This window comes from Myotis myotis, unplaced genomic scaffold (genome assembly GCF_014108235.1).
Source record: "Myotis myotis isolate mMyoMyo1 unplaced genomic scaffold, mMyoMyo1.p scaffold_m19_p_2, whole genome shotgun sequence".
In the NCBI taxonomy this organism is placed as follows: domain Eukaryota; kingdom Metazoa; phylum Chordata; class Mammalia; order Chiroptera; family Vespertilionidae; genus Myotis; species Myotis myotis.
In genome coordinates this window covers 106,575,369-106,863,726 of record NW_023416324.1, presented here as the reverse complement: position 1 = coordinate 106,863,726, position 288,358 = coordinate 106,575,369, and the positions used below count along the sequence as shown (strand labels likewise).

Below are 288,358 nucleotides of genomic sequence, written 5' to 3'. Positions count from 1 at the left end.
ATTAGACAATATGGCAGATGAATAGTATCAATTAGGGCCACAAGTTCCATTGGGGGGAAAAAAAAGAAAAAGTTGGGAAGAACTTGTTTGATAAATGGGAACACTGAAAAGGCAACAACTTTTTATAGAGGAGTGTAAGAGCAATACACAGGGACCAGGTTACATTTCAAATATTAATTTGGCAATGTGGGACACTGTAGAATCTTCTCATGTTGGAAGGCTTGGGAATGAGGCCATGGACAGGGCAGGTGAGTATGTTGATTAATACTTTTAAAAAGCAGTTTGTGTTTATATTGCAATATTGCATAAGCCTTCACCTTCATCCCTAATCGATGCATAACAAAAGACCAACCAGCCAGCCAAAAACTAAAAAAACAAAACAAAACAAAAAACATGTTTTGTGTGTACAAAACAACAACAAAACATTCAGGGGGAGGGTATCTAATAGACAGAAAAATGAGAATTTTGGTCACTTGAATCTTGTGAATAGATCACTGATTCTGCATATATAAAATTTAGAAATAGAGACATTTGTATTAGTATTTAGAAACATTGTAGAACTAATGTTATATTTTGTGTTAAAGCATAAAATTTTATCTTTTCCATTCCACTTCCTCCAACAAAGTCAAAATTTAATTACATTAATTCAACTAATTAGGTGCTTTTAATGTTCTATTCTTTTGTAGACTCCATATGCTCTTGGAAGAAGTAAGAAGGCCATCACAGAGGTGAGTAGAAATACCTTAAATTGAAGCTCTCGCCCTTTCTTCCCTCACCTTCATTTTCCCAGCATGTCTCTCAGTTTCCCTTCCTTTGATTGCTGGAGCAGTCATTTTCCCCATTCTGTGTTCTTTTGGGTATGAAAACATAAATGCTGAATTATGCCAACTTAGGTAACCCTGAGGATAATTTTTTAAGCAGCAGGAAACAGGGCTATCTGGCTGCGCAGATAATGATATCAGCTGCTTTCTTCTAAAACAACAGGTGCTTTGGCATAAAAATGTACATCATCATACTGAGATGGTGACATCAGTTCATACTTCAGCTTAATTATAAACTACCTTCATTAATCCTCAAATAATTAAACATTTTTAGTGTGTCTCAAGGTGAAATGTAAAGTTAAAGGTGCCTGCTATTTATAATAGGGGTTTGAAAATGTATTTTCTCCACAGTGCCTGTCTTTGCATACCAACAGAATAAAATTTAAAGGATATTTCAAAAATCATATTTTGCTTCTATCAGAGAAACATAAAGGTTAAGATAAACAATAAACTATAATATGTTATCTGCTTTTTATTTTATTATTTTTTTAGAGAGGGAGGGAAAGAGAGAGAGAGAGAGAGAGAGAGAGAGAGAGAGAGAGAGAGAGAGAGAGAGAGACATTGATGTGACACAGAAACGTGGATCGGCCACCTCCTGCACATGCCCCTACTGGGATTGCACTTGCAACCTGAGTATGTGTCCTGGCTGGGAATCAAACCTGCCACCTTTTGGTGCACAGGATGACACTCCAACCAATGGAGCCACACTAGCCAAGACTTACCTGTTTTTATAAGCTTAAACCACCACAAGAAATGTTAATAGCTATGTAGATTATATATATGATTAAGAATTAACAGCAACATAATTTTATTTTTAAACAGCAACATAATTTTAATTAAAAATTAAAAATATTAAATATTTGAAGCCCTCTCATTAATATTTATTTTTTATTTTCAATAATAAATCCTTGCATTAATATTTCATTAAAAACAAATATTCAACCTACTAGACTGTGATGTGTATTTTAACACTTAGGTTTATCAATGTTTTGGGTAAAAATAAAACATTTTGTTATGAAGGATATTTGATTTACTGTCTATATTTTCAATATTTAGACTTTTCAGTGAAAGGTTTTAGTCATATTATTTATATCATCAAACCCAAATAAGAATTACAAAATTTATTGCCTTTCTTAATTCAATACAGAAATATAACAAGATTACTGTACCCTTCCTTTAACTTTAAAATAGAGCTGACTTCTTTAAAACAGTTGTTACTTTCATGAGACAGATGCGTTTCTAACCAAATTACTTAGATAAAATATATCCAAGGGCATAGCCATTTAAGACTCAATAAATTATGTATTTGCCATTTGCTATTGGACAAGACTTAAGCTTACATCTTTGACATGCATACAAGTGTCCTGACACTTAGAATTACATTAGCAATTTAGCAGAGGTGATTGGTGCAATGAGAGAACAGTGATTTATAAAATTGTTATTATCATACAAGTCGATAGTCACACAGATTTTAATTATTCATTATACCTCCATTAAAAGTCCACTATTCCTAGGTTGCATTACAATTGATATAAAAATTATTGGAGATCTCAGGAGTGCACCATTATTTGTTTATCACGAAGATTTACAAAATTGTCCTTTGTGGATTATTTTTTTCCATTTAAAAAATAATAGCCAGTTAACAAGATTCATTCTATTGATAGGCACATAATGATAAATTCATATAAGAAGTATGAATTATTCTTTACAAGTACAATTATTCAGTGGCTTTGCTGGAACATTTGGGTGACCATATGGAGCTCTCTGTGGCACCACAGGACCATGCAGCAATGGAATCTGATCACTGTCTCCCCAGTGACAGCTGGGCCTTTACACCATCAGAAAATTTTTAGACTTCTAATTTGTCATAACTACCTCCTGTGGAAAGAAAATATGTTATGCAGCCAAATACAAAAATTCTTAGTACTCAGAACTATAAACTGTTAATTTCTTAACTTCATTTTGTGATTCACTGATGCAACTCCTACATCAAAAACATATGGAGTCTTGTTTAGTTAGAATCAGCCAATTGCTCCACCCATTCAAAAAGCCATTTTCAGGAAACTGTATCCAGAGAAAGATTCTGTCATGGAGCTTAGCATTTTAAATACATTTTACTTCTAGTTGCTTAAAAAGTCAGTGATGCCGCTGAGAGGTTTCATCTGAGTTCTATTGGCCCTTTTTGGTCTACTTAAGTCAAATGATTCTTCATTTGAATACTTGAATATTATGCTATGGTTCCAAGTCCCTGTTTCTTTCTACATAGTGAGTCTGAAACTGTTTTCCTGATATGATTGTTTTATCCATCAACAGCTCTTATGCTTATTAAATAACTCTCCAGCCACCCAAAGATATAGAACTGTTTTGCTACTCTCCCTTTCTGATTACTTACTTGGACTTTCTGCTTGGGAATCCCTTCATAACCATTCCCATCATAGAGAGAGCCTTAAGGATGTTAATTTGTATTTTTCCTGAACCCAATTGTCATTGAAGATGCAACTTTAAGAAGTGACTTCAACTTTCATGACTACTGGTTAAATCTTTCTGTTTGGTAGCTTTTGAATCCCATTATTCATTTAAAAAATTACTTGCCCAAGCCAGTTTGGCTCAGTGGAGAGAGCGTCGGCCTGTGGACCAAAGGGTCCCAGGTTTGATTCTGGTCAAGGTCACATATCTCAGTTGCAGGCTCCTCCCTGGCCCAGGCCCTAGTCAGGGCTTGTGCAGGAGGCAACCAAACGATATGTTTCTCTCACATTGCTATTTCTCTCTGTCTTTTCCTCTCTTCCACTGTCCATAAAAATCAATGGGAAAATATCCTCAAGTGAGGATTAATAATAAATAAATAAATAAATAAATAAATAAATAAATAATTACTTGCTATATTTGATTTTCTAAATTGATTCCCTAACACAATATTTAATTTAATGTAATGAGGAAAGACTTTGTGGTGGTTTTCATTCATCCTCCTGTTTACCCATCTTCACATTAACTATACAGTAATTATGATTGTACTTTAAATTCATCACCAGGTGTTCTATATCCTTTGTAACCCAAAAGTACAAAATTGATTCAGGATAATTTCATAGTACAATTTATACAATAATAATAGCTAACAACTACTCAGCACTTAACAATGTGTCTGACATCAGTCTAAAAATTAGATCCAGAGACATAGAATCATTGAACACACTGTCAAACCTCAGAGGGAAGGCATGGGAGGGTGGGTTGTGGGGTAGGAGATCAACCAAAGAACTCATATGCATACTAGAGACCCGGTGCACAAAATTTGTGCATGGGAGGAGGGGTCCCTCAGCCTGGCCTGCACCCTCTCCAATCTGGGACTACTCATACATGCCTCTAACAATCCGGGACTGCTGACTCCTAACAGCTTGTCTGCCTGACTGCCTGATCGCCCCTAACCACCTCTGCTTGCCTGCCTGATTGCCCCTAACTGCTCCCCTGATGCCTGATTGCCCCTAACCATCTCTGCCTAGGTCCTGCACCCGGGACCCAGAATTCCCTCCTCTGGCCGGCTGCAGGCACCTGAAACATGAGCTGGCTTAGTCTTGGCCAGCCGCAGCTGCAGGGAACCATGGGCAGGCAGCTTCTCCCTCTCCCAAGCCACAGGCGCAGGCACAGGTGATGGCACCTGGGACCAGAGGGTGGGGTGGGTGGCTTTTCTCCCTCTCCCAGGCCGCAGCCACTGCAGGCATTGGCACCTGGGACCATGGGTAGGCAGCTTCACCCAGGCCTGGCTTTGTCAGGATGGACATCTGGAAGGTCGTCCGGAAGACGTCCACTCTAATTAGTATATTACCCTTTTATTAGTATAGATAAATATAACCAATGGTCACAGACAATGGTGGGGGGGCAGTGAAGGCTGGGGCTGTGGGACTGGGGCAGGCTGGGAGAGGACAATGGGGAGAAAAGGGAATATATGTAATACTTTCAACAACAAAGAATTTATAAAAAATAAACATTTTAAATGAGTGAACTCATTTATACTCTACAACATTCCTCTGACATTGACACAATTTTTATTCTTATTTTAGAGATGAGGAAGCCAAGGTACTATTTTACTAAGGTCATACAACTTACAAGTATTAGATTCAGGATTTGAATCCAGGTTGTCTGGTCTTAGAACCAATGCTATTAACCACTACACCATTCTCCCTCTCAAACTAGGAATGTGGAGAATTAGCTTGGTACAGAAATGAACAGTAAACACAAAAACTTTACTTTGAATTCTATTAGTTCTGCCACCTTGAACTAGCTCTGTGACACTGACAATTACATCTGCTTGGGCCTCTCTTCCCTCCTTTTTAAGGTAATAATTGCAGCAATAAAATGCTAAGGTACAGGTTCTTTATGAATGATGATGATTCACAGCTATTCATGTAGGTATTGGCTATTTTATAAACACTATCATAATATATTTTTTTAATTTTCACATTGTTGATACTACTGTTTATACACAGCCTTTTTAATACATCCAGCACAGTACTTTCTATTACTTATTCTTCAGTACTCTTTTTTCATCTTCTACATCAAAATCAATGCCAAGAAAAATATTTCTTTTAATTTCATGCATCTAATATTCTCACATCCCAAACCAATCCTTCTAATTTTTTCATGTCAATCTTGTTTCTCTGATCTTATCCAATTTTTTCTTCATGCCAATCATTACAACCTATAGCATACATTAGCCATTCTCTACTTCCCTTCCTCCAATGAACATTACATTCTATCCATGGAGTAAATCAGGGTTGAATGAGGCATCTCCTCTCAACTCCCAGCATTGCTTTTAAATTGTACTCTAGACATCCCATGCAATTTTTCCATTTACAAAAAATGCCCAGCTTTGCTCCTTTACTTAATTATTCCAGAATGTCCACTTTCAACTGATTATGGGGTTTAAGCATATCTACAAAAAGCCTACACCTTAATAGCTAGGCTAGTATTTGACTAAATAACTAGTTGGGACTATAGGTTAAACATGTAGACACGTGAAAAAGGCCATCACAGTTCATCCTTTGCTAACCTCAATACATGTGTTTCCTTGAAACAGATCTCGTTAAGTCTTAGTTAATATCCAAATAAAGACAAAACAAAGTTATATTTATGCTGGACATGATGTAATTATCTTGAGTACATCCAAAAATAAACTAACCCTTTCATTAGACGGGAATGAAAAGTTTTAGGGTGATGTCCACTTTCTTCATTTGATATCCTGCAACTTAAATACTGTGAGATAAATTGAACTTTTGCTAATGCATTCTACATCCTATCTAATAATAGACAAAGATGGTAATTGACCATAACTTTGCTACGCCTCCCATTGGCTAAGCAGTGCAATATGCAAATTAACCCAACCAAGATGGCTGCAGGCAGCCACGCAGCTGAAGTGAGCAGGAGGCTTGCTTGCTCCAGTGATGGAGGAAGCCAAGGTTCCCCGCCTGCCACGGCCTGGCTCTAAGCTCCGAAAGCAAAACAGTTTCAATTATAGAAGCTAAACAAACCCCAGATACCTGTTTTCAGCAGGCCGTGACCACAGAGCGAGCAGGAGCCTCTTGGCTCTCAGCTCCAGTGACGGCAACAAAGTTTCAATTATAGAAGGTAAATAAATCCCAGAATAAAAGAAAAAAGAGAAAAAGAAGAGGCTGGGAACTTCAATTGCCGGCCAGCCTGAAAATGGCCCTCAGCCCCTCACCCAGACTGGCCAGGCACCCCAGTGGGGACCCCCACCCTAAAGGGGGTGTGGCCAGCCTGAAAACAGCCATCAGCCCCTCACCCAGGCTGGCCAGGCACCCAAGCGGGACTCCGACCCTGATCCGGGACACCCTTCAGGGCAAACCAGCCAGCCCCCACTTGTGCACCAGGCCTCTATCCTATATAGTAAAAGGGTAATATGCAAACTGACCCTAACAGCAAAAAGTCTGAGAATGACTGGTCACTATGACACACACTGACCACCAGGGGGCAGATGCTCAATGCAGGAGCTGCCCTCTGGTGGTCAGTGTGCTCTCACATGGGGGAGCTCCACTCAGCCACAAGCCAGGATGATGGCTGCCAGTACAGCAATGGTGGTGGGAGCCTCTCCTGTCTCCTCAGCAGCACTAAGGATGTCTGACTGCAGCTTAGGTCTGCTCCCTGCTGGCAAGTGGACATCCCCCGAGGGCTCCTGGGCTGCCAGAGGGATGTCTGATTTCCAGCTTAGGCCCAATCCCCCCGGGGAGCAGGCCTAAGCCAGTAGGTGGTCATCCCCCAAGGGGTCCCAGACTGTGAGAGGATACAGGCTGGACTGAGGGGAACCCCCCCGCCCCCACGAATGCACAAATTTTTGTGCACTGGGCCTCTAGTTAGATTATAAAGAGATAATAGAGGGAATAAAACAAAAATGTTTGGTTGATATACAGGGAGGGTCAAAAGTAAGTTTATAGTTGTATGGAAAATCTACACTAATAAAAGACAAAGATGCTAATTGACCGTACCTTCACTATGCCCTATGCCATGCCCACCAGCCAATCAGAGCGACTATATTCAAAGTAAACCAACCAAGATGGCGGCCGGCAGCCACTGAGCTGGAGCAAGCAGGAGGCTTGGTTGCCCGGCCAATGGAGGAAACCAAGCTTCCCACCAGCCCTGAGCCAGCTGTGGCCTCTGCTAAAGGCAACAATATCTCAATTATAGAAGCTAAACAAATCCCAGATACCTGCTTCCAGCCAGCCTCCACTGGGAGCTTGGGTGGCTGGGGGTTGCGGCCAGCCGCATACAGCCCTCAGCCCCTCACCCAGGCTGGCTACACCCTCATGGAGTGAGGGTCCCTGCTGGGGAGCTTAGCCAGCCTGAAAACAGCCCTCAGCCCCTCACCCAGACTGGCCAGGCACCCCAGCAGGACCCACCACCCTGAAGAGGCAGTGGCCAATCTGAAAACGGTCCTCACCCCCTCACCCAGGTTGGCCAGGCACCCCAGGGGGGACCCCCACCCTGAAGGGGCTGTGGCCAGCCTGCAAACAGCCATCAGCCCCTAACCCAGGCCATCCAGGCACTCCTATATAATAAAAGGGTAATATGAAAATTGACCCTAACAGCAGAACAACTGGGAATGACTGGTCACTATGACACACACTGACCATCAGGAGGCAGATGCTTAATGCAGGAGCTTCCCCCTAGTGGTCAGTGCACTCCCACAGGGGGAGCTCTGCTCAGCCACAAGCCTGCCTGATGGTTTCCAGTACAGTGGTGGTGGTGGGAGCCTCTCTGGCCTTCTCAGCAGTGCTAAGGTTGTCTGACTGTAGCTTAGGTCTGCTCCCCGCTTTCAAGTGGACATCCCCCGAGGGCTCCTGGGCTGCCAGAGGGATGTCTGACTGCCAGCTTAGGCCTGATCCCCCAGTGAGTGGGCCTAAGCCAGCAGGTGGTCATCCCCCAAGGGATCCCAGACTGTGAGAGGGTACAGGCTGGGCTGAGGGAGCCCCCCAAGTGCACAAATTTTTGTGCACTGGGCCTCTTGTAATATAATAAATAATAAATAGTAATAACAAGAATAAATTCTGTTTTGTATACACACAACTGTAAGCCTATATATACAACCCAGTACATTTAAGCATTCATGACAAAATAAGAAAGAAATGTTTATAATGATTATAATCTTTGTTTCTACAGTGGTCACGTGACCACAACTAGTATTTGTAATTGCCTTCTGCCACTAGTCCTTCCATATTTCCTTTGCCCTTAGCTGGTAATCATTTTTCATTTGGTGGCTTGATTCAAAACTTTCTGAAGGATTTTCACCATTAGCAGTCCTACTTGAATTGGGTTGTTATAGTTTTTAATTGACTCTAATCACAGGATTTGGTAGTACAAAGAGATGCCTTAAGGGATCTCCTGAATTCTAAACATATTCTTCCTTAATGCCATTGTGTAGTAGCAAACCAAGTTACCCTGCACCCTAGCCAACACAGTAACCCAATTCTTTGCCTGTTGATTCATAGACATGAGGAACCCAAAGTGGTCCTCTCACAGTCTCAATTTTCAATTCAATGGGATCATTGTTATGCCTAATGGTAGAAGCAGTTTTCATTTTAAAACCAAGACCTCTAGATCATCAGAGTATAAGATTGTTAAGAAAAGAAACAAACATTTTACACATGTGTCATTATAGCCAGTAGTAAGTGATGCCACTACAATTCTCACCCTTTGATCTTGCTCCTCTATATCCTGACTATGGGAGAAAAAGTATTATACATTGAATGCTACTTAAGAGTATATATAGCATCCTGGAGCTTGTCCAAGTCTGCAAGATATTGCCACCTATCTGGCACTGTAATTGAGTCTTCAAAAAGCTATTCCACTACTCTGGATAGCCAGCTGTTTCATGATAATAGGGAACATGGTAAGTCTAGAGAACTCCATGAACATGGGCATATTACTGTATTACTTAATTTTCTGTGAAGAAAGTTTCATAATCAGAAGCAAAGATATGATGATAATGGATAAGGCATTCTGTAAGTCCATGGGTAGTGTTTTTGACAGAAGACGTATGCTCTTATAAGGAAAATGAATATTAAGGGTAATTGTGTATTTGAGTAAGAACAAAGTGCTACCTCTTCCATGATCGGTGTGGTGTTATGTAATCAACTTATCATTAGGTAGCTGACTAATCTCTCCAGGGAATGATGTCATATCAGGGACTCAGTGTTGGTCTCTGATGCTGGCTGAGTGAGCATGCAACAGTGGGCATATCCAGGTCATCTTTGGTGAGTGGAAATTTATATTGCTGAGACTATGCATAATCTCCATCTCTGCAACCATGGCCATTTTTTTTCATGAGCCCATTGGGCAATTAGAAGAGAAGCTGTGGAAAGAGACATTGATATTCACAGAGCATGTCATTTTATACAATTGATTATTATAATCCACTTCTGCTATCACCCTTTGTTAAGCATTCACATGGGATGCAAATATCTTCATTCTTTGTCCATTTCAAGAGATCTGTTGACATATCTCTCTCCCAAATCTTCTTGCCACCAAATTTCAAATTGTGTTCCTTCTCAAGTCCCTTATTATTCAGTCAAAATATTGGCTAAATACCATAAATAAGTATTGACTCTTACCACACTTAAACAACAAAACTTTATTATCTTACAGTTCTGTAGGTCAAAAGTCTAACACTGTTTCAATGAGCTAAATTAAAGATTTTAAATCAGGATTGTAATCTTTTGGTAGGATATGCTTCCTTGCCTTTTCCTAGTTCTGGAGGTTTACCATACTCTGTAACTTGTAGATCCCTTCTTCTATCTTCAAAACTAACAAAGGTGAATTGAATACTTCTCACATACCTCACATGGCATCATTCTGTTAATCAAATCTCCATCTATCACTCTTCTATTTCTCTTTCTTTATTTTAAGGACCCTTTTGATTATATTGGGTTCTTCCAGACAATTCAAGATAATCTCTTCATCTCTAAGTTCTTGCTGTAATCACATTTGCGAAGTCCCCTTTGCTATGTAAGGTATCATATTCACAGCTTGCAGAGATTATGATGTGAACATCTTTGGATAACTATTATTTTGATTATCATAGCTAATATTTGACTATCACAGAATTTTTGTACTACAAAGATCCAAATCCATCCTGTGTACAAAATATATTCACCCTATTCAGAGGTCCACAATATCTGAACCCATTATAACATCCACTCAAAGTTCAAACTATCATCTAACTGTCATCAGCATAAAATCTCCAAAACTAATCTTCATTGAAATAATCTAAATTAGGTAAAAAGTACAATGAATGCATCCTGGTGCTAAATTCCTCTCTATTTGTGGACCTGTGGGACTAGAAAATAAGTCATCTCTCCCTAATACAATAGCAAGAGTGGCATAAGAGCCATTCTTTCTTCAAAAATGGACAAAATAAACAAAAAAATGAATCACTAGCCCCAAACAATTTCAAGATTCAACCAGGCAGACACTGATAAGTTTTAAGGTCTGGGAATATCAGTTCCAGCTTCTGGACTCTTGACTGTGTAGTCTGAGATCCACCTTGTGAGTCAATTTTTAAAAATAAATGGTAGCATATGTTTGCTACTGAGTAGTTTTACCAGCCTATTTTCCTTATTGAAGAATTTGGAGGATCAGAAAGCCTTCTTTTATTGTGTTATCCCTTTGTTTCTTTCAGTCCAAGTTGGCAGTGTTTCTTTTGCATAACATTCTCAAAGATCTTGTGGCTTTCTTATGTATGTCATGGAATTTCACTCCAGTAGAAAATAGTCTCCTTCTCAGATCTTTCCTAGATAATCCAATCTCTATTTTTTCTTCTCCTTAGTTGGCTTGGGGGAGCTATGAGTCACAGAATAAACATTAGTTACTGAATACCTTGACATATTTAACTTCCTGAGGTATTAGCTAAAAGTTGTATAGCCACACCCCTCACTTTTATCTCTAGAATCTACTTTTCTGATGGGGAATCTATTAATGTTAGGTTCTTTGTCAATTTGAATAGGCTGAGAATTTCCAAAGCCATCAGGTCCTGGTTCCTATGTGTTTAACCATTCTTTTCTCAATTTATCTCTGTGCATTTCACTATAAGCAACATGACAAAATAATGCCTCAAATTCACCGATTTGTTTGAAAATATCATTAGTTAAACATCAAATTTCATTACTTCCATATTCTTCTTTCCACAAGACTTTAGGTCATAATTCTGTCACTATGTAGCAAAAATCTCCTTTTGTTAAGTTTCTAATATGGTTCTCATTTCTTTCTGATTCCTCATCAATAGTACATTTAACATTCATATATCTACTAAGAGTGTGTGCATCACAGTTTGGGTATTTGTTTGCTAAAGTGATTTAAGTTTTCTCTTTTATGGTCATAATTTTCTTCCAAGTCCTTGTTAGTAGTATCAAAAACCATATTTCTACTACTAGATGTTCAAGGTAATCTGTGTTTGTATTTGTAGGTTTAAAAAACAATTATGTTCCTCAAAATTCTTCCAGCCCCTTCTCATTACCATTTTCAAAGACACTTTAATATTTTTAGGTATCTGTTAGAGCAGTACTGTACTTCCAGGTACAAGAAACTGCCAATCAGGATTAAACCAGAGAATTAGAACCTGTTGGAGATACATATTAAGAAATTTATTACAAGGAATTGGCTTATGACTCTTGGGCATGTGCTGAAGTTCCCTACATGTTAAATTTCTTCTTCAGAGAAGCCTTAGCTCTGAGTTTAAGACCTTTAAATGAACTGAATAAAACTTACCTATATTACCAAATATAATCTTAAAGTTAACTCTCTATAGCCTTTAATCACATTTACAAAATACCTTCACAGCAATACATAGATTAATGTTTTATTGAATAACTATGAACTATAGTTTTGCCACATGGACACATTGAAAACACCACTACAGTATGTTAAGTGTTAATGTGACATTCCTAGTTTTAATCCTTGCTCATGCACTTCTAACTAAGCCACCAAGTAACTTAAAAAATCTTGCAACAGTTTTCACACCTTTAAAAAGGAATAGTAACATGTATTTGATATAATATAGGAATTAATACTATAAATTTTTGACTATAGTACCAGGTATATAGTAGATGTTTAATAAATATTATGCTTTTAAATCAGGTTTTTGCATCTCAAAAGTGGAAAATAAGGAAATAAGGTCTGTGAAACTTTCTGTTTATAACTCCCAGAAAAATAAAAAATTATAGATATTTAATTAGGATCTATAATATCATGTTGTGATTAGTTTACTTCTCTTTCTCTCCCTCATCAGTGTGCAAAGTGTGCAGTTCCAAAGCCATTTCCCATCTTTGTCCCTCCAATTTCTAGTCTACATTTAGTAAATGTTCACACTAATTAGGAACTATGTCTCTTATTTTCTTTGAAGTTTTTCTAGTAAGGCATCATTTTCATAGTAATAATAGCACAGTATTTTTCATGATAACTGTGTTGATGATTTGTTATAGGTTGACAAGTATGGTTGAGCACACCATATCTGCCAGACACTCTGGATACAAATAAATGGAAAATGACCACAAATAGATCATAGTCTAAGGGTGAGACAAATATTAACAAATTAACTAATATGTAATTAGTTAAAAGAGTAGCAAAAGCTAACAGCTCTTGAGTATGTATTATGTTCCAGCACAATTTCACATACTTTATAAAGTTTATTTATTTTGAAGATCTATTTTTATTTTTTGTGCCCTTGACCACAATCTACCCTGGGACCCTACGATTCACAGGCCGACGCTCTATCCACTGAGCCAAACAAGTGAGGAAATGAGCCTCGGTACTGAGGATAAAAATCAAGAGAACAAATAATCTGCATTTAAAAAACAAAAAAAAAGTGTGCATCATAAAGTAAACTGAAATCTCACTATAAAAAGCTTTTATTTTATCTGGCCAGTAGAGGGCCAGTGCAAAAAAAATTGTGCACTCGAGGGGGGGAGGGGAGTGGGTCCCTCAGCCCGGCCTGTGCCCTCTCAAAGTCTGGGACCACTCTGGGGATGTCCACCTGCTGGCTTAGGCCCACTCCCTGGGGAAGCGAGCCTAAGCTGGCAGTCAGACATCCCTCTGGCAGCCCGGGAGCCCTCTTGGGATGTCCACTTACCAGCAGGGAGCAGGCCTAAGCTGCAGTCAGACATCCTTAGTGCTGCTGAGGAGGCAGGAGAGGCTTCCGCCACCACTGCTGTGCTGGCAGCTAGCAGCCTGGCTTTGGCTGAGCAGAGTTCCCCCTCTGGGAGCACACTGACTACCAGGGGAGAGCTCCTGCATTGAGCGTCTTCCTCCTGGTGGTCAGTGTGTGTCATAGTGACCAGTCATTCCCAATCGTTCTGCTGTTAGGGTCAATTTGCATATTACCCTTTTATTAAGTAGGATAGAAGCCTGGTGCACAAGTGGGAGCCAGTTGGTTTGCCCTGAAGGGTGTCCCGGATCAGGGTGGGGGTTCCTCTGGGGTGTCTGGACAGCCTGGGTGAGGGGCTGATGGCTGTTTTCAGGCTGTTCACACCCCCTTCAGGGTGGGGGGAGGTCCCACTGGAGTGCCTGACCAGCCTGGGTGAGGGGCTGATGGCCATTCTCAGGCTGACCACACCCCCCAGTGACCCAAGCTCCCAGCCTCTTCTTTTTTCTTTTTTTTTTCAGTGCCTCCTTGGGCGGAGGCCATGGCCACCTGGAAACAGGTATCTGGTATTTATTTATCTTCTATAATTGAAACTTTGTAGCCTTGAGCAGAGCTGAGGGCCAGCCAGGTCAGGTGGGAAGCCTGGCTTCCTCCATTGCCAGGGGCAACCCAAGCCTCTTTCTGACTCTAGCTCAGTGGCCGCCGCCATCTTAGTTGGGTTAATTTGCATACTCGCTCCTGATTGGCTGGCGGGCGTGGCTTGTGGGTGTAGCTGAATGGTGGAGTGATGGTTAATTTGCATGTTTCTCTTTTATTAGTGTAGATTGTTTTTTATTACACACTTTTTATGTACACTTTTTTACATACGTAAATTCTAACTAAATTGTGAAAATATTTAGGTATAGGAAGACATGAGAATTTGAAATTTTTTTATTTGAAGGGGGAAATTACAACAAAAGAGATTTTGAAAATTAGTGAGCATCTTTCAAATCCATGTTAGATATACTAGGCACTCAGTAGATTTTTTGTCACATCAAAGCTATATTATCAGTGATGGATATCTAACTAGTATCTCTGTAAAGGAACAGAGTTGGGACTTGTTTCTAGCACAATGTAGTATGCTTTTTGAGAGATAGGGGTCCCCCAAAATCTCATTTGTATGAGTTTTCCCCATCTCTAATTTTTATTTTAAAATTCTGTTAAAGCTGAAACAGTTGTAGTGTTCTGCTAGTATAGTTTCTAAAAATTAAAGTTTAACCTACTCACTCAACCTTATTACTGAACCCTGTGAAATCAACAAAAATGACAGAGAAAAATAAATTAAAGAAGAAAAAAATACTTATAGAGAAATGTATATTGGCAATGTAACCAAAGTACAATATTCTTAGCAATTTTACTGAGCATGACAACTCAGTGCAATCTTGCTGACATGTTGGAGTTTGGTATAATATGGGATAAATCAAGCAAACCCTATGTGCAGTGATTAAAATGAGATCCATTTACTGTTATGTGTTTCCTGGCTTCTGTAACTGCCAGGGTAATTGCCACTGCCAAGGCTTTATGTTCAAGGAACTCAATCAGCTAGTCCAAAAAGTCATGTGTTGATGCTGCCTGGCGCCAAGCAGAGGGGAGAGTTGTTAGGGAGCTTGGGATGGGGGAAAGCTTATACAAATGCGCCTTTTGGCAAAATATAATTCCCTGTGGAAGGACCCCTACCTTTCAAAGAGCAAACTGCATTTTGCTAGAAACAAGTCCCAACTGTGTTCCTTTACGGAGATCCCAGTTAGGTTTACCATCATTGATAATATAGTTGTGATGGTGGCAAAAAATCCACTTAGTTCTTATTATCTCTAACATGAATTTCAAGATGATCACTTTTTTTCAAAATATTTTTTGTTGTAATTTCTCTCTCAAATAAAAATGTTTGAAATCCTCATGTCTTGCTGTACCTAAATATTCCCATAATTTTTCTTTCACTTCAAAGTTAGAATATATAAGACTGTAAAAAACAAGTACGTAAAATGTGTGTAATACAAAACAATGGACAGATAAAATAAAGGATTTTTGTCGTGGTATTTCAGTTTATTTTAAGATGTACATTTTTTGTGTCTTTTAAATGCAGATTATTTGTGTGTGTTTTTTATTTCAATCCAAGGTATCCAGCGGCATTTTATTTACCTTGTACCTTTCTATCAAACTGAACACAAGAGTCTCCTATCTTCTTAGTTCAGTTTTCCCAGACTAGATTTTATTTGTTACACCAAGTTTTCATTACTTTATTACTCTGGCATGTTATGTATTGAGGATGGTTGCTATAGACAGTGCTAACTAAGTCTTTCATTTTTTCAGCTGGTAGAAGATAGAGAGTAAGAGTTGAGATTTAGCAAAGTAGACTTTGTAATAACAAAACTGCTTATAGTTTACTAGAGGCCCAGTCCACAAAATTTGTACACTGTTGGGGGGAGTCCCTCAGCCCGGCCTGCGCCCTCTCACAGTCCAGGGTTCTCGTAGTCCTGGACCACTTGCTCCTTACCATATGCCTGCAGTAGAGGCGGGAGAGGCTCCAGTCATCTGCACTGCTCTCACAAGCCGTGAGGGTACTCCCCCTATGGGAGCTCAGTGACCACCAGGGGACAGCTCCTGTGTTGAATGTCTGCCCCCTGGTGGTCAGTGCTCATCATAGTGACTGGTTGTTCCTCCAGTTGATCAACTGTCTGGTCAATTTGCATATTAGGGCTTTATTATATAGGACTAGAGGCCCGGTACACAAAAATTTGTTCACTGAGGGGGTCCCACAGCCCAGCCTGTGCCCTCTTGCAGTCTGGAACCCCCCGGGGGATGTCCACCGGGGGAGAAAGCCTAAGCTGGCAGTAAGACATCCATATGGCAGCCCAGGAGCCCTCGGGGGATGTCCACTTGCCAGTGGGGAGCAGGCCTAAGCTGCAGTCGGACATCCTTAGTGCTGCTGAGGAGGTAGGAAAGACCCTCGCTACCACCGCTGTGCTGGCAGCTGTCAGGCTGGCTTATAGATGAGCAGAGCTCCCCTGTGGGAATGCACTGACCACCAGGGGGGAGCTCCTGCATTAAGCATCTGCCTCCTGGTGGTCAGTGTGTGTCATAGTGACCAGTCATTCCCAGTCATTCTGCTGTTAGGGTAAATTTGCATATTACCCTTTTATTAAATAGGAGAGAGGCCTGGTGCATGGGTGGAGGCCAGTTGGTTTGCCCTGAAGGGTGGACCGGATCAGGGTGGGGGGCCCACTGGGGTGCCGGGCCAGCCTGGGTGAGGGGCTGATGGCTGTTTGCAGGTTGGTCAAGCCCCCCACTTGGGACCCTCACCCCATGGGGGTGTGGCCAGCCTGGGTGAGGGGCTGAGGGCTGTTTTCAGGCTGGCTACACCCCCTTCAGGGTGGTGATCCCCGCTGGGGTGCCTGGCCAGCCTGGGTGAGGGGCTGAGGGCCATTTTCAGGCTAACCATGCCCCCCGGTGACCCAAGCTTCCAGACTCTCCTTTTTTTCTTTCTTTTTTTTCCCAGCATATATCTGGGATTTATTTATCTTCTATAATTGAAACTTTATAGCCTTGAGCGGAGCCTAGGTAGGCCAGGGCAGGCAGGTAGCTTGGCTTCCTCCATCACCAGGGGCAATCCAAGCCTCTTTCTCACTCCAGCTCATGGCCACAACAATATTTGTGACAGACTGATGGAGTGATAGTTAATTTGCATACTACTCTTTTATTAGATAGGATTCTTGGAATATACTGAGGCTTCAACCTTTGTATGATTTTTATAAATATTTGTATTTCAATTTAATTTTCTTGCTAAAATGCTTTTCTTAAAATTATTAATAAGAATAGGAATGTCAAATATTCAAAAAAATTACCTCCAAAATTGTAATTTTTAGATTTTATCACTCAAGAAACTGGTGTTATAATTTTAAGCTCATATAAATATAACTTAAAAGCTGTGTAATGTCTCTTTCTAGACTCAGGAATAGAAAGGAAGCCTAGAATTGGTGTGTGTGTGTGTGTGTGTGTGTGTGTGTGTGTGTGTGTGTGTTGTGTATGTGTTGCTAATTTCCTTTTTATATTGTTTATTGTTTTTGTTTGGAGAGATTGTGTTTAAACAAGTAAAAATAAGACAAAATCTGTAGATACTATGATTTGTTTGTGTAAAAATCCATCTCTAATAAAACTAACAATCCTTAACATTTCACACTTGTGTAAGGAAAACTAATACAAATTTACAAACCACTTAATTAATATATCATTTCCTAAGGAAAAAAAAAGGTAGCTCTTTTTTACTTTCTTATTTTTTGTACCCTTCACTCTTATCTTTTTTACTACCATCATCTCATTCAAGACTTGACCAATAAAAAGGCAAGGCTTTCTGGAATCTATAAAATTTTTTTTTTTTTTTGGAATCTATAAAATTTTAATGAAAATGTCTCTGAACTAATAAGTGTTTGCAGTTTTTAAAGTCAAAGAAAAGTGGTTCAACCTAGTAAAAGATTTAGTAATTTTATTGTACCATTAATAAAGAAGACCAAAGTGATATTCACACCAGTTTTTAAAACAATTTCCTCCTTTAATTCTAGAGTCAAGAAACTATTGAATCTATAAAGGAGATTTTCTTTCCCTGATTTTCTCTCTTCTCCACCCCTCCCACAGTGGTCTATGCCCACCCCACATTGAAATTGCTAATCTCTTCCCCCCACTTTTATGTAAACCATTATTTAATAGGTCTTGAAATAATTATGAATTATGAAAAAATATATTTTTTTCAGTTAGTTTGTTTATTTTAGATTGTTGAAATTCTTGGATCATTCTCTCTATTATTTTTAGGGTTAGCCATTGCCATTAACCTTTGTATTGTTTTTATTGATTATTTCTTGAGATTGGTTTGAATATATGTGCTTATTAGGAACAAATAATCCTGCTATTTTTAAATTTTATTACTTTATATCTTGAAATTTAAAGATTTTTCTTCCCTTCACTTATATAGACTTTTCTCTGTTTTAACTAACCAAATTATCTTGTCTTCCATAAGGTGATGTACAGCTGCTGAAACAATTTTTAACCATAACTTGTCAAGACTTTCATGTAATTAGAATGCTCATGATTTCCCTTAGTTTTATTCCTTGAAAACATAAAATTATAACCTTTATTACCATTTGCCTGGAATTAGGTAGAGAAATACAAAGAGTATGTATATAATTGCTCTTCTTAAAGGAAGTTATTACACAAGGATCTCTGAAGTCTTGAGGCATGTCAGCTCCTACAACTAATTGGGCAACAAGTCTTATTAGCTCTCCCTCTAGGATGCACCTCTTCCATTTCTTTTACTGTCCTCAATATAAACCTCTATTATTGGTCACCTGGCCTCCAAATTACCCTCACCTTCTATGCTTTACTTCCTTTATAATAAATACATTCTGCACATGTAGATAGAGAGACAAGTTACATCATGTCACATCTGAGCACAGAATCCATCAGTAGCTTTATCAAATTTTGAATTTCAAACCTAAAATATTTTTGTAATGTGCCCTTCCAGCTACTTTGACTTAATTTCATACCAAGATCTCCTGGGCTCTCTGCACTCACTGGACACCTGCTTATCCCCAGGACACACTAAACATGGAGTTGTCCCAGGATGTTTTCATGATCATTCCTTTGCTTGACCCTGACTTAGCCAGATCAGTCTATGACTTCCTTCTCCTCTTCAACTAGAAATTACCTCATTTCTGCATCCCAGAGTGGTATTTCAAATGATCCAATCTAAAGTGGTACTCCTCCCCTCTAATCTAATCACTCTTTAGGCTGAGCAACATTACCCACTTTTGTGGCCATCATATCTCATATCACCAGACCTTTCTTTATACATTCATTTATTTGCATGTGCCCTCCTCTGGAATATAAGTTCCATGAGAGCAAAGAGTACATTTTCATTGCTCTGTCCCCACTTCAAGCACACAGTAGGTGCATCTATAATAATACTATATAATAAAAACCTAACATGCTAAGTGTTTGGTTGTCTGGTCATCCGTTCAACCAATCAAAGCATAATATGCTAATGATATGTTACGGCCGCTCAACTGCTTGCTATAACAGGCACTGACCACCAGGGGGCAGATAGTCGACTAGTCAACCAGTCACTATGATGTGCTCTGACCACTGGGGGCAGATGCTCTGACCAGTAAGTTAGATTGCTACTAGGGTCCGGCCAATCAGGACTGGACAAGATGGGGCCAGTCACACCCTGTAGCCCTGCCATGGTCCCTCCCTAGCCACTGGCCCTGATCAATTTTGATTGGGACTGGACAAGATGGCCCAGATCGGCCCTGATCGCCAGTCAGGTGAGGGACCCCACCATGCACAAATTCATGCACTGGGCCTCTAGTAAAAGCATAATATGCTAATTAGACAGACATTCTTCCGGACAAAGCCAGGGCTGCAAGGGAAGCCCGGGTCCTGGGTGCCTGCTGGCGGCCAGAGGGAAGCCCAGGTCCCAGGTGCTGGAGGGAAACAGGTGCCAGAAGCCAGGGGAAGGAAGGCCTACTCTTGCACAAATTTTGTGCATTGGGCCTCTAGTAATCTAGTAATAAATAAAATCTGAGGTTAGTATGAAGCCAAGATATTAGGTGAGAGAAATTACAGTACAAAGCTATATTTTATGATTAGGATTCTTATTCTAAGGCAGCACTAATAAATTCAGTTTGTAATTAACATTTTTAAAATCCACAATATATAATGTTTAAAATTGTGTATATATGTGATAAAATTATTTAAGGAGACCTAGAAATCCGGGATAGCTAATAAATGACTATATCTTATAATGCCCCTTTTTTAGTCCCCTTAGACTTGATGGAGCCCACTGGAGGGGATAGATAGAGGGCAAGTGAGGGTCCTGCTGAGTGTAAAGCTGGATAAAAGTTTGTCTTATGCATGGGACAGAGTGAGAAAAAGCCTTCCCTTAAAAGTTGCTCACTGCCTGGAGATTAGTTTGCCTTATGCACATTCATCTAGGGTGTGACAACTAATTCCTTTTTTAAAAAAAAGAAATTACAAACCTGGTACAGGTTTAATGTTTTGCTCTTAAATCTTAAATCTTCCATTTTCAGTCTTGTTGAATGTTGGTTTTTCAATCCACTCAGAAAACATATGCTACCTTAAAAACTTTATTTTCTAAGATGCATTTTAGGACATATAATTCTATCCAGTCCTCTGGCTCATTTTCCCAAGATTTGGGTAGGGAACTATGGTAATATTGTATTAGATAACAGAAGCATCTTTTCTTCATGGAATTCCGGAGAGTGGTAGTTTAGTGATTCTCTTCCAATAGGCGACTAAATAGGAGTTCATGGTAGACTTTCCATTTGTGGTAGGTTGCTATAAGCATCCTTCAGTGAGATTCAGATCATTAAATGCATCTTGCAAAATCTGTTACCAGCAGGAGAGCTGGGGAATGTGGTTCACTTGAAATTCACATAAAGTCTCAATAAAAAACATTGTGGTCGTATATATAATAAGCCAGATTAATTTATACTTGAATCTGAAAGAATGGCCCCAAATCTGTATATTACACTATGGTATTTATGGATGAGAGTTATCCTATATGATAAAAGCCTAATATGCAAATCAACTGAAAAGCGGAACTATTAGTGGAATGATCAGTCACTATGATGCACACTGACCACCAGGGGGCAGATGCTCAATGCAGGAGCTGCCCCCAGACCACAGGCCCCAGGCCAGCCAAGGCAGGTGCCAGTGGAGACCCCCAATCACCCTGCCAGTTGCCCCACAGATTGGCCCTGATCGCTGGCCAGGTCTACGGATGCTACCCATGCACAAGTTTTGTGCACCAGGTCTCTAGTAGAACATATTTGTTTTCATGTTTAGTTAACATCTACCACATCTTCAGACTGTGTAAGCTTTGTCCCAAATCCTTCTTTTACATTTCATTAATACCATAAAAAGTATCATCTCCAGTGCCAGCTGAGGGTACATTAAATGTGAAGAATACACAGTTACACCTAGAGAATTAGGGCTAGTTCTGAAGCAAGCTTGTTATGATGAACATTATTCAAAGTACAAGTCATTTTGCATAAAAAGGCTTTTATGATTTGTTCTTTATTGTTGCATATGTCCCATTTTTGTGACCTAGATGATGAAACAGGTGTGCAAAGCCTTCCAAGTAAACCTAGAAAAGATAAGCCTTCCAAACACTCACTATGATTGGAGACCCTTAATTCTCAAAGCCCCTGGCTTGTGAAGAGCAAAGCTCCCATCCAAGGCTCATTAATTTTCATTCTTCAAGATGTTTCTGAGAGTTAAGTTCTGACACATTTGAATAATTGATTCATTGGTCAAGATAGTTAGATGTCATTTAATTTTGCATAGCCATGGCTTTTATATAATAAACTAGAGGCTCGGTGCATGAATTTTGTGCACAGGTAGGGTCCCTAGGCCTGGATGGCGATCAGGGCTGATAGGAGCCTTCCAGCTTCTGGCTGAAGCCTTTCTTCATTCTTTACCGCCCTTTGGTGGTCAGCACACATCATAGTAAGTGAGCAAACTCCCAGTCTCCCAGTCAAACTCCCAAGGGGACACTTTGCATAGTAGCCATATTCATTTTAAACATTAATTTTAATCAGTTTAACAATGAAGATGTTATCCTCTTATATTTGCTTCAGTGTTTGGAATATCTGAAATTAATTTACAATAAAAATCACCCTTAATAAAAACATTTTCCTACTTAAGCATCTAAAAGGTGGAAAATCACTGCCTAAAATCATGTCATCTAACTCCTTAACCAGTTAAAAAAAAAAAAAAAAAAAGGCCCCTCAATAAGGCTGAATGTATTTGAAATGTTTGTATTTTCTGGGTCATTGATATGTTTTCTTATTCCTTTCACACTCAATCTCTTACCTCTCCCCCGCTTTCTGTGAGTGTGTGTGTTTATTTGTGTGAGAAGTGTCCAATAATTTTACAGCTTTTAAAAGAGAAAGAGAAAATACTCTTCTTCATGTATCCACTATTGTAACAGCTAAAAAATATATATGTAAAAGCAGGGCAAATAAAGGGAAATATAATGTCCTTCAGTTTCCAGGGCCTTTTCTGTCTCTCCTTGTTTTGCTTTTGTTTTCTTTCTTAATGAACAAATGCAGCATTTACCTCTTAGTTTCATATAATTCTGGTAAATTTATGGGATTACCAGATTGTTCTATCATCGGATTGATCATTAAAATATGATTTTCCAAACGAACAAAATTTTGGAGATACTGACATAAAACTTATTCTCAATTAACATTGATGTTTCCTGAAAAAACAAAGCTCCCCACTCTTCTCCAGCTACAAATACTTCCCATTACTTATGCCTTTTCTTGTTTCATGGTTGTGATTATTTCTTAAATTGTAAATGGTTGGTTGGTTTATTAATAAAGTTATTTTTCAAGCTGGCATAATTTTACTAAAAAATTGAGTGGTTTCAAAATCATTATTGCTAAACAATGATTCATTTAGTAATTACCTTTAAATCCTACAGTATATTGGTCACCTACTCTGAAAATTCTCAGGCCTCTCCACCCTTGTATACATATGTACAGCTGACTACTTTCTCTCTCGTGCTTAATAAAGACACCTATTGTAGCAATCATTATACTAAATATAATGGTTCATTTTCATGCTTGTGTTCCCCATAAATCTGAGTTCTGAATAATGGGGATCTTGCTTTTTAATATATGTAGCTATCTGAGCAATGCCTACCATATGCTACGCAATAAGTAAATATTGACTAAAATAAGTATTTTAATTTACTTAATTCTACATTTTCTGATTATAAAATAATAAAACTTATTGTAGAATATTTGATGCATACATAAAATACAGGAAACAATTATTACTTTTTGACTCTATCACCTTGAAATAAACACTGCTAGTATTCATTTCTTAATTAATATTTCTTTTTTAAAAAAATTTATTTTATTGCTTAAAGTATTACAAGGAGTAGTACATATGTTTCCTTTTTTTCCCCATTGACCTTCCCCCAGTCTCCCCTACCCCCCAGTATCTTGAGTCCATTGGTTATGCTTATATGCATGCATATTGCCCTTCGGTTGATCTCTTACCTCACCCCCAACCCTCTCCAGTCATCCCGCTGTAGCATGACAGTCTGTCTGATGCTGCTCTGCCTCTGTATCTATTTTTTGTTCATCAGTTTATAATGTTCTTATTTATCCATAAATGAGTGAGATCATGTGATATTTCTCTTTCTCCAACTGCCTTATTTTGCTTAGCGTAATGCTCTCAAGTTCCATCCATGCTGTTGCAAATGGTAAGAATTCCTTCTTTTTTACAGCAGTGTAGTATTCCATTGTGTAGATGCACCACAGTTTTCTAATCCATTCATTTGGTGATGGGCATTTAGACTGTTTCCAAATCTTAGTTATGGTAAATTGTGCTGCTATGAACATAGGGGTGCATATATCCTTTCTGACTGGTTTCTGGTTTCTTGTAATATAGTCCTAGAAATGGGATTACTGGGTCAAATGGCAGTTCCATTTTTAACTTTTTGAGGAAACTCCATACTGTCTTCCACAGTGGCTATACCAGTCTGCATTCCCACCAGCAGTGCACGAGGGTTCCTTTTTTCTCTTCATCCTCACCAGCACTTGTCATTTGTTGATTTGTTGATGATAGCCATTCTGACAGGTGTAAGATGATACCTCATTGTCATTTTGATTTGCATCTCTGAGATGATTAGTGAATTTGAGCATGTTCTCATATGTCTCTTGGCTTTCTGAATGTCCTCTTTTGAAAAGTGTCCATTTAGGTCCTTTGCCCATTTTTTTGATTGGATTGTTTATCTTCCTTTTGTTAAGTTGTATGAGTTCCCCGTAAATATTGGAGATTAAACCCTTATCGGAGATAACATTGGCAAATATATTCTCCCATGCAATGGGCTTTCCTGTTGTTTTGCTGATGGTTTCTTTTGCTGTGCAGAAGCTTTTTATTTTGATGTAGTCCCATTTGTTTATTTTCTCTTTAGTTTCCAAGCCCTAGAAGCTGTATCAGTAAAGATATTGCTGTGAAAAATATCTGCTATTTTGCTGCCTATGGATTCTTCTAAGATTTTTATGGTTTCCCATCTTACATTTAAGTCCTTTATCCATTTTGAGTTTATTTTTATGTACGGTGTAAGTTGGTGGTCAAGTTTTCTTTTTTTTGCAAGTATCTGTCCAGTTTTCCCAACATCCTTTATTAAAGAGACTGTCTTGACTCCATTGTATGTTCTTGCCTCCTTTGTCAAATATTAATTGAACATACTTGCTTGTGTCAATTTTGGGGTTCTCTGTTTCGTTCCACTGGTCTATATGTCTGTTCTGATGCCAGTACCAGGCCGTTTTGAGAACAATGGCTTTGTAGTATAGCATGATATCTGGTATTGTGATCCCTCCTATATTGTTCTTTCTTAAGATTACTGCAGCTATTTTAGCTGCAGCAATCCTGAAAAAGACCAAAGTAGGTGGGATCTCAATACCAGATATCAAGATGTATTACAAAGCCACTGTTCTCAAAACTGCCTGGTACTGGCACAAGAATAGGCATATAGATCAATGGAATAGAATAGAGAGCCCAGAAATCGGCCCGAACCAATATGCTCAATTAATATTTGACAAAGGAGGCAAGAACATACAATGGAGCCAAGATAGTCTCTTCAATAAATGGTGCTGGGAAAATTGGACAGATATATGCAAGAAAATGAAACTAGACCACCAACTTACACCATACACAAAAATAAACTCAAAATGGATAAAGGACTTAAATGTACGACAGGAAACTATAAAAATTCTAGAAGAATCCAAAGGCAACAAAATCTCAGACATATGCCGAAGCAATTTCTTCACTGATACAGCTCCTAGGGCACTTGAAACTAAAGAGAAAATGAACAAATGGGACTACATCAAAATAAAAAGCTTCTGCACAGCAAAAGAAACCATCAACAAAACAACGAGAAAACCCACTGTGTGGGAAAACATATTTGCCAATGTCATATCCGATAAGGGCCTAATCTCCAAAATTTATAGGGAACTCATACAACTTAACAAAAGGAAGATAAACAATCCAATCAAAAAATGGGCAAAGGACCTAAATAGACACCTTTCAAAAGAGGACATTCAGAAAGCCAAGAGACATATGAAAACATGCTCAAAGTCACTAATCATCCGAGAGATGCAAATCAAAACAACAATGAGGTACCATCTCACACCTGTCAGACTGGCTATCATCAACAAATCAACAAACGACAAGTGCTGGAGAGGATGTGGAGAAAAAGGAACACTTGTGCACTGCTGGTGGGAATGCAGACTGGTGCAGCCACTATGGAAGACAGTATGGAGTTTCCTTAAAAAACTGAAAATGGAACTCCCATTTGACCCTGTGATCCCACTTCTAGGAATATATCCCAAGAAACCAGAAACACCAATCAGAAAGGATATATGCACCCCTATGTTCATAGCAGCACAATTCACCATAGCTAAGATCTGGAAACAGCCTAAGTGCCCATCAGTAGATGAATGGATTAGAAAACTGTGGTACATCTACACGATGGAATACTATGCTGCTCTAAAAAGGAGGGAACTCTTACCATTTGCAACGTCATGGATGGAACTGGAGAGCATTATGCTAAGTGAAATAAGCCAGTCAATGAAGGAAAAATACCACATGATCTCACTCATTCATGGATAATAGAGACCATTATAAACTTTTGAACAATAATAGATACAGAGGCAGAGCTACCTCAAACAGATTGTCAAACTGCAGCAGGAAGGCCGGGGAGGGTTGCGGGGCAGGAGGTAGGGGGGTAAGAGATCAACTAAAGGACTTGTATGCATGCATAGAAGCATAACCAGTGGACATAAGACATTGGGGGATAGGGGAGGCTAGGGGACTGTCTAGAGCGGGGGGATAAAATGGACACATATGTAATACCCTTTGTAATACTTTAAGCAATAAAAAAAAACAAAAAAAAAAACATAAAAAAAAAAAAAAAAAAAAGATTACTGCAGCTATTTGGCATCTTTTTTAATTCCACATGAATTTTTGGAGTATGCCATTGGTATTTTAATGGAGATTGTGTTTAATATATAGATTGTTTTGGGTAGTATGAACATTTTAATGATGTTGATTCTACCAATCCATGAACATGGTATATTCTTCCATTTGTTCAAGTCTTCCTCTGTCTCCTTGTTCAATGTCCTGTAGTTTTCCGGGTACAGGTCTTTTATGTCCTTAGTTAAGTTTATTCCTAGGTATCTTAATTTTTTTTGGTGCAATGGTAAATGGGATTGTTTTGTGTTTTGTTTTTGTTTTTTGCTTCTCTTTGTGTGAGTTCATTGTCTAATCTAATAATAGAAGAATATGCAAATTTGTCCATTACAGCTTCATGTAACAACTGGATCAGCAGGCTGCATCCCCGCCCTCTGCTCAGGCAGATGCAAGGCCCAGGGTAGGAAAGGATATGATAGGAGGGGGTAAGAAAGGAGAGGGAGAGGAAGGCAGGCCTGCATGCAGACAGGCCAAGAGGAGAAACAGAAATACAGAAAGGGAACAAGAAAAAGACACAGGAATGGAAAAGGGAAGGAAACTGCACAGGGAATGGGGTGGCGACCATGGGGGTTGGGGGGATGGAGCAGGTGCACCAGCAAGGGGCAGGGTGCAGGTGGTGTGAAGCAGGGAACCCCGCCCAGTCACGGGAGGAGGGCAGTGGAAGCCATTGGCCAGGTCCGGGACCAAGTGGAGGATGGGCCAAGGCCTTCTGGGCAGAGGCACTGTTGTGGCCACCCAGGCTATGTGGGCCTGGGCCACCCTCACTGGCCCAGGTGTCCAGGGCAGGGAATGGTAGCAGAACAGGGGCAGGGAGGCCGGGGAAGGGAGGGCAGCGATCACCTTGCCAGGGCTGTGCCCTGGGCTGGGGGTTAATGCCCTTTCAACGGAAGCTTTAAGAAGGGATGGAGGGAGGGAAGAACTTTATAAAGGAGACAGTAGAGAGCACAGTTAAAGAAGAAAAGAGGATGTGTGAGTGAACTGTAGGAGCTATAATGGAAATCAAGTATAGTTGTGTAATGGGGACAGTTTTAAAAGTAGGAGTCAGAAAAGAAAAAAAAGATAAATGATAATGAATGATTAGGCAAGTACATAGATATTAAAACAGTGTAAGGAAGTAAAGAAAAATGTGGGTGAGAGAGAAAGAAAGAGGGAAGAAAAGTTTTAAAGGGAAGCTTGTAGAGCTTAAAAGGAGAATGGGAAGGAAGAAATGGCGGAGGGAGCAAAGCAGGTCTGAGGGAGGAAGTGAAGAAAAAAATTAAGGTGGTAAGGAAGGAAAAGGGGAGGGAGGGTAGGGATAAAGATAAAGGAAAGAAGGAATGTGGGGAGGGAGGGAGGAAGGGTAGGAGAAAGATGGGAAGAAGGATGATGGAACAGAAGTAGGAAATAAGGAGGAAAGAAAAGTTTATAAATGGTGAGTCAGTAAGAAAAAGTGTTACATAAATGAGAGAGAAAAATTGTGTGATAGGGAGAAGCCAAAAAGGAAGTCAAATACAGTTATGTGTGAAGGGGATAAGATTAAAAAAAAAAAATGTTAGTAGGGGTGACCAGGCCGGCAGGGGAGGGCAGTTAGGGGGATCAGGCTGGCAGAGAAGGGAAGTTAGGGGGATCAGGCCAGCAGGGGAGGGCATTTAAGGCAGGCAGGCAGGTGAGCAGTTAGAAGCCAGAGGTCCCGGATTGCGAGAGGGATGTCCAAGACATCCCCCTAGGGCTCCCAGCTTGGAGAGGGTGCAGGTCGGGGTGAGGGACCCTGCCCCCCTCTCCATGCACGAAGTTTGTGTACCAGGTCTCTAGTTAGTGTATAAAAAGGCCATAGATTTCTGGGTGTTAATTTTGTCTCCTGATACTTTGCCAAATTCACTTATTAAGTCCATTAGTTTTTTGATAGAGTCTTTGGGATTTTCTATGAATAGTATCATGTCATCTGGGAATAAGGGCAGTTTTACTTCTTTTCTAATTTGGATGCCTTTTACTTCTTCTTTTAGTCTGATCGCTATGCTAGCACTTCTAGTACTATATCAAACAGGAGTGATAAAAGTGCGCATCCCTGTCTTGTTCCAGTTCTAAGGGGAAATGAATTTAGTTTTTTGAATTGAGTACGATGTTGGCTGTAGGTTTGTCATATAAGGCTTTTATTATGTTGAGGGATTATCCCTCTATTCCACTTTGCTGAGAGTTTTTATCAAGAAAGGGTGTTGGATTTTGTCAAATGCTTTTTCTGCATTGATTATATGATTATGTGATTTTTGTCTCTCCATTTGTTTATGTGATGTATCACATTCATTGATTTGTGAATATTGTACCATCCTTGCATCCCCAGAATAAATCCCACTTGGTCATGGTGTATGATATTTGTAATGTAATGCTGAATTCGATTTGCTAGAATTTTGTTAAGGATTTTAGCATCTTTGTTCATCAAGGATATTTGCCTGTAGTTCTCTTTTTTTGTGGTGTCTTTATCTGGTTTGGGGATTATGGTAATGCTGGCTTCATAGAAAAAGCTTGGAAGTTTGTCTTCCTCTTCAATTTTTTAAGATAGTCTGAGGAGAATAGGTTTTAGTTCTTCTTTGAATGCTTGGTAGAACTCCCCTGTAAAGCCGTCTGGACCAGGGCTTTGTTTGCTGGGAGTTTTTTGATGCTGCTTCAATTTCTTTGGTAGTTATTGGCCTATTCAGGTTTCTTGATTCTTCTTGATTGAGATTTGGAAGTTTGTATTTTTCTATGAATATGTGCATTTCCTCTAGGACTATGTTCTCCATTTTGTTGGAATAGAGTTGTTCATAATATTTTTTTATAATCATTTGTATTTCTGTGGGATCTGTTGTTACTTTGCCTCTTTCATTTCTGTTTTTGATTATTTGGGACCTCTCTCTTTGCTTCTTGGTGAGCCTGGCTAGAGGTTCATCAATCTTGTTCACCATTTCAAGGAACCAGCTCTTGGTTTTGTTGATCTTTTGTATTGTTTTTTTGGTCTCTATGTCATTTATCTCCACTCTGATATTTATTATTTCCTTCCTTCTGCTTATGGTGGGCTTTTCTTGTTGATCTCTTTCTAACTCTTTGAATTGTAGGGTTAGATAATTTATTGCCATCTTTTCTTGTTTTTGAGGTAGGCCTGTAGAGCTAAGAATTTCCCTCTCAAGACTGCTTTCTCCATGTTGCATAGATTTTGGATTGTTGAATTTTTATTGTAATTTGTTGCCAAAATGCTTTTTATTTCCTCTTTGATCTCTTTGGTAACCCAATCACTGTTTAAAAGCATGCTATTTAGCCTCCAAGTGTTTGATTTTTTTATTGATTTTATTGTAGTTGATTTCTAGTTTTATGTCATTGTGATCAGAGAAGATGCTTGATATGATTTCTATGTTCTTGAATTTAAAGAGGTTTTGCCTGTGTCTCAATATGTGGTCTATCTTTGAAAATGACCCATGTGCACTTGAGAAGAATGTATTCTGTGGCTTTGGGGTAGAATGTTATGAAGATGTCAATTAATTCCATCTGATCTAGTGAGTCATTTAGGATAGCTGTTTCTTTGCTGAATTTTTGTTTAGAGGATTTGTCCAGTGGTGTTAATGGGGTATTAAAGTCCCTTACTATGACTGTGTTCCTGTCAATCTCTCTCTTGATATCTTCCAGAAGTTTTTTTTTTTTTTATGTATTCAGGTGCTCCTGTATTGGGTGCATATATGTTTACCAGGGTTATATCTTCTTGTTGAATTACTCCCTTTAATATTATGAAGTGGCCTTCCTTATCTCTTGTTATGGCCTTCATTTTGAGGTCTATCTTGTTGGATATAAGTATTGCTACCCCATCTTTTTTTTCATTTCCATTTGCCTGAAAAACCTTTTTCCATCCCTTCACCATCAGTCTGTGTGAATCCTTTGTTCTACGGTGGGTTACTTATCCACTCAGCTACCCTATGTTTTTTGTTTTTTTTTTAAATATATTTTATTGATTTTTTTACAGAGAGGAAAGGAGAGCGATAGAGGGTTAGAAACATTGTTGAGAGAGAAACATTGATCAGCTGCCTCCTGCACAACCCCCACTGGGGATGTACCCACAACCAAGGTACATGCCCTTGACTGGAATCGAACCTGGGACCTTTCAATCCACAGGCCGATGTTCTATCCACTGATCCAAACCAGTCAGGGCATCAACTTTTCTAATTCACTGATTTGATTCTCAGCTTCCCCTAATCTGCTGTGGTGCTGGGGTCCAACCCCAGCAGGCCCAGGGATTCCCCATAGGTGTAGATGGAGTCGGCGAAGAAGGAATGACATGGAGAAAGTGTTCAGTTGATCAGCAGCCTTGCCAGGATCTCTAGCCACAATCTCCAGCCAAGTTCTGTGTAGGTTCCCCAGCCAGGTTCTGTGTCCATGTTCTCTTGCTAGGTTCTCCAGCCAGGTTCAGTCACCAGGTTCTAGTCAGTTTCTGTTGCCATGTTCTATCCAGGTTCTGTAGCCAGGTTCTGTCTCTAGGTTCTTCAGCCAGGTTCTCTCGCTAGGTTCTGTCTCTAGGTTCTGTTGCCAGTTTCTGTCCAGGATCTTTTGCTATGTTCTGTCTCTAGGTTTTGTCTCTAGGTTCTGTGTGTTATTGTCTTGTTACATGTGTATTTATACCAGTTGATTCCAATCCTATCAATCTCTATTCCAAAGGTTAGGGCATTTCTTATCTCCATTCCAGGGAGTAAAGATTATGTAGCTTAAGCATGATTATTCGTAGTTAAAGTGATTAACTACCCGCCTGGCACTTAGTTAAGAGGTTTTATTCCCTCCCTAACTTCAGGGAAAAATTCCTACCTGGGGAAACAACCTTTCTCAGAGAGGTGACCTTGGTTAAAACACATAGCACCAAGAAGGTGAGCAAACACTAAGAACAGTATGTCATATAGGCCAGGTCCCTTGAAACATATGCTGTGCAGATGTTTCTTCCCTGCAATGACTGTGTCAAGCAGCAAGGATGGAACAGCTCCCGGCAAATTCCCCCTTTTTTATTTTTTAAATGATAGTGCATGTAAATCAATAGCCACCTCTCAGATTGGGTTGTTTAAGACTCGGAAGAAGACTGACAAGCAATGATAGCGAGCATAGCTATAAACATAGTGGATGGAGTGCACAAGGAGCCTTGTTCCTGTAGAAGGTTGCTGGCCTCTTCAGTCAAGGGATTTCAGCTGTCCTCAAGTCAGGGGTTTGGTTGTCCTTGTTGATCTGGTTATGGGCGGCATCATTGGTGATGGGCTTCCCGAAGCATCAACGAGTTGAAGGGCTGCATCAAAGGGTCCATCAGGGCTGTGCTTGATGGTAGTGTCGGTGTCTGGGGAGGAGTTAGCTGTGCCTTCTGCATCGGCTGATATGGAGCCTGCATCCTGTGGAAATATACAAGCATATCCTCTCCCCTAGGTTAAAAGTACATCAGGTACCTTCCAGGCTCCTGTAAGTAAGTCTTTCCATTTGACGAAATAAGTGAGTTTCTGCTAAGTGAAAGTTTATTTTGCTGATTTATTCAGAGTCCTTGGACTTGGCTGAGAGAGTAGCTTCCACTTCTTGCTTTTCTACCATCTGTTGGGCCTCAGTTGTTAACTTCTTCAGCTGACCCCATGTTGGCACCTCAGTCCCTTGCATAGCCTTTCTCTTCTTCTTTTTTCCACTTTTCTGTCATTGGGGCAACTCTAAGTCTTTGGAATGATGGGACAAGGAGCTTCTCTGGGTCCATTGTGGTGACGCACGTAATGTATTCACTCAATCCAAAGCAGGCATTAAAAAGAAAAACGCCAAATGCTCTCTTATATCCATTTTAAGAGTAGGATTGGAACTTTCCGCTATTACCTGAGTCCTGATCTATCACCCCAGGGAGAGCTTGCCAATCCTGCATTTTCCCGGGGTGAAAAGGCTGCAGTGGGGTTAAGGAAAGGCTCCTTGGACCTACCTTCTCCCATGCCTTTGCATTTACCTTTCCTTCCTCAGAACAGCATCGACATACTTCTTGTATAAAACGTTCCATCTGGCTGGGAGTAAACTTACCTCCTCTGCTAGCAAGCATATGTGTTAAAAGATCAATACGGAGTCTTTCTTTAGACTCAGTATGGCACATCTTCTCAATCTAAGTTCTGTACTATCCACCTTCTTACCCTATTTATCCTCTATAGGGGGGTCTGAAGTACCCTGATGGAGTCCTAGCCGTCCCGAATGTGGGGGTTCTCAATGGGGGGGGGGGCTTACCTAGGGGAATCCTGTTCCAGGGGTTCCCAAAGGTGTGGACGGAGTCGGTGAAGAAGGAATGACACAGAGACAGTGTTCAGTTGATCAGCAGCCTAGCCAGGATCTCCAGCCAAATTCTGGTTAGGATCTCCATCCAAGTTCTGGTTCGGTTCTCTCACTAGGTTCTCCAGCCAGGTTCAGTCGCCAGGTTCTGTAGCCAGGTTCTTCAGCCAGGTTCTGTCTAGGTTCTCTAGCCAAGTTCTGTAGCCAGGTTCTGTAGCCAGGATCTTTTGCCATGTTCTCTTGCTAGGTTCTCCAGCCAGGTTCTGTCCAGGTTCTCCAGCCAGGTTCAGTCACCAGGTTCTAGTCAGGTTCTGTTGCCATGTTCTATCCAGGTTCTGTAGCCAGGTTCTGTCTCTAGGTTCTTCAGCCAGGTTCTCTCGCTAGGTTCTGTCTCTAGGTTCTGTTGCCAGTTTCTGTCCAGGATCTTTTGCCATGTTCTGTCTCTAGGTTCTGTCTCTAGGTTCTTACCCTATGTCTTTTGATTGGAGTATTTAATCCACTTAAATTTAAAGTTATTATTGATAGGTACGTGTTTGTCACCATTTTTATTCTTTGTGCCTGTGTTCCTTCTTCCCTTCCTATTTCTTATTTTTACAGCAAACCCTTTAGCATTTCTTGCATTGCTGGTTTGGTGGTAATAAACTCCTTTAGTTCTTTTGTCTGTGAAGTTCCTGATTTCACCCTCAATTTTTATTGATAGCCTTGCTGGGTACAGTATTCTTGGATTCAGACACTTGCTTTGCATGACTTTGTATATTTCATTCCATTCCCCTCTGGCCTGATGTGTTTCTGTTGAGAAATCAATTGATAGACTGATGGGAGATCCTTTGTAGGTAACTTTCTGTCTCTCTCTGGTAGTCTTTAAGATTCTTATTTTGTCTTTGGTATTTGCCAATATAATTATAATGTGTCTTGGTGTTGGTCTTTTAGGGTTCTTCTTGTTTAGGACTCTGTGAGCTTCTTGGACTTGTGTGAGTTTTATCTTCCTGATATCAGGGAAGTTTTCTGTCATTATTTCTTCAAACAGGTTTTCTAGTCCTTGCTCAGTTTCCTCTCCTTCTGGCATCCCTATTATGGGGATGTGGTTTCGTTTTGTGTTGTCCCAAAGTTCCCTTAGGCTATCCTCCCATTTTTTGAGTTTTTTTATTTTATTTTGTTGTTGTTTTTTTCCCAAATGCTGCTCTGCTTGGGTATTTTTTCCTACCTTGTCTTCTAGCTCACTGATGTGGTCCTCTGCTTCTTCTAGTCTACTGTTTATGCTTTCTATTGAGTTCTTTATAGCAGTGATGTCATTTTTCATTTCTTCTTGGTTCTTCTTCATTTCCTCTTGGTTCTTACACGTATTGTTGAATTTGTCTTCCATCCTTTTCAGCGACCTTGTAACCATTGCTCTGAATTCTTTCTGTGTCATATTGCTTCCCTTCATTTCATTTACTTCCTTTTCTGTTGATGCTTCCTTTTCTTTCGTATGTGGGCTGTTTCTTTGTCTCCCCACGATTACCCCTCTCAATGGGTTTCTGGTTATGTAGCTCTCTCTCTCCTGCATTTATTTAAAGGCACAAATACAACACAACAAGACACAATGCACAGGACACCAAACACAAATATATTCTCAATACTAATACCTCTAAATAAAGGTGATGACCAGAGAAAAGAAAATTAGGAAATAAAGAAGAGTGTAAAACTGATATTGAGAAAAATAAAAAATGTAAGAGAGAAAAGAGAGAGAAGAAAAAAAGAAGGGGAAAAATATGCATATGGGGAGAAAACTCCAATAAAACAACTAATCCAAAAAATGCAAACAACAAACACTCAGAGATGAATGCAAACTACAAAGAACATCTAATCCAAAAAATGCAAACTGCAAACCTCTAAACAACAAAGACCCAGATGAAGCTGAAGAGGCAGAGCTTATTTCCAGGAGGTATGGTCAAGGAATTGAATGATTAGGGAAATAGCCACTATTCAGTATAGAGAAATTAGAAAGAGAATTGGTGTATATGAAGAAACAAAAAACTAAATACAAAAAAGGAAAATATATATATTGAAATATATATATATATATATATATATGTATATATATATATAATTTTTTCCTCCTTCTTTAATCTATCTACCTATGTAATTTTTTATTATTGGAAAAGGAAGATAAAGAGTGGATTGGGCTGAGTTGTTGATTTGAATTAGTTAAGCTATTAGAAGAAGAGAACAAGTGAAGAGAGGAAAAACAGAAGCAAAACAACAACAAACACAAACCAACAAAATAAAACTAATCAATAATCAAACAAATAACAACAAGACAGAAAGAAAGAAAGAAAGAAAGAAAGAAAGAAAGAAAGAAAGAAAGAAAGAAAGAAAAAGGCAAAAAAAGAAAAAGAATTTGGATAGTGAAGAAAGCAAAGAGAGAAGTGTGTATGAGTTTGGAGCAGGGGAAAGGAAATTAGATGTATGAGTAAAATCAATTTTTAACTGGGAGTAAAAAGAAAGGGTAGAGAAAAACGAAAGCAGGAACAGGGTAAGAGAAACAGGACAGAAAAGGGGACAAGTGATGAAGAGCGTGTTGGCATAAAGGAAAAATTGAGATAGAGTAAAATAATGCCAAAGGGAAAATCAAAGTAGAATGTATAACACTAATCCCAAAATAAAATAAAATAAAGAAAAAATATCATAAAATAAAACTTTTTCAAAAAGGGTAAAATAATAGTATTTATACTAATATTTGAAAATAAAAATATAATAAAAAATAAGGTAAAATCAAGTGAGAGGAAAACAATTAGTTTCTTAAGTAAAAGATAAAGAATAAAAATGTGAAATAGTGAAGGTCATTCACTTCCTCCACTGTTCTGCTTGGCACGTCTTTTTCCTGGTAGCACAATATTCAGGTTCCCTGGTGTTGTAAGCCGCAACCGTATTTTCAAGCAGGCAGGAATCGTTCTGCTCCCTTTGGTTCTCAGTCTGTTTTTAGTTGTATTTACACAGGAGTCAACTTCTGCTACAGCCCCTGGGTGGCAGTGTTTCTGTCTTGATATCCTGGGCTAAAAGGCCTCTCTTCTCTGGCTCTGTGCACAATTCTGTGCGTGACTCTGTGGGCGACTCTGCACAGCCGGTACAGTACTTCAGGCTGCCTTTCTGGGTCCAGTCCAGCTGTGGATTAATATCTAGAATCCCCTTCTGCCAGCAGCCCTGTGGATCCCCTTCCACATTCAGGGCTACACTGATCCCAACAGCGGCCAATTTTGTGGGGGGCAGTCTTTCTCTGAGGCTCTAGTTTCCACTGCACGCGTTTCTCCCTCTAGCCTGGATCCCAAATCTCACCTTTCTTTAGGCAATGCCAGCTGTGTTTAATTCTCCAGTTCCGGATGGGTGCTCTTTGATTTGGCTGTTCCTTCTGCTCTGTGAGAAGGCGCAGGGCCTGTCTGCGAATTCCAGCGTTTGTCTCCCCTTGAGCAGACCTCCCAGGCGCCTGTGGTCCGGGAGGTTGGAGTTCCAGTATTCATGGATTTGCAGCTGAGTTAACTGGCCCCTGGGCATTGTGGTTGTAAGGTCCTAGGAGGCATCTGAGAGCTCCCTGGTTGAAGGTAAGGCTGGGGTTCCAATCACAGTCTCTCTGATCACATCCATCTCCCCTTCAAGATGGCACAGCCTCTGTGGCAGAGCTGGCTGCTCCAGGAGAGATTTCAGCTGCGTTAGAGGCTACCCAGTCATGGGGGAAAGTGTGGGGGGGGTGCCATCTGCCAGTCCCCAACAGTTCCTTGGAGTATAGCTGTCCCTCACTCACAAATACTGACACTCCCGCACGTCCAAGCATTCTCTTTTTGTTTTCTCACTCTCACACTACCTAGCAGCCTACAGTCCCGTCGGCAGCCATCTTGGATCTCTGACCTTAATTAATAATTCTTAATTGAATTTGATTTGTGGTTTGTGATGAAAATAACAATGGTTCCCCAAACTTAAAAAAAAAGACAACATTTCCTACCCTTGACTGTGTATTTTACATCTCACTTAATAAAATTATAATTTTGTTAAAGTTTCTCTTATCTGCTGATTCTTGCAGTTACTTAAGGTCAATTTTGTCTTCCTTTATGCAGGTATGTGTTTATTTTTATGCAATAAATATTTATTGACCTCTTGCTATGTTTCAAGTACTATACTGGCTCTGGAAAAATAATATTAAGCAAACAGACATATCTCTATTTTTATGGAATTTATAATCAGGATAACATATGGTGACAGATAATTTACAAAAGGGAAGACTGAGATTTCAATTTTGAAAGTGTGAGTCCTTTTCTAAGTTAGTGAAGAAAAGGGAAACATGGATAATCTGCAATATTCCTAGACGTTCAAGAAATTCTGTGTTTGAATGCCTGCCACTGTGTGTGTGCATGTCTATTAGCATACTTCTCTTATTCTGATTATGCAATGAAAGTACTTGCAATTTTCTATACTGAAACCTTTTATCTATAAATTTAGGCACTCATCCTCAAGTATTAGACAATTATTTGATTTTGTTCCTGGTTTATTATTAATTTAATAAATAAGTTGCAGGTTTAATCTAACTACAAAACACCTTCTTTTGGAGCAAATCAAGGATTTTCAAGGGTTTAGAACACTGAATATTCTCTCTTAAATTTCAACATTTTACATAGAAATTTCATTATTATGTAGAAATCACATTAGGAGCACACCTATGTTTAAAAAAAGAAAACAAACCAAAATCAACTCAATTCAGAAAATCAGATATACATTTGCAACTAAGATTTACTTTTCTAATGTAAAAATTTCTTTATAATAAAATAAACATTTATTTTTGGGTTCTCAATTATATTCTATTGGTCTTATCTGCCAATGTCACACTGTATTGATTATAGTAGCTTTGTAATATAATTTAGTCAGTGTGAGACCTCTGGCTTTGTTCTTTTTTCTTAAGATTATTTTGCTTATTTGAGGTCTTTTGTGATTCCATATAAATTTGAGGATATTTTTTTTCTAATTCTTTGAAAATGTCACTGGGATTTTTAGTGGGATTACTTTAAATCTATATATTGCTTTGGGTAATTAGCCATTTTAACTGTTTCTTTAAATACATAATCATGGAATATTTTCCATTTCTTTGTGTCTACTTCAATTTCTTTTAACAATTATGTAAATTATGGCATACCTTATAGTTTTCAATGTATATGTCCTTCACTTCCTTTGTTAAGTTTACTCTTAGTTATCTTATTATTTTTGTTGTAATTGCAAATTGAAGTTTTTCTTTATTTCTTTTTCTGTTATTTTATTTTTAGTATATACAGGGTGTCTCCCCCAAAATGTATACATACTTTAACAGCTGAGAGCTCATTTTGAAAATGAAATGTCTTTTAATAAACACTGACTTTGTAATTATTCAACATGTGTATACATTTTTGGGGGACACCCTTTAGAATTGTAATGGACTTTGCACATTAATTTAGTATCTGCTACTTATTCTGTATTTGTTTATGGTTTCTAATAGTCTTTTGGTCAAGTCTTTAGGATTTTCCACACATTGAATCAAGTCATCTGAAAAAAGTGACAATTTTACTTCATTCCCAATTTGGATGGCTTTTATTTTTTTTCTCTTACTTGATTGCACTGGTTAAGAACTATGCTGAAGAAAAGTGAGGGAAATGCAAATCAAAACCATGGTGAACTATCACATCTCTCCTGTTCGAATGACTATTATCAATAAAACAAGTAATCAAACAAATGTTGGAGAAGTTGTGGAGAAAAAGGAACCCTCATTCACTACTGATGAAAATGTAAACTGGCACAGCATTATGAAAAACAATATGGGTTTCCTCAAAAAATTAAGAATAGAGCTACCATAAGACCCATCTATCCCTCTGGGTCAAAAAAATTAAAAACATTTATTTGTAAAGATATATGTACCCCTATGTTTATTGCAGCTTTAGTCACAGTAGCCAAGACATGAAAATAACCTCAGTGTCCTTAAGAAGATGTAACACATATTTACAATTGAATACTACTCAGCTATAAGAAAGGATGAAATACTACCATTTGAGACAACATAGATGGATCTTGAGAGTATCAAGGTAAGCAAAATAAGTCAGATGTGATAGGACAAAAACCATATTATTTCACTCATATATGAGATGTAAAATTGAAAGCAAGAAACAAACAGACAAAACAAATGAACTTATAGATACAAACAAATTCGTAGACACTGACAATAGTATAGTTGTTACTAGATGGGGTGGGGATGGGTGGAGAATGAAGAGGGTAAATATATGATGAGGTGAAATATATGATGATGATAAAAGACTTGACTTGGGATGGTGAACACACAATGCAATATACAGATGATGTATTGCAGAGTTGTACACTTGAAATTTATACAATGTTATTTGCTGGGGGTCAGATGTAAGCTGGCAAGGTCCTTGCACATGAAGGGGCTAGCAAGGCTGGGACCCTTACCCACACAGTTTTCCCAGACTTGTTTGGATGGCGATTATCAGTAGAATGAGAGCAACATTTGTAGAATGAGAACAGCCTTTCATGGCTTACCAAGAGGTCTGTAACTATTTACTGAGATATGCTGTACTGAGAACTTGTCCTTCTGCTATGTCTCTCCCTTAGAGATTAAGAGGAACAAAGAATACATTCCTCTTGACAGACCTCCTATTCAGTGTATTGTGTATAAATAAGAGTGTGTGGCTAATAAACTCGCTTCAGTTCATTGAGAGAACTGGAGTCCTCCCGATGCCGCTTTCCTGTCTTTCTTTCTTTTCTCAATTCCCACCTCCCTGCCTCAGCCCGGCTCAACCTTGTCAGGCTGGCCCTGACAGTTATTAACCAATGTCATTCCAATAAGTTTAATAAAAAAACATTTATCATTTTATTTTCTTATTTCCAAAAAGTGGTTCCTACTTTTTTATGCTATGTTTTAAGGGAAATTTTTTCAATAATATTTAAAAAACTGAATGATAAAGAGGAAAGAGAAGTGGCAGCAAAAGGGCTTACATTTACAACATTTATTACTAATGTTTGAAATTATCATCATTCATTATAGGTATACCATAATTTACATAAATAAGTAATTCTAAGTAGCCTTTCAAATTCATATGCCATAATGCAAACTAGAAATGCAGGTGCATTTGATTATAGCTTCTGCTCACCTAGTCAAGATGAAGAGTAAAAGTGGGAAATTAGTATTCATAAAGTTAAGGTTTCTGTGAATTAATTCTGAGAAAGAAAAATGTCTAAGTAATTAAATTTTCTAAATGACGTAACAGAGAAGCAAATATCAAAAAAACAAGTTAAAAACAACATGCTTTTATTATTGTGCTCTATAAGTTTTTTATTACACAAATGTAATGTTAGAGGGTGATTTTTTTTATATTGTTTAGCAAATAGAAAACCTCAAAGGAGGTAAGAACATACAGTGGAATCAAGGTAGCCACTTCAATAAATGGTGTTGGCAAAATTGGACAGATACATGCAAAAAAAAAAAAATGAAACTACACCACCAACTTACACCATACACAAAAATAAACTCAAAATAGATAAAGGACTTAAATGTAAGACAGGAAAACATAAAAATCTTGTAGGAATTCATAGGCAGCAAAATCTCAGACATATGCTGAAGCAATATCTTCACTGATACAGCTCTTAGGGCAATAAAAACTAAAGAGAAAATAAACAATTGGGACTACATCAAAATAAAAAGCTTTTGTACAGCAAAATAAATCATTAACAAAACAACAAAAAAGCCCACTGCCTGGAAGAACATATTTGCCAATGTTATCATCAATAAGGGTTTAATCTCCAACATTTGCAGGGTATTCATACAACTTAACAAAAGGAAAATAAACAACCCAATCAGAAAATGGACAATGGACATAAATAGATACTTTTTGAAAGAGGGCATACAGAAGGCCAAGAGACATATGAAAACATGCTCAAAGTCACTAACAATCCGAGAGATGCAAATCAAAACAACAATGCAGTACCATATCACACCTCAGAATGTCAGAATGGCTATCATCAACAAACCAACAAATCAACAATGACAAGTGCTGGCCAGGATGCAGAGAAAAAGGAACCCTCTTGCACTGATGGTGGGAATGCAGACTGGTGCAGCCGCAGTGGATAACAGTATGGAGTTTCCTCAAAAAACAAAATGGAAATCCCATTTGACCCAGTGGTCCCAATTCTAGGAATATATCCCAAGAAACCAGAAACACTAATCAGAAAGGATATATGCACCCCTATGTTCATAGCAGCACAATTTACAATAGCTAAGATTTGGAAACAGCCTAAGTGCCCATCAGCAGATGAGTGGATTAAAAATCTGTGATACATCTACACAATGGAATACTACACTGTGTAAAAAAGAAGGAATTCTTACCATTTGCAACATCATGGATGGAACTGGAGAGCATTATGCTAAGTGAAATAAGCCAGTCAGAGAAAGATAAATATCACATGATCTCACTAATTTGTGGAATATAATGAACAACATAAACTGCTGAACAAAAACAGATTCAGAGACAGAGAAACATTGATCAGACCTCAGAGGGAAGGGAGGGGAGAATGGTGGTAAGGGGAGAGATCAACAAAGGACTTGTATGCATGCATATAAGCATAACCAATGGACACAGACACCAGGGGTAAGGGCATGAGAAGGGGGGTGGGAGAGCAATGGGGGGATAAGGACAAATATGTAACACCTTAATCAATAAAGAAAAAATAATAATAAAGAAGTGAAAAAGAAAACATCAATAATTATGTGTGAGCAAAAAGTAGCATGTATATATTTGCTTGCATAGAAGTAATCAGGATAATGTGTGTATTTTCATTTTTAGAACTTGCACTTTAACTATACTATATTATTTTTTCATTTTTTGTTTTGTTAATCTTCACATGAGGATAATTTTCTATTGATTTTTAGAAAGAGTGGAAGGAAGGGATGGGGAGGGGTGGAGAGAGACAGCAACATCGATTTAAAAGAGAGAGGGACATATAAATTGCTTGCCTCCCACATGTGCCCCCAGGTTGGGGAACCTGCAAAACCAAGATATGGGCCCTTGACAAATCCACAACCATTTGTTCTGAGATCTGGTGGTCTAACCATTGAGAAAAACTGGCCAGAGCTAAAATATACTGTATTTTTTTTCTAAAATTTCTTTATTGATTAAGTTATTACATACTAGAGGCCCAGTGCACAAAAATTTGTGCACTCAGGGGGTTACCTCAGCCCGGCCTGTGCCCTCTCGCAATCTGGGACCCTTTGGGGGATGACCACCTGCTAGCTTAGGCCTGCTCCCCGGGGGATTGGGCCTAAGCTGGCAGTCAGACATCCCTCTGGCAGCCCAGGAGCCCTTTTGGGATGTCCACTTGCCAGCAGGGAGCAGGCCTAAGCTGCAGTTGGACATCCTTAGTGCTGCTGAGGAGGCGAGAGAGGCTTCCACCACCACTGCTATACTGGCAGCCATCAGCCTTGCTTGTGGCTGAGCAGAGCTCCCTCTGTGGGAGCGCACTGACCACCAGGGGGAAGCTCCTGCATTGAGCGTCTGCCCCCTGGTGGTCAGTGTGTGTCATAGTGACCAATCATTCCCAGTCATTCTTCTGTTAAGGTCAATTTGCATATTGCCCTTTTACTATATAGTATAGAGGCCTGGTGCATGGGTGGGGGCTGGCTGGTTTGCCCTGAAATGTGTCCCAGATCAGGGTGGGGGTCCCGCTGGGGTGCCTAGCCAGCCTGGGTGAGGGGCTGAGGGCCGTTTTTGGACTGGTGACACCCCCTTCCGAGTGGGGCTCCCTACTGGAGTGCCTGGCCAGCCTGGGTGAGGGGCTGAGGGCCTTTTTCAGGCTGATCACACCCCCAAAAGTGGTAACACTCACCCCATGAGGGTGTGGCCAGCCTGGCTGAGGGGCTGATGGCTGTTTGCAGCTGGCCAGAGTCCCCAGCCACCCAAGCTCCCAGTGGATCCTGGCTGGAAGCAGGTATCTGGGATTTATTTGGCTTCTATAATTGAAACTTTGTTGTCTTGAGCAGAGGCAACAGCCAGCCAGGGCAGGCAGGAAGCTTGGCTTCCTCCATCGCCAGGGCAACCAAGCCTCCTACTGACTCCAGCTCCATGGCTGCTGGCCGCCATCTTGGTTGGGTTAATTTGCATAAAGTTGCTCTGATTGGCTGATGGGTGTGGATGGTGGGCGTGGCTTGTGAGTGTAGTGGAGTTATGGTCAATTTGCATGTTTCTCTGTTATTAGATAAGATGTGTCCTTATCCACACATTACCACCCCATACGCCCTACTCAATACCTCACACCCCTGTTGTCTGTGTCCATTAGTTAGGGCTATATGCTTGCATATATGTCCTTTGGTTGATCTCTCCCTCTTACCCCCACCCTCCCCTACCTTCCCTCTGAGGTTTGATGGTCTGATCGATGCTTCTCTGTCTCTGGATCTGTTTTTATTCATCAGTTTATGTTGTTCATTATATTCCATAAATGAGTGAGATCATGTGATATTTATCTTTCTCTGACTGGCTTATTTTGCTTAGCATAATGCTCTGCAGTTCCATCCATGCTGCTGCAAATGGTAAGAACTTCTTCTTTTTCACTGCAGCATAGTATTCCATTGTGTAGATATACCACAGTTTTTAATCCACTCATCTACTGATTGGCACTTAGGCTGTTTCCAAATCTTAGCTATGGTGAATTGTGCTGCTATGAACATAGGTGTGCATATATCCTTTCTGATTGGTGTTTCTAGTTTCTCAGGATATATTTCTAAAAGTGGGATCACTTGGTCTTAAGGCCAGAAAAGAATGGAAGGAAACTTACAAAATGATGCAAAGCAAGGGACTGAATCTAGGAATATTCTATTCAGCAAAGCTACCATTCAAAATTGAAGGGGAAATAAGAAGCTTCACAGACAAAAAAAAGACTAAGGGAGTTTATCACCACCAAGCCAGCAATGCAAGAAATGCTAAAGGGACTGGTGTAAAAAGAAGAAATAAAAAGCTCAGAAAGAAAACAGGCACAAAAAATAAAAATTGCTACAAACATGTACCTTTCAATATTAACTTTAAATGTAAATGAACTAAATGCTCTAATCAAAACACATCGAGTGGCTGAATGGATAAAAAAAACACATGACCCATATGTATGCTGTCTACAAGAGACCCACGGCAGAATAAGGGACTCACTCAGACTCAAAGTGAAGGGATGGAAAAGTAACTTTCAGGCAAATGGAAATGTAAAAAAAAAAGCTGGGGTAGCAATACTTATATCAGACAAAATAGGCCTCAAAATTGAAGGCCATAACAAGAGATACGGAAGGCCACTTCAAAATACTAAAGGGATCGATACAACAAGAGGTATAACCCTGATAAACATATATGCACCCAATGAAGAAGCAACCAAATACATAAAAAAAAACCTCCTGGAATATATCAAGGGAGAGATTGAGAACAATGCAATCATAGTAGGGGACTTTAATACACTACTGACATTACTGGTTAAGTCCTCTGGACAAAAAAAATCAGCAAAGGAACAGCAATCCTAAAGGACTCAAATTTAAGAAATTGATCTTTAGAAAATTTCACCCCATAGAGTCCCAGCAACAGAAAAAAAAAAAAAATCACAGACACTCCAGAAAACTGGGATCTTAAGCCAGCCAAAGGAATGGCATTTCAATTTTTCATTTTGATTTTTTAATTTTTATTTAATTAGCTTTTTTTTCTTATTTCTTTGTTTCCCTGTTTTTGTTTGCTGCTCTTTTTTTTTGCTTTTTCTTTGTTCTCCTTTTTTGTTTGTTGCTTTATTTTCTACTTCTTTTCACATTATTTTTTCATCATTCAATTTTATTTTATTTTTACTTGTTATTTTTCTATTTTAAACCATTTTTTTAAAATCAGTTTTTTTGTAAATATATTATTTTGTTCCCCTTCTGTCTCTTTTTATCCACTCATCCCTTTTCTACCTCTGCTATACTGAAGTGAGGTCCTCCCCATATTTATCAAATTTTTAACCTTATTTTCTGTATATCAGCTCAGCCTCTACAGATTCTGCCCCCACCCTCTTTACTTGGTGTTTGGTGTTTTTATTTGTTTGGATTATCTATTGGTTCTATGGTGTTCTCTCTCTCTCTCTCTCTCTCTCTCTCTCTCTCTCTCTCTCTCTATCTATATATATATATATATATATATATATATATATATATATATATGTTCTCCTTTTTCTTTTCTCTCCAATCTTTTTTTCTCTCTCTCTCTCTCTTAGATATAATTTGTACTCTCTTTTCTTTCCCCTAATTCTCTTTTCTCAGGTGGTCACTTATATAAGGATTATTGGTGTCGTGCGTACATTCATGCTTTGTTCCCCTTGAGTCATGTCTTGTTACGGTGAATTTTATCCTGTCTGGCTAAACTATTAGAGAGCAAGCCACATAACCAGACACCTGGAGAAGAGGAGCGGTGACACATGCAGCTCACTTCCATCCAAAGAACAGCAGCTGTGCAAGCAGCCCACCCCCATCCGAGGAGCAGAAGACTTGCAATCAACATGTCCAAGTCCAAAGAGCAGTAGCCCCACAAGCAGCCCACCACATCAGAGGAACAATAGCAGCATGCAGCCAGCCCACATTCCAGGAAGAGCAGCCACGTGAGCAGTCCGCCAGTTCAAGGAGTAGCAGCTGCGTGTGTAGCCCGACCTTATCCAAGGAACAGCAGCCTTGTGATCAGCACACCCTCTGTCTGAGGAAGGGCAGCTGTGTGAGAAGCCTCCCCCCAACAGGCAGAGGAGCCACCATGGCTGTGAACAGCACGCAGCAGAGTGAGCTGCGGTCAACTGAGGAGCAACTGTTACCACAACTGCCTGAGGAGCAACTGCAGCCCGAGGAGCCACATCCACCCAAGGAGCAGCCAGAGAACGACTCAACATCTAGATCTGTCAGTGAGATCAAACATGGGTGGACAAAGAAACCCCCAAAGGAAAGAAGAGGAGGACTCGCCAGAAAAGCAAGTAAGTGAAATAGAGGCATGCAACATGTCAGAAAAAGAATTCAGATTAAGGGTCCTAGAGTGCATAAACCAGATGGAGGAAAAAATCAACAACTTATGCAAGAATCAAGAAGAAACAGATGAGGCCTCCTGGTACTTACCAAAGGCTGTGTTCTTACACTGACTGAACAGAAATAGGAGGCAGAGTAAACCCACCCCATATACACCTCAGCTCAGGCTCTTTGCCTGGTCTGTATTGTGAATGGGGAGACATTGAAAATAAAAAAGAAGAAACATATAAAATAATGAACAACTTATGTAAGAATCAAAAAGAAATGGATGAAAAAATCAATAACTTATGTAAGAACCAAGAAGAAATGACGAGTGATATAGCTGCAATAAAAAAACACCATTGAAAGTTTCAACAGTAGACTAGGAGAAGCGAAAGACCGAATAAGTGAATTAGAAGACAGGGAAACAAAACACACCCAAAATGAACTGCAATTGGAGAAAAAAAATAAAAGACAAGAGGAGAGCATAAGGGAGCTATGGGACAACATGAAATGAAACATCATATGAATAATAGGAGTGACAGAACAACAGAAAGAGGAACAAGGGTTAGAAAACTAATTGGAAGAAATAATATCAGAAAACGTCACTGAGGTGGGGAAAAAAAGTCACACAAGCACAGAGAGTCCCAAACAAGATGAACCCAAATAGTCCCACACCGAGAACATCATAATTACCATGGCAAATGTTCAGGACAAAGAGAGAATCTAAAAGGCTGCAAGAGAGAGACGGAAAGTTACATACAAGGGATCTCCCATTAGATTATCAAATGATTCCTCAACAGAAACACATAAGGCCAGAAAAGAATGGATGGAAATTTACAAAGTTATGCAAAGCAAAGGACTGGATCCAAGAATACTCTATCCACCAAACCTATCATTCAAAATTGAAGGGGAAATAAGAAGCTTCACAGACAAAAAAAGACTAAGGGAGTTTATCACCACCAAGCCAGCAATGCAAGAAATGCTAAAGGGACTGGTGTAAAAAGAAGAAATAAAAGGCAAAGAAAAGAGGCACAAAAATATAAATGGCTACAAAGAAGTACCTTTCAATAATAACTTTAAACATAAACGGACTATATGCTCCAATCAAAAGACATCGAGTAGCTGAATAGATAAATCAACATGACCCATACATTTGCTGTCTACAAGAGACCCACCTCAGAAGGAGGTACTCACACAGACTAAAATTGAAGGGATAGAAAAATATCTTTCAGGCAAATGGAAATGAAAAAAAGCTGGGGTAGCAATACTTATATCAGACAAAATAGGCCTCAAAGTGAAGGCCATAACAAGATATAAGGAAGGCCACTTCATATTACTAAAGGGATAGATACAACAAGAAGATATAACACTGATAAAGATATATGCACCCAATGCAGGAGCACCCAAATACATAAAAAAAAACTCCTTGAAGATATCAAGGGACAGATCGACAACAATACAATCATAGTAGGGGACTTTAATACACCACTGACATCACTGGATAAATCCTCTAGACAAAAAATCAGCAAAGAAACAGCAATCCTAAATTACTCACTAGATCAGATGGAATTAATTGACATCTTCAGAACATTTCAGCCCAAAGCCACGGAATACATGTTCTTCTCAAGTGCACATGGGACATCTTCAAAAATAGACCACATATTGGGTCACAAGCAAAGTCTCCCAAAATTCAAGAAAATTGAAATTATACCAAGCATCTTCTCAGATCACAATGGCATAATATTAGAAATGAACTACAATAAAAACAACCCAAAATACTCAAACATTGGAAGCTTAATAGCATGTTATTAAATGTTGATTGGGTTACCAATGAGATCAAAGAAGATTTTTAAAACATCCTGGAAACTAATGACAATGAAAACACAACAATTCAAAACCTGTGGGACACAATGAAAGCAGTCCTGAGAGGGAAGTTTATAGCACTACAGGCCTACCTCAAAAAAAAACAAGAAAAAATGGTAGTAAATCATCTAACTCTACATATCAAATAATTAGAAAGAGAGCAACAAGAAAAGCCCAGAGTGAGCATAAGGAAGGAGATAATAATGATCAGAGCAGAAATAAATGACATAGAGACCAAAAAACATACATAAAATCAACAAAACCAAGAGCTGGTTCTTTCAAAGGATAAACAAGATTGATGATCCTCTAGCCAGGCTCACCAAGAAGCAAAGAGAGAGGACCCAAATAAACAAAATCAGAAATGATGGCAGCGAAATAACAACAGACCCCACAGAAATAGAAATGATTGTTAAAAAATACTATGAACAGCTCTATTCCAAAAAACTACACAACCTGGAGGAAATGGACATGTTCCAAGACAAATACAACATTCCAAAACTCAATCAGGAAGAATCTAAAAATCTCAATAGGCCAGTAAATATGGAAGAAATTGAAGGAGTCATCAAAAAACTTCCAGCAAACAAAAGTCCAGGGCCAGATAGCTTCACAGTTGAGTTCTACCAAACATTCAATGAAGAATTAAAACTCAGTCTACTACAAAAAATTTAAGAGAAAGGAACACTTTCAAGCTCATTCTATGAAGCCAGCATCACCCTAATACCAAAACCAGGTAAAGACAACACAATGGAAGAGAATTACAGGCCAATATCCCTCATGAACATAGATGCCAAAATCCTCAACAAAATCTTAGCAAATCAGATCCAGCAGTACATCAGAAAGATCATACACCATGACCAAGTAGGATTTATCCCAGGGATGCGAGGATGGTACAATATACGCAAATCCATAAACATGATACATCACATAAACAAATTGAAAGGAAAAAACCACATAGTTATATCAATTGATGCAGAAAAAGCATTTGACAAAATCCAACACCCATTTTTGATAAAAACTCTCAGCAAGGTGGGAGTAGAAGGATCATACCTCAACATAATAAAAGCCATATATGACAGGCCCACAGCCAACATCATACTCAATGGACAAAAACTAACACCATTTCCCCCTAAGAACAGGAACAAGACAAGGATGCCCACTCTCACCACTCCTGTTCAACATAATACTGGAAGTATTATCCATTGGAATTAGACAAGAAGAAGAAATAAAAGGCATCCAAATTGGAAAAGAAGTAAAACTGTCCTTATTTGCAGATGACATGATATTATACATAAAAAACCCTAAAGACTCCATCAAAAACTATTAGACTTAATAAATGAATTTGGCAATGTAGCAGGATACAATATTAACCCCAAGAAATCTATGGCATTTCTATACACCATTAGTGAACTTTCAGAAAGAGAGACTAAAAAAGCAATCCCATTTACCATCACACCAAAAAAATTAAGATACCTAGGAACAAACTTAACTAAAGTGGTAAAAGACCTCTACTCAGAAAACTTCAGGACATTCAAAATAGAGATAGAGGAAGACATAAACAGTTGGAAGAACATACCAAGTTCTTGGATTGGTAGAAGTAATATCATTAAAATGTCCATACTACCCAAAGCAATCTATAAATTCAATGCACTTTCCATTAAAATACCAATGGCATATTTCACACATCTAGAAAGAACTCTCCAAAAATTCGTCTGGAATAAATAAAGACTCCAAATTGCTGCAGTGATCCTGAGAAAGAAGAACAAGTAAGTGGGATCTCAATACCAGATATCAAGCTGTGTTACAAAGCCACTGTTCTCAAAACTGCCTGCTACTGGCACAAAACAGATTTATAGATCAATGGAATAGAATAGAGAGCACAGACATCAACACAAACCAATATGCTCAATTAATATTTGACAATGGAGGCAAGAACATAAAATGGAGTCAAGACAGTCTCTTCAATAAATGGTGTTGGGAAAATTGGACAGATACATACAAAAAAATGAAACTAGACCACAAACTTACGCCATACACAAAAATAAACTCAAAATGGATAGAGAACTTAAATGTAAGGCGGGAAGCCATGAAAATACTAGTGGAATCCAAAGGCAACAAAATCTCAGACATATGCCGAAACAATTTCATCACTAATGCAGCTCCTAGGGCATTGGAAACTAAAGAGAAAAGAAACAAATAGGACTACATTAAAATAAAACACTTCTGCACAGCAAAAGAAACCATCAACAAAACAACAAGAAAGCCCACTGCATGGGAGAACATATTTGCCAATATTATCACTGATAAGGGTTTAATCTCCAACATTTATAGGGAACTCATACAACTTAACAAAAGGAAGATAAACAATCCAATCAAAAAATGGGCAAAGGACCTAAATAGACACTTTTCAAAAGAGGACATTCAGAAAGCCAAGAGACATATGAAAACATGCTCAAAGTCACTAATCATCTGAGAGATGCAAATCAAAATGACAATGAGGTACCATCTCACACCTGTCAGAATGGCTATCATCAACAAATCAACAAATGACAAGTGCTGGAGAGGATGTGGAGAAAAAGGAACACTCGTGCACTGCTGGAGGGAATGCAGACTGGTGAAGCCACTATGGAAGACAGTATGGAGTTTCCTCAAAAAGTTAAAAATGGAACTCCCTTTTGACCCAGTGATCCCACTTCTAGGAATATATACCAAGAAATCAGAAACACCAATAAAAAAAATATATATGCACCCCTATGTTCATAGCAACACAATTCACCATAGCTAAGATCTGGAAACAACCTAAGTGCCAATCAGCAGATGAATGGATTAGAAAACTGTGGTACATCTACATGATGGAATATTATGCTGGTATAAAAAAGAAGGAATTCTTACCATTTGCGACAGCATGGATGGAACTGGAGAACATTATGCTAAGTGAAATAAGCCAGTCAATGAAAGAAAAATACCACATGATTTCACTCATTTATGGATAATTAAGACCATTATAAACTGATGTGCAAAAATAGACACAGAGGCAGAGCAGCATCGAACAGACTGTCAAACTACAGCAGGAAGGCTGGGGAGGCGGTGTTAGGGTGTGAGGGGGGTATGAGATCAACTAGGGACTTGTATGCATGCATCCGAGCATACCCAAAGGACACAAGATACTGGGGGCATGGGAAGCTAGAGGAGGGTCAAGGGGAGAAAAACAATGGAGACATATATAACACTCTTTGTAATACTTTAAGCAATAAAACAATTTTAAAAAATAAATACAGTAAAAAAAAAAAAAGCAAAGAAAATTTCACCGCAAAGCCACAGAATATACGTTCATCTCGTGTGCACATGGGACATTTTCACAAATATACCACATATTGGGTGACAAGCGAAGTCTCCCCAAATTCACGAAGATTGAAATCACATGAAGCATTTTCTCAGACCACAATGGCATAATAATAGAAATAAACTACAATAAAAACAATCCAAAATTTCAGACACTTGGAAGCTGAAAAGCATGCTATTAAACAATGATTGGGTTACCAAAGAGATCAATGAAGAAGTTAAAAACATCATGGAAACTAACGACAATGAAAACACAACAATCCAAAATCCAAATCTACACAGTGAAAGCAGTCCTGAGAGGGAAGTTTATAGCTCTACAGACTTCCTCAAAAAAAACAAACAAACAAACAAACAAACAAACAACAAAAAAAACAAGAAAAAAATGGTAATAAATCATCTGACTCTACAACTCAAAGAATTAGAAAGAGAGCAACAAGAAAAGCACAGAGTGAGCAAAAGGAAGGCGGTAATAAAGATCAGAGGAGAAATGAATGACATAGAGACCTCCCAAAAAAACAATACAGAAGATCAATGAAAACAGGAGCTGGTTCTTTAGAAGAATAAATATACTGTATTCTTAATGTCTATGGTTTTATTTTCTGTTCATTTGATTTGATACTTATTTGCTGTCTTCTGTACAAAGGATACTCTAGGGAGATAAGTAAAATTTTGAGAACATCTTAAGTAACTCTCAACATGCATGATATTGCTTCCTTTTTTATTTTTGTTTAACTTATATTTTTATTTCGTAAACAGTTTTGTTGAAATATAATATACAGGAAAGTTTACAAATTATAAGTTAATTTTTACAAATGAACGTATCCATAAAACAGTAATTCACCATGCATACAGAACCAGAAGTTTCCATCATGCTTCCTCAATCTCCCCACAGAAGTAATAATTTTTCTGACACCTGTTATTAATTTTGCGTGGCTTTGAATGTTACACAAATGGAATCAAACAGTAAATTCTCTAGTATATCTGGCTGCTTTTACTCAATATTTTATTTTTGAGATTTATCTATGTTGTTAACTATAATGATAGTATAGTAATAGTCCATTTATCTTTCTTGCTGGAAAGCAGGGCTCAGCAAACCTTTCCTATGATCTCTGTCACAGCCCCTCAACTCTGCCATTGTAGTATGATAGAGCTCAAGATCACTCATACACAACATTTACAAAATCAAATGGTGGCCAGACTTGGTTAATGAACCACAGTTTTCGAACCCATGTTGCAGAGTATCTACACTAACAAAAGACAAAGATGCTAATTGACTGTACCTTCACCATGCCCATCAGCCAATCAGAAGAGTATGCAAATTAACCCAACAAAGATGGCCGTTAAATTTGCAAACTGCAGGCCAGGTGGGACATCAGGCCTCCCAGGAGGGCCTGCTCCCTGGTCGCTGTGGCAGTCCGCAAGCAGGAAAGTGCAGCCTGCATTCAGCCCCGAGTAGGGCCTGCTCCTGGGTCACCTTGGCGATCTGAGAGCAGGAAAGTGCGGCCCTCAGGCAGCCCCCAGCAGCCAGCACCCAGCAGGGCCTGCTCCTCGGTTGCTGTGGCGATTTGAGAGCAGGAATGTGTGGCCCACATGCAGCACCCCACCCTGGCCACAGCTCAAGGAAGAGAACAACATGCAGTGGAGGCCAGGAGCCTGAGAGATAAACACAGAGGGGTTCCTGCTCCAAGCCTCCACGGTGTGGCTGGGGGCAGACCCCCAGCAGACACATACACACACACACACACACACACACACACACACACACACAGGGCGACTTCTCTGAGCCTCCTACACAGCTGGGGGCAGGCCCCCAGTGGGGACACACACACACACACACACACACACACACACACACGACGCCTTCTCCGAGCCTCTGCTGCCAGACTGTGGCCATCAGTAGGACATCCACTGAGGGCTCCCAGACTGTGAGAGGGGCAGGCTGGGCTAAGGGAACCCCACCCAGTGCATGAATTTTGTGCACCAGGCCTCTAGTTATATTATAAAAATACACCACAATTTACTTATCCAATCTACTGTTGGTATCATCTCCAGTTTGGTGAATGATGATAAAAGAAAACTTCTAGCTAGGACACATATTTTGATGTACATATATATATGTATTTTTGTTTTTATATCGAGAATTACATAAGTGCTGGGTCATAGGGGAGGTTTATCTTCAGCTCTGATAAACAGAATCAAACAGCTTTACAAATTTACACCCATCAGCAATACATGAGAGTTCCAGTTACTCCACTTCTTCAACAACACTTGGGATTGTCAAATTTTAATGTGGTGTATATCTCCATAGAAAGTATCCTTACAAGTTTAACTTTAAATATTTAATGTTAGTTGATTTGTACATCTCCATCCCCTCTCCAGTCTGGTATGTACACCCAAACAAAAGCTCACTCACCACATACCAACAATCAAAACAACAACAAAAAATGTATTTGCTAGTTCTGGAAAAACGGAATGATTTTTTATTATGCTTTTAAAAAAAAAAAAAACACATGCATTTGTATGCTTAGAGAAATAGAGAGAAAAAGTAAAGCATCTCATTGTCTTTAAGAGGATAATTTTAAAACCCAGAAACAATCTGTAGCCAAAGTTTTTGAATTCCATACACAGTGTAGTGGGGTGTGCAGAAAGTGTTCCTTCGTCAGGCACATTGAGTGAAGTCTTTCCTTCTAGGAATAATTTCTAATCATTTGTAATTAGAGTAATGTTTTTGAAAATGTTCACATTGCTAACCATGAGGAATTCAAACTCTTTCTTCTGGGAAAGTGAGCAGATGGTGTCACTTCATTTACTTTTTCTTGTTCAGCAGGGAGGACTACTTAGGGTTTGGATAGATGTTTAGTCTGTGGTCATAGTACTTGACTCAGCTATTTCTTGTCCAGTTTCTTTTGTTTGATATTACTTTGATCTTCACCCAATATCAGCAATGTTGTGCTTGTATGACTCATTATTCTTTTCCCTTGGCTGAAGTATTCCTTTCTTTTGGTTGTAAGAATCTTGCCAGTAATGAGGTGATGAGCTCGTGTCAGAGCAGCAGGATTTGTCAGTGCTCCTTTCCTTCATTAACTTTTTTTTGGGCTGTAGCCACAACAGCAAGACTTCAGGAACTGAGGATTTAACCTTCTCCAGCACTGATCATTTTTTCCACATGGATTCACATGGCCCCTGGCCCCATGGCCCTTTTCACCAACTCCCTTCCCTCACCCTGCTGTTTGTATGTTACCCTAAACTTTCTGTCCAATGGTATCCAGGGCTACCATGAAATAATGCTCTTGAAGCATTTCTCTTTTTTTTTTCATTACCTTTTATTCATTGTTGTTAGATGAAGAGCATGTTCATGCAGCTTTTACAAAAGGCGCTGAAACTCCAGATACCAGCTATAGCAAATTATCTTTTGCATTATGAAATAGGCAAGTGTCTGGTGATCATATTTTGTAGCATAATGTCATTTATTTTAATTTTAGTAGAAAAATAAAAATCTTTGTGTATTCTACCTAATAATTATACACATCCTATCTAATAAAAGAGTAATATGCAAATTAACCATCACTCTGTGACAAAGATGGTGGTGCCCATAGCCACAAGATGGTGGTGCCCAATCCTCTCAGCCCCACCAGAGTCCCCCAGTCCCAGGGGTGGGGGGTGGCTGCTGAGAGCAGGTAGCATGAGCAGCCTGGCGGAATGCTGCCCAGAGGCCATCCTGACACTTTATAAAAAAACAAATTCACTCCCCATGGAGTGATCCTCCCAACACACACCTGCAGCATCAGAAGCACCCGAGCCCCCATGGAGCAATCCCCTCCCAGCGGCAACCTCGGGGTCTCAGCCTCGGAATCTTGCACATCCCCACAGAGTGATCCCCCCACACACGCACACGTGAAGCCTCAGGGTCTCAGCCTCGGAAGTTCCCATGCCTCCATGGAGTGATACCCTCCCACCAGCAGCCTCGGGGTCTCAGCCTTGGAACCTTGTGTGTCCCCAGCGAGTGATCACACACACACACACCTGCAGCCTCAAGGTCTCAGCATCGGCAGTGTCCGCACCCCTGGTGAGTGATTCTACCCCACCGGCAGCCTCAGGGAGTCAGCCTCTGGACTTCCCTTGCCCCAAGCCGAGTGATTGGAGCCAGGGGGAAGGGAGTGGAGGTATCTGGGCCACACTGCCCAGCACACCTCTCCCATTGGGCAGAAACTTGTGACCGGGTTAGGGAGGTAAATGGGTTTTATTTAAAATCTTTACAAACCACGAAGAAATGTCTGAGGTAGGGTTTCACATCAGAAGTAACTTAAGACTAATTTCTTAAGGCAAACTGCTACATTGCAGTTACATTACTAGAGAGTACTTCATGGTCTAGCAATCAGGCTCCGCAGCAGTGGTGGCGGGTGCTCCCCACTGTGGGAAACTGTTTATTGCCTTTACTATCTGATAAGCATAGACAGAGAACCCCCCCGAAGGCTGGGTGCCTTTGAAGCCCTCCCAAAGGTTGGAGCTAGGCGCCACCTCTGTTTGTCCAGACAGTGGTAGCTGAAACTACTCCCCCATTTATTATTATGTAAATCCTTGCTGATGGGCTAGTCTGCCTGCTGCAGGGGGTCACCTGCCTAGGGCTATGCTATGGGTGCATCCCAGATGAATAAAAGCTTGGTGAGGCCTGAGCACAGAGAGAAGTCCTTCGGGACTTGCCGCCTGGTCCCCCAATATTGCGAAATTATCTCGTGTCTTTTTCTCTCATTTGCTGTGCGGCTCCTCTTTCAGATACCGAACCCTACTCCACGTGGGATGTGGAAGGAAACACTCAACACCCACCCTGGTTCCTCAGCACCTCAGGCCAGGCTTGAGCCCACCCAGGAAGGCCTTTCCCCTACAATTTTCATCAAGGCAGGCAGGTTTTGTAGACATGAATAAGAAGTGCCCATGCACAAGTCCTGAAGATGCCAGGGCCGGCAGAAATGACAAACAAATTGGGAAAAGAGAAAAACCAGAAACACTACCATTCCCAACATAGATCAGCTTTCTCTTCAGATGACGGTGTGTTTCCCTCCTCTTCGTCTTCTGGAAGTGAGACAGATTCAAGTACTTACAATTCTACCAAAGTTAAGAAAAAGGACAGAAAAGGAATAAAAGGAGAAAAGAAAGAAAGAACAAAAGATGAAACATCAAGAAAAAGAAAGAGAAGGGAAAAAAGAGGAAAAAAACACATGATATCACCTTTCCAAGGTCTCATGAAATTCCTGTTTAAGGAGTTTATTTTATGATACTTTTAGTTTGGGTTTACATTTTTACTAGTTTTTCAAGACCATGGCAGGTACAGTGTCCAATATGTTAAAGAAAAAATCCTATCTAATAAGGAGGGACTATGAAGGGGAAGGCAGTTGGGGGCAACCGGGCTTGCAGGAGAGAGCACTTGGGGGTGTTTGGGCAAGCAGGGGAGCAGTTAGGTGTCAATCAAGCTGACAGGGGAGTGGTTAGGGGGTGATCAGGCAGGCAGGCAGAAGTGGTTAAGGACAATCAGGCATGCAGGCAGGCAAGTGGTTGGGAGCTAGCAGTCCCAGATTGTGAGAGGGAGGTCTGACTGCCAATTTCAATCCCACAGGGATCAGGCCTAAACCAGCCTGATCAGGTCAGACATCCCCCAAGAGGTGCCAGATTGGAGAGGGTGTAGGTTGGGCTGAGGGACACCCCCAAGTGCACGGATTTTGTGCACCAGGCCTCTAGTATATATATGATATGCTTACAAATCCATATCTCTTCAAGTATTGACCATTTAGTTATATATTCATTATCATCGCTCATTATGATGCATTCTAAAAGAAAAAATGTATTGATACACTCATTTGGGACTTTGACCAACTTAATATGATAATAATTGTAATATTATAGTAATACTATTAATAATAATTTATTATTAATTTGGTGTCAATATAGATCCAAAGAACAGAAAATCATCTTAGTTCCTAATAGCAAATTTTAATTTACTATTGGCTAAAATTGGCTAGTTTTTGTCTGGTATTCGCTGGCACCCTGCCCCGGGGGCGAAAGGACCCCCTCCCTCTCTTGGGCTGGTGAGAAGCTGACCTGTCCACACTGACGTCTGGAAACCACCCCACCCCGGTGAAAAATCTCTGCCGGACAAACGGCTCCGGAAAATGACCAAACCGCAGGACAGACCGCAGGTTTCACCTGACCCTGGAAAGCCCCGACTGCCACCAGTTTCGGCCAGCAACAATTGCCTCAGAAAAGTATAAAACCTTGCCCCTGCCCAGGTTGGGCGCGGCTTCTCCTGCTCCCCTCTCTGAGCTGGTGAACCCGCCCGTGTGCTCCCAATAAAGCCTGTTTAATCTGGTCTCTGTTTGGACTCACGGTTTTTCCTTGCGGCGGCGTAAAACCTAAGATTTGGTGCCGAAACCCGGGAGTGGGTCTCGGACTCGGACGATCCTCGCCCCGGTCTCCTCTTACGACCTGGGAAGCAGTGGGCAGCGGCAGCTCGCCCGGGCTAACTCCCAGACTCTGAGGTGCCGGGGTCCGAGTCGATTGGCCGGTCCAGCTCACTTCCCCGGTTTGCCGCCCCGGACCTCGGCCTGGACTTCCCCCGGACTCCATCTCCAGTAAGTCACACGGGAAACCTCCCTCCCTTTCCTTCCTGCTCTCTGAGATCCGTCCGGAGCCTCTCGTCCTAAGTCGCGGCCGTGCCGAGAGAACTCCTCCGCCATCAGAGGGCCACTGTCCGGTCTCTTTGAGGACAAAGGAGACGTCCTTGGTCCTCTTCAGACCCCAACCCAGAACCGGGACTCTGTACCAATCGGTGGGACGCCTCCCTTGGTGCTTTGTCTCTAATCTCGGGGAGCGGGAAACCCCTCAACTATGGGAGTCTCGGAGTCCAGGCCGGATCCTAAGACACCTCTAGGGTGTCTCCTTAAAAATTTTTCCAAATTGGGGTACACTCAGACACTCAAGGCCAAACGCTTAATTTCTCTCTCACAACAACAGTGGCCTCAATATCCTCTAGATAACCAGTCCCGCTGGCCCCCAACTGGCACCTTTGACTTTAATGTTCTAACAGACTTAGATAATTACTGCCGGCGCACGGGCAAAGATTCTGAGGTCCCCTACGTCCAGGCTTTTTGGGACATACGTTCCCGCCCCGACCTCTGTTCTCCCTGCTCAACCCGTCAGATACTCCTAGCCATCAGCACCCCTCCTCTTCCCACTGCTCCGCCTTCTTCCAAAAATCCCGACCCACCCGCCGCCCCACCTCCCCCAAAGGCCTCTGATTCAACCGATAACCCTGACCTCATTGACCTCCTCTCCTCTCCTCCTCCTTACCACCCCCCTGACAGAGCTGTTCGTCCCCCGACTTCTCCTGTCGTCCCCGAAACCCCCTCTGTCCCTTCTCCTCCCCCGAAATCCCCGGCTCAGGAACCCGAACCTCAATCGTCCTCGCTCTCCTCTCCGGTTGCCTCTCATACCCGCTCACATTCTTCAACCCCGGCCCCTCTTTGCCCCCTCCACGAGGTAGCGGGGGCCGAAGGTCTGGTCCGGGTTCATGTCCCCTTCTCACTCCAAGATCTCTCCCAAATTGAGAAACGCCTAGGATCGTTCTCGGCTGATCCGACCTCATATATAAAAGAATTTCGATACTTAACTCAGACATATGATTTAACCTGGCATGATGTACATGTCATCCTTTCATCCTCTCTCACCCCGGATGAGCGCGAACGTATCATCGCCGCGGCTCGACACCAGGCTGACCGGGACCATGAAGTAGATCCCACTGTCCCCATAGGAGAGCAGGCTGTTCCCCGGGAGGATCCTTTATGGAATTACCAGACTGGGCAAGGCTCTAACATCCCTAACCGTAACACCCTGCTAAGATACCTCCTCAGAGGGATGGATGCTGTCTCCAATAAAGTAGTAAACTATGATAAATTAAGAGAAATCACCCAACAAGCTGATGAAAACCCTGCCCTTTTTCTTAACCGCCTTCAAGAAGCCCTCATAAAATTCACCCGTCTTGACCCTAGCTCCTCCAACGGGGCTACTGTCCTGGCCTCACACTTTATTTCCCAATCTGCTCCCGATATCAGAAAGAAACTCAAAAAGGTTGAGGAGGGCCCTGAAACCCCCATACAGGACCTGGTAAAAATGGCCTTTAAAGTCTTTAATGCCCGGGAGGAGACGGCAGAAGCCGCCCGACAGGAGCGGCTCCGTGAGAAGGTATCCCTTCAGACCCAGGCTCTGGTGGCGGCTCTGCGGCCGGCGGGGGAACCGGGTCGGCGCCAGCCCTCAAAGGGTGGGTTCCGATCCCCACCAGGGGCATGCTTCAAATGTGGTAAAGAAGGCCACTGGGCTAAATCGTGCCCCCAGCCCCGGCCGCCAACAAAGCCCTGTCCTCTGTGCAAACGCTCTGGGCACTGGAAGTCGGACTGTCCGACCCTGGCTCGACCCTCTACATCTCCATGTGGGGGGCTTGAGAACCAGGTATACCCAGCAATGGAGCTCCTCGGGCTGGCGGACGAATGAAGTAGCCCTGGCTCCACGACTCCGGTGACCCTCGCCGAGCCCAGGGTAATTCTCCAGGTAGTGGGTAAGTCTATCTCCTTTTTGGTAGACACGGGGGCTACCTACTCGGTCCTCCCCTCTCATTCGGGCCTTAGTATTCCTTCCCAGATCTCAGTTACGGGGATAGATGGGCCCCCCTCAACCCCTAGGCAAACAACTCCTTTAGCCTGCCAGTTCCAAGACCGCCTTTTTTCACACTCCTTCCTCATTATCCCAACTTGCCCTGTCCCCCTACTGGGGCGGGATATTTTAACTAAACTCCACGCATCCATAACCTTCTCCTCCTCGGACCACCCCCTCATAGCTGTTCTCCTGGACTATATGTCCGATGCCCCCTCCCCTCCTTCACACCCTCTTCTACCCGAAGTAAACCCTGGGGTCTGGAATATTGAAACTCCCTCTGTGGCCAGGCATCATACACCAGCCCTTGTAAAACTGAAAATTCCTCATTCCTATCCTAACCGCCCCCAGTTCCCCATCTCTCACACTCACCGGATGGGACTTAGTCCCATAATCACCAAGCTAAAAACCCAGGGGCTCCTCATTCCCATCAACTCCCCCTGTAACTCCCCCATCCTCCCAGTTAAAAAACCCAACGGGCAGTATAGACTGGTTCAGGACCTCCGCATAATCAATTCGGCTATAATCCCTATCTCTCCAGTCGTCCCCAACCCCTATACCCTCCTCTCACATATACCTCCCTCTACTACCCATTTCTCAGTCCTTGACCTCAAGGACGCCTTCTTCACTATCCCCCTACACCCGGACTCCTATTTTTTATTTGCCTTTACCTGGGAGGACCCCCTTACCAACTCGGCCCAGCAACTGACCTGGACAGTCCTACCCCAGGGATTTAGAGACAGTCCCCACCTCTTTGGCCAGGCTCTAGCAAAAGACCTCCGAGAATGCCAACTGAGACCCTCAACTCTCCTACAATATGTAGATGATCTTCTCCTGTGCTCACCTTCCCGTGACCAATGTCTCCAAGATACTACTACCCTTTTTAACTTTCTTTTTACTAAAGGGTACCGGGTCTCCATCAAGAAGGCCCAAATTGCTTCCCCCTCGGTCACGTACCTGGGACTGTCAATTACTCCCACCCAGCGGGCCATTACTCCAGACAGAATCCAGGCCCTCAAGGGGCTTCTCCCGCCCACTACGGCCGCAGAAATACAGTCCTTCCTTGGCCTGGCGGGATTCTTCAGACAATGGATCCCTAACTTTGCCCTCCTAGCCAAACCGCTGTACCAAGCAGCCAAAGAGACCTCCTTAGGGAACACGCCAACTCTGCCCTCCCTGAACCTACCCCGGGAGATCAGGCCCCGATCTCCCTCGCTCCAGGAGACCAGGTACTAATCAAATCTCTCTCCCCCAAACCACTAACTCCCCGGTGGGAGGGCCCATACACTGTCATCTTAACCACACCTTTGGCGGTTAAGGTCCTCGGCATCACCTCCTGGATTCACCGTTCCCGCCTCAAGAAACCCAGCTCAGTTCCCTCCCCCTATGATGGCCGCCCAACAGGATGGAGGACCACGCCTACCGGGCCTCTTACCCTGCGCTTCACTCGCAATCCTGCTTCTCCACCTTCCCGGAGCCCCCGGCCATAACACCCCGAAGGGCTTCTGGTCCTTTCAGGTAAAACGAACCTGGGGGGACGAAGGGGTTATCAACTCAACCACCTGGGATGGTAAGTCATCGCAAGTCACCCTATATTTTGATGCCTGCGCTGCTATGGCACCAGGGTGGTCGAGCTGTGGAGGGTGGTTCCAGACACATGCCACTAATCACAAGTATCTCTGCATGAAATATAGGCAGCGAGGGGACTGTGACAACGTAGGGGAATTTTATTGTCCCTACTGGCAATGCCCCCACTACCATTCTGGGTCCCTGACTAGCCCGTTAGTCAATCTTAGAGCACCCCCTGGCTGTAATACAGACAATTGTAACCCTGTCAGCTTTACTATTAAAGACCCAGGTAACCACCGCTGGAGCCAGGCTCAGCCAGCAGGAATCAGGATCGACGGTCAAGGGCGCGACCCGGGAGGCATTATTCTTTTTGTCAAAACGTTCATAAATCCTCGTCCTGTTCTACCTGCTATACAGAATGTTCTCTCCCGCCCCACAGCAAAACCTTCCCCTCTGCCTGCCCTAATAAACACCACCTTCCACCTCCTCTCCAACCTGAACCCCTCCTTCTCGACCTCGTGCTGGATATGCCTGTCCCTGACCCGAACTCTGGTTTCCGCAACCCCCCTCCCTAACACACTCATAAACAACCTTACTTTCGCCCCAGGCAGGCTTCAACGCACACTGTACAATATATCCCTCTTTGGTACCGAAGACATGACTTGCCTCATCAACCATACCCAAATATTGACAACCATACCGTGCACCTCTAATACCTCGCTTCCCCCTGCAAATTTTTGCCCTCCACCGGGGATCTTCATCCTCTGCGGAACAACGGCCTATACATGTGTCCCCGAGAACCTTGAACAAGCCCCCTGTCTCTATGTCTTCCTGACACCAAATCTCTCTGTTAGAACTGAAGGCGAGCTAGAGTCATCTCTCGCCCCGGCCTTCCCTCATTCCAGGCAAGAGAGAGCAGCTCTTGTTCCCCTTCTTGTGGGGACAGGGGTCCTAACAGCCGTGGGAACCGGGGTCGGAGGGATTTCTTCCTCAGTACACTTCTATCACAAGCTCTCCACAGAATTCTCTGAAGACATAGCTCTCATAAGTGACTCCATTGAATCCTTACAAAGGCAGATAGACTCGCTGGCAGCTGTGGCTCTGCAAAACCGCAGGGCCCTTGATCTCCTCACCGCCGAGAAGGGAGGTACATGTATTTTCCTCGGGGAAGAATGCTGTTATTTTGTCAATGAATCAGGAATAATAAAGGACCATATAAAAACACTAAGGGACAGAATTAGTCAGAGGCGGAGGGAGGAAGCTGGAGGGATGGCATTCTTCAGCTCCCTAGCTCCCTGGCTCCTCCCTCTCCTGGGGCCGCTAACATCCCTACTCCTAATCCTTCTCTTTGGCCCATGCCTCATGAAATGTCTTACTAGCTTCCTCCAAAACAGAATACAAGCCCTCACGAATGCAAAGGTTGGAGAACTGTACCTAGCCCTCAACTCGGGGGCTCTCTCAACCGGCCCTTATGCTGAAACACCCATGTCTGCAAGTAAACAGCCTCAGCCTACACATACATGAATGCTGTGTAACCTGTTTTCTTTTCTTTTCTCTTTTTTTTTTTCTCTCTTCCCCCGCCCCCTGTGGCGTCTGCCTAGCGACACAGAACATTGGGAGCCTCTCTATTCCCCCCCCCCCCCCCCCGACGTCCCTAGTCAGCAGGAAGTAGCCAGATGATCACGTCGTCCTCTTATCCCATCATAGAGAGTCCGGAATGTCTGGTATTCGCTGGCACCCTGCCCCGGGGGCGAAAGGACCCCCTCCCTCTCTTGGGCTGGTGAGAAGCTGACCTGTCCACACTGACGTCTGGAAACCACCCCACCCCGGTGAAAAATCTCTGCCGGACAAACGGCTCCGGAAAATGACCAAACCGCAGGACAGACCGCAGGTTTCACCTGACCCTGGAAAGCCCCGACTGCCACCAGTTTCGGCCAGCAACAATTGCCTCAGAAAAGTATAAAACCTTGCCCCTGCCCAGGTTGGGCGCGGCTTCTCCTGCTCCCCTCTCTGAGCTGGTGAACCCGCCCGTGTGCTCCCAATAAAGCCTGTTTAATCTGGTCTCTGTTTGGACTCACGGTTTTTCCTTGCGGCGGCGTAAAACCTAAGAGTTTTAACATATTATTTTCATATAATTGACATCATTAAAAACAATGATGGCTAAAAAACTATTATGTTTTAGATATCTACCTTGTGCCAGATAAAATGTCAAACATTATATGTTTAATGTGTGTGTATGTGTAAAGTTTCTAATTTTCAGATAAAACTAGAAAGATAGTTATAATTATGTCCAGTTTAGAGATAAATAAAGGAAGCACAGACAAGTTTATTGCCCAAAGTTAGACCCACTTTGGATGCTTCCTCTCTTCCCTCAGTTCTCACATCCTCCATCCCCTTTCAACATGCTGTTCTCTAAGATTTGGCTGTCATACATATCATTAATATGAGGATTTATTTGTAAAGCATCCCTAAAACTAGATGGATATAATCTATTCCTGTACTTATCATAATGAATCATGCAATGCTGAAAAATTAAATTCAGTTGATATTTTAGGCTTATTTTAAAATTATTTCTGCATATTAATAGAAAATCCACCACTATTGTTACTTTATTATTATGAACTGATTTATTTATCCTATCTAATAAAAGAGAAAGATGGTAATTGGCATACGACCGCTACCCTTCCCATTGGCTAATCAGGGAGATATGCAAATTAACAGTCAGCCAAGATGGCAGCCGGCAGCCAGGCAGCTTGAAACTAACATGAGGCTTGCTTGCTTCAGTGACGGAGGAAACCAACGTTCCCCGCCTGCCACTGCTGGCCTCTGAGCCTGCAATTTGAAACATTTTAACAAATATAGAAGCTAAAAAAAACCCAGAAACCAGCTTGAAGCGAGCTGGGATCTCAGAGCTGGAGTAAGAGCTGGAGTTATACATTGTTTTGAACCCAAACAAACCAGATACCTACTTTCAGCAGCGGAGGCCTAAGAACTGTAGCCTCAGAGCTAAGCTGGCCCAGAATTAAAAAAAGAAAAAAAAGAGCGGTAGGGAGCTTCCGTCACCCGCCAGCCTGAAAACAGCCCTCAGCCCCTCACCCAGACTGGCCAGGCACCCCAGTGGGGACCCCCACCCTGATCCAGGACACCCTTCAGGGAAAACCAGCCAGCCCCACCCATGCACCAGGCCTCAACCCTATATAGTAAAAGGGTAATATGCCTCCCAGCACCAGGATCAGCGGAGCCGCGAGGCCTCCTGATACTGGGATCAGTGTGACAGGGGGCAGTGCCCAAACCCCCTGATTGCCCAGCAGCTCTGTGTGTGACGAGGGGTGGGGCCACAACCTCCCTATCCTCCCTGCTCTGTTTGTGACAGGGGAAGGCACCCCAACCTCCTGATCAGCCCTGCTCTGTGTCTGATACAGGGAAGCTCCCCAACCTCTGATCGCCCTGCAGCTCTGTGTGTGACAGGGTGTGGTGCCCCAACCCCCTGATCGGCCCTGCTCTGTGTGTGACAGCGTGCAGCACCCCAACCCGCCCCCTCCCCCACAGGCCTTGCTCTGTGTGTGACAGGGTAGAGCCATAACCTCCCCATCGGCCCTGCCCTGAGTGTGAGAATGGCGGCGCCCCAACCCCCTGATTGGCCCTGCTCTGTGGGTGATAGAGGGTGGCACCACAATCCCCCCCACCCCCCACGGGCCCTTCTCTGTGTGTGACAGGGTAGAGCCATAACCTCCCCATCGGCCCTGCCCTGAGTGTGACAGTGGCGGCGTCCCAACCCCCTGCTCCGCCCTGCTCTGTGTGTGACAGGGGGCGGTGCCCCAACTCCCCTATCGGCCCTACTCTCTAAGTGACAGGGGGGAGCTCCCCAACCCCCTGATCGACCCTGCTCCGTGCATGACAGGGTAAGGAGCCCCAAGCCCCCTGATGGGCCTTGCTCTTTGTATGACAGGGGGTGGCACCGCAACCTCCCCATTGACCCTGCCTTGAGAGTGACAAGGGGCGGTGCCCCAACACCCCAGTCGGCCCTACCCTGAGCATGACTGGGGGTGGCATCGCAACCTTCTGATCTGCCCTGCTCTGTGCATGACAGGGGGTGTCGCCCCAACACCCCAATCGGCCCTGCTATGAGCCTGACCAGGGGCTGCACCTAGGAATTGGGCCTGCCCTCTGCTACCCGGAAGCAGGCCTAAGCCAGCAGGGAGTTATCTCCCGAGGGGTCCCAGACTGCGAGAGGGCACAGGCCAGGCTGAGGGACCCGCCCTTCCCCCCGAGTGCACAAATTTTTGTGCACCGGGCCTCTAGTCATATAATAACATATATTGTGCTTTTGTTTCTTAGGGATCACAGGATATAGAGCTAAATAGAAATTTCTTTAAGCAAACAGGTGCATGTGTTGTTGTTTTTTAAAGCATAAGATTGGCTAGTTTTAGCATATTATTTCCATTAACCTCCAATTTGCTATTAAGAACTAAGATGATTTTCCATTCTTTGGATCTATATTGACACCAAATTAATATCAATGGAGAAAAATGTCCATATTGGGTACTACTTTCTTAGTATGTGCTGTTATGTGCTTTATTATAGTTTCTCATTTCCTGGTTCATCAGTTAATCTGATGTTCCTTCATTTTTATTTGATAGGTGCAACTTTCTTCTACTTGTTGATGGATATATTTTTATCATCTTTCACCTCCAACAGAAACAGGCTTAGTTACCCAAGAAAATTTAGAATCCAACCTCAGAGGAAAGGCAGGGGAAGGAGGCAGGAAACCAAACGACTTGTATACATGCATATAAGCATAACCCATGAACACATACACTAAGGGGGTGAGGCCATGTGCTGGGGGGACCATGGGAATGGCTGGGGAGAAGTGAATGGGGGAGAATGAAGACAAATGTAATACTTTAAACAATAAAAAATTTAAATTTCAAAATAAAATTTAAATTGACTTTCTCAACACAGTGCTCTTTATTTTTTAACTTTGGCAGCATAAGAAAAAGCCAATTTAAGTAAATTCAGTTTTTTCAGATACTAGAGGCCCAGTGCACAAAAATTTGTACACTCGGGGGGTTGATCCCTCAGCCCGGCCTGTGCCCTCTCGCAATCTGGGACCCCTTGGGGGATGTCCACCTGTTGGCTTAGGCCTGCTCCCCAGGGAATCGGGCCTAAGCTGGCAGTCAGACATCCCTCTGGCAGCCTGGGAGCCCTCAGGGGGTTTTCCACTTGCCAGCGGGGAGCAGGCTTAAGCTGCAGTCGGACATCCTTAGTGCTGCTGAGGAGGTGGGAGAGGCTCCCACTACCACTGCTGTATTGGCAGCCATCAGCCTGGCTTGTGGCTGAGCAGAGCTCCCCCTGTGGGAGCGCACAGACCACCAGGGTGCAGCTCCTGCATTGAGCGTCTGCCCCCTGGTGGTCAGTGTGTGTCATAATGACCAGTCATTCCCAGTTGTTCTGGTGTTAGGGTCAATTTGCATATTACCCTTTTATTATATAGGATAGAGGCCTGGTGCATGGGTGGGGGCCAGCTGGTTTGCCCTGAAACGTGTCCCGGATCAGGGTGGGGGTCCCGCTGGGGTGCCTGGCCAGCCTGGGTGAGGGGCTGATGGCTGTTTGCAAGCTGGCCAAGCTCCCCAGCAGGGACCCTCACCCCATGAGGGTGTGGCCAGCATGGGTGAGGGGCTTAGGGCTGTTTTCAGGCTGCCCACAACCCCTTTGGGGGGGGGGGTCCCCACTGGAGTGCCGGGCCAGTCTGGGTGAGGGGCTGAGGACCGTTTTCAGGCAGGCCAAGGCCCCCCGATGACAGAAGCTCCCAGCCTCTCCTTTTTTTCTTTTTTTTAATTCTGGGATTTATTTACTTTCTATAATTGAAACTTTGTTGCTTTGAGTGAAGCTCATAGCTATCCACAGCAGGGAAGCTTGGCTTCCTGCTTGCTCCAGCTCTGTGGCCACAGCCAGCTGAAAGCAGGTATCTGGGGTTCATTTACCTTCTATTTTTGAAACTCTGTTGCTTTGAGTGGAGCTCAGATCTGGCCAGGAAGCTTGGCTTCCTCCATCTGGGGCAACAAAGCCTCCTGCTTGCTCCAGCTCTGTGGCTGCTGGCCGCCATCTTGGTTGGGTTAATTTGCATACAGTCGCTCTCATTGGCTGGTGGGCATGGCTTAAGGCGTAGCAAGGTATCGTCAATTTGCATGTTTTTCTTTTATTAGTGTAGATTTTTCTTGTTTTTTAAAGTAGGCCTGCAGAGCTATAAATTTCCCTCTCAAGACTGCTTTTATCATGTTCCATAGATTTTGGATTGCTGTGTTTTCACTGTCGTTTGTTTCCAGCTTGTATTTCTTCTTTGGCCTAGTTGTTAACCCAATCATTGTTTAATAGCATGCTATTTAGCCTCCAAGTGTTTGATTTTTTTCATTATTTTTTATTGTAGTTGATTTCTAGTTTTATGCCATTGTGATCTGAAAAGATGCTTGATATGATTTCTATCATCTTAAATTTGAAGTGACTTTGCCTGTGTCCCAATATGTGATCTATCTTTGAAAATGTCCCATGTGCACTTGAGAAGAATGTATATTCTGTATCTTTGGGGAGAAATGTTCTGTAGATGTAATATAATTCCATCTGATCTAGTGAATCATTTAAGATTATTGTTTCTTTGTTGATTTTTTTAGAGGATTTATCCAATGTTGTCAATGGGGTAATAAAGTCCCCTACTATGACTGTATTGCTATTGATCTCTCCCTTGATATCTTCCAGAAGTTTTTTTACACATTTTGGTGCTCCTGTATTGGGTGCATATATGTTTTCCAGAGTTATGGCCTCTTGTTGCATTGCTCCTTTTAATATCATGAAGTTGATTTCCTTATCTCTTATTATGTCCTTCACTTTGAAGTCTAACTTGTCAGACATGAGTATTGCTACCCCACCTTTTTATTCATTTCCATTTGCATGAAAATTTATTTTTCATCCCTTCCCTATCACTCAGTGTGAGTCCTTTGTTCTGAGGTAGGTCTCTTGTATACAACAGATATATGGGTCATGTTTTCTTATCCATTCAGCTACCTCTGTCTTTTGATTGGAGCATTTAATCCATTTATATTAAGGTTATTATTGATAGGTACTTCTTTGTCACCATTTTTATTCTTTATGCTTGTATTCCTTCTTCTCTTTCTATTTCTTCTTTTTTTCCCACAGTTTCTTTAGCATTTCTTGCATTAGTGGCTTGGTCATAATAAACTCCCTTAGCCCTTTTATGTTTGTGAAGCTCATTTTACCACCTTCAATTTTGAATGATAGTCCCGCTGGGTATAGTATTCTTGGATTCAGTCCCTTGCTTTGCATCATGAAGAGGGAGGCTAGAGTCTCCATGCTCTTGGGTTAGCAGCCAAGGCAGCAGATCCCTGGCAGGTGTGGCTATAGGGTCCTGGAAGGCACCTAGGGTGGAGGTGAGGCTGGGCTCCCAGTCAAGCAGCTCTCCCTTTCAAGAGCCCACCACCCAGGGAAGACTTCACAGTAGCAGAGGATGCCAGGCTAGGCTAGATGAATGTGGTCTGTCAGCCCCAAAAGTCCTGCAGAATCTAACTGTCCTTCACTCACATACACACACACACATGCCCCACATGTGCATGCACTCCCTTTTCACCCCTCACTCACTCACACTCCCTCACTGCCATCCTTTTGGCTGCCATCCTTAGACCTTTCTCTTTCTCTCTTTTTTTTTTTTTAAGTATTACAAATACTAGTATATATGTCTCTTTTTTTCCCCATTGACCTCCCCAGCCTCCCCTACCCCTCGGCACATGCCCTCATCTCCCCTATATCTTGTGTCCATTGGTTGTGTTTATATCCATACACACAAGTCCTTTGGTTGATCTCTTACCCCTCCAACCCTTCCGTGCCTTCCTGCTGAAGTTTGACAGTCTGTCCGATGTTTCTTTGCTTCTGTATCTATTTTTGTTCATCAGTTTATACACTTTCTTATATTCCACAAATGAGTGAGATCATGTGGTATTTATCTTTCATTGACTGGCTTATTCCGCTTAGCATAATGCTCTCCAGTTCCATCCATGTTGTTGCAAACAGTTAAGAATTCCTTCTTTTTTTTTCTTTTTCTTTTCTTTTTTTTTTTTTTTCAGCAGCATAGTATTTCATTGTGTAGATGTACCACAGTTTTCTAATCCATTTGTCTGCTATGAGCACTTGGGCTGTGTCCAAATCTTAGCTATGGTAAAGTGTGCTGATATGAACGTAGAGTTGCATATATCCTTTCTGATTGGAGTTTCTGTTTTCTTGGGATATATTCCCAGAAGTGGCATTACTGGGTCAAATAGGAGTTCAATTTTTAATTTTTTGAGGAAATGCCATACTGTTTTCCACAGTGGCTGCACCAGTTTGCATTCCCACCAGCAGTGAAGAATTCTCCCCATCCACGCCTGCACCGGTCGTTTGTTGATTTGTTGATGATAGCCATTAAGGCAAGTGTGAGATGGTACCTCATTGTTTTGATTTGCATCTCTTAGATGATTAGTGACTTTGAGCATGTTTTCATATGTCTTTTGGCTTTCTGTATGTCCTCTTTGGAAAATTATCTATTTAGGTCTTTTGCCCATTTTTTAAAAAATTTATTTTCCCTTTATTGACTAAGATATTACAAATGTGTCCTTATCCCCCCAATGTCCTCTCATCCCCCCAATCCTGCCCTCACCCTCACCCTCTGTTGTCCACATCAATTGCTTATGCTTATATGCATGCATACAAGTCCTTGGTTGATCTTTAACCCTTCACCCCTCCCCTCCCCTATCTTCCCTCTGAATTTTGAGCATCTGATCGATGCTTCTCTGTCTCTACATCTGTTTTTGTTCATTGATTTATGTTGTTCATTATAACCCACAAATGAGTGAGAGCATGTGATATTTATCTTTCTCTGACTAACTTATTTCACTTGGCATAATGCTCTCCAGCTCCATCCATGCTGTTGCAAGAACAGATATGTATACCAATGGAATAGAATAGAAAACCCTGAAATTGACCCAAAACACTATGCTCAATTAATATTTGACAAAGGATGAAAGAACATACAATGGAGTCAAGACAGTATCTTCAATAAATGGTGCTGGGAAATTTTGTCAGACACATGCAAAAAAACAAAACTAGACCACCAACTTACACCATACACAAAAGTAAACTCAAAATGGATAAAGGACTTAAATGTAAGATGGGAAACCATAAAAATATTAGAGGAATCCACAGGTAGCAAAATCTCAGATATATGCCAAAGGAATTTCTTCACTGACACAGCTCCCAGGGCAATGGAAACTAAAGGGAAAATAAACAAATGGGACTATCCTATCTAATCAAAGAGAAACATGCTAATTAGCCATACATCCACTACCCTTCCCATTGGCTAATAAGGGCGATATGCAAATTAACTGCCAGCCAAGATGGCAGCCGGCAGCCAGGCAGCTTGAAACTAACATGAGGCTTGCATGCTTCAGTGACGGAGCAAGCCAACATTCCCCGCCTGCCGCTGCCGGCCTCTGAGCTTGCAAATATAGAAGCTAAACAAAACCCCAGAAACCTGCTTTCAGCCAGCCGGCATCTCAGAGTTGGAGTTGATACAGTGTTTCGATTATAGAACCCAAACAAACCAGATACCTACTTTCAGCAGCAGAGGCCTCAGAGCTGGAGCCAGAGCTAAAGCTGGCCCAGAATTAAAAAAAAGAAAAAAAGGAGCAGTTGGGAGCTTCAGTCACCCTCCAGCCTGAAAACAGCCCTCAGCCCCTCACCCAGACTGGCCAGGCACCCCAGTGGGGATCCCCACCCTGAAGGGTGTGTGACCAGCTGCAAACAGCCATCATCCCCTCACCCAGGCTGGCCAGGCACCCCTGTGGGGACCCCCATCCTGATCCAGGACACCCTTCAGAGCAAACCAGCCGGCCCGCACCCATGCACCAGGCCTCTATCCTATATAGTGCAAGGGTAATATGCCTCCTAGCACCGGGATAGCGGAGCTGTGAGGACTCCCAGCACTGGGATCAGCCTGACAGGGGGCAGCGCCCAAAACCCCTGATTGCCCTGCGGCTCTGTGTGTGACAGGGGGCAGAGCCACAACCTCCCTATCCGCCCTGCTCTGTTTGTGACAGGGGAAGGCACCCCAACCTCCTGATCAGTCCTGCTCTGTTCCTGATAGGGGGGGAGCTCCCCAACCCCCTGATCGACCCTGCTCTGTGTGTGACAGGGTGCGGAGCCACAACCACCCCCCCCTCCCCACGGGCCCTGCTCTGTGTGTGATGGGGTAGAGCCATAACCTCCCCATTGGCCCTGCCCTGAGTGTGAGAGTGGTGGCGCCCAAACCCCTGATCGGCCCTGCTCTGTTGGTGATAGAGTGCGGTGCCTCAACTCCCCTATCAGCCCTACTCTGTGAGTGACAGGGGGGAGCTCCCCAACCCCCTTATGGGCCCTGCTCTGTGCGTGACAGGGTATGGAGCCCCAACACCCCTGATGGGCCCTGCTCTGTGAGTGATAGGGGGTGGTCCCGCAACACCCCAATCAGCCCTACCCTGAGCGTGACTGAGGGTGGCATCGCAACCTCCCGATCCACACTGCTCTGTGTATGACAGGGGGCAGCCCCCCCACTCCCCAATCAGCCCTGCTGTGAGCCCGACCAGGGGCTGAACCTAGGGATTGGGCCTCCCCTCTGCCACCCGGGAGCAGGCCTAAGCCCGGGAGCAGGCCCAAGTCGTTATCTCCCGAGGGTTCCCAGACTGCGAGAGGGCACAGGCCGGGCTGAGGGACCCTCCCTCGCCCCCGAGTGCACAAATTTTTGTGCACAGGGCCTCTAGTATCAAAATAAAAAGCTTCTGCACAGCAAAACTAACCATCAACAAAACAATAAGAAAACCCACTGATAAGCATAACCAATGGACATAAGACACTGGGGGGGTAGGGGAGGCCAGGGGATTGTCAAGGGCAGGAAAAAAGGAAACATGTGTATTACTCTTTGTAATACTTTAAGCAATAAAACAATTTAATAAAAAGAAAACCCACTGCATGGGAGAACATATTTGCCAATGATATCTCTGATAAAGGTTTAATCTCCAACATTTACAGGGAACTCATACAACTTAACAAAAGGAAGATAAACAACCCAATCAAAAAATGGGCAACCGACCTAAATAGACACTTTTTGAAAGAGGACATACATAAGGCTTAGAGACATATGAAAACATGCTCAAAGTCACTAATCTTCTGAGAGATGCAAATCAAAACGACAATGAGGTACCATCTCACACCTGTCAGAATGGCTATCATCAACAAATCTACAAATGACAAATGCTGGCGAGAATGCGGAGAAAAAGGAACCTTCGTACACTGCTGCTGGGAATGCAAACTGGTGCAGCCACTGTGGAGAACAGTATGGAGTTTCCTCAAAAAACTAAAAATGGAACTTCCATTTGACCCAGTGATCCTACTTCTAGGAATATATCCCAAGAAACCAGAAACACCAATCAGAAATGATATATGCATCCCTATGTTTAGAGCAGCACAATTTACAATAGCTAAGATTTGGAATCAGTCTAATTGCCCATTTTTTGATTGGATTGTTTATCTTCCTTTTGTTAAGTTGTATGAGTTCCCTGTAAATTTTGGAGATTAAACCCTTATTGGAGATAACTTTGGCAGATATGTTCTCCCATGCAGTGAACTTTCTTGTTGTTTTGTTGGTGGTCTCTTTTGCTGTGCAGAAGCTTTTTATTTTGATGTAGTCCTATTCGTTTATTTTCTCCTTACTTTCCATTGTCCTATGAGCTGTGTTGGTAAAGATATTGCTATGACAAATGTCTTCTATTTTCCTACCTATGGAGTCTTCTAAGCTTTTTATGGTTTACCAACTTACATTTAAGTCTTTTATCTATTTTGAGTTTATTTTTGTGTATGTTGTAAGTTGGTGGTCTAGTTTCATTTTTTTGCATGTATCTGACCAATTTTCCCAGCTCCATTTATAGAAGAGACTGTCTGTACTCTATTGTATGCTCTTGTTTCCTTTGTCAAGTATTAATTGAGCATATTGGCTTGGGTTGAGTTCTGGGTTCTCTGTTCTGTTCCACTAGTCTACAATCTGTTGTTGTTACAGTAGCAGGCAGTTTTGAGGACCGTGGCTTTGTAGTATATCTTTTTTATTTATTTATTTATTTATTTATTTATTTATTTATTTATTTATTTTATTTATTTATTTTTTTAATTAAATCTTTATTGTTCAGATTATTACATTTGTTCCTCTTTTTTTTCCCCCCATAACTCCCCTCCTCCCAGTTTCCGCCCCATCCTCCGCCCTCACTCCCCACCCACTGTCCTCATCCATAGGTGCACAATTTTTGTCCAGTCTCTTCCCGAATCTTCCACACCCCTTTCCCCCCCAGGAATAGTCAGTCCATTCCCTTTCTATGTCCCTGATTCTATTATAATCACCAGTTCATTGTGTTCATCAGATTATTTATTCACTTGATTCTTAGATTCACTTGTTGATAGATGCATATTTGTTGTTCATAATTTGTATCTTTACCTTTTTCTTCCTCTTCCTCTTCTTAAAGGATACCTTTCAGCATTTCATATAATCCTGGTTTGGTGGTGATGAACTCCTTTAGCTTTTCCTTATCTGTGAAGCTCTTTATCTGACCTTCAGTTCTGAATGATAGCTTTGCTGGATAAAGTAATCTTGGTTGTAGGTTCTTGGTATTCGTCACTTTGAATATTTCTTGCCACTCCCTTCTGGCCTGCAAAGTTTCTGTTGAGAAATCAGCTGACAGTCGTATGGGTATTCCCTTGTAGGTAACTGAGTTTCTTTCTCTTGCTGTTTTTAAGATTCTCTCTTTATCTTTTGCTCTTGGCATTTTAATGATGATGTGTCTTGGTGTGGTCCTCTTTGGATTCCTTTTGTTTGGGGTTCTCCGCGCTTCTTGGACCTGTAAGTCCATTTCTTTCACCAGGTGGAGGAAGTTTTCTGTCATTATTTCTTCAAATAGGTTTTCAATATCTTGCTCTCTCTCATCTTCTGGCACCCCTATAATTCTGATGTTGGTACGCTTGAAGCTGTCCCAGAGGCTCCTTACACTATCCTCGCATTTTTGGATTCTTTTTTCATTTTGCTTTTCCAGTTGGGTGTTTTTTGCTTCCTCGCATTTCAAATCATTGACTTGATTCTTGCGCTCCTCTGGTCTGCTTTTGGGAGTCTGTATAATATTCGTTATTTCAGTCCGTGTATGCTTAATTCCTAGTTGGTTCCCCAATATAAGATCGAGGGTCTCATTAGTTTTCTTGTAGATCTCATTAAGTTTATCGGTGGCTTCTAAACAGTTCTTGAGAGACCTTAAAAGTGTGGTTCTGAACTCTATATCTTCCATTGACAATTTTGTCCTGTTTCTTTGTCTCCGCATTTTGTTATGCTTCCTTGGTGCACCCCCTAGTGGTCTTTGTTCGCAGTCTTATAGTTAAATCTTGATTGTTGTAGCTAATTCCAGGGAGGGTTTGACCTCCAGGCCAAGTGGCTATGAGAATCAGCTGTGTCAGCAGTGAGAGAACTTCTGTCCTCTAGGGAGGTGCTAATCTAGCCTTTGCCTGAGGCTATCCGGCAAATGCCTGTGTGCAGGGCTTGGGCGGGGCGGGTCGCACAGGATCAACAGGGTGGGCCGGAGAGAGCAGTTATGGCGGCTCTCAGTCCTGTCCCCAGGGGCTCTGCCTCTCTGAGTCCCAGCACCCGCTGCAAAGCTCAGAGAGAAAGCTGCACTTGCTCTGACCGAAGCCAGACAGTCCCGTTTCTCCCGTTTGAGTCTGGGTCCCTAAAGACTCGGCCGGATCTGGAGCTCAGAGTCTGCGACTCCCTCCCGATTGAAAACGCCAACCGCGCCCTCCGCCGCCAGCCCGCTCGCGCACTCCGCACCTCAGAATTTGACTTCAGCACTGCGCCTCCTCTGAGTGTCCGTATGCGTTTCTCTTTCCTCCTAGTTGTAGGACTTCCACTCAGCCGGCGTTCCTGTGGTTCTGGGTGCTGTCCCTTCCGTTTTTTGGTTTCACTTTTGAAGTAGTTGTTCAAAGCAGCAAACTCCGGCGTTAACCTATGCCGCCATCTTGGTTCCCACTGTACACCTGTAGTATATCTTGATATCTTCTATTGTGATCCCTCCAACTTTGTTCTTCTTTCTCAAGATTGCTGCAGCTATTCAGGTTCTTTTTCTTAAATTCCATATGAATTTTTGGAGAGTTGTTCTGAGTCTTTGAAATATGCTGTTGGTATTTTAATGGGGATTTCACTGAATCTGTAGATTGCTTTGGATAGTATGGACATTTTAATGATGTTGATTCTACCAGTCCGTGAAGATGGTATGTTCTTTAATTTGTTTATGTCTTTCTTCCTCTATCTCCTTTTTCAGCAACCTGAAATTTTATAAGTACAGGTTCTTTATCTCCTTGGTGAAATTTATTTCTAGATATCTTAATTTTTTGTTGCAATGGTAAATGGGATTACTTTTGAAGTTTCTCTTTCTGTGATTTCATTATTGGTGTACAGAAAAGCCAAATACTCTGCGTGTTAATTTTGTATCCTGCTACATTCCAAAATTCATTTATTAAGTCTAGTAGTTTTTTGATGGAGTCTTTGGGGTTTTCTATGTACAATATCATGTCATCTGTGAATAAGGGCAGTTTTACGTTTTCTTTTCCAACTTGAATGCCTTTTATTTCTTCATCTTGTATGATCACAATGGCTAGAACATCAAGTATTATGTCAAACAGGAGTGGTGAGAGTGGGCATCTCTGTCTTGTTCCCATTCTTAGGGGAAGTGGTTTTAGTTTTTGCCCATTGAGTATGATGTTGGCTGTGGGTTTGTCATATATGGCTTTTATTATGTTGAGGTATGATCTTTCCATTCCCACTTTTCTGAGGGTTTTTATCAAGAAAGGGGGTTGGATTTTGTCAAATGTTTTTATTTCTGCATTGATGGATATGATTATATGATTTTATCTCTCAGTTCATGTATGTGGTGTAGCACATTGATTGATTTGTGGATATTGTACCATCCTGGCATCCCCAGAATAAATTCCACCTGGTCATGGTGTATGATCTTTCTTATGTAATGCTGTATTCTATTTGCTAGAATTTTGGTGTCTATGTTCCTGGGGGATATTGGCCTATAATTCTCTCTTTTTTTTTTCACTGTCTTTATCTGGTTTTGATATGAGTAATGCTGGCTCATAGAGAGAGCTTGGAAGTGTTCCTTCCTCTTCAATTTTTTGGAATAGTCTGAGGAAGATAGGTTTCATTTCTTCTTTGAATGTTTGATAAAACTCTCCTGTAAAGCCATCTGGTCCAGGGCTTTTGTTCGTTAGAATTTTTTGTTTGTTTGTTTTTTATTACTGCTTCAATTTCCTCCATAGTTATTGACCTATTCACAGTTTTTAATTCCTCCTGCTTGAGTTTTGGAAGGTTGTATTTTTCTAAGAATATGTCCATTTCTTCTAGGTTTACCAGTTTGTTGGAATACAGTTGCTCATAGCATTTTTTTCTCTTTTTTAAGAATCCTTCGTATTTCTGTGGAGTTCGTTGCTATTTTGCCACTTTCATTTCTGATTTTGTTTATTTGGGTCCTCTCTCTTTGCTTCTTATGAGCCTGGCTAGAGGTTCATCAACCTTGTTTATCAGTTCAAAGAACCAGCTCTTGGTTTCATTGATCTTTTGTATTGTTTCTTTTTGGTCTAAATGTCATTTATTTCTGCCCTAATCTTTGTTATTTCCTTCCTTCTGCTCACTCTGGGCTTTTCTTGTTGCTCTCTTTCTAATTCTTTAAGTTGCAAAGTTAGATGGCTTATTACCAGTTTTTCTTTTTTTTTCTTTCTTTTTTATTTTGTTTTTGATGAAGGGATATGAACTTCTCTCTTTTGACTGTGTTCACTGTGTCCCAAGGATTTTGGATTGTTGTGTTTTCATTGTTGTTTTTCTTCCAGGATGTTTTTTCATTTCTCCTTTGATCTCTTTGGTAACCCACTCATTGTTTAATTGTATGCTATTCAACTTCCAAGTTTTTTAATTTTTGTGATTGTTTTTATTGTAGTTGTTTTCTAATTTTATGCCATTGTGATCTGAGAAGATGTATGATATGACTTCAATCTGCTTGAATTTTGAGAGACTTCACTGGCGTCCCAAAATGGGGTCTTTCTTTAAAAATGTTCCATGTGAGCTTGAGAAGAATGTATATTCTTTAGTTTTGGGGTGGAATGTTCTAAGGATGTCATCTGATCCCGAATTGTTTAAGATTGCTGTTTCTTTGCTTATTTTTGTCTAGAGGATTTATCCAGTGATGTTAATGGGATATTAAAGTCTCCTAGTATGATTATATTGCTATCAATCTCTTCCCTGATATCTTCCAGAAGTTCTTTTTATGTATTTGGTTGTTTCTGCATTGGGTGTATATATGTTTACCAGAGTTATATCCTCTTGTTGTATTGATTGCTTTAGAATTATGAAGTGGCCTTCCTTGTCTCTTATTATGGTCTTCACTTTGAGGTCTATTTTGTGAGATATAAGTATTGCTACCCCAGGTTTTTTTCATGTCCATTTGCCTGAAAGATATTTTCCATCCCTTCAATTTAAGTCTGTGTTAGTCCCTTGTTCTGAGGTGGGTCTCCTGTAGACAGCATATATATGAGTCATGTTTTTTTGTTCATTCAGTCATTCGATGTCTTTTGATTGAATCATTTAATACATTTACATTTAAGGTTAATATTAATAGGTACTTGTTTGTAGCCATTTCTGTACTTTATGCCTGTGTTACTTCCTCCCATTCTATTTCTTCTTTTAGCATTTCTTGCATTGCAGGCTTGGTAGTGATAAACTCCCTTCACTTTTTTTTTTGTCTGTGAAGCTCCTGATTTCCCCTTCAATTTTGATTAATAGTCTTGCTGGAAAGAGTATTCTTGGATTCAGTCCTTTGCTTTGCATCACTATGTATACTTCATTCCATTACCTTCTAGCTTGATGTGATTTTGTTGACAAATCATTTGCTAATCTAATGGGGGATCCTTTGTAGGTAACTCTCTGTCTCTCTCTTGCAGCCTTTAAGATTCTGTCTTTGTCATGAACATTTTCCATTGTAATTTTGTCTTGTCTTGTTGTGGGTCTTTTGGGATTCATCTTGCTTGGGACTCTCTGCACTTGTGTGACTTTTTTCTTCCACATACCAGGGAATTTTTCTGTTATTATTTCTTCAAATAGATTTTCTAATCTTTGCTGCTCTTATTCTACTTCTGGCAGCCCTATTATGCATATGTTACTTTGTTTCATGTTGTCCCAAAGCTCCCTGAGGCTCTCCTCCTGCTTTTTAATTTTTTCCCCAGTTGCTGTTTAGATTGAGCTTATTTCTCTACCTTATCTTTTAACTCACTAATTTGGTACTCTGCTTCTTCTAGTGTACTATTGAAACCTTCCATGGTGTTCTTGATTGTAACTATATCACTTTTCATTTCTTCCTGATTTTTTCATAGGTTGTTGATTTTCTTATCCATCCAGTTTATGAACTATATGACCATTACTCTGAATCCTTTTTCTGTCATGTTGCATGCCTCCATTTCATTTATTTCCTTTCTTGGTGATCCCTCTTTTCCTTTCCTCTGGGGATTGTTTTATTGTCTCCCCATTCTAGCTATCACTAGAAGGTCCAAACACCAAGTTGTGGGTTCCTGAACTCTATGCTGTGGGAGTGTTGTGCCACCTTAGTGTCACTGAAGAACTTTGACATCAAGATGTGTGGCTGCCATGGGTCAGTGGGAGCCACGTGTTCCTAGAAGCAGAGTCACCGGTGCTCAGTGTGGCCTCATGTGTGCACCTAGCATCAGGCACCTTGCATGCACCACACTGAGAAAGAGTCCCCACAGATGTGTGCCAAAAATCAGAGTCCCCTAGTGGGTTCCAGGAGTCAGAGTCCCCGTGTGCAAGTGTTGAGAATTGAATATTAGAGTCTCTGTTACTCGGTGCTGCCTTGGGCAGAGCATCAAGGTTCCTGCATGTGTGTTTGCCAAGATTGGATTCACTGGCCGTTAGTGTGCATGCACTGAAAATCAGGGTTCCTGTACACATGCGATGAGAAACAGAGTCCCCACATGTGCGCACTGTGAGTCACATCACTGGTGCTCATTGTGGCCTCTTGTGTGGATAATCAGGGTCCCCGGTCTGCTTGGGGGGCAAGGTTACACGACCTCCCTGTGTCCCTGGGAGGCCTGGTTGTGCACTGCGCGAAACAGACTTCCTGTGTGCACGCACCCAGAGTCAAATTTAAGTTTCACAGCTGCCCTGTGTCATCAGGAGGCCTGTTTATTCAAAGCAGGCCTAGCAGGTCCTAGGCCTCTGCAGCAGGCCAGTCAGGAGGGGAATGGGCACTGGGACTCACAGACATCTGTGGATGGGATGTCTGGAGTCTTGGTGTCCGTGGGTCTGCAGCTGTGGTAACACATCTTTGTCCTGAGTGCTGTAGGGTCCTGGTTTGTGTCTGAGACCAGATTGGTTGGTGGTGAGGCTAGGATCCTAGTCACAAACAGTTCTGCTCTTCAAGATGGCATGGTTTCTATGCCAGTGCTGGCTGCTCCAGAGTGTTTGCAATGCCAGCAGGGTTTTTCAGACTAAAACTGCCCGGTCTGGCAGCCCCCTAAAAGACCTACAGAATCTAACTGTCTCTAGCTCACATACACACACACCACACTCATCCACACACTCCTCTATTGCTCCCTCACTCTCTCACATACTCTCCCTCCCTGCTTTCTTGCCAATCACCATCTTCCTTTATTTCTTTCTTGATCTACAGGTTAACCCATTCATTTTTTCATGACATGATGTTTAGACTCCATGTATTTGAATGTTTTTGTGTGTTTTTGGTGTAGTTGATTTCTAATTTCATTCCATTGTGGTCTGAGAAGATGCTTAATATGATTTCAATTTCTTGAAATTTTAGAGACTTGTTTTGTGTCCTAACTTGTGGTCTTAACTTGTGGTGTTCTAACTTGTGGTGCGTTTTGTGTCCTAACTTGTGATGTACTCAAGAAGAATGTATATGCTGCAGCTTTGGGGTCAAATGTTCTATAAATGTCAATTAAATATCTCTGATCCAAGGTGTCATTTAGAGTCTGTTTCCTTGTTAATTTTTTTGTCTGCAAGATCTATCCAATAAAGTCAGCAGGGTTTTAAAGTTACCTAGTATGACAGTATTGCTTTATATCTTTCCCTTTAAGTCCTCCCAATGTTTTTTTTTAATATAATTTTTTATTTAGGTGCTCCTCTATTGGGTGCATATATGTTTACCAGAGTTATATCCTCTCTTTTTTGATGAATCCCTTTAGTATTATGTAGTGACCTTAATTGTGTCTTGTAATAGCCTTCGTTTTGAAGTCTATTTTGTCAGATATGTGTGTTTCTACCCCAGTTTTCTTTTCTTTCCATTTGCCTAGAAAATTTTTTCTATCCCTTCATTCTCATCCTGTGTGAGTCTTTTGTTCTGTGGTGGATCTCTTGTAGTAGCATATAATCAGGTCATGATATCATTCAGATACCCTATGTATTTTGATTGGAGCATTTAATCCATTTACATTTAAGATTATTATTAACTAGAGGCCTGATGCATGAAATTCGTGCCTGGGTGAGGGGCTGATGGCTGTTTGCAAGCTGGCCAAGCTCCCCAGCAGGGACCTTCACCCCCTGGGGATGTAGCCAGCCTGGGTGAAGGGCTGAGGGCTGTTTTCAGGCTGCCCACAGCCCCTTCAGGTTGGAGGTTCCTGCTGGGATGCCTGGCCAGCCTGGGTGAGGGGCCGATGATCATTTTCAGGCTGGCCTCGCCCCCCGGAGACCCAAGTTCCCGGCCCCTCTTTTTTTTCTTTTTCTTTTTCTTTTCAACGCCTCCTTGAGCAGAGGCCAGGGAAGATTGGAAGCAGGTATCTGGGATTTATTTATCTTCTATAATTAAAACTTTGTAGCCTTGAGCGGAGCCCAGGGCCTGCCAGGGCAGGTGGGCAGCTTGGCTTCCTCCATCGCCGGGGGACAACCCAAGCCTCCTGCTCACTCCAGCTCCATGGCTGCCGCCATCTAAGTAGTCTTAATTTGCATACTCACTCCTGATTGTCTGATGGGTGTGGCTTGTGGATGTAGTGGGGTGGCAGAGTGATGGTTAATTTGCATCTTTCTTGTTTTTGTTAGGTTAGATTCTACTAATGGATTTGACACTGCAGCAATTCCCTTCAAGATTAGAAAATGAGTTCAGAAAAGAATATACAAAGTTTCAGATTACTAACACCTAAAATTATAAAACAAAGATAGAAAATTGTTGTCAAAATATTTCTCTTTAACTGATGATGATGTTTCTTATAAGAAGATAGATGGAAGGCATTAACATATTTTATTTATTTCTGTTCAACACAATATCAATTAAATAAAGGTAGAAAAAAACTCATTGTGTTTCTTCTATATTCCTAAAATTACATAAAAATTATTCCAAATTTAAAAAAAATGTTATTGCAAAAATTATAACTTTTCACTGGTTAATTCATGTCCCCAAAGGAATCTAACCTGTTGCAAACACTGGGGCTAAAGGAATTAAAAGAGCCTTCCATTTTGAAAAGAACCTCATAGTGAGAGCTGGAGAACTTGGTGCAGTTCTGATATACCACTGCTCTTTAACTTCCCCAGGTGGCCTTGGGAAGCACCTCACTTCTATGGTCCTCCCTTTCCTGTGCAATGAAGGATTTTGTGAACATGATCTATTATGTCCTTTCAAGCTCTAGACATTTATATTTATTACATCAAGACTGGAATGTACTAAAATTATTTGTGTAAATCATGCCACATATAATTTATCATGAGAGGAGCTGGAACCTGGGGGAAACTACATACATTATTAGAAGCAATGACAATTCCTTCATTAGAAATAGAGCTAACTGAAGATAACTGGTTTTTGTCATCAGAGAATTTCCCAGTTCAAATTCCTTCAGTGGTTCCTCATTGCCCTTAAGATAAAGATCAAACTCTTTAACCTAGCCTGCAAGGCCTCCCAGGATTTAGTTAAGATAGGTCGATTGTGTAATGGCTCAAGCACATTGGAGATATATTTTTTATTTAGCTAATGATCAATAAAGGAATTCTTGCTGGCAGGCCATTCTCCTAACAGTGCCTCAGGAACTTTGGTTCTTGCAAACTGTGGCCCTACCTTTTCTGAGACTTGTAATTTTTTGTATCTAACTGACAGAGGAAAAGGGGGAGTGGGCCTTAGCTCAGAAGTCACATACATCATTTCTGCTCCTATTCTATCGGTGGGAAAGAATCACACAGCCACACTGAAATGCAAAGGTGAAAAGCTGGGAAATACAGTATTGATCAACATTCAGAAAGAAGGAAAATTAATTTTGGTACACAGCTGTCAGGCTCTGCCAAAGCTTCATGTCTATCTTTACATCATACTTCATTTCTTTCAGGGTCCAGAATACCCACACTCTTCTGTTTACCTGGCTCCAAAGGGCCCCAAGGATCATTTTTGGTAGTGACTTTCTCTCTAGGGTCCCATGACACTGTTTCTATCTTATTTTCTACCCTATCATAAAGCTCACTGCAGTTTATTTTAATTAATTTTCTGTTTTCTCTGCTGGGTTCTAAGCTCTTTGAAGGTAGAGACCATTACCCCTACCCCCTATTTTATTCAGGAGTTATGGAAAAAGAAAGCAAAAATAAAAGATGATTAAGGAAATAAAAAAGATATAGAGTAACTCTGAGGCCTAGGGGAAAGACACTAGCAGTAAATAGGTCACTGTAAAATCTCTTGTGTGTTTTTATTATTATTATTATTCACTGAATATACTAGATATTTTGGCATGGTATTGTCAGATTAAAAAAAAATAATAATAAGTCCATCATTCTTTGTGGTTATAAAAATGAATGCAATATTGCAGTATCTTGTTATATTAACATAGAATAGAATGACATCTCTGGAATGAAAGGAAACACTAATTTTAAAGGAAAGAGGCTACATCTCACAATAGTTCCAGTGCCTTATTCTTGTCTTGCGTCTCAGCAGTGTTCCTTTAAGCACTACCAAATACATGCTGTCTTATTCACTCAAACAATTCTCAGGGCTTTACTAATCATCTGCATTGAATAGTAACTTTCTCATTCTCACTGTGAATTTCTCAGATTGTGAGATGAGAGGCCATACAAAAAGAATGAAATGCAGATCTGATTCATTATGGTTTGATTTTGAGAGAATTTTCTGGAGATTTGGAAACACCAGCAGGTGAACCTGCCTTCAAATTACTGTGAACCTGTCTTAAAATATCTTAGAACCATAGAGCTACACTGTTTCTAAATTTTATATTTACAAATACATGTGTAATTATTTTTTTGTTTCCCAAGGAAATGTATCAGTAGAAATTGTTATATGGTAAAGCAGATGTGTGCTCTTTCAGAAACATATATGTAGATAATTTGGCAATGTGGCAAGCTGTATTTCTGAAGCCCAAAATGTGGCAGTTATGGGAACCACACACAGAGGTAACAAAATAAATAACTCTACATTGATAATTTTACTGTCATGTAATGGAAGCAAGTCAAATAACCTAAAAATATGTGATGTACAAATTAGACTACTTGGTTTAATGGACTTCTGGAAGAAAGAAAACAATAATAATTTTAAAATAATTTGAGAAGTTTTTTTTTGTATAGCAAAGGTGAAGATTTATTGAAGAATAAGTACAGACTCCCACATGGGGAGAGGGAAAGAGTCCCACAGAATGGACTCCCAAGTAGGGATGGGGAAAAAGGTCCCACTGAGTTCCTTTTCCCTATGGCTTATAAAGGCTGCAGAAGCTTTTGCTTCAGTTATAAAATTAAATTATTTTACATAATGTGCCTTTTGTCCTCAAATTCTTGCATAAATAGTTGAGAAATATATCTTAGAAAAATGTATTGAAATATAAAATTCATTTAAAAGTAAAAATTCAGTCTTATTTAGTCACTAATGGTTTCCACATGAATCTGCAAAACAGATTAGGTAGGCATGGCAGACCTCTTTTGGTGCTGCCCATAGTCTAAGGTGGCATGGCATGGGTTAAAAATTTAACAAAACAAACAAACAAACCAAAAAAAAACCCCTACATGTTTATAGATGTTAGTTTGTAAGTACTAAAGTTATAAAGAAATAGAGGTAATCACAGCATTTAAAAAAACAGACAATATTTCAGGGTCTATTAACCTCAGAGTTTTCATTGTTTATAGGTAATTAAAAATTACCTCCATTTATTGAGTTGTCAGTTTAGCTTTATTCAGATGTCCACCCCCTGTCTTAATCTTGCATTACCTGCTTATCTTAGGTCCAAAGATGAAAAAGGTGAATATTTGTATTTTTAAGAAAATTACCCAAATTCTTAGAATTATGCCATGTTTTAAAATTAAAGATCAATTTGCCTCCTATTTCCTTTTCTTCTTTTTTTTTAGAACTGAGAAAATGGAGGTCTGAGAAATTTAAGTAGCCAGCCTGAGAACTAGTATTTTAATTTGATTTTTAAAGGCTATTTTCACCTTCATTATTTGGATGTAGTTTAAAACAAATTTCAACCCCTTTTAGAAAGAAAAGTGGTCTTGTATTTAAACTGGTTTATTTTTACCCATCTAATCTGTCAGCAAGTAGAGAGTTGTTTCAGATATTTAGCTACTTTGATAATGTATCATTTACATTTCTCTTGAATGATAAAAAAAACATAGTATACAGTGATATTTTAATTAGAGTAATGTCATATCACAGATTGAAAAAAGAAGAAAGAGCTCCTTAATTCTTAAACAGGGGAACTAATTCTGCTTTGCCTTTGCACCTGCTTAAAGAAATTTATTGAAAGAAATGGAATTGAAGATAATTGCCTTTTTTATTAAAATAAGCTTAATAGTTCTTAGCACCACCTGTCACCACATTGCATAATCTGTCTTTGGGTCCTAGATTTTCTCCAGATGCTTAATTTTCTGTTGTCTTAGGGATTATGACTTTTTTACAGTCCAGAGAATAACAGGTCAGTCACATCAAGCCTGTGGCAAAACACATAGGCATAGGTAGTTTTAAAATGTTTTATGTTAAGAAAGAAAAAAAATATTGTTGATTTTGTGAATTCCAAAATTAGATTTAAATAGCTAATGGAGCATTCCTAAGGAATTTATTGATATAAACAAACTGTCAAGCTAAACTTAAATGTTCCCTCATGAGTCTATTTTGTGTATCTTATTCTTAGAGTTCTTTTTTCTGGAGTGGTCCACTGGTTTTTGTTTTGTTTTTGTTGTTGTTGTTTTAAGGCAGTTTTTAAAAAAATATATTTTATTGATTTTTTTACAGAGAGGAAGGGACAGGGATAGAGAGTTAGAAACATCGATGAGAGAGAAACATCAATCAGCTGCCTCCTGTATACCCCCAACTGGGGATGTGCCCGCAACCAAGGTACATGCCCTTGGCCGGAATCGAACCTGGGACTCTTCAGTCTGCAGGCCAACTCCATCCACTGAGCCAAACCAGTTAGGGCTGGTCCACTGTTTTTATGCAAGGTATCATACAATTTCAAGTTAATTACACAAGTATACTGAAGCATAACATAACTAATCTGTAGATTATGTCTGTTATTTGTTAGTAAAAGAGCAATTCAGCATATGGTTATTCTCACAAAATAACGTATTGCACTGGCAGGCAATATATTTTTTTCCATGAATTTATCCAAGATAAGACTCTCATTGGAACTATTTTAAAACTGGACAGTTCATTTTCTGTGACTAGGAATAAGCTAATATTGTCAGGAGAATTCTTTCAGGTAAACAAAGGTCAGTTTCCTTGTAATTCTATTCTCTCAATGTACCTCAATTCTGAATGGTAATTATGTAAAAAGCTTCACTCAGGAGGAAGAATTCACTAAGAATGTGGACCTATTATCTTGGCATGTCCTTGTATTTGTACTTGGCTAATAGTGAGAAATTTGAATTTCTGGACACTTGATAATAACTTTATCTTGATTGGTTGGCCTTTAGGATTTAGCATGGGAGTATCCCTACTAGATTCAGGTTACGAGAGTCTCTTCTCTGCCTCACTGAACTGTCAATTAAGTCCAGGTTTTCTTTCAATAGAATGAAAGTAGGCTGATGAGCTAGACCAACCTGCAGGGACTGACACAGTTTAAGATTTGGAAGAAGGATAATTCAGACACCTTTCAAAATAGCTTTCTCTTTGATGTACTACTAACTCAGACAACATGCGGTACCATGTGGAGGCTCCCTGACATTTGATGGTTAATGCTACTCCTAAGTTAGAAGGATCCCACCAGGGACCAGGACCCCCCAGTATCTCTGAGTGCAACCTGCTGCGCTTTATAACATTAGTTTGGTGGGGGGGTGTCATGACAGTGCTTGAATATCTTACATAATTCTGACCCTACTATATTTTTATTGTTTTGTTGGAACTGCAAGTAATATGAGCATTTTAGGTATATAAGTTATGATGGCATATGAGATATTTATTCTGATTTGCAGAGAGACTTAGGAGCCTGGACTGGTTTAGGATTTTCCTATTGTATAATGACTACCTATTTTTAATTAAACAACCAGCTTTCAACTTTGTTACTTTTATTTGACTTCAAAATTTTCTAATTTTTTAATGGTGTCTTGAGTGGGGAAGAGAAGCTTCCCTAGAAATAAATTATTAAGGAACTATAGGTATTGTATATATTCATTCTATAAATGAAAGGCAAAAATAATATTTAAGAATACTCGCTGATGCCTCAATGTCCATGTTGTCACAAATGGCATGATTTCATTTTTTAATGGCTAAATAGTATTATGTACAAATATAGAATCATCATTGAGAATGAAACTAATAAATATTTGTCAGTTAAACCTCAATCAAAGATATGAGTATCTTAATTATGACCACAAAAAATTAAAATAAAAACTATGAGAAAACATGTGCAATATGAAAAAAAGAAATAATACTCACTAAGAGTTTTCTGCTAGTATTCTACATAAAATATATATATATATATATATATATATATATATATATATATATATATTAGTTTTTATGACTAAAAATGAATTTCTCTCATCCTAAATTTTACATCTCAACTAGGGAAACAGACCTATTTTATTTAAATGAGATTTGTTATTTTACAGTTGAATGCAGATAATTAGCTCTCTTCATCCCTTCCATCTCATTTTGTTACTGATTTCAGAAGAAAGAGAAGCAGAAAACAAGTTGTAAATTGAAAAATGGAAACAATTTCATAACATTATTTTTAATTTTATCAAAACTTTATTGGTATAGGCTCTAGGATAGGAGCTAGGGTTTTATTTACTTAACAAATTTAATTGAGCCCTTTCTACAAATCAGGTACTATTCTAGGAATTGAAGATAATAGTAGCAAGAATTCTCAGCCTCATTGAACTTATGTTCTAGTGAGAAAGTCATACAAAACCACAATATATAAGTAAATTCTAAGGTTTATTAGGTGATGAGTGCTATAAGAAAAATAAACCCGAATAAGAGGAATTATCTAAATTAGGAAGTTGTAATTTTAAATGGTATGGTTTCAATGATTGCAGAAGGCAATAGGAACAGCCAGCATTAAGGCTCTACAGTGGGAGCATTCTGGGAGAGGTTCAAGACCAGGAAAGAGACTAGAAAAGTTTCAGCAGAGTGTGGGGCAGGTGAGATATTACAAGTTGAGAGGTAATTGTGGTGGATCAGACCATGATGGCAGTATGTGCTATTGTAAGAATTTTAGCTAGTCACTCTGAATTAAGAGACACCATCAAAGAGATTTAATCTTATTTAAATTTTAGAAAGACCCCTCTGGTTGCTGTAATGACTACAGACTGTGACAAGAGAAAGTGGGGGCAACTGGGTAAGGGTGGAAGCAGAGTTTTATGCTCTTGATGGGTCTTAGGTCTAGTTCAGAAACCAGATATGTTGACAAATTGTAAAGGTGAGTATTGAAGAGGAAGTAGGAGGAAAGTGTGGTCTGAGAAAAATGAACTCATCTCTAATTCTGCTCATTAGTCAATATTGAGACTCCTTCCAAGATGTGGAGGCAGAAAGAGACTGAAGGTCGGTAATACATTTTTATTTATAACTAGTGGCCCGGTGGAGGGTCTGTTCCTCAGCCTGGCCTGCACCCTCTCCAATCTGGAACCCCTCAAAGGATGTCCTACTGTCAGTTTACAGGGATCAGGCCAAAACTGGCAGTCAGACATCCTTCTCGCAATCCGGGACTGTTGGCTCCAAACTGCTCACCTGCCTGCCTGCCTGCCAGCCTGCTCACCCCCAACTGCCCCCCACCATCTGCCTGCTTGCCCCCACCTCCCCTCCCCACTGGCCTGCTTGCCCACAACTCCCCCCATGCTGGCCTGCTCACTCCAAACTGCCCCCTGCCCACTGTCTTGATCACCTCCAACTGACCCCCACTGATGGCCTGCTTGCCCCCAACTGGCCCTTCTGCTGGTCTGCTTACTCCCAATGGCCCCACCCCCCACCAGCCTGATCACCCACAACTGCCCTCCCCTCTTGGCCTCTAACCGCCTCTTACCTCAGCCCTGCCATCATGGCTTTGTACAGAAGAATGTCTGGAAGGTCTCCTGGAAGGTCTCCCAGTCTAATTAGGATATTACCTTTTTATTAGTATAGAGGCCTGGTGCACAGGTGGGGGCCGGCTGGTTTGCCATGAAGGGTGTCCTGGATCAGGGTGAGAGTTTCCTTGGGACATGGGGCAACCTAGGCAAGGGGCCTGTTGTGGTTTGTAGGCTGGCCACACCCACATGGGGTGAGGGTCCCCACTGGGGGCACGTGGCCAGCCTGGGTGAGGGGGCTGAGGGCTGTTTTCAAGCTGGCCACACCCCCTTCAGGGTGGGGTCCCCACTGGGGTGCCTGACCAGCCTGGGTAAGGGGCTGATGGCTGTTTGAAGGCTGGCCACACCCCCTTCAGGGTGGGGGGTTCTGCTGGGGTGCCTTGCCAGTCTAGATGAGGGGCTGAGGGCTGTTTTCAAGCTGGCCACACCCTTTTCAAGGTGGGGGTCCCCACTGGGGTGCCTGGCCAGCTTGGGTGAGGGGTTGATGGCTGCTTGCAGGCTGGCCAAGCCCCCCAGTGGGGACCCTCACCTCATGGGGGTGTGGCCAGCTTGGGTGAGGGGCTGAGGGCCATTTTAAGGCTGGCCACACCCCCTTCAGGGTGGGGGTTCGCGCTGGGGTGCCTGGCTAGCCTGAGTGAGTGGTTTATGGCTGTTTGCTGGCTGGCCACAGCCCCAGGCAACCCAGGTTCCCAGCCCCTCCTTCATTGGAGTCCACAGCAACTGGAAGCAGATATCTGGGATTTATTTATCCTCTATAATTGAAACTTTGTAGCCTTGAGCAGAGCCCACAGCTGGCCAGGGCAGGCGGGAAGCTTGGCTTCCTCCATTGCCAGGGACAATCCAAGCCTCCTGTTCTCTCCAGCTCCGTGGCCGCCACCATCTTTGTTGGGTTTCTTTGCATACTTGCTCCTGATTGGCTTGTGGGCATGGATTGTTGGTGTAGCAGAGGTACAGTCAATTTGCATGTTTCTCTTTTATTAGACATTTTAATTTTTATATTATACACATTAATTTTACGTAAGTTTAGAAAAGTATAAATTTAAAAATAAATATTTAAATTTTAAAAATAGAAAACAATTATAATTATAATGCCATCATCAAGAAATGGTCAGTGTTGGGATTTCAAGATGGCAGTGGAGTAAGTGGATCTTTTTTGCATCTCTTCTTAAAACCGAACAGGAAATAAAACTAAATTGAGGAACATTCACACTGAATTACCTACTGAAGACTAGCTTAAGAGGAGACTTTTAATAAGGAAGGGCAGAAACCATCTCAAGACTAGTAAGAATAGTGGAGTCATGAGCAGGGCTGGCCCAGCTCACATGGATGGCAGGCCAAGGGTGAGGAGGGATATTTTGGCTGTGGGGGGTTTTCCCTGAGAGTAGTGAGGCCTGGATCCTAGGATGAGGTCCCCTTCCCAGAGGACCAGAGCTGAGAACAAGGGCTCACATATCATCCAGCCATGAAAGGCAGTGGGGCTTCTAATCACCAGGAAGAGTTGGAGCCTGTCATAATTAAAGCCACTTAAAAAGAAACAAAACAAAAAACCCCAGAGCACAGGGTTTTCATTTGCAGCCACTCACCTGAGTCTTTGGTGGAAGGAGGACGGTGTGAACAAGAATTGCCCAAGGAAAGGCTAGGATAAGAAGCATTGAGAAAAGACTGGAAAAGTAGCAGCTGGGAGACCTGTGATGGGTCACCTGCCTTCCATATTGCAGCAACCATTTTCCCGGAGAGGCACAAGCCCCTCCCAGCAGCAACAGGCTGGGAAAGGCAAATATGCTGCCCTCAGGGATATAGCTCGCTCCACGCTCAGGAATCAGGTGATGCCCTGCTGAGGAGACAGTATCAGAGGCCAAGCCTATGGGTTTGAACAGTCTTAGAGAGAGGGTTATCAGTGACTGGCTTTGAAGTGGGACCACAGCCCCTACCCCCGTCCTGGGAACCTGATTGGTACTTCTGCCTCAAGAGAGACCTTATAGAAACTCCTGGTTTACAACAGACCCCACTGGACTACATAAGAGGGGCTCCACCCTCCCAAGATTAGGGAAATATTCCAGGACAGACTCAGATGTATGGCTCTGTGACAGGGGACAGACTCACCATCTTCTCTAAAATCTGAATGGCATCTATCCCCCACAGGAGACTCAGAGGTCCATCCCACCCTCCAGATTCTACCTAAAGAGCTTTCGGAAAGAGTGTTTATAAGTAACTAAGTCTTCCTGCTGGTAGAGACAGGGAGAGGTGGAACCGGAGATGCCTTGAAACTTTTTCTGACCCCAACCTGGGCACTGAGCTGCTAGTGAGTTGAACTTAGAGCACAGTTTTGCCCCTCCTGCACACAGGCAGTCAGGAACTGTGGATTGCTTGAAGTTTCAAACAGGTTGCTGAGAGCCAAAATGGACAGCTTCTGACAGTGGATAGCACAAAAAGACCTCCAGAAATGCCAGGAAATGGCAGTCAAAACAATCTGTCTCAGTTAACATAAGAGCAGGATCCAAAGGGAGCTCCCAGGAGGCACTAAATTCTGCCCAAACTCTACTTCATTTTTTCTTTTTGCATTATTTTATTGCTTTGTTACTATTTTCGTCTCTTTTTTTCTCTCATGTCTCTTGTTTTTCCACTTTTCTTACTGTATTATTTTTCTTTTCTTTTTTAATTTTTTTATTATTTTCCATTTCTTGTTTCTCTTCTTTAATCCAATTAAGAATTCTTTCCTCCTCTTTTCTTTTCACTATTTTTTATTTCTTATACTTTATTCTTACTTTTCCTCTCCCTTTTTTCTTTCATATTCCTTTACCATCCCTTTTATTTCTTCTAATATTTTTTTTTTCTTTTTGTTTCTTATGATTGTTCTCTTTGCTAATTTCCTTTTCTTTTGTGGTTGGGATATTTTGTATGTTTTTATTTTTGTTTTGTTTTATTTTGCTATGTTTTGTTTCATTTGTCAATATGTGCACACTCACATGATGTTGTCAGGATTTAACCTCACAGCCAGTCAGAGGGGAGATTCCAACCACACATTGTACAACAACAATCAAGACCCAATTACAATAGGAGAGCCCAAATAACCCACACAAGGGACATTCCTAGATTATCCAGCTCAGGAGATCCATGTGACTGCACCACTGGGTCCCACAGGACACTTATTACATAAGAGCACCCACAAAGACTGGGAGGCATAACAGTTCTATCTAATATGTAGAAACAAACACAAAAGAACAGCAAAAAAAGGGGGGGGAGGGAGGAAAGTAAACAACCATTAAATGAAAGAAAAGGGGAAAATTCCAGAAAAAAAAGTGAAATGAATTGGAGGAAAGCAACTTATCAGAAACAGAGTTCAAAGTAATGGTTATAAGGATGCTTAAGAAACTTGGTGAGAATTATAAGGAACTAACTGGGAACTACAACAACATGAAAGAGAAAATAGAAACCATGAAGAAGAACTAGTCAGGCCCTTAGTGTGGCTTAGTTGGTTGTTGGTTCAATATCCTGTCAGGGCACATAACCAGGTTGTCTATTCAACATATGGGATATGCAGGAGGCAGGCGATTGATCTACTGTTCTCACATTGATGTTTCTTTTTCTCTCTCTCCATTCCTCTCCCTCCAAAAATCAATATAAATATTCAGAGGAGAAGGCCTGTAGTGGGTTGGGAACTGGTGGAAGGGGACAAAGGAGGGGAAATGGGGAATACCTGTATTACTCTCAACAATAAAATACATAAACTAAGAATGTATATTTTAAAAAATAACCAGTCAGAAATGAAAAAAACACACAACATATCTGACATCATGAATACACTGCAGCCCTTGCTGGTTTGGCTCAGTGGATAGAGTGTCAGCCTACTGACTGAAGGGTCTGAGGTTCAATTCCAGTCAAGGCCATGTACCTCAGTTGTAGGCTCAATCCCAGGCTCTGGGCTTTGTGCAGTAGGCAACCAATTGATGTGGTTCTCTCACATCGATATTTCTCTCTCTATCTCTCTCCTGCCCTTTCACTCTCTCTAAAAAGAGTCAATGGTACACTGCAAGGAATCAAAAATAGATTGAATGAGGCAGAGGATTGAATCAGTGATTTGGAAGACTAGGTTAAGAAAGCAACCACACTCAGAGCATCAAAAAGAAAAAATTAAAAGCAGGAGGATAGTTTAAGGAAGCTTTTGGACTACATAAAACATAGCAATATCCAAATCACAGTGGTGCTAGAGGAGAATAAAGGGAGCAAGGAGTAGAAAACCTGTTTAAATAAATAATGACAAAAAATTCCCTATACTGGTGAAGGAAAAGTCACATAAGTCCAGGAAGTACAGATAGTCCCAATTAAGATGAATCCAAAGAAACCCACTCCAAGACACATTCTAATTAAAAGGACAAACATTAAAGACAAAGAAAGAATCTTAAAGGTAGCAAGAGAGAGACAGAAAATTACTATCAAGGGAGTTCCCATTAGACTGTCAGTTGATATCTCAACAGAAACACTTCAGGCTAGAAGGGATTGGCATGAAATATTCAAAGTAATGAAAAGCAAAGACCTGAACCCAAGACTACTTTATCCAGCAAGGCTATCCTTTAAAAATGAAGGTGAAATAAAGAGGTTCCCAGACAAAATGAGGCTAAAGGAATATATTATCACCCAATCAACATTGAAAGAAATGTTAAAGGGACTGCTTTAAGAAGAAAAACAAATGTAGAGAGAGAAAATTATAAGAATAAATAAATAAATAAGTACCCATCAATAATAACCTTAAATGTAAATGGACTTAATGTTCTAATGAAAAGACATAGGTTAGCTGAATGGGTAAGAAAACAAGGTGAGACCAACCTCAGAAAATAGATTCACACAGATTGAAAGTGAAGGGATGGGGAAGTGACAAGAGGCTGGGTTCAGCATGTATGTGCGTCCTGCTGGGGGATGGTACAGATGGCAGGATGTCATGGTCTGGCCTCCGGGGCCTCAACATAGCCCTGAGTTATGGCCTACCCCTGATCCCCTGGCTCTGGGCCACCTCCCTCATAGCCACCCTGAATCAGATGCACTGTCTAGGGCAGCCGTGGGCAAACTACAGCCCGCGGGCCAGATCCGGCCCGTTTGAAATGAATAAAACTAAAAAAAAAAAAAAAAAAGACCATACCCTTTTATGTAATGATGTTTACTTTGAATTTATATTAGTTCACACAAACACTTCATCCATGCTTTTGTTCCGGCCCTCCGGTCCAGTTTAAGAACCCATTGTGGCCCTCGAGTCAAAAAGTTTGCCCACCCCTGGTCTAGGGCCTCCAAAGTGGCCACTTCCAAAGCTGGACCCCACAAAAGGCCAGCCACAGCTGAAGGGTGTGGTTCTGCGCACATTCATTTGTAAACCCAAGAAGCCCAACTCAGCCAACTGCAAGTGCTGCTGCATTCAGCTCAGCACAGGCTGTGAGGCCATCTGCTTTATCTCAGCAGAGGGCCACAGCCTGCAAGAGCAGCATGTTGTGCTTGTGCAAGGTGGGTGCACCCAGGACCTGCCTGGTGTCAAGCTCAAGGTTGTGCATGGCGAGTATGACTGTGGCCATGTACAGAAGAAGAAGTGACCGTCAGGGGCACGGTGGGTTGTGTTTTATGTAGAATAAGAACCTTTGTCTCTGGGTTCCTGCAGTGTTCTTGGGAAGCTAGGCTAGTTCTAGAAGCAGCTGGCCCTGGTTCAAATCCACCAATAGCCCATAGGGGTCCTGGGTGTGAATTAGTGTAGAGTGTTGGTGCAAGAGGCTTCTTCTGCTGGAACAGTACACTATTGCCATCTGATGAGAAGGGGTTGCAATAAACACACACACAGAAAACACACACACACAGACACACAAAAAAACACACCAAAAAACAACAACAACAAAAAAAAACCAGAAAGTGAAGGGATGGAAAAAAATATTCCATGCAAATAAAACACACAAAGAAGCATGAAAAGCTAGAGGAGCAACACTCCTATCTGACAAAATTTACTTCAAAACAAGTCAAAAAAGAGACAAATAAGTTCACTTCATAGTACTAAAGAGATGGATCTAATAAGAATGTATAACCCTGATCCACTGAGCCAAACTGGCTAGGGCAGATTTCTAACATTAAAAAACACACGTCTTGAGAGATTAAAAATGGCGGCAGAGTGAGTGGATACTGCATGGACACGCTTCCAAGAAAAAACTGGAATTACAACTAAAATACAGATAAAACTTCCTGAATAATCCAGGGAAGACTCACTGGAGAGAACCTTGATACTTGAGGACTGAAAGTGAAGACCAAATAGAAACTGATAGGAGGGGCAGAGGCATGAAAGGGTTGCAGGGTGCCCACAGACAGCAACTGAAGTTCTGAAGAGCTATCTCAGCTGCAGGGGGTTGCCACTGAGAATTCTGGGGTGTAATCCCCAAGCTTGGCCCCCCAGCAGAGAGCACCAGAACTGAGAAGGGTACTCACATAACATCTGGCTGTGAAAAGCAGCAGTGTCAGGAAGTGATCACTGAAAATTCAGCCACCCTTGTAAAAGGCCAACAAACAAAATTCTCTGTGGAGCCACCCACCTTGTGCTCCAGCAGAGGGAGGACAAGAGCGGACAGGAGCTGTGTGAGCAGAAGCCAGATTTGGGGATGCAGGGGTTAGAGCTCAGAAGTCTGACATCTCCAGTTTCTGTGCTGAGTCATTCCCTCACACAGTGGAGGACATCTTTCCCACACCAACATATGCCTTGCCTGAGGGGAAGACAGTTGACCTACCCTATTGCCCTGAGGCCACTTAAGAGACTAAAAATATTAATTAGCCTTCAGGCAGAAGCAACTGCCACACCCTGTTGAAAAAACCTCTTGCCACATCTTAGAAAATTGGCTGGGGCAATTCCAGTTGGAATCCTATCAGTCTGTAGGAAGAGGCGGTCTCTGGAGGATTTGAGTCTTTGCCTGATATAGTCAGAAACAGTGTTTGACTAGTGACTGAGAGGTGTAGACTATAGAGGATCTATCTAATACATAGCAAACTGTAGAGAATCTAGCTAATACATAGTCAAAACCCCAAACAGACAGCCAAAATGAGGAGACAAAGAAACAGTCCCAAAATGAAATAACAAGAAAATTCTCCAGAAGAAGAGATAAGTGAAACAGAGATAAGAAATTTATCTGAAACAGAGTTCAGAGTAATGATGGTAAAGATGCTTAACAGCATGAGAAAAGATATGGTGACTACGAAAAAAGAACAGTAATAAATAAAGAATGATACAGCAAAAATAAAGAACACAATGGAAGGAATACACAGCAGATTAGGGGAAGCTGAGGATCAAATCAGTGAACTAGAAGACAGCATTGAAAAAAAAAATCACTCAATCAGAGAAACAAACAAACAAAAAACAAAACAAAAAAGATGAGGACAGCTTAAGGGAGCTATGGGAAAATGTGAAATGTAACAATATTAGAATAGCAGGTGTGCCAGAAGGAGCAGAAAGAAAAGGATAGAGAATGGGTTTGAAGAAATAATGGCAGAAAATTTTCCTAACCTGGTAAAGGAAAAAAATCACACAAGTTCAGAGTCACAGAGAAACCCTAGCTAGAAGAGCCCAAACAGGCCCATGTCCAGACACATCACAATTAAAATGCCAAAAATTAAAGACAAAGAAAAAATCTTAAAGGAAACAAGAGAAAAGAAAACTGTTACCTACAAAGACGCTCCCCTAAAGCTGATACCTAATTTCTCATCAGACAATCTACAGGCCAGAAAGGAATGGCATGAAGTATTCAAAAGGATCTGAAACCAAGATTACTATATCCAGCAAGGTTATCATTCAAAATAGATGGTCAAATCAAGAGCATCCCATACAAAAAAAAAAAAGAAAAGGCTAGAGGAGTACATCACCACCAAACCAGCATTACAAGGAATGCTAAAGGGACTGCTGTAATGAGAAGAAGAAACAGAGAGAGAAACCTAGGCATACAGAATTAAAATGGCAATAAATAAATACCTATCAATAATAACCTTAATTATAAATGGATTAAATAATCCAATCAAAACACATAGGGTAGCTGAATGGATACAAAACATGACCTAATTATAGGCTGTCTCAAGAGACCCACCCTAGAACAAAAAACACACATAGGATGAGAGTGAAGGGATGGAAAAAAAAAAATTGTCCATGCAAATGGAAAAGAAAAAAAAAAAAGCTGGTATAGCAATACTCACATCAGACAAAATAGACTTCAAAATGAAAGCCATCACAAGAGACAAGAAAGGTCACTACATAACACTAAAGGGGTTGATCCAACAAGAGGGTATAACCCTGGTAAACATATATGCACCCAATATAGGGGCACCTAAATATATAAAAAAACTTATAGAGGACTTCAATGGAGAAATCAACAACAATACAGTCATAGTAGGGGACTTTAACACCCCACTGACTTCACTGGATAGATCTTCTAGACAAAAACTTAACAAGGAAACATTGACTCAAAAGGACACACTGGATCAGATGGATTTAATTTACACTTACAGAACATTTTACCCCAATGCAGCAGAATATACATTTTTCTCAAGTGCACATGGATCATTCACAAAGATAGACCACATGTTAGGACACAAAACAAGTCTCCACAAGGTAAAGAAGATTGAAATCATATCAAGCATCTTCTCAGACCACAGTGTAATGAAATTAGAAATCAACTACAGTAAAAAACAAAAACAACAACAACAAAAAAACCCAAAACAATCAAACAAATGGAAGCTAAATAGCATGCTATTAAACAATGAGTTACCAACAAGATCAAGAAAGAAATAAAAAACTTCCTGGGAACAAATGAAAATGAACACATAACAACCCCAAATCTCTAGGACAGAGCAATCGCAGTCCTGAGAGGGAAGTTCATAGCACTACAGGCCTACCTCAAAAAACAAAAAAAAAGAAAATAGAAAAACAAGAAAAATCAGCAATAAAGTATTTAATCCTACAGCATAAAGAACTAGAAAGAGACCACAGACACTTTGGGGTGGCCAGCACGGGCACAGAAACCACGCCATCTTGAAAAACAGGACTGCTTGTGACTAGGATACTAGCCTCACCACCACCCAATCTGGTCTCAGATGCAAGCCGGGACCCTACAACCGTTTGGAACAAAGACCTGCAGACTCATGGACTCCAAGACTCCAGACATCCCGGCTGCAGATTACTGTGAGTCACAGAGTGAACCCCCCTTCCTGCAGGCAGCTGCGGAGGCATAGGACCTGACAGACCTGCTCAGCATGAGCAGGTTTCTTGCCAACACAGGGCAGCTGTGCAACTTAACTTTGACTCTGGGCATGTGGACTCTGGGAGTCTGTTTCCCAGGGCACAGGAGTGGGCCTCCTGTGGACACAGGGTGACTGTGTAACCTGCCCCATCAAGCAGACTGGGAACCCTGATTCTCCACATCAAAGGCAGCACTGGGAACCAGTGATTTGACTCTTGGTGTGCACACATGTGGATTTTGTTTCTCATCCTGCGAGCACGTGATACCTAATTCTCAGTGCATGTACACTTAGCGTCTGTGACTTGGCACATGCCCAACAGGGACCCTGAATCACAGTGTGAGGCCTCACCAAGTGACAGAGACTCTGATACTTGATTCTTGGCATGTGCACGTGGGGTCTCTGACTCCTGGCATGAGTTAGAGGACTCTGATTTTTGGTGTAAGCCCATGGGGACTTTTTTCAGCACTGTGCAAGCGGAATCCCTGATTTCATGTGCACACATGAGGCTGCACTGAACACTGGTGACTCTGATTTTTGGTGTGTCTGGCTCCCACTGACCCACAGCAGCCACACGTCTCGATGTCAGAGATCTTCAGTGACACTTGGGTGTTGCCATGCTACCACTGCACACGGCTCAGGCCCAAACAACTCTGTGTTTGGACCTTCTGGTGATAGTAAGAATGGGGAAAAAACAAAACATTCCCCAGAGGAAAGAAAAAGAGGACTTGCCAAGAAATGAAATAAGTGAAACTGAGGCAGAACTGTCATGCAACATGACAGAAAAAGAATTTAGAGTAATGGTCATATAGTTCATAAACTGGATGGATGAGAAAATCAACACCTATGCAAAAATCAGGAAGAAAACAAAAGTGATATAGCTACAATCAAAAACACTATTGGCCCTAACTGGTTTGGCTCAGTGGATAGAGCATCAGCTAGTGGACTAAAGGGTCCCAGGTTCGATTCTGGTCAAGGGCATGTACCTTGGTTGCAGGCACATCCCCAGCAGGGGGTGTTCAGGAGGCGGGTGAGCAGGAGGCAGCTGATCGACGAGAGAGAAACACTATTGTGTTTCTCTCTCATCGATGTTTCTAACTCTCAACACTCTCCCTTCCTCTCTGTAAAAAAATCAATAAATTATATTTAAAAAATAAAACACTATTGAAGGTTTCAACAGTAGACTAGAAGAAGCAGAGGACTGAATTAGAGAGTTAGAAGATAAGGTAGAGAAACAAGCCCAATCTGAACACCAACTGGAGAAAACAATTCAAAAGCAAGAGGAGAGCCTAAGGGAGCTCTGGGGCAACACGAAACAAAGTAATATATGTATAATAAGGGTGCCAGAAGGACAAGAAGAGCAATAAGGATAAGAGAATCTATTTGAAGAAATAGCGACAGAAAACTTCCCTAATATGGGGGGGAAAAAGTCACACAAGTACAGAGAGTTCCAAGCAAGATGAATCCCAAAAAACCCACACCAAGACACGTCATAATTACAATGACAAATGTTAACGACAGAGAATCTTAAAGGCTGCAAGAGACAGAGTTACCTAAAAAGGATCCCCCATAAGATTATCAAAAGATTTCTCAAGAGAAACACACCAAGCTAGAAGGGAATGGGATAAAGTATACAAAGTGATGCAAATCAAAGGACTGAGTCTAAGAATACTCTATCCAGCAAGACTATCAATCAAAATTGAAGGAGAAATCAGGAGCTTCACAGACAAAAAATTGCTAAGGGAGTTTATCACCACCAAGCCAGCAATGCAAGAGATGCTAAAGGAAATGCTGTAAAAAGAAGAAATAGAAAAGGAGGAAGGAACACAGGCATAAAGAACAGAAATGGTACAAACAAGTAACTATCAATACTAACACTAAATGTAAATGGATTAAATGTTTCAATCAAAAGATATTGAGTGACTGAATAGATAAGTATTATATATATATATATATATATATATATATATATATATATATATATATATATATATAATTCATATATATATATATGAATCTTAAAGGCTGCAAGAGAGAAACAGAGTTACCTACAAAGGAGATATATATATATATGCTGTCTATAGGAGACCCAACTCAGAACAAGGGACTCACACAGACTGAAAGTGAAGGGATGGAAAAAAATCTATCAGGCAAATGAAAATGGAAAAGAAAAGCTGGGGTAGCAATACTTATATCTGACCAAATAGACCTTAAAGTAAAGATCATAACAAGAGATAAGGAAGGCCACTTCATAATTCTAAAGGGATTGATACAACAAAAGGATATACCTCTGGTAAACAAATATGCAACCAACGCAGAAGCACCCAAATACATAAAAAATACCTTGTGGAAGATATCAGGGGAGATATTGACAGTAATTAAATCATAATAGGAGACTTTAATACCCCATTAACATCACTGGATAAATCCTCTAAACAAAAAAATTAGCAAAGAAACAGCAATCCTAAATGACTCACTAGATCAGATGGACTTAATTGAGATGTTTAGAACATCCTACCCCAAAACTACAGAATATACATTTTTCTCAAGTGCACATGGGACATTTTCAAAGATAGACCACATATTGGGAAACAGGCAAAGTCTCTTCAAATTCAAGAAGATTGAAATCATATCAAGCGTCTTCTCAGATCACAATGGCCTAAAATTATAAATCAATTACAATAAAACAATCACAAAAATTCAAACACTTACAGGCTGAATAGCATACTATTAAACAATTATTGGGTTACCAAAGAGATCAAAGAAGAAATAAAAAACATAATGGTAACAAAGACAATGAAAACACAACAACCCCAAATCTCTGGGACACAGTGAAAGCAGTCCTAAGAGGGAAGTTCATAGCATTACATGCCTACCTCAGAAAACAAGAAAAACTGTTTATAACCCATGTAAATCTGCAACTTGAAGAATTAGAAAGAGAGCAGCAAGAAAAGCCCAGAGTGAGCAGAAAGAAGGAAATAATAAAGATCAGAGAGGAAATAAATGACATAGAGAAAAAAAAAATACAAAAGATAACCGCAACCAAGAGCTGGTTCTTTGAAGGATAAACAACATTGATGAACCTCTAGCCAGGCTCTCTAAAAAGCAAAGAAAGAGGACCCAAATAAACAAAATCAGATATGAAAGAGGAGAAATAACAACAGACCCCACAGTAATACAAAGAATCATAAAACAATACTACGAGCAACTCTATTCCAACAAACTGGTCAACCTAGAAGAAATGGACATATTGGTAGAAAAACACGACCTTCCATAACTCAACCATGGGGAATAAAAAAAATCTGAATAGGCCAATATATATGGCAGAAATTGAAGCAATAATCAAAAAACTTCCAACAAACAAAAGTCCTGGACCAGACAGCTTCACAGAGAAGTTTTATCAAAGATTCAAAGAAGAAATAAAACCTATCTCCCTCAGATTATTCCAAAAAATTCAAGAGGAAGGAAACTTTCCAAGCTCTTTCTATGAAGCCAGCATTACCCTAATCCCAAAAACAGATAAAGATAATAGAAAGAAAGAATTACAGGCCAATATTTCTCATGAACATACTGTAGATGCAAAAATTCTCAACAAAATTCTAGCAAATCGAATCCAGCATTACATTAGAAAGATCATACACCATGAGCAAGTGGAATTTATTCTGGGGATGCAGAATGGTACAATATCCTCAAGTCAATGAATGTGATACACCACATAAAAAAACAGAGAGAAAAAAAAAATAATCATATCCATTGATGCAGAAAAAGCATTTGACCAAATCCAACACCCTTTCTTGATAAAAACTCTCTGCAGGGTGGGAATAGAAAGATCATACCTCAACATAATAAAAGCCATATATGACAAACAAACAGCCAACATCATACTCAATGGGCAAAAACTAAAACCAGTTCCCCTAAGAACAGGAACAAGACAGGGATGCCCATTCTCACCACTCCTTTTCCACATTGTACTGGAAGTACTAGCCATTGCGATAAGACAAGAAGAAGAGCCGAAACTGGTTTGGCTCAGTGGATAGAGCGTCGGCTTGCGGACTGAAAGGTCCCAGGTTCGATTCCGGTCAGGGGCATGTACCTGGGTTGCAGGCACATCCCCAGAAGGAGATGTGCAGGAGGCAGCTGATCGATGTTTCTCTCTCATCGATGTTTCTAACTCTCTATCTCTCTCCCTTTCTCTCTGTAAAATATCAATAAAATATATTTAAAAAAAAAAAAAAGACAAGAAGAAGAAATAAAAGGGATCCAAATTGGAAAAGAAGATGTAAAACTGTCATTATTCACAGATGACATGATATTGTACATAGAAAACCTCAAAGATTCCATCAAAAAACTACTAGACCTAATAAATGAATTCAGCAATGTAGCAGAATACAAACTTAAAACCCAGAAGTTTATAGCTTTTCTATACACCAATAATGAACTCACAGAAAAAGAAACTAAAAAAACAATTCCATTTACCATTGCAACAAAAAAATTAAGATACCTAGGAATAAATTTAACCAAGGAGATAAAGGGCCTGTACTCAGAAACTTTCAGGACCCTGAAAAAAGAGATAGAAGAAGACACGAACAAATGGAAGAAGCATCAAGCAGACCACAAACCTCAGAGGGAACACAGGGGATGGTAGGGGGAAGGGGGAGAGATAAATCAAAGGACTTTTATGCATGTATATAAGCATAACCAATGGACACAGTCACTAGGGGGGTGAAGGCATGAGCAGGGGGGTGGAGGGCAATGAGGGATAAGGACACATATGTAATACCTTAATCAATAAGGAAAAGAAAAAGAAAAAAAATTACAAAAAAAAGAACTAGAAAGAGAACAAGAAGAAAAGCCCAAAGTTAGTAAAAGAAAAAGGAAATAATAAAGATTAGTACAGAAATAAACAGTATAGAGACTAAAAAGAAAATATAAAAAATCAATGAAACCAAGAGCTGGTTTTTTGAAATAAACAAAATTGATGAAACATTAGCCAGACTCATCCAGAAATAAAGTGAGAGGACCCAAATTAATAAAGTCAGAAACTAAAGTGGAGAAGTAACCACTAACATCACAGAATACAAAGAATTGTAAGAAAATTATGTGAACAACTATGAGCCAACAAGCTGGACAAAATGGACAAATTCCTACATAAATACAATCTCCCAAAACTGAATCAGGAGGATTGAGAAAACCTGAATAGACCAGTAACAACTGATGAAATGGGTGTAGCAATAAAAAATCTACAAACAAACAAAAGCCAAACTAACATCTACACTTCTCAAAGTATTTAAAAAAAATCCAAGAGGAAGGAACACTTCCAAACTCTTTTTATTAATTATCGTATTTCCAAAACCAGATAAAGACACTAAAGACAAAGAGAAGTACACGCCAATATCCCTGATAAACATAGATGCTAAAATCCTCAATAAAATATTAGCAAATTGCATCCAGCTATATATTAGAAAGATCATACACCATGACCATGTGGGATTTATTCCAGAAACGCTGGTCTGGTACAATATTCATAAATCAATAAACATGATATATCATGTAAACAAACTGAAAGACAAAAATCACATGATCATATCAATGGACACAGAAAAAGCATTCAATAAAATCAAACATCCATTTATGATAAAAACTCTCATCAAAGTGGGAATAGAGGGAGCATATCTCATCATGATAAAGGCCATATAGGACAAACCTGCATTGAACATCATACTCAATGGGCAAAAACTAAAAGCATTTCCCCTAAAAACAGAAACAGATAGGGATCTTTGCTTTTGCCACTCCTATTCAACATAGTGCTGGAAATCTTATCCACAACAATAAGACAAGAAGAAGAAATGAAAGGCATCCAAATTGGAAAGGAGGAAGTAAAACTCTCATTATTTGCAGATGACTTTATATTGCACATAAAAAACCCTAAAGACTCCATCAAAAAACTACTAGTTTTAATAAATGAATTTGGCAATGTAGCAGATTACAAAATCAACACCCAAAAATAAGTAGCATTTTTATACACAAATAATGAATTCTCAAAAAGAGAAACTAAACAAATAACCCCACTTATCATTGCAACAAAAAGTTAAGATACTTAGGAATAAATGCACTCACAGAGGCAAAAGACCTGCACTCGTAAAACTTCATGGCATTGAAAAAAAGATAGAAGATATGAACAGAGAAATAGCAATGATTTTGAGAACCATTTTGTACCAGGTGGTCATATGAGCATCTAAAGAACAAGCAAGGTGAACTACAGACCAGCCACATTGTGCAGGGGGAGATAATAAAGACATTTTACTGTATACAGAACATATAGCATTTAAAGTCTTCTTTAATTTATTCTGACCATATGATTGGTTATTACTATATTCATGACATATATAGGAGTGTAGAATATTTTGCCAATAAGTTTTTATGTATTAGTTTAGTGAAATGACTTCCCTCTGAATATGTGATCTAAAATAATGTGCATTTCTAAGTAGTGATATTTATTGATCTAGGATCAAATTTCTTTCTATGGAAAAGTACTCTAATATAATAATGTAAATCAATAGGACAGATAATTTAATTAAAATATTTTATACAATTGTCCTGCAAAATCACATTTTTAGAAGTGTGCTATATCTGTAGTTAAAATATTTTCAAAAAAGGAATTTACATTTGATTCAATGACTTGTTCTCATTAAAATATACTAAGTGTATTGAATTATACATAGTTACTTAGGAAATACTAATAGTAGCAGTATAAACCTATAGGTTTTATGGCAATACCTCATCCATCATGTGAGAACAGTTGCCATTAATAAAGCCTTATTGCCAACAACAAAGAGCTTTTAAACTATTTTCCGCTAAGATTACTGTATTGTCTTACAGATTTTAAAGATTCTGTTCTTGGCTTAGGAAATAAAAAATTAATGTAAAAACCCAAAGTGTGAAGTTCTGCAACTATTTAAATTTGACTGATCCCTGATATAAGAAGAGCATAAGCAAAAATACGATACATGTAGAAATGAGTTTAACTATTTTAATACAATAAGCCAAAAGAGTAATTTGATAAAAGAAGATAATTAGAGAAAATATAACACTTTTTTTTCTTACCAAGAATATTCATCTGGCACTAATTTTGTAAAACTGCATGATTTTTTTTGTCTCACTGCATTGATTTTCTATTTATCTAATACATTATTATTAAAATGTTTTTTTTTATTCCAGCTTTCCCAAAATAATTGGAAGCTCCTTGATTGTAAAAAAACATTTTATATTTCTTTAAACATGAAACATTTCTATCAGAGCAAACATTTGATAAATCTATAATGCTTGATTAAAAATTCTCTTTCATCTATTTAAAAATTATCTACACTAATACAAGACAAAGATACTAATTGACCACACCTTAGCTATGCCATAAGCCACGCCCACCAGGCAATCTGAGCAACTATATGCAAATTAACCCAACCAAGATGGCAGCTGGCAGCCACAAAGCTGGAACAAGCAGGAGGCTTGGTTGCCCAGGCAATGGAGGAAGCCAAGCTTCCCGCCTACTCTGAGCTGGCTGTGGAGTCTGCTCATGGCAACAAAGTTTCAATTATAGAAGACAAATAAATCCCAGATACCTGCTTCCAGCCAGCCTCCACTGGGAGCTTGGGTGGCTGGGGGCCATGGCCAGCCTGCAAACAGCCATCAGCCCCTCATCCAGGCTGGTCACACCCTCATGGGGTGAGGGTCCCAGCTGGGGGGCTTAGCCAGCTTGAAAACAGTCCTCAGCCCCTTACCCAGACTGGCCACGCACCCCAGCAGGAACCCCCCACCCTGAAGGGGCTGTGCCAGCATGCAAACAGCCATCAGTCCATCATCCAGGCTGGCAACACCCTCATGGGATGAGGAGCCCCGTTAGGGGGCTTGGCCAGCCTGCAAACTGCCATAAGCCCCTCACCCAGGCTGGCCAGGCACCCCAGCAGGGACCCCCACACTGAAGGGGCTGTGGTCAGCCTGAAAACACCCATCAGGCTGGTTAGGCATCCCAGTAGGGATCCACACCCTGAAGGGGCTGTGGCCAGCCTGCAAACAGCCATCAGCCCCTCACCCAGGGTGGCCAGGCAGTCCTATATAATAAAAGGTTAATATGCAAATTGACCCTAACAGCAGAACGACTGGGAATGACTGGTCACTATGAAACACACTGACCACCAGGAGGCAGATGCTCAATGCAGGAGCTCCCCACTGGCGGTCAGTGTGCTCCCACAGAGGGAGCTCTGCTCAGCCACAAGCCAGCCTGATGGCTGCCAGTACAGTGGTGGTGGTGGGAGCCCCTCCTGCCTTCTCAGCAGCACTAAGGATGTCCGACTGCAGCTTAGGCCTGCTCCCCACTGGCAAGTGAACATCCCCCAAGGGCTCCTGGGCTGCCAGAGGGATGTCTGACTGCCAGCTTGGGCCCAATCCCCCAGGGAGCAGGCCTAAGCCAACAGGTGGTCATCCCCCGAGGGGTCCCAGACTGCAAGAGGGCACAGGCCGGGCTGAGGGAACCCCCTGAGTGCACAAATTTTTGTTCACTGTGCCTCTAGTCCTATATAATAAAAGCCTAATATGCTAAGTGTCCAGTCGTCCGGTGACTGGTTGACTGTTCAACCAATCAAAGTGTAATATGCTAATGATATGCTAAGGCCGCTCAACCGCTTGCTATGATATGCACTGAAGACCAAGGGGCAGATAATCAACTGGTTGACCAGTTGCTATGATGTTCACTGACCACCAGAGGGTAGACACTCTGACTGGTAAGTTAGCTTGATGCTGGGGTCCAGCCGATTGGGACTGAGCAAGATGGGCCCGATACACCCTGAAGCCCTCCCATGGTCCCTCCCCAGCCCCAATAATGCACCAGTGGGGTCCCTCAGCTTGGCCTGCACCTTATTACAATTCAGGACCCCTCAGGGGGTGTCAAAGAGCTGGTTTCAGCCCAATCCCACAGACCAATCCCCTCGGGAAAGTGCCAGATGCAGGGCTCATGGCTGGCGAGTGCGACTGTGGTGGCGCAAGTCTCTCCCATTCCGGACTGATTGGGCTCAAGCCTGCAGCAGGTGCAGTGGTGCCAGGATGAGCAGGAGTGGCAGGTAGGAGCTGCAGATGGCATTAGACTGTGGGTTTCAGCCCGATCCCTACAGGCCACACTGAGGGACCCCACCTGTGCACAAATTCGTGCACTGGGCCTCTAGTTAAATATAATTATTAGTTAACATCTGCTGAATATTGTCTATGTGCCAGTCATACCTTAAGTGCTAATTTGTATTATCAAATTTAATTTTCAAAAAATACTTACTTATTAAGTAATTTTAGTATTAAAGTATCAGTATGCTTTTAGAAAAGTAAGACAGAATTTTAAAGATATTATTCCAGGTGCCTCAGTTGTTTGTGATAGATACAAACAGGATTTCAAACTCAAGAATTTAGATGTCAGTGTCTTACTATGACTTTATCCTGAGTACACACATTTTTTTCAAATACTTCTTTATTATTATTTTAAAATTTATCTTTATTGTTGAAAGTATTGCAGACATACATTTTTCCCCCTGTTGAGCTCCTTCCTCACCACTCTTGTCTCCTCCCCAGGCCTTCACCCTTTCACATAAATGACCTGGAGAGTTTTTCAATTTAACTAATACTGTAATTCAGAAATGAGCAAAGTGCATCTCTGGAACTAGTTTTCAGGATGCTCAGTTGCATAGCCACATTCAGTAAGCAACTGTTATGGACATTCACACTTGAGACCTATATTTCATCCTTGGCATTGAAGCATTTGTAGTTGTTAGAGGAGGTAATTGAGAAAAAAACTACCAAAGGTTGATTCTTGAGCTGGACCCAGGCTAGCAGAGGCTCCTCTTTTCCTCTCCTCTCCTTAGACTATGCATTCTCTCCATTGTTCCCACAGTAGGTACTGTTCCAGGGACATAGCCTTGAGAGGATAAAGTGTTATTGAGATCATCAGGATGGTATAGGTCCGTGGTCGGCAAACTGGGTCTCGCGAGCCACATGCGGCTCCTTGGCCCCTTGAGTGTGGCTCTTCCACAGAATAACACAAAATAACACATACAGTGCGATTGAAACTTCGTGGCCCATGCCCAAAAGTCGGTATTTTGTGGAAGAGCCACACTCAAGGGGCTAAAGAGCCGCATGTGGCTCACGAGCCGCAGTTTGCCGAGCCTCAGTTTGACGACCACTGTTAAAGGTAATTGAGCCCAATTAAGTCCTCTGTATAAACTTTTAAGATTCTGACAAGTGAGTAGGAAGATCTATTTTTCCAGTTTCAACCCCAAGATAAGCCTTGTAGGAAAATTCCTTTACTTATTGAAACACCTAGAAATCTGAAGTCTCTTTTTTTTTCTTCTGTCTTTCCCTGCTCCTGTGAATGGAATCCATGAGTAAACCAACAATTGATGAGCTAGCAAGAAGATGAAAGGAATGGGTCTTTGAAAGAGTCATTCACAGAGGAAATCGAATTAGCTATCAACCTCTATGTGGGGAGGGTTAGCTCATCCTATCTAATAAAAGAGAAACATGGTAATTAGCCATACCACCGCTACCCTTCCCATTGGCTAATCAGGGTGATATGCAAATTAACTGCCAGCAAAGATGGCGGCTGGCAGCCAGGCAGCTTGAAGCGAACATGAGGCTTGCTTACTTAAGTGACGGAGGACTCCAACGTTCCCTGCCTGCCGCTGCCAGCCTCTGAGCTTGCAGTTTGAAAAATTGTTACAAATATAGAAGCTAAACAAAACCCCAGAAACCTGCTTTCAGCCAGCCTGGATCTCAGAGCTGGAGTTGAAACAGTGTTTCAATTATAGAACCCAAACAAACCAGAAACCTGCTTTCAGCAGCCGAGGCCTAAGAGCTGGAGCCAAGCCTCAGAGCTAAAGCTGGCCCAGAATAAAAAAAAAAAAAAAAAGAAAGAAAAAAAGGATCGGTTGGGAGATTCAGTCACCCGCCAGCCTGAAAACAGCCCTCAGCCCCTCACCCAGGCTGGCCAGGCACCCCAGTGGGGACCCCCGCCCTGATCCAGGACACCCTTCAGGGCAAACAAGCGGGCCCACACCCGTGCATCAGGCCTCTATCCTATATAGTAAAAGGGTAATATGCCTCCCAGCACTGGAGCCGCGAGGCCTCCCGGCACCAGGATCAGCGTGACAGGGGGCAGCGCCCAAACCCCCTGATCACCATGCGGCTCTGTGTGTGACGGGGTGGGGCCACAACCTCCCTATCCGCCCTGCTCTGTTCGTGACAGGGGAAGGCACCCCAACCCCCTGATCGGCCCTGCTCTGTGCCTGATAGGGGGGAGCTCCCCAACCCCCTGATTGCCCTGTGGCTCTGTGTGTGACAGGGTGCGGTGCCCCAACCCCCTGATTGGCCCTGCTTTGTGTGTGACAGGGGGCGGTGCCCCAAGACCCCAATCAGCCTTTCCCTGAGCGTGACTGAGTGTGGCATCGCACACTCCCGATCCACCCTGCTCTGTGCATGACAGGGGGCGGTGCCCCAACTCCCCAATCAGCCCTGCTCTAAGCCCAACCAGGGGCTGCACCTAGGGATTGGGCCTGCCCTCTGCCACCCGGGAGCAGGCCTAAGCCAGCAGGTTGTTATCTCCTGAGGGGTCCCCGACTGCAAGAGGGCACAGGCCGGGCTGAGGGACCCTCCTCCCCCGTATTGCACAAATTTTTGTGCACCGGGCCTCTAGTCTATATATATAAAAGGTTAATATGCTAAGTGTTCCTCTCACTGTCCAGCCAATCGTTATGACATGCACTGACCACCAGGGAGCAGATGCTCAATGTAGGAGCTGCTGTGATTCCCACTGACCATTTAAAAAGAAACAGCACCGAGGACCTGACACTAACAAAGCAACACTTGGCTTCCCCCAAGTGGGGCACAGGCCCCCACATCACCCCAGAGTGACAGCCCACCAAATCAAAGCCAATGCTGCCAAGAACCCATGTTGCAAAATGCAGCCCATAGTCCAGCCCAGCCCAGCCCAGCAATGATTGCTGTGGGCACCGGGTAATGATGTCATGTGGCAATGCCAGCTTCCTCTCCCTAGTGACTAGCCTCCTTGGTGTTTCTTCAGCCCAGGAACATGTCTTGCTTTATAGCCAAGTGCAAACATTTTACACCCTAACAAAATGTTTGTGAAGTGTTTTCCCATGCCTCATCTCATTTGATCCTCACAGAAGTCCTGGAGTAGGTAGATAGGAGACTCAGTAAAATCCTATTTTCTTTTCATTAGCCAGAAAATGGAGATTTAGAAAGTTTAGAAACTTGACCTGACTAAAACGAAGTAAGAAATGGTGGACCTTGAAAATGACTTCAGGTTTTCTCACTGTGCAGAATATAGTCAAACACTGCTGCAGTTAAATATTTCACCCTTCACTCTCCCTGCATGATCTACAATAATAATTTGCTTCATGTTGATATTTACTGCTGTGTTGCTGACAATTACCTGAAAAAGAACTTGGGGTGCTTCACTGGGCTGGAAAAAAGTTTAACTACATCAGAAAGCAGGTCTAATTAAGCAAATTCATTCTCTCTCTCTCTCTCTCTCTCTCTCTCTATATATATATATATATATATATATGGCTAAGTTGACTCATGCATGCAGAATACATATAAAGCTCTTGCTGGCGCCAATCACATGTGTGTGTTTTTATCTCTCATTGTCCATCATGAATTTGGTTGACACTTCTATTATAGAGAAAGGGAAAATAGCGATATTAAAATATTTATTCTAATTTATTTCCTTTCAATGTGCATGAATCTGTGCAGTGGGCCACTAGTATTTAGATGTTTGTAGACTGCCACGTAAGTATGATGATGCCCTGAAAATGCTGGATGGTATAATATGCTTGTTTGAGAAACTGTACATAGTGCACTGTGTCAAAGAAAAGAAACGTATGGTTGCTTCATGAGCTGGACTGTACTGTAAGCAGTTTGGTGGGCCACCAATGCCCAACTAGAGAATAAAACTTAGAAAGTTGGAAAAAGAGCTGAGTTTAGAGAGGCACATGCGATTGTGCACTACTCTGCTACCTTTGGGGTGACAGACAAGTTGAGAGAACTGAGAGACCTTAAATATTATTTTGAAAAGATTGCAGAGCTCAAGATGCCATGGATTAAGATCTGAGCACTTTTGACAAAACCTGATTAGGATACTAAGAACTAGAATACCTCTGAAAATGAGGAGAGCAAAGGAGAGGCGGTTGACAATGAAATGGACAGTGTCCCATGCTACCTGGCCCCTAATACAATGTTAAATTTTAAATAGTAATTACTGTAGAGTTCTAATGATAGAGAAATGTGCCCTAAAACTCCTAGGAAAAAGCGTGCATTCTTTTTCTATGTCTTGAAGTTGTAATTCTTATCATGTTTTTGAAATGTAAACACTCTAGGAGATAACTAAAACACTGCCCATAATTGCTGGAAATTAAAATGAAAAAAGAGAAAAAGAGGCTTTTATAAATTTAACTAGAGGCCCAGTGCATGAAATTTATGCATGGGGGTCCCTCACCCAAGCCTGCACCCTCTCTCAATCCAGGACTGCTGGCTCCTAACTGCTGGCCTGCCAGCCTGCCTGATCACACTTAACCACTCTGCCTGCCTGTCTCATTGCCCCTAACCACTATGCATGCCTGCCTGATCACCCCTAACTGCTCACCTGCCTGCCTGATCACCCCTAACCACTTTTCTGCCTACCTCATCGCTCTTAACTGCTCATCTGCCTGCCTGACCTCCCCTAACCACTCTCCTGCCTGTCTGATTGCCCCTAACCCCCTCTGCCTCAACCCCAGCCACTGCGGCTTCATCTGCAAGGATGTCCAGAATGACATCCAGAAGGTGGTTCAGCTGTCCAGTCTAACTATCATATTACTCTTTTATTATTATAGATTTATTGGGGTGACATTGGCTAATAAGATTAAGGAGGTTTCAAGTGTACAATTCTATAATGCTTTATCTGTATATCACTATGTGTTTACCATCCAAAGTTAAACCTCTTTCCATCACCATATATTTGAACTCCTTTATCCTTTACTACTTCCACACCTCTTTCCCTCTGGTAACCCACCATACTGTTGTCTGTGTCTGTGAGTTTTTCTTTGTTTGTTTGTTTTATTTGTTCATTCGTTATTTTAAGTGTCATATCTCACATATAAGTTAAATCACATGGTTCTTGACTTTTTCTATCTGACTTAATTTGCTTAGCATGGTATTCCTAGGTTCCACCCACGTTGTTGCAAATGGCAATATTTCATCTTTTCTTATAGCTGAGCAGTATTTTAATATATATATATATATATATATATATATATATATATATATATATATATTACATCTTCTCTATACAATCCTCTATTGAAGGAAATGTCAATTGTTTCTATGTATTGGCCACTATTAATAATGCTGCAATGAGCATAAATGTGCATATACCTTCCTATCTAATAAAAGAGAAACATGGTAATTGGAGTACGACCGCTACCCTTCCCATTAGCTAATCAGGGCAATATGCAAATTAACTGCCAGCCAAGATGGCGGCCAGCAGCCAGGCAGCTTGAAACTAACATGAGGCTTACTTGCTTCAGTGACGGAGGACTCCAATGTTCCCCGCCTGCTGCTGCAGGCCTCTGAGCTGCAACTCTAAGCAACTATGTAACAAATATAGAAGCTAAACATAACCCCAGAAACCTGCTTTAGTCTGCCGGGCTTCAGCCAGCAGGATCCCAACATTGTAAGCAAAGGCCAGAAACCTACTTTCAGCAGCGGAGGCCTAAGAGCTGGAGCCAAGCCTCAAAGCTAAAGCTGGCCCAGAATTAAAAAAGAAAAAAAAAGAAAAAAAGGAGCGGTTGGGAGCTTCAGTCACCCCCAGCCTGAAAACAGCCCCTCACCCAGACTGGCCAGGCACCCCAGTGGGGACCCCCACCCAGAAGGGTGTGTGACCAGCTGCAAACAGCCATCATCCCCTCACCCAGGCTGGCCAGGCACCCCAGTGGGGACCCCCACCCTGATCCAGGACACCCTTAAGGGCAAACCAGCCAGCCCCCACCCATGCACCAGGCCTCTATTCTATATAGTAAAAGGGTAATATGCCTCCCAGCACCGGGATCAGCACAGCCATGAGGCCTCTCGGCACCAGGATCAGCGTGACAGGGGGCAGAACCCAAACCCCCTGATCGCCCTGTGGCTCTGTGTGTGAAAGGGGGCGGGGCCACAACCTCCCTATCTGCCCTGCCCTGATCATGACAGGGGAAGGCACCCCAGCCCCCTGATCAGCCCTGCTCTGTGTCTCATAGGGGGGAGCTCCCCAACCTCCTATCCGCCCTGCTCTGTGTGTGACAGGGTGCGGCACCTCAACCCCCTGATCGGCCCTGCTCTGTGTGTGACGGGGTAGAGCTATAACCTCCCCATCGGCCCTGCCCTGAGTGTGAGAGGACTGAAGTGATTATTGTTACCACGATAGCCTTTGAAGATGGAAATACGTTCCTTCACACCTCTGAATGCTATTCTGGCTAATTACAAAGACTAGTGGTACGTGGAGAAAGATGATAGATTATTAAACTTGCTCAGGTTATGACTCTCATGCTACTGCTGTTCCTAGTGAGGCTTTTTACTAAAGATAGTTAAAGTGTCCCTGGTACTTGACATGCATTAAAATAGCAAGTACATCTTAATTCTTCTGACACAGAAAATTTTAATAAAAATTTTAAAGGGCTAGCAGTACATGTGTAATATTTTGCCTCAGGATAGAAGAACACCCCAACTAAATACTTCAACCCCTCCACCATTTCATGGGATATCACACTAATTCACTATACTTCATAGTGATTTTTGAAGAGTTGGAAGTAATATGTGAATGTGGTGCATTGGAAATAAATGAAAAATAAATTCAGGGAAAATGGAAAAGACCCCATCATAGAATATTCTGGGGTTGAGTGGCATTGAACATATCAACTAACCCTTCCTCTAGTGAAAAATAAGTCATTCTTCCTGCTTGAGTGAAAGAAAAGTCATTGTACCTTGTATTCTAAATCACCAAGAGGTAAGCACAATGTCTAGTGGGTTACCTGGATTTTGATGACAAATATAAACCATCTATAGGTGTCCTCCTTCAATTGCGTTAGCAAGTTATACAAAATTAAGTGGAGCTCAGAGGAAGTATGCAACCACTGGTCCAGACCACAGTTTCAGCAGGTTCTATCCTTGCCCGCAGTTGGGGTTTATGCAGGAGGGAGTCATCAATATGTGTAGGTCTTATAATCAAACTGTTTTCTAACTCATAACAATCTTTGGATTATTTTTTTTTTACTGGTGGTCACAAACTTTTTTTTAATAATAGAATTCAAAAGAAATACAGAGTTAGAAAACATTTTTTGGAAAGATTATCATCCATGAATGTCACTCATGTTTAACATTAAAGACATTTCTAACTATATTTTGTATCTGGTAAAAATTATAGAAATCCCAGGCTTAACACTGGATCAAGAAAAATGACAGAAATTTAAAAACAACATTATAAAATGTTCCTTCCCTATCCTTCAAACTGAAAAATGGTAACAAACATTGTCACATTGTTTCAGCCATAAATTTCTGAAAATGTAGATTCTGTTTTATTTTTAAAACTTTTAAACATTAAAAAAATAAAAAGTATGTGGGAAAAATCATTGTTTTAAAATCCTTATTATCTCTTTAATCATACTTTGATGACTGAAGAATAAAATACTGGTGATGTTGTTTGAATATTAATTGATTCAATAAGTACTTATTAAGATATCTTGTCAGCAATGATTGGATTATTAAATTTTACAAATATTTAGGAGTTGCTATCAGAAATTATCCATGGATACATAATTTATCATGCAGAATATATCATCTATTCAGGCTATAAATAAAGAGCACTTGGATTTGTAAACTTAGTAACTTTCATTTAGCCATAATCACCCCTGTTATTACTCTCCTTCTATAGTTCTTAACCCAGATGTTAAAACAGTGGGTCTCAATACTAGAGGAATATTAGAATCACTTGGGAATTTTTTAAACACTGATATGAAGTTTGGACACCAGATCAATTAAATCAGAATGTTTGGAGCTAGACCCAAGATTGAGAGCCACTGCCTCTAGGATAAATATGACATGTTCCTGTATTATTTATAATAAATCAAGAAACTATGCTCAAGACTTAAAAAAATGATAGGTCTTAACTACAACACATCACCACACACAATCCAATTTGTTCTTCTCTGTCAAATCAAGCCTACTGATATAGTTCTAAAGACAATGGTGATAGTGTTTATGTAAAGTTAGACCTCAAAACTATGAGATAGAAAAGATCTCAAGACTATGACTTAAAACATATATCAAAGAAACAACAACATGCATCTTGGAAGAATTGTCTTCACCTATTAAGTCTGATCTTGTCCCACCATTTTGTTAATTGATGGCATGGGTGAGATGGCCATTGTCAGAAAATTTCACACACAGCTCTTCACCTTTTGGCTCAATATAATACCTACTAGGCAGGGCTATCTGTTTTATTGCTTTCAGCCATTCACAATGATGATTAATTTTAATATCCATGTGGTCTTTGAGATAAACATCTGAGGCTCCAATATTTTCTATAATGGAAAGTTTATTTTTCTTCAATACAGAAATATAAAGTTCTACACTATGCAGTAGAGTATTCAGAAAACTCCAAGTTCATGACAACACATTAAGGCCTATTCAGCAATCTTAAATGCTTATAGCATATCTAAGAATACTGTAAAATATCAGTAGGCCATAAGAGTGTGTTATCTGTGGATTTTTCTTGAATCTTATAATAGTAAGCACCCAGTAGATGTCAGGAGATTGGCTCAAATTATTCAATATATTTTATTATTTCAGAGAAACAATGTTAGGTATGATGGTTAGATTTATAGCTTTGATAATAAGAATAATGCTCCATTCTTGATCCATCCCAAAGATGTTTACATCCTAATCCCTGGAACTTGTGAATATGTTACTTCATATACTAAAGGGGAATTAAGTTTGAAGATAGAACTAATATTGCTAATCAGCTGCCTTTAAACTAGGTATTATTTATGTTAGATTCCTTAAATAAGGAAGAGGGAGGCCAAAGAGTCAATGTCCCATGGTATGAAAAAAACTTAACTGGCTGTTCCAATCAATTTTCCCTACATCTACCAGACAACTACTATTATGATTTCTATCATCAGATATTAGTTTTTCTGCAGTTACATATAAATGAAGTCAAACGAGATTACTCTTTTGTTCTGTTTCTTTACTTGGGTTAATGTTTGGGGGATTCATTTACATTGCCATGTGAATCAGTAATTCTCTCCTTTCCATTACTGAGTAGTATTTTATTGTATGAACATACATAATTTTTATCTAGTCACCTGTTGAACATCTCAGCTGTTCCTTGTTTTGATTATTCTGGTTAAGGCTATTACATAATTTATTGTGCAATTTTTGTGGACATCTACTAGAACCTTAACATTCAGATTTGGCTGAATAAGAGACCAATTAATTAACCTTGATAGTAGATAAAAGAGCAAAAGAGCATATATTTAAACATTAACTAACTGAATTAATCATATTTGAGAACTGTTATTTGCTCAAGTCAATTTTAGATTCTTTTTTTTTTAAAATATATTTTTTATTGATTTTTTACAGAGAGGAAGAGAGAGAGATAGAGAGTTAGAAACATCGATGAGAGAGAAACATCGATCAGCTGCCTCCTGCACATCTCCCACTGGGGATATGCCCGCAACCCAGGTACATGCCCTTGACCGGAATCGAACCCGGGACCTCTCAGTCCGCAGGCCGACGCTCTATCCACTGAGCCAAACCGGTTTCGGCAATTTTAGATTCTTGTTACTAGGTCTTCACTTCCATCTAACTGCTATATGCTATTGTTAGAAATCAGTCAGTCATATTTATCTTCTCTAATTAGCATAGTAGAATGGCTTTGACAGTGGTATCAGAAATGCCTGGATTTAGGAGAATTGACTATCCACATGCAAAAAGATAAATCTAGATGCTCACCATATATTATACCTAAAAATTAACTCAAATGGACAATAAACTTAAATGCAAGAGCTAAAAAGTATAAATTTTAGAAATAAACATAAAAAGTCCTTAAGACTTTGGAAGATTTTTATATGAAATCAAAAAACACAATCCATAAAAGAAAAAATATTGATAAATTAGTTATCATAAAAATTCAAACTTTTGCACTCCAAAATACCTCATTAAGAAAAATGAAAAGAGCAGCAACAGACTAGAAGGAAATATTTTCAAAATATATATTTGATTAAGGACTTGTATTCAAAATTTTCAAAACCCTCTTGGAACTCAACAGTAAGAAGACAAACAACTCAATAAAAAATGGGCAAAAGATATGAACAAGCATTTCAGCAAAGAAGATATGCAAGTGGTTAATAAGTGCACAAAAAGATGTTCAACCTCATAAATCATTAGGAAACTACAAATTCAAACCACAATGACATACTATTTCTGTGGGAAACTGTTTATTGCCTTCCTTATCTGATAAGCATAGACAGAGAACTCCCCGAAACCCCCCGAAGGCTGGGTGCCTTTGAAGCCCTAGCAAAGCTCGGAGCTAGGCACCACCTCTGTTTGTCCAGACAGTGGTAGCTGAAACTACTCCCCCATTTATTATTATGTAAATCCTTGCTGATAGGCTAGTCTGCTTGTTACTAGGGGGTCACCTGCCTAAGGGCTATGCTATGGGTGCATCCCAGATCAATAAAAGCTTGGTGAGGCCTGAGCAAGGGGAAGTCCTTCGGGACTTGGCCGCCTGGTCCCCCAATATTGTAAAATTATCTCGTGTCTTTTTCTCTCATTTGTTGTGCGGCTCCTCTTTCAGATACCGAACCCTACTCCACGTGGGATGTGGAAGGAAACACTCAACAATTTCATACTCATTGGAATAGCTATAGCAAATAGGACAGAAAAAGACTTACACGTGAATTTTCATAGTAGCATTATTCATAATAGCAAAAGAATAAAAAAGGATAACTAATATACATAACTAATATGCCCATGCAATGGAATACTATTCAGTAAGGAAAAGTACTGAGCTATTGAGGCATGCTACATTATGAATGATCCTTAAAACTTTAAGTGAAATGAGTTAGACACAAGAGACCACATAGAATATGATTGCCTTTATATGAAATACCCATAAAGGACAAATATAGGAAGAAAATGTAGATTGGTATTAGCTAGGACTTGGGGAAGTGGAAATCAACATTAAATGTAAATGATTATGAGGAATCTTACTGTGGTTGTAAAAATGTTCTAAAACAGTTATAATTGTTGTTGTGTCACTTAGTAAAGCAAAATACAAAACTCACTGAATTGTACACTTGAAATGTTATTTTTATAATATGTAAAATAGTCTTCAAAAAACATTTAAAAAAATGAAGAAACAGAGAACCAAGATGGTGGCCAATGGTATGGCAGGCTGCAAGATAGCGTGTGAGTGAGAGAGTGAAAGGGACGTTCATGGATGTATGGGGAGTTTCTGTATTTGTCAGTGAGGGACACCTATATACCACGGGATTGTTGGGGACTGGCAGACCAGGATTCCCCAGCTGGGCAGCCTCTACTACTGCTGTGAGAGGGCACAGGCCGGGCTGAGGGACCCCCAAGTGCACAAATTTTTGTGCACTCGGCCTCTAGTGAAATAATAAAGATCAGAGCAGAAATAAATGACATAGAGGCCAAAGGAGAAAAATAACAATACAAAAGATCAATAACACCAAGATCTGGTTCTTTGAAAGGATGAACAAGATCGATGAACCTCTTTCCAGGCTACCAAGAAGCAAAGAGAGAGGCCCCAAATAAACAAAATCAGAAATGAAAGAGGTAAAGTGACAACCAATCCCACAGAAATGCAAAAAATTATGAAAAAAATACTATGAACAATTCCATTCCAACAAAATGGACAACCTAGACAAATGGACATATTCTTAGAAAAATACAAACTCCCAAAACTCAATCAGGTAGAATCAAAAAAATATGAATAGGCTGAAAACTACAGAAGAAATTAAAGCATTGATCAAAAATCTTCCAGCAAACAAAGCCCTGGTTAGGACAGCTATACAGGAGAGTTCTACCAAGAATTCAAAGAAGAATTAAACCTATCCTCCTCAGACTATTCCAAAAAATTCAAGAGGAAGGCACACTTCCAAGCTCTTTCTGTGAAGCCAGCATTACCCTCATTCTAAAACAAGATAAAGACACCTCAAAAAAAGAGAAATATGGGCCAATATCCTTAATGAACATAGATGCTAATATCCTCAACAAAATTCTAGCAAATTGTATTCAGAATTATGTTAGAAACTAGAGGCCCAGTGCACAAAAATATGTGCACTCAGTGGGGGGGGGGGAGGTCCCTCAGCCTGGCCTGTGCCCTCTCACAGTCAGGAACCCTTTGGGGGATGACCATCTGCTGGCTGAGGCCTGCTCCCCAGGGGATTGGGCCTAAGCTGGTAATCAGACAACACTCTGGCAGCCCGGCAGCCCTCAGGGGATGTCCCCTTGCCAGCAGGGAACAGGCCTAAGCTGCAGCCGGACATCCTTAGTGCTGCTGAGGAGGCAGGAGAGGCTCCCACCACCACTGCTGTACTGGCAGCCATCAGCCTGGTTTGTGGCTGAGCAGAGCTCCTCCCTGTGGGAGCTCACTGACCACCAGAGGGTAGCTCCTTCATTGAGCAACTGCCCCCTGGTGGTCACTGTGTGTCATAGTGACTAGTCATTCCCAGTCTTTCTGCTGTTAGGGTCAGATTGAGTATTACCCTTTTACTATATGGATAGAGGCCTGGTGCACGGGTGGGGACCAGCTGGTTTGCCCTGAATGGTGTCCTGGATCAGGGTGGGGGTCCCGCTTGGGAGCCTGGCCAGCCTGGATGAGGGGCTGATGGCTGTTTTCAGGCTGCGAGCACCCCCTTCAGGGTGGGCGTCCCCACTGGGGTGCCTGGCCAGTCTGGATGAGGGGCTGAGGGCTGTTTTTAGGTGGGCCAAGACTGCAACCGAAGCTCCCAACCTCTCCTTTTTTTTCTTTTTTTTTTTTTATTCTGGGATTTATTTACCTTCTATAGCTGTCACTGGAGCTGAGAGCCAGCTTTAGCTCTGAGGTCTGGCTTCAGCTCTGAGACCTCAGCTGCTGAAAGCTGGTATCTGGGGTTTGTTTGGGTTCTATAATTGAAACACTGTTGCGGTCCTGCTCGCACCAGCTCTGACAGCTGAAAGCAGATATCTGAGGTTTGTTTAGCTTCTGTAATTGCAAGATTGTTTCTTAGAGTGCAGCTCAGATCCTGGCTGCTGCAGGCGGGGATCCTTGGCTTCCTCCATCACTGGAGCAACCAAGCTTCATGTTTGCTTCAGCTGCCTGGCTGCCGGCAGCCATCTTGGTTGGCAGTTAATTTGCATATCGCCCTGATTAGCCAATGGGAAGCGTAGCGGTGGTATGGTTAATTACCATGTTTGTCTATTACTAGATAGGATATCATACACTATGACCAAGTGGGATTTATTTCAGGGATTGCAAGAATGGTACAATATCCGCAAATCAAGAAATGTGATACATCACATAAACAAATTGAGAGACAAAAATCACATAATCATATCAATCAATGCAGAAAAAGCATTTTACAAAATCCAACATCCTTTCTTGATAAAAAAAAAAAAAACTCTCAGAAAAGTGGGAATAGAAGGATCATACCTCAACATATTAAAAACCTTATAAGACAAACCTAGAGCCAACATCATACTCAATGGACAAAAACTCAATCATTTCCCCTGAGAGCGGGAAAAAGACAGGGATGCCCACTTCCATACTTCTGTTAGATATAATACTGGAAGTGCTAGCCATAGGATCAGACAAGAAGAAGAAATAAAAGGCATCCGAATTGAAAAAGAATAAGTAAAGTGTACTTATTTGCAGATGATATGATATATACAAAACCCCAAAGACTCCATCAAAAAACTACTAGACCTAATAAATAAATTTGACAATACAGCAGGATACAAAATTAACACCCAGAAAACTATGACCTTTTTCACACACCAATAATGGCTCACAGAAAAAGAAACTAAAAAACAATCCCACTTATGATTGCATCAAAAAAATTAAAATACTAGGAATAAACTTAACTAAGGAGGTAGAAGACTTGTACTTGGAAAACTACAGGAAATTTAAAAAAGAGATAGAGGAAGGCATGAAAGAACATACCATGTTCATGGATTGGTAGAATCGACACCTTTAAAATGTCTGTACTACCTAAAGCAATCTACAGATTTAATGCAATCCACATTGAACTACCAAAGGCATACTTTAAAGATCTAGAGAAAACTCTCCAAAAATTTATCTGGAATAAACAAAGACACTGAATAGCCACAGTAATCCTGAGAAAGAACAAAGTTGAAGGGATCACAATACCATCTATCAAGCTATATTACCAAGCCACGGTTCTCAAAACTGCCTAGTACTGGTGCAAGAACAGACATATAGACCAATGGAACAGAACAGAGAACCCAGAAATTGACCCAAGCCATTATACTCAATTAATATTTGACAAAGGAGGCAAGAACATACAATGGAGTCAAGACAGTCTTTTCAATAAATGGTGCTAGGAAATTTCGTCAGATACATGCAAAAAAAGAAACTAGATCGCCAACTTACACCATACACAAAAACAAACTCGAAATGTCTAAAGGATTTAAATGTAAGATGGAAACCATAAAAATCCTACAAGTCTCCATAGGCAGCAAAATAGCCGACATATGTGGTACCAATATCTTTACTGACACAGCTCATAGGGCAGTGGAAACTAAGTAGAAAATAAACTAATGGGACTACATAAAAATAAAAAGCTTCTGCACAGCAAAAGAAACCATCAACAAAACAACAGGAAAGCACACTACATGGGAGAACATATTTGCCAATGATATTTCGGATAAGGGTTAAATCTCCAAAATTTACAGAGAACTCATACAACTTAATAAAAGGAAGATAAATGATCTATTGAAAAAAATGGGCAAAGGACCTAAATAGACACTTTTCAAAAGAGGACATACAGAAGGCCAAAAGGCATATGAAAACATGCTCAAAGTCACTAATCATCTGACAGATGCAAATCAAAACAACAATGAGATACCATCTGACACCTATCAGAATGGCTATCATCAAGAAATCAACAAATGACAGGTGCTGGGGCAGATGTGGAGAAAAAGGAACCCTCCTGCACTGCTGGTGGGAATGCAGACTGGTGCTGCCACTGTGGAAAACAGTATGAAGTTTCCTCAAAAAGTTAAAAATGGAACTCCCATTTGACCCTGTAATGCCATTTCTAGGACTATATCCCAAGAACCTAGAAACACCAATGAAAAAGGATATATGCACCCATATGTTCATACCAGCACAATTTACAATAGCTAAGATTTGGAAACAACCTAAGTGCCCATCAGCAGATGCGTGGGTTAAAAAACCGTGGTACATCTACACAATGAAATATCACACCTCTATAAAAAAGAAGGAGCTTTTACCATTTGCAACAGCATGGATGGAACTGGAGAGCATTAGGCTAAGTGAAATAAGCCAGTCGGAGAAAGATAAATATCACATGATCTCACTCAAATGTGGAATATAGTAATCAACATAATTTGATGAACAAGAATAGATCCAGAGACAAATGGCAGAGGAGGGGTGGTTAGAGAGCAACCAAAGGACTTGTATGCATGCATATTAGGGTAACCAATTGACACAGACACTGGGGCGGTGGGGGGCTTATCCGGGGTGGGAATGGCTTGGAAGGGGGGGGGGTCAAGCAGGGAAAAAGGAGACATATGTAAAACTTTAGACAATAAATAATTTTAAAAAATGAAGAAACATCATTTGGGTTCAAAGTTTGGTACCTGAAATAACTAACATTTATCTTCGGACAAGTTAGTTAACTGCATTGAACTGCTTTGTCACGATTAACATGGTGAAAACTGTGTCTATATCTTAAGATCGGGTAATGTTGACAAAAGATAAATATGCCATGGACCTAGAAAAAAGAAATGGCAATTACAATTAATGGTAATTCTTATTTGTCAGACTTTAAAATTATCTTCCATTCCATCCTCCATTCAAAATTCTTATTTTCTCTAAAATTCTGATTAAATTTAAGAAACTGATATTTTATACATACTTAGGAGTTGTTGGCTTGTTACTTTAATTTAACCATTTAACTTGTAGCATGTAAATGAATTGAATAAAATCAAAGGTATCAAAATTTTATGTGGCATGTATTAGGACTCCTGGTGGTGTGCCTAAGGTTGCACATGTTGATTTCTAGAAGAGGAGAGGAGTGGGAAGTAGAGGGGTCAGATATGGCTAGGGGTATGGCCCTGAACTTAGGTGATCCTTTATATGTTTCTCTTAAATTTTGTAACCTGGCATATTGCTAAGCATATAAGAGTAAGTATGGTAGAAAAATAAGTGTGAAATTTAATTCAATTGAAAATGTTAGTTTAATAAAAAAAGCTTTAGTGAAAGGAACAGTTCCTTTAATTCAGAAGAGATCATTATATAAGCAACAAAAGAATGGTCTTGAATGTATAGTTATAAATTGGGACTTTAATGTTTTATATTTTCTATCATGAGAAATACTTGAAATCTAGAGTTGAATTTTCCATAGCTGCTCCAGTGTAAACTTAATTCTTAAAACTACACTTAGATATTTTTACATGACTACACTAATATATTCTTGTTCAGGTTTTTCCTAAATAGATTTTTTTTTAATTCTTTCATGTTTTCAACCTCTAAGTTTCAGGAAGTTTTCACAAACACCATCAGCAATATTCATTGAATGAACACTTTCTCTGTTATCTAGTTGTTTGTTTTGAATTTCTAATTTTTTAGAAGCTTTCCGTGGATTTCTTTGCTTATTTTATAGGCTTCAACTCTGAAAAAAAAAATATATATATAATATATATATTTTATTGATTTTTTACAGAGAGGAAGAGAGAGAGATAGAGAGTTAGAAACATCGATGAGAGAGAAACATCAATCAGCTGCCTCCTGCACACTCCCTACTGGGTATGTGCCTGCAACCAAGGTACATGCCCTTGACCAGAATCGAACCTGGGACCCTTGAGTCCACAGGCCGATGCTCTCTCCACTGAGCCAAACCAGTTAGGGCTGAATGTATCCTAGCTAATAAAAGAGAAACATGGTAATTAGATGTATCTCCGCTACACTTCCCATTGGCTAATCTGAGCGATATGCAAATTAACTGCCAGCCAAGATGTCGGCTGACAGCCAGGCAGCTTGAAGCGAACATGAGGCTTGCTTGCTTCAGTGATGGAGGACTCCAACGTTCGCCGCCTGCCGCTGCCAGCCTCTGAGCTTGCCGTTTGAAACATTGTTAAAATATAGAAGCTAAACAAAACCCCAGAAACCTGCTTTCAGCCAGCTGGGATCTCAGAGCTGGAGTTGAAACAGTGTTTCAATTATAGAACCCAAACAAACCAGATAACTGCTTTCAGCAGCCTAGGCCTCAGACCTGGCGCCAAGCCTCAGAGCTAAAGCTGGCCCAGAATAAAGAGAAAAATAAAAAAAGGAGCGGTTGGGAGATTCAGTCACCTGCCAGCCTGAAAACAGCCCTCAGCCCCTCACCCAGACTGGCCAGGCACCCCAGTGGGGACCCCCACCCTGAAGGGGGTATGACCAGCTGCAAATAGCCATCATCCCCTCACCCAGGCTGCCCAGGCACCCAAGTGGGACCCCCACCCTGATCCGGGACACCCTTCAGGGCAAACCAGCTGGCCCCTACCCCTGCACCAGGCCTCTATCCCATATAGTAAAAGGGTAATATGCCTCCCAGCACCGGGATCAGCGGAGCCGCAAGGCCTCCCAGCACTGGCATCAGCATGACAGGGGGTAGCGCCCAAACCCCCTGATCGCCCTGCAGCTCTGTGTGTGACAGGGGGCGGGGCCACAACCTCCCTATCTGCCCTGCTCTGTTCATGACAGGGGAAGGCGCCACAACCCCCTGATCAGCCCTGATCTGTGCCTGATAGGGGGGAGCTCCCCAACCCCCTGATCGCTCTGTGGTTCTGTGTGTGACAGGGGGCGGTGCCGGAACCCCCTGATCGGTCCTGCTCTGTGTGTGACGGGGTAGAGCCATAACCTCCCCATTGGCCCTACCCTGAGTGTGACAGTGGCATTGCCCCAACCCTGTGATCGGCCCTGCTCTGTGGGTGATAGAGGACGGCGCCCCAACCCCCTCCCCCTTGGGCCCTGCCCTGTGTGTGACAGGGGATGGTGCCCCAACTCTCCTATCGGCCCTACTCTGTGAGTGACAGGGGGGAGCTCCTCAACCCCCTGATGGCCCCTGCTCTGTGCTAGACAGGGGGTGGTGCTGCAATCTCCCCATGGACCCTGCCTTGAGTGTGACAGGCGGCAGTGCCCCAACCCCTCAATTGGCCCTACCCTGAACGTGACTGAGGGTGGCTTCGCAACCTCCCGATCCGCTCTGCTCTGTGCATGACAGGGGGTGGTGCCCCAACTCCCCAATCAGCCCTGCTCTGAGCCCGACCAGGGTCTGCACCTAGGGATTGGGCCTGCCCTCTGCCACCCAGGAGCAGGCCTAAGCCAACAGAGCATTATCTCCTGAGGGGTCCCAGACTGTGAGAGAGCACAGGCCGGGTTGAGGGACCCCCCTCCTCCCCAAGTGCACAAATTTTTGTGCACCGTGCCTCTAGTATTTTATAATGTGCTAAATAGCACATAATTTTCCTAAGCCATCAAATGTGTTAGCGTTCCTCAAGTCACTCTTGGTTTTCCTATCTGCTGTTATCTCTTTTCTAATATGTTTCTATAAAATATAAGCTCAAAATACTTTACTCCCTGCACTGATTAAAAAAATTATTTTAGCCCAGCTGGCCATTGGTTTGATTCCCCCAGTCAGGGCATATGCCCAGATTTGTGGGCTCAATCCCCAATAGGGGGTGTGCAGGAGGCAGCCAATTAATGTTTCTCATCGATGTTTCTATCTCTCTATCTTAAACCAATTAATAAAACATATTTTATTTTATTTTATTTTTTTATTGCTTAAAGTATTACAAAGGGTATTACATATGTGTCCATTTTATCCCCCCGCCCTAGACAGTCCCCTAGCCTCCCCTATCCCCCAATGTCTTATGTCCACTGGTTATGCTTATATGCATGCATACAAGTCCTTTAGTTGATCTCTTACACCCCTACCTCCTGCCCCCCAACCCTCCCCGGCCTTCCTGCTGCAGTTTGACAATCTGTTTGAGGCAGCTCTGCCTCTGTATCTATTATTGTTCAAAAGTTTATAATGGTCTCTATTATCCATGAATGAGTGAGATCATGTGGTATTTTTCCTTCATTGACTGGCTTATTTCACTTAGCATAATGCTCTCCAGTTCCATCCATGACGTTGCAAATGGTAAGAGTTCCTTCCTTTTTAGAGCAGCATAGTATTCCATCGTGTAGATGTACCACAGTTTTCTAATTTATTCATCTACTGATGGGCACTTAGGCTGTTTCCAGATCTTAGCTATGGTGAATTGTGCTGCTATGAACATAGGGGTGCATATATCCTTTCTGATTGGTGTTTCTGGTTTCTTGGGATATATTCCTAGAAGTGGGATCACAGGGTCAAATGGGAGTTCCATTTTCAGTTTTTTAAGGAAACTCCATACTGTCTTCCATAGTGGCTGCACCAGTCTGCATTCCCACCAGCAGTGCACAAGTGTTCCTTTTTCTCCACATCCTCTCCAGCACTTGTCGTTTGTTGATTTGTTGATGATAGCCATTCTGACAGGTGTGAGATGGTACCTCATTGTTGTTTTGATTTGCATCTCTCGGATGATTAGTGACTTTGAGCATGTTTTCATATGTCTCTTGGCTTTCTGAATGTCCTCTTTTGAAAGGTGTCTATTTAGGTCCTTTGCCCATTTTTTGATTGGATTGTTTATCTTCCTTTTGTTAAGTTGTATGAGTTCCCTATAAATTTTGGAGATTAGGCCCTTATCAGATATGACATTGGCAAATATGTTTTCCCACACAGTGGGTTTTCTTGTTGTTTTGTTGATGGTTTCTTTTGCTGTGCAGAAGCTTTTTATTTTGATGTAGTCCCATTTGTTCATTTTCTCTTTCGTTTCAAGTGCCCTAGGAGCTGTATCAGTGAAGAAATTGCTTCGGGATATGTCTGAGATTTTGTTGCCTTTGGATTCTTCTAGAATTTTTATGGTTTCCTGTCGTACATTTAAGTCCTTTATCCATTTTGAGTTTATTTTTGTGTATGGTGTAAGTTGGTGGTCTAGTTTCATTTTATTGCATATATCTGTCCAATTTTCCCAACACCATTTATTGAAGAGACTATCTTGGCTCCATTGTATGTTCTTGCCTCCTTTGTCAAATATTAATTGAGCATATTGGTTCGGGCCGATTTCTGGGATCTCTATTCTATTCCATTGATCTATATGCCTATTCTTGTGCCAGTACCAGGCAGTTTTGAGAACAGTGGCTTTGTAATACAACTTGATATCTGGTATTGAGATCCCACCTACTTTGTTCTTTTTCAGGATTGCTGCAGCTATTCGGGGTCTATTTTTATTCCAGATGAATTTTTGGAGAGTTCGTTCTAGATCTCTGAAGTATGCCGTTGGTATTTTAATGGGAAGTTTGTTGAATTTATAGATTGCTTTGGGTAGTATGGACATTTTAATGATGTTGATTCTACCAATCCATGAACACGGTATGTTCTTCCATCTGTTTATGTCTTCCTCTATATCTTTTTTCAACGTCCTGTAGTTTTCTGAGTAGAGGTCTTTTACCTCTTTAGTTAAGTTTATTCCTAGGTAGCTTAATTTTTTTGGTGCGATGGTAAATGGGATTGTTTTTATAATCTCTCTTTCTGAAAGTTCACTATTGGTGTATAGAAATGCCTCGGATTTCTTGGGGTTAATTTTGTATCCTGCTACATTGCCAAATTCATGTATTAAGTCCAGTAGCTTATTGATGGAGTCTCTAGGGTTTTGTATGTATAATATCATGTCGTCTGCAAATAAGGACAGTTTTACTTCCTCTTTTCCAATTTGGATGCCTTTTATTTCTTCTTCTTGCCGAATTGCAATGGCTAACACTTCCAGTACTATGTTGAACAGGAGTGGTGAGAGTGGGCATCCCTGTCTTGTTCCTGTTCTTAGGGGAAATGGTGTTAGTTTTTGTCCATTGAGTATGATGTTGGCTGTGGGTCTGTCATATATGGCTTTTATTATGTTGAGGTATGATCCTTCTACTCCCACCTTGCTGAGAGTTTTTATCAAAAATGGGTGTTGAATTTTGTCAAATGCTTTTTCTGCATCAATTGATATGACCATGTGGTTTTTTTCTTTCAATTTGTTTATGTGATGTATCACGTTTATTGATTTGCGGATATTGTACCATCCTTGCATCCCTGGGATAAATCCTACTTGGTCATGGTGTATGATCTTTCTGATGTACTGCTGGATCCGATTTGCTAAGATTTTGTTGAGGATTTTGGCATCTATGTTCATGAGGGATATTGGGCTGTAATTCTCTTTCATTGTGTTGTCTTTACCTGATTTTGGTATGAGGGTGATGCTGGCTTCATAGAATGAGCTTGGAAGCCTTCCTTCCTCTTGAATTTTTTGTAGTAGTCTGAGGAGGATAGGTTTTAGTTCTTCCTTGAATGTTTGGTAAAACTCCCCTGTGAAGCCATCTGGTCCTGGGCTTTTGTTTGCTGGAAGCTTTTTGATGACTGCTTCAATTTCTTCCATACTTATTGGACTGTTGAGATTTTTAGATTCTTCCTGATTGAGTTTTGGAGTGTTGTATTTTTCTAGGAATTTGTCCATTTCCTCCAGGTTGTCTAGTTTGTTGGAGTAGAGCTGTCTATAGTATTTTTTAACAATCATTTGTATTTCTGTGGGATCTGTTGTTATTTCGCCTCTATCATTTCTGATTTTGTTTATTTGGGTCCTCTCTCTTTGCTTCTTGGTGAGTCTGGCTAGAGGTTTGTCAATCTTGTTTATCCTTTCAAAGAACCAGCTCTTGGTTTCATTGATTTTCTGTATTGTTTTTTTGGTCTCTATATCATTTATTTCTGCTCTAATCTTTATTATCTCCTTCCTTCTGCTCACTCTGGGGTTTTCTTGTTGCTCTCTTTCTAATTCTTTGAGTTGTAGAGTTAGATGATTTACTACCATTTTTTCTTGTTTTTTGAGATAGGCCTGTAGAGCTATAAACTTCCCTCTCAGGACTGCTTTCATTGTGTCCCATAGGTTTTGGATTGTTGTGTTTTCATTGTCATTAGTTTCCAGGATGTTTCGAATTTCTTCTTTGATTTCATTGGTAACCCAATCAATATTTAATAGCATGCTATTCAGCTTCCAGGTGTTTGAGTATTTGGGGTTGTTTTTATTGTAGTTTATTTCTAATATTATGCCATCGTGGTCTGCGAAGATGCTTTTTATGATTTCAATTTTCTCGAATTTGGGGATACTTTGCTTGTGACCCAATATATGGTCTATTTTTGAATATGTCTTATGAGCATTTGAGTAGAATGTATATTCCCTGGCTTTCGGGTGAAGTGTTCTGAAGATGTCTCTTATGTCCATCTGATCTAGTGAGTCATTTAGGATTGCTGTATCTTTGCTGATTGTTTGTCTAGAGGACTTATCCAGTGCTGTCAGTGGTGTATTAAAGTCCCCTACTATGACTGTATTGTTGTCTATCTATCCTTTGATATCTTCCAGGAGTTTTTTTATGAATTTGGGTGCTCCTGCATTGGGTGCATATATGTTTACCAGGGTTATATCTTCTTGTTGTATTGATCCCTTTAGTATTATGAAGTGGCCTTTCTTATCTCTTGTTATGGCCTTCACTTTGAGGTCTATTTTGTCTGATATAAGTATTGCTACCCCAGCTTTCTTTTCCTTTCCGTTTGCCTGAAAGATATTTTTCCATCCTTTCACTTTCAGTCTGTTTGAGTCCCTTCTAATGAGGTGGGTTTCTTGTAGACAGCAGATGTATGGGTCATGTTTTTTTATCCATTCAGCCACTCGATGTCTTCTGTTTGGAGCATTTAGTCCGTTTACATTTAAAGTTATTATTGAAAGGTACTTGTTTGTATCCATTTCTGTTTTTGTGTGGCTGTTTTCTTTCTGAGCTTTTTATTTCTTCTTCTTATACCAGTCCCTTTAGCATTCCTTGCATTGCTGGCTTGGTGGTGATAAACTCCCTTAGCCTTTTTTTGTCTGTGAAGCTTCTTATTTCCCCTTCAAGTTTGAATGATAGCCTTGCTGGATAGAGTATTCTTGGATTCAGTCCTTTGCTTTGCATCACTTTGTAAATTTCTGTCCATTCTTTTCTGGCCTGATGTGTTTCTGTTGAGAAATCATTTGACAATCTAATGGGAGATCCCTTGTATGTAACTTTCCGTCTCTCTCTTGCAGCCTGTAAGATTCTCTCTTTGTCCTGAACATTTGCCATGGTAATTATGATGTGTCTTGGTGTGGGTCTTTTCGGGTTCACCTTGTTTGGGACTCTCTGTGCTTGTGTGACTTTTTTCTTCCCCACCTCAGGGAAGTTTTCTGATATTATTTCTTCTAATAGGTTTTCTAATCCTTGTTCATCCTTCTGTTGTTCTGGTACCCCTATTATTCGTATGTTGTTTCGTTTCATGTTGTCCCAAAGCTCCCTTAGGCTCTCCTCCTGTCTTTTCATTTTTTTCTCCAATTGCAGTACGTTTTGGGTGTGTTTTGCTTCCTTGTCTTCTAATTCACTAATTCGGTCCTCCGCTTCTCCTAGTCTACTGTTGATACTTTCAATGGAGTTTTTCATTGCAGCTATATCACTCTTCATTTCTTCTTGGGTCTTACTTAAGTTGTTGATTTTTTCATCTGTTTCTTCTAGCTTCTTCCATATGTTATCGATTTTTTCATCTGTTTCTTCTTGCTTCTTGGAGAGGTTGTCGATTTTTTCCTCCATCCGGTTTATGCACTCTAGGACCCTTATTCTGAATTCTTTTTCTGTCATGTTGCATGCCTCTGTATTACTTAGCTGCTTTTCTGGAGAGTCCTCCTTCTCTTTCCTTTGGGGGTTTCTTTGTCTACCCATGTTTGATCTCACTGACATATCTAGACGTTGAGTCGTTCAGTGGCTGCTCCCTTGGTGGCAGTGACTCCTTGGTCTGTGGTTGCTCTTCGGGCAGTTGCGGTAGCAGCTGCTCTTCAGTTGGCAGCAGCTCCTCTGGTGGGTGCTGTTCACAGCTGTGGTGGCTCTTCTGGCTGATGGGGCGAGGTTTCACGTACAGCTGCTGTTCCTCAGCAGAGGGTGAGGTGCTCAGGAGGTTGCTGTTGCTTGGATCTGCTGCGTTGATTTAAAGGCACAAAATACAACACAACAAGGCACCACGTACCAGGCACTATACACAAATATATTCACAATATTAATAACCCCAAATAAAGGTGACCACCTGAATTAAGAGAATTAGGGGATAAGGAAGAAGGAAGAGAAAAAGATAAAAGAGAAAAAAGAAAAGAAAAGTAGGGACCAAAAAAAGGAGTGCAAAAATGAAATTGGGAAAAAGGAGGGAGGAAAATAAAAGCGAGAAAAGAAAAGAAAAAAAAAGAGCGAAAAGAGAGAATGAAGTGGAAGAGGGGAAAAGACTTTTTTATATGAGGAGAATACTCCTATAGAACAGCCATTAATCCCAACAAATTCCAGCAACAGCTCCCTGAAGATGAATGCAAACTAGAAACAACCAATAATATAACGATGAAAATAGAATGGAGAACACTAATCCCAAAATTAAATAAAGAGAAAATAAAATGGCACTTTAAAAAAAATGGTAAAATGGTAGCAGTAATAGTACTGGTTAAAAATAAGAAGGTAGTAATTAAAAGGGTAAAATCTGGTGATGGAAAAAAGAAGAAAAAAAAAGAAGAAAAGAAGAAAAAGAAAAAAAAATTGGTTTCTTAGTTAAAAGGTGAAAAAAGAAAAAAAAATTGCAGTAGTGAAGGTCCTTCGGTTCTTCTATTCTTCAGTGTGGCTCGCCTTAGACCTGCCAGGTATTCAGGAGAGTGTTGAGTTTCCCTGCGATACACTGTTCCTCTGTGTTGTAAACCACAGTCCTTATTTTAAAGCAAGCCGCATTTGTTTCCCAGACTGCCTTATTTTGTGTTTAGCAACGAGTCAGTTTGTGGGTCAGCCTCTGGGTGGCAGTGTTCTGGGGTTGGCCTCTGAGGCTATAGGGCCTCTCTGTCCAGTGGAAGTTCACTGCCCAGAGCTGGCAGCATAATAGTTACCAGTACTGTGTTGTTGCTGGGATTGAAAATCCCTCTATAGGCCAGACCCTGTTAACTCCCAGGGACTGATCAGGTTATTTTAATCCTTGATCTCCTACAGGGTGGAATCTGGGTGTGGCTGTGCTCCTTGCCTGGGGGCTGGGGGGAGGAGTCTCACTCTCGGGAGAGAATGGCTGCCCCAGTCCTGGGCTCAGGAGTGTCTCAGCACTCAATTCGCTGCCACCTCTCCCGGCCCCCCTTCTCTCTTCAGTCTCTCCCCAGATTCCACTCCTCCACACACTCTCCCTCTCTTCAGCACAGGTGAGTGTCTGTATCTGAAATGTCCCATGAACAGGATTCAGTGAAAACAAACAAACAAACGCCGGCCTCGGAAACGGGGAAGGCTTGGTTTCTGTAAGCTTCTTCTCTTACCGGGACTGCATGGTCTGGTCAGCTCTTCAGGCTGCCCCCTTTAGGCTCAGTCCTCCGTGATCACAGAACCCAGCTCTCAATTCCCCCGGCGGCGCCAGGAATCCCGCGGTTCTCCTTTCCCCAGTCAGGGGCTGTGCCTGTCCCAAGGGACGCGGCTGTCTGCCACGCGGTCTCCCTCCGACTCTCTGGGCTCAGAGGTCTGGCAAACTTTCCTGCCCAAATCCCTGGGTTTTTTTTTTACCTTTCCAGGGGAGTTCTGCTCTTCCTGGCTGCAAACCGTCTCACCAGCTGAGCAATTTTGCCAATTCGGGGTGGATGTTACTAGTTTCAGCTGCTCACTCCATTTGCTCCGGGACGCGACTTGGGACGCGTCTGCCTATCCCGCCGCCATCTTCCGTCTCCCCAATAAAACATATTTTAAAAATTATTTTAAATCCCACATCTTTTAAGACTCACCCACCACCCTCCTTCATTGCACATATAACCAGGCAAATATATCTAGGGTTGTTTCTTAGATTCTTTTCTTATTAGAGCTAATATTTATTGAGAATAATATTAGCAAGATATCGGGCTGACACATTGAATGAATGCATTATCACATTATCCTCACAACAACCTTAATATGTAGGCATATTACTGACTATATTATGGACAAGGAAACTGAGACTTAGACCAAACATCTAAAGTATGGCTATATTATCTCTGGTCATTCAACATTGAGAACCACACTATCCACATGAAATACTCACCTCATTGCATTTAAAGAATGTTCTTGACTCTTATCTCTCAGCTTTCAGCCTTTGCTTCTTTGGAGTAAAGATCTTTGTCCTCTGTAGGTAGATGCAAAACTGGAAATGCCCAGAAGAGAAATGTTCAGGATCCCCTGAGCTATTTCCATGAGATGGTGAATTCCACAATGGTTTTGATTGATGGTCAAATGACTAGATCCAGGAAGATGGCACCAGCAAGAATAGGGAACAGAGAATAAATATCATTTCTCTTCTACTGGGTGGGCGGGGGCGGGGGAAGGTGGGGGAGACTGAGCAGAGTCCAAACTTCAAAGTTGAAACTTCAAAAGTACAAACTTCAAAATATATGTAGGCACAAGTCCAACTTTGAAGTCCAGCTCTACCAGTGATGTCACAGTCTATTTGGTGGACCACCATCAGAAGAATACCAGGGAGAGAATAACTGTTTTCACCCACTGTGCGTCAAAATGGACAGCATTAAGTATCATCCACACATAGATCATCTTCTGTACAAGGAATAGAGAAACATATGCTGGGATAGTGTGTATTTTTTCCACTAAAGAAAATTATTGTACTACATGTATTTAAAATATAGACTTTTTTCTACTTATAAAACATTTATTTGTAAAGTTCAGATATGCCATTGAAAAGTAATATGTAATAATTTTTTTCAATTTTGCATGTGTTAATGCATAGAGATTTACTCTATGACTGTAGTAAATTTTTCTAAGATTATTCTTTTCATGTTGGAGTAAAGTTAGCAAGGAAAAGTTTTCCTGATAAGAAACAACTTATTCTTTTCTCAACCCCTCGACCACCCCCAACAACCCACCACCACAGCTGTCTGCCTGCTTTCTATCTATAAGTCTGTCTCTATTTTATTTATTCAATAAAAGAGAAATAACTTATGAACATGGGCAACAGTGTGGTGACTGGGGGGATGGATGGGAGACAGAGTGGAGGTGAAGGAAGGTGTAGGGGGAATAAATGGTAATAGAAAAATGAAATAAAATAAAGAGAAAAATGAGCCCTAACCGGTTTGGCTCAGTGGATAGAATGTTGGCCTGCAGACTGAAAGGTCCCAGGTTCAATTCTGGTCAAGGGCAAGTACTTTGGTTGCGGGCACATCCCCAGTTAGGGGTGTGCAGGAGGCAGCTGATCGATGTTTCTCTCTCATTAATGTTTCTAACTCTTTATCCCTCTCTCTTCCTTTTTGTAAAAAATCAATAAAATATATTTAAAAAATAAAGAGAAAAATGAAACAATTTAATTTAACATGTAATCATTTTCGTGTGTGTGTTATATGTATGTGTATGTTTATGCGGAGTATAAAAATTTTATATTTAAGATCTTTCTGACATTAAACCTCTATAAAACCATCACTACAGGTGACAGAGAAGGCTTTTCATGGAAGCATTGGTTGTATTTCTGACTATAGATCCATGAACAAGGAAACCTTATTGAGCATAGAGAACCATGGACCATTATCATTTGGGTCCTGTAATTTTCTACCCTGAAGGAAGAATTTATAAAGATGCTTTAAATTAACATCTCACTTTCTACTTATACCTCTTACAATCTCTTTTTCTGAAATTCACATTTGCATAATCAACATTTTTAAGTAGTTTTTATTTTACAATTAAAGACAATACCCCTCCACACAGATGCAGTAGCAAATATGGATAAGATTTTTTATTTAATTTTTTTAATTTATTGATTTTTTTACTTTTTACTTTATTTTTTAACTACAGTTAGCATACAATATTATATTAGTTTTATGTGTATAAACCAGTGAATAGACATTATATCTAAGTGATCATCCCAAAAATCTCATATCCATCTGTCACCATACATAGTTATTAGTATATTATTTACTATATTCCCTATGCTGTACTTTATATCCCTATGACTATTCTGCAACTACCATTTTGTACTTCTTAATCCCTTCACCTTTTTCACCCAACCTGCAGTCTCTCTTCCATTTGGCAACCTTCAACATGTTTTCTGTACCTGTTAGCTTGTTTCTGTTCTGCTTACTCATTTGTTTTGGTTTTTAGATTCAATTGTCGATCGATATGTATATATTCCATTTAATTGCTCATATATTTGATCTTTTTTTTCTTTTTTCTTAAAGAATACCCTTTAAAATTTCATGTAATACTTGTTTAGCAGTGATGAACTCCTTTAGTTTTTTTCTTGTTGGGGAAGCTCTTTGTATGGCCTTTGATTTTAACATAGTTTTGCTGGGTAGAGTAATTTTAGTTGTAGGTCTTTTTTTTCATTAATTTAAAAATTTATTGTCAATACCTTCTGGTCTACAAAGTTTTTGTTGAGAAATCAGCTGAGAATAATATGGGAGCTCCCTAGTAGATAACTAACTGCTTTTCTCTTGCTATTTTTAAGATTCTGTCCTTGTCTTTAACCTTTCTCATTTCAATAATGATGTGACTTGGGTGGGCTTCTTTGGGTTAATTTTGTTTGGGACACTGTGTTTTTTGGACTTGTAATGTCTATTTTCTTTACCAGATTAGGGAAGTTTTCCATCATTATTTTTTTTTTTTTTTTACGTAGGTTTCCAATTCCTTGCTCTATCTGTTATCCTTTGGCACCCCGTGATGTTAATTTGGTATGCTTAAAGTTGTCCCAGAGGCTCCTGACACCAACTTTGTTTTGTTTTGTTTTAATTACTTTTTCTTCTTGCTGTTATGATTGGGTGTTTTCTACTTCCTCATCTTCCAAATCTCTGATTTGATCCTCATCTTCATCTACGCCACTGTTAATTCTCTGTAATGTATTCATTTCAGTTAGTGTATTCTTCATTTCTGACTGGTTCTTTTTTATATTTTCTAGTTCTATATTTATGTTTCCTATCTTTTTGTTGAGGTTCTCACGAAGTTCACTCACTCTTCCCTTAAGTTCATTGAGCAGCATTATAGCCAGTATTTTGAACTCTGCATCTTGTAGATTGCTTATTTCAATTTTGTTTAGCTCTCTTTCTGAAGTTTTGTATGTTCTTTCATTTGGGACATCTTTCTTTGTCCCCTCATTTTGGCAGCCATCCTATGCCCGTTTCTATATATTAGGTAGAGCTTCTACATATCTTGGGCCTGGTAGAATGGCCTTATGTAGTAAGTGACCTGTAAGGTCTAGGCACAGCCTCCCTATTCACTGGAGCTGAGCACTCTAGGTGCACCCTCTGCCCCCATGTGGGCTGTGTACACCCTTCTATTTGTGCTTTTAGTTCATCAGTCTCCATGATGTGAACTGACTCTGGGTCTTTCCTGGAAGTGTACACAAAGATCAGCCATCACTTGTGTTTTGCTGTGGGCCACCTGGCATGAGCTATAACATGATCTGCAGATTGCTGCTACTTGTGCTTTGCTTAGAGGTGCCCAGAAAAGGCCAAGCTGCAAACCAAGGTTGGCTGCTGCTAGGATGGGGCCTGGCGCCACTTAGCTAGTGGTACGGTGCACTCCAAGACCAGATGCTGTTTGTTTGAGAAATTTTAGGAAAGTCTGAAGTATGAGCCACGACAGGCTATTTCGGGTCACTGGAAATAGCTTGGGTGGGCATGCAAGTTGGGTGGGGCAAACAGTGATATCCAGGTTGATGGAGAGTTATATATGGTGCTTGACTGCTGGGTCTATAAGGGGAGCTTGAGAATAAGAACCTTTTGCTTAGCATTGTTCACATTTTGATTCCATTGTTGTCTGATCACCATAGTATCAACACCCAGAGATTGACAGGCATAGGTAATAACAAAATTATTTGTTTCATAAACAAAGAACATTCTTCTAAACAATATTCTTCTTTATTTCTCTCATCTGGATGCATTGTAAATAACTTTAAAAAGCAAGATGGAAAGAGTAATGATGAGGGAGAAAACATGTGGATAAGTTTGTTGGTATTTGTATTTCATGATTTTATTCACAAAAGAATAACCACTGTAGAGAAGATGCTTCAGGTTGAAACAATGAATCATTCTGTGGACATTAGTTAAACTTTCTTTCTTTAATAATCCAGAATATGATGAATTAATTCATGTAAAGAATGAACTTTGCTGTATAAAAGGAAGCTATGAATGGGCTTAGTAACAAATATCCCAATTCAATAAGACTTGTTTGGTAACTTGTTTGGTGAGGGGCCAAGAAGCCATTAATAAAGGCCAAAGCTGAATTTCAGATATAGCACCTGAATTCTGGAGGGATATTTGTCAATCTACTGGCAAAGTGATTACATTTTGGATACTCCTATTTGGGGGGGGGGGTCTTCACAAATATGCATATTTAATCAACTTAATTTTTTTTCTTTTTCTATCTGCTTTACTTTTTCTAACACTGCCATCCAAGTACTTATTCTCCATCATGGTATTCCAGATAATGTCATTCCTGACTAAAGAACTCATTTAGTAAAAAAAGCAATGGCCTCACACTCATGATATCCCCCCACACACACCTTTGTTTATAACATACTCTACTAGAGAAGCAGGTGACCTTGTAGAATAATGTGGTAATTTTTTGAAGACTAGTTGACAGCTGAAAAATAAAATCTTGCACATTTGGGCACTGTCTAATAAAAGTTAATATATGCTTTAAACCAACAGTCTTCCATGGGTAGTATATATAGGTATAGTCTGAATGTCTTTTCTCTCTTAAAAAATATCTCACTTGCAAATTTTCTAATTTCTGTCTGAAAAGTTTGGCTTTAAAAGTCTTAGTTCAAAAGAAAGAAATAATTTTTGTTTGTTTGTTTTGTTAATCCTCCCCCAAGGATATTTTTCCACTGATTTTAGAGAGACTGGAAGGGAGGGGAAGAGACAGAAAGAGAGAAACATCAATGTGAAAGAGATACACCGATTGGTTGCCTCCCACACACTCCCTGTGACCATGGCTGGGAATTGAGCTTGCAACCAAGGTATGTGCCCTGAGAAGAATCAAGCCCAGGGACCTTCAGTCTACCGGTAAATGCTCTATCCACTGAGCAAAACCAGGTAGGGTGGGAGAAATAATTTTAATAAGAGACAATATATGATTTTTGGAACTGGAAGTTGTGATAATTATCTGATTTTTTGGGACTCCTCATGCAATAAAGCATAAAAGAGGGTACTTTAATCTGTTGTTATAGATGCCAATTATTAAGGGGAGAGAGATCTCTGTAGAACTTAAGGATTATTTGGGATCTCCCTTTGTATTTCAATAATGAATGGTAAAAATAAATAGAAAACTAGATGTAAATAAAGACCTTGATAAACAAACATTAGGTTGTTAGGTCATCCTAACACAGAAAATTCAGGTCAGATGAGGTTAATGAAATGGTTAATGCAAGCAGGATATCATAAATATCAAAGGCCACCTTGTGCTTAGTTATTTTCCTCAGTGTGTGTGTGTATGTGTGTGTGACTATTTTCTTTTTCTCCTTTTCTTTTTCTTATATTAAATAGTGTTGTGGATAAAATTGTGACTCAACTAGAAGAGGAATGCACATTCTCCAAAATAGTTATAATGACCGATAAGATTATTTTCCTGCTTTAGGAATGGTGGTGAGAATAAAAGTGTCATCATTTATATGAGGGCTACCTGAAACATGTTAGTAGAAATTGGTGTTGCATTATTGCTTCTATTTATAAGTTTAACATGGTAAGATAGTGTATGGATGTTGAGTAGTCAAAGGGTTGGCAGTTCCAGATATTACTAGTTGACACTCAATCCTATCATACATTTCTCTCTTCTGACCTTTCCTTTGTATCATCAGTCCGAAGCCTGCAAGCTACATTCCACGTACTGTCTTGCCAAGTATGTTCTGGCTGTCTTCTGCTAATGGAGACCCAGCACCAGGTAAGAAAATCAGCAGGTAGAAACCATTATATTTTGGCAGTGGTCAGTAAGTGACTGTAGAGTCTTGCAACAGCACAGGTCTTTCCAGCTGTTGTGCCAGAGTTCCAAATGTAGATGAGTTAGTGGTAGCAATGGGTGACTCTGGATGACTGAAGGCTATTGTAGGGTTTTCCAATAGTTCTGGAGTTTTGGTAGTGAGAGTTGTTGTTAGTATGATGCTTTAAGGTAATATCCAACAGATGATGATATTTCTGACGCAACTTCACTGGGTACTGTGGCTCAGACAAGGTCTTGCTATTGTGGAGGCTTTAATGTCTTTCTGCAGTACTTAATCTTTGGGAAAGAGTGCCTTCCTCCTTTTTTTTCATTCTTTCAAATATATATATACATATATATATATATGTATATATATGTATATATGTATATATATATTATTATTATTATTTCCAATATTATAGAGCTATTAAAAATATTTAAGTGGTTTCTAGTTTTTTACCTGGACATTGGTTAATTTTTTTTTTTTTAGCTCTATCTCTTAATTTTGTTCCAGAGCTCAGTCATTCATCTTCTTCAGTCTATACTCTCATTCTCTATGGTCTCATTCAGACTCATAGATTTTACAAATATATTCATCTCTGTGCCAACAATTCCCTAATTTAAATATCCACACTCATATATCCAATTGCCCACTGAGCATCTCCAATTGGATATCTTGTAGACATCTTACTGTGTCCAAAAATAAACCTCTAAACTTTCCTCTCAAACTTGCTTTCCTCCCACAATCATTCTGGTTTTAGTTGATGGAAAGTCTACCCTTTCATACCTTGAATTCTTTTAAATGTTTCTTTTATTCACATTCTACATCAAATCCATTAGGAAACTCTATGCTCTTTTCAAAGCATTTCAGAATCTTCTTACTTTCCACCATAACCTTTGTTATCACCATGGTACAAACCACCATCATCTTTCAACTGATTTACTTCAATAGTCTATCATCCTGTCATTGTTCCCAATACTGCAAACAAGAGTACTACTTTCAAAATATTAATGAGGGGCCCTACAACTCTTCTTCTAAGAATCTGCCAGTGGCTCTCCTCTATTCAAAAAAAATTCCAAATTTTTTATAATAGATTACAAAATCTAGACTCCTCCCCTATGAAATCCTGTGACCTAAACTCCTACAAGCCTCCACTTATTTTATTATCTACTAGAGGCCCAATGCATGAAATTCGTGCAAGGGGCTCCGAGGGCCGGGGCAGTAGCCCTCACAGAAGCAGCCCCAACTGCCACCCCAGCCATCATCCTGGCCCTCGCACCACCAGCCCTGGAAGGCCATCTGGAAGGATGTCCAGTCTAATTAGCATATTACACTTTTATTATTATAAATTGGCTATACTGATCTTCTTGCTCTTTTTGGATATAGCATGCCTACTCCCACTTCAGGGAATTTGCTCCAGTCATTCCTTCTGCCTAGAACTATCTTCCCCCACCATATCTGCAAGGATTACACATCCACCTCTTTAAGTACTTGCTCAATGTTACTTTTTCAATTAGGCCCATTCATATTACCTGGAAGACTGCATTCACTTTCTGAGTTTTTCTCCTCAACAAGACATGTATTTACATCATACTGCATTTTTGCTCTTTATTATATACTAGAGGCCCGGTGCACAAAAATTTGTGCACTCGGGGGGAAGGGGAGATCCCTCAGCCTGGCCTGTGCCCTCTCGCAGTCTGGGACCCCTTCGGGAGATAAAGCCCTGCTGGCTTAGGCCTGCTCCCAGGTGGCAGAGGGCAGGCCCAATCCCTAGGTGCAGCCCCTGGTCCGGCTCAGAGCAGGGCCAATTGGGGAGTTGGGGCGCCGCCCCCTGTCATGCACAGAGCAGGGCGGATTGGGAGGTTGCGATGCCACCCTCAGTCATGCTCAGGGTAGGGCCGATGGGAGGTTGGGCACTGCCCCCTCTCACACTCAAGGCAGGGTCGATGGGGAGGTTGTGGCGCCACCCCCTCTCACGCACAGAGCAGGGCCAATCTGGGGGTTGGGGAGCTCCCCCCTGTCATGCACAGAGCAGGGCCCATCAGGGGGTTGAGGAGCTCCCCGTATCAGGCACAGAGCAGGGCTGATCAGGAGGTTGGGGCGCCTTCCCCTGTCACAAACAGAGCATGGTGGATCCAGAGGTTGTGGCCCCGCCCCTGTCACACACAGAGCCGCAGGGCAATCAGGGGGTTTGGGCGCTGCCCCCTGTCACGCTGATCCTGGTGTCGGGAGGCCTCATGGCTCCCCTGATCCCGGTGCTGGGAGGCATATTACCCTTTTACTATATGGGATAGAGGCCTGGTGCAGGGGTAGGGGCCAGCTGGTTTGCCCTGAAGGGTGTCCCGGATCAGGGTGGGGGTCCCCACTGGGGTGCCTGGCCAGCCTGGATGAGGGGATGATGGCTGTTTGTAGCTGGTCACACACCCTTCAGGGTGGGGGTCCCCACTGGGGTGCCTGGCCAGTCTGAGTGAGGGGCTGAGGGCTGTTTTTAGGCTGGCGGGTGACAGAAGCTCCCAACCGCTCCTTTTTTTCTTTTTCTTTTTTATTCTGGGCCAGCTTTAGCCCTGAGGCTTGTCTCCAGCTCTTAGGCCTCCGCTGCTGAAAGCAGGTTTCTGGCCTTTGCTTACCTTCTGTATTCGCAACAATGTTGTGATCCTGCTGGCTGAAGCCTGGCGACTAAAGCAAGTTTCTGGGGTTTTGTTTAGCTTCTATTTGTAACATAGTTGCTTAGAGTTGCAGCTCAGAGGCCGGCAGCAGCAGGCAGGGAACGTTGGAGTCCTCTGTCACTGAAGTAAGCAAGCCTCATTTTCGCTTTCAGCTGCCTGGCTGCCAGCCGCCACCTTGGCTGGAAGTTAATTTGCATATTGCCCTGATTAGCCAATGGGAAGGGTAGCGGTCATATGCTAATTACCATGTTTCTCTTTTATTAGATAGGATGTATTGCCTCTCCCACAAAAATATGTTTAATGAATACAGGTGTTTTTTTTTATTTTTTTAACATCTCTATTATTTCAAGTGCTTAACTGTCGGAGACCACCTATCATCTTCACTAGCAGAGAAGAGTGGAGACCCCCAAAAACTAGTGACCTTTGAAGCCCTAGCAAAGGTCGAAGCTGTGCATCACCCAGTTAATCCAGATAATGGTAGCTGAAGCAACCTCCCCACCTTTACTCATGTAAATCCTTATTGATAAGATAGACTGTGTGTCACTGGAACCTCCCTGCCTAAGGGCTATCCCATACCAATAAAAGCTTAGCGAGGCCTGAGCTCTGGTGGAAGTCCTTCTGCTCAAGTTGGACTTGCCCGCCTGGTCCCCCAATATTTCCAAATTATCTCGTGTCTTTTCTCTTTCATTTGTGTGCGGCTCCTCTTCCAGACCCCGAACCCTGAACCATGCAGGACGTGGAAGGAAACACACCGGACACTTAACATATTGTAGATAGTCAATGAATGAATTTCTTTCCTTGCATAGCTATTGTCCACTCAATCCAGTTTTTCAGAATGCAGATTGATGAAATTTAGAAGCAAAGCAAATAACCTTTTTTGTTCTTTATTCTTATTTGATTAAGTCTGTCTCTCTCTCATATGCACACAAATACATACATATAAACACACACAGACACTTGTTCAAGGACACACACTGAAGAGGTGAAACCTGGTAAGCATTACCTGAAATATAAAATATTTATATTGGAAAACAAGTCCTGATAAATTAATAATTTCTGATGAAACAAGAAGTAGAATATGATTCTAAGCAGCCACATAAATCATTGTGCACACTATGCTTTCATTATTATTCACCTTTTCTCAATTCTTTGCACACACAAAAGAAATTAAGATAATACCAAAACAATAATCCAACAGGCGAATATTTTTATTTTGGGGGATGTTTTCAGCTGCTAATGAGTATGATCACTATTGCATCAGAGTAAATTGTCTGTCATTCTATATTCTAAAAACCTAAATTAAAATATGTTTTCAGAGTCTATATTAAGCGAGTTTAATGAAACATCTTAACATTCTTCTTTTACACTTCTCTGCCGTACTTTTCCTGCCACTTCAAACATACCGCAATCCTTAATTAACAATGATGTCCTATACATGATAAAGGTGACAAATTGTATGTATCTATAAAATTTGTTAAAATTCATTTGAAAGCAATGAATCTATCAGGCAAATATAAACATACTAGTTAGCCAGTGCTCGAATTCATGCACATTAAAAGGGAATTTATTAGAAGAAATAGTTTAATATTGCAATTTAAACTTTCTCTATAATAGAAGTGTCAGAGATGAAAGAAAATTAGTAAAACGTATATGAAAATAATATATACATTTATTAATAAATAAACAGTAACATGATAACAACAAAGACATGATATAAAAACAACAAAAACATGATATAAAAACAACATTGATATAAACAATGACTGATAAATTGAATTAACTTATTCTAATATCTCCCTGTATACCACATTAAGAGTAAAAAGACTTTCAGAGTGCTTGACTAATTTCCCTTGTGATTGTCGAAAATCGCCTCTGAGAAGAATTTTCCGACCAAATGCAACATTCAAATTCATTACTTCTCTTAGTAATGTATCTATGGCGTTTATAGCATGACTGGATGCCATGGTGCATTCATCAATAATGAAGAGTTGGGCCTTTTTAATGGTTTTAGCAACTTCACTCTTTATATCGAATCTAGAAGTTGAAGTTTCATTTAATGAAATTAATAATTTATATTGAGAATGAAAGGTTCTTCCACTGAGAAGTAAATTTGCAGTAATTCCTGTAGAGGCTGTGGGTAAAACAACCTCTAATATAATGTATTAAATTTTTATAAAGGTATGTTTTTTCACTACTGCCTGGACTATCCAAGAAAAAGCATTTGGGGTGTACAGTTTGATCTTTGATGGTGGAATTTATAGTCTGAAAGGCTGCCAACTATTCATCGTTCAGAGAATTTATCAAAACTTCTGACTGTTGTCGCTCGTATGATTCATCACATGTATTTGTATTCATTAATAAAGAATAGTCCGGAAGTTTGAAATTTGAACATTTCATTCCATGCAATGTAAATAATCCTTGAATTTTGTTAAGGGCATGCATTTCACAGTTCACACAGGAACCTTCTCTTGGGTGTAATTTCCAACAAAAATCTTCAATAAAATAAGATTTATTGTCATCCCATAATTTGCATCAGAAGGACATTCAAACATGCATATATATGCAAAAAGTTGCTGTAGATGTTTGGGCATATTAAGGATGATTGCATTGCCAATCATATTTTTCCAGATAGTGTCGTCGATTAATAATCCTCCATGTTTAGCAGCTTCACGAATGTATCATAAATTACACCTCCTAGAGTTTTCAGATCAGCAAACTTATTGCACCTTTTACATGCAGAAGCAAAAGTCTAAGGTAATGTTGTTCTGGTTCTCTAAAGCTCACAGTGAACAGTCTACCTAATACTTTATTCCCGTCCTTTTGGCATTTTCTCCACAAAGAATCATTAGACACATAATGCTGTGGAATCTCCCAATAATAATTATGTGCATCGGAATCTTCTCTGTTCAATAAAAACCAAGCCATCAAAGTCGAGTTAAGCCTTTTAGCCCTATCTATAACTTCAGCAAAATCATCGGTATAAAAATACAAATTCTGATCATTTGGGAAATGAATAGCTAATCTTGTGATTGCATGAGATTGGTCATGCATTCGCATTGCAAAAAGTCTCCAAACAGCCTCAGGAATACTCACATTCCTGGAATCAATGAAGTCCTGTACTTCCTCATGATTGATAATATTTTTCATAAATTTGAATATTTGCATAGTCATGCCCTTTATAGACGTATTTAAATAAATATTTGACACTTTTAATCGATGTGCAGACTTCAACGTTTATATGATTGTTATATTTAAGGCACAGATACGGTTATAAGGGACAATCCAAGTGTTATTGACAACTTTATTTCCAATAGACATGGTGCTAGCAGATCTTTATTTGTATTTGGGATATCCATCAATATTTACAATGGTCATATTTTGAAATTCTTTTAGATATCCTTTTGAACATTTTCCATTTTCCATACATGGACTGTTTGGATTTTGTATTCCACATGGTCCATGTACCATATTTGATTTTACAGTTTCAAAAAGTCAAGGAGCCGAAACCGGTTTGGCTCAGTGGATAGAGTGGCGGCCTGCGGACTGAGGGGTCCCAGGTTCGATTCCGGTAAAGGGCATGTACCTGGGTTGCGGGCACATCCCCAGTGGGAGATGTGCAGGAGGCAGCTGATCGATGTTTCTCTCTCATCGATGTTTCTGGCTCTCTGTCTCTCTTCCTTCCTCTCTGTAAAGAATCAATAAAAAATATATTTAAAAAACAAAAAAGTCGAGGACACTGGTCTTCATCCAGAATGTCTGCCTTAACTATATGGTCAATGTCATCTTCTGTTCATAATTTGGATTCACTATCTAATATTAATAATGTGTGAGCATGAGTCAGTTTGTGTTTCTGAAATTTTATGACATGAATTTTTGCTGTAACTTTGCCAAATAAATCAAATTTACATATATAATTTAAAAGAGCATTCAGCTTAATACTAAAATCCCTGGATAACAAGTCAGGTCTGTTTTCAACTTTTTGCCAGTGTTGTAAATTGTTTGTAACATCTGCTCATTTGGGGTTGCACGTCATAGTTATGAATAAATCGGGCTTTCTATACTTCGTTACAATTGCCATAGCATCCTGATCGCTGCTGCATATTTCTGGGACTACCCTCAAAAGACAATGGAAGTACTATTATTTTACCGATCGGCACATTGTCATTTTCAGATCTAGAAGTGAAATAATCCATCAAACCACTATATTTTTCAACTCTCAACTTAGATTCATTTCCTTTAATGAAATTTATTTGATTGGCTTCCATTTTTGAATATGAATCAACAATATACTGTTGAGTTAATTTTCTTGCATTTAAAATAGTATTGAACGTGTCCTGGATAGAGAGATAAAACCCATAATACTGAATTTTTGTGAAAATTTATATAATTTGGAGAAACTTTGCCTTTGCTACAACATCGAGTAAATTTTCCATCAGATGGTTTTTCATCAGAGAAATTAAGGGATAGGCAAAATTTACATGTAACAGTTATTCCACCATAACTGTGTTCAATAATTGCATCCTCATTTACCTCATTTTCGCTATGAAAGCAGTTCCTATCAGTATTGGTAGTACTTCTCGATGACTGTTCTTCAGGCACATTCTGTTGAAGATGTAGCTTTCTTTCAGCCTCAGAGGTATGTTGTGACAATAGTTGGTCTTCAGACATATTCTGTCACTAATTTCAGCTTCAGAATGTCAACAAAAATGTGACATCATTACCGGCACCCACAGCCACCATTTCCAGGCTGGGCTAGGTTGTGGGCCATATTTTGCACCATGGGGTCTTGGCAGTGTTGGCTGTAATTTGGTGGGATGTTGCTCCAGGGTGGTGGCAAGGCCTCTTTCCCACTTGGGGGAAACCGAGTGTTGCTTTGTGGGAGCCAGGTCCATAGTGCCATTTATTGTTAAAAGGCCTAACTCTAGGGAGAGGAAGCCAGGTGTTGGTACATGACATCATTACCCGGTGCCCACACCACCGTTTCTGTGCTAGGCTGGGCTGTGGGCCCCATTTTGTGCCATGGGGTCTTGGCAGCATTGGCTGCAATTTGGTGTTCTGTTGCTACAAGGTGGTATTGGGGCCTGTGTCCCACTTGGGGAAAGCCTGGTGCTTTGTGGGCGCCAGGTCTGTGGTGCCAATTCTCTGTGTGTAACAGCAGCTTCTGCATTGAGTATCTGCCCCCTGGTGGTCAGTGCGTGTCATAGCGACCAGTCAGATGGTCAGACACTTAGCATATTAGCCTTTTATATATAGAGACTAGAGGCCCAGTGCACAAAATTTGTGCACGGGTAGGGTCCCTAGGCTTGGCCAGCGATCAGGGCAGATCTGTGGGGTGACCAGTGGGGAGATCAGGGAGCCTCCTCTGGCACCCACTTTGGCTGGCCTGGTGCTACCCACTTGCTGGTCCCGCCCACCGCTGGTCATCTCCCTCAGCAGAGTGACTGGCAGAGTGATCGGGGGGACCCTGTTGGCACCCACCTTGGCTGGCCTAGGGCCTGCAGGCTGGAGGTAGCTCCTGCATTGAGCGTCTGCCCCCTGGTGGTCAGTGCATGTCATAGCGACTGGTCTTTCTGCCATTTGGTCAATTTGCATATTAGGCTTTTATTATATAGGATTATATCTTACAAATAATACCTAAAGAAATGGAAAACATTAAAATTTTAACTTCAGAGATGTTTAGAATAAAACATTTAATATCTATATGTTCTACTTTCAAACAAGGTTGTGGAAAATAAGTGAAGAACTAGAAGATAGCTAGAAATAAAAGGCAGGAGTGTGATACATTTTCCTTTATGAATAAATATTCGTACAGAGTAGGACAAATTGCTGTCTCAATATGGTTATTTGTCCTTGCGTTTATTTTAGTTCTGTTGAATCATATGTGGAACAAAAATAAAATTGATATTATTTTTAAGAGGGAAGGAGCAGATACAGGGACAGATAAACACCAGGAGAAAATACCATAGAAACTTAAACACTGAGAAAGCTGAATTATAACTGAGTGATTAAATTTGTTAACCCCAATGCAACCAGACATGTGTAAAATCTATTGTCTCAAGATTCAAACTATAAATCTAAAATCTACGTAAAGCAATGGTTAATTAGAAGGAAAAAAGTGCAAAAACAAAAGGTTTCTGCCATATAGTAAAACAGCTTAGGCAACTGAGCTATAAGAGAAAACAAAGGTTTAATCCTGAATAAGGGACAATTAAATGAAAATTGTAATGAGAACAAAGTTACAAAATTCTATCAGATCTTGATTCTTATGAGTCTTTCTATATGTATATTTCATTTGAGTAATATAATTGATATTTTAATAATATGTTTTCTACTTTTGTCCTAAAAGAAAAGTGTAAAAAGATAATTAAGAAATAGTCATTATTCAGTCATTTTTCTATGTGCTTTACCTGAAATGAGGACTGTTTTGATATGATTCATTACAAGGTACCAACAACGTCAGGTGTCAATTACTCTCTACAATAGTCCAGAACACTTTTATTAACCACTAGAGGGCTGGTGCAGAAAATTCGTGCAAGGGGAGTGGGGAGATCCTTCAGCCCTACTGTCAAGCTCTCACAATCCAGGATGCTTGCCTGCCATCCTTCTTGATTGCCCCTAATCACTCTGCCTGCCTGATTGCCCCAACTGTTCACCTGCCTGCCTGATCACCCCAACTGCTCACCTGCCTGCCTGATCACACCTAACTGCTTCTGCCTGCCTTCCTGATTGCCCCTAACTGCTCACCTACCATCCTGATCACCCCAACCACCTCTGCTTTGTCCCCACCACCACAGCTTTGTCCAGAAGGACAACTGGAATGATGTCCGGATGGTCATTTGGCTATCTGGTCTAATTAGCATATTACACTTTTATTATTATAGACTAGAGGCCAGGTGCACAAAAATTTGTGCACTCGGGGGGAAGGAAGGGTCCCTCAGCCTGGCCTGTGCCCTCTCTCAGTCTGGGACCCCTTGGGAGATAAAGCCCTGCTGGCTAGGCCTGCTCCCGGGTGGCAGAGGGCAGGCCCAATCCCTAGGTGCAGCCCCTGGTCAGGCTCAGAGCAGGGCCGATTGGGGAGTTGGGGCGCTGCCCCCTGTCACACTCAGGTCAGGGTCTATGGGGAGGTTGCGGCGCCACCCCTTGTCATGCACAGAGCAGGGCCAATCAGGGGGTTGGGGAGCTCCCCCCTGTCATGCACAGAGTAGGGCAAATAGGGGAGTTGGGGCACCACCCCCTGTCACACACAGAGCAGGGCGGATCAGGGGGTTGGGGCGCCACCCTCTATCACCCACAGAGCAGGGCCGATCAGGGGGTTGGGGTGCCGCCACTCTCACACTCAGGGCAGGGCTGATAGGGAGGTTATGGCTCTACCCTGTCACACACAGAGCAGGGCCCATGGGGGGAGGGGTTGGGGCGCTGCACCCTGTCACACACAGAGCCGCAGGGCGATCAGGGCGTTTGGGTGCTGCCCCCTGTCATGCTGATCCCAGTGCTGGGAGGCATATTACCCTTTTACTATATAAGATAGAGGCCTGGTGCATGGGTGGGGTTGGCTGGTTTGCCCTGAAGGGTGTCCTGGAGCAGGGTGGGGGTCCCCACTGGGGTGCCTGTCCCATCTGGGTGAGGGGCTGAGGGCTGTTTTCAGGCTCATGGGTGACTGAAGCTCCCAAATGCTCCTTTTTTTCTTTTTTAATTCTGGGCCAGCTTTAGCTCTGGCTCCAGCTCTGAGGCCTCTGCTGCTGAAAACAGGTATCTGGTTTGTTTGGGTTCTATAATTGAAACAATGTATAACTCCAGCTCTGAGATCCTGGCTCACTGAACGCAGGTTTCTGGGGTTTTGTTTAGCTTCCATATTTATTACAATGTTTCAAACTGCAGGCTCAGAGGCCGGCAGCGGCAGGTGGGGAATGTTGGCTTGCTCTGTCACTGAAGCAAGCAAGCCTCATGTTAGTTTCAAGCTGCCTCACTGTCGGCCGCCATCTTGGCTGGCAGTTAATTTGCATATCGCCCTGATTAGCCAATGGGAAGGGTAGCGGTTGTAAGCTAATTACCATGTTTCTCTTTTTTTAGGTAGGACAGTTGCCTTGCTCCAAGCTGCTTATCATATAGATAGAAAAGTTTTAATTTTTACTCTTGATTATGGCAATTAACTAACACAGATGGCCACCAAAATGGCGATTTACCAAAGGGTGTTGTTAAGTCCTTTTCCACAAAAACGTGCATGTTGTGCATTGTATCTGCTTGACTACATAAAAGAGTGAAGTTTCTCTGTGTCTTTGCAACCATATGAGCAAATTGTCTGAGACCCCAACCCAGTCTGGTTTGGTGCTCACAGAATAATAGAGGTTTTTTGTTTTTTTTTTCTTTGCTCCACTGGTGGAGATTTCCTAGTAGTTGCAGGATATCTTCCTTTTAATTTTTTCTCAACACCCTGACTTTACTTATGTCTCTCACCTTTGCTTTCCCTCCATCCCCCACCCAGAACAGTAACCTGCTCCAGGCTCACTTTGCTCCAGTGTCTAGGAGATCACGCAATGCGTGTGCCACCAGAACTATGATTTCCAGCATTCCTGGTGCTCCCTGCACTCTGTGTTTCCATTTCCGGTCCAGGGGCTGCCACCAGAACAATGATTTCCAGAATTCCTGGTGCTCCCCATGCTCTTGGTTTCCACTTCTGGTCCAGGGGCTGCAGAAACCAAAAAGACTGGGAACTCCAGCCCGCTCTCCCGCTCTGCCCTCTGGCCAGGCTTGGCATCCTGGGTTGCTCCAGAGACCCAGGATGCCAAACTTTCCTGCACACTCTCTGGCCAGCTCTGTGGCTCTTGCCAGCGTGTCCATCTTTTTCATGTCAATTTGCATATCCCCTCCTTATTGGCTGTGGGCACTGCCATCTTTATCACGAAGTGATGGTTAATTTGCATATAACTCTTTTATTAGATAGGATTATTTTTTAGGAAAATGTTCAAAAGTTTTGTGCAACAGACATAATTGATGTTTTATATAAAAGAAAGTATGGCAGCTCCTCCTGGGACCAGGTCGGAAGAGCAACCAAATCAGAGACATCCACCCAGAATTAACAAATTAGGCACAGCTGAGGAGACAATTTTCAATAAGGAAGAGCAGAGGACTCCTAGAGAAAGCCACTTGCCAGCCATAACCCACATGGAACCACCACCGTGCCCTGGCAGTGAGTGGCACAGTACCTCTGGGCAGGCTTCCAGATATCTGCAGTGAGCAATTTCCAGAGTGACTCCTGCACCAGGCATCCTCACCAGACTGCCAGAACCCAGTGTCCCAGGATCCGGCTTCAGGACCCCACAGCGAGTGAAAACCAGGGGACCCCTGTGCACCACCCCCACCAAGGCACCATAATGGTGTTGCAAGTCTTATCCAGAGCCACTAGGCACCCGCTCGACCCTGAGCAGGAGGACCCACTGCCATGGCGATCTGAAGCAACCCAGTGGTTGACCCACTTTGGGCCACAGGAAAGCATGGACTGTGCAACCCAAAGCAACCCACACCTGCTTCACCAAAGGCTCCAGGAGGAGCAACCCAGAGCTACCCAGCTTGTGCCTCAATCAGGCCCACAAGAGAGTTCTGACTGTGCAACCCAGAGCAACTGACATCGACTCCACCCCAGGCTCCAGGGCAGTCCTGCCAGGGTGACCTGGAGCAACCCAGAGTGTGCCTCATTCTGGGCCACAGGAAAACGAGGACTGTGTGACCCAGAGCAACTTGCATCTGCTCCATCATGGGCCCATAGAATAATGGGGCAACATAGAATAATCCAGTGTGCACTATACTCCAGGCCACAGGAGAGCTATGACTGTGTGACCCAGAGTAAACCCACAGCCACTCCACCATGGCCCCTGGGACAATCATGCCAGGACTACCCAGGGCAACCCAGTGTGTACCCCACTCTGAGCCACAGGAGAGTGCTGCTAGGGAAACTTGGAGCAATCTGGTGTTCCCAACCTGGGGCCTCAGGACCACACTGCAAGTGCATTACCAGAGGCACCTAGGGTGCCACCCTGCCATGGGAACCAGTGACACACAGCACATTGCATGGCAGAAGGGTCTGGGGCTTCATAGGGAGTTATACACTAGAGGGACTGTGCACACACTCCCACCACCCAATGCATTTGAAGCAGACGACTGAGGGACCAGACCTGTGACAGAAGTGGATACAAGTCAGAGCAGAGATAATAAAGGTGTGAGACTCAAGGCAGACATAGCCTCTGGGCTAATGATTTCAAGAAAACATTGGCCTGATAGGGTCTTCAACTTCACAAACGCCAAGCAGGGTGCCCAGGGCTAGAAAGAGATAGCGAAATTGGGGAGACAAAGAAACAACCCCCAAAGGAAAGAAAAGAAGGAATAGCCAAAAAACGAACTAAATAAAATGGAAGCAAGCAATATGACAGAGAAAGAATTCAGGAGAAGGGTCATAAAGCTCAAAAACTGTCTGGATGTGAAGATCAACAACATATGCAAGAATCAAGAGGAAATGAAGAATAATATAGCAGCAATAAAAACACAATGGAAAGTTTTTACAGTAGACTAGAAGAAGCGGAGGAACAAATCAGTGAGTTAGAAGGCATAAAACACACACAATCTGAACAGCAATTGGAGAAAAAAAGTAAAAAAGTAGGAGAGTTTAAGAAAGATTCGGGACAACATAAAATGAAGCAACATCTGCATAATAAGGGTGCAAGAAGATCAAGAAAAATAGCAAGAAATAGAAAATCTATTTGAAGAAACAATGACAGAAAACTTCCCTGACTAAGGTAAAAAAAAGTTACAGAAGCACAGAGAGTCCAAAACAAGATGAACCCAAAAAGACCTACATGAAGGCATGTACTTACAATGGTAAATAATAATGACAAAGAAAGAATCTTAAGGGCTTCAAGAGAGAGACAGAAAGTTACCTACAAGGTATCTCCCATTAGATTATGAACTGATTTATCTACAGAAACACATCATGCCCAAAGGCAATGGAATAAAGTATACAGTGATGCAAAGCAAGAGACTAAATCAAAGAATACTCTAACTAGCAAGGCTATCATTCAAAATTGAAGGTAACATTGGGAGCTTCACAGCCAAAAAAAAGGCTAAGGGAGTTAATTACCACCAAGCCAGTAATGCAAGAAATGCTAAAAGGAGTGTTGTTAAAGGAAGAAGGAACACAGGCATAAAGAATAAAAATGGCTACAAACAAGCACCTATGAATAATAACTATAAATGTAAATTGATTAAATGCTCCAATCAGAAAAAAGAGGTCTAGGGGAGAAAAATGGAGGTGGAATAGACAGATGTGTCCTGAGCCTTGTCCCGGAGAAGATACAATGAGCAACTAAATCAAATAACATCCACCTCGAATTGGTGAAGTAGACACAGCTGATGAGACAATTTGCAGCCAGGAAGGGCAGAGGATGCCTGGAGATTGGTAAAATCTGGGAACTGGGCTGGAGAGAACTGCGAGACCTCTGATCCCAGGGAATCAGAGGGAAACCACACAGCATCAAGGCCACATCCCTTGAGACAGGTATAGCGTCTGACTGTAGAAAGGAGGTCCACTGGACTGCTGATGGCAGGGGATTTTAGATCTTGGTCCACAGCTACAAGAGACTGAGCCCAGAGGGGGCAGCCTGGATGGCTGCCCAGGCCACGCTATGCCAGGGGTAGAGGGGCTCGCAGTGGCACAACTATTGCCCTCTTTTTGGTCTTTGTTTTTGTTCACTGAACCTAGTTCATAGGTCCTTTCAAATACAGACACTCACCCGTGGCTGAGGTGCAGGTGGAGGTGTGGATTTGTGGAGTCTAGGGAGAGGCTGGAGAGAGGAGAGGGTCGGGGAGAGGTGGCCGTGAGTGTGGCGCTGAGTCATACCTGATGTGCTGACATAGGCAGCCATTTTCTCCTGAAGAGATAGCCCCTCCATGCAGTCTCCAGGCAACCAATACAGCCACACCCAGACTACACCCTGAGTGGCACAAGGGATAAAAAAAAAAAATCAGAATAGTCCCTGAGAGCCCTGGGACTGGCCTAAAGAGAGGCCTTTGGTCCCAGCAACAGGAAACCGAAAAGCGACAGACAGTACAGAAGAGTGGGATCTTAAACCAGCCCTCATGGGGAATTAAAAATTGGCAGAAAGGAACGATACTTCACTTTTTCATTTTTATTTTATTTATTTTATTATATTTTATTTTGTTATCTCTTTCTTTGCTTTTCTTTGTTTTTATTTTTTATTTGTTTCTTTATTTTCTATTTCTTTTCACATTATTTTTCAACATTAATTTTTTTTATTTTATCCTATTATTTTCAATTAATTTTTTATATTTTTCAAAAATTGATTTCAGAGAGGAATGAAGAGGGGGAGAGAGAAACATCAATGATGAGAGAGAATCATTGACTGGCTGCCTCCCGCACATCCCCAACTGAGGATCAAGCCTACAACCCAGGCATGTGCCCTTGACCAGAATCAAACCTGGTACCCTTCAGTCACAGGCTGAGGCTCTATCCACCGAAGAAAACTGGCTAGGGCTACATTTTTATTATTATTTTATTTCCTTCACTTTCTCTTTATTCTTATCCACTCATCCATCCTCTTTCTGCTTCCTCTATACTGAACTGAGGTCCTCCCCATATTCATCCAATTCCTTAACCTTACTTTCTGTATATAAGATTCTGCCCCCACCCTCTTCACTGGGTATTTGGTGTTTGTATGTTTTGGTTTATCTGTTTGTTCTCTGGTGTTTTCTCCATATATATTTCTTTTTCTTTCTTTTTCTTTTCTCTCATACCATTTTTTCTCTCTTTGATATCATTTGTGCTCTCTTATCTCTCCCCTAATTCTCTTCTCTCTTGTGCTCACTTATATTGGGGTTATTGGTGTTGTGAGTACATTCGTGTGTTTTTTTCCCTTTGTGTCGTGTCTTGTTGAGGTGAATTTTATCCTGTTTAGCCAATGTGGTAGAGAGTAAGCCACATAACCAGAATCCGGGAGGGGAGACTGCACCCACAGATGGGTCCATAACACTCCAGACGCAACTACAGAGGCAGGAGAAAGGCAGCAGTGAGCGAGAGAATGTGAGTGAGGGAGAAAAAGAGGAGTGTCTGGACGTGTGGTGTGTGTGTGTGTGTGCGCGCGCGTGCATGTGTGTGTGTGTGTGTGTGTGTGTGTGTGTGTGTGTGTGGCACAGTTAGATCCCACAGGACCTTCGGGGGAAGGCTGACTGGGCTCGCCTAACCAGGCAACCTCTGCTACCATTGCAAACAGTCCTGGAGTGGTTGGCTCTTCTGCAGAGGCCATGCCTTTTGAAGGGGAGAGCTGCTGTGACTGGGAGCCCAGTCTCACCTTCACCCAGAGTGCCATCATATAATACTCAGGACTTTACAGCCACCCCCACCAGGGACCTGCTGCCTCGGCTGTGGTTCCATGTTCACCGAGATTCTAGCCACCCTGGCCACGGACTCCGAGTCCAGGGTTCCGAAGCATGTTCCCCTCTGGCCAGCCCAATGCTTTAGCCCAGGGCACTGTGACCACATGAGCAGCCACCACGTGAGCAGCCCACCCCGCCCAAGGAGCAGTCGCCCTTTGAGCAGCCCACCCCATCTGAGGAGCTGCAGCCTCATGAGAAACCCACCCCCATCAGAGAGGCAGCAGCTGCATGAGCTACCTTCCTTGTCCGAGAAGCATCAGCCACTCGAGCAGCCTTACCCATCTGAGGAGCAGCAGCCTCGCAAGCAGCCTGTTCCCGTCCAAGGAGCAGCAGCTGCACAGAGCTCCGCCCCCATCTGAGGAGCAGCATATATATATTATATATATATATATATATATATATATATATATATATATATATATATATATATATATCCAATAAAGACCACCCAAATACATAAAAAAAACCTTCTGGAAGATATCAAGGGAGAGATTGACAGCAATACAATCATAGTAGGAGACTTTAATATCCCATTGACATCACTGGATAAGTCTTCTAGACAAAAAATCAACAATAAAAAACACAGCAATCCTAAATAACACACTAGATCAGATGGAACTAATTGACAACTCCAGGATATTTCCCCTGAAAGCAATGGAATATACATTCTTCTCGAGTACACATGGGACATTTTCAAAGATAGATCACATATTAGGACACAAACAGTCTCTTCAAATTCAAGAATATTGAAAACATTTCAATCATCTTCTCACATCACAATTGCATAAAAATAGAAATCAACTACAATGAAAAAAAAAATCAAACACTTTGAGGCTAAATAGCATGCTATTAAACAATGACTGGGTTACCGAAGAGATCAAAGAAGAAATAAAAAGCATCCTGGAACCATATAACAATAAAAACACAACAATACAAAATCTATGGGACACAGGGAAAGCAGATCTGAGAGGGAAGTTTATAGCTCTACAGGCCTACCTCAAAAAGCAAGAAAAACTGGTAATAAATTATCTAACTCTACAACTTAAAAAATTAGAATGAGAGCAACAAGAAATACCTATAAATAGTAGAAGGAAGGAAATAGTAAAGATCAGAGGGGAAATAAATGACATAGAGACCAACAAAAAAATACAAAAGATCAATAGAACCAAGAGCTGTTTCTTTGAAAAGATAAATAAGATTGATGAACCTCTAGCCAGGCTTACCAAGAATCAGAGACGACCTAAATTAAAAAAAAAAAAATAGAAATGAAAGAGGTGAAGTAACAAGACCTCACAGACATACAAAGAGTTGTACAAAAATTCCGTGAAAAACTATATTCCCACAAACTGGACAACCTAGACAAAATGGACATATTCCAAGAAAAATACAATCTTCCAAAACTCAATCAGGAAGAATCAGAAAATCTGAATAGGCTGACAACTATGGAGGAAATTGAATCAATGATCACAAAACTTCCAGCAAACAAAAGCCCTGGTCTGGATGGCTTCACAGGGCAGTATTACCAAACATTAAAGGAAGAACTAAACCTACCCTCCGTAGACTATTCCAAAAAAAAAATAAAGAGGAAGGAACACTTCCAAGCTCCTTCAATGAAACCACCATTAACCTAATCCCAAAACCATATGAAGATGCTACAAAGAAAGAGAATTACAGGCCAATATCCCTGGTGAACATAGATGCTAAAATCCTCAACAAAATATTAGCAAATCACATCCAGAAATACATCAAATAAGTCATACACCATGACCAAGTGGGATTTATTCCAGGGATGAAAGACTGGTACAATATACACAAATCAAAAAATGTGATACGCCGAACCGGTTTGGCTCAGTGGATAGAGCGTCGGCCTGCGGATTCAAGGGTCCCGGGTTCGATTCCGGTCAAGGGCATGTACCTTGGTTGCAGGCACGTCCCCACTGTGGGGCATGCAGGAGGCAGCTGATCGATCTCTCTCATCGATGTTTCTGACTTTCTATCCCTCTCCCTTCTTCTCTGTAAAAAATCAATAAAATATACTTAAAAAAAAAAAAAAAAAAAAAAAAAAAAAAAATGTGATACATTACATAAACAAACTAAGGCAAAAACCACATGATCATATCAATTGATGCAGAGAAAGCATTTGACAAAGCCCAACACCTTTATTTTTGGATAGAAACTCTCAGGAAAGTGGGGACAAAGGAATCATTCTTCAACATAATAAAACCTTATATGACAAACCTATAGTCAACATCATACTCAATGCACAAAAACTAAAACCATTTCCACTAAGAACAGCAAGAAAACAGGGATTCAGACTTTTACCACTCCTGTTTGAAATAGTATTGGAAGTGCTAGCCAGAATGATCAGACAAGAAGAAGAAATAAAATGCATACAAACTGAAAAAGAAGTATTAAAACTGTCATTATTCATAGATGGCATGATATTGTATATAGAAAATCCTAAAAGACTCCATCAAAAAACTATGAGATTTTAATTAATGAACTTAGCAACGTAGCAGGATACAAAATTAACACCCAGAAATCTATGGCATTTTTATACACCAATAATGAACTCACAGAAAGAGAAACTAAAAAAACAATTCCACTTACAATTGCATCAAAAATATTAAAATACTAGGAATAAACTTAACCAAGGAGGTAAAAGACCTGTACTCAGAAAACGACAGGACATTGAAAAAAATAGATAGAAGAATATATTAACAAGTGGAAGAATATACCTTATTCCTGGATTGGTATAATCAACATCATTAAAATGTCCATATTACCCAAAGCAATCTACAGATTCAATGCAATCCCCATTAAAACACCAACAGCATATTTCACAGAACTAGAAAAAACTCTCCAAAAATTTAAATGGAATAAAAATTCCTTGAATAGCTACAGCAATCATGAGAAAGAACAACAAAGTTGGAGGGATTACAATGCCAGATACAAGCTATATTACAAAGCCACTGTTCTCAAAACAGCCTGGTACTGGCACAAGAATAGACATATAGACCTATGGAACAGAACAGAGAACCCAGAAATTGACCCAACCCATTATGCTCAATTCATATTTGAGAAAGGAGGCAAGAGCATACAATGGAGTCAAAACAGTATCTTCAATAAATGGTGTTGGGAAAATTGGACAGATACATGCAATAAAATGAAAGTAGACCACAAACTTACATCATACACAAAAATAAACTCAAAATGGTTAAAAGATTTAAATGTATGATGGGAAACCATAAAAACCAAAGAAGAATCCATAGGCAGCAAAATATCAGACATATGTCGTAGCAATATGTTTACTAACACATCTCCTAGGACAATGGAAACTAAGGAAAAAATAAACAAATGGGACTACATCAAAATAAAAAGCTTCAGCACAGCAAAAGAAACCTTAAATAAAAATAATAAGAAATCCCACTTCATGGGAGAACATATTTGTCAATGTTACATCTAATAAGGGTTTTATCTCCAAAATTTATAGGGAACTCATACAACTTAACAAAAGGAAGATAATCCAATAAAAAATGGGCAAAAGATCTAAATTGACACTTTTTGAAAGTGGACATACAGAAAGCCAAGAAACATATGAAAAAATGCTCAAAGTCACTAATCATCAGAGAGATGCAAATCAAAATGACAATGAGATACCATCTCACACCTGTCAGACTGGCTATCATCAACAAATCAACAGAAGACAAGTGCTAGAGAGGATGTGAAGAAAAGGGAGCCCTTGTGCACTGCTGGTGAGAATGCAGACTGGTGCAGCCACTGTGATAAACAGTATGGAGTTTCCTTAAAAAATTAAAAATGGAACTGCCATTTGATCCAATAATCCCACTTCTAGGAATATATCTCAAGAACTCAGAAGCACCAATCAGAAAGAATATATGCACCCCTATGTTCATAGCAGTACAATTTGCAATAGCTAAGATTTGGAAACAGCCTAAGTGCCTGCCCATCAGCAGAGGAGTGGATTAAAAAACTGTGGTACATCTACACAATGGAATACTATGCTGCAATAAACAAGAAAAAACTCTTACCTTTTGCCACAGCATGGATGGACCTATAGAGCATTATGCTTAGTGCAATAAGCCAGTCAGGGAAGGATAAGTATCACATGATTTCACTCACTTGTGGAATATAGTGAAAAACTTAAACTGATGAACAAAAATAAATCCAGATACATAGAATCATCTTATAAGCAATCAAACCTTAGAGGAAAGGCAGGGGAGGGTGAGATGGGGTAAGAGATCAACCAAAGGACTTCTATGCATGCATAGAAGCATAGCCTGTGGATACAGACAGTAGTGGGGTGAGGGCATGTGATGGAGGGGGGGAAGCAGCAAGGGAGAGGTCAATGGGGGGGAGGAAAGGAGGCATAAATAATACTTTTAATGATAAGGAATTTAAATGAAAAATAAATAAATCAATCAATCAATAAATAAAAGTACATTGCAAAACAGAAATATTGCAAGTTAAGTAGTAGTAAAATTGGTAATCTATACTAATAAAAGGGTAATAATCTAATTAGACTGGGAGACCGGAAATCTTCCTACCATCTGACTTCCTTCCAGACAAAACCACGGTGGTGAGGGCTGAGGCAGAGGCAGTTGGGGGCCATGAAAATGGCAGGGGAGGGCAGTTGGGGGCCATCAGGCTGGCAGGGGAGGGCAGTTGGGGGCCATCATGCTGGCAGGGGAGAGGTTAGGAGGCAATCAAGCTGGTAGGCAGGCAAGTGGTTAGGACCCAGTGGTCCTGGATTGTGAGAGGGATATCTCGGAGTCAGACATCCCACGAGAGGTCCTGGATTGGAGAGGGTACATGCTGGCCTGAGGGACGCCCCCCACCTGTGAGCAAATTTCATGCACCGGGCCTCTAGTGAATAAGATGGTATTTTGAAATATATTCAAATTCTAATGTGTTTTTTTTCTTTCTTTTAAATCATCACTAGTGGCCTGGTACACTAAATACTTGCACGGGGGGGGGGGTGGTCCCCTCAGTCCAGCCTATATCCTCTCCAATAGGGGACCCCTTGGGGGATGTCTTGCAATCTGGGACCGCTGGCTCCTAACCGCTCACCTGCCTGCCTGCCTGATCACCCCTAACTGCCCTCCCCTGCTGGCCTGATCTCGCCCCCAACTGCCATCCCCTGCTGGTCTGATCTTGCCCCCAACTGCCCTCCCCTGCTGGCCGATCTTGCCCCCAACTGCCCTCCCCTGCCAGCCTGATCACCCCTAACTGCCTCTACCTCAGCCCCCACCACCATGGCTTTGTCCAGAAGGAAGTTGGATGTCCAGAAAATGGCCAATCAACCCGGTCTAATTAGCATATTACCCTTTTATTAGTATAGATAGATTATATAGGATAGGATTGCTTAAATTGGAGGAAAAGCCTTTTTCAGCAGGAGGAGATGCTTTTGGCAGATAAAAATGCATAATCCCTATATCTGGACTGATAGACAGCAATATGCACTATACTTAGAAACCAGTCTTTAAAAAATTGAACCACTTTCTTACACCTTATTCCAAACAGATGTTGCCCTTAAAAACCCCTCCTCAGCCCCCACCTTAGGTTCTGCCTTCACAGTTCACCCAGATTTGGTTCTGATTGGTCGGTTTCTATGCCAGTCAGCATCAAAAGCTCCATCTCCTAGGCAGCCATCATGTGAGGGTGTGAGGGTTCATTTGCATATTACCTCTTTATTATATAGGGTATCATATAGTCTTTTTATATATATTTTTTTATTTTTGAAGACTATATCCAATCAGGTAAAAACATCACAAGATTTTCACAGTTTTTATATATAACAGTTCCATATTAATTATGGAATTTATAATATTCTCAAAAGTATAAATGATCTAGGTACATAAGGACATATATTTATAATGTCTCTTAGCACATCAATATATAACCATTCATTAATATCTTACTTACTATCAGCTATGTTACAGATACTATTAGTTCTAGGCATAAAATAGTGAACAAGATAAGAACAGTCTCTGATACCATGCATTTTCTATTGAGAAACAGACAATAAAAACATGCAAATGAGAAAAATTGTTTCCCACTATCTTATGTACTATGAGGGATGTAACCAAAGTGCTGTGTTAGAAACAAATAGCTGGAGGGCATGATTGGTTATTTTCAAATTTTCTTGATAGGATGCTCAGAGAATTCCTTTTTGGACAGGTGATCTTTAATCTGAAACCTGAAGGAAAAGAAGCTGGGTTTTCAAAGACCCAGATAAAAGAAAATAAATAAAAATAAATCTGAATGGGGAATAAGCTTCCTTAATGTGTTTTTGGGGTGTAATGATCAAGGGGGATAGGGTTGAGTTAAAATTGGAAGTTGAAGGAAGTGGGGGGTGTCTTCAAGTTGTGGTAGAAAATTTGTATTTTATTCTAAGTGAAAAGGAAAAATTTTTAAGGATTTAAGCAAGTTTTTGACCTATATTAATATTATTTGTTCTAATTTAATATTAGTTTCTAGGTGCTGAGACTCCAATTATTATGAACCTAGCCTATCTGACTGAAATCACAGATATTTAAAATTACCCAAAGTGCAGAGATGGCATAAAAAGTTATGTCAGGAGTTTTGGGTATACTGGAGAGAATGTAATATGAGACTTTCTTAGAATTCAGTGAAGTCTGGGAAGAAAGATAAAATATCAAGGTGGGGAAAAGTCAAAGAGCAAGAAATAAGTTCATAGCTACACAGGATCTTCTGAAGTCTCAGTCAGAGGTGTGGAGTTAATTGAGGGGGAAGCCAAGTCAGAAGGGTTTTGCCCACTTCCATTTTGAACACTGAATAGACAACCTCACAGTGTGGTATTTGTAGCAGCATGTGTCAGCCATGGCACAGGATGAAGAAGAAGAAGAAGAAGAAGAAGAAGAAGAAGAAGAAGAAGAAGAAGAAGAAGAAGAAGAAGAAGAAGAAGAAGGAGGAGGAGGAGGAGGAGGAGGAGGAGGAGGAGGAGGAGGAGGAGGAGGAGGAGGGGAGGAGGAGGAGGAGGGAGGAGGAGGAGGAGGGGAGGAGGGGAGGAGGGGAGGAGGGGAGGGGGAGGAGGGGAGGAGGGGAGGAGGAGAGGAGGGGAGGAGGGGAGGAGGGGAGGAGGAGAGGAGGAGGAGGAGGAGGAGCTATAGCAGCATTAAGCAAAGAGAGGATCTGAGAAAATGCTCAGAGCTGCCCTTGTTTCCTGGAACCTAGATGGGACTGGGAAGAGTGGAATGCCCCATGGAGTAGCAGGAAGGTAGTTTTGAGCCCAGAGCTAAGAGGCCTGTTGGGGGCTCCCTGGTAAAAGGCAAGGTAGCTGTGGTGCAGCAGAAGACACAGTGTAATTAGCTTAATCAGGCACCAGATGGAGAGTGTTTTTGAAAATAAGAAGGGAGGACAACTAAGCCATGAAGTGTCTAAAAGAACAAGTCACAAGTTTCTACAGATCCTTGTGCAAGAATCATGCAGCATGAACCAGTCATTTTTCAGCTGGGATTGGGAGGCCCAGGAAATCTCAGTGGTCACCCCAGGAGCCTCAGATCTCTCCTGTGCTTCTGCAAAGTCAAGAGCTCCCTTCTTGCTCCTCCTTACTTTCCCATTTGCCTTTTTGAGACTTGACCATTTGTAAAACAAAGCACTTTCCTGAAAGAACATTTTTTTTTTTTTTTTTTTTTTTTTTTTTTTTTTTTAGGAAACATTACAAACTAATCCTTTATTTTTTTTTTATTTTATTTTATTTTTTTTTTATTGCTTAAAGTATTACAAAGGGTATTACATATGTGTCCATTTTATCCCCCCGCCCTAGACAGTCCCCTAGCCTCCCCTATCCCCCCATGTCTTATGTCCACTGGTTATGCTTCTATGCATGCATACAAGTCCTTTAGTTCATCTCTTACCCCCCTACCTCCTGCCCCGCAACCCTCCCCGGCCTTCCTGCTGCAGTTTGACAATCTGTTTGAGGGAGCTCTGCCTCTGTATCTATTATTGTTCAAAAGTTTATAATGGTCTCTATTATCCATGAATGAGTGAGATCATGTGGTATTTTTCCTTCATTGACTGGCTTATTTCACTTAGCATAATGCTCTCCAGTTCCATCCATGACGTTGCAAATGGTAAGAGTTCCTTCCTTTTTAGAGCAGCATAGTATTCCATCGTGTAGATGTACCACAGTTTTCTAATCCATTCATCTACTGATGGGCACTTAGGCTGTTTCCAGATCTTAGCTATGGTGAATTGTGCTGCTATGAACATAGGGGTGCATATATCCTTTCTGATTGGTGTTTCTGGTTTCTTGGGATATATTCCTAGAAGTGGGATCACAGGGTCAAATGGGAGTTCCATTTTCAGTTTTTTAAGGAAACTCCATACTGTCTTCCATAGTGGCTGCACCAGTCTGCATTCCCACCAGCAGTGCACAAGTGTTCCTTTTTCTCCACATCCTCTCCAGCACTTGTCGTTTGTTGATTTGTTGATGATAGCCAGTCTGACAGGTGTGAGATGGTACCTCATTGTTGTTTTGATTTGCATCTCTCGGATGATTAGTGACTTTGAGCATGTTTTCATATGTCTCTTGGCTTTCTGAATGTCCTCTTTTGAAAGGTGTCTATTTAGGTCCTTTGCCCATTTTTTGATTGGATTGTTTATCTTCCTTTTGTTAAGTTGTATGAGTTCCCTATAAATTTTGGAGATTAGGCCCTTATCGGATATGACATTGGCAAATATGTTTTCCCACACAGTGGGTTTTCTCGTTGTTTTGTTGATGGTTTCTTTTGCTGTGCAGAAGCTTTTTATTTTGATGTAGTCCCATTTGTTCATTTTCTCTTTAGTTTCAAGTGCCCTAGGAGCTGTATCAGTGAAGAAATTGCTTCGGCATATGTCTGAGATTTTGTTGCCTTTGGATTCTTCTAGAATTTTTATAGTTTCCTGTCGTACATTTAAGTCCTTTATCCATTTTGAGTTTATTTTTGTGTATGGTGTAAGTTGGTGGTCTAGTTTCATTTTCTTGCATATATCTGTCCAATTTTCCCAGCACCATTTATTGAAGAGACTATCTTGGCTCCATTGTATGTTCTTGCCTCCTTTGTCAAATATTAATTGAGCATATTGGTTCGGGCCGATTTCTGGGCTCTCTATTCTATTCCATTGATCTATATGCCTATTCTTGTGCCAGTACCAGGCAGTTTTGAGAACAGTGGCTTTGTAATACATCTTGATATCTGGTATTGAGATCCCACCTACTTTGGTCTTTTTCAGGATTGCTGCAGCTATTCGAGGTCTTTTTTTATTCCAGATGAATTTTTGGAGAGTTCGTTCTAGATCTCTGAAGTATGCCGTTGGTATTTTAATGGGAAGTGCGTTGAATTTATAGATTGCTTTGGGTAGTATGGACATTTTCATGATGTTGATTCTACCAATCCATGAACACGGTATGTTCTTCCATCTGTTTATGTCTTCCTCTATATCTTTTTTCAACGTCCTGTAGTTTTCTGAGTAGAGGTCTTTTACCTCTTTAGTTAAGTTTATTCCTAGGTAGCTTAATTTTTTTGGTGCGATGGTAAATGGGATTGTTTTTATAATCTCTCTTTCTGAAAGTTCACTATTGGTGTATAGAAATGCCTCGGATTTCTTGGGGTTAATTTTGTATCCTGCTACATTGCCAAATTCATGTATTAAGTCCAGTAGCTTTTTGATGGAGTCTCTAGGGTTTTGTATGTATAATATCATGTCGTCTGCAAATAAGGACAGTTTTACTTCCTCTTTTCCAATTTGGATGCCTTTTATTTCTTCTTCTTGCCGAATTGCAATGGCTAACACTTCCAGTACTATGTTGAACAGGAGTGGTGAGAGGGGGCATCCCTGTCTTGTTCCTGTTCTTAGGGGAAATGGTGTTAGTTTTTGTCCATTGAGTATGATGTTGGCTGTGGGCCTGTCATATATGGCTTTTATTATGTTGAGGTATGATCCTTCTACTCCCACCTTGCTGAGAGCTTTTATCAAAAATGGGTGTTGAATTTTCTCAAATGCTTTTTCTGCATCAATTGATATGACCATGTGGTTTTTTTCTTTCAATTTGTTTATGTGATGTATCACGTTTATTGATTTGCGGATATTGTACCATCCTTGCATCCCTGGGATAAATCCTACTTGGTCGTGGTGTATGATCTTTCTGATGTACTGCTGGATCCTATTTGCTAAGATTTTGTTGAGGATTTTGGCATCTATGTTCATGAGGGATATTGGCCTGTAATTCTCTTTCATTGTGTTGTCTTTACCTGGTTTTGGTATTAGGGTGATGCTGGCTTCATAGAATGAGCTTGGAAGTGTTCCTTTCTCTTGAATTTTTTGTAGTAGTCTGAGGAGGATAGGTTTTAGTTCTTCCTTGAATGTTTGGTAAAACTCCCCTGTGAAGCCGTCTGGTCCTGGGCTTTTGTTTGCTGGAAGCTTTTTGATGACTGCTTCAATTTCTTCCATACTTATTGGCCTGTTGAGATTTTTAGATTCTTCCTGATTGAGTTTTGGAATGTTGTATTTTTCTAGGAATTTGTCCATTTCCTCCAGGTTGTCTAGTTTGTTGGAGTAGAGCTGTCCATAGTATTTTTTAACAATCATTTGTATTTCTGTGGGGTCTGTTGTTATTTCGCCTCTATCATTTCTGATTTTGTTTATTTGGGTCCTCTCTCTTTGCTTCTTGGTGAGTCTGGCTAGAGGTTTGTCAATCTTGTTTATCCTTTCAAAGAACCAGCTCTTGGTTTCATTGATTTTCTGTATTGTTTTTTTGGTCTCTATGTCATTTATTTCTGCTCTAATCTTTATTATCTCCTTCCTTCTGCTCACTCTGGGGTTTTCTTGTTGCTCTCTTTCTAATTCTTTGAGTTGTAGAGTTAGATGATTTACTACCATTTTTTCTTGTTTTTTGAGATAGGCCTGTAGAGCTATAAACTTCCCTCTCAGGACTGCTTTCATTGTGTCCCATAGGTTTTGGATTGTTGTGTTTTCATTGTCATTAGTTTCCAGGATGTTTCGAATTTCTTCTTTGATTTCATTGGTAACCCAATCAATATTTAATAGCATGTTATTCAGCTTCCAGGTGTTTGAGTATTTTGGGTTGTTTTTATTGTAGTTTATTTCTAATATTATGCCATCGTGGTCTGCGAAGACGCTTTTTATGATTTCAATTTTCTTGAATTTGGGGATACTTTGCTTGTGACCCAATATATGGTCTATTTTTGAATATGTCCTATGAGCATTTGAGTAGAATGTATATTCCCTGGCTTTCGGGTGAAGTGTTCTGAAGATGTCTATTAAGTCCATCTGATCTAGTGAGTCATTTAGGATTGCTGTATCTTTGCTGATTATTTGTCTAGAGGACTTATCCAGTGCTGTCAGTGGTGTATTAAAGTCCCCTACTATGATTGTATTGTTGTCGATGTCTCCTTTGATATCTTCCAGGAGTTTTTTTATGAATTTGGGTGCTCCTGCATTGGGTGCATATATGTTTACCAGGATTATATCTTCTTGTTGTATTGATCCCTTTAGTATTATGAAGTGGCCTTCCTTATCTCTTGTTATGGCCTTCACTTTGAGGTCTATTTTTTCCGATATAAGTATTGCTACCCCAGCTTTCTTTTCCTTTCCATTTGCCTGAAAGATATTTTTCCATCCTTTCACTTTCAGTCTGTGTGAGTCCCTTCTAATGAGGTGGGTTTCTTGTAGACAGCAGATGTATGGGTCATGTTTTTTTATCCATTCAGCCACTCGATGTCTTTTGTTTGGAGCATTTAGTCCGTTTACGTTTAAAGTTATTATTGAAAGGTACTTGTTTGTAGGCATTTCTGTTTTTGTGTGGCTGTTTTCTTTCTGAGCTTTTAATTTCTTATTTTTATACCAGTCCCTTTAGCATTCCTTGCATTGCTGGCTTGGTGGTGATAAACTCCCTTAGCCTTTTTTTGTCTGTGAAGCTTCTTATTTCCCCTTCAAGTTTGAATGATAGCCTTGCTGGATAGAGTATTCTTGGATTCAGTCCTTTGCTTTGCATCACTTTGTAAATTTCCGTCCATTCTTTTCTGGCCTGATGTGTTTCTGTTGAGAAATCATTTGACAATCTAATGGGAGATCCCTTGTATGTAACTTTCCGTCTCTCTCTTGCAGCCTGTAAGATTCTCTCTTTGTCCTGAACATTTGCCATGGTAATTATGATGTGTCTTGGTGTGGGTCTTTTTGGGTTCACCTTGTTTGGGACTCTCTGGGCTTGTGTGACTTTTTTCTTCCCCACCTCAGGGAAGTTTTCTGATATTATTTCTTCTAATAGGTTTTCTAATCCTTGTTCATCCTTCTGTTGTTCTGGTACCCCTATTATTCGTATGTTGTTTCGTTTCATGTTGTCCCAAAGCTCCCTTAGGCTCTCCTCCTGTCTTTTCATTTTTTTCTCCAATTGCAGTACATTTTGGGTGTGTTTTGCTTCCTTGTCTTCTAAATCACTAATTCGGTCCTCCGCTTCTCCTAGTCTACTGTTGATACTTTCAATGGAGTTTTTCATTGCAGCTATATCGCTCTTCATATCTTCTTGGGTGTTACTTAAGTTGTTGATTTTTTCATCTGTTTCTTCTAGCTTCTTCCATATGTTATCGATTTTTTCATCTGTTTCTTCTAGCTTCTTCCATATGTTATCGATTTTTTCATCTGTTTCTTCTTGCTTCTTGCTGAGGTTGTCGATTTTTTCCTCCATCCGGTTTATGCACTCTAGGACCCTTATTCTGAATTCTTTTTCTGTCATGTTGCATGCCTCTGTATTACTTAGCTGCTTTTCTGGAGAGTCCTCCTTCTCTTTCCTTTGGGGGTTTCTTTGTCTACCCATGTTTGATCTCACTGACATATCTAGACGTTGAGTCGTTCAGTGGCTGCTCCCTTGGTGGCAGTGACTCCTTGGTCTGCGGTTCCTCTTCGGGCGGTTGCGGTAGCAGCTGCTCTTCAGTTGGCAGCAACTCCTCTGGTGGGTGCTGTTCACAGCTGTGGTGGCTCTTCTGGCTGGTGGGGCGAGGTTTCACGTACAGCTGCTGTTCCTCAGCAGAGGGTGTGGTGCTCAGGAGGTTGCTGTTGCTTGGATCTGCTGTGTTGATTTAAAGGCACAAAATACAACACAACAAGGCACCATGTACCAGGCACTATACACAAATATATTCACGATATTAATAACCCCAAATAAAGGTGACCACCTGAATTAAGAGAATTAGGGGATAAGGAAGAAGGAAGAGAAAAAGAGAAAAGAGAAAAAAGAAAAGAAAATTAGGGACCAAAAAAAGGAGTGCAAAAATGAAAGTGGGAAAAAGGAGGGGGGAAAGTAAAAGCGAGAAAAGAAAGGAAAAGAAAAAAAAAGAGCGAAAAGAGAGAATGAAGTGGAAGAGGGGAAGAGACTTTTTATATGAGGAGAATGCTCCTATAGAACAGCCATTTATCCCAACAAATTCCAGCAACAGCTCCCTGGAGATAAATGCAAACTAGAAACAACCAATAATATAACGATGAAAATAGAATGGAGAACACTAATCCCAAAATAAAATAAAGAGAAAATAAAATGGCACTTTAAAAAAAATGGTAAAATGGTAGCAGTAATAATACTGGTTAAAAATAAGAAGGTAGTAATTAAAAGGGTAAAATCAGGTGATGGAAAAAAGAAGAAAAAAAAAAAGAAGAAGAGGAAAAGAAAAAAAAAAGAAAAAAAAAAGAAAAAAATTGGTTTCTTAGTTAAAAGGTGAAAGAAGAAAAAAAAAAATATTGCAGTAGTGAAGGTCCTTCGGTTCTTCTATTCTTCAGTGTGGCTCGCCTTAGACCTGCCCGGTATTCAGGAGAGTGTTGAGTTTCCCTGCGATACACTGTTCCTCTGTGTTGTAAACCACAGTCCTTATTTTAAAGCAAGCCGCATTTGTTTCCCAGACTGCCTTATTTTGTGTTTAGCAAAGAGTCAGTTTGTGGGTCAGCCTCTGGGTGGCAGTGTTCTGGGGTTGGCCTCTGAGGCTACAGGGCCTCTCTGTCCAGTGGAAGTTCACTGCCCAGAGCTGGCTGCGTAAGAGTTACCAGTGCTGTGTTGTTGCTGGGATTGAAAATCCCTCTATAGGCCAGACCCTGTTAACTCCCAGGGACTGATCAGGTTATTTTAATCCTTGATCTCCTACAGGGTGGAATCTTGGTGTGGCTGTGCTCCCCGCCTGGGGGCTGGGGGGAGGAGTCTCACTCTCCGGAGAGAATGGCTGCCTCAGACGTGGGCTCAGGGGTGTCTCAGCACTCAATTCGCTGCCACCTCTCCCGGCCCCCCTTCTCTCCTCAGTCTCTCCCCAGATTCCACTCCTCCGCACACTCTCCCTCTCTTCAGCACAGGTGAGTGTCTGTATCTGAAATGTCCCATGAACAGGATTCAGTGAAAACAAACAAACAAACGCCGGCCGCGGAAACGGGGAAGGCTTGGTTTCTGTAAGCTTCTTCTCTTACCGGGACTGCATGGTCTGATCAGCTCTTCAGGCTGCCCCCTTTAGGCTCAGTCCTCTATGATCACAGACTGAGCTCTCAATTCCCCCGGCAGCACCAAGAATCCCGAGGTTCTCCTTTCCCCTGTTAGGGGCTGTGCCTGTCCCAAGGGACGCGGCTGTCTGCCACGCGGTCTCCCTCCGACTCTCTGGGCTCAGAGGTCTGGCAAACTTTCCTGCCCAAATCCCTGGTTTTTTTACCTTTCCAGGGGAGTTCTGCTCTTCCCGGATGTAAACCGTCTCGCCAGCTGAGGAATTTCGCCAATTCGGGGTGGATGTTACTAGTTTCAGCTGCTCACTCCATTTGCTCAGGGACACGACCTGGGACGCGTCTGCCTATACCGCCGCCATCTTCCTCTCCCTGAAAGAACATTTAATACAGGGTCTGAGATGCTGCCAATGAGCCAGTTAAAGTCTCCACCACTATACTTGGTGCCTGCTTAACCTTCCTATTCAGCAGGGTTAAGGCTTGTGAGGAAGATTTGCTAGAGACAATCAAGAACCTTCAATTACTTTATTCATTGGATTGTTCTGAGTAAATGTGCACACTATGACCATCACACTTAGATTTCATAATTATACCATTTATCTCATTTCATTGACTGTCTACATGTAATTACTATACATTTATAAATGCATGTTTATGAAGACAAGTATACTGCTATTAATGAAATTCTGTGAAACAAAAAGTATTCTCAATCTGAGTAAGAAATCATATGTTCTGTGGCTGACACTGCCACTGCCACCAACTGGCTCTGTAGCCTGGGGCAAGTCATTTAATTTCTCTGGGCATTAATTTTCTCTGAACAATGAGGAGACTGGACTAAATCATTGCTAAGGTAAATTTTGATTTCTGATGTGTGTCCTGTGAGTTCAAAATTAGGCCTGCTGAGAAGATGATGGTTAGATTTGCATTAATCAAGAAACAATTATAATAAGTGTAGAACCAGGATAATAAGTGAATCCAGGACATTTGCCTGACACAAAGCAAGTCATTTTATATAGGTTATTTCTAATCATCTAAATAAACCCATGAGGAAACAGAGGGTCAGAGAGGCTGTATTTTTCTCTATGCTACACAGCTGGTAGGTGTAGAGCAAGGCTTGCAACCTGTGTTTTTTTCTGATGTTTTTGAATCAGATACTTTGGTACTTATTACAACCCATCTCCTTATATTATTTCATTTGAAGTTTCCACCATCCAGGCATTGTTAACATCATAACTCTAAAGATGCTCATGTTATCAAGCTATTTTTACAGCATCAAGGGAATCAAACTCTCTCTGGAACTCCTAAATAGTTCATTTGTAAAATTATATATATATTCCTATAAATATGCCTTGTGTACCCACTACAAAATTTCATATGCTCTGAAGGAATGCCAAATACCTGGATTAAGAAAATCTCGAGAGCATGTGGCACCAGCAGGACTGCCATTCAGATGAAGAGAGATGACTAAGGTGCAAAACTTGAGCAGGCACTCACACCAAGGTCACCTGACCCCAATCTTGGCTCTGGGTAGCACAAAGCAGCTGGTGGGTAGGTAGCTCACTGGAATCATCTGAAGTTCAGCAAAATTATTTCTCAGTAGTGGTATCTACTGAAGTTTGGCTGCCCAGTAAGACCCTCTGTAGTGCCTGGAGAATCAAACTGTGGAAACAAAACTGGTGTCCAGAAAGACAGAACAGAGGTAAGGCTAGAGGAACTTTTCTCGTAGAATATCTTTATAGTAGAAGAAATGATCACCAAAAAGCTCAACAAAAGAAACTTAACAGCTATCTTTTGATTGAATCAGGCCTTGGTGCTAAACATTGACAATGCAATGTTATAAATAGAAAGGTTTCTGAAGCAACTCCTGTTGAGTTGTCTCAAGTTTTTACTCATATGTATTACTCTTCTAGGACAGTCATAACAAATTACCACAGACTGGGGGTGGGGGGGGGTGGGGGGGCGGGGGGGCTTAAATAACATTACTTTTATTTTCTCACAGTTCTGGGGAAAGTAAATTTAAAGTCAGGTGTCAGCAGGTTCAGTTAGTTCTGAGGCTTCATTCCTGGCTTGCAGATCGCTGCCTTCCTGCTGTGTCCTAACAGTCTTTTCTTTGTATACCTGCATCCCTGGTTTCCTATTTTTTTTCTTCTTATAAGAACACTGGTCAGATTGAATTAAGACCCACCATACCAGCCTCATTTTAACTTAATTAAACTTAATGTTACAATCTAAGGTTATACTTTTGTTTACTCTGTTTTCTTTTTTTAGTTTGACTTTTTATTATATAGTAATCTAAGTCTCTTTTAAGTAAATATGTAGAATTGAGTAATTTTTATCATTTCTTCATTATTATCTTTATTCAAACATAAATTCATATAGCCAAATCTGAATTAGATATTAATTACTCTTAATCCTTTTGGACTGTCTTTCTAGTTTCAGTTTATCTTAAAGTAAAAATTTTGCATTTAATTCAGCTACTAAAAGGTCTCTGTATCATGCATACATTATTTATTCAAACAATTACACTAATAACAATAGGCTTCATTCTATTTATGTATTATGTTTTTAACAGAATACATCAACTCAGCAGCCAAAAATCAAAACATTTTCCCATGTCTCCTCTGGTCAAAGATCTCCTAGTTTCTCTTTCCCACATAACAATTAAAGAAAAAACACATTATAGTATACCACCAACATTCTTGTCAAGAGTCTATCTAATCAGATGACTTTTGCCACTTGACTTTGTAAAAATAAAATAGCCCATCACTCACAATTATTACTAGCAAAAGTCACTGACTTGTTTTAACTTGAAATTTAAATTGAACTTTTTACTCAGAGTAGCATGCCAGCATCAATTGAGCTCAGAGTGTAAACAGTATTTTTCAAAACATTTGTTTTTGGGAAATTCTATATTTTTACTCATTCAATTTATGTATATACTTTTTTTACTTGAAAGATTTGAGACAAATTATAAATTTTGAGATGAAACAGTATATTATTTATATCTTTATATCAAATAAACTTTCATACTGTTTTCATATGATTGATTTCAAATAGCACTTAGAGCTTGTGTCAAGTTTAAGAGATAGCAAAGACATAAACACATGAATTGTAATAATTATTCCAATTATTCATTTCATAGATAAAGAAACTAAAACCAAGATAGTAAAGGCAAAGTTGTATATAAAGAAATAATCTGGAGGAAGATGGCGGCGGTATAGGCAGACGCGTCCCAGGTCGTGTCCCTGAGCAAATGGAGTGAGCAGCTGAAACTAGTAACATCCACCCCGAATTGGCGAAATTCCTCAGCTGGCGAGACGGTTTACAGCCGGGAAGAGCAGAACTCCCCTGGAAAGTGCCTGGTACGTGGTGCCTTGTTGTGTTGTATTTTGTGCCTTTAAATCAACACAGCAGATCCAAGCAACAGCAACCTCCTGAGCACCACACCCTCTGCTGAGGAACAGCAGCTGTACGTGAAACCTCGCCCCACCAGCCAGAAGAGCCACCACAGCTGTGAACAGCACCCACCAGAGGAGCTGCTGCCAACTGAAGAGCAGCTGCTACCGCAACCGCCCGAAGAGGAACCGCAGACCAAGGAGTCACTGCCACCAAGGGAGCAGCCACTGAACGACTCAACGTCTAGATATGTCAGTGAGATCAAACATGGGTAGACAAAGAAACCCCCAAAGGAAAGAGAAGGAGGACTCTCCAGAAAAGCAGCTAAGTAATACAGAGGCATGCAACATGACAGAAAAAGAATTCAGAATAAGGGTCCTAGAGTGCATAAACCGGATGGAGGAAAAAATCGACAACCTCAGCAAGAAGCAAGAAGAAACAGATGAAAAAATCGATAACATATGGAAGAAGCTAGAAGAAACAGATGAAAAAATCGATAACATATGGAAGAAGCTAGAAGAAACAGATGAAAAAATCAACAACTTAAGTAAGACCCAAGAAGATATAAAGAGTGATATAGCTGCAATGAAAAACTCCATTGAAAGTATCAACAGTAGACTAGGAGAAGCGGAGGACCGAATTAGTGATTTAGAAGACAAGGAAGCAAAACACACCCAAAATGTACTGCAATTGGAGAAAAAAATGAAAAGACAGGAGGAGAGCCTAAGGGAGCTTTGGGACAACATGAAACGAAACAACATACGAATAATAGGGGTACCAGAACAACAGAAGGATGAACAAGGATTAGAAAACCTATTAGAAGAAATAATATCAGAAAACTTCCCTGAGGTGGGGAAGAAAAAAGTCACACAAGCCCAGAGAGTCCCAAACAAGGTGAACCCAAAAAGACCCACACCAAGACACATCATAATTACCATGGCAAATGTTCAGGACAAAGAGAGAATCTTACAGGCTGCAAGAGAGAGACGGAAAGTTACATACAAGGGATCTCCCATTAGACGGTCAAATGATTTCTCAACAGAAACACATCAGGCCAGAAAAGAATGGACGGAAATTTACAAAGTGATGCAAAGCAAAGGACTGAATCCAAGAATACTCTATCCAGCAAGGCTATCATTCAAACTTGAAGGGGAAATAAGAAGCTTCACAGACAAAAAAAGGCTAAGGGAGTTTATCACCACCAAGCCAGCAATGCAAGGAATGCTAAAGGGACTGGTATAAAAATAAGAAATAAAAAGCTCAGAAAGAAAACAGCCACACAAAAACAGAAATGCCTACAAACAAGTACCTTTCAATAATAACTTTAAACGTAAACGGACTAAATGCTCCAAACAAAAGACATCGAGTGGCTGAATGGATAAAAAAACATGACCCATACATCTGCTGTCTACAAGAAACCCACCTCATTAGAAGGGACTCACACAGACTGAAAGTGAAAGGATGGAAAAATATCTTTCAGGCAAATGGAAAGGAAAAGAAAGCTGGGGTAGCAATACTTATATCGGACAAAATAGACCTCAAAGTGAAGGCCATAACAAGAGATAAGGAAGGCCACTTCATAATACTAAAGGGATCAATACAACAAGAAGATATAATCCTGGTAAACATATATGCACCCAATGCAGGAGCACCCAAATTCATAAAAAAACTCCTGGAAGATATCAAAGGAGACATCGACAACAATACAATCATAGTAGGGGACTTTAATACACCACTGACAGCACTGGATAAGTCCTCTAGACAAATAATCAGCAAAGATACAGCAATCCTAAATGACTCACTAGATCAGATGGACTTAATAGACATCTTCAGAACACTTCACCCGAAAGCCAGGGAATATACATTCTACTCAAATGCTCATAGGACATATTCAAAAATAGACCATATATTGGGTCACAAGCAAAGTATCCCCAAATTCAAGAAAATTGAAATCATAAAAAGCGTCTTCGCAGACCACGATGGCATAATATTAGAAATAAACTACAATAAAAACAACCCAAAATACTCAAACACCTGGAAGCTGAATAGCATGCTATTAAATATTGATTGGGTTACCAATGAAATCAAAGAAGAAATTCGAAACATCCTGGAAACTAATGACAATGAAAACACAACAATCCAAAACCTATGGGACACAATGAAAGCAGTCCTGAGAGGGAAGTTTATAGCTCTACAGGCCTATCTCAACAAACAAGAAAAAATGGTAGTAAATCATCTAACTCTACAACTCAAAGAATTAGAAAGAGAGCAACAAGAAAACCCCAGAGTGAGCAGAAGGAAGGAGATAATAAAGATTAGAGCAGAAATAAATGACATAGAGACCAAAAAAACAATACAGAAAATCAATGAAACCAAGAGCTGGTTCTTTGAAAGGATAAACAAGATTGACAAACCTCTAGCCAGACTCACCAAGAAGCAAAGAGAGAGGACCCAAATAAACAAAATCAGAAACGATAGAGGCGAAATAACAACAGACCCCACAGAAATACAAATGATTGTTAAAAAATACTATGGACAGCTCTACTCCAACAAACTAGACAACCTGGAGGAAATGGACAAATTCCTAGAAAAATACAACATTCCAAAACTCAATCAGGAAGAATCTAAAAATCTCAACAGGCCAATAACTATGGAAGAAATTGAAGCAGTCATCAAAAAGCTTCCAGCAAACAAAAGCCCAGGACCAGACGGCTTCACAGGGGAGTTTTACCAAACATTCAAGGAAGAACTAAAACCTATCCTCCTCAGACTACTACAAAAAATTCAAGAGGAAGGAACACTTCCAAGCTCATTCTATGAAGCCAGCATCACCCTAATACCAAAACCAGGTAAAGACAACACAATGAAAGAGAATTACAGGCCAATATCGCTTATGAACATAGATGCCAAAATCCTCAACAAAATCTTAGCAAATCGGATCCAGCAGTACATCAGAAAGATCATACACCATGACCAAGTAGGATTTATCCCAGGGATGCAAGGATGGTACAATATCCGCAAATCAATAAACGTGATACATCACATAAACAAATTGAAAGAAAAAAACCACATGGTCATATCAATTGATGCAGAAAAAGCATTTGACAAAATTCAACACCCATTTTTGATAAAAGCTCTCAGCAAGGTGGGAGTAGAAGGATCATACCTCAACATAATAAAAGCCATATATGACAGGCCCACAGCCAACATCATACTCAATGGACAAAAACTAACACCATTTCCCCTAAGAACAGGAACAAGACAGGGATGCCCCCTCTCACCACTCCTGTTCAACATAGTACTGGAAGTGTTAGCCATTGCAATTCGGCAAGAAGAAGAAATAAAAGGCATCCAAATTGGAAAAGAGGAAGTAAAACTGTCCTTATTTGCAGACGACATGATATTATACATACAAAACCCTAGAGACTCCATCAAAAAGCTACTGGACTTAATACATGAATTTGGCAATGTAGCAGGATACAAAATTAACCCCAAGAAATCCGAGGCATTTCTATACACCAATAGTGAACTTCCAGAAAGAGAGATTATAAAAACAATCCCGTTTACCATCGCACCAAAAAAATTAAGCTACCTAGGAATAAACTTAACTAAAGAGGTAAAAGACCTCTACTCAGAAAACTACAGGACATTGAAAAAAGATATAGAGGAAGACATAAACAGATGGAAGAACATACCGTGTTCATGGATTGGTAGAATCAACATCATTAAAATGTCCATACTACCCAAAGCAATCTATAAATTCAACGCACTTCCCATTAAAATACCAACGGCATACTTCAGAGATCTAGAACGAACTCTCCAAAAATTCATCTGGAATAAAAAAAGACCTCGAATAGCTGCAGCAATCCTGAAAAAGACCAAAGTAGGTGGGATCTCAATACCAGATATCAAGATGTATTACAAAGCCACTGTTCTCAAAACTGCCTGGTACTGGCACAAGAATAGGCATATAGATCAATGGAATAGAATAGAGAGCCCAGAAATTGGCCCGAACCAATATGCTCAATTAATATTTGACAAAGGAGGCAAGAACATACAATGGAGCCAAGATAGTCTCTTCAATAAATGGTGCTGGGAAAATTGGACAGATATATGCAAGAAAATGAAACTAGACCACCAACTTACACCATACACAAAAATAAACTCAAAATGGATAAAGGACTTAAATGTACGACAGGAAACTATAAAAATTCTAGAAGAATCCAAAGGCAACAAAATCTCAGACATATGCCGAAGCAATTTCTTCACTGATACAGCTCCTAGAGCACTTGAAACTAAAGAGAAAATGAACAAATGGGACTACATCAAAATAAAAAGCTTCTGCACAGCAAAAGAAACCATCAACAAAACAACGAGAAAACCCACTGTGTGGGAAAACATATTTGCCAATGTCATATCCGATAAGGGCCTAATCTCCAAAATTTATAGGGAACTCATACAACTTAACAAAAGGAAGATAAACAATCCAATCAAAAAATGGGCAAAGGACCTAAATAGACACCTTTCAAAAGAGGACATTCAGAAAGCCAAGAGACATATGAAAACATGCTCAAAGTCACTAATCATCCGAGAGATGCAAATCAAAACAACAATGAGGTACCATCTCACACCTGTCAGACTGGCTATCATCAACAAATCAACAAACGACAAGTGCTGGAGAGGATGTGGAGAAAAAGGAACACTTGTGCACTGCTGGTGGGAATGCAGACTGGTGCAGCCACTATGGAAGACAGTATGGAGTTTCCTTAAAAAACTGAAAATGGAACTCCCATTTGACCCTGTGATCCCACTTCTAGGAATATATCCCAAGAAACCAGAAACACCAATCAGAAAGGATATATGCACCCCTATGTTCATAGCAGCACAATTCACCATAGCTAAGATCTGGAAACAGCCTAAGTGCCCATCAGTAGATGAATGGATTAGAAAACTGTGGTACATCTACACGATGGAATACTATGCTGCTCTAAAAAGGAAGGAACTCTTACCATTTGCAACGTCATGGATGGAACTGGAGAGCATTATGCTAAGTGAAATAAGCCAGTCAATGAAGGAAAAATACCACATGATCTCACTCATTCATGGATAATAGAGACCATTATAAACTTTTGTACAATAATAGATACAGAGGCAGAGCTGCCTCAAACAGATTGTCAAACTGCAGCGGGAAGGCCGGGGAGGGTTGCGGGGCAGGAGGTAGGGGGGTAAGAGATGAACTAAAGGACTTGTATGCATGCATAGAAGCATAACCAGTGGACATAAGACATTGGGGGATAGGGGAGGCTAGGGGACTGTCTAGGGCGGGGGGATAAAATGGACACATATGTAATACCCTTTGTAATACTTTAAGCAATAAAAAAAAATAAATTAAAAAAAAAAAAAAGAAATAATCTTAAAGGGCTTTCATTTATAGGTTGAGAAATTGTTTGAGAAAAGTGTTCTGGACAGGACTGTTAAGAAACAAACAACTGTGCTTGTTTGTTTACATGCATACACCAAAAATAACTACTTTAATAAGTGTAGTGTTGCCATACTAGTGGTCAGTTTTAAAGCTAATGGCAGGCCTGCTGGCATGGCTCAGTGGTTGAACCTCAACCTATGAACCAGGAGATCACAGTTCAATTCCTGGTCAGGGCACCTGCCCCAGTAGGGGGTGTGCAGAAGGCAGCTGATTAATGATTCTGTCTCATCATTGATGTTTCTCTCTCTCTCTCTCTCTCTCTCTCTCTCTCTCTCTCTCTCTCTCTCTCTCTCCCTTCCTCTCTGAAATCAATTTAAAATATCTATAGCCAATGGAAAAAATGAGGTTTGTGTATTAGAAGAAAGCCAGTTGAGAAATGGCATAAAGTTCAATGTTACTTAATTACATAATCTGTGACAATGCTGATTGACAAAATGGACTAATTATGGAAGAAGCGGGGCTAAGGACACCTGTGAGAAAATGACTGTAAATTATTCATTTTTTAGCCCTGACTGGTTTGGATCAGTGGATAGAGCGTCGGCCTGCGGACTGAAAGGTCCCAGGTTCGATTCCAGTCAAGGGCATGTACCTTGGTTGCGGGCACATCCCCAGTAGGAGGTGTGCAGGAGGCAGCTGATCAGTGTTTCTCTCTCATCGATGTTTCTAACTTTCTATCCCTCTCCCTTCCTCTCTGTAAAATATCAATAAAAATATATTTTAAAAAAATTATTCATTTTTTAATTAACAGGAATCTGGAGACAGAGTCTAATGATCAAATGAAGTGAAGAAAAACACATCAGAAAATACTTTACATAGTCAAATATTAAGTTCTGTGGGTAGCATCATGATATTGACTTGAGCATGTCAAAAGTTCAAAAAACCTCAATAAACCACTAATAAAGAAAGTAGGAAAACTTTGTCATCAAAGAGAGGATTAAGGATGAAGACATCCAGAATTTGGTCATACTTTTTTTTTGTAAAATGAATAAACAAACTACACATTCACACTTCCTCAGGAATTATGGCTCAGAAATGGTTTAAAAATAATCAAGGTGATAGTTTGTTTGTTTGTTTTAACAAAAAATACTTTCTGAAGAGGGAGAATATCAAAATTAAAGTCCAGACAGACTCATGAAAAGTAACTATCTTAATTGGACTTAAGGAAATAACTTCTTTTAAGTGATTGCTCTCAAATCATGAGATTTGCCAGTTTACCTGAATTAAAAAAAAAATATATCTGAGGTTTAGTTACCCTTTCTTTTAGTAGATGCTTTGGTTTGTGGAAGTTAGTGCTGAAATCCCAAGAATTATTTGATAATGTTTTATAGTGGGTTGGATTGTGTTCTTTAAAAAAGGCTATGTTGAATTCTTGTGAATGTGACCTTATTTGAAAATAGGATGTTGAAGATGTAAGTAATTGAGTTAATGTCAAACTGGATTAGTCTGGAACATAAATCAGATGACTATAATCTTTATAAGGTAAGGAAGCTTGGAGACTAAGAGGCACACACAGAGGGAAGAGAGCCATGTGAAGCAGAGGTTGATTTTGTAGTGATGCAGCTACAATCCAAGGAGTGCCAATGATTACTTCAGCCACTAGAAGCTTAGAAGAGGCAAGGAAGATTCTGATCGTTCAGTTGTTTGGTTGCTTAGGCATATATATATATATATATATATATATATATATATATATATACTAGAGGCCCAGTGCACAAAAATTTGTGCACATGGGGAAGGGGTGGGGAGAGGTCACTCAGCCCGGCCTGTGCCTTCTCACAGTCTGGGACCCCTCAGAGGATTTCCACCTGCTGGCTTAGGCCCTCTCTTTGGGGGATCAGGCCCAAGCTGGCAGTCAGAAATCCCTCTGGCAGCCCGGCAGCCCTCGGGGGATGTCCACTTACCATCAGGGAGCAGACCTAAGCTGCAGTCAGACATCCTTAGTGCTGCTGAGGAGGCAGGAGAGGCTCCTGCAACCACCGCTGTGCTGGCAGCCGTTAGCCTGGCTCGTGGCTGAGCAGAGCTCCCCCGTGGGAGCTCACTGACCACCAGGGGGAAGCGCCTGCATTGAGCATCTACCCCCTGGTGGTCAGTTTGTGTCATAGTGACCAGTTATTCCCAGTCATTCTGCTGTTAGGGTCAGTTTGCATATTACCCTTTTATTATATAGGATACAGGCCTGGTGCACAGGTGGAGGCCAGCTGGTTTGCCCTGAAGGGTGTCCCGGATCAGGGAGGGGGTCTCGCTGGGGTGCCTGGCCAGCCTGGGTGAGGGGCTGATGGCTGTTTGCAGGCTGGTCAAGCGCCCCCCCCCCCCGAGTGGGGACCCTCACCCCATGGAGGTTTGGCCAGCCTGGGTGAGGGGCTGATGGCTGTTTTCAGGCTGGCCACACCCACTTTAGGGTGGGGGGTCCCCACTGGGGTGCCTGGCCAGTCTGGGTGAGGGGCTGAGGGCAATTTTCAGGCTGGCCAAGCCTCCCGGTGATGGAAGCTCCCAGCCTCTCCTTTTTTTCTTTCTTTTTTTTATTCTGGGATTTATTTACCTTCTATAATTGAAACTTTGTTGCCTTTTGTGGAGGCTTGGCTTCCTCCATCACTGAAGCAACCAAGCCTCCTGCTCGCTCCAGCTCTGTGGCTGCTGGCCATCATCTTGGTTGGGTTAATTTGCATATAGTTGCTCTGATTGGCTAGTGGGTGTGACTTAAGGTGTAGCAAAGGTACAGTCAATTTGCATGTTTGTCTTTTATTAGTGTAGATCTCTATATATAGATATAAGGGTATCTTTGAAGACTTCTAGTAACCTAGGACTTCTGAACAAAATATGCAACTTTAAAGGAAAAGAAACATTTCATCACTCTAATGAATCAATGTCAATTGGGTGAAGATTAGCATCTTTATGCCCATCTGTTGTCTGGCCTTGGCCTCTTCCTGTAAATATTCCAGAATTAAATATTGTGATTTATTACCTTCCTGTAAGTCCCATAGAGAGAGACTGATAAGGATGGTGGTAATGGTGATTATGAGAAACATGATAGTTCATAACTTAAATCTTTTTATTTTGATGGGAATTTGTTATCACTTACTGATATGTCATACACACATCTATGTTCAAATATGCTCTTTAGATAAATATCTTGTGTTTCCCTTTCCCTTTGTCTTAGCTTGGGGTCCCCAGAAAACAAAGCCTGAGATAAAACAGTATGCACAAGACTTTATAGGGACAATATGAAGTACAAGGGGAACAAAGCATGGAAAGAGATAGATTTACTCTAATACTGTAGCTTGATAAAGTTGGGCACCTGTTTGGACAATTGTGGAATTAATACATCATAGTAAAGAAACTCCTCCATTTGCACAACAACTTCAATGAACTATTCTTCTTCTTGACTGAAATAACACAGGCCTCCCTCCCTAGAGGTCTCCACTTCCCTTGCAGTCCACTCAAGCAGAGGCAGCTTAATCTCTCACACTGCACATATTATGCTAGCCTAGTGAGATCAGAGACTCTCCTTGCTTTCTGTGTCACATTGTTACCCTACCTAACATTTACAACCCGTTCTGTTTGATTCTCACAATCTTTCTGTGAATGTCAACTCCCGCCAATACTTATAATGTCTTCAACATTCAGATGAAGGACTCACCAAACATGTGGGCTCTCAGTTCCCAGGCTTTCTATTTTCCAAAGACATTCCATTACCCTTGAGTTCAGTCATTGTTTTCCACTGTATTTATATTAACCTTTTATTTAATCAATACCTTAAACTACCTTGCCTCTTTATCTCATGACTGGAGGCCCAAATCTAGAAGACTCCTTGTTTACCAGAAAACTGTAATGTTTGAGCTGAGATATGAAGAGGTGATGTGGCAAAGAATTGAATGCATCCTTTAGCCAATAGCCAGTGAGGAACTGAGGCTCAACCCAATAGCCCATAAAGAAGCAAATCCTTCCAACAACCATGGTAGTGAGCTTGGAAGCAAATACTACCCCATTTGAGCCTTGAAATGACCAAAGCACTGGCTAACACCTTGATTGCATGTTTGTGAGGAACCCCCACCCATGAACAATGATAATAATATGAACAAAGTGATGATTATTGAAATATCCAACTTTATGCAGTTATGGGCCATTCAGGAACAGTTTACTATCATGATCATGAGGCTTTGTCTCTCTATGGTTAGACTTCATTGTTTCCTGTGGAAATTGGACACTTTGATGTATCTGTGTTAACTTTATTCTGAGACTGAATTGGAGTGTATTTTTAGGACTTATACCTCAAATATTATAGCTTAACCAATTTAGACTCTAGTTCATTGTTCTAATAACATATGTATGGCAGCAGTTCAATTAGTGGCATCCATAACACTTTGGTATAGTGTAAGGATCAACAACATGGATGAGTTGCCTAGGCTTTCAGTGTCAGTTTACTGATCTGTCAAATGGGGAAAATAATAAACTCTACTTTATGGTTGTTGAGAGAAATAAATTAAATATTTAAAACACTCAGAACAGTATTTGACATATAGGGAGTTCTAAATGTCAGCTGTATATATCAAATATACACCTTTCCAAAATAGGAGAATCTCACTTCTGTAAACAAAAGGTTTTCATAAATGTTATCTCACTCTATTGTGGCAAAAACAACAACAACAACAACAACACAACAAACCACACCCCAAAACAAAACACCAGGTTGAGGAATAAATGGCAGGGGGTATTGCACTTGTTTTACAAATTAAAAAACAGAAGTTTAAAAAATTAAATAACCAACATCAAATCTCATGTGTATCCTGGTTAAGATTTAAATCTAGGTTGTCTTCTGAAAACTTTTCTGAAGCTTCATCTGTCTGTTTGAGAGAGGTCAATATGTGCCAACAGATGGTCTCATTGTATTGGATGGGCCCTGGTGAGTTGTAATCTGTTTGCCCTTCACCAGCACATAGGCAGGCTCAGCGTTTCACTTCAGAACAAGGGGTGGGGGTATGACAGAATTAGCAAAGATTTGAAGTAAGTATGTGTGAAAGGACAAAATATTGCCACAATATACAGGTGCCCCTTTGGTCAATCATCACCTATGAATGTATCAAGCTTGGAATGATGTACTCCTGTTTATTTGTTTGTTTCTAGGTTTTGTTTTGTGTGGTGTTTTTCTTTTCCACTATAAAACAGTCACATAGTAATTTGTGGGCAGTGGTCAAGAGTGTTGGGATAATGATGTTCAGGACAGAATTTTCCATCCTATTTTGGGAGAGGGATTTTGTTTTGTATTTGTTTTAAGAGTAAGAAAATGTCTAATATTACCATTGAATGAAATGAAATAAAACTATAAAATAAGCCTGGCTGGTGTGGCTCAGTGGTTGAGCATCAACCTATGAACCAAGAGGTCATATTTCAATTCCCAATCAGGACACATGCCTGGATTGTGGGCTCAATCCCTAATAAGAGGTATGCCGGAGGCAGACAATAGATGATTTTCTCTCATCATTGATGTTTCTATATATCTCTCTCTCTGCCTTCCCTCCTGTCTGAAATCAAAATATACATTTTTTAAAAACATAAAAGAAAACAGGATTTACTCCTCATATTTTATAGTTCTTAATGGTATTCTGACTTTAACATAGCCAATACATTTTTTAGCTGTACAAAAATACAACAACACAAATGTAAGTGTCCATACTATTATGAGTAAGTTCTTCAGAAAATTAAATCCTCTTTTTTCCTTTTGCCTTAGTACCATATAATGCATCGTTATTAAGAGCTTTGGAAATTGCACTTATAGATTATCAGAAGAATATAACAAAACAAATGTCTAAAAGCTTATTTTTATGACTAGATTTAGTGTCTTTTTACATTTTACATTTTTATGTTTATAGGAACTCATTTTTAGCAGAGAGCTTTCAGGTCCTAGTGTTTATCAGTCACCCCAGTGAAAGCTATGCCTGTCTACTTTGCCTTGTGGGTTTCTTTCGTGTGGGGTGGTGGCTGATGCCAGAATGGGAGGAAATATCATGCCCTCCGAGAGTCAAGAACAGCTGGCACATTTGCCCTGGTGTTTATGGAATAATATAGTCATAAAGGCACATTTGGAGCTGGTTGGGGCAAGAACTTAATGCTTCTTTTTTTAATCTTTTTAATTCACTTTCCTAGCAAGAATTAACCTACAATTCATATTAAATTTAGCAAATGCGGGTTAAAAAAACAAAATGAAACAAAAACTAGGCTGCCACAAGGTACTCTGAGAAGGCAATGTATGTGCTGGGTAGATAAAAAGCAAAAAAGACACAAAGACATTTGTTCACTTTATGTGTGTGTGTTTTTAAACCAATAAAAGCCACTTTTGCAAGAATTAACCAGAGGGAGTTGTACATCTGGCAAGCGGTGAACACATAGTTTCAGTTTTGGAGAAAACTGGCATTACTGTTAAAAAAAAAAAAAAAAAGTATACATCTGCAGTATGATCCAATTTGTCAAGCACGGGGTGTCATGGAGAGAAATTTGTTACCAGATATTTGCATTAGATAGCATTTTCACCTAGAGGCCCGGTGCATGAATTCGTGCACAGGTGGGGTCCCTTGGCTTGGCTGGTGATCAAGGCCAATTGGGGCCTTCTTGCCCAGGAGGTTGGCTGGCCAGGGGGAGGGACCGTGGGAGGTTGGCTGTGGGAGCACATGACCACCAGAGGCAGCTCTGCATTGAGCATCTGCCCCCTGGTGGTCAGTGCGCGTCATAGCTACTAGCCCGTCATTCAGTCATCCAGTCATAACAGTAGCTTAGGCTTTTATATGTATACTAGAGGCCCGGTGCACAAAAATTTGTGCACTCGGGGGGAAGGGGAGATCCCTCAGCCTGGCCTGTGCCCTCTCGCAGTCTGGGACCCCTCGGGAGATAACGCCCTGTTGGCTTAAGCCTGCTCCCGGGTGGCAGAGGGCAGGCCCAATCCCTAGGTGCAGCCCCTGGTCGGGCTCAGAGCAGGGCCGATTGGGGAGTTGGGGCACCGCCCCCTGTCATGCACAGAGCAGGGCGGATTGGGAGGTTGCAATGCCACCCTCAGTCATGCTCAGGATAGGGCCGATTGGAGGGTTGGGGCACCACCCCCTGTCACACTCAAGGCAGGGTCTATGGGGAGGTTGCGGCGCCACCCCCCATCACTCACAGAGCAGGGCCAATCAGGGGGTTAAGGAGCTCCCCCCTGTCACTCACAGAGCAGGGCCGATCAGGGGGTTGGTGCGCCGCCACTCTCACACTCAGGGCAGGGCCAATGGAGAGGTTATGGCTCTACCCCATCACACACAGAGCAGGGCGGATCAGGGGGTTGGGGCATCACCCTCTATCACCCACAGAGCAGGGCCGATCAGGGGGTTGGTGCGCCGCCACTCTCACACTCAGGGCAGGGCCGATGGGGAGGTTATGGCTCTACCCTGTCACGCACAGAGCAGGGCCCGTGGGGTGGGGGGGTTGGGGGACCGCACCCTGTCATACACAGAGCCGCAGGGCGATCAGGGGGTTGGGGAGCTCCCCCATATCAGGCACAGAGCAGGGCTGATCAGGAGGTTGGGGCGCCTTCCCCTGTCACGAACAGAGCAGGGCGGATAGGGAGGTTGTGGCCCTGCCCCTTGTCACACACAGAGCTGCAGGGCAATCAGGGAGTTTGGGCGCTGCCCCCTGTCATGATGATCCTGGTGTCAGGAGGCCTCATGGCTCCGCTGATCCCGGTGCTGGGAGGCATATTACCCTTTTACTATATAGTATAGAGTCCTGGTGCATGGGTGGGGCTGGCTGGTTTGCCCTGAAGGGTGTCCTGGATCAGGGTGGGGGTCCCCACTGGGGTGCCTGGCCAGCCTGGGTGAGGGGATGATGGCTGTTTGCAGCTGGTCACACACCCTTCAGGGTGGGGGTCCCCACTGGGGTGCCTGGCCCGTCTGGGTGAGGGGCTGAGGGCTAAAGCTCCCAACTGCTCCTTTTTTTCTTTTTTTTTTATTCTGGGCCAGCTTTAGCTCTCGCTCCAGCTCTGAGGCTTCTGCTGCTGAAAGCAGGTATCTGGTTTGTTTGGGTTCTATAATTGAAACAATGTATAACTCCAGCTCTGAGATCCCAGCTGGCTGAAAGCAGGTTTCTGGGGTTTTGTTTAGCTTCTATATTTGTTACAATGTTTCAAACTGCAGGCTCAGAGGCCGGCAAGGCAGGCGGGGAACGTTGGTTTCCTCCGTCACTGAAGCAAGCAAGCCTCATGTTAGTTTCAAGCTGCCTGGCTGCCGGCCGCCATTTTGGCTGGCAGTTAATTTGCATATTGCCCTGATTAGCCAATGGGAAGGGTAGCAGTCGTATGCTAATTACCATGTTTCTCTTTTATTAGATAGGATATAGATGGCATCTTCATTTGGCAGGATTTGTATAGTGTATATTTTCTGAAGTGATAGAAGCTTAATATAATAAGTAAAGTGTCAATGAAGCAAAACTAGGGCCCTAGGGTAATAATGGTGACTTTTGTTTGATTTCTCTAGGCAAATTTTGAAAATCAGATAATATATTCATTAGTGCTGTTGCCTGCTTTTTTATATTCTCATACTTCCCATTATTCCTTTCTATTGTTTTTCTTAGATTATATAAGATTAGCCATTTTGATCCTTATTCTCCAACCTTCCAATGAACATTAGCATTTAGGACAGTGGTCGACAAACTGCGGCTCATGAGCCACATGCGGCTATTTGGCCCCTTGAATGTGGCTCTTCCACAAAATACCACATGCGGGCATGCATGTACAGTGCGATTGAAACTTTGTGGCCCATGCGCAGAAGTCGGTATTTTGTGGAAGATCCACACTCAAGGGGCCAAAGAGCCGCATGTGGCTCGTGAGCCGCAGTTTACTGACCACTGATTTAGGGCATTTATATGTGCTTTATTCACATAGTACATAATTAACGCAGCAAACAATTGATGAGCAACTATGGTCCACAGACTTGAGGAAGTATAAAGATGAATATGTGTTAAAATGGCAGAGTGGCCAAAACCAGTTTGGCTCAGTGGATAGAGCGTTGGCCTGCGGACTGAAAGGTCCCAGGTTCGATTCTGGTCAAGGGCATGTACCAGGGTTGCGGGCACATCCCCAGTGGGAGATGTGCAGGAGGCAGCTGATCGATGTTTCTCTCTCATCGATGTTTCTAACTCTCTCTCTCTCTCCCTTCCTCTCTGTAAAAAATCAATTAAAAAATATATTTAAAAAAAAGTATTTAAAAAAAAAATGGCAGAGTGAACTGCTCCAAATATGTAAGAATGCTTTGTAAATGAAAACTATTAAAGATTATATGGTTGACCTCAAAAGAAAAAAAAAATAGTTAGTGAAGCAGGAACACTAATGTAATGCAGAGTTGAAGTCAGGAAATCCTAAAGTTTTCCAAAATATAGTGTGTCCCAAAAAATGTGTACACACACTTTGAATAATTATAAAGGCAGCTTTTATTAAAATACATTTCATTTTCAAAATTGAGCTATCAGGTATTAAAGTGTGTATATATATTTTTGGATTACCCTGTAGATTTAAACTTTATGGTGTTGGACCATGGGATTTGATGCTCAAATAAGGATGCAAGATGAGGCCTTCATGCCTTGAAAGACCTAAAACCTCCTTATAAACTCAGAAACTGAGACATTTTCTGCTTATTATTCTGTAATATGGCATGGTGGGAGAGAAGGACCTGGTGGAAATTTTAACCCAAGCCTATTTATAAGGAAGCTAGGAGATTAAAAGGTTTTTCTTAAGTTTTTTTTATTTATTGACTTGAATTAATTGGTTGGTTCTTGTGTGTGCCCTGTCTGGGAATAGAACCCACAACTTTGCTATATTGGGACAATTCTCTAACCAACTGAGCTATGCAGCCAAGGCTGAGATTAGAAGTTTTCTTCTCAGGGTTTTTCTTGTGTGTAGGTGTGTTTTTTTGAAGTGAATTTTCCTCCTTTAGTGGCAAACTTAAAATTTATGTATAATGCTTACATTTAAAAAACAGGAGATTTCTAGTAAAGACAGTGCCCACTGGAAATAATCATATCATCACATAAGCATAACCAATGGACACAAACACTATGGGGGTGAGGGCATGTGCCTGAGGGGGTGAGGAGAGGTGGTGGTCGGGGGAGGTCAGTGGGGGGGAAAAGGAGATATATGTAATACTATATGTAATACTTTAAACAAACAAAAAACACAAACAGAAAAAGAAATAAAGATTCCTATGAATAAAACCAAACCAAAACAAAAAGAAGCACCAACCACATAATGAAGTAAGCATTTAAAAAAGAGTCAATATATATTAGCAAAGAAAGCAACTAGAATTCAGTCATAACAATTGTTATTCAATGGGTTATTTGGAACAAAGTTTTAAAATGTGTTACAATATTTTAATATTTTTTTCAAAATTTCTTTAAAATATGTTTTAATTCTCATTCTTTATGTTTATCTGTTGACTTGCACTGAACTTTTTTTAGAGAATTTTTGTTGAATTTGGAAATTTAAAGTGAGATTTCATTTGCTTGCTTTCTCATTTCCTCAAAAAATATTAATTAAGAGGTATATTGTACCAGTATTGTGAAACATGCTAAAAGTACAGCATTTAAATGACACTGTCAATGTAACAAAGGAGATAAAAAGCTTAGTTAGGCAGGGAAACTAGTAAGCAGGAAGTTATAATTCTGTGTGATAGATTAAACACATAAATAAACAACATAGCACATGCTGCTCTTAAATTAACTTAACTTTCTACAATCCTGAAGGAGTGTTGGGTTTACCCGGGATAATTTTTTATTTTTATTTTTTATTTTGTCATTATTATTTTTTTAGTTTTTTTGTTGTTTATTATTATTTTTTTAATTTTATTTTATTGTTTAAAGTATTACAGATAGTAGTACATATGTCTCCTTTTTTTTTTCCCATTGACCTTCCCCCAGCCTGTCCTACCCCCTGGAACATGCCCTCAACACCCCCCCGCCCCCCCCGCAGTGTCTTGTGTCCATTGGTTATGCTTATATGCATGCATATAAGTCCTTTGGTTGATCTCTTACTTCACTCCCCAACACTCGCCAGCCTTTCCACTGTAATTTGACAATCTGCTCAATGCTTCTCTGCCTCTGTATCTATCTTTTTGTTCATCAGGTAATAATGTTCTTTATCTCTGATTCAACTGCAATGTACTTTTTAAAAATGGTTTCTATTGAGTAACATAGTGGCATTCTTTCTGAGCTCTTCTTATGTAAAGTTAACTTTCAATTGATTTTTCATGTGATTGGAAGCTTACATGTTGGAATCTTGTGTCATGCCATTTTCTTCCCTAAGTATTCTGCAAACATTGCTAAATCTGCAGTTTTGGTTATAGAAGTAGACATTTGAGGCAAATTGGAGTTGTGATTTCCATTAACACAATATTTATTTTATTCTGATGCTGAAAGAATATTTTATTAATAAATTAAATTTAAAAAATTAACCCAGTAGATGGACCATAGTTTTCTAATCCACACATCTGTTGATGGGCATTTAGGCTGTTTCCAAATCTTGGCTATTGTAAATTGTGTTGCTATGAACATAGGGGTTCATACATCTTTCTGGTGGGTGGAGTGGAGTGATGCCAATTTCATGTTTCTCTTTTATTAGTGTGTGTGTGTTTGTGTGTGTGTGTGTGTGTGTGTGTGTGTGTGTGTGTATATATATATATATATATATATATATATATATATATATATATATATATAATGTTGGGTTTACCCATGAAATATATATATATAATCCCAGCTGTTGTGGCTCAGAGGTTGAGCATTGACCTATGAACCAGGAGGTCATGGTTTGATTCCTGATCAGGGCATATGCTTGGGTTATGGACTCAATCTCCAGTGTGGGGCATACAGGTGCAGCTGATCAATGATTCTCTCTCATCATTGATTTTCTATCTCTCTCTTCCTCTCCTTTCCTCCCTGAAATCAATAAAAATATATATTTTAAAAAGTGATTGTTTTTTTCTTAAGATTGGTACAATGTGAATCAGTGTTCAACATAAAAAATATTGTGACTAGTAACAAGGACTTGTGGAACCAAAACTGCCTTGAATGATCTAAAGTTCATATTTTTTAGTGAGCATTGCCAATTAACAGAATGATTAAATTTACAAATTTCAAATTTAATTTAATTACTGAGTTTGTTTAGGGTAAAAACTGTCTGACCAACTTTCCTGAAATTGATCTTTTACATGATAAAATGTATATTATTTTTTAAAGATCAATCTGTGATTAAAATTCTTATTGACATAAAAACTGTCAATGATTATTCACTCCCTTTGCTACTTTTTTGTGTGTTTTATCACATTTACCACAAATAAACCTCAAAAACTTCTATGAGCATTATTAACAGGTTCATCAAATCTGAAACAAGACAATTAATTGAAAACATTAATGACCCAAATGGTAGAGACCATTTGAAATAAGTGGTTAATTTTTCTTTGCCAGAGAACACTGTGAAAAAAAAAATAGAAAACACTTTTTAGTCTATTTTTCATTAACTATTATCATTCTTACTAGAGGCCCGGTGCACGAATTTGTGCACCAGTGGGGTCCCTCAGTCTGGTCTGCAGGATCAGGCCAAAACCGGCTCTCTGACATCCCCTGAAGGGTCCCGGATTACAACAGGGCACAGGCCAGGCCGAGGGACCCCACCGGTGCATGATTGGGACCAGGAAAGGATGTGGGAGGGCTCTAAGGTGTGTTCTGCCTGCCTTGCTCAGTCTCGATCAGCCAGACCCAGCAGCAAGCTAACCTACCAGTCAGAGCATCTGCTCCCTGGTGATCAGTGCATGTCATAGTGACTGGTCAACTGTCTTCCCCCTGGTGGTCAGTGCACATCATAGCAACTGGTCAACTGGTTGACTATCTACCCCCGATGGTCAGTGCACATCATAGCAAGTGGTTGAGCAGCCTTAGCATATCATTAGCATATTATGCTTTGACTGGTTGAACGGATGACCAGATGTCCTTACACTTAGCATATTAGGCTTTTATTATATAGGATGATTTGTTTATTAGAAGAGTCAGAACAAGCAATTTGGAAGCTGAAAAGGCATAAGCAAAAAATAATAAACTTTTCTCACCATATAGAAAGGTGAAATCAACCGCTAATGTTACATGTGATAATATAATTGGAGAGTAATTGGTGTTTTTAAATTATTAATAAAAACTTTAGGAGAATTAAAATAGACTATGCACTTACTTTTCAGAAAATAAGCAGGAAAAAAGGACATAATATAAATAAATTTATTAAAATAAAAGAAGGCCCTAGCCCAGTGATGGCGAACCTTTTGAGCTTAGTGTGTCAAAATTTTGAAAAACCCTAACTTAACTCTGGTGCCGTGTCACATATAGAAATATTTATAATTTTTTTTGATATTTGCAACCATAGTAAAAAAAAGATTTATATTTTTGATATTTATTTTATATATCTAAATGCCATTTAACAAAGAAAAATCAACCAAAAAATATGTGTAAAGTGAACAAAAACAGAAAAACAATGTACATTAAGGAAAAATAATAATAAAAACAATGATAATCAAATAGTATGAAAACTAGAAATTAGTGACTTTTTTGGTGCTGAAGTTTGTCTGCTAATTCTTCGATTGCAGGTTCACACTTGGTGCACTTCAAGATGCAAGCGCCACTAACTTCATCTGTTAGCTGGTTTCTTTTGTTCATTTTAATATTATTTAATGCTGAGAACAAAGTCTCACAAAAATATGTTGATGAAAAAATTGTTAGCAAAGCCATCGCTAGATTTTTTATGTCGCTAAAAGTGTCAGGTACTCTGTTCCAAGCACTCAAAATTTCTTGTTCGTATTTGCACTCTTCTTCATTATTCACACGATTTCGTTCCAGATTTTCAAGTTTCGACCTTAAGTCGACAAACACATGAGTCCAAATGCTACCTTGAAAATCTGCAAGTTGCATCTCTAAATCGTCAATTTGAATCCATTGGAAATCCTTTAATTCCAAAGTACTCTAAACAACTACATCCGGATACTTAATTATTTTAATGGTCTGTTCTAGGCTTCTAAATTGGTCAAATCTTTCACTGAACTGTTCAAATAACAAGTTTACTATATTCTGGTACATAAGTATGGACTCCATTACACTCGTTGTAGTGGCCTTCTTGAAATACTTTTTTATCTGAGGAAAATACTTACAAGTTTTAGTTTCAATATCTCGTTTGAAAATTTTAAGTTTACTTTCAAAAGATTTGATGTATCCAAACATAACGTCAATACTTTTGCCAAAACCTTGTAATTTTAAGTTCAGTTAATTCATATAAACAGAGAGATCTGTAAAAAACATCAAATTGCTGACCCACTTATGATCATTGATCTGAGGAAAGTTTGCCAGATCCTTATTCTCAATAAATACTGTAATTTCTTCAAAGCACTCCACAAATAGCTCAAGTACTTTACCTCGACTCAGCCATCTCACATTATTGAACATCAGTAGTCCACTGTAGGTTGAATCAACTTCCTGTAAAAGTGCAGAAAATTCTCGCTTGTGAAGGGGTCGAGAAGCTATAAAATTCACAATTTTTGTTACAACTGACATTAAATCATTCAATTCTGAGAATCCCGATTTGGCACACAACACCTCCTGATGGATAATGCAATGAAAAGGTACAAGTGGATGTCTAATAGCTTCCATAAACTATTTCAGGAATCCCACATTTTTTCCCACCATATTTGGTGCCTCATCTGTCATGACTGACACAAATTTAGAGATATCAATGTTTAGGTCACTGAATGTTTTTATAACAACCTTACATATTTCATTTCCTGATGTACTTATTGGCACTGATTCTAACTTTATCAACTCTTCTCTCATTGTGAGACCATCAGAATATCTAGCAATAATGGCCAACTGAGCATTTGATGTGACATCAGTAGTTTCATCAAGAGAAATCAAAAAATATTTACAACTATTTGTCTTTTTTTAATTGATGTTGTACGTTTTTGTTAAGATCTATTATTCTGTCTTTGATAGTATTTTTACTGAGTGGTAACTCAGAAATTCTTTTAATAATATCTTTATTTTTCATATCGTGAAATAGAGTTGGTGCATATCTTAGAAATGTTTCCTTAATAAATTCTCCGTCACTGAGGGCTTTTCCATGCTGAGCTATGGAGTGAACAATACAGTAACTTGCTGATGTTAAATTTGTAGAGCATCTTACAAATTTAATGATGGAATTTGATTGACTTTTATAGAGGTGTAGCTGCCTAGAAATGTATTCCTTCCTTTCATTGATACATTTTTCAAGAGCTGACAATGATTAGTTTCAAAATGTCTCTTTAAATTCCACATTCTGCTTACTACCGTTTCATTACACAGTATACACAATGATCTCTTGTTTCTGTCGATAATCCTGCATATCTCGGTCCATATGTCTTGAAAGGGTCGGCTACTGCTACTTCCACTTCATTTATCATTCAATCTTGCTTTTTTAGTTTTTTTGATTCTCCATCACAAGGCTGCAAAAATAAATAAATATAAATCATGGCATTTTTAATAAAAGGTTGATAGGTTTCTTACCTATTAACTTTTTGCAGTGTTGTTGCACTGACTCCTGGTGCAAAACAATCCAAAGATAGTATGTATAACCAACAAATATATGGTGCTGTAATCAATTATCCAACATGCAGAATGTCTCATTGAGCACTGTTGCACTGTATATCTTTTTCTTCTAACCCTCCCACTCCTGTCTCCTAACGAAGATGGCAATCCATTGCATCCATTTGCCGAATGCACCCGAATGCACAGGAAGCTTACCATAGGCACATGTTGACAATAACGAGGCCATTTCCAGAATTGGGCATTTTGTCACTCGAGTAAAAATAAAATGTCATGAGTAAAGATTAATCTCTTTATAGTGCAATTCTTAACCTTTTTATGTTAATGTCAATATTGGAACAATGTATCTTGGATGTTTTCACTATGTATCTTTGCTACACAACACCGATGTAAATGTTTACATCTGGTTTTAGAATTGTATTATTGATGATGAGTAACGTGAGTAATAATATTACTCAAGTGATGCCCAACTCTGGCCATTGCAAGAGACAAATATTTGAATTATGCAATTTTTGTCTCTGTCGGTGTGTGTCACCCAAAATGAGTTCGTGTGTCACCTCTAACATGTGTGTCATAGGTTCGCCATCACTGCCCTAGCCAGTATTATCCAGTGGTTGGAACACTAGCCCATGCACTGAAGGGTTGCATATTTAATCCCTGTTTGGGGCTCTTGCAAGAGGCAACCAATCAATGTATCTCTCTCACATACATGTTTCTTTCTCTGTCTCACCCTCCTCCCTCCCTCCCAACCCCTCTAAGAAGTCATTAGGAAAATGTCATTGGGTGGGAATCCTATATAATAAAGAGGTAACATGCAAATTGACCATCACTCCAACACACAAGATGGCCGCCCCGTGTGGTCAAAGAGGGCCACCACAAGATGGCCAGCAGGGAAGGGCAGTTGTGGGCAATCAGGCCAGCAGGGGAGGGCAGTTGGGTGGAACCAGGCCTGCAAGGGAGGGAAGTTGGGGGGGGGCAGGCTTGCAGGGGAGGGTAGTTGGGGGCAACCAGACAAACAAGGGAGGGCAGTTCAGGGGGACCATGCCTGCAGGGGAGGGCAGTTAGAGATAATTGGGCTGGCAGAGGAGGGCAGTTAGAGGTGACCAGGCTGGCAAGGGAGGGCAGTTAGGGGTGACCAGGCCAGCAAGGGAGGGTAATTAGCGGCAATCAGGCCGGCAGAGGAGCAGTTAGACATTGATCAGGCTGGCAGGGGAGTGGTTAGGGGGTGATCAGGCTGGCAGGCAGAAGCAGTTAGGGACAATCAGGCAGGCGGGCAAGCGAGTGGTTGGGAGCCAGCAGTCCTGGATTGTGAGAGGGATGTCCAACTGCTCGTTTAGGCCCAATCCCACCAGGATCAGGCCTAAATGGACAGTCGGACATCTCTCAAGGGGTCCCAGATTGGAGAGGGTGCAGGCTGGGCTAAGGGACACACACCCTTCGTGCACGAATTTCATGCACCTGGCCTCTAGTTAATAAAATAAAGAGAGGCCCCGCCCCGCGGGCACCCATCCACCGGCTGGAGCTGCAGCCCCGCGCTGCCGAGGGTTGGGGGGCGGGCGCCAACGGCCGGCGCCGCGCGGCGGGAAGCGGCGCGGGAGCGCGGCGTCAAGGGGCGACTCAGCTAGGGTCCGGGGCCCTGCGCCTTCTGGCCGACCCTCTGCTCCTGTGCACGCTGCGGAGCCACAGCCTTTGGGCCGTGGGCGCCCGAAAAGGCGGGAGGCGATCGGGGGCTCCTGGCCGGGGGCGGGCGTCGCCTCCGCCACCGGTGTCCCCGAGGCCGCCCTCTGGCCATGATCGACTCGGTGAAGGTGCGCCGTGACTCCGCGGCCGACTTCTTCTCGCACTATGAGTACCTGTGCGCGCTGCAGGACGCAGTGCCGCTGCCCACCGTGCGCGCCAGCCTTCGGGAGGGCGTGCTGGACTTCGACGCCGACCGCCTCCGCTTGGTGGACTGGACGCCGCTCCTGAACACTCTCAAGAGCAATAAAGATCTGCCCCTGATCTCCATCAAGAGCTTCTTCCCATCGGGGCTCAGCGAAACAGGTTCTGATAGAAATAAAGTTTGCAGAAGTCGAGTTCCTGCAATAAGAAACAAGGATGTGACCTTCCAGCTATGCAAAGCTCTTAAATGCTGTTTAAGTGCATCAAATGCTCTCAAGAACCTGGAACTAAATGGACTAGTTCTGAGAGAGAGAGAGATTTAACTATTTTAACAAAGGGATTGAATAAATCAGCTTTAATAAAAAATTAAAAAAAATAAAATAAAATAAAGAGAAAGAAAGAAAGGAAGGAAGGAAGAAAGAAAGAAAGAAGAAGAAAGAAAGAAAGAAAGAAAGAAAGAAAGAAAGAAAGAAAGAAAGAAAGAAAGAAAGAAAGAAAGAAAGAAAGAAAGAAAGAAGGAAAGAAAAAGAAATTTTAGAAAATTTTTAAAAAAGAATAAACCAAACACTTTAATATTACAGTGAAGCTCACTAAAATAAGTCATTCACAATTTTTAAATTTAGGTAAATTTTGATCGATTGATTTTTATTTCTTTTTAAAAAATGTTTATTATTGAAAATATTACATATGTTCCCATTCCTACCTATGTTCATAGCAGCACAATTTACAATAGGTAAGATTTGGAAACAGCCTAAGTGTCCATCAGCAGATGAATGGATTAAAAAACTCTGGTACATCTATATAATAGAATACTATGCAGTTGTAAAAAAGAAAGAACTCTTACCATTTGCAACAGCATGGACAGACCTGGGCAGCATTATACTAAGCGACATAAGCCAGTCAGAGAAAGATATGTATCACATGATCTCACTCATATGTGATTTTTTATTTCTTGTTGACAGTATTACATATGTCCCCATTTTCCTTCCCTTTGCCCCCCTCTACCCAACTCTAGCCCCACAAACCCATTGTCTTTCACAATGGCTGCACCAGTCCACATTCTTACCACCAGTGTACCAGAGCTCCCACTCCCCTACATACTCACTAGCATCTATCACTTGTTGATTCTGACAAGTGCAAGCTGATACCTCATTGTGGTTCTAATTTGCATCTCTCTGATGATTAGTGATTTTGAGCATTTTTAATATGTCTGTATGTCCACTTTGGAGAAGTAACTATTTAGGTCCTTTGCCTATTATTTTTAAAATTTATCTTTATTGTTGAATGTATTACAGATGCCCTCCTTTTTTTCCCATTGACTCCCTCCACCCTGCACCCTCTTCTCCCAGGAGTTCACCACTGTCTGTGCCCATGGGCTACACATATGCATATAAGTTTTCCAGTTAAACACTCCCCATCCAGCCCACGCACCCCACTTTCCTTCTGAAATCCGTCAGTCTGTTCCATGTTTCTATGTCTCTGAATCTATTTTGTTTATTAGATTACATATATGAGTGTGATCATCTGATACTTATCTTTCTCTGACTGGCTTATTTTGCTTAGCATGATAATCTCCAGGTCCATCCATGCTGTGGCAAAGGGTAAGATATCTTTTGTTTTTATAGCCACATATTATTCCATTGTGTAAATTTACCATAGCTTTTTTATCCACTCATCGACTGATGGGTACTTAAGCTGTTTACAGATCTTAGCTATTGTAAATAATGCTGCTATGAACATAGGGGTGCATGTGTTATTTCTTGATTGGTGTTTCAGGATACTTAGGATCTAGTCCCAGGAGTGGAATCACTGGGTCAAACAGCAGTTCTATTTTAACTTTGGGGAAACTCCATACTGTTTTCCATAATGGCTGCACCAGTCTGCATTCCCATCAGCAGTGTACTAGGGTTCCCTTTCTTCACATCTCCACCATCGCTTGCTAATTGATTTATTGATGGTAGCCATTCTGGAAGGTGGGAGGTAGCACTTTATCCTAGTTTTAATCTGCATATCCCTAATTATTAGTAATGGTGAGCATTTTTTTCATATGTTTATTGGCTATCTGAATGTCCTCTTTAAGGAAGTGTCTAGTTAGGTTCCTTGCCCACTTTTTAACTGGATTCTTTAAAGTAGCAGAATATCCATTCTTCTCAAGTGTACATGGAACATTCTCAAAGATAGACCACATGTTAGGATACAAAATAAGTCTTAACAAATTCAAGAAGATTAAAATGTTACCAAGCATCTTCTTGGATCACAATGAGATGGGACTAGAATTCAACTATAATAAAAAACCTCAAAAACATTCAAACACATGTTATTAAACAATGAATGGGTTACTAATGAGATTAAAGAAGAAATAACAAACTTCCTGGAAACAAATGAAAGTAAACACACAACCCCAAATCTATGGGACACAGCGAAAGCAGTTCTAAGAGGGAAGTACAAACAACTCATTTACAATTTTAAAATTTTATTTTAAATATATATTTATATCATAAGTGTTTATGAAGTTCCTAGAATATAATACTTTTCTGTTCCTTACAAATATATACAGGTTTTGAGAAGGTTATTAGCATACTTTATCAACAAGAGATAAAAAAATTATGACATATGGGTTATTACATTCAAATGAAACTCAAATTATTTCATTATGATTTTACTTGTGTTATACAGTGATTCAACCAGTTTCCTTATTTTGTAGTTGGATTAATAATCAAATATTTATTCAATTTCTTAACAGCTGTCATTTGAAAACATAATGAATAAACTAAACTTCATGTGCAGACATTCAAAAAGACAGAGAAAAATTTCTGTCTCATCAATGAGTGCAGACTTTCCTTTTCAGTTAAAAATAAAAATAAGATATGATACAAAGGAATGATATTAACTTCTAAATCGTGTTGGGAGTTCTAGATATTGGATATATTTTCAATGTCTATAAAGAAAGAGTCTGTTTTTAATTTATAAGAAGCTACATCTTGAAAATAGGTTTTAATAAGGTTGGGATGTGACACTCTGCACTTAGTTTTACATTTCTGAGTGCCATGTTTCTCCTTGTCATAGGATCTTTGCACATACTGTTCCCTCTGCCTAGACGTTCTCCTTTACCCGTTCAACATCTGCCCTTTCTTTAGATCTCACCTCAAAAATTAATTTCTCAGGGAAGTTTTCTTTTATCTCCTTAAAGGTCAATTTGCCCTTTTATGCTCTCATCATACCATTTTATTTATTAACTAGAGGCCTGGTGCACAAAAATTTGTGCACTGGTGGTGGTGGTGGGGGGTATACCTCAGCCCCACTTGTGCCCTCTCACAGTCTGGGACCCCTCGGGAGGTAACGACCTGCTGGCTTAGGCCCACTCCCGGGTGGCAGAGGGCAAGCCCAATCCCTAGGTGCAGCCCCTGGTCGGGCTCAGAGCAGGGCAGATTGGGGAGTTGGGGCGCTGCCCCCTGTCACATACAGAGCTGGCCGATCAGGGGGTTGGGGCACTGCCTCCTGTCACGCACAGAGCAGGGCCGATCAGGAGGTTGTGATGCCACCCTCAGTCACACTCAGGGTAGGGCCAATTGGGGGGTTGGGGTGCCGACCCCTGTCACACTCAAGGCATGGTCGTTGGGAAGGTTGGGGCGCCACCCCATCACCCACAGAGCAGGGCTGATAGGGGAGTTGGGGCACTCCCCCCTGTCACACTCAGGGCAGGGCCGATGGGGGAGTTGGGGGGCCGCACCCTGTCACACACAGAGCAGGGCCAATCAGGGGGTTGGGGAGCTCCCCCATATCAGGCACAGAGCAGGGCTTATCAGGGGGTTGGTGTGCCTTTCCCTGTCATGAACAGAGCAGGGCGGATAGGGAGGTTGTGGCCCTGACCCCTGTCATACAGAGCCGCAGGGCGATCAGGGGGTTTGGGCACTGCCCCCTGTCACGCTGCTCCAGGGGCCAGGAGGCCTCCCTGCTCCGCTGATCCTGGTGCTGGAGGCACATTACCCTTTTACTATATAGGATAGAGGCCTGGTGCATGGGTGGGGGCCGGCTGGTTTGCCCTGAAGGGTGTCCTGGATCAGGGTGGGGGTCCCGCTCTGGTGCCTGGCCAGCCTGCATGAGGCGATGATGGCTGTTTACATCTGGTCACACCCCCTTCAGGGTGGGGGTCCCCACTGGAGTGCCTGGCCAGTCTGGGTGAGGGCCTGAAGGCCGTTTTCAGGCTGGCGGGTGACTGAAGCTCCCAACCGCTCCTTTTTTCCTTTTTTTTTTTTTTTTTTTTTAATTCTTGGATTTATGGCTGTCACTGGAGCTGAGAGCCGGCTTTAGCTGTGAGACCTCGGCTGCTGAAGGCAGGTTTCTGGCTTTGTTTACTTTCTGTATTTGAAACTTTGTTGCGACTCCAGCTCTGAGATCCCGGCTTACTGAAAACAGGTTTCTGGGGTTTTGTTTAGCTTCTATATTTGTAACAATGTTTCTTAGCAGCTCAGAGCCCAGCAGCGGCAGGCGGGGAACATTGGAAGTCCTCCGTCACTGAAGCAAGCAAGCCTCCTGTTCATGTCAGCAGCCTGGCTGCAGGCCGCCATCTTGGCTGGCAGTTAATTTGCATATTGCCCTGATTAGCCAATGGGAAGGGTAGCGGATGTATGGCTAATTACCATGTTTCTCTTTTATTAGATAGGATACTTACCATATTGCATTGAAACAAAGACTGCTGATGATAAGATATACCTTATTTTATGTTATCATTTGGAAAAACAATGTGATTGCAATTAAACTCTGAAACAATAATTCATATGATTCAGAGTTTTTACTCTTATTAAAAGTGCTCTTTCAGAAATAGTTAGATACATTTTATCATATATCTATGTAGGAAAATTGTGTTGGCAATCAAGCCTACCTTACTGTGACATAAGAGAAGTGACTTCTACTTATTGCCTTCTACCACTTCATCAATGGAGCAGCTAGGTGTAGGAACAGTTTTGGAGTAAAGAGATCAGTTCTCCTTCAGCATTACCTATTCAGTGGTGGAAGTAGAGTTAACTTTTCTAGAAGTCCCAAATAAAAGCATTCCCTTGAGTCAGAAAATATAGGCAGGGAGACAGCCAACATTATCCAGCCTGCTCAGTTCTGTTTCTTACAAGTATTGTTACATAAATTCTGCCCCCAATCCAATTTTATAAATGAATAACTATTTTATTACCTAGAATAAAAGAAACTTTGGCTCAGAGAATTTACTCTCAGTGACAAATTGTCCAGTAAGATGGATTTTAAGAGGGAAAGATATAAGATAAATAGGAACACAACTTATTTTTATTCTAATGTTATACATTATAAAAATGAAATAAATTAAATACTATTCTACAAATAAAAACCCTCCAGTTGTAAAATATTTTTCATAAAGACTAAAAGCAAGTGCAATAGCATATTTTAATGACATAGCAGTAAATTTATATCAGTGCTCCCAGCTTTATTCAGGGCACTGAGTGGCATGCTTTAATTGCTTACAAAAGTACTGAGATAATCTTTTCTTTCTTACTTACCTGTATTATAAAAGTCTTGGAAGTCTTAGCCACTAACATTTTCTGCTTTCTCAAGGAAAAGATAATTTACCCATTTAAAGATATTAGGCTCTGCATATTGTTTTTCTCCATTTGGGATCCTTGATTCCCCCTCTGAACACTTGAGTGCTTGCAGTAAGGGCACAATGGCACTCACTAAAAGCAACTGAGCCAGGCATCACATCGTAGTGCTGTTTCCATTCTCAGATTCACCAGCTAGAGCCCCAGCTATGCAGAGGCCGCTCCTCTCCACACCCACATCTGCTCCCCTTCTCCCCAAAGCACCTTACAGTACTGTAAGAATAATCACCTATTCGCCTCTGGTCTTTTGCTAACCTCTTCTTTCAATAACCAGCAGGTGAGCTAAGAGCTGGGATCAATTTCATACCATGCCAGGCTGAATTAGTGTTGAGCTGTTGTTGGCAGGGTTTTCTTTTGTAAGAGGTATTAGTCCACAAATGAAACAGAAGTAAAATACTGCAGGGTCTTCCTATTCTTTCTTTTTAAACCCATTCAACTTCCTTTTGCTCCAGATTATTTGTGATACCTGTCACCATGAGCTCATCACCAGAAACAACCCCTTCAGTCTGAAAAATCAGATCCCCAACTCCCTGTCCTCTAGGAAGCATACCAGGTATCACTGAGGTTTTTTTTTAGGCATTGCCAACCTGCTTTAATGTGTTTGTCTTTCTCCCTTTTTATAGTAGAAATTGGGTATAAAGTTCAGTGTTTATATTGACTTCATCATTACTTCTCAGAGGAAGTGGAGAGTCAGTTAACTAACACATAAGGGGACCAGGAATGTTTTGGGGGACAAGATATAATATTAATTACTGGCATGTACTTCCAGTTCCCTTTACAATACCCATATCTGGCTCCTGACAAGCATCCTCACCAGAGCATGGAGGAACTCTCAGCATTTTACAAGCAAGAATTCGGCTGAAATTACCATATTCATAATCAGAAAGCCTTTCAGCAGCAGAGGGCCTTATTGTGTGTAGTGTCCTGGATGTGGCTGGCCAGCTGTGGGTTACCTGCCCCGCAGGTGCTGTCCAGGCACGGCCATATAGCCCCAGTGAGCAGGGACCAAGTTCCTTCTGCATTCAGGACAGCCCGGATATGGCACAGGGTTTGAAGTGTGCGAGGTGGGACAGCATCAATGAAGATATTGGTCCCTCATAGACTATCAGCTCTCTCTAGGCAGCTCGATCCAACAGCACATTTTATAACTTTAATTTTAAAAGGCACTAGTGAGGTCAAAAAGAGAAAAAGAAATACTGGTGAAACAGGTAACAATGCGAAGCTACAGAACAGAGACTAATTTTTCTCTGAAATACGGAGGCAAAGCTTTAAATCACTTGCCATTCTCTCTCTCTCTCTCTCTCTCTCTCTCTCTCTCTCTCTCTCTCTCTCTCTCTCTCTCTCTCTCTCCTCTCTCATTTATTTTCTGTTCAAATGTGGCTAAAATATCCATGGCAGCCAGGGAAGTGTGATCAGACCACACAGGTTCTCTGGTTAGCTGCTTCTAAATCCTCACGCCCCTGGAGAAACCTCTCTGCATGCATTCTGAAAAAGGCAAGACATACATATTGTATGTTCAGATAATATAGCAGTAAAACCAAGATTCAAGGGTTGTTAATCTCAAACATATTGTGGGATTGCAGAGCAACTAAGGTACTGTGTGTCTTCATTTTAATTACCAGGCTTGGCAGAGGAATCCAATTATGTTTCTGTGTCCCCAACATAACCCTTCCTGTCTTTGTTTGCTGCTCCCCTATTCTGACAACCATGAGGAACCGAGCCTTTTACTCTTTTCCAGGACCATAGAGTGTACATCTGCCTTCATGCTTTGATCACCTTTGTTTGTTTGTTTGTTGGGTTTTGTGCTGTAGTATGCAAGTCTCTTGCTCTAATTTATGAGATCTTTTTAGAGATTTTATTCTCATTGAGAGAGCTGCTCATCTTTCTTTTGCAAGCATGAAATATTTCACATATAGAATTTTTTTTTGCTTTTCTCATTCCCCAGTGAAATTGAGGCAATGAGGATGACTGGCTTTCCATATGTGCAAGACCATTGTTTGAATTGATGATTACAGGCATAGGTTGCACAAATTAGTCTAACTCAGCTTCTGACCTGAATGGAAATTTCAGGTTAGGGGGTAAACTTTCATTCCACATGAATTGCAAAGAAATGGTCCTTAGAATTTCTGCTTCTAAATATATTTTCACACCCTTGTATCACAGAACTGAGTGAAAATAAAACATTTTAATTTAATTATCACTCTCATTGATAGCTTGTCTGAAACATTCTCTGCATAAATGATGGACAACACTTTTATAATAAACATCAAAGTAATCATCAAGGTCTTTCCAGTCTATCCTCCCTTATCCTGAAAACCACTTTTTCATTTCTGTTCCTCACAGCCACTATGACTTTAGTCCTCTCTGTTCTTCCCTAGATATTTTAATAATTTCCTGACTAGTCTTTGTTTTCAATCTGTTCTTGCTTTCTCCCTCACTTTTATTTACCCTCCCCAAAACAGACATGTCCATATCATTTTCCTGCTCAAAATTTTACAAGGTTTCTTTTTGCCTGCAAACCACCATGCATTCTCCCTGTCTGACATTCTGAACCTTCTCTAACATGGCACAACCTAACCTTTCTACCTACACTCTGCCTCCTCCTATTCATCACCACCATCAAACTGCACAATTGACTACCTGTATACACATCATATTTTTCTACCACAGCATTTTTATTTTACCCTACCCTATTTCTAGGCAAGAATAGGTCTTACTTTCATGTTCTTATATTCAGATTTCATCTTTTGCAACTAAGTACAATTTTTTTCTGTTGTCCCAATAAAATTCAAAGTTTGTATTATAATACTTATTCTATAGCAAAGTATTTTATACTTGTACTATCTTCATTATGTTCATAATAATCTCCTCTAATGTACTGTAAACTCCTGGATCATAAAGGTTATGCTTTACACATTTTTGTGTATCCACAATTGACTTAGTAGTCTGGCATTCATATATATGCTCATTCATTCATTCAACAAATATTTGTTGAGTTCCAAATCAACATCAGGTGATATACTAAATGCTAGGGATGTAGCAACACATTGTACATAAAACTTCCTATGCTTGTGAAATGTATATTCTATTGAAGGAAAATAGATAATAAACAAAGGGAATTCATAAATTTGTAGAGCTAGGGAGGGGAAAAAAAAGCTGTGAGAGAGGTAAAAAAAAAATAAGGTGGGGGATGCCACTGTAGATAGGGAAAGTGGCATTTAAGAAAATACAAAAGCTGAAGATAATCTTAGAAAAGAGCATGGGACATCAAAAAGGAGGGCATTGAAGGTTAATGGGTAGCAAGTGCATAAGCTTTGTGAGGGGTTGCTGAAGGTGACAAATAAAGGGAGAGAATAGCAGGGGATGAGGAGAAATTATAGGGAGGGTGGGGTTGGACTGTGTTGAGAGGTACTGTGCAGTTAATTATAAAGATATGGTTTTAATCTGAAAATCATGGCAGATTATGTCAGATTTGAGCAGGAAAAGAAAATTATGTGAACTGTATTTTAAAATATCACATAATTTTTTGAACTTAAAATTAATTGAAGCAGGCCAAGGGCGGAAGCAGAAAGAGTAGTAGCAATATTATGAAGACTTGGAGCTGAGTAAGTGAGTATGGTACATTTTGGATGTAACTGTGTAGCATCCTTGTTAAACTCTCTTTCTAGACAATAGGATGAAGACAGAAGAACAGCTAAATATACACTCTATAGTCCTGGAAGAGAGTAAGAGGTTCTGTTCCTCATGGCTGTCTATTATAATGTTGTCCTGAATGACAAAGCTAACCATTATACAGTGGTCAACTAAAAAATGAGATGAAGAAGAAGGAGGGTGAGGAGAAACAGAAGGTATAAGATGGAGAGGAGGAAAGAAGGGGTAGAAAAATAAAAAGAATCTCTCCAACTCTTGTTTCACTGACCCACAGTGTCCTCTACCTAAGCCTTGATAAAGTTGATAGTAGAAAACAGGTCATGGAAAATTGTTATAGCCTCTTTAATGAATTATTTTCTATAGATTTTTTTTCTCTCTCTCCAGTATTTATGTTTCCTTAAAAAAAAAGCTAATTATTTTAACTTTATTCTTAAAATTCAGCTATTTTGTTTAGTCTTTGGATATAGAAATTTTCTTTCTTTGGTTGCTCATCAATTCTGTCATACATTGTTCAATAAAAATACAAGACATCATTCTATTCATGTAAGACAAAACCCTGTAAGCAGATCACAATGCAGTTGGGAAGACACATTATTACTAAATAGGGTAATGACTTAATACAAGTGACTGAAAGAAGAATGAAAAAAAATTAAGCAATATATAATCAACAAGAGTGACTCATAAGCAGAAAAAAAAACATACTATTAATTCTGAACAAGGCCATCTATTCTGTATTGATGTATTAGAATAGACATTAATAACTGAGATAAGCAGAAATGAAAAGAGGGAAAATGCAAGATGTAGAGAATGAATAAATATGTTCTTGGAGGTGTGTTTGGGCAATAGATGACCTAGAATTGATCAAATAGGTTAGGATGGAATAAAAATAAGACTGTAAAGAGGCTTAAGCTCTAATAAAAGGGGGCTTAAGTAAACAAGTGAAGAAAGCTGAAATTTAGTTATTGGACAACGAAATAGCTGCTAAAAGATTTTTAGGAAATATAAGAGGGAAAGAACATTTTTAAATTATAAAAACTTCATTTTATAAGGATCAACCAGGAAACCATGTGCAAAATATTCATTGGAGAAGAAGAGTTTTGAGACCCACAGAATTTAAATATTGACAGTTTTTGAGACATCACTAAAAGCCCATCCATATATGCATATAGATCTCCCATCTTAAATATTATTCCCACACTTATTTTCAAACTTTACACTGGTATTCCACTGCAAAAATCTATAATAATAAAAGCATAATACACTAATTAGGCCAGACAATGGAATTACCTTCTGGACAAAGCTGCCATGGCAGGGGCCGAAACAGAGGAGGTTAGGAGCGATCAGGTAGGCAGATGAGCAGTTGGGGGCAATCAGGCAGGCAGAGTGCTTAGGGGTAATCAGGCAGGCAGGCAAATGGTTAGGAGTGATCAGGCAGGCAGGCAGAGGCACTTAGGGACAATCAGGCAGGCAGGTGAGCGATTAGGGGTGATCAGGCAGGCAGGCAGAGTGGTTAGGGGCGATTAGGCAGTCAGGCAGGAGAGCGGTTAGGAGCCAGTGGTCCCACATTGTGAGAGGTATGTCCGACTACCAGTTTAGGCCCGATCCCACAAGGATTCCTGCAGTTGGATACCCCCCTAGGGGTCCCAGATTGCAAGAAGGTGTAGGCCAGGCTGAGGGATGCACCCCCTGCACAAATTTCATGCATCGGACCTCTAGTACATGAATAAAATCCTGGCCTAATTAATATAACTTTCTCACTTATAGGTCACATATTAAGCATTGAATTTGAGCTAAATAGTTGCTGAGTCATTTCAAAGCCCATAAAGAAATATTTATGCAACAACATTTAGAATAGGACTTTTTCTGTTATCTTATAATCTTGACTGATGCCACATTGCTTATGATATTGTGTACAAATATCATAATCCAAACAGGAGTAGTATACACATCATGGTGGGACTTGTTTAAAAAAAAAGCCAAACTCGGGAGAACAAAGATGGCGGCATAGGTTAACGCCGGAGTTTGCTGCCTTGAACAACTACTTCAAAAGTGAAACTAAAAAATGGAACGGACATCACCCAGAACCACAGGAAGGCTGGCTGAGTGGAAGTCCTACAACTAGGAGGAAAGAGAAACGCATACGGACACTCAGAGGAGGCGCAGTGCTGAAGTCAAATTCTGAGGTGCGGAGTGCGCGGAGCGGGCTGGCGGCGGAGGGCGCGGTTGGCGTTTTCAATCGGGAGGGAGTAGCAGACTCTGAGCTCCAGATACAGGCGAGTCTTTAGGGACCCAGACTAAAACCGGAGAAGCGGGACTGTTTGGCTTCGGTCAGAGCGAGTGCAGCTTTCTCTCCGAGCTTTGCAGCGGGTGCTGGGACTCAGAGAGGCAGAGCCCCTGGGGACAGGACTGAGAGCCACCATAACTGCTCTCTCCGGCCCACCCTGTTGATCCTGTGCGACCCGCCCCGCCCAAGCCCTGCACACAGGCATTTGCCGGATAGCCTCAGGCAAAGGCTAGATTAGCACCTCCCTAGAGGACAGAAGTTCTCTCACTGCAGACACAGCTGATTCTCATAGCCACTTGGCCTGGAGGTCAAACCCTCCCTGGTATTAGCTACAACAATCAAGGTTTAACTACAAGACTGCGCACAAAGACCACTAGGGGGTGCACCAAGGAAGCATAACAAAATGCGGAGACAAAGAAACAGGACAAAATTGTCAATGGAAGATATAGAGTTCAGAACCACACTTTTAAGGTCTCTCAAGAACTGTTTAGAAGCCACCGATAAACTTAATGAGATCTACAAGAAAACTAATGAGACCCTCGATCTTATATGGGGGAACCAACTAGAAATTAAGCATACACGGACTGAAATAACGAATATTATACAGACTCCCGACAGCAGACCAGAGGAGCGCAAGAATCAAGTCAATGATTTGAAATGCGAGGAAGCAAAAAACACCCAATCGGAGGGGCGGAATGAAAAAAGAATCCAAAAATGCGAGGATAGTGTAAGGAGCCTCTGGGACAGCTTCAAGCGTACCAACATCAGAATTATAGGGGTGCCAGAAGATGAGAGAGAGCAAGATATTGAAAACCTATTTGAAGAAATAATGACAGAAAACTTCCCCCACCTGGTGAAAGAAATGGACTTACAGGTCCAAGAAGCGCGGAGAACCCCAAACAAAAGGAATCCAAAGAGGACCACACCAAGACACATCATAATTAAAATGCCAAGAGCAAAAGACAAAGAGAGAATCTTAAAAGCAACAAGAGAAAGAAACTCAGTTACCTACAAGGGAATACCCATACGACTGTCAGCTGATTTCTCAACAGAAACTTTGCAGGCCAGAAGGGAGTGGCAAGAAATATTCAAAGTGATGCATACCAAGAACCTACAACCAAGATTACTTTATCCAGCAAAACTATCATTCAGAATTGAAGGTCAGATAAAGAGCTTCACAGATAAGGAAAAGCTAAAGGAGTTCATCACCACCAAACCAGGATTATATGAAATGCTGAAAGGTATCCTTTAAGAAGAGGAAGAGGAAGAAAAAGGTAAAGATACAAATTATGAACAACAAATATGCATCTATCAACAAGTGAATCTAAGAATCAAGTGAATAAATAATCTGATGAACACAATGAACTGGTGATTATAATAGAATCAGGGACATAGAAAGGGAATGGACTGACTATTCTTGGGGGGGGAAAGGGGTGTGGGAGATGCGGGAAGAGACTGGACAAAAATCGTGCACCTATGGATGAGGACAGTGGGTGGGGAGTGAGGGCGGAGGATGGGGCGGGAACTGGGAGGAGGGGAGTTATGGGGGGGGAAGAGGAACAAATGTAATAATCTGAACAATAAAGATTTAATTAAAAAAATAAATAAATAAATAAAATAAAAATAAAAATAAAATGGAAGATTTTCAACAAAACAACGAGAAAACCCACTGCGTGGGAAAACATATTTGCCAATGTCATATCTGATAAGAGCCTAATCTTCAAAATTTATAGGGAACTCATACAACTTAACAAAAGGAAGATAAACACTCCAATCAAAATATGGGCAAAGGACCTAAATAGACACCTTTCAAAAGAGGACATTCAGAAAGCCAAGAGACATATGAAAACATGCTCAAAGTCACTAATCATCAGAGAGATGCAAATCAAAACAACAATGAGGTACCATCTCACACCTGTCAAACTGGCTATCATCAATAAATCAACAAACGACAAGTGCTGGAGAGGATGTGGAGAAAAGGGAACACTCGTGCACTGCTGGTGGGAATGCAGACTGGTGCAGCCACTATGGAAGACAGTATGGCGTTTCCTTAAAAAACTGAAAATGGAACTCCCATTTGACCCTGTGATCCCACTTCTAGGAATATATCCCAAGAAACCAGAAACACCAATCAGAAAGGATATATGCACCCCTATGTTCATAGCAGCACAATTCACCATAGCTAAGATCTGGAAACAGCCTAAGTGCCCATCAGTAGATGAATGGATTAGAAAACTGTGGTACATCTACATGATGGAATACTATGCTGCTCTAAAAAGGAAGGAACTCTTACCATTTGCAACGTCATGGATGGAACTGGAGAGCATTATGCTAAGTGAAATAAGCCAGTCAATGAAGGAAAAATACCACATGATCTCACTCATTCATGGATAATAGAGACCATTATAAACTTTTGAACAATAATAGATACAGAGGCAGAGCTGCCTCAAACAGATTGTCAAATTGCAGTGGGAAGGCCGGGGAGGGTTGGGGGGCAGGAGGTAGGGGGGTAAGAGATCAACTAAAGGACTTGTATGCATGCATATAAGCATAACCAATGGACATAAGACACTGGGGGATAGGGGAGGCTAGGGGACTGTCTAGGGCGGGGGGATAAAATGGACACATATGTAATACCCTTTGTAATACTTTAAGCAATAAAAAAAAAAAATAAAATAAAATGGAAGATTTAACATTTAACAACTAAGTACATAAAAAGAATTTTGTAACAGAAAAACCTACATCAATTGGAGTGACCTTTGTCAGAGATATATTTTACAAATTTTCCTTCTGGTTGTCTCTTTTCTTCCTAGGTCTTTTTTTATTGAGACCTTTTCTTTTATTTTCTCATAGATAACTCATGTTATAACATCCTTAGTGTTATGAGGCAGCTTCCACTGTGGAAAATTTTGAGATAACATTTCTTCTCTGGTGTTTAAAGATGGAAAATTCCAGAATCCTCTCTATTGTATTAGAGTCCTCTGTCAAAAATGTAGTTTAAATTATGATAGCAGGGAAAATAAGCATGGAAACCCATCACAGTTAAGACACATCACACTCTTCAAACCCCTTTTGTCCTTTTTCCTTTATTTCATCCAATTCATACAGAAGTCTCAGAGACCCCATTTTCTAATTCTAACCCATGATCCTGAAGTCAAAGCATAAGAAGGAAGTTACAAATTTGATATAAGAAAACTCTCTAAATGATGGACATAGTCTCATTATTATAATAAATCTGATTACTAGTCAGTTAGGAATAGATTAAATAAATATTATAGAAATATCAAATCCTTATTCTTGTTTTTATTATTGTTCCAAACTTTTATTTGCATAACAATTTAGTCCCACAGAAAAAAAAAGTTTTAAAAATTTACAAAACTAGTCATTCCAATATCTAAATGTTAATAAAGTTGCATTTTACCACTGTAGGCTTAAAGGATACAGTAAAGGGTAAAATAAGTTTAATATTAGGTCAGGATTTTTGGAATCGCCTCCAGTTCTCTCCTATGCACTCAGATGGTGGCTGTCTGCCCATGGTGAGGACTGAATTCAAGTCAGGATTCAGGAAGCATGAAGGGAGAGTTTTACAAACCTCTTACACCCACAGTCAAATAACTTAGAAACTCCAACATTACATGGTTTATAAAGGCCTTTCAGGAAACTGTCATTTCTAGGCTCAGGTTATATTTTTTTTTACTAGACCAACATTATCTTGTGTTTGCATTTTCTACACAATATAAAAATGACATTGCATCACGTATGCATTATAGCTTTGAAAATAGTAAGAAAAGTGCTTCACCCATATTTTATTAAATTTACTCATGTATGAATCATTTTATTTTTTAAATAAATACGCCTGTTTTAAATAGAGCCTTTAAGGATAACCAGTGTTTTTTAGATATATTCAACTACTGTGTTACAACTATGCTTTAGTGAATATTTAAAGACTTTCTAATCAGTTTGATATTTATTAATTTTTTATTATTTATTTATTTTTTTATTTTTTTTTTATTAGTTAAGGTATTTTCTGTTGTTATTTTTTCATACAGGTTTTCTATTCCTTGCTCAGTTTCCTCTCCTTCTGGTACCCCTATTATTCGGATGTTGTTTTGTTTTGTTTTGTTTTGTGTTGTCCCAGAGCTCTCTTAGGCTCTCCTCCTGCTTTTGAATTTTATTTCTAGAAGCTGTTCTGCTTGGGTATTTTTTCCTACCTTGTCTTATAGCTCACTGATGCGGTCCTCTGCTTCTTCTAGTCTACTGTTGGTTCTTTCTATTGAGTTCTTTATAGCACTGATGTCATTTTTCATTTCTTCTTGGTTTTTCTTCATTTCCTCTTGGTTCTTACACATATTGTTGAATTTGTCTTCCATCCTTTTCATCCACCTTATGGCCATTTCTCTGACAGGTTGCTTGCCTCCATTGGCTCCATTTCGTTTACTTCTTGTTCTGATGATGACTGTTTTTCTTTCATATGTGGGTTGGTTCTTTGTTTCACCATAATCTCTCTTCTCCAGTTCTCTCTCTGCTGCATTGATTTAAAGGCACAAAATAGAACACAACAAGGCACAATGTACAAGGTACTGAACACAAATGTATTCATGATATTAATAACGCCAAATAAAGGTGACCACCCAAGCGAAGAGAATTAGGGGATAAAGAAGAAAAGAGAGAAAAAGATAAAAGAGAAAAAGAAAAAAAAGCAGTACAGAAATAAGATTGGGAAAAGGGAGAGAGAAAAAAGTAAGAGAGAGAATGAAATAGAAGTGGGGAAGAGACTATTTATATGGGGAGAAAACTCTAATAGAACCGCCACTAATCCCAAGGAATTCCAGCAACAGATCCCTGGAGATGAATGCAAACTACACACAACCACTAATATCAAGCGAGGCAAGGGAAAACAGAAACACAAAAATCACCGGAGAAAGAAAAAAAAAAAAGCAAAACAGAAAAATGAAAATAAAAACCAAAACAATCTCACAAACAAGCATAAAAAAAAAACACAATATACTCAAAATCAAGCAAACAATAGCAAAACGACAGAGAGAGAGAAAAAAATTGAATAGTGAAGAACGATAAGAGAAAGGTGTATATGGATTTAGAGCAAGGGATTTGAAATTAGATATATAAGTAGGGTGAAATTTAGACAGGAGGTAAAAAGAAGGAATAGGGAGAATCTAAATCAGGAATATGGTAAGAGAAACAGGACAACAAAAGGGGAAAAGTGAGGAAGAGAGTTTTGGCTTAAAGGTAAAGTTGAGATAGAGAAAAATGATGCTAAAGGAATGATGAAAATAGAGTGTAGAACATTAATCCCAAAATAAAATAAATAAAAAATAAAATGACACTTTAAAAATGGTAAAATGATAGTAATAATACTGGTTAAAAATAAAAATGTACCTAATCTCCAAAATTTATAGGGAACTCATACAACTTAACAAAAGGAAGATAAACACTCCAATCAAAATATGGGCAAAGGACCTAAATAGACACCTTTCAAAAGAGGACATTCAGAAAGCCAAGAGACATATGAAAACATGCTCAAAGTCACTAATCATCAGAGAGATGCAAATCAAAACAACAATGAGGTACCATCTCACACCTGTCAAACTGGCTATCATCAACAAATCAACAAACGACAAGTGCTGGAGAGGATGTGGAGAAAAGGGAACACTTGTGCACTGCTGGTGGGAATGCAGACTGGTGCAGCCACTATGGAAGACAGTATGGCGTTTCCTTAAAAAACTGAAAATGGAACTCCCATTTGACCCTGTGATCCCACTTCTAGGAATATATCCCAAGAAACCAGAAACACCAATCAGAAAGGATATATGCACCCCTATGTTCATAGCAGCACAATTCACCATAGCTAAGATCTGGAAACAGCCTAAGTGCCCATCAGTAGACGAATGGATTAGAAAACTGTGGTACATCTACATGATGGAATACTATGCTGCTCTAAAAAGGAAGGAACTCTTACCATTTGCAACGTCATGGATGGAACTGGAGAGCATTATGCTAAGTGAAATAAGCCAGTCAATGAAGGAAAAATACCACATGATCTCACTCATTCATGGATAATAGAGACCATTATAAACTTTTGAACAATAATAGATACAGAGGCAGAGCTGCCTCAAACAGATTGTCAAATTGCAGTGGGAAGGCCGGGGAGGGTTGGGGGGCAGGAGGTAGGGGGGTAAGAGATCAACTAAAGGACTTGTATGCATGCATATAAGCATAACCAATGGACATAAGACACTGGGGGATAGGGGAGGCTAGGGGACTATCTAGGGCGGGGGGATAAAATGGACACATATGTAATACCCTTTGTAATACTTTAAGCAATAAATAAATAAATAAAACTATGAAAAAAAATGTAGTAATTAAAAAGGTAAAATCAGGTGATGAAAAAATAAAATAAAAAAAGTATAATAAAATAGGTTCTTAATTAAAAGGTGAATAAAGAATTTAAAAAAATAAAAATAAAAATGTGAAGTAGTGAAGGTCCTTCAGATCTTCTACTCTTCTTTTTGTCATGCCTTAGTCCTGCCACGTATTCAAGAGAGTGTTGAATTTCCCTGCGATACATTGTTCCTCCGTGTTGTAAACCACAGTCCTGATTTTAAGGCAGGCCGTATTTGTTTCCCAGACTGCCTTTATTTGTATTTACAGAAGAGTCAGTTTGTGGCTCTGCCTCTGGGTGGCAGTGTGTCTGGATTGACCTCCAAGGCTATAAGTCCTCTCTATCCAGTAGTTAGGGTTTATTTTCTCTATTGTACTTGAAACTGGTTTGGGAAAGTCCACTTCCCAGAGCTGGTTCTTATTTGTTACTCCCTGCTCTGTTTCCCAGGTTCCCTAAAAACAACTTTCCCTTACAGGTTCTGGGAGTGACCCCTACTGGGCAATCCCATGCACTGTGTTTAATAATCAAAAGCACAGATTTAAGGGGAAGTGTAAAAACAAGAGCCTGAGAAGTTGTGCGAATTTGCAAGCCTCCACCTTCCAGGTCTGTGCGCAGTCTCTGCGTGCCCTCTCGCCTCTGGCACCAAGTAGCCGGCAGACTGGCAAAATCCAAGGCTGCTTTTTTGCATCCAGTCCAGCTATGGGCTTATTTTTACCGTTCCCTTCTGCCAGCAGCCCTGAGGGAGCCCTTCCACACTCGCGGATCACGATGGCCCCAACGGCTGTGGACTTTGTGGGGTGCAGTTTTCCCCCCATGCACCTTCCTCTCTCCAACCTGAATTGCAAACTGCACCTTTAGGAAAAATCTAACCTTTCTGTGAGGAGAAACAGTGCTCGTCTGAGTTCATGTAGTCACGCTGCTTGAGATCCGTTGTTTCTGGGTTAATAGTTGATCTCTGTATTCCGGTAACAGCCACTTAAGATGGCTCAGTCTCCACGGCTGAGCCAGTGCTCCAGGAGAGATTTCAGCCACAGTCTCCAACCATCCCCTTTTTCTGGGAGTCCTCTGTCTTTCCCGGATTCAAACTGAATAACCTCTGCTTATTTGTGCTGTATGTTACCCGTTTCAGCTGCTCACCCTTATCTGCTCCGGGACAAGGCACAGGACATGCCCCTGTATACCTCCACCATTTTCTTATTTTCTAATCAGTTTTATATTTAAAAAACTTGTTTTGCCTTTAGCATCAAAAGCTGGTTTAACCTCAAAGCCCTCTCCACCCCCGAAAAGGGATAAAAAACAAAACCTCTCAACTCTTTATAATAAAGAAAAAAAAAACATTTGCAAACAACTAAATTACAGCTATAAACTTGAAGTGATTTCACTGTATTACTTCAGCAGAAGGAATAGTTTATATTTTTACTGCATGTCCTAAAGCCAACTTTTTTTTCAGAGTTCTTTTAAATGAGTAAATGGAGAGGTAATTGAGATTGGGAAATATAATGTGCTAAGAAGTGCTCATGTAAAGAACCAACTGCCTTTGAGATCCTAGAAGATTTTCAAAGAACTGAAATGTCATACAGAATGGTAGATTTAGTCACTTTCATTCCCATTGTGAAAGAATTGTGATTAAGTATAATTTTACTAGTGGCCCAGTGTACAAAATTTGTGCATGGGGGGTGTCCCTCCACCCAGCCTGCACCCTCTCCAATCTGGGACCCCGCAGGGGATGTCCGACTGCCAGTTTGGATTGGGCCTAAACTAGCAGTCGGACATCCCTCTCACAATCCGTGCTCCTAACTGCTCACCTGCCTGCCTGCCTGATCGCCCCTAACTACTCCCCTGCCTTCCTGATCATCCCTAACCACCTCTGCCTGCCTACCTGATCGCCCTAACTGCTCTCCCCTGCCAGCCTGATCCCCCTAACTGCTCTCCCCTGTTGGCCTGATCCCCCTAACTGCTCTCCCCTGCCAGCCTGATCACTCCTAACTGCCTCTGCCTAGGTCCCACGACCATGGCTTTGTCCAGAAGGACATCTGGAAGGTCGTGCAGAAGATGTCTGGTCTAATTAGCATATTACCCTTTTATTAGTATAGATTACCTCTTAACAAAGCTTTTACTTCTCTTACAGCACATTTAAAATTAATCTGTAATAAATTCTTTGTATTGAAAACATGAATTTTAATTTTTTGTGAAAAATGATTTAATCACAATGCAAACATTTTTACTACCCTTAATAAAAAGCATAACCATCAGCAAACAGGTTTATTTACTTTTCAATTTTTATTAAATTCACACATGTACATTAGGTGCAAATTGATTTGTGTTTCTCTTCTGTTAAACTAAGAATATTCCATACATGGATTAAATTTGTAACTTTATCTATGTAAGTATAACATCTCCAGCAATACTCAAATGTATTTGCTCAATAAAACAACAAAAAACTGTTCTTCATATTACTTTCATGGCACTCTTTGTGTAACACTGAGAGTACAATTGAGAAAATTAAATAAATATGTGCAATTCTAAACTACCAACTTTTTGAAGATTAGAAACTGTATTTTAGTTCATAATTTTAATTTATACTTTATTTTAGACTTACAAAAACAAGTCTAACGCATATATATTTTCAAATGGGAACATATCTATAATAATAAAGGCATAATATGCTAATTAGACCAGACAGCCAAACGACCTTCCAGATGTCATTCTAGACATCCTTCCTGATAAAGCTGTAGTGGCGGGGGCTGAAGCAGAGGTGGTTAGGGGTGATCAGGCAGGCAGGTGAGCAATTAGGGGTGATCAGGCAGGCAGGCAGACGTGGTTAGGGGAGATCAGGCAGGCAGGCAGGCAGAATGTTTAGGGGCAATCAGACTGGCAGGCAGGCAAGTGGTTAAGGGCCAGTGGTCCTGGACTGCCACAGGGATTGGGCCTAAACCAGTAGTCAAACATCCCCCAAGTGGTCCCAGATTGTGAGAGGGTGCAGGCCAGGCTGAGGGACCCCCCCCCTGCACAAATTTTGTGCACCAGGCCTCTAGTTTGTATATATAAGCCAAAAAAACTAATTGAAAATGCAAAAGCTCTTTAGTCTGTAGCAATCTAGTACTACTCTAACAGACTATTATGTAGGAATAAATCCAGAGAGAGAGTTCTGGCTAATGAACTAAGTACTTATGCCCAGCATACAAACATTCTTCCTATTTCAGAAAGCATAACAAGATAGATAGGATGCAGGATTCTGTTTCCCATTACAGAAGACAGAAAGGAGAAGCTGTCATTTGAAGGCTAGTCAGAGGATGTGTTTTCAGATAATCAGACACTCCATCCCAGTGTTTTAAATATTGAGAGAATGAGAAAAAGAGTGCAGGGTCCAATTAAAATTATTTTCAGCATATATAGTGGAGTAGTACTATAGTTAATGTCAGAGATGGCAGAGAGTCCCAAACTATGGTAGGTTCTAAGTTTACAAGTCTTAGAATTTTGGCCTGCTTATAAGCTTAGTTTTCCAAGTGTCCTTTCTATTTTATGATGTGTCCTCCCAGAAAATGTCTTTTCTGCTTAGTTAGCCAGAGTAGTTTCTGTCATCTATATCTAAGAATCCAACTCGTACAGTGCCTCACCTTCATATGCATTGAAATTAACCTATGATTGTTTAGGTTTGGCATCAGCAAACACAGGGTTTAAGCAAATATGTTATCATTTAAGAATTAGAACACACAAAAGAGGAAATGTAGTTAACATTAATCATAGAAATGCATTTGATCAATATTTAGTTTGAAATGTGAAATTGCTGATATCTTTTTATGTTTGTCATTCAGCAGTGATTTCATATGCTTCAACTTATTAAGAAGAATAGCTTATTGAGTTGACTAGACCCTTATATGATACTATTTCTTCTTGATAATTAAAGAAGAATTAATTTTTCCAAATTAATAATCTTACCTGCTAGAAATTACTGAGTTATTTCTGATTCTTTATAAAATATCAGAATGTTATCTGGCTCCTGATGGATACTTTCATGATTAGAAAGAAAATAAATTTTGACCATGATTTATTTAGAGAGAATTTTGAGGTGACTATTTTGGGAAAAGATTATGCATGCCTATATACATCATATATCAAATGCATCCTCCCATGAGATCAATAATTTTAGATTATGGTGGTAAGTAGAAAATCTTCTTAAAAGTGACTCCTGGAAATATCTGATATAATAAATAGAAAAACTATAAAAACAAAAAAGTACTTAATTATTAATAATATTCAAAAATTTAAAATAGCTAATATTTGTTGGGCACCAACAATGTCCTAAGCACTAATGATGTTTTTTATATGTATCACCTCACTTAATCCTTATAGCAAGCCTATCAGAAATATATTATTATTATGCTCATTTAGTAAATTAAGTATTTTATCTTAAAAAGGTTAAATAATCCCTTAAATCTTGAAGATTAAAAAGTCACATGGCTAGGATAATAGCTAATGTCTGTCTGACTCTAAAATTCACCATTATCAATACTATTATATTAATTTAGTAGGCTATCTGGATATTACTACTAATTATCAGATAAAAGGCAAGTATGAAGCACATTAAGTGTAAAATAGGATTGAAATACTTTGATTTTTTATTTATCCTTTGATGATGGTGAGCCTTTCTATCAGAAATGTTATTTTTTTCATAATAGGCACATGAATTTTCTTCTTATACTCTTAAAATTTTTCTGACACTTATGAAATATGATAAGAAAAACTGTAAGTGACTACTGAAACAGGGTTTTGTGCTGGAGGCTAAAGCAAACATCAGTTTAGCATCAAAGAGAGACATTGGAAGGCCAGTGGACTTTGATATTAAGCAGGGCTGCATAACAACACAAGTGTTGCTCCTGCTGTGATTGCCATGGCTCGAGGCAATTTCCTGACCTGATAATCCTTACATTGTTTACCAAACTTTACCTTTGATCTGCCTGTATGCATTGCTAAAGGGCAAATGTGTATTCAAGTAAATAAAAAGCTTAACTCAGTGTGTCTCTTCCAGAAAGAGATTCCACCTGGCCCCCAATGTCTTCTAAATTAATATTTCTTGTATAGCATTTTCATTTGTGTGTCGGCCCCTCCTTCAGATCCTGAACCTAGCTGTGCAGGTCACAGCAACTGGAGCCCAAACAGGGACTGGAGGAGAAGATTCACCTGAGCGAAAAATTAAGTGAAAAAGGAAAAGTGGAAACTCACCAGAAAGGTGAAAATTCACTGGCACACAAGCCCCTGCCAGCTTCAGAGTAGCAACCGTGAGTGGACGGGGACATTTTTGGAATCAACCAAGTTATAATGGGGCAGAATTTGAGTAAAGGAGAAAAACATTATTGTAGACTTTTGGCTTGCATGCTCAAGGATAAAAGAATTAAGGTGTCAGAAAGTATTCTCTCACAGTTTTTGCATATTATCATAGAGTATAATCCTTGGTTCTCTGATGCTAGAACATTAGACCTTGATCTCTGGAAACAAGTAGGTAGGAATTTAAGAAGGAATCAAGCTCAAGGAAAACAAGTTCCCTTGTTATCTTTAACTACGCGGGCTCTTGTTCGAGCTTTATATTGTGAACTTCATATTGAGGATCAAAAGCCTACAGAATGCCAGGAGGATTTATCACCACACCCTCCTCTTCCTCCTCCTAAGGTAGAGACTGTAAATCCCCCTGATCCTCCACCTCCAGTGTGGGAAGGCTCATCAACTAGAAAAAATGGGCCTAACAGTCCATTTAAAAAGGGACTCTTTAATGCTTTGTCTGAAAATTACCATATGATGTAACAGTCTGTTTGTGGGTGTTCACTGGGAACCCACCTGGCAGGCCTCTGGGCCGCATTCTGGCTGTAAGTCCCAGGCAATGTAAAACATCTGAAAGATTCATGAAAAGAACTCTGATTTATTAAGTCTTGTCTATGTGTTATGAGTGCTTGTCTGATGATTGTTGTTTTATCTGTCTTTGTTGTTTGTGGTTTGATTTGTTTATTATTAGTCTATTAAGCATGCCTTTGATTTAATTTATCTTCGTAGAAAAGAAACAGTCGGTGGCCAGGCCATTACTAAATTTTCCCAGAGCAAACAGACTGTGGGGGTGGGGAAAGAGAGAATATGAGCAGTACAGGTGGCCAATAATACAAATCCTAGGAAAATTCCCCTAGACAAAGGAAGGTAAAGGTAACTAAAAAAGACCCCAGCCCATTAATTACTAGGTCTCTTGGTGATCCTGCAAAATGGACGCCCGCTCTCAGAAGTGTTATTAAAAGGCTCATTTTCACCATGTTTTTATTTCCCAGTCCGTCATTTGAAATTTGGATAGATGAGACATTTTTCACAATCTGGAGACGTGTCCTGGACTTCTATACACATGAAGAGAAAAAAGCTAGTTCAAGGAGAAGGTGACCCACCTGATTTTGGTTGGCCTCTTGGCCTAAGCCCCATCTCTTCACTGATGCTATGGAATAAGCCCAAGACTGTTTTTCTTTAGAAGATGGCAAAAATGACACAAGGAAAATATACAGGCTTGGTCTGGGCAACAAGATTAGTGTTTCCATAATAATGGGTAGTTCTTGAATAATAATGGACCACATTCCAAGGTTGCCTCCCAGGACCTGGGGTCACTCCTGTTTTTATAAAGGAAAATAAAATAATACTTTAATATTAAAGCCACTGAAAGCCAGTGAGTTAACTCTGTTTACAGAATTTGCCAAGGAAAATGCCTTGGGTAATAATAATTGGCTTTAAGATCTCAAAGTTGTTAAGGCAAATTATATATAACTAAAATGAAAAATATATGGTAAATCTTTTTCAGTGGTAATTATATATGCCTAAGCATAGTTTTCCAAAGTCTTTGGTAACTTAAAACTTTGGAGTTTGCTGAATTAATTAATAAAAATTATTAAATATCTAGATATTTTGAAATAACAGAATACTGAAATATTAATATGAGTTTGCCTCATATCTAAAGGATAGATTTTAGTCTATTAATTTAATATGTCTTATATTTTATTTAAAAATATCTCTTAAAATATGAATATATTACTAATCTGAGAAATGCTAAGTATTTAATTTGTCACCTAAATGTGAGGCTTCTAAGAGTTAAAGTTCAAACTAAGTTGGGAGAAATTATATAGTTATGATGATAGAATGCATAAAGTATGGAAATTCATTTTTGAGAAAAATAACTCTTCTGTCTTCTCTGAAAAAAACAGTAGTTCAAAATATATTATAGTTTTTTTGTGTGCTATGTGTGGTAAAATTTCAATTTAGGATATAATATTTTATTGGCCTGATTTAAAAAAAGGGGGATTAATTTCTATTGTCTGAACCAAATTTTTAATATTAAAACCAGTTTAAATTTAATTGATATCTTTTAGAATAATTACAAAAAGTGTGTGATATGATTTTTGGGTTATGTATATTTGATAGTCTTTCCAAGTTAAATTTCAAGACTTTAACCGAGAGACAGCTTTGGGACATTTCAAGGGCCCTGGAATGATTTGAGGATTTATTCTATCTTCTTAAAAGAAATATTTTTGAACTAAATTAGGCCAATCTAATATATTTGAAATCACATGGGAAGTTGTCAAATAAAAATTAATAACTGTGTTCTATTTGTATACATATATTTTAAATTTTATAGAGGTTTCCACTTCTAAGCTTGGCAGGACAAGTTTGCTGAATACTTCTTAAGCAAAATCAGAATATTCAGCAGTGGATTTTCAAAACAGGAACATACATAATGCCTCAGATCCCCACCCAGCCTGCTCTTCAGATTGGCTGGGGAGTGGGGTGGCATCTGGTACTTCATAGATCAAATGTATAAGTTTGCTTACTTTGCTTTTTTAATAAATGTGCATAAAAGGACAGAACAGGACTGGTAGCTGTGTCCTTAACACCTCTTCCAAGAAAAAGCTGCAGAATGTATGTTACTCAGCCTGCCCTTATCTCAGCCAATGGGAAAGTGGGGGAAACTAGCCCAAGGCCAAAAGTATGCTAGCCACCCCCCCTGTCTTTGTGTAACCAGATCCTAGCTGCACCCTGCCCCCACCCCCGACCCCAAGCCCTATAAATTCTTCATTCTCTTGGGACTCAGGGCTCTCTCTTGCATCCAGTAATGGAGGCAGGGGGGTGACCAAGCGAGCTTGTATAAAAGACTCTCTGCTTTTGCATCAGATTTGGTGCTCCCTGGTGGATCTTTGGGGGATCTTGAAATCTGGGCATAACATTTGGGGGCTCGTGCAGGACCCCCAAGACTCACGAGGGACCCTGATTCAGAGAGTCTGACTGACCGCGGTAAGTGTCTGTGTGTTATCTACTCTGTTCTGTGTGTTCTGTCCTGTGTGAGCTCACTTCTGAAATCTGTAATGCCTGTAAATGGTCTAAGGTGGACGCACTGGGGGGGCCACGGGCGGGAGGAGTCAGGGGACGCCTCGATCCTCCATCTGAAGGGGTGCATTTTTGCTTCCGTGGAGTTGGAAGGTCTGTAGGAACCCCTCTACCTGAGACAAGGCAGGTCGCTCCCGCTGGTTGGTGCACAGCCATCGTCTAGCTTTCGGTTTTTGCTTCCATGGAGTTGGAAGGCTGTACTTTTTTGGGGCCCTTTAGTTGTTTGTGTTTCCGTTTTATTTTATAGACTTGCTGGATGGACATTATGATAGACTCAGACTGCTCCTTTGGGTGTTGTGATAGATCATTTCAAGGAACTTGGGGGAGGCTGTAGAGCTCCCTCAGGAGTTGGGAAGTTGTTATTGTTTAAACTCTCAATGAATGTCTGGTAAAAGTGTGTGAGTGTAGAGGGAGGGGGACTGCCCTCTCCCCTCCTTTGTGTGGTGGTCGGGCGGCTGTCTGAGTGAAGATCTGTGAAAACAGGTCACCCCTCCCCAAGTAAATGCGTCTGGGATTTCTGTGCATGTGTAGGGAGAAAGCTGGCTTAAAACTAATGTGCACACCATCCGATTTTGGATAGAGTTTTAAGCTGGAATCTCCTTTCAAATGTGCAGGATGGATCCCAAGACTAATCATTCACCCAGGGAAAAAAGATGCTAGCTAAATTCTAGCAGCAGCATTGGCATTTCCATAATAAAGAACAGTTTTTCCAAAGGGGGAAAAAAAACTGGTCCTTTGTTAATTAAGAAAGCTTTTCTTAATGGAGGAAGGGCTAGCCTCCCTTCCCCCAAAAGAACAAGCAGGTGGGTGCAAATTTCCCGCCAGTGGCAACTTCTGGAAACCGGTTTGCTTCCCAGTTTCTCATCCTTGTGAGAAAGAATGTAACTAATTTGCATTTTAATGGTTACCTGTTTCCAGTCAAAGGCAGCCCAAGGGTTTGGGAGTTTGCTAAATTGAACAAATGCTAAAATGTCTTGCATTTTTGAAGTTTATTCTTAAAAATGTTACTGATTTAAAAATGCTGAATACTTGACTTGCCAGCTAAAAGTTTAAGGTTCGGGTTGAATTGGGAAAAGTTCTGTAATTATAATAACTAAATGCCTTTGCTTATTGGTCTGATTGAGAAGGGAGGATTGATTTTGTGACCTCAACTGAAGATTTTTGATACAAGGACCAGTTTAAACAGCAAAGGCCCCTCCCTCTGATTTAGTCAGAGGTAGAGCTTTAAGGCGGAGTTTTGCTGCAGAAATGTGGATGGGGCAGGAAGTGTGCTTGCCTCGGGGATTTATTTTTAAGCCAATCTCTTAAATCTACAAAACCCTGCTTTCCTTAAACTAAGGACAATTAAAGGTTATGTCAAAGTCTTTAAAAGGAACTGATAGCAGTAATCCAATTTCTAAAGTACAATTATTTCAAGTAGAAACTGTGGTTTCATACTGATCTTAAAGGGCTCCAGTTAACTTGCCAACTCAGTGTTCGGGAGACCCAGGATATGCCTAAGTTTAACCTAGGTTCTAGACAATGTGTTTACCCAAAGCTGTGGTTTAAATTGTATGCTGTCTCTGCTTCTGTAAATTGATCTGTCCTTAGTGCTTAAATATATATCTTTGTTATTTAAAATTGTTTAGTAAAATTTCTATGTCTCTTAAAAAATTTTTTGAATATATTGCTAATCACCTAAAAATTAAGGCTAAAAATTCTAGCTACCTAAAAAGCATGGCCTTGGTGTAATAGGAGGAAAAAGAAATATTAAATAGATGGTAGACCAGTGAGCTGGGACTGGTCACTAATGGTGGATTGTGAGAAGAGCTGGACTAACTTCTCCTTCCTTGGTACCCCTGAAACGTCAGAGGGTACTTCTGGTCTTGGTTTTCCAATGTGTTTAATCTGTCGATTTTTTTGTTTCGCCGAAATCCTCTTGAAGGACATTGAATGGTTCTTTCCTTCCTCTTTAACTTTTAGGGGATTGTATGAATAGATTACTGATGTAGATTAACAAGAATCTCTAAGGGACTTGTCCTGTATCTGGAGGAATGGCTTCTAGAGAAAAGAAGCATTCCTAGGCAGTTTTCTACTGCCTCTGTTCAGGGACTTGTTCTGTATCTCGACACAACTGAAACTGATTTGTTGGTATTTTATGGTATAAATGTGGCATACACCTCAAAGTTCTTAATGGGGAATGTATCTAGTTATCGTGTCTATTTAGTCTTGATTTCCTTGTTCAATATGAGTACCATTTCTACCTGGATGAGACATAGGTCAAGAATCCCGTCCTGGGACATGGGAAAGGGAGGCCTCCACATCTGTTCCTGTCAGGCCCCCCATCAGGGGACTTGGGCTATATTCCTGTTATCTGCTCAAGATCCCAAGACTGTAAAGGTACTTGTTCACTAAAAGGGTATAAGTGTAAATATTTATTTGATGTTTATATGTCTACTTAGGTATAATTATTTATTCATGTAGGTGTAGAAGTCTGTAGGAAAAAAGGCACATGCTTAATTTCTTTAAGGCTGAGTGCTCTGACTGATAGCAAAGTGCCTTGAGTGGCCACTGGGATCTTTCCCCAGGGGCGCTTGCTCTCTGTCAGAGGTGGAATCAGCCCGCCTAACTAGTAAACATCTGTCTGTTTGCTGGGAACTTTGATTTGCTATGTGATATTCTGTGCTGGGTTGGGATTTTAAAATTCTGAGGTAGATTTAAAAGGTATTTGTGGCTTTTCTAGTCTGATTAGGACATTTAAAAGTAGGGCTCACAGTTCCTCAGGGCAGAGATTTCATGGGCCCTTCCCCCTGCCTGTGCTAAATTAAATAATACAGGCCAGTGTCATTAGCTTGCTGGTTAAAGAAAGACAATGGGCCTTAGAATCTGTAAAGATGGGCGTGAATAAAGCTGGTCAAATATACTGAAAGGGTTTGGTACCTGTTGCTGCTAGCAAAGGAGGGGCTGATACCCACTTCTAGCGCACTCCCTTGAAAGAGGCCTGGTTGCTGCTCTGCCACAAAGGGAACTGGTAGAAAGGCAAGAAAGCAGAGCGCTGTAACTAATAAACAGAGTTACCTAGAAGCCATCAGGACTTTGAAGTTCTCCAAGAGAGGAGAAACCTAACTCAGAGACTGGCAGGGACTGGGTGGCTCTCCTATCATGTTTAGCAGGCCACCCCCTATAAAACCCTTTTCTTTAACTATCTCTTTCCTTGAGAGGACTCCAGAGGGCACACAAGGACATTTGGCCACTCCTCCATGCTATCTATGAGACCAGCCCAACCCAAAATCCTCATGAGCACAGACCAGGAGATTGGGTCTACGTCAGAAGGCACCGCCGGGAGACCCTAGAGCCACGTTGGAAAGGTCCCTACACTGTGGTGCTGACAACCCCCACTGCTCTCAAGGTAGATAGGGTCGCCACCTGGGTCCATCACACTCACGTCCGGTCAGCGGACCCATCCATGACCCAGAAAGACTTCACCACCAAACGGAGCATTGATCGAGATCAACGCAACTCGCTCAAGCTCAAGCTGCAGCGTGCTCGACCTGCCTGATGCTGGTGACATGACTCGCAATCACTCCTGTCACCAGGAGCCCCCACAATACTGTGTAATACACTTAGATAATGCCTGCATCTTCATAGACATGGCTCCAAAAAGACAAGGACAATTTATAGAATCACATGTTTAGTAGCAGAAGATTTGGCTGCCTGAAGCGGCCATGATGACAATATTATGTTTCATTGTATTGATATGTTATATTAACCTTTGATTCTTTCGCAGGTTTGAATGTGTGCTGGCTGTCCTGGAAGGGGACTGTGGGGTGACCCCCAAAAGTAAAGGGTATCTAGCTGCCAAGAGGGCAGGTGCCCAACTGGGCAGGGAAGGGTGCCCATCAGGTTTTGGTCTCTGTTGAGAGACAGCTAACAGTTGGCAGCCTGTAATACTGTCTTGCAGGCCTGAGTCACCATGCCCATGTCAGGGGTAGTAAAGCTAGAAAAAGCCTGTTTATAATAGAAGGTCTGAGGCATGGTTATGCATAGAAAGAATGTTTTATGCCAACAGTTACTGTTTTGTTTTAAATCCATGAAAAGAAATTAGCAAGGAAAGTCAGAAAATCTTAGAGTAGATCAGTATGTTTTTCTCCTTATGTAATTCCTCCAAAATCTGGCAATGCTAAATAAGTCATGGCAATATATTTCTTTGCATAGATCCAATAAGACTGGTTCCTATTAGTGGTTTTATTAACGGGAAACTTGACTGGAGTATCATGTTTTAAAGAACCCTGTCTGAGCTCTAAAGACTTGAAGCCAGTAAAAATGCCACAAAGAAAGCCTGGTATCCTGCTTGAAAGCCCTGAAGATAGCTGGCGCTGGAGCGTCAGGCCCATGCCCTACAATCACTGGCGGTTGGTAAAAGTAGAAGGGGAGCAGTAAAGATGCCTCTGCGTCCCTGTGGAACTCCCACACACTCTGGGCCGCAACAAGTAGAAGGGCTACTGAGATGGGCCTTAAAGCCTAGAGCGTGGACTCAGGTGGAGTTGCTACAGGTGAGAAATTCACCTAACTCAGCCGATACTGCAGGCAGGCCTGATGGCAGCTGGATGGCTTGGATTCCTGGCCCTACGGGGCACATTAAGGTTCAACCATGAAATTCCAGCAAAGATAGTCAGTTACCATTCTTGTGTTTATGCAAACATCAGGACAGTAGATAAATTAATCTTGATTTGGCTTTTTAATAGCCATGGAACAATTTTAAGAAGAAAAATCCTATTTCAATAGAAGTTGTTAAAGCTAAAATGGTTTCTTTCCCTTCCACCGGACCATTAGTTAAGCTTATAGGAATAGTTCAGTAGATAGTTCTGTGTGCTCAGTACGGGCCTCTAGCAATGGTGGAATAGAAATGCAGTCCATCTCATGATTGAGCCAGAAGTTCCAAGACAAGGGGGGAATAAAAGGACAGAAGAGGACTGGTAGCTGTGTCCTTAACCCCTCTTCCAAGAAAAAGCTGCAGAATGTATCAGTTACTCAGCCTGCCCTTATCTCGGCCAATGGGAAAGCAGGGGAAACTAGCCCAAGGCCAAAAGTATGCTAGCCACCCCCCCCCCCGTCTTTGTGTAACCAGACCCTAGCTGCACCCTGCTTCCACCCCTGACCCCAAGCCCTATAAATTCTTTGTCCTCTTGGGACTCGGGGCTCTCTCTTGTATCCAGTAATGGAGGCAGGGGGGGCGGGGACCAAGCGAGCCTGTATAAAAGACTCTCTGCTTTTGCATTGGATTTGGTGCTCCCTGGTGGATCTTTGGGGGGTCTTGAAATCTGGGCATAACATGCATACTTTAATTACTTAATAAGTTAGGTTTTCACAATATAATCAAAATCTCATATAAATTCATTTATATGTGAAGCCAATATTTTATGAGCAACTAGTTCTAGTAAATGCCAAAGTAGAATTTGATACATATGCAAATAAACACTAGTCAAAAGAAATGCTGTTTAAAAGTAAATTTAAGCTTAATAAGGAGAAATTTAAAAATCTATTCTATTATTTACAAAGTAAACTAAAAGTTATTATTCAAGTATTAAATCTCACCATTAATAAAACACCATAAGTAAAAAGAAAATTACTTTTACTTAAGATGTATGCATTGCAGTATTGGCCAGCAGGTCTCTCTCCTACCTGTTTTTCTGAAAGGCAACCAAGTTGGTTGTTCTGTTTAAAAGAAAGTAAAAGTCTTTATGTAGCAATTTACAGCAAGCCAACAGGAAAAGCAAACTTTAGAAATGCTTGCCTAATTAGAAAAGAAAATCCCTAAATAGGGCTTAAAGATTGCTCCAGAAAAGATACAGAAAGAAATTTCTCTCAAAATATCTAGGAACCATAATTGAAAGTCAATGTATTAGGCCTCAAAAGGTAGAAATATGAAAGGATTGCCTTAAGGTGTTAAATGATTTTTTAGAAATTATTAGAGGACATTAATTAGTTAAGACCTTATCTAAAAATCTCTATGGGAAAAAATGAAAAATTTATTCAATATATTTAGGGAATCCTAAGGAAGCTTTTATTAAATATATGCAAAGACCTACAGAATCATTTTCTAATTTCGTGGCTCGCCTCACTCAAGCAGTGAAATGGCAAATACAGCATGTAACAGCAGTTGGCAACCATGTAAAAAATATAAATGTGAAGCGGTTTGGTACTATCTAGTAAGTCCTATCTTTCCTAAACCAAGGACAATAAAGAGTAAATCATTTTATTGATTTTTTACAAGAGGAAGGGAGAAGGTTAGAGAGTTAGAAACATCGATGAGAGAGAAACATCGGTGAGAGAGAAACATCGATCAGCTGCCTCCCGCACACTCCCCACTGGGGATGTACCCGCAACCAAGGTACCTGCCCTTGACCAGAATCAAACTCTGGACCCTTGAGCCCGCATCCTGGTGCTCTATCCACTGAGACAAACTGGTTAAGAAAACTACAGTACTTTGAAAAAAGAGATAGAGGAAGACATAAACAGATGGAAGAACATACTATGTTCTTGGATTGGTAGAATAAACATCATTAAAATGTCCATACTACCCAAAAGAAATATATAAATTCAATGCACTTTCCATTAAAATACCAATAGCATATTTCACAGACCTAGAAGGAACTCTCCAAAATTTCATCTGGAATAAAAAAAATAGCCTGAATAGCTGCAGCGAGGCTGAGAAAGAAGAACAGAGTAGGTGGGATCTCAATACCAGATATCAAGCTGTATTACAAAGCCACTGTTCTCAAAACTGCCTGGTACTGGCACAAGAGCATACATATACATCACTGGAATAGAATAGACAATCCAGAAATTGACCCGAACCAATATGCTCAATTAATATTTGACAAAGGAGGCAAGAACATACAATGGAGTCAAGACAGTCTCTTCAATAAATGGTGTTGGGAAAATTGGACAGATACATGCAAACAAATGAAACTAGACCACCAACTTACACATTACACAAAAATAAACTCAAAATGGATAAAAGACTTAATTGTAAGACAGGAAACCATAAAAATACTAGAGGAATCCAAAGGCAACAAAATCTCAGACATATGCCGAAGCAATTTCTTCACCGATACAGCTCCTAGGGCATTGGAAACTAAAGAGAAAATAAACAAATGGAACTACATCAAAATAAAAAGCTTCTTCACAGCAAAAGAAACCATCAACAAAACAACAGGAAAGCCCACTGCATGGGAGAACATATTCGCCAAAGTTATCACCGATAAGGGTTTAATCTCCAACATTTATAGGGAACTCATACAACTTAACAAAAGGAAGATAAACAATCCAATCAAAAAATGGGCAAAGGTCCTAAATAGACACTTCAAAAGAGGACATTCAGAAAGCCAAGAGACATATGAAAACATGCTCAAAGTCACTAATCATCCGAGAGATGCAAATCAAAACAACAATGCGGTACCATCTCACACCTGTCAGAATGGCTATCAACAAATCAAAAAACGACAAGTGCTGGAGAGGATGTGGAGAAAAGGGAACACTCGTGCACTGCTGGTAGGAATGAAGACTGGTGCAGCCACTATGGAAGACTGTATGGAGTTTCCTCAAAAAGTAAAAAATAGAACTCCAATTTGACCCATTGATCCCACTTCTAGGAATATATTCAAAGAAAACAGAAACACCAACCAGAAAGGATATATGCACCCCTGTGTTCATAGCAGCACAATTTACCATAGCTAAGGTCTGGAAACAGCCTAAGTGCCCATCAGCAGATGAGTGGATTAGAAAACTGTGGTACATCTACACAATGGAATACTATGCTGCTGTAAAAAAGACGGAATTCTAACCATTTACAACAGCATGGATGGAACTGGAGAGCATTATGCTAAGTGAAATAAGCCAGTCAATGAAAGAAAAATACCACATTATCTCCCTCATTTATGGATAATTAAGACCATTATAAACTGATGAACAAAAATAGATACAGAAGCAGAGAAACACTGAACAGACTGTCAAACTACAGTGGGAAGTCCAGGGAGGGTTGGGAGGTGGGTAAGAGATCAACTGAAGGACTTGTATGCATGCATGTAAGCATAACCAATGAACACAAGACACTGGGGGGTATGGGAGGCTAGGGGAAGGTCAAGGGGAGAAAAAAAAAAGAGACATATATAATACTCTTTGTAATACTTTAAGCAATGAAACAGTTAAAAAAAAAAAGAGTTAATAATTTGCACTTTGCCTCCCTAAACAAAAGGTAAATAGCTTATATCAGTATACCCAGAAAGACTGATAGCAGAAAATCCAATTAATGTCATTTGCTGCCCACAACCAAGGACAAATGAAGTTAGAAAATAAACCTTATTTCAGACTAATTAAAATTGGCAAATTGAAATAAGTGGATATTCAGAGGAACTTAGTTATCACCTACTAAAAACAAGTTAATAGAATTTTTATATTATACCCCTATTATTATAATGCCAAAGAATACTAGACAGGAACCTATTCCTGGAGCCTTAACTATTTTTACTGATGGTTCGTCTAATAGTAAAGCTGCTTTTCATACAATAAATTCAGACCAAGTCATCCAGACTAGTCATACTTCTTTACTAAGAATTGAATTAGAAGCTATCAAGGCTGCATTGTAGAATTTCCAAGAGCCTCTTAATATTTTTTTCTAATTCTGCCTATGCTGCTGGCCTGGTAAACAGAATTAAGACTACTTGATTAAAATGGCTCAGTGACCAAAGTCTATTTATACTATTTGAACAGGTACAGAAAATTGTACAGCAAAGACAATACTCCTTTTATATTACTAATATCAGGGCTCAAAACACCCTGCCTGCCTGATCCTTTAACAAAAGGAAATGCATATGCCGATCAGTTAGTTGCCTTATTACAGCAAGCCACAGAATCTCATCAGCTTTTACATAAGCCTGCCAAAATGTTGTCTAAACAATTCTCAGTCACTTGACAGCAGGCAAAACAGATTATCAAGGAATGTCCCACTTGTATGTTACATCTGCCTCAAGGGCCTAATATAGGTATTAACTCTCAAGGATTGATAAGGGACCATATCTGGCAAATGGATGTAACACAATATACTCCTTTTGGATGCCTTGGGGCATTGCATGTCTCTGTAGATACCTTTTCATTAATCATTGCCTAGCTGCTTTTGCCATCATGGGAATTCCAAAAAATATTAAAATTGACAATAAACCTGCATACACAAACTCATTTCGAGCAATTTTGTAAAAATTCAATACATCACGGGAATACCATACAATTCCCAGGGACAGGCAATTATAGAATGCCAACATCAGTGGCTAAAATCTCAACTTGAAAAACAAAAAGGGAAAAAGGGGGAATAGTTATGCTGGAGAAGTCTCCTGTGGGTAGACTACACTAAGCCTTAATTAACTTAAATTTTTTCACTTGTAACACTGATGGCAAGACACCAATGGAATTACATTAGTGTCATATAAGCCAAAAGAAAAAAGGCTTGACCAAACAGAAGAATCCTGAGTCTGGTTTATGGAAGGGTCCTGACCCTTTATTAACCTTTGGTAGAGAATATGCTTGTGTATTTCCAGAAAACTCTTCCAAGCCCATGTGGATTCCTGCAAGGAACATCAAACTCCAACATGAAGCCATGGAAGGAACGGACCAAACTAATGAGGAACTAATGAGGACCTTGCACCTGGAGCTTCAACCTGTACCTGTGGCTGCAGACAGATGACTGCTCTGGCCCCAAATAGCAGAAGCCCCAGGCAAATTTACAGACTAATTCCTTAGAAACTGACAACAATTTCTAAAAGGACATGAAAGAACTCAATCCTTTTCATTAGATCTCCCTACATTTGCCTCTTAGCATAACCACTATTATCTGTCTCATTCTTGGGCTTATATGTTTATTTCTAGTCTGCAGATGGGAAATGAAAAGGCTTAGAAAAGACTCAAGCCCTACAGACAGCATTCACTTTTCAAGATTTATTAAGAAAACAAAAAGGGGGAAATTCCAGAGGCTAAAGCAAACATCAGTTAGCATCAAAGAGAGGTATTAGAAGGCCAATGGACTTTGATATTCATCAGGGCTGAATAACAGCACAAGTTTTGCTTCCACTGTGATTGCAGTGGCTCAAGGTGATTTCCCAACCTAATAATCTTTATATTGTTTACCAAACTTTGCCTTTGATCTGACTGTATGCATTGCTAAAGGACAAATGTGTATTCAAGTAAATAAAAAGCATGCTAGGCCAGAACTCAGTGGGTCTCTTCAAGAAAGATGCTCCACCTGGCCCCCAGTGCTTTCTAAATTCATATTTCTTGTATAGAATTTTCATTTTTGCATTGGCCCCTCCTTCAGATCCTGAACCTAGCTGTGCAGGTCATGGCAGTTTTTCAGTAGGTGAGAGGAAAGATTGGACTCACCACCAAATACAGTATGGACAAGTAGAGATTTGCAGTCAAGGAGCTGCTTGTGGTAGTGGGCTGTGGACCAACAATTACTAAGAGAAAACATGAGGGTGGCCATTTTTCTAAACTGACTTAATAGTATTCTTGCTGATGGCAAGAGAAGGTGATCAGATATTTAGGATAGAAAATCCTGGCTAAACCTATTCAGTAAGATTCTGGAACAAGGCAATGATCAACCTGAAAATGCAAAGGTCAAAGCCTAGTCTATAAAATGTTGCAGAGAAGACTGACTAAAGTTTGGTTAGAGTCTTTGTCAGCCATTCTTCTGATTTAAGGAAATAAGAAACATTCTTTTTTTTCTTTTGAATAACATTAGTCTATTAAGAACAAGCTAAAAGATTTCTTGAGAGTTGCTTGTAGAAAATATTTGCAGTTAGTCATTAATGAAGATTTTGTATGAGAATAAAAAGAAAAATGAAGATCAATAATCGGAAACCAATTTACAAGGCAGCCAGTTGAGAAGACTTCTAGATATTGAGCTCAAAATATCCTTAGATGGTGGAGTAAGGACAATTTTGGGGAGCACTCATCTATGGAAATCCATCTGTATCATGTTGCCAGCATCTGCTAAATTCAAGTAACTACCTGTGTATTTATCCCTATTACATGCTTCATGTTTGAGAGAGAGGGAGAGAAGAAGGCCAAGAGAGAGACAGTGACAGAGATAGAAATGTTTTATATAAATATTTATTTCCTGTTCAAGGTAATGACAATATGTCAATTACTTTGTAGCTCCCAGGCTTCTGGTTTCTGCCCTCCAGTTCACACAGCCCAAGAACCCAACAAAATACTGAAAACATTCTATATTTTAGGACTTTGTTATTTAAACTAATACTGGCCACCTTGAACAAATAAATTGGATTAACACAAGATTACATTTGTTAATTTCAATCCTAGGTCAATGGTAGATTCTAGGGAGTTTAAAAATGTGTACCCAACAAAGGTTAGGACAAGGGAAAATATCATGACAATATGAGTTGCTTTCTACTAAAACAGTCTTTCTATATAAGATGCTGGTAGACTCAGCAACCTCATTTTATATTAATATTCCCAATTTTGAAATTCAAATTATCAGAAACAAAATAGTAGACACTTGTCCTGTATCTCTATATATCAAAGCCCAACAACCATAACTGTGGAACAACCAGAATGACCGGAACAACCAGATGACCAGCCAGGAGCTGTGATGCACACTAACCAGGATATTGCTGCCAGCGCCCTGACAGCCCCAAATCTCATTCACCCACACCCCGTACCCTGACAGGAGGGAGGAGGGAGCCCAATTTCTCATGGAATTGGCTATTGGTTAGCTTGCTGCCTGTGCCCTTACAGCCCAGAATCCCATTCACCCACACCCCATGCCCTGACAGGAGGGAGGAAGGAATATGTCCAAAGACCAAGTATTGGCACAAAGTACCTCCAAAGCCAAAAGAAACTGGCATTGTCAACAGAATATGTCTGAAGACCAACTACTGCACAATGTACTTCTGAAGCCAAACAAAGCTGGTGTCAGTGACAGAATGTATCTGAAGACCAACTATTGAAACAATGTACCTCTGCAACTGAAAGAAAGTGGCATCAACAAAAAATGTCTGAAGACCAAATATTGGCACAACATACCTCTGAAGCCAAAAGAAAGTGGCAGTGTCAACAGAATATATCTAAACAACAGTCATCGACAAGTACTACCAATACTAGTAGGAACTGCCTTCACAGAGAAAATGGAATAAATGAGGATGCAATTATCAAACACAGTTGTGGTAGAATGACTGTTACATGTCAATTTTGTCTGTCACTAAATTTCTCCTATGAAAAATCATCAGATGGAAAATTTACTCAATGTTGTAGCAAAGGTAAAGTTTGTCCAAATGATATTCATTTTCCATAATACCCAGCATATTTTTTAAAAAATTAATGACAAATGAAGATTCTGAATGTAAAAATTTCATGGAAAATATTTGTAAGATAAATAGTTCTTTTGCTTTTGCTTCAGTGAGTGCAAATATTGCATCACAATCAGGATATGAGCCATACTGTTTTAGAATACATGGACAAGTTTATTCTAAACTTTACACTCTTCAGATGGTGTTTCTTGGAAGTTTGCTCAACTCTATATTTTAGATATGGCCAAAGTGATGAGTAAAAGGTTACCACTGCCAGAAAACCAAGGTTGCTCAGAAAGACTCATGATCAACATCAAAAACCTCATAAATGAAATAAACAAATTAACAAAATCATACAAGATGCTACATGAGGTAGAAAAGGAATCCCAATCTGAAGTGAAAGGTATTGCTCCCATGGAAGTAACAATGGCAATTAAATATGATGGTAATAGTGATCCATATACACTAATAAAAGACAAACATGCAAATTGACCATACCTTTGCAACAACTTAAGCCACACCCATCAGCCAATCAGAGCAACTATATGCAAATTAACCCAACCAAGTTGGCGGCCAACAGCCATGGAGCTGGAGTGAACAGGAGGCTTGGTTGCCCCAATGATGGAGGAAGCCAAGATTCCTGGAAAGCTGCTGCCTCCTCTCAAGGCAACAAAGTTTCAATTATAGAAGGTAAATAAACCCCAGATACCTGCTTCCAGTCGCCATGGCCATGGAGCTGGAGCAAATAAAAAAAAAAGGAAAGGCTGGGAGCTTTGGTCGTTGGGAGGCTTGGTAAGTCTGAAAACAGCCATCAGTCCCTCACCCAGGCTGGCTAGGCACCCCAGTAGGGACCCCCACCCTGAAGGGGTTGTGGGCAGCCTGAAAACGGCCCTCAGCCCCTCAACCAGGCTGGCCAGGCACCCCAGTAGGGACCCCTACCCTGAAGGGGCTGTGGCCAGCCTGAAAACAGCCATCAGCCCCTCACCCAGGCTGGCCAGGAACCCCAGTGGGACCCCCACCCTGATCCAGGACACCCTTCAGGGCAAACCAGTCGGCCCCCACCCGTGCACCAGGCCTCTATTCTATATAATAAAAGGGTAATACGCAAATTGACGCTAACAGCAGAACGACTGGAAATGACTGGTCACTATGACACACACTGACCACCAGGGGGTAGATGCTCAATGCAGAAGCTGCCCCCTGGTGGTCAGTGAACTCCCACAGGGGGAGCTCTGCTCAGCCACAAGCCAGGCTGATGGCTGCCAGCACAGTGGTGGTGGTGGGAGCCTCTCCTGCCTCCTCAGCAGCACTAAGGATGTCCAACTGCAGCTTAGGTCTGCTCTCTGCTGGCAAGTGGACATCCCCCAAGGGCTGCCTGGCTGCCAGAGGGATGTCTGACTGCCAGCTTGGGCCCAATCCCCCAGGGAGCAGGCCTAAGCCAGCAGGTAGACATCCTCCAAGGGGTCCCAGACTGCAAGAGGGCATAGGCCGGGCTGAGGGAGCCCCCCGAGTGCACAAATTTTTGTGCACCAGGCCTCTAGTGTAGATATAATTATCCCCGTGTAACCAAAGTTGCCGTCATATTCAGAAATGAAGATGGAGAACCTCCTTTTGAAAGAGACTTGCTCATTCATTATAAACCAGATCCCAATAATCTGAATGTCACTAAAAAGAAACAAATCAGTATCCTGTTTCCTACATTAGGTGCTATGATGTATCCTATTTTTTTTCCACAAGGTGAAAAAAGCTGGAGAATAGATATTGCGTTAAGACTCAGAGATGACAGCGTAAACTAGTGGTCGCCAACCAGTGGTCCACAGATCCCTGGTGGTCCATGAGGTCCGAAAGGTTGTTGATGGCTGGACTGTAATTGACAATAATACTAGACAAAAAGTAAGGACACAAGTAAAACAAATGCAGTATTATGGGTTTCATCTCTCCTTCGGGCACATGTTCAATCTTATTTCAAATGCGAGCAAATTAACAGTATATTGTCGATTCATATTCAAAAATGGAAGCCAATTGGATAATTTTTATTAAAGCAAACAAATCTAAGTTGAAAATTGAAAAATATAGTGGTTTGATGGATTATCTCACATCTAGATCTGAAAATGACAATGTGCCAATTGGTAAAATGATAATACTTCCATTGTCTTTTGAGGGTAGTCCCAGAAATATGCAGCAGTGATATCAGGATGCTATGGCAATTATAACGAAGCATGGCAATCCCAATTTATTCATAACCATGACATGCAACCCCAAATGAGAAGATGTTACAAACAATTTACAACACTTGCAAAAAGTTGAAAACATTCCTGTCTTGGTAGACAGGGCTTTTAATATTAAGCTGAATGCTCTTTTAAATGATATATGTAAATTCTATTTATTTGGCAAAGTTACAGCAAAAATTCATGTCATCAAATTTCAGAAACACGACTGACTCATGCTTACATATTATTGATAATAGATAGTAAATCCAAATTACAAACAAAAGATGACATTGACCATATAGTTAAGGCAGACATTCTGGATGAAGACCAGTGTCCTCGACTTTTTCAAATTGTGAAATCAAATATGGTACATGGACCACGTGGAATACAAAATCCAAATAATCCATGTATGGAAAATGTTCAAAGGGATATCTGAAAGAATTTAAAAATGCGACCATTGTAAATATTGATGGATATCACAAATACAAATGAAGATCTGGTAGCACCATGTCTATTGGAAATAAAGTCGTCGATAACACTTGGATTGTCCCTTATAGCCATATTTATGCCTTAAGTATAAGTCATGTAAATGTTGAAGTTTGTGCAGCAATTAAAAGTGTAAAATATTTATTTAAATGCATCTATAAAAGGCACGATTGTGCAAATGTTCAAATTTCTGAAAGAAAATATTATCAATCATGAGGAAGTATAGGACTTCATTGACTCCAGGAATGTGAGTACTCCTGAGGATGTTTGGAGACTTTTTGCAATGTGAATGCATGACCAATCTCATGCAATCACAAGATTAGCTATTCATTTCCCAAATGATCAGAATTTGTATTTTCATACCAATGATTTTGCTGAAGTTATAGATAGGGCTAAAAGGCATAACTTAAACTTTGATGGCTTGGTTTTTATTGAATAGAGAAGATTCCGACATGTATAATTATTATTGGGAGATTCCACAACATTACGTGTTCAATAATTCTTCATGGAGAAAATTCCAGAAGGGTGGGAATAAAGTATTAGGGCGACTATTTATTGTGAGATTTAGAGAACCAGAATGATATTACCTTAGACTTTTGCTTCTGCATGTAAAAGATGCGATAAGTTTTGCTCATTTGCAAACTCTAGGAGGTGTAATTTATGATACCTTTTTTGAAGCTGCTAAACATAGAGGATTATTAATTGACAACACTATCTGGAAAGATACAATTGACGATGCAATCATCCTTAATATGCCCAAATGTCAGGGCCAGCCTGACAGGTTGAGCCGGGCTGAGGTAGGGAGGTGGGAAATGAGAAAAGAAAGAAAGATAGGAAAGCAGGATCGGGAGGACTCCAGTTCTTGAGGAATTGAAGCAACCTTATTAGCCACACAATCCTATTTATACACAACACACTGAATAGGAGGTCGGTCAAGAGGAATGTATTCTTTGTTCCTCTTAATCTCTAAGGGAGGGACAGAATAGAAGGAAAAGTTCTCAGTACAGCACATCTCAGCAAATAGTTACAGACTTCTTGGTAAGCCATGAAAGGCTGTTCTCATTCTACAAAGGTTGCTCTCATTCTACTGATAATCGCCATCCAAACAAGTCTGGGAAAACTGTGTGGGTAAGGGTCCCAGCCTTGCTAGCCCCTTCAGGTGCAAGGACCTTGCCAGCTTACTTCTGGCCCCCAACACCCAAACAACGACGGCAACTTTTTGCATATATATGCATGTTTGGATGTCCTTCTGATGCAGACAAATTATGAGATGAGAATAAATCTCATTTTATTGAAGATTTTTGTTGGAAATTACACCCAAGAGAAGGTGCCTGTGTGAAATGTGAAATGCATGCCCTTAACGAAATTCAAGAAGTATTCACCTTGCATGAAATGAAATGTTCGCATTTCAAATTTCCAGACCGTCCTTTATTAATGAATAAAACTACATGTGATGAATCATACAAGCAACAACAGGCAGAGGTTTTGATAAATTCTCTGAACAGTGAAGAGTTGGCAGCCTTTTATATTATAACCTCCACCATCAAAGATCAAACAGTACATCCCAAATGCTTTTTCTTAAATGGTCCAGGCAGTAGTGGGAAAACATCAATACTAATAAAAGGTAATAAGCTAATTAGACTGAACGTCTTCTGGACGTCCTTCTGGACAAAGCCACAGTGGCAGGGCCTAACCAGAGGCAGTTAGGGGCAATCAGGCCATCAGGGGAGAGCAGTTAAGGCAATCAAGCCAGCAGGGGAGAGCAGTTAGGACAATCAGACTAGCAAGAGAGAGAAGTTAGGGCGATCAAGCCAGCAAGGGAGCAGTTAGGTGTGATCAGACAGGCAGGCAGAGAGGTTAGGGATGCTCAGGCAGGCAGGCAGAGGCAATTAGTGGTGATCAGGCTGGAAGGGGAGAAGTTAGGGGCAATCAGGCAGGCAGGCAAAGAGATTAGGGGTGATCAGGCAGACAGAGAGGTTAGACTGCAGGGGTGGGCAAACTTTTTGACTCGAGGGCCACAGTGGGTTCTTAAACTGGACCAGAGGGCCGGAACGAAAGCATGGATGGAGTGTTTGTGTGAACTAATATAAATTCAAAGTAAACATCACTACATAAAAGGGTACGGTCTTTTTTTTTTTTTTTAGTTTTATTCATTTCAAATGGGCCGGATTCGGCCCGCGGGCCGTAGTTTGCCCACGGCTGGGTTAGAGCCTCTAAGACAGGCAGGCAAAGGCAGTTAGAGGCTATCAGGCTGGCAGGGAAGCAGTTAGGGGAAATCAGGCAGGCAGGAGAGCAGTTAGGGGTATCTGGCAGTCAGAAAGAGTGGTTAGGAGCAATCAGGCAAGCAGACAGAGTGGTTAGGGGTGATCAGGCAGGCAGGCAGGTGAGCCATTAGGAGCCAGCAGTCCCAGATTGCAAGAGTGATGTCTGACTTCCAGTTTAAAGTTGTAAATACTTCATCACAGGGAAATTAGTCAAGCACTCTGAAAATTTTTTTACTCTTAATGTGCTATACAGGGTGATATTAGAATAAGTTAAATCAATTTATCAGTCATTGTATCAATGTTGTTTTTATATCATGTCTTTGTTGTTGTTATATCATGTTGTTATTGTTTATTTCTTAATCAATTTATATATTTTTTCATGTATATTTTTTAAATTTTCTTTCACCTCTGACACTTCTATTATAGAGAAAAGGTGAATAGCGATATTACAACATTTCTTTTAATTAATTTCCTTTCAATGTGCACAAATCCGTGCACCACGCCACTAGTTGACATATAAAATTAGGTAATTTTAAGTGTACAATGTGTTGATTTGATACATGTATCTATTGAATATCATTATCACAGTAGAGTTCATTAACACCATAATCACTTCACATAATTACTTTTTTTGTGTGGTAGTTTAAATTTTATTTTCTTTCTTAACCACACTGATTAAAATGAAAAAAAAAAAAAGTTTGCTCTTTATTTCTTCTCAAAATGTATAAGCACATTTATTTTAAGGATAATAGATCAAATATTTTCTTCACAAGTTCTTATGGCAAATTTAAAAGAAAGATGAGTCTTATTACCTGTCCTCAATGAATGTACAAAATATGGTATTTGCAGTCTAATTCTTTCAGGTTCTTTTTTAATCCACATTTTTTTGTATATTGTAATAGATTTTAATAATGTTCTCTTCAGGATTTCTTCTTTTTCATTTTTAAAAATATTGATTGATTTTAGAGTGAGAGGAGCAGAGAGAGAAAGACACATCAATTTACTATTCCAATTAAGCATTCATTGGCTGATTTTTATATGTGCCCTGACTGGGGATCAAACCTGAAGCCTTGGCACATCAGGATGAAGCACCAACCAACTTATTTACCTGTTCAGGGCCTCTTTAGGATTTCATTAATTCTAGCAAAACATTCTTACAAAACTTGAAATTCATGAAACACAGTAAATTTTCTTTCAAATAAATTACAATTATTGAATATTCTAATGCTATAATTTTATAGACTGTTGTATTAGTAGTTTCATATTTTATAAAAGCTTTAATTTGTCTGATAAAATCTTTAATCATATCAAGAACACATGTATCCAAAAAACAAAGAAAAAAACCAAACACATGTCATTTTGATCACTAACTGAACAATTGAGACATTGGCTAATGATGTTAGATTTACTTTTTTATCCTTATACTAGTGGCCTGGTGAATGAAATTTGTTTAATCGGGGATTGTCCCCCAGCCTGGCTTCTGCCCTGTCATAGTGCGGGAGCCCCATCATCCATCACCCCACAGAGGTAGGTCCCACCCACCCATCCAAGGCTCCTCGATGGATTGCCCCAAAGAGGTAGGCCAGAGCCAGGGAAGGCCTGCAAACCCTCAGGCTGGGCCACTGTGGAGGCCTGTGGACCCCTGGCATAGGCACATGGAGAGGCCTCTGCTGTGCCCCGCCCCTGTCCTCAACACTGCAAGTCCAAGCCCAACCATGCCTACTGCACATGCAGCCTCCAGCTGATTGGTTGTTACATGTGATGGCATCCCAACCATTTACATATTACCCTTTTATCAGTATAGATAATCTCCGTATGACATTGATAACCAGAATGATGAGCTGAGGTTTTTCTCCCAGGTCGTGTGTCGAGATGCTGAAGAATGAGCTTCGCACACCAGAAGATTTAAGCAAAAGCATGGAAAATTTATTACAAGCAGACTCAGACTCCCCTCATGGAGAAGGGGGCCCAATAATGGGCTGCCCTTTAAAGCCTTTCTCATAAAGCAAATATATATATATATTTGCTACAAGCCTGTTTCTATATCTATCCATGTCATTACCTGATTAATTCTCTCAATTATTCTTGCCAAACAATGACCCTGAACTTTCCCTGTTTCTATGTATTTTTTCTCTGTTCCTATGTTGAACTTTCTCTGTTTCTATGTGTTCATACACCTTGTTGCTACAGGCCCTCCCTTGTTTTACAATGCCTCCCATTTTGAGTCCAGAAACATTTTATTATTTCTGCTTGGTTGGTTCCTGTGATTAGGCTGACTCAAACTTCTATGTCTGCCCTTGCCTATATTCCACCTGCCTTTGTTTCCACTGGACTCCTGCCCTATCTACCTGCATTTCTACTTAACCCTTTCAACATTAGTTAAAATCTGATGATATGGCCTTCTAAATCTCTAATTGTTCCCTCCTCCTCCTCCTCCTCCTTCTCTTCCTCCTCTTTTCTTATACTTCTATTTCTGGTCTTACTCTGCATTCCTTTTTGTAATTTTCTCATCCACCTTATTTTATTTTGTATCCTCCCACCATCACCTTATCTTTGCATTATTTACAGTGAAGAAGATAGCAGCTGTGCTCCCTATGATGTACTGTTTGTCAGTTGACCTTGAAAATCACCTCCACTATTTTTACTCTTAAGTCTCTTAAATGTAAAGTATTCCCTTTTAGGTTTCTCATTATTGCTTTAGGGCTATGTATATAGAGCTTTTAGTTTGTTACATTCAGCTATATTTTAACTGAATTAAACTTAATGACAAAGTTAAATCATTAAGATGCACTTAGTTGCATTTATCCCCCCAAATTTGTATATTTTATTTGCATTTTTGATGGGATCATATAAAATTAAATTTTATATAGATTGTAAAACTTTTAAATTTCTATTAAACACTTAGTTAATACAGAATAAAAGTCAGGGATTAAAAATGGCAGCAGAGTAAGTGGAAGCCACACTGACACTCTCCCAGGACCAAACTGGAAATACAACTAAAATACAGAAAAACCACCCTGAAAAATCAACTTAAGACTAGGTTGAAATAAACCTGATAATCAAAGATGGAAAGCAGAGACCCCATAGAAACTAGTAGTGCCGAAAGCCAGTCCAACCTTGCTGCTTGACACAGTTGCTACAGGGAAGAAACATCTGCACAGCATGTTTCAAGGGACCTGGCGTATATGGCCTACTGTTCTTAATATGTTTACTCCCCTTCTTAGTGCTATGTGTTTTAACCAAGGTCACCTCTCTGAGAAAGGTTGTTTCCCCAGGTGGGGACTTTTCCCTGGAGTTAGGGAGAGAACAAAACCCCTTAACTAAGCGCCAGGCAGGTAATTAATCACTTTAACTACGAATAATCACGCTTAAGCTACATAATCTTTACTTAGGATAATCTCCTTAAGTTACTTCCTTGTAGTTTAATAGAACAATAGAGTAATCTTGGAATGGAGATAAGAAACACCCTAACCTTTGGAATAGAATGGATAGTATTAAAATCAACTGGTATAAATACAGATGTAACAGGACAATAAACGCAGAACTTAGCTGGAGATCCTGGCTAGAGAACGTCGCTAGGCTGATCAACTGAATGCAGTCTCTGGGTCCTTCCTTCTTTGCCGACTCCATCTACACCTTTAGGAACACCTGGATTTGCTGGGGGCTGGACCCCAACATAGTAGGAAGGGTGGAGGCACAAAAAGGACTGGCTGGGTTCCCACAGACAGTAGCTGAAGGTACTGAGGGATATATCAGTTATGGGGAGTTCTCAATGAGAACTCTGGTGTCTGAAGCCCAAGCTGGGCTTCCCAACCCATAGCACAAGAACTCATAGAGGTGCCCACAAAATACCTGGCTGTGAAAAGCAGCATGGTTGCTGTCTGCCAAGGAGAGATGGCTGGAAATGTAGGCACCCTCTTAAAGGGCCTACACTCAAAATTTTGTGTGAAACAATTCAGTTTGGGCTTGGGCAGAGTGGACTGGAGCTCTGTGAGGAGAGTTAAGGTTTGGGGGCTCTGGGGTTAAAGTGCAGAGGGCAGCCACCCTGGTTACCTGTGCTGAGTCATTCTCTCATGGTGTGGAGGACATATTTCTCCTAAGGAATCTTACTAGCCAGGTGGTTTGGCCTGGAGGAAGGCAGTTACCACACCATGTTGGGATAACTCTCACTGAGTCCTGAGGTCAATAGCCTGAGGCCGATCAACTGTGATAACAATCAGACTACAGGTAGATGTGGATGTGTGTATGCTTTGAACCTTTGCTGAGATCTCCTTATGGGCTTGGGGCTAGGAAAAGCAGACCCTGGTGCACATCTTGGTAATTTCCAAAGGCATCGAGGCTCACCAAAGGGAGCCATAAGCTGTGGATTGCTGCTAGCCACAAACAGGATACCCAGGGCCAGTCACAAACAGCCTGACATTGTCCTGCACTACAGATTGTGAATAGCAGATCTACCTAAAACGTAGACTCAAACCCAAACAGGCAGCCAAAATGGGGAGACAAAAACAACTTGCAAATGAAAGAACAAGAGAATTATACAGAAGAGGGGCTAAATGAAATGGAGAAAAATTTATCTGATATATAGTTCAGAATAATGTTGGCAAGATGCTCAACAGCATGAAAAAAGATATAATAATTATAAAAACAAAGCACTCTGAAATAAAGAATGACATAGCACTAATAAAGAACACATTGGAAGGAATCCATAAGAGAACAGGGGAAGCTAAGGATCAGATCAGGGAATTAGAAAACAGTATTGACTCTTCAACAAATGTTGTTGGGAAAACTGGACAGATACATGCAAACAAATGAAACTAGACCACCAATTTACACCATACACAAAAATAAACTCAAAATGGATAAAGAACTTAAATGTAAGACGGGAAACCATAAAAATACTAGAGGAATCCAAAGGCAGCAAAATCTCAGACATATGCCCAAGCAATTTCTTCACTGATACAGCTCCTAGGGCATTGGAAACTAAAGAGAAAATAAACAAATGGGACTACATCAATTCTGCACAGCAAAAGAAACCATCAACAAAACAACAAGAAAGCCCACTGCATGGGAGAACATATTCGCCAAAGTTATCACCGATAAGGGTTTAATCTCCAACATTTATAGGGAACTCATACAACTTAACAAAAGGAAGAGAAACAATCCAATCAAGCCGAAACCAGTTTGGCTCAGTGGATAGAGCGTCGGCTTGCAGACTGAAAGGTCCCGGGTTCGATTCCGGTCAAGGGCATGTACCTGGGTTGCGGGCACATCCCCAGTAGGGAGTGTGCAGGAGGCAGCTGATCGATGTTTCTCTCTCATCGATGTTTCTAACTCTCTATCTCTCTCCCTTCCTCTCTGTAAAAAATCAATAAAATATATTTAAAAAAAAAACAAACAAAAAAAACAATCCAATCAAAAAATGGGCAAAGGACCTAAATAGACACTTTTCAAAAGAGGACATTCAGAAAGCCAAGAGACATATGAAAACATGCTCAAAGTCACTAATCACCTGAGAGATGCAAATCAAAATGACAATGAGGTACCATCTCACACCTGTCAGAATGACTATCATCAACAAATCAGCAAACAACAAGTGCTGGAGGGGATGTGGAGAAAAGGGAACACTCGTGCACTGCTGGTGGGAATGAAGACTGGTGCAGCCATTACGGAAGACAGTTTGGAGTTTCCTCAAAAAGTAAAAAATAGAACTCCCATAACTCCCATTTGACCCAGTGATCCTACTTCTAAGAATATACCCCAAGAAACCAGAAACACCAATCAGAAAGGATATATGCACCTCTATGTTCATAGCAGCACAATTTACTATAGCGAAGATCTGGAAACAGCCTAAGTGCCCATCAGCGGATGAGTGGACTAGAAAACTGTGATATATCTACACAATGGAATACTATGCTGCGGTAAAAAAGAAGGAACTCTTGCTTTTTTCAATAGCATGGATGGAACTGGAGAGCATTATGCTAAGTGAAATAAGCCAGTCAATGAAGAAAAAATACCACATGATCTCACTCATTCATGGATAATGGAGACCATTATAAACTTTTGAACAATAATAGATACAGAGGCAGAGCTGCCTCAAACAGATTGTCAAACTGCAGCGGGAAGGCCAGGGAGGGTTGGGGGGCAGGAGGTAGGGGGGTAAGAGATCAACCAAAGGACTTGTATGCATGCATATAAGCATAACCAATGGACATAAGACACTGGGGTATAGGGGAGGCTAGGGGACTGTCTAGGGCGGGGGGGTGGGGGGGGAATAAAATTAAATTTCTTAAACAAGTAAGCTACACTAATAAAATAGAAAAATGGAAATTGACCATACCCCTGAACGCTTCCCATTGGCTAATCAGCAGGATATGCAAATTAACTGCCAACCAAGGTGGCGGCCGGCAGCCAGGCAGCGGAAGCAAACAGGAGGCTTGCTTGCTCCAGTGACAGAGGAAGCCAATGTTCCCGGCCTGCGGCAGCCCAGCTCTGAGCTCCGGATGCAACAATGTTGCAATTATAGAAGCTAAAGAAAGCCCAGATAGCTGCTTTCAGCAGCTGAGGCCTCAAGCTGGAGCCGGCCTCAGAGCTAAAGGAGGCTCTCAGTTCCAGTGACAGCCATAGAAGGTAAATAAATCCCAGAATAAAAAAAAAAAGAAAGAAATAATAAAAGGAGAGGAGAGGTTGGGAGCTTCAGTCACCCGCCAGCCTGAAAACGGCCCTAAGCCCCTCATCCAGACTGGCCAAGCACCCCAGTGGGGACCTCTACCCTAAAGGGGGCGTGGGCATCTTAAAAATAGCCATCAGCCCCTCATCCAGGATGGCCAGGCACCCCAGTGGGGACTCCCAACCCTAAAGGGGGTGCGGGCAGCCTAAAAACAGCCCTCAGCCCCTCACCCAGACTGGCCAGGCACCCCAGTGGGGACAGCCCCCAGAAGCCTCAGCAGCTGGTCTTGCCTTGCAGCCTGGGAACTTCCCATCAGTGGGTCGGCACTGCAAGGCAAGGCCCGCCTCCAGAAGCCCCTGCAGTGAGTCTTGCCTTGGGGCCCGGGATACACTCATCAGCGGGTCCAGGCTTCAAGGCAAGGCCTTCCCCCAGAAGCCCCAGCTACTTTTGAAGGATAGAAGGATCTCCTTTTGAACCAATCTGTTTAGATTCATGACTAGTAAAACAGTATGGAACTAATGAAATACAGTGATAGGAATTAGAAAGTGTGACACTGATGGTTCTGGGCATGTGAAGGGTGAGGGACAGAAGGGTCACAGGGTCTTCCCTTCAGTTCTTCTGGAGAGATGAGCTCTGAGGGCCGGAGCTGCTCCATGCCCAGAGGAGGTGGGTGTGGTCAGTGGCTCTGTTACAGAACTTCCTGCCAAGCAGAGACCTTACCTGACCCACAGGAAACTTTTTACTCCAGAAAACAGAAACAGCCAGTTCCCAATGTGCATGGGAAAACCAGTGTACCCTCCTGTGCACAGTGTCCTGATGGAGTGATGGGGGAGGTGGGCGAGGGGAGCAGTGCAGAGTTGTTAGGCAGCTGGAGTGGGAGTGGAAATGTCATAAAATGTCCACAGTCCTGGCTGTGCCCACGGCCTGGGCAGCTCCTCCAGGCACTGGCTGAGGGATTAGGGCTGATTCTCTCAGGAAGGGAATATTCCATGGGTGAAAGATTTACAGGCTCAGGGTGGGCCCTGTGTTAGTTTGGGGCAAATCTCTCAGCATTCCTGCTGCTAAGCCCTCAAAGGAATGAGGCAGAGGCACCCCTCACCCCCAAGACCCCTTTGTGGACATTTTAGCATCTACGTAATTTTTAATCCCTTCAGGGAGACTTTCTATCCTGCAGCCCATCCCACCCCACTGTTGCTGTTTGTCTGTCAACTGGGTTGAGCATCAAGGGGAAAGGGGGTTAATATTCACTGAAAGACTACTGATCCTACCGGGAAACCAACCTATTTACTGTACTGTTGTAAATATCATACCCTTTATATCCTGTATATTGGCTTTTAAATAAAGTGAAATGTCTTAGAAAAAATGAAGAAAAAAAGGCAAGGCAGGGCGGGACCCAGAAGACCCAGAAACAGGCTGATATGGTAGTAACTCTATCAGTAAGCACTCTGAAAGTCAGTGGCATAAATGCACCAATTAAAGGACAGATTATGAGGGTGAATCAAAAACAAAACCCACTTTAAATATAAAGACACAAATAGATTAAAAGTAAATGAATTAAGCTGCAGCCTATTTTGCTCAGTGCATAGAGCATTAGTCTGTGGACTGAAGGGTCCCAGGTTCGATTCCAGTCAAGGGCATGTACCTCAGTTGCTGGCTTGATCCCCAGTCCCTATCAAAGCATGTGCAGGAGGCAACCAATCAATATGTCTCTCCCTTTCCCTTCACTCTCTCTAAAATTCAATGGAAATATATCCTTGGGTGAAGATTAACAAAAACAAAGTAAATGGATTAAGTAACATTAAAGAGATTATAAGAAAATTATTCCAAATTCTGTTAGTTGTATAATGGTTATGTTTAAATTATTAACACCTAAGAAATTGGGTGAAGGGTACATATAATATGCTGTAGTATTTTATAGTTTTTTTACATGTATGAGATTATTTCAAATTAAAATATTAAAAAATTTAAAAATTAATAAAATATTAATTGAAATGTATCTGCATTACATGAAAAATCTCCTAATTGCTTCTAGCATAATTTATTAAATTGCACTAAAATTTACAAGGGTTCAATTAAAAAATATCTTAATTCTAAATGATATAATAGAAAATATATAATAGTGCAGTTATAAGCACTTATCTGAAAATACAAATTTAAAGAAGTGAATTTAAAGAAGGGATTAGCCAAAGAAAATATATGCACAACCCATGGACACAGACAACAGTATGGTGATGGCCAGAGAGAAGTGGGGGGCAAGAGCTGGATAGAGGGGGCAAAAGGGGGGAAATAGGGACATCCTATATAATAATAATAAAAGGCTAATATGCACATTGACTGAACAGCAGAATGACCGGTTGCTATGATGCACACTGGCCACCAGGGGGCAGATGCTCAATGCAGGAGCTGCCCCCTGGTGGTCAGTGCACTTCCATATGGGGAGTGCCACTCAGCCAGAAGCTGGCTCATGGCTGTCCAGCGCAGTGGTGGTGCCAGGAGCCTCTCCCACCTCCGTGGCAGCACTAAGAATGTCCAACTAATGGTTTAGACCTGATCCCTTGGGGGCCTAAGCCTTTAGTCAGACATCCCCAAGGGCTCCCTGGCTGCTAGAAGGATGTCTGACTGCAAGCTTAGGCCTAATCTCCTAGGGCCTAAGTCGACAGGTGGACATCCCCCAAGGGGTCCTGGACTGTGAATGGGCACAGGCTGGGCTGAGGGCCCCCCCCCCACCGAATGCACAAATTTTTGTGCACCGGGCCTCTAGTATAAGTATAAAAATTTATGTAGAGCCCAGCCAGTGTTACTCAGTTGTTGAATGTTGACCTATGAACCATGAGGTCAGGGTTCAATCCCTGATCAGGGCACATGCCTAGGTTGTGAGCTTGATCCCCAGTAGGGGGCATGCAGGAGGCAGCTTATCAATGATTCTCAGCATTGATGTTTTTATCTCTCTACCTCTCCTCTCTGAAATAAATAAAAATATATTTGAAAGAATTATATAGATATGATATACAAATTATTGCTATTATATTCTTTTTTTAATTTTTAACTACGAAATGGAGAAGCAAAGCAAAAGCTGAAGCTTAAGCATGGTTCAGATGAAATCACATTAAATTGCAATTTAGGAGATTTATTTAAAATCCCAATATTTAAAACCAGATTGTGCTAGTTTTTGGACTAAGTTTCTCTACTTGACAAATATGGGACGGTGTTGGGAATACACTAGTATGGTTGATGTCTGATAACCTGTACTGTAGTACTTTCTGATTATGTAGTAAAAGATAGACACATAATAATAATAGAGGTGATAGCAAAGGTAGAAAAAGTAAATTGTATTGTGCTTTATTAAAATATCATTTTAACTACTGCTATCCAAATCAGCATTATTCTACATAAGATGGAATTTTCTTTTTCTCTCATATATAATTCTAAGCTGCTGTGGTGATGCTAATCCTCAAAGTTGTCAGAGATATAAGCTCTTTATAGTCTGTGTTCTGTCATCCTCAACAGGAAGCTTCTATCTCATGGTCCAAGAAGGTTGTTCCATCTCCTTGCTTACATGGCCACAGGCTGGCCAGCCAAGTAAATAAAATTGGAAACGGAATGCTGGCTCCCTCTCCTTAGAAGCACTAACCAAAAATTACATACACATGTTCTGATCTATTTCATTAGCCAGAACTTTATCACAGTTATACTTAACTTCAAGCAAAGATAGAATACAAAGTATTTCTCTGTGTTTAGTGGTGGGGGCAGGGCAGGGGGAGGGAAATCTATCACATAAAATGATGAGAATGAATATGGGGACAACTAATATTTCTGTCACAGATTGTATTATCATAAACAGTGTATAAAAGATTTTGAAATGCTTTAATCTTATTGGATAAAGGAATATCATAGGTAGCTAGAAATTGATATCTTTTAATACTAATAAAATGAATGATTGTATACACTGAAATGGTGTGCCTAACAGATTCTTAGATTAAAAATTAGAATATCCTTTACCCTGTCATTTTATCTCTTATGTCAATTGCAGTTTAACTCTTCATCCTCTGTGTATGTCACTTTCCCTCCATTAGTAGAGTATAATTGTAACAAAATTGTAAGCCTGACATTCCTTCCTCTTGGTTAAATCACATAACCTTCATTTTGTCTGAGTTTCCCCACCTGTTAAATACTGAGGACAGTGCCTGTGCTATTTCTGTAGATAAAGCATAGAAAACTAATACATAGGAAAAAATGATAAATATTAATAATTTAAAAGATGTGATGCATACGGTAAATGGTCATCATTACCAATTATTTATTGCCTACCATGAGCTGGGCACTCTCTTAGATATTTTAAATATATCTCATTTAATATAATATTCACAGCAACCATATGGTGCATTTCTCTATTTCAGCATAGAGGAAGCCGAGGCTCAAGAGAGGTCAGATGCTTTACCCAATGCCATTGTCACCAGGCTCAGGCTTTGCTCTTTCAAAGTTTTTTGGGGGGTATCATTTTACACTTTTAAGTAAGACTAGAATATTCATCTGAATTGTTTTACTGCAGTGAGTAACTGTATGAAATTATGTCAGATACTCATGAAAGCAGATAACTAAATAGGAGCTTTTTCTAAGACTGGGGATACTAAATTCAAATAATTCGGTTCCTTCTCGTGAATGTCATCCTTGTCACACTATCTTAGTTCTCACTTAATGACTGAAAAGAGATATTCCTTAACATCCACTGCACTCATTTTTAACTTGAATTGTCATCCATCTTAGTCCACCCCTTTGTAAAGTGAGCATTGAGACCCAAGGATAGATCAGCATGTTTTTGGTTTGTTTGAGTAAATGTTAGGGCCTATAAAGACATGCAGATCAAATTCCCATTTCTGTGGAGAGTTACCTTGAAGGATGGGCAAAGCCTGGCTTCCTCTCCCTAAGTAGGACTGGCTTCCTTGCAGTTTCTTCAACCCAGGAACACAACTTGCTTTATAGCAAGGTGGAAACACTTTACACTGTAACCAAATGACTATGAAGCATTTTCCCGTGCCTCATCTCATTTGATCCTCATGGAAGTCCTGGAGTAGGTAGATAGGAGACTCAGTGGAATCCTATTTTCTTTTCATTAGCTGGGAAATGGAGATTTAGAAAGTGATGCCAGGGTCAAACCCCAGCAGGTCCAGGGGTTCCCAAAGGTGTGGACAGAGTCAGCGAAGAAGGAATGACACGAAGGCAGCATTCAGTTGACCAGCATGGTTGGGTTCTCTCTCCTGGTTCTATCTAGGATCTCCAGTCAGGTTCTGTCACTAGGTTCTCCAGACTGGTTCTGTCCAGGATCTCCAGCGAAGTTCTGGTTAGGATCTCCAGAGAGGTTCTGCTGTTTATTGTCTTGTTACATCCATAGTTATATCAGTTGATTTTAATCCTGTCAATTTCTATTACAAAGGTTAGGGCGTTTCTTATCTCCATTCCAGGGAGTAAAGATTATGTAGCTTAAGCATGATTGTTTGTAGTTAAAGTGATTAACTACCCACCTGGCACTTAGTTAAGGAGTTTCATCCCCTCCCTGACTTCAGGGAAAAATCCCTACCTGGGGAAACAACCTTTCTCGGAGAGGTGACCTTGATTAAAACACACAGCACTAAGGGGAGCAAACATATTAAGAACAGTATGCTATATACGCCAGGTCCCTTGAAATATATGCTGTGCAGATGTTTCTATCCTGCAGCGACTGTGTCAAGCAGCAAGGATGGACCGGCTTCTGGCAAATTCCCCCTTTTTTATTTTTTAAATGATAGCGCATGCAAATCAGTGGCCACCTCTCAGATTGGGCCATTTAAGACTTGGAAGAAGACTGGCAAGCAATGACAGTGAGCATAACTATAAACATAGTGGATGGAGGGCACAAGGAGCCCCATTCCTGTAGAAGGTTGCCGGCCTCTTCAGTCAAGGGATTTCAGCTGTCCTCAAGTTGTTGGTTTGATTGTCTTTGTTGGTCTGGCTAGCGGGCGGCATCACTGGCGACGGGCTTCCTGAAGCGTCAGCGAGTTGAAGGGCTGCATCAAAGGGTCCATCAGGGCCGTGGTTGATGGTGGTATCGGTGTCCGAGGAGGAGTAAGCTGTTCCCTCTGGGTCAGCTAATATGGAAGATGGAGGGTAGTAGAGAGAAAAAGAAGAGAAAGCAAAAGAACTACAAGGCATGGAAATGTTTAGAAAAAAGAGGGAGAAGAAAGGGAAGAAGGCAGCATCCTGACACAGCCCTTTCCTTCAGCTGCCCCTTTCCCCGTGGTCCAAGGTAGAATTGGGAAACAAGTCCTGTTGCAGTGAGAGGGCAGCTGCTGTCAGCCAGTCTCTGTCTTTACCTGGGTCCTGATCTGAGCTGGGTGTGGGAAGCGGGAAGCAGCCATGGGGACAGGAGACCTTCCTCAGAATGGGCGAGTGTTCAAGCCCCTGAACCATTGGGGGGTGAGGATCTGTGCCCCACCTATGTTGAACCCCAAGTTCTCTCCTACTGGCCCCCTACTGTGCCTGTCTTAGGTTGCCCCACCCTGTGGGGTCTTACCCGTCTTTGACTACCAGCCATCTCTGGGCCAAGAAGGGTGATGTGAGGTTCAGTTCTGTCTCCTTGGTAGCCTATGTCCCTCTGGCCTCCATGCCCAGCAACTGCCTTGGGATCCCCTTGCCTGCTGGCGGGGCCCCGGCAATGATCACATATCTTGGGGAACCCAGGTTTCTTCTCCAGGGAGGGCCCAGCTCACGCTATTGGGTGAGAGACAGATCCATGGTACCAGCCACCATGAAGCTTCAACCTCAGCATGAACAGAGAGCTCAGGCAACAGCTAAGGGCAATTGGATTGTAAGAAGAGGGTCCCTCTTGACACAAGGGTAAGAGGATACAGGACAAAGGAGAGTCCCAGAACAGGGCTTTCTCAGCCCAGAATCGGAAAACAAGTAGTTGGATTTTAAAAAAAAGGTAAAAGGAAAGGAGATGTGGGGCAAAGCTCGAACATGTGGAAAGACATAAAGGAGGCACATGTGATCCTCCCAATGGACAGATTGTTCCAGCTCAGGGCTGCACATCTGCTGCAGATGGGTATTGGTCAGGTGTGCTACGGTGAGGCAGAGATGGAGGGCGGTGAGACAGAAGGTCGGACTAGATGGTCTGGAATCCACACAGGTGAATCTGCGTCCTGTGGAAATATACAAGCATATCCTCTCCCCCAGGTTAAAAGTACATCAGGTCCCTTCCAGGCGCCTGTAAGCAAATATCTCCATTTGACGAGGGCTTTAGGTTTAGTTAGATCAGGGTTCCAATGCCTGTACATCGGGGAATTTCCCTCAGAATCTACATTTAGTATATTAATTACAAATAGAGTATGTTGTAGAACATGATGAGGAGAGGAATATTTAAACTCATTTTCTTGTAATATTTCGTAACAGGAGTAAATCAAACACCGCTGGGGCTATATAATAGAACTCCCATTTGAGACAAGATATCTCTTCCCCATAATGTAAAGGGGATAGTTGTAATTACATAGGGACAGAATGTTCCTGAATGTTGATCTTCATCAGCCCAAGTTAAAATCTGAGAACTCTTTTTTACATTAGATGCCTTGCCTAGTCCTACTAGGGAAGTGGAGGTGGTGTGCGTGGGCCATGAAGAGGGCCAATCCTTCTCTGCTATGCAGGAAACATCTGCTCCTGTATCCAATAGACCTTCAATTGGTTTTCCCTGAATTTGTAAAATTTTTGTAGGTCTAGTGGCATGGATTTCTTGTATCCAAAATGCTGCATCACTAGATCCAAAGCCTCCGGCCCCTCTAGCTTTCTGGGTAACAGCTGTCCCTATTTTATGTATTGGTAACAGGAGTAATTGGGCAATTCTCTGGTTGGGCTGAATCTGTATAGTTGTGGTGGGTGGGCAAAGTAAAATCTGTATTTCTCCTGTGTAGTCTGCATCAACAACTCCTGGGATGACTACGATCCCCTGTAATGAGGTGGAGCTCCGTCCTAATATTAAACCTACAGTTCCCTCAGGCAGCGGCCCAGACACTCCTGTAGGAATGGCGGCTACTGGTGAGTCTGGGGTTAGTATTGCATGGGTGGTTGAGTGGAGGTCCAACCCTGCACTGCCTGGGGTTGCCCTGAAGAGGTAACTGACTGATCAAAATTTGCAGAGGGGTTGAAGGTTGATGCCCCTATTATTGCAGGGGCCTGGGGCTGGCCCCTTCTCAAGTTTCCCAATTGAGGTGATGGGATATAACCTCCTTGGGAGCTATTTGTAGAGTTTAAAGGCCGACCATTTTTATGGTATTTTGATCTACATTCCTTTGCCCAATGGAATCCTTTCTGACATCTGGGACAAATGGTTTTTGGAGGATTAATATTATTCCCTAATGTATTTCCAGGCTGTCAAGGAGCTTGCCATCTGGCCTGAGTATTATTATTTTTATTTGGGCATTCTCTGCTAAAGTGCCCAGATAAGCCACAAGAGTAGCAGTTCATATTTCTTTTATTACCTGTATTATTGCTGGCTTGTCCTATAGCCTGTACATATTGAGGGTATGTCTCCCCTTTGAGAGCTGCAGCTATAGCTACACCCTGTATAAATGCTGGACTTACATCAGCACACTGTTTTATAAAATCATTTATAGTTCCTGTTCTGCGAATCAGCCTTAATAAAGCCTGACAGGTATTAGCATTTTCAAAAGCCAGTTGTTTGATTAGGATATCGGCTGCCTCTTTGTTATTGATTACTCTCTTGACTGCCTGTATGAAGCGAGAAAGGAAATCCTGATATGGTTCCTCGACCTTCTGTTTAATCTCTGTAAGGGTGGTTGTTTTTCCTGCTGTATGAGGTAGGGATTTCCAGGCATTTACTGCACAACTGGTTACTTTGGTAAGTGCCTCTGTGGGCATATTCATTTGCTCCTGAGCCGTGTTAAGATCACCTTCTCCTAATATCATGTCTAGGGTTATTCCTTTTCTGTTTTTTTTGCTAGTGGCTACAGCTTTCTTAGCAAGATCATCATATTCAGTTTTCCATAATAAGTAATCGCCTCCTGAGAGACAGGCTTTACAAACCTGTGACCAATCATCAGGAGTCATCCATTTACTGGCTAGGGTTTCTACCAAGGTTTGTGTGTAAGGAGCTAGAGGTCCATATTCAGAGCAGGCCAATTTTAATTCTTTAAGTACTTTGTAAGGTACAGGCTCCCAGGTGGGGTTTCCGTCCCCACCAGACTCATTCTCATATGCAACTGGGAAGCAGAGTGAGAATTCAAGATCTCCACTAGCTTCAGCTTCTCTTATCGCCCTTTGAAATTTAGACATGGAGCTCATAGGAGCCACAGGCTTCCTTTCTAATTTGGGGAACCTGTTTTGAATGGGAGGGCCTCTCTCCTCTCTACTGACTGCAAAGGACCCATGGTCATGTTTATGATATTTATTCTCCTCCCAATCAGTAGGCATAGCTAAATTGCTTTTAGATTGAGCTGAAGACAATAATGATGTATCCTCTCTGGGTGGAGCCGAGGGACTATTTAAATTTTGAGAAAGTTCAACCGTTTTTGCCTCTGGTGCCAAGGTGTCACAGATTGAATTTCAGAGGGAAAAGGTAACTGCCGGGACCTTCTCAGATCCATGGTAGCTGTAATAGTTCTTTAATTGCTCTCCTACTTTAGTCCAAGTTTCTAAATTGACAGTTCCATCCTCAGGAAGCCATTGACATACGTCTTATATAAAACTTTCTGTCTGACTGGGAGTAACCTTAACTCCCCTGCTAGCAAGCATATGCGTTAAAAGATTAATACAGAGTCTTTTTTCTTTAGACTCAGTATGACCCATCCTGTCAATCTAAGTTCTGTACTAACTACCCGCTTACCCTACTTATCCTCTATGGGGGGGGGGGTCTTCAGCACCCTACGGTGCAGTCCTATCCGTCCCAAGTATGGGGGGACTTACCTAAGGGTCCCTGTTCAGGCGCCAGATACCGGGGTCCAACCCCAGAAGGTCCAGGGGTTCCCAAAGGTGTGGACGGAGTCGGCGAAGAAGGAATGACACGGAGGCAGCATTCAGTTGACCAGCATGGTTGGGTTCTCTCTCCTGGTTCTATCTAGGATCTCCAGTCAGGTTCTGTCATCAGGTTCTGTCGCTAGGTTCTCCAGACTGGTTCTGTCCAGGATCTCCAGCGAAGTTCTGGTTAGGATCTCCAGAGAGGTTCTGCTGTTTATTGTCTTGTTACATCCATATTTATACCAGTTGATTTTAATCCTGTCAATTTCTATTACAAAGGTTAGGGCGTTTCTTATCTCCATTCCAGGGAGTAAAGATTATGTAGCTTAAGCGTGATTGTTTGTAGTTAAAGTGATTAACTACCCACCTGGCACTTAGTTAAGGAGTTTCATCCCCTCCCTAACTTCAGGGAAAAAATCCCTACCTGGGGAAACAACCTTTCTCGGAGAGGTGACCTTGGTTAAAACACACAGCGCTAAGGGGAGCAAACATACTAAGAACAGTATGCTATATACACCAGGTCCCTTGAAACATATGCTGTGCAGATGTTTCTATCCAGCAGCGACTGTGTCAAGCAGCAAGGATTGACCGGCTTCCGGCAGAAAGTTTAGAAACTTGACCCAACTGAAAAGAAGTAAGAAATGGTGGACCTTGAAAATTATTTCAGGTTTTCTCACTGTGCAAAATATAGTCAAATACTGCTGCAGTTAAATATTTTACCCTTTGTTCTCCCTGCATGATCTACAATAATAATCTGCTGCATGTTGATATTTACTGCTGTGTTGCTGACAATTACCTGAAAGAGAAGGTAGGGTGCTGTACTGGGCTGGAAAAAGTTTAACTAAATCAGAAAGCAGGCCTAATTAAGCAAGTTTGTTCTATATCTATAAAAGGCTAAGTTGATTCACGCATGAAGGATACATATAAAGCTCTTGCTAGCACCAATCATACACGTGTGCTTCGATCTGTCATTTTCAATCATGAATTTGGTTGACACTTCTATTGTAGAGAAAGTGTGAATAGCGATATTAACATATTTCTTCTAATTAATTTCCTTTCAATGTGCACGAATTCGTGCACCGGGTCACTAGTGTTGAGTAACAGAACACCTAGCCAGGGGATAATTACAGGCCTTCCACCTTCAGTACTTCACTATTCAGGAGTTTAATGTTCATCCAGGAGATTAATATAAGGTCTATGACACCTTTAATGTTATGCTTAAATGTGACTCAGTGACCACTGATGAATGACTGTCACTGTTTCATGCCTTGCTACACATATGTGGCTTTTCACAAGCAATAGATTCTGAGAGGAGGATTATTCACAGTGGGTGTTAAGAAAGTACAGATATTAATTCTGTAAAATCTAGTTAAGACTTTTGTCCTGTTCTTCAGGGGGTGACATTAACAGAGTTTTGTGATACAGTCTTGACTCTCATAAATGCTTGTAGGGAGAGTTTTTTTTCTACAGAAACCTGTACTATGTCTGGGCTTTGTTTCTGACAAGAGAGCTAAAAAATGTGGCTCTTTTGTCCCATTTGGAGATTATGGGAAATAACATACTTTTTAAAATTATTTTTCTGTCTAAACTAATCAGAGTAGATTATATTATTTGCAACTAAGAATCCTGAAGATATAAGCCAAGAACCTGCTATAAAAGCTTAGAAAAATGGTGAGTTCATTATTTTAGTAGCTCATTTGTTTACTATTTCAATTTTTTCATTTTCTCTGCTATTTAAAATAATTATTAACTCATTTAAATTGTTTATTGGAAAAAGATGGCAGCTGGCAGGAAGGAGCTGAGGGATAGGAAGTGAGTAAGGGGATGAAAGGAGAGTGTGTGGCTGTGTGTGGTGTGTGTGTGAGTGAGTGAGGGACAATTAAATCCAGCAGGAGCAGCAGAGGCTGGCAGAACAGGCTCTCTGGGACAGGGAGAGACTACCACCACTATGGGCACTCCACAGACTGCCGGATTCGGGCACGGAGCCCACGCCATCATGAAGGGGAGAGTGGCCTCTTCTAGGAACTCATCAGCACCACCACCCAGACAGGCCTTGGCCACTGCCCGCAACCCGGCAACCACTCCAGCCAAAGTCCTGTAGCCACACCCACAGACTCCCACCCTGCAATCTCCACCTCCAAAGGTGCACTGCACCTGCAGCAGTAAGTGCAACCTTCCCCCTCCCCAGTGGCAGACCTTTGACATTGCATTCATGCATCTCTAGCGTGCAGGTCTCCCAGGCACACCACTCCATAGACTTCTCTTAGGAGTCACGTGAGCCCCAGGTGGGTGTGATTTTGTACAGACACAGGCGCACTGCCCCGCAGTAGAAATTCTGAATTCCCTCTGCCTGAATAACTTCCCATACACACCCAGCTGCGTAACTTCAGGGCCAGGGCCCTTCAGCGCCAAGGCCCTTCAGAGTGCATCAGAGCTCAGTGCCACCAGCAAACACACTGCCACAGTTGCTCATTCCCCCTAAGCCCACCTATCCAAGGGCACTTTGGGAAGATGCAGTGAGCCTCTGCTGGGTCTGATCTTGCTAATAGGAGCACACTCCTCTGGAAAGTAGAAATTCTGAATTCACCCATCCTGGATACCTACCCAAAGACACCTTGATTAAGCTTGCCAGGGCCATTCAGAGTGCTTCAGTGCACCTGCACTAGCAAACTCACTGCAGGTGCTCCTGTGTGCCACCACTGGGAAAGCCCACCTATCCACCACAGGTGCATCAGCAAAAACTGAGTTTCCCCACCCCACAGCTACAGAACTCTGGACACTACAGTTTCATGCTTTTCCAGCATGCAGGTCTCCCAAGACCACCGCTCTACAGGCAGTCCTGGGGCCCCACTGTGAGCCCCGCTGGACATGCACTTAAACAAACAGGGTGCACTGCTGGGCTGTAGAAATGCTGAATTCCCTCTTCTGTGATACCTGCTCCGAGACACTGCAATCCAGTATCTTCAGTGCCAGGGCCCTTCAGAGTGTGTCAGTACACCCTGCTGGCAAACACACTACAGGTGCCCCTGTGAACTGCCACTGGGATCACGTGTATCCGACCATGGAGGCAGCAGAAGTTGAGTCTTCCCACCCCACAACTACAGAACTCTGAACACCACAGTCACACCTTTCCAGAACGCAGGCCTCCAGAGCCCTACCACCCCAACAGATGGTTCCTGGGTGCCACTGTGAGTCCCCGCTGGGCACGCATGATTTCAACCAAGGGGACAAGAGAGCAATAATTGGGACACACCCTCCACGGCTGCTGACTTCTAGACACCTCAGTTGCACCTTTCCAGCTCGCAGGCCTACATCAAGAGAGCCCAAATAACTCAAGTAGGGAGCTACACTAGACTACCAAGCCCAGGAGACCTGAGAGGTCACACCAGTAGCACCATACCCAAAAGAAACTGAGTAGAAAAACAATCGGAGCTACAATTAAAACATTACAGCAAAACATGGGAAGACAAAAAAGCAATCCACAAAAGAAAGAAAAAGAGGATTTAACCAGAAAGGGAGTTAAAGGAAATTGAGGCTACTAACTTATCAGAGAAAGAATTCAGAGTAATGGTTATAAGGATGCTCAAATTGCTGGATGACAAATACACACAACTCAATGAGAATTATAAGGAGCTGAATGAGAATGTCACCAACATGAAAAGGAACCAAGAGGAAATGAAGAACAACATAGCTGCAATAAAGAACACAATGGAAGGCTTAAACAGCAGACTAGAAGAGGCTGAGGAATGCATTAGCAAATTAGAAGACAAGGTAGGAAAAAGCACACAAACACAGGAGCAACTGGAAAGAAAAACTTAAAAAGCAAGAGGAGAACCTAAGGGAGCTATGGGACAATGCAAAACAAAACAACATTCGCTTAGTAGGGGTACCAAAAGGAGAGGAGGAGAAGCAAGGAATAGAAAACCTGTTTGAAGAAATAATGACAGAAAAATTCTATGATACTGGCAAGAAAAAAACTACACAAGACCAAGAAGCACATAGAGTGCCAAACAAGATGAACCCCAAAAGACCAACACCAAGACACATCACAATTAAATTGGCAAACACCAATGACAAAGTAAGAATCTTAAAGGCTGCCAGAGAGAGACAGTTATCTAAAAGGGATCTCCTATTAGAATATCAGCTGACTTCTCAACAGAAATACAACAGGAAATAAGGGAATAGAATGAAACAGACAAAGTTATTTAAAGCAAGGGAATGAATCCAAGAATACTATACCCAGTAAGGTAATCATTCAAAATTGAAGGTCGAATCAGGAGCTTCACAGACCAACAAAAGGGATAAGAGAGTTTATTACCACCAAGCCAGCAATGCAAGAAATGCTAAAGGGACTGCTGTAAAAAGAAGAAACAGAAAGACACGAAGAAACACAAACATTAAGAATAAAAAGACCACAAACAAGTACTTTTTAATAATAACATTGAATGTAAATGCATTAAATGTTCCAATCAAAAGACGCAGTGTAGCTGAATGGATAAGAAAACATGACCCATATATTTGTTGTCTGCAAGAGACCCACCTCAGAACAAAGGATTCACACAGACTGAGAGAGAAGGGATGGAAAAATATTTTTCAGGCAAATGGAAATGAGAAAAAAAGATGGGGTTGCATTACTTATATCTGACAAAATAGACCTCAAAGTAAACTCCATAACAAGAGATAAGGAAGGCCACTTCATAATACTAAAGGGAGGAATTCAACAAGAAGATATAACTCTGGTAAACATATATGCACCCAATACAGGAGCACCCAAATACATAAAACAACTTCTGGAAGATATCAATGGAGAGATCGATAGCAATACAGTCATAGTAAGGGACTTTAATACCCTACTGACACCACTGGATAAATCCTCTAAACAAAAAATCAGCAAAGAAACAGCAATCCTAAATGACGCACTAGATCAGATGGAATTAATTGACATCAGAATATTTCACCCCAAAACTACAGAATATACATTCTTCTCCAGTGCACATGGGACATTTTCAAAGAAAGACCATATATTAGGACACAGGCAAAGTCTCTTCAAATTCAAGAGACTAGAAATGATAACAAGCATCTTCTCAGATAACAATGGCATAAAACTAGAAATCAACTATAATAAAAACATTGAAAAAAAACCAAACACTTGGAGGCTAAGTAGCATGCTATTAAACAATGACTGGGTTACCAGAGAGATCAAAGAAGAAATAAAGAGCATCCTGGAAACAAATGACAATGAAAACACAACAATCCAAGACCTATGGGACACAATGAAAGCAGTCCTGAGAGGGAAGTTCATAGCTCTACAGGCCTACCTCAAAAAAGAAGAAAAACTGGTAATAAATGATCTAACCCTACAACTCAAACAGTTAGAAAGAGAGCAACAAGAAAAGCCCACAGTATCCAGAAGGAAGGAAATAAAAAAGATCAGAGCAGAATTAAACAACATAGACACCAAAAACAAACAAACAAACAAACAAACAAAAAACAATACAAAAGATCAATTAAACCAAGAGCTGGTTCTTTGAAAGGATTAACAAGATTGATGACCCTCTCACCAGGCTCACCAAGAAACAAAGAGAGAGGACCCAAATAAACAAAATAAGAAATGAAAGAGGTGAAGTAACAACTGACCCTACTGATATACAAAGGATTGTCAAAAAATACTAAAAACAACTCTACTCCAACAAACTGGATAACCTCGATGAAATGGACACATTCCTAGAAAAATAAAATCTTCCAAAACTCAATCAGGAAGAATAAAAAAACCTGAATAGGCCAATAACTACTAATGAAATTGAAACAGTAATCAAAAATCTTCCAGCAAACAAAAGCCCTGGACCAGATGGCTTCACAGGGGAGTTTTACCAAACATTCAAAGAAGCACTAACGCCAATCCTTCTCAGACTATTCCAAAAAATTCATGAGGAAGGCACACTTCCAAGCTCTTTCTATGAAGCCAGCATTACCCTAATCCCAACACCAGATAAAGACACCACAAAGAAAGAGAATTACAGGCCAATATCCCTGATGAACATAGATGCTAAAATCCTCAACAAAACTCTAGCAAACTGGATCCAGCATTACAGTAGAAAGATCATACAACATGACCAAGTGGGATTTATTCCAGGAATGCAAGGCTGGTACAATATCTACAAATCAATAAATGTGATACATCACATAAACAAATTGAGAGACAAAAATCACATAATCATATTGATTGATGCAGAAAAGGCATTTGACAAAGTCCAACACCATTTTCTGATAAAAATGCTCAGCAAAGTGGGACTAGAGGGATCATACCTCAACATAATAAAAGCCTTATATGACAAACCTACAGCCAACATCATACTCAATGGGCAAAACTAAAACCATCCCCCCTAAGAACAGGAACAAGACAGGGATGCCAACTCTCACCACTCCTATTCCACATAGTACTGGAAGTGCTAGCCAAAACAATCAGACAAGAAGAAGAAATAAAAGGCATCCAAATTGGAAAAGAAGAAGTAAAGTTGTCATTATTCGCAGATGACATGATAATGTATATAGAAAACCCTAAAGATTCCATCTAAAAATTATTAGATCTAATAAATGCATTTAGCAATGTAGCAGGATACAAAATTAATGCCAAGAAATCTATGGCATTTTTATACACCAATAGTGAACTTACAGAAAGAGAAATTTAAAAAAAAATTCCATTTACCATTGAACCAAAAAAATTAAGATACCCAGGAATAAACTTTACTAAGGAGGTAAAAGACCTCTACCCAGAAAACTACAGGACATTGAAAAAAGAGATAGAGGAAAACATAAACAGATGGAAGAACATACCGTATTCATGGATTGGTAGAATCAACATCATCAAAATGTACATACTACCCAAAGCAATCTACAGTTTCAATGCACTCCACATTAAAATACCAACAGCATATTTCACAGATCTAGAAAGAATGCTCCAAAAATTCATCTGGAATAAAACAAAACAAACAAACAAACAAACAAAAAACCCAAACAGCTGCTGCAATCTTGACAAAGAACAAAGTAGGAAGGATCTCAATACCAGATTCAAGCTGTATTACAAAGCCACTGTTTTCAAAACTGCCTTGTACTGGCACAAGAACAGACATATAGACCAATGGAATAGAATAGAGAGCCCAGAAATCAACCCAAACCACTATGCTCAATTAATATTTCACAAAGGAGGCAAGAAAATACAATAGAGTCAAGACAGTCTCTTCAATAAATTGCACTGGGAAATTTTGTCAGACACATGCAAAAAAAATGAAACTAGACCACCAACTTACACCATAAACAAAAATAAACTCAAAATGGATAAAGGACTTAAACATAAGACGGGAAACCATAAAAATATTAGAGGAACCCACAGGTGGCAAAATCTCAGATATATGCCGAAGGAACTTCTTCACTGACACAGCTCCTAGGGCAGTGGTTCTCAACCTTGGCTGTACATTAGAATCACCTGGGAATATTTTTAAAATCCTGATTTCCAGGCCTCATCCTCCGGAAATTCTGTTTCTTTGTTATGGGGTGGGGCCACAACATTAATAACAAAGAAACAGAATTTCTGGAGGATGAAGCCCAGAAATCAGGATTTTAAAAAGATTCCCAAGTGATTCTAATGTGCAGCCAAGGTTGGGAATCACTGTCCTGGGGCCACACAAACTAAAGGGAGAATAAACAAATGGGACTATATCAAAATAAAAAGCTTCTGCACAGCAAAAGAAACCATCAACAAAACAACAAGAAAACCCACTCTATGGGAGAACGTATTTGCCAATGATATCTCTGATAAAGGTTTAATCTCCAACATTTACAGGGAACTCATGCAACTTAACAAAAGGAAGCTAAACAACCCAATCAAAAAATTGGCAACGAGGAAACGAGTAACATCCAGCCCGACTTGGCAGGGGAGATTCAGCTGGGAGACAGTTTGCAGTCAGGAAAGGCAGAGGAATCCCAGAGAAAGGTAAAGTAAAGGCTCTGGGAAGGATAATCGGCCAGAATTCTTTGCCCTGAGGATCAGAGGGAATCCACACTGGCACGGGCTTGGGCCAAGTCCCTTGAGATGGGCTCAGTGGAAAAAAAAGTTATGCAGATCTGCTGATCGGCAGGGGATTCTAGATCTTGGTCCACAATCAAGAAAGGCTGAGGAGTGCGCAGAGGCGCAGACTTTCCCCTCTCGCAGGGGATACTAGATCTGGGTCCACAGTCAGGAAAGGCTGAAGGGTGCCAGCAGGAGAGGAGTGCACAGAGGTGCAGCCTCTCTGGCCTCTGTGGCTTGTGCCCTTCTTCATAGGGCCTAGTTCATAGGACCTTTTGGATACAGGCACTTACCCATGGCTGGAGTGTGGGAGAAGGTGCGGAACTGTGGAATCTGGGGAGAGAGGGGGGGGGATCCAGGAGTAGTGGCAGCTAATGTGGTGCTGAGTCATTCCTGAGCCTGGGACCTGGGAAGCCATTTTGCCCTGAAGAGATAGCCCCTCCCCTCCAATATCCAGGCAACTAATTGAGCCACACCCAGATTCCACCCTGATTGTTAAAAAGGTTAAAAAACAAAAACCTAAATTTTCCCTGAGAGCACAAAGGGGCTGGACTAGAGACTTTCAGTTTCAGCAATTGGAGCCTGAGAAAAACTACCTTACAGAAGACTGGGATCTTAAGCCAGCTAAAGGAACACTTCACTTTTTCATTTTTATTTTATTTTATTTCTTTTTTATTACTTTGTTATCTCTTTTTTTTCTTTTTTCTTTGTTTTCCTGTTTTTGTTTGTTGCTTTATTTTCTATTTCTTTTCACATTATTTTTCCATCACTATATTTTATTTTATTTTTTGCTATTTTTATACCATTTTTGAAATCAAATTTTTTGTAAATTTATTATTTTTTTTTTCGTTCTCTTTCCTCTTATCCACCCATCCCCTTTCTATTTCCTCTATACTGAACTGAGATCCTCCCCATATTCATCCAACTCTTAACCTTATCTTCTATATGTAAGCTCAGCATCTACAGATTCTGCCCCCACCCTCTTTGCTAGGGGTTTGGTGTTTGTATTTTTTTTATTTTTCTTTTTTCTTTAATTTTATTGTTATTATTATTTTTTGTTTGTTTGTTTGTTTATGTATTGGTTTTGTGGTGTTTTACCCATATATATATATAATCTCCTTTTCTTCCTTCTTTTCTCTCTTATCTTTTTTGCTCTCTTTGATATCATTTATGCTCTCTTTTCTTGCCCCTAATTCTCTTTTCTCAGGTGGTCACTTATAGTAGGGTTATTGTTGTCATGAGTACATTCGTGCTTTGGTCCCGTTGTGTTGTGTCTTGTCGAGGTGAATTTTATCCTGTCTGGCCAGGTTCTAGAGAGTGAGCCTCATAACCAGACACCTGGAGAAGAAAATCCATCCACAAATGGGTCAATAACACCCCAGACCCAACTACAGAGGCAGGAAGAAGGCGGCAGTGAGGGAGAGAGCGTGAGTCAGTGAGGGACCAAAAGAGGAGTGTGTGGTCATGTGGGATGTGTGTGTGTGTATGTGAGTGAGGCACAGATAGATCCTTCAGAACTTTCAGGGTCAGGCTAAATGGGCGCACCTAACTAGGCAGCCTCTACTACCATTGTAAGCAGTTCCAGGAGGCCAGCTCATCCTCAGAAGCCTAGCGTTTTTAAGGGGAGAGCTGCTGTAACTGGGAGCCAGGCCTTACCCCAACCCAGGGTGCCCCTAAGATATCACCTGGGACTCTATAGACACCCCTGACAGGGACCTGCTACCTCAGCTGTGGTCCCACAGTCAACGAGTCTCCAGCCACCTTGGGCACAGGCTCCTGTGATTTCTGAATCATGCTCCCCTCTGACTGGCCCAATGCCTTAGCCTGGGGCACTGCAACCATGCAAGCAGCAGACACGTGAGCAGCCCACTCCTGTCGAAGGAGCAGCAGCCTCACGAGCAGCCTGCCCATGATTGAGGAAAGGCAGCCCCACACAGCCTGCTCCCATCCGAGGAGCAGCAGCTGAGCAGCCCACACCCTCCTCCTGTCTGAGGAACAGTAGGTGTGCAAGAAACCTACCCCCATCCAAAGAGCAGCAGCTGCATGAGCAGCCTGCCCCCATACGAGGAAGAGCAGCAGTGTGGGCAGCCCATACCCATACGAGGAACAGCATCACCATTAGCAGCCTGCTCCCATTCAAGGAGCAGTAGCTGCCCGAGCAGTCTCCCCCCATCCGAGGAGCAGGAACCACATGAGCAGACCACCCATGTCTGAGGAGCGGCAGCCCTGCACAGTCCACAGTGATCTGAGGAGCAGCAGACACTCGCAGCCTGCACCTGTCCAACCAGCAGCAACTGGGTGAGCGGCCTGCCCCCATCCGAGAAGCACCAGACAAACGTGCAGCTTGCTCCAACCCGAAGAGAGGCAGCCATGTAAGCAGCCCATCCCGCTTCTGAGGAGCAGCAGCCACGTGAGCAGACAGCCCCTCTACGAAGAGTAGCAGTCACACATGCAGCTCACACCAGCCCAAGGAGCTGCAGCCGCCCGAGCAGCTCACCCCTGTCCGAGGAGTAGCATACACACGAACAGATAGACCCACCACATATGAGTAGCGGCAGCCCTGCACAGCCCACACTGGTCCAAGGAGCAGCCACACACAGTCTGCACCTCACCGACAAACAGCAGCTGGGTGAGCATCCCGCCTGCATCAGAGGAGCAGCAGCCACGTGTGCAGCTCATGCTCACCTGAGGAGCAGCAGCCACACAAGCAGCCCATCTCCCATCTGAGGAGCAGCAGCTGTGCGAGCAGCCCGCACCCATACAAGGAGCAGTAGCCCTGTAAGCAACCTGCCCCTGTCCAAAGAGCAGTAGCCTCATGAGCAGCTCGCCCCATTTGAGGAACTGCAGCATGCAGCCAGCCCTGATTCAAGAAGCAGCAGCCAGCGCCCTTTAGAGGAGCAGAAGTCATGTGAACAGCCCACTCCTGCCCAAGGAGCAGCAGTCACGCTCAGCCCACCCCCACCTGAAGAGCAGTAGCCTCATGATCAGCCCACCCCTGTCCAAGGAACAGCAGCTGGGCGAGCAGCCTCACCTACCAACCAGAGGAGACACCACTGCTCTGAAGAGCACCCACCACACGAGCCGCTGCCAACTGAAGAGCAGCCACTACTGCGACCACTTGAGGGGCAACTGCAGCCCAAGGAACCACTGCCACCCAAGGAGCAACCCCTGCACAACTCAACATCTAGATATGTTGGTGAGACCAAAAATGGATAGACAAAAAAAAAAAAAAAAAAAACAAAGGAAAGGAAAGGAGGACTCGCCAGAAAAGCAGCTAAGTGATACAGAAGCATTCAGCATGACAGAAAAAGGATTCTGATTAAAGGTCCTAGAGTGCATAAACCAGATGAAGGAAAAAATCAACAACTTATGCAAGAATCAAGAAGAAATGGATGAAAAAATCAACAACTTATGTAAGAATCCAGAAGAAATGAAGAATGATATAGCTGCAATAAAAACACCAAGGAAAATTTCAAAAGTTGACTAGGAGAAGTAGAGGACGGAAATAGCGAATTAGAAGACAGCAAAGCAAAACACACCCAAACTGAACTGCAATTGGAGAAAAAATTAAAAGACAGGAGGAGAGTCCAAGGGAGCCATGGGAGAGTCTAAGGGAGCTATGGGACAACATGAAACGAAGCAACATATGAATAATAGGGGTGCCAGAACAACAGCAAGAGGAACAAGGCTTAGAAAACCTATTCAAAGAAATATTGTCAGAAAACTTCCCTGATGTGGGGAAGAAAAAAGTCACACAAGCACAGAGAGTCTCAAACAAGATGAACCCGAAAAGACCCACACCAAGACACATCATAATTACCATGGCAAATGTTCAGGACAAAGAGAGAATCTTAAAGGCTGCAAGAGAGAGACAGAAAGTTATGTGCAAGGGACCTCCCATTAGATTATCAAATGATTTCTCAACAGAAGCACATCACCAGAAAATAATGGAAGGAAATTTACAAAGTGATGCAAAGCAAGGGACTGAATCCAAGAATACTCTTACCAGCAAGGCTATCATTCAAAATTGAAGGGGAAATAAGGATCTTCACAGACAAAAAAAGGCTAAGGGAGTTTATCACTACCAAACCAGCAATGCAAGAAATGCTAAAGGGAATTCTGTAAAAGGAAGAAATGAAAAGGTAAGAAAGAACACAGGCACAAATAATAAAAATGGTTACAAACAAGTACTTTTCAATAATAATTAAATGTAAATGGACTAAATGCTCCAATCAAAAGACATAGAGTGGCTAAATGGATAAAAAGACATGACCCATACATTTGCTGTCTACAAGAGACCCACCTCAGAAGAAGGGACTCACACAGACTGAAAGTGAAGGGATGGAAAAATATCTTTCAGGCAAATGGAAATAAAAAAAAAGCTGGGGTAGCAATACTTATATCTGAAAAAGTAGACTTCAAAATGAAGGCCATAACAAGAGATAAGGAAGGCCACTTCATAAAACTAAAGGGATTGATGCAACAAGAGGATATAACCCTGATAAACATATATGCACCCAATGGAGGAGCACCCAAATACATAAAAAAAACTCCTGGAAGATATCAAGGGAGAGATCGACAACAACACAATCATAATAGGGGACATTAATACACCACTGACATCACTGGTAAATCATCTCCACAAAAAATGAGCAAAGAAAGAGCAATCCTAAATGACTCACTAGATCAGATGGACTTAATTGACATCTTCAGAACATTTCACCCCAAAGCCACAGAATATATATTCTTCTCAAGTGCACATGGAACATTTTCAAAAATAGACCACATAATGGGTCACAGGCAAAGTATCCCCCAAATCATGAAGATTGAAAGCCTACCAAGCATCTTTTCAGACCACAGTGGCATAATATTAGAAATAAATTAATACAATAAAAACAATCCAAAACACTCAAACTCTTGGAAGCTGAATAGCATGTTATTATATATTGATTGGGTTACCAATGAGATCAAAGAAGAAATTAAAAACATCCTGGAAACTAATGACAATGGAAACACAACAATCCAAAACCTATGGAACACAATGAAAGCAGTCCTGAGAGAGAAGTTTATAGCTCTACAGGTCTACCTCAAAAAGCAAGAATAATTGGTATTAAATCATATAACTCTACAACTCAAAGAATTAGAAAGAGAACAACAAGAAAAGCCCAGAGTGAGCAGAAGAAAGGAGATAATAAAGATCAGAGCAGAAATAAATGACATAGAGACCAAAAAAAACCCAACCAAACAAAAAAAAAACACATAAAATCAATGAAACCAAGAGCTGGTTCTTTGAAAGGATTAACAAGATTGATGAACCTTTAGCCAGGCTCACCAAGAAGCAAAGGGAGAGGACCCAAATACACAAAATCAGAAATGATAGAGGTGAAATAACAACAGACCTCACAGAAATACAAATGATTGTTAAAAAATAATACTATGAACAACTCTACTCCAACCAACTAGACAACCTGGAGGAAATGGACAAATTCCTAGAAAAATATAAAGTTCTAAAACTCAATCAGGAAGAATCTACAAATCTCAATAGGCCAATAACTATGGATGAAATTGAAACAGTCATCAAAAAGCTTCCAGCAAACAAAAGCACAGGACCAGATGGCTTCCCAGGGGAGTTTTACCAAACATTCAAGGAATAACTAAAACCTATCCTCCTCAGACTATTGCAAAAAATTCAAGAGGAAGGACCACTTCCAAGCTCATTCTACGGAGCCAGCATCACCGTAATACCAAAACCAGATAAATACAACACAATGAAAGAGAATTACAGGCCAATATCCCTCATGAACATAGATGCTAAAATCATCAACAAAATCTTAGCAAATAAGATCCAGCAGTACATCAGAAAGATCATACACCATGACCAAATAGGATTTATCCCAGGGATGCAAGGATGGTACAATATCCACAAATCAATAAACGTCATACATCACATAAACAAATTAAGAGGGGAAAAAAACCACATAGTCATATCAATTATATCAATTGATACAGAAAAAGCATTTGACAAAATCAACACCCATTTTTGATAAAAACTCTCATTTAGGTGGAAATAGAAGGATCATACCTCAACATAATAAAAGTCATATATGACAGGCCCACAGCCAACATCAAACTCAATGGGCAAAAAATAAAACCATTTCCCTTAAGAACAGGAACAAGACAGGGATGCCTACTCTCACAACTCCTGCTCCACATAGTACTGGAAGTATTAGCCATTGCAATTCGACAAGAAGAAGAAATAAAAAGCATCCAAATTGGAAAAGAAGAAGTAAAACTGTCCTTTTTCGCAGATGACATGATATTGTACAAAAAAACCCTAAAGACTCCATCAAAGAACTATTAGACTTAATAAATGAATTTGGCAATGTAGCAGGATACAAAAATCAACACAAGAAATCTATGGCATTTCTATACACCAATAGTGAACTTACAGAAAGAGAGACTAAAACAGCAATCCCATTTACCATCACACCAAAAAAAATTATGATACCTAGGAATAAACCTAACTAAAGAGGTAAATGACCTCTACTCAGAAAACTACAGGACATTCAAAAATGAGATAGAGGAAGACATAAACACATGGAAGAACATACCATGTTCATAAATTGGTATAATCAACATCATTAAAATGTCCATACTACCCAAAGTAATCTATAAATTCAACACACTTCCCATTAAAACACCATATTTCACAGACCTAGAACAAACTACAAAAATTCATCTGGAATAAAAAAAGACCCTGAATAGCTGCAGTGATCCTGAGAAAGAAGAACAAAGTAGGTGGGAACTCAATACCTAATATCAAGCTGTATTACAAAGCCACTGTTCTCAAAACTGCCTGGCACAAAAACAGACATATAGATCAGTGGAATAGAATAGACAATACAGAAATCAACCCAAACAAATATGCTCAATTAATATTTGACAAAGTAGGCAAGAACATACAATGGAGTCAAGATAGTCTCTTCAATAAATGCTGTTGGGAATATTGGATAGATACATGCAAAAAAATGAAACTAGACCACTAACTTACACCATACACAAAAAAATCTCAAAATGGATAAAGGAGTTAAATATAAGATGGGAAACCATAATAATACTAGAGGAATCCAAAGGCAACAAAATCTCAGACATATGCCGAAGCAATTTCTTCACTGATACAGCTCCTAGGGCACTTGAAACAAAAGAGAAAATAAACAAATGGGACTACATCAAAATAAAAAGCTTCTGCACAGCAAAAGAAACCATCAACAAAACAACAAGAAAGCCCACTGCATGGGAGAACATATTTGCCAAAGTTATCACCAATAAGGGTTTAATCTCCAGCATTTATAGGGAACTCATACAACTTTACAAAAGGAAGATAAACAATCCAATCAAAAAATGGGCAAAGGACCTAAATAGACACTTTTCAAAAGAGGACATTCAGAAAGTCAAGAGACATATGAAACATGCTCAAAGTCATTAATCATCTGAGAGATGCAAATCAAAACAACAATGAGGTACCATCTCACACCTCTCAGAATGGCTATAATCAACAAATAACAAGTGCTGGAGAGGATGAGGAGAAAAGGGAACACTAGTGCACTGTTGGTGGGAATGCAGACTAGTGCAGCCACTATGGAAGACGGTATGGAGTTTCCTCAAAAAGTTAAAAATGGAACTCCCATTTGACCCAGTGATCCCACTTCTAGGGATATATCCCAATAAACCAGAAACACCAATCAGAAAGGATATATGCATCCCTTTTCATAGCAGCACAATTTACTATAGAAGATCTGGAAACAGCCTAAGTGCCCATCAGCAGATGAATGGATTAGAAAACTGTGGTACATCTACACGATGGAATGCTATGCTGCTGTAAGAAAAAAAGAATTCTTACCATTTTCAACAGCATGGATGGAACTGGAGAGTATTATGCTAAGTGAAATAAGCCAGTCAATGAAAGAAAAATACCACATGATCTCACTCATTTGTGGATTACAATGAACAACATAAACCGATGAACAAAAACAGATGTAGAGACAGAGAAGCATTGATCACATGCTCAAAACTCAGAGGGAAGATAGGGGAGGGTGGGGGTGAGGGGGAGAGATCAACCAAAGGTCTTGTATGCATGCATATAAGCATAAGCAATGGATGTCGACAACAAGGGGTGAGAGTGAGGGCATGATTGGGGGGATGAGGGGACATTGAGGGCATAGGAACACATTTGTAATATCGTAATCAATAAAGGGAAATAAATAAAATGTTTATTGCACAACAGTTCATGCCTGTGATTTTATACGTTTTTGGGGAGGTAAAAAAACAAACAAAACACACACACACACACACACACACACACACACACACACACACATACACACAAACACAAAACACATTACACAGGGAACCTGGCCTCAAAAAATTTGTGTAAAGTTGATTCAGCCATGCTAGAAAACAGAAAGTGGCCAGTGCTGTGAGAGTGGTAGTTTGTTGTGAAGGTTCAAAGGAGAGAGAACAATTGGGTGGAATAAAAGAGTTACCTCTTTCAGATGAAGCAAGAGACTGAACTAAATATTTGGAAGGTTTGCACAGAATATGCAGAGATAGGTATCTCTTCAGTAGAGAAGGCATGAAGGGGAAAAATATGTGGCATATAGGTATAACAGGCATGCTTAGTGTTCATGCACTATAAATGAATCCAGAAAGATAAACCATCACAAGAGTTTTCAGTTTATGGACAGGTTTTTTTTAAAAAATATATTTTATTGATTTTTTACATAGAGGAAGGGAGAGAGATAGAGAGTTAAAAACATTGATAATGAGAGAAACATCTATCAGCTGCCTCCTGCACATCTCCCACCGGGGATGTGCCCGCAACCCAGGTACATGCCCTTGACTGGAATCGAACCTGGGACTTTTCAGTCCGCAGTCCGAAGCTCTATCCACTGAGCCAAACTGGTTTTGGCTGGACAGGTGTTTTGATTTAAATTTGTAAACCTTGAAGGATTCTGAGGTGCAGTACTTCAAGAAGCGTATATTTTATTTGCTTATAGGCTTTACTGAGATATAATTTACATATCATACCACTTACTGATTTATAAAGTTGAGGAGGTTTTTTCTATTTTTAGTTTGTTGAGTGTTTTGATTATGAGGACAACTCAGGACAGTTTTTCTGATATCTGCATATAAAAAAATGTAAATTGAAGGTGCTAAAGATGTTATGCAAATATCAAGAAAAATATGATGACAACTTAAATTAGAGCACAAAGTATAACATTGCTGTACATAAGAGAGTTATTGAGGAGGTGCAAATGATAAGTACTGCTGACAGAGCTGACAAGGGTGAAAATATATAGAAAGATGCCAGTCTTGGTGCCTGAGTTGCTAAACTTAAGATAACAAGGTTGTTAAGACCCTGAGTTAAAATCTTAACTTGATTCTTTCATAGTTATATATCCTTGGCCAAGCAACTGAGCCTCTTTCTGGCATCATTTCCTCAGCTATTAAATATAGATATAATAAGAACTGATTTTCTGTGAATATCAAATGCATTATATGTGAAGCCCTTAAAACAATGGCTGCCTCTGAGTGTTACCTACAATAATAATTTAATAATAATTTAAAAATAGTCATTTTTCCTAGTTTATGAACAACTACAAATTACCTGAACAAATTGGTATTTTCCAGCCAAAAAGTGGACATAAAAATAATTTTCTGCTAACAATGAAATGGAAAATACATTGATTCTTTTGGTGAAAAATATTATTTATCAATGCATGGTAGAAAGCATGTTTTAAAATTACATATTCAAATTTTCAGGAAAATAGCTTATTTTCTTACTCAAAACCATAACTATTAATAAACAGACAGTGCCTCGCTGGTGTGGCTCAGTGGTTGAGTGTTGATCCATGAACCAAGAGGTCATTGACTCAATTCCTGGTCAGTCCACATGCCTTAGTTGCAGGCTCAATCCGTGGTAGGGGGCATGCTGGAGGCAGCTGATTGATGTTTCTCTGTCTTTGAGGTTTCTCTCTATCAATCCCTTTCTCTATAAAATGAAAAAAAATATATTTTAAAAAATAAGCAGATAGCACAAAATAAAGGCTCAGAAGTTTTTAGAAACAGATATCTAATTAATATACATTAAATTTGTCTTTATGAAATAAAACTAGAGGTCTGGTGCACAAAAATTTGTGCACTCGGGGGGTTCCCTCAGCCTGGCCTGTGCCCTCTCGCAGTCTGGGACCCCTCCGGGGATGAACACTTGCTGTCTTAAGCCCGCTCCCCAGGGGATTGGGCCTAAGCTGGCAGTCAGACATCCCTCTAGCAGCCTGGGAGCCCTCGGGGGATGTCCACTTGCCAGCAAGAAGCAGGCCTAAGGTGCAGTCGGACATCCTTAGCGCTGCTGAGGAGGCGGGAGAGGCTCCCACCACCACCGCTGTACTGGCAGCCCTCAGCCTGGCTTGTGGCTGAGCAGAGCTTCCCCTGTGGGAACACACTCACCACCAGGGGGCAGCTCCTGCATTGTCTGTCTGCCCACTGGTGGTCAGTGTGTGTCATAGTGACCAGTCATTCTACTGTTAGGGTCAATTTGCATATTATCCTTTTATTATATAAAATAGAGGTCTGGTGCACGGGTGGGGGCCAGCTGGTTTGCCCTGAAGGGTGTCCTGGATCAGGTGGGGGTCCCACTGGGATGCCTGGCCAGCCTGGGTGAGGGGCTGATGGCTGTTTGCAGGCTGGCCATAGCCCCCAGCCACCCAAGCTCCCAGTGGAGGCTGGCTGGAAGCAGGTATCTAGGATTTATTTATCTTCTATAATTGAAACTTTGTTGCCTTGAGTAGAGGCTACAGCCACCTGAGCAGGCGGGAAGCTTGGTTTCCTCCATCGCCAGGGCAAACAAGCCTCCTGCTTGCTCCAGCTCTGTGGCTGCTGGCTGCCATCTTGGTTGGGTTAATTTGCATATATCTGTTCTGATTGGCTGGTGGGCGTGGCTTGGGCATAGTGAAGGTACGGTCAATATGCACGTTTCTCTTTTATTAGACTAGATTGCATATTATGTGCACCCAATCAAGTACAACCATCATTAAATTGTCATACATGTGCTTAAAAGGTGTACACATCTGCTGAATAAAAGGAATAAAATACCTTGTCTCTAGAACACAGTTGTAGTTAATTAGCTTCAACAATATATTAATTTTGAACTTTTATCCCAATCTAGAGTAGCATCTAATTAGAACATAAAATATGGTGACGTCATGGGCTATTTTACTTAACATGGCTACATTTGGTCCTTATTGCAACATTTTTATTCATATAGCCATTGAATAATATAGAGCAACTCTTTAATAAATATATTTGAATGTTATTCTGAAATAATACTTTGTGAAATGGACTACATAAAACTAATAATGTTCAAAAGAAAATGGTGTAGCATAAAATAGAATAATGGACATCCAGGTGACAGTGAAACATTGATTAGTTGCCTCCCGTATGCTGCCTGAACAGGAATGGAACTTGCAACCCGGGTATGTGCCCGTACTGAGAACTGAGCTTGCAACCTTTTGATGTATAAGACAAAATTAAGCCAACTGAACCACAATAGCCATCCTGTATTGATTACTATAGCCTTGTAGTATAGTTTCCTATCAGGTAGCATGGAATCTCCAAATTTTTTTTTTTACAGAAAATTAAACTTTATTGACAAAGTATTTTTTTTCACATAGAGATAGTTTCTGATAAACACTTATTTTTATTAGTGTTTGAAAACAAAATTAATTTTCAAAGTTCTATTCTTAAAACAAACACGATTACTTTCTTTTGTAAAAAATTCTTTATTGTTTATTTATATTTTTTTATTGCTTAAAGTATTACAAAGGGTATTACATATGTGTCCATTTTATCCCCCCGCCCTAGACAGTCCCCTAGCCTCCCCTATCCCCCAATGTCTTATGTCCACTGGTTATGCTTCTATGCATGCATACAAGTCCTTTAGTTGATCTCTTACCCCCCTACCTCCTGCCCCGCAACCCTCCCCGGCCTTCCTGCTGCAGTTTGACAATCTGTTTGAGGCAGCTCTGCCTCTGTATCTATTATTGTTCAAAAGTTTATAATGGTCTCTATTATCCATGAATGAGTGAGATCATGTGGTATTTTTCCTTCATTGACTGGCTTATTTCACTTAGCATAATGCTCTCCAGTTCCATCCATGACGTTGCAAATGGTAAGAGTTCCTTCCTTTTTAGAGCAGCAAAGTATTCCATCGTGTAGATGTACCACAGTTTTCTAATCCATTCATCTACTGATGGGCACTTAGGCTGTTTCCAGATCTTAGCTATGGTGAATTGTGCTGCTATGAACATAGGGGTGCATATATCCTTTCTGATTGGTGTTTCTGGTTTCTTGGGATATATTCCTAGAAGTGGGATCACATGGTCAAATGGGAGTTCCATTTTCAGTTTTTTAAGGAAACTCCATACTGTCTTCCATAGTGGCTGCACCAGTCTGCATTCCCACCAGCAGTGCACAAGTGTTCCTTTTTCTCCACATCCTCTCCAGCACTTGTCGTTTGTTGATTTGTTGATGATAGCCAGTCTGACAGGTGTGAGATGGTACCTCATTGTTGTTTTGATTTGCATCTCTCAGATGATTAGTGACTTTGAGCATGTTTTCATATGTCTCTTGGCTTTCTGAATGTCCTCTTTTGAAAGGTGTCTATTTAGGTCCTTTGCCCATTTTTTGATTGGATTGTTTATCTTCCTTTTGTTAAGTTGTATGAGTTCCCTATAAATTTTGGAGATTAGGCCCTTATCAGATATGAGATTGGCAAATATGTTTTCCCACACAGTGGGTTTTCTCATTGTTTTGTTCATGGTTTCTTTTGCTGTGCAGAAGCTTTTTATTTTGATGTAGTCCCATTTGTTCATTTTCTCTTTCGTTTCAAGTGCCCTAGGAGCTGTATCAGTGAAGAAATTGCTTCGGCATATGTCTGAGATTTTGTTGCCTTTGGATTCTTCTAGAATTTTTATGGTTTCCTGTCGTACATTTAAGTCCTTTATCCATTTTGAGTTTATTTTTGTGTATGGTGTAAGTTGGTGGTCTAGTTTCATTTTCTTGCATATATCTGTCCAATTTTCCCAGCACCATTTATTGAAGAGACTATCTTGGCTCCATTGTATGTTCTTGCCTCCTTTGTCAAATATTAATTGAGCATATTGGTTCGGGCCGATTTCTGGGCTCTCTATTCTATTCCATTGATCTATATGCCTATTCTTGTGCCAGTACCAGGCAGTTTTGAGAACAGTGGCTTTGTAATACATCTTGATATCTGGTATTGAGATCCCCCCTACTTTGGTCTTTTTCAGGATTGCTGCAGCTATTCGAGGTCTTTTTTTATTCCAGATGAATTTTTGGAGAGTTCGTTCTAGATCTCTGAAGTATGCCGTTGGTATTTTAATGGGAAGTGCGTTGAATTTATAGATTGCTTTGGGTAGTATGGACATTTTCATGATGTTGATTCTACCAATCCATGAACACGGTATGTTCTTCCATCTGTTTATGTCTTCCTCTATATCTTTTTTCAACGTCCTGTAGTTTTCTGAGTAGAGGTCTTTTACCTCTTTAGTTAAGTTTATTCCTAGGTAGCTTAATTTTTTTTGGTGCGATGGTAAATGGGATTGTTTTTATAATCTCTCTTTCTGAAAGTTCACTATTGGTGTATAGAAATGCCTCGGATTTCTTGGGGTTAATTTTGTATCCTGCTACATTGCCAAATTCATGTATTAAGTCCAGTAGCTTTTTGATGGAGTCTCTAGGGTTTTGTATGTATAATATCATGTCGTCTGCAAATAAGGACAGTTTTACTTCCTCTTTTCCAATTTGGATGCCTTTTATTTCTTCTTCTTGCCGAATTGCAATGGCTAACACTTCCAGTACTATGTTGAACAGGAGTGGTGAGAGGGGGCATCTCTGTCTTGTTCCTGTTCTTAGGGGAAATGGTGTTAGTTTTTGTCCATTGAGTATGATGTTGGCTGTGGGCCTGTCATATATGGCTTTTATTATGTTGAGGTATGATCCTTCTACTCCCACCTTGCTGAGAGCTTTTATCAAAAATGGGTGTTGAATTTTGTCAAATGCTTTTTCTGCATCAATTGATATGACCATGTGGTTTTTTTCTTTCAATTTGTTTATGTGATGTATCACGTTTATTGATTTGCGGATATTGTACCATCCTTGCATCCCTGGGATAAATCCTACTTGGTCATGGTGTATGATCTTTCTGATGTACTGCTGGATCCGATTTGCTAAGATTTTGTTGAGGATTTTGGCATCTATGTTCATGAGGGATGTTGGCCTGTAATTCTCTTTCATTGTGTTGTCTTTACCTGGTTTTGGTATTAGGGTGATGCTGGCTTCATAGAATGAGCTTGGAAGTGTTCCTTCCTCTTGAATTTTTTGTAGTAGTCTGAGGAGGATAGGTTTTAGTTATTCCTTGAATGTTTGGTAAACTCCCCTGTGAAGCCGTCTGGTCCTTGGCTTTTGTTTGCTGGAAGCTTTTTGATGACTACTTCAATTTCTTCCATAGTTATTGGCCTGTTGAGATTTTTAGATTCTTCCTGATTGAGTTTTGGAATGTTGTATTTTTCTAGGAATTTGTCCATTTCCTCCAGGTTGTCTAGTTTGTTGGAGTAGAGCTGTCCATAGTATTTTTTAACAATCATTTGTATTTCTGTGGGGTCTGTTGTTTTCTCCTCTATCGTTCCTGATTTTGTTTATTTGGGTCCTCTCTCTTTGCTTCTTGGTGAGTCTGGCTAGAGGTTTGCCAATCTTGTTTATCCTTTCAAAGAACCAGCTCTTGGTTTCATTGATTTTCTGCATTGTTTTTTTGGTCTCTATGTCATTTATTTGTGCTCTAATCTTTATTATCTCCTTCCTTCTGCTCACTCTGGGCTTTTCTTGTTGCTCTCTTTCTAATTCTTTGAGTTGTAGAGTTAGATGATTTACTACCATTTTTTCTTGTTTGTTGAGATAGGCCTGTAGAGCTATAAACTTCCCTCTCAGGACTGCTTTCATTGTGTCCCATAGGTTTTGGATTGTTGTGTTTTCATTGTCATTAGTTTCCAGGATGTTTCGAATTTCTTCTTTGATTTCATTGGTAACCCAATCAATATTTAATAGCATGCTATTCAGCTTCCAGGTGTTTGAGTATTTTGGGTTGTTTTTATTGTAGTTTATTTCTAATATTATGCCATTGTGGTCTGCGAAGACGCTTTTTATGATTTCAATTTTCTTGAATTTGGGGATACTTTGCTTGTGACCCAATATATGGTCTATTTTTGAATATGTCCTATGAGCATTTGAGTAGAATGTGTATGCCCTGGCTTTCGGGTGAAGTGTTCTGAAGATGTCTATTAAGTCCATCTGATCTAGTGAGTCATTTAGGATTGCTGTATCTTTGCTGATTATTTGTCTAGAGGACTTATCCAGTGCTGTCAGTGGTGTATTAAAGTCCCCTACTATGATTGTATTGTTGTGGATGTCTCCTTTGATATCTTCCAGGAGTTTTTTTATGAATTTGGGTGCTTCTGCATTGGGTGCATATATGTTTACCAGGATTATATCTTCTTGTTGTATTGATCCCTTTAGTATTATGAAGTGGCCTTCCTTATCTCTTGTTATGGCCTTCACTTTGAGGTCTATTTTGTCCGATATAAGTATTGCTACCCCAGCTTTCTCTTCCTTTCCATTTGCCTGAAAGATATTTTTCCATCCTTTCACTTTCAGTCTGTGTGAGTCCCTTCTAATGAGGTGGGTTTCTTGTAGACAGCAGATGTATGGGTCATGTTTTTTTATCCATTCAGCCACTCGATGTCTTTTGTTTGGAGCATTTAGTCCGTTTACGTTTAAAGTTATTATTGAAAGGTACTTGTTTGTAGGCATTTCTATTTTTGTGTGGCTGTTTTCTTTCTGAGCTTTTTATTTCTTATTTTTATACCAGTCCCTTTAGCATTCCTTGCATTGCTGGCTTGGTGGTGATAAACTCTCTTAGCCTTTTTTTGTCTGTGAAGCTTCTTATTTCCCCTTCAAGTTTGAATGATAGCCTTGCTGGATAGAGTATTCTTGGATTCAGTCCTTTGCTTTGCATCACTTTGTAAATTTCCGTCCATTCTTTTCTGGCCTGATGTGTTTCTGTTGAGAAATCATTTGACAATCTAATGGGAGATCCCTTGTATGTAACTTTCCGTCTCTCTCTTGCAGCCTGTAAGATTCTCTCTTTGTCCTGAACATTTGCCATTGTAATTATGATGTGTCTTGGTGTGGGTCTTTTTGGGTTCACCTTGTTTGGTACTCTCTGGGCTTGTGTGACTTTTTTCTTCCCCACCTCAGGGAAGTTTTCTGATATTATTTCTTCTAATAGGTTTTCTAATCCTTGTTCATCCTTCTGTTGTTCTGGTACCCCTATTATTCGTATGTTGTTTCGTTTCATGTTGTCCCAAAGCTCCCTTAGGCTCTCCTCCTGTCTTTTCATTTTTTTCTCCAATTGCAGTACGTTTTGGGTGTGTTTTGCTTCCTTGTCTTCTAATTCACTAATTCGGTCCTCCGCTTCTCCTAGTCTACTGTTGATACTTTCAATGGAGTTTTTCATTGCAGCTATATCACTCTTCATTTCTTCTTGGGTCTTACTTAAGTTGTTGATTTTTTCATCTGTTTCTTCTAGATTCTTCCATATGTTATCGATTTTTTCATCTGTTTCTTCCTGCTTCTTGGAGAGGTTTTCGATTTTTTCCTCCATCCGGTTTATGCACTCTAGGACCCTTATTCTGAATTCTTTTTCTGTCATGTTGCATGCCTCTGTATTACTTAGCTGCTTTTCTGGAGAGTCCTCCTTCTCTTTCCTTTGGGGGTTTCTTTGTCTACCCATGTTTGATCTCACTGACATATCTAGACGTTGAGTCGTTCAGTGGCTGCTCCCTTGGTGGCAGTGACTCCTTGGTCTGTGGTTGCTCTTCGGGCGGTTGCGGTAGCAGCTGCTCTTCAGTTGGCAGCAGCTCCTCTGGTGGGTGCTGTTCACAGCTGTGGTGGCTCTTCTGGCTGGTGGGGCGAGGTTTCACGTACAGCTGCTGTTCCTCAGCAGAGGGTGTGGTGCTCAGGAGGTTGCTGTTGCTTGGATCTGCTGTGTTGATTTAAAGGCACAAAATACAACACAACAAGGCACCACGTACCAGGCACTATACACAAATATATTCACGATATTAATAACCCCAAATAAAGGTGACCACCTGAATTAAGAGAATTAGGGGATAAGGAAGAAGGAAGAGAAAAAGAGAAAAGAGAAAAAAGAAAAGAAAATTAGGGACCAAATAAAGGAGTGCAAAAATGAAATTTGGAAAAAGGAGTTGGGAAAGTAAAAGCGAGAAAAGAAAGGAAAAGAGTAAAAAAGAGCGAAAAGAGAGAATGAAGTGGAAGAGGGGAAGAGACTTTTTTATATGAGGAGAATACTTCTATAGAACAGCCATTAATCCCAACAAATTCCAGCAACAGCTCCCTGGAGATGAATGCAAACTAGAAACAACCAATAATATAACGATGAAAATAAAATGGATAACACTAATCCCAAAATAAAATAAAGAGAAAATAAAATGGCACTTTAAAAAAAATGGTAAAATGATAGCAGTAATAATACTGGTTAAAAATAAGAAGGTAGTAATTAAAAGGGTAAAATCAGGTGATGGAAAAAAGAAGAAAAAAAAAGAAGAAGAGGAAAAGAAAAAAAAAGAAAAAAAGAAAAAAATTGGTTTCTTAGTTAAAAGGTGAAAAAAGAAAAAAAAAATATTGCAGTAGTGAAGGTCCTTCGGTTCTTCTATTCTTCAGTGTGGCTCGCCTTAGACCTGCCAGGTATTCAGGAGAGTGTTGAGTTTCCCTGCGATACACTGTTCCTCTGTGTTGTAAACCACAGTCCTTATTTTAAAGCAAGCCGCATTTGTTTCCCAGACTGCCTTATTTTGTGTTTAGCAAAGAGTCAGTTTGTGGGTCAGCCTCTGGGTGGCAGTGTTCTGGGGTTGGCCTCTGAGGCTATAGGGCCTCTCTGTCCAGTGGAAGTTCACTGCCCAGAGCTGGCTGCGTAAGAGTTACCAGTGCTGTGTTGTTGCTGGGATTGCTATTGTTTAAAGTATTACATATCTCTCCTTTTTCCCCCATTGACCTCTCCTCAGGCACTCCCACCCTGAACACATGCCTTCACCACCCTAGTGTCTGTGTCCATTGGTTATGCTTATATGCATGTATTCAAGTCCTTTGGTTGATCTCTTACCCCCCACACCCTCCCCTGCCTTCCCTCTGAGGTTTGATGGTCTGTTGGATGCTTCTATGTCTCTAGATCTTTTTATTTATTTATTTATTTATTTGTTTGTTTGTTTTATTGTTTAAAGTATTACATATGTCTCCTTTTCCCCCCATCAACCCCTCCCTGTCCACTCCCATCCCCCCCAGACAAGTCCTCACCACCCCAGTGTCTGTGTCCATTGGCTATGCCTATATACTTCCATACAAGTCCTTTGGTTGATCTCTTACAGCCCCCAATCCTGCCCTCCCCTACCTTCCCTCTGAAGTTTGATGGTCTGCTTGGTGTTTTTCTGTCTCTGGATCTATTTTTGTTCATCAGTTTATGTTGTTGCTTATATTCTACAAGTGAGTGAGATTATGTGATACTTATCTTACCCCAACTAGATTATTTCACTTAGCATAATACTCTCCAGGCCCATCTATGCTGTTGCAAATGCTAAAAGTTCCTTCTTTTTTATAGCAGCAAAGTATTCCATTGTGTATATGTACCACTGTTTTTTAATCCATGCATCTGCTGATGAACACTTAGGCTTTTTCCAAATCTTTGCTATTGTAAATTGTGCTGATATGAACATAGGGGTGCATATATTCCTTGTGATTGGTGTTTCTTATTTCCTGGGATATATTCCTAGAAGTGGGATTACTGGGTCAAATAGGAGTTCCATTTTTAATTTTTTGAGGAAACTCCATACTGTTTACCACAGTGGTTGCACCAGTCTGCATTCCCACTATCAGTGCATGAAGGTTCCTTTTTCTCCATGTTCTCACCAGCACATGTCATTTGTTAATTTGTTGATGATACCCATTCTGACTGGTGAGAGATGGTACCTCATTGTCGTTTTCATTTGCATCTCTAGGATGCTTAGTGACTTTGAGCATGTTTTCATATGTCCCTTGACCTTTTGTATGTCCACTTTCAAAAAGTGTTGATTTAAGTCCTTTAATCATTCTTTTGATTGGATAGTTTATCTTCCTTTTGTTAAGTTGTATGAGTTCTCTCTAACCCTCTGTCTCTCTCTTGCTGCCCTTAGGATTCTTTCTTTGTCTTTAACACTGGCCATTGTAATTACAACATGTCTTGGTGTGGGTCTTTTTGGGTTTCTCTTGTGTTGGAGTCTTTGTGCTTGTGTGACAATTTTTCTTCCCCTAGTCAGGGAAGTTTTCTGTCATTATTTCTTCAAATCGGTTTTCTATTCCTCGCTACTCTTCTTGATCTTCTGGCACTCCTATTATGCAGATGTTGCTTTATTTCATGTTGTTCCAAAGCTCCCTTAAGCTCTTCTGCTTTCCATTTTTTTTTCTTCAATTGCTGTTCAGTTGGGTGTGTTTTTCTACCCCATCTTGGAACTCACAGATTTGTTCCTCTGCTTCTTCTAGTCTACTGTTTAAACCTTACATTGTGTTTTTATTATCGCTATATCATTCTTCATTTCATCTTGATTCTTACATATGTTGATAATTTTCTCATCCAGCCTATTTAGGAATGGTATGAGCCTCACTCTGAATTCTTTCTCTGACATATTGCTTGTCTCCACTTCATTTAGGTACTTTTCTGGAAATTCCTCCTTTTTTTTCTCCTTTGGGGGTTATTTATTTGTGTACCCATTTTTGCTATCTCTTTCTGGACCTGGGCTCCCTGCTTAGGGTCTGAGGGTTTGAAGCCCTTAGCGGTTCAATGATCTAGGACTTGCTAGAATGGAGGCTGGGTCTGCCTTGAGTTTCACACCTTTATTTTCTCTGCTCTGAGTTGTCAGCTGTTCTACCCCAGCCTGGTCCCTCAGTTGTCCATATAAGATTCTCAGGGTTTGTGGGGGTGCATGCACAGTTCCTCTGGTATGGGACTCCCTCTGAGGGCCCAGAGTCCTCTGGCATGCAGCTAACTGTGTGGCCCTGGCACCCAAGGCAGGATGGAACTCTATGACCTCTGGCAGCACACATGCAGTGTTGTCAGGTGACATGTGGCTGGATACAGCACATCACACCACCAGCTCTGACTTGGGCCTGAGGTAGGGCATGTGCCAGGTGACAGTTCTGTCAATGCCAGAGGGCTGAGCAAATTTGTTCTTCTTTCTCAAGTTTTGGGGACATTTGTGGTTCCATATAAATTTTAGAAATATTTTTTCTAGTTTTATAAAAAATTCCTTTGGCATTTTGAAAGGAATTGTATTGAATATGTTGATTGCTTTGGTAATATGGACATTTTAACAAAGTTAATTCTTCATATCAATGAGCATAGTATAGCTTTCCATTTATTTTTGTTTTTCTTCAATGTCTCATAATTTTCCATATACATGTCTTTTACCATCTTGGTTAATTTATATATATATATATATATATATATATATATATATATATATATATATGATTCAATATATATATATATATTATTGAGTTTTTACAGAGAGGAAGGGAGAGAGATAGAGAGAAACATCGATGAGAGAGAAACATTGATCAGCTGCCTCCTGCACATCTCCTACTGGGGATGTGCCCACAACCCAGGTACATGCCCTTGACCGGAATTGAACCTGGGACCTTTCAGTCCGCTGGCTGACGCTCTATCCACTGAGCCAAACCGGTTTTGGCGATCTTGGTTAAATTTATTCCAAGGTATTTTTGTTTGTTTGCTTGCTTTTATTTTTGATGCAATTGTAAATGGGATTGTTTTCTCAATTTCTCTCTCTGATAGTTTGTTATTGGTAGGTAAAAATGCAACCAATTTCTGAATATTAATTTTCTAGATTTCTGCTTCACTGAATGCATTTATCAGTTCTAGTAGTTTTTGATAAAATCTTGGGTGTTCTCTCTCTATATATACATAGTATCATGTCATCTTCAAATAATGACAATTTTATTGCTTTTTCAATTTGAATTCATTTTATTTATTTTTCTTGTCTAATTGCTGTGGCCAGGATTTCTAATACTAGAAGTATTAAATAGATGTAGTGAAAGTGACACCCTTGTCCTATTTCTGATCTTAAGGAAAACACTTTTAACTTTTCACCATTAAGTATCATGTTAACTGTCTGTTTGTCAAATATGGCCTTTATTATAATGGGGTATGTTCCCTCTATTCCCAATTTTCTTAGAATGAGAATTTATTCTTTAACAATGGATACTGAATTTTGTCAAATCCTTTTTCTGTATCTATTGATACAATCATATGATTTTATCCTTCATTTTGTATGTGGTGTATCATGTTAATTGATTTGTGTATATTAAACTACCATTGCATCCTAGGAATTAATTCCACTTGATTAGGGTTTATGATCTTCCTAATGTATTGCTAAATTTTTGTTTCTCTATATTTTGTTGAGGACTTTTTCATCTATGTTCATTAGGAATATTGGCCTATAATGTTTTCTTGTAATCTCTTTATCTTGTGTTGGAATCAGGATAATGTTGTCCTTATAAATAAACTTGGTAGCCTTCCTTCTTGAATTTTCAGGAATACTTTGTTTATAGAACAGGTATTAATTTTTCTTTGAGTATTTGATAAAATTTATCTGAAGCTATCTGGTCCAGGACATTTGTTTGTTGGAATTTTTATTTTATTTTATCACTGATTTGTTTTTGTTAGTATCTAATGATTTGTTCATATTCTCTGTTTCTTCTTGATTCAGTCTTGGAAGACTTTATGTCTCTAGGACTTCTCTTTCATTTCTGATTTTATTTATTTGGACCTTCTCTCTTTTTTCCTTGATGTATCCAGTTAAAGTTTTATCAATCTTTTCAAAGCCAGCTTTTGGTTTTATTGATCTTTTGTACTGTTTTATAAACTCGACTTTTTTATTTCAGCTCTGATCTTTATTTTTTTTCTTATACACACTTGGCATTTGTTTTTTTTTAGCTTTTTAAATGTAAGGTATATTAGTTATTTGATTTTTCATTTGTTTCTAGAGGTTGGCATGTATTACTATGAATTTCCCTCTTAGAACTGCTTTGGCTGTATCCCATAGATTTGGTGTTTGTGTGTTTTCATTTTTGTCAAAAAATCTTTTGATTTTTTCCTTAATCTTGTTTTTAACCCATTAATTCTTTAGCAGCATATTATTCAAACTTCATGTGTTTGTGTCTTTTACAGTTTTTCTTTAATTTAATGTTTTTAAGATATTTTATTGATTTTTTTACAAAGTGGAAGGGGGAGGGATAGTTAGAAACATCGACAAGAGAGAAACATCGATGATAGAGTTACATTGATCAACTGCCTCCTGCACACCACCTATTGGGGATGTGCACGCAACCAATGTACATACCCTTGACCAGAATCGATCCTGAAACCTTTCAGTCTGCAGGCTGATGCTCTATCCACTGAGCCAAAGCAGTTAGGGCTACAGTTTTCACCTTGTAACTGATTTCTAGTTTTTATCTAGATTTTTATCCCATTGATGTAAATAGGATGTTAAAGTCCTCTACTATGACTGTATTACTGTCAATTGCTCCTTTATGCCAATAAGTATTTGCTTAGTATATTTAGGTGCTCATACTTTGGGGCTGAAAATATTTATAAAAATGATGGTCCTCTTTTTTATGGATCCCTTTATTATTATGAAATGTCCTACTTTGTCTTTTGCTATAGCATTTGTTTTAATTTCTATATGTCTTTTAAGTAATGCTACCGCAGATTTTTGTTTATTTGTTTGCATTTGCATAAAATATCTCTTTTTCATTTCTTACTTTCAGTCTGTGTGGGTCATTTGATCTGAAATGGGTCTCTTTTGGGTGGCATATGTGAGTCTTGCTTTATTACCCATTCAATCACCATATGCTTTTTGATTGGAGCACATAATTTATTTACATTTATAGTAGTTATTAATAGATAAAAATTTATTGCCATTTTATTATTTGTATTTATTTTTATTGTTTTCTTATTCTAGTTAAAGTAGTACCTTTAACATTTATTGTAATACTGATTTGATGGTGATCAACTCCTTTAGTATTTTCTTGTCTGGGAGGCTTTTTATC

The 288,358-nt window shown here is 40.7% G+C and overlaps 1 protein-coding gene and 1 non-coding gene across 2 annotated transcripts; both read left to right on the top strand.

Annotated features, from left to right (window-relative positions):
• Positions 1-45,953: 45,953 nt before the first annotated feature.
• Positions 45,954-46,085, top strand: LOC118678006. The gene has a single exon (XR_004974699.1). It is a non-coding gene; the product is annotated as a small nucleolar RNA SNORA51 (small nucleolar RNA).
• A 47,834-nt stretch (positions 46,086-93,919) lies between these two features.
• On the top strand, positions 93,920-94,564 carry LOC118675380 (28S ribosomal protein S12, mitochondrial-like). Its single transcript, XM_036348020.1, has 2 exons — positions 93,920-94,028; positions 94,263-94,564. Exons 1-2 carry the CDS (start codon positions 93,920-93,922, stop codon positions 94,562-94,564), a joined length of 411 nt encoding a protein of 136 aa, XP_036203913.1.
• Positions 94,565-288,358: the final 193,794 nt, after the last annotated feature.

Bases quoted from the DNA above. Each gene is read 5' to 3' on its own strand.
- LOC118675380 (XM_036348020.1), top strand. From the start codon at position 93,920: ATGTCATGGTCTGGCCTCCGGGGCCTCAACATAGCCCTGAGTTATGGC. The intron at 94,029-94,262 runs GTCTAGGGCAGC...CCCCTGGTCTAG, and splicing joins CACCCTGAATCAGATGCACT to GGCCTCCAAAGTGGCCACTT.